This window comes from Magallana gigas, chromosome 4 (genome assembly GCF_963853765.1).
Source record: "Magallana gigas chromosome 4, xbMagGiga1.1, whole genome shotgun sequence".
Classification (NCBI taxonomy): Eukaryota; Metazoa; Mollusca; class Bivalvia; order Ostreida; family Ostreidae; genus Magallana; species Magallana gigas.
In genome coordinates this window covers 42,367,253-42,622,113 of record NC_088856.1, presented here as the reverse complement: position 1 = coordinate 42,622,113, position 254,861 = coordinate 42,367,253, and the positions used below count along the sequence as shown (strand labels likewise).

Sequence of the window (254,861 nt, the reverse complement as noted above, 5' to 3'; positions counted from 1 at the left end):
ACACAGAAAGATGTGGCTAATATTATCCTTGTTAAAGGAGAATCCTCATTGTTGTTAAAATATTAATTTTACAATAAAATTCAGAGTCAGAAAATTTCTGTCATTTCCGATTTCTGTTTCAAAGAGACATTTTTTTTTTTAGAAATCTTACTTTTTAGAAAAAACTTAAAAACCCTCGAAATTTAAGAACGATGCGTTAAGTTTCCTCGCTTATAATCGTGTTTAGAGTAGTTGTGCAGGTTGGTCGTACACTGACCATGGTTGAGCTTAGTATCAGGTAGTGTTAGTAGTAGGTACCGGGATCGATACCCGGATTCTCCACCAGTTTATCATAGTGTGGTTCCTCCCAAAGTCATGTTGTAAAACTTTTAAAGCTACTTGCATACATTTTATATCAAGTAATGTATTTTAGAATTTTATTAGTATTAGTACTATGTATCAATATTATAATCATTTTTACCAAGTAGTATACCTTTTCTTTTACAGAATTTGAGCTCGGTATAAAATGATGTTTATTTATTTTCTTGCATAATGAATGTGGTTAAATTAACCAGGTAATCTAATAGAAAAACACCTTGTTTGGAATGTTTCCTTCTTTGGTACTGTGTAAATTTAGTTCTTTATTTATCGGAATAGAATTTCTCACTTCCCCCGCTAACAAAAGATGTCACTGATTGAGTAATCCCACGTGTCCATTTCATAACCTTTGATCTCCAAATTTTGCCTCGTATCTAATTATTTGTGGGATTATCAAGGTAATAGCTTGTTAGACGTTATAGGCGAAAGCCATTTAGTATTCCTTTTCGAAACCCCTGATTATGCAATTTTACTTACTCTTTCGGGCAAAGACATCGAATTTAGATAAGGTCACATGTTAAAAATTCCTGAACTTGATTGGTCGTTTAATCAAGCAGTCGGAATTAGAATTAGCGCTTGGGACCGCATCTTTCATTCTATTGCGGGTTTCCCAAATATATGTATCGACAACTCTAATTCCGACTTGCATTCTTCTATTATTCAGGTATGTTTAATTTTTGATTAATTAGGTTGTTAAACAATTTCTTTTTCCTTTATTAGAGCTAGAGTTTTAACAAGCCCTTATCTATTTCCTTTGGTTCAAGTTGTCATGCTGTAAATTTTGTATTTACACCCACCAAGTAAATTCAAAATTTAAAACATGACAATATGATATTTCAAAATATTTCATCATCGTGATCTTATTCGTCATTGACAATTGCCAAGTTTTAAACCAGAATTATCTCCTCTTCTACATGGATAGTAGCATGTTTCCCTGTGCAAAAAGAGAAGACAAAAGACTTTCCAGTTGACTACCCCTTTATTATGATTCAAACTATTTTTTATTATAAAATATTCCAAGTAAAATTCCACAATTTAAATATGATATATTGTATGATAAATATAACAATAGATATTGATTGCAAGAAACTCCGAAAATAAAATATTTTTTATTTGAACCCCCTGAATCTTTTTTGCTAACTTTTATAAAGGCGCGCAAGTACATGTATCTTGAAAAGATCTTACCTGTACAAAAAGAGAAGGCAAAAGACAGCTTCCAGTTGACTACTGGAGAGCTGCATTCCCCGCATGTCTTTTTTTATACGCACGGACACTGTACCTCAAATTTCCGCCCCCTATAAGTAAATTTGGTCAAGGAAATACTGATGATCTGACGCACCGTGGTCAGCAGTAGCGTTTTATTTATATTTTCGACCGGCGTGGACAGGCTCATGCTCATCACCGGACTTAGTTATCCATTTCTCCTTAAACGCAAGCAATAATGACCTTTTTATATATTGAAAGTACTTAACCAATTTCTATAGAATTTCCGTGATGATATTAGATTAAAATCCCGGAAAGATTGATATTTTTATATAATTTTGTTTTCATTGCATAAAAAGGTAATAATTGTTTATAGAAAATTTCTAAATTATTAATGTCAGAATAAACATTATTAAAGCTTGTCAATTCTATGTATATTTCCAGGTGTACTTATCGGGTTTTTTAACCCGGACAAAATTGCAAGAACAGACGGACAGGACGGATATGCGAAGTGATAGATCAAACATTTTGAATTGAAACTTTATTCTCAGAACATTTTTTCATTTACAAATTTAGAATACAGAATTATGTATACCTTAATTGCCAAGCCGTGTAATTTATTAACTAATTGCCTAAATTAATTATGAAGAAAACTACACAAAATGCACACAATATTAGAAACACTCACTAAAAATTTAAACATATTGTATTTGATTGTTAATATCTAATCACATTAAGACGTTTTTCATTCAACTGCATATAAATTGTCCAATAGATAAATCTATTTTTAAAATATAGAAACAAAGACAAATGGTAATAGTTTGAAAAATTTTTACGTTTGTTCTATACATATAGGAAGTTTTTTTATTGATATATCTGGTTTTTAAGATGTTTTACAACACATGGTAAACACAAAGGCACCTACCGTTATATATTTAACATATACCCTCTACTTATCAATTCAGCGGTTGCCTTTTTTTTAAATAAGAGAGTACACAAGAAAAAAATTCTGATGACATGTTGAATGCCAGGTTGTATATAACATCACAAAAAGAAAAAATATAGATAACGTATGTACTATTCACTATTCAGGCTTGGCTTTGCCTTTCTGCATTTTCACACATAGGCAGCAAAGCAGTGATAAGTCAACTAACAAATTGACAAAATGGTAAATCAGCAGAAATACTTAGTACTTGCAATCTAATTAACATTAGACCTTTCATTTCGCTCTCTGTTATGTATGGTTACCTCTCGTGAATGCAAATGCAATATGCGGATACAATAAAGTAAAGTTCTTCGATAACGATGAAAAAAGGGGGGGGGGGAATGACAGACACCCTCACAAAAAATCAAACATTTTGTGTTCGTTATTGGTAATATCCCATCACATTACAAGGTATTATATATAATGGTAAAAAGATTTGTCCACACATAAATCTACGTTCATTTTAATGATTATGTTTACTACAGATCTTGGCAACAAAGTCACATGACACAGTACTTCAAAAGAATATTAGAATACGTGTATTCTATATAAAGCCATTCATTAATTTATATGTATCTGGTTAACGCGAATTATTACAACACCTATCTGTATTTCTGCATCTTAAATTTGTGTACAATTGTCTGGAATTTGTCACTGAAGTCAATTCCTACTGTTTTACTCCGATTGAAAATTTTTAATAATTTCATGCTGAATTTTAGAATAATGTGAAACTTTCCTTTTAAGATTTATATTTTTCTCGTAACAAAATTAATCTTATACCAAACAAAAGAAATAATGCAAAAAGACCAATGTGAAATAAGACTTTAAAATATTCTAGATTGAAATGCATTCTGTGTATTCTCAATTCCTATTCAAACACGTCAATTTTTTAAGAAAAAGTTGTGTTATTATTCATGTAATTTTGTTTGAAAATAAGGAATTTGCCTAAATGATATTCAGTATGACAGCTGCGATGTCGACATATTCCAAGTGCATTTTAAAAGCATTCAAAAGATTTTGCAAATGAAATGACATAGAAATTCAAATCTATAAAAGTGAATTCATTGTTGGCGATGGTTGTAAACTGAAATTTAATTCAAATATTTTACTGAGTAGTAAACGTCTATCAACACTCATTTTTTATTTGAGAAAGAATATCATTAGAATAAAAAAAACTGGTTTCTTTAACAATGATTGGCAAAAATCAATATTTTTATACATGTACAGTAAGAACTAACAGCTCAAATTAATTTAAATTGCCATCAAATATCAAATGCTTTACCACAACTGACATTAGATTTAATGCATGTGTTAAACAAACAGAAGAAGTGTACGTTTTAAGGCTATTTGAGTATGTGACCCACGCTGTACCAGGAAGAAAACGTGCCAAGATATGGTGTATAATAAGCACCTTTTTTCACCAATAAATAATTGAGAGAAAACGTCAGACTTAAAAGAATAAGTATTTTTAGTTGAATGAAAAGTACAAAGCTCGAGTTAAACTCGGCCGAAAATAAGCATCATGCTAATAAAAACAAAACATGCCAGTAGAGGTTGTGATTTTGATTTTATATTACTCCTATAATCAAATGGCTTTTTGCATGGGAGCAAACTGGAATAAGAAGGGATTTGTCTTAATTAGGTGGCCACTTTCGCGGAGGTGGCCTCTTCAAACAGTTTTGTTTGTATTCATTTTAGTATACACTCACTTATAATTGCAGGATTTGGCAGAGATATTAAGTGAAAAGTTCGACCTAATAGATATTGATTCTGTCCTTTTCTCTCATGTCATCAGACACACATCTTGTCTCATAATCATATTCTTTTTTGTAATTAATTAAGTTTGATCAACGGAGTGCTATCTTCTGTCATATTTTTTTCTCTTGTTGCGTTTACTTGATAAATTTTAATGTTTGCACTTTTTTCAGTGTTATTTTTTTTTTCAATTACTACATTTTAAAGGAGTTGGTAGTTAAAAACCCTATAATTTCTTAAAATAGGAGGTTTTGGTAACAGTATAAAAGTCGAATTCTATATTTTTCGGTATGATAAGTCATATGGTTAAGTAGCTCCAAAAGTATTTTGATATTTTGAAATGAGATTCCATCATTCAGAAAACTCTCAATCATATAATTTGTACTTGATCAAAAAAAAGGAAAAAAAATCAAAAGATGTTTTAATGGTTTTAAACTTGTATTACAGATCTTAAACTTTACGATAACAGAAAGCGTGATATGTTTTGATGAATGATTCCTGTATACGTTTGAAAATGGTACTTAAATATTTTTCATCTAGGAAAGCTCATCAGACGTTTCTCTTTCTTTCTTTTTTTCTTTTTTTTTTTTTTTTTGTTTTTGTTCCCTTTTGACCAAATAATAAAACCACAAATGAACAGAGTTTATTATTGTTAAAACGGTTGTTTCCAATTCTCTATTGCGACAATCATCAGTTTCACATAGTTTTAAATGAAAAGTGACAATTACAAACTGTCAACCATTTTAAAAATCCATCAAACGAAATACAAATTTAAAGCGGAGCAACACGGACCTATAAAAAGATAGAGGTGGGATCAGTTGCCTAGGAGGAGTGAGCATCCCTTACGCACCCGCCGTGTGCCCATTGTCAAGACCATGAAAAACGGAAGAAACCGTAGTCGGTCCAGAGTATAAATAATGGTCTTACAAGTATGAAAAACGTCATTTAGCAGGTGTCCTAAGAAACATTGTACTTAAACATATCAATAAAGCCAGTCGTTGACAACTGCTGTAAAAATGGTTTCGAAACAGGTTAAGAATGGTGAGGAAATTAGAGCTAGAATATAAATGTTTGTACAAAACTCGTTCATTCGGTAATGCAGATGTTTACTTATTATGTAAAGGTTGAATTATGTATCTCAAACCGCAAAAAATACTTTGAAGAGGTGTAATGTTCAATTCACAATTTGAGTCAAATGCTTTTAAAATATTGTTCAATACACAATGACATTACATATCAAACTACCTTCGTATACTTTATATGAAAAGAGAAACATATTAGAATTTGGGTTATAGAGAACCATGCTATTTGTTCAGTGCTTTTAAATCATTTCAGTGATGTACAATGTCTAAGCTACGCTTCAAATCCTGACTTTTGTATTGCGATGACAGTTTCAGTCAGAGATATATGAAAAATGAACGTTAGTAACATGTACATAGACTTTGTGTTACAGTCTACAAATTTCACTTCCGCATTAAAATTTGCGATGGTGTGTTGAATATTTTAGACCAAGGCATTTTACATACAATCGACTTAGCTATAATAGAAAATATACGAAGATGTTTTACGATAAAAAAACCCAATAACAATACCAAATTGATATCAATCTGAAAAATTCATAAATAGATGAGTTATATACCATTAACAATTTAGTCCTATGATATTAACAAAGTTTATCGCATGTATCTATAACTTACATAGCTATTGCAGATGGAAAATCGCTGCTTTCAATACAATAAATTGAATATATATAATGAATAAAAAACAAAGCAAAAACTACAAAGTTTATGAAAAATAAAAACGATTGGGGACAATCAACTACTAGTATTACAAAAATCAAAACTATTCAGATTCAAAGAAAGCACAGTTTTAAAGATCGATTAAACATGCATACTTTTGGCTTTTTAAAAAAATCTTTTACCAACTCTTAATTTGATTTTGAAAAGGTTTGAATTAAAATAGATGTGAAATTGTAAGGGTGTCAAATTGTTAGAGACTGCTTCTGAATCTGAAAAGGCTCCATCGCTTAGAATTCCGGATTTATGGAATTCGATTTTCTTGAAATACACCACGAAGCCAAACTTATGAAAAAATGAATTATAGACTGTATGATGTCAAAAATAGAAAAAATAAAAATGATGAATTCCCAGTAATGACCAGGATCGACTGGTGTAAATCCTCCTTGTGTTGTAGTAATCATTGATAAGTTAATTATCGTATTGATATAATTGTATATCATCATCATCAACTTATGATTGGTAATACTTTTCAAAAAATCAGTAAACCCAGCAAGAATTTCCAAAGTGATTAAATATGCAAACACTGAAATTAGACCAATAACACACAATATTCCATATACGTAAAAAATAGTCGGGTTTCCAAAACTCGAAATGTTTTCATTTCTGATAAGTAAATATTCAAATTCTGCAAGGTTCAATACAAAAATAACCTTACTGAATGACAGGAAAATCCATATAACGGTGAAAAGTCGATATTCTCCCAGATCCGATTCATTTTCGAATGATAAGCCAGTAAGACATTTTAAACATTTCACAATGGCGGATGCCGAAAGTCCAGTGTTAATGGGTAGGCAACAATTTTTTAGAATCAAAATGCCAATCACGAGTTCAGAAATGCTTACAAGAATTTCACACATTTTGTATAATCATAAAGTGTTTGCGTCTGTTTGCATGTGAACGTTTTCCATCGATATGTAAAGTGTATATAGTAGATATATCTACTTTCAGTTGTGTATGTATACGTAACATTCGGAACATAGCAACACAAATTATGGAACCTTTAATTACATTGCTAGTTTGAAATTTTTTTTAGCGCTTTAAACGGTCGATTATTTCGTAGAAGTATTACATACATGTATACTCCTTAACCTGAATATATATCAATCATATCTTGACAACCTGATCATCAACCTCAACTGCATATACATCCCCAACATTTTGATAGTTTTACGTTTTTAAAACAAAGCCATAATGCAATTTTTACTGACAAAAAAATCCCACATTTTAAACCAGGGACTTACCACTCAGATTCCATAGATTTAAGAGTAGATACTGAAAATTCTACAAAAAGTGTATCCATATGGAGGACTTTCAATTGATATTTTTTAGTTTGTCAGAAATCTTGATGTGTCTTATTTCAGTCATAGCGTGTTTAAAGGATCCAAAAGAGTGCTTGTTTTATATTGTAGATGAATTTCTGAAAGATATTTGAATTACATTCGAAAATATGAAATGGGGTACTGAAAATGATCATTAACCATGTAAACCCGAGAAACCTTGTCCCATACTCAAAATGTCGATCGTAATATTTTATTGCTTTTACGAGAAATCTAAGATTTGTAATCAACTCGCTCTTATGGCTTTTTGAATTAGTCGCCAGTTTACTTTTTTCTATGCATATTCAAACTTCTGAGGTGCTGTGTCCACAATTGTAGTTGGTGGTTTCTCGATATTTGTTTCAATGTCAAAGAGGACCATTCTTTCATACCTTTTTATAAGCGTGCAATGTATACAAAGCTTATTCAATTCATATTGAAAAGAAAGTAACTTAATTAACCTATTTATCTGACTAATTGTTTTATAATAGCTAAACTACCTTCAGTATACTTTTGTTTGCTTGTTTTTTTTCCGGGACTAAGGAATTGATTTGCGCGGTTTAGAGGTTGGTTTGAATCTTTAACCTACTTCAATGACTTTTTCTTCTATTTCCATATCTTCGTCAAAGGGTACTTTTGGGGTATCTAGGAATATCCCATAGTGTTGACCGCTAATTTTCTGACAGTGTATCTAAGGTCGGCTGTTCACTTTAACAGCATTGATCTTTCGTGATCTTCTTCGAAGTTTTGCCAAGGGTATGTCTCTTTGTCTGATAACTCTTGTCTATCACGTTGTTTTAAATTATCGCTCCTTGAATGACCCTGATTGCATATGCTCGATCTCTGTGATGGTTCATTTTAAGTGGCACCACATAGTCACATATTTTCTTCTAAGAATTCTACAGAAATCTTCTATTGATTGTGAAAGGGGGGGGGGGGTCGGTAAGAAATGTTTGCCAATCTCAATTGTCGAGCATGGCATTTGGTAGTTTATCCTTTCTATTGATTTCTTGCCACCACGAAATTAACCGGTCTTTTTTTTTTTATCTAACATTCGATAATATGATAGCCACTTCTTGTCCAACATTGACGTTTTTCTTGTTTTTCTCTAGGTGGACTAGGCTTCCTACCAGAAAATCTTTGTTCTTGTTCTCTTCTCAGCACACTGGTTTGTCTCGACCTTCTTCATATTGCGATATACTAACATGAAAGCCTTGACGTGTTGTTCTTGTTGATCTTTTCCTGCATTTCATTAAAGTATTTAGAGGTAACACAACATCTCTGTTATGCATAAAGTAGTACGGAGAAAATGTTGATGAATTGTTAGGGTAAAAACGGATACCTTCCAACGTCTTAATAGGATATGCCTTGTTTGAGCGTTGTCTCTAATTGTCCTAGTCATTACGTCATTAGGAGTACGATGGAATCTTTCCACTTTGCCATTACCTTGAAGACTGTAGTAAGATGTTGTAATGCTTAATGGTTAATTACTTTTTATAAAGTTTCTTCCACTTTCTTATTAATGAATTGTGGTGATAACGAACAGTGTTCTAAATTAAAAGAACGAAGGAAACATACAAAACAGGAACAGAACAAACACGAACCTCAACAAATATCAGACGCAGGGTCAGGCCCCGCCGTCACCAACTTTCCTCAAGTCATTACTCAGCCTCAAGTCCGAGTTTTTACCTCAAATTCATGCACTTTTCCTTTAAGGTTTTGAGTTGAGGACTGAGCTGAGGGATTTAAAAATGTTGGTGACGGCGGGGCCAGGTGCCATAAAGGTGAGCATCTTCTGCTGACCGGTCACATCCACCGTATGGTCTTTTTAATCGAGTAAACGGAAAAATCCGAAGACAATTCGGTGATTAATAATGGCCTATCAATAAGTATGAAAAACGTTAGTCAACATTCGACCTAGCACTATATTGCATTTACTGAAAATACCGTTGTATCGACCATAGAACTTACGAAATTATTACTTCAGTAAATACCGTTGACAATCTTGTTTTATCAATTTGTTTGTCAGAAGCTTGCCTCGTTTTAGATGTCAATACGTAGAGAATGTTCTACCAATAAAATGTTTACTTCGGTGCACAGTTGGGTTCTGAAGATAGCGATAGCTAGATTCGCATTTATAGTTTTTGGCAATGCTAACTAGCTTTGTACATGTACTCACATGAAGCACTGAAAAATACTTTTCATTCGAACTAGTTTTAAAACACTCCTGTCAGTTTCGCAAAACCGACTTATAGTTCTATAATTACAAAGTATCAGAGAATAAGTCACAAGTTCAGACATTTACTGTAAATTCCTTATTTTACGCGAGTACATAGTTCCGCGATTCAACCGTTTTCAATCAAATGGCGAGAACAAAAAATCGCGAATGCCGAATTTTTATCATAGTTTCTTGAATAAACATATATCCGAAAAATAAAAGCGAGATTTTTAAATTCGCGAGATGTGCTTTTCGCGATTTTACGCGGATATTAATTCCTCGCATTTAATTAGGAATCTACAGTAGTAGTTTCTAAGAATATAAATGTCTGGTACAATAAACACTTTCAGATGTGAGCTGCATTCATATATCTGGTTCATAAAATTAAAGGGACGTAGACACAATTTAGGCTCAAATTTAAAAAAAAAAGATCATTTTTTATATCAAGAATGGTTAATTTAGGTATTTTTAATTCTTTTTCGAAATTTGAAAATCAGATATTGAGTTACAATCAAGATACAGGATTATGTAACAAAGCATAAGCCTTGTTTTTGTTAACATGCGTTTTAATACGTTTCGAGTCAATATTGCTTTCTTCTATTTATTTTATTATTTGTGAACACACTGAATTAGTTGTTTACTTTATTTGCCACGAGTCGTTTTGACAAATAACTGGTTATTCCATACTATACATCATAAGACTCGAGCTTTGTTAACATCCCAATGATTTCAAAACCTCTGTATGTCTCTTATAACTTGAGATTCTGACCATGATGTACATAATAAATGAGAAATAAAATTTTGATCTTAAATCGTGTCTAAGTCCCTTTAAAGTTAAGCATCCTTCTTCTTTATGGTAGAATATATATTACTACAAATAGTATACATGTTGGCAATCTTAGACGTGCAGTAAGAGTTATGTTTCTTTTTAGGACACCGGTCCTAAAGACACGGAATCCAGTACGGAGGTGAAAACTTATCATATTTGTATACAACTAAAACCCAGACTGTTTAATTTTTTTTTTTTGGAAAGAGTCACAATAGTACGACTGTTGGTGTCTGGATTGTATTTTTACAACAGGATGTACTTGCTTTTAATTTAATCTTCTTTTTTTCCGTTGACACTATTTTTAATATTTGGCATAAGTGTATTACAATGGCAGGACAAACAATTGCTTTCAATGGCAAGGGGTGATTCATCTTATTAATTATCTAGTGCTTTTTTAAAAATATTTTGAGGGTGTGGCATGTTAGAGTTGAATGCATTTAAGTCATATGAGACAGTTAAAGAAATATATACAAATGTATGATATTAGTTAATTTTGGCCCCCATAATTTGCAAATTTTTTAAAGTGCTTCAGGCACATTAAATTGTTTTGTTATTTTTCAGAAGAGTTGATATAAATTATATTTTTGGCCTAATTATTTGATTTATTTGAACTCAGTGGCAGTATATGACGTCAGAATTGATGCTATTTTTATGATTCAATAAAAATCAGTCAAAATTTGACATTTTTCTAATCTTTTTTCGAATGGGAAATATAGAGCGACGCTTTGAACAAGAACGAACTTTTTGCCACTTATCAGTACTGGAAAGATACATTTCTGATAAAAATATTTCGGTCAATGTTTTCTTAAAATAAAAACTGCTTCAAAACAAGCCGTTTTATGCTTTAAAAAAGCGAAAACAGCGGGAAAAGGTAAATTTATGATATCATATTTTAAAACTGTGGGCAGTTAATTAACCAAAATTGAAATTATGAAAAAACTTCAAATGTATACCTGTACCAAGAAAACAAAGAAAAACAGTAAAATGGCGGTATTCATTGAATGGGGCAATTTTAGGTTCAAACCATGTATAGTCATTTTACACTTTTAATAGAAACATGCCTAAACATTTTTTATTGCAATCTTTGCGAATTGTTTATTTTATATAGTCTAAAAATTTTGGGTGGACACACAGAATATTGATTCAGTGTTTTGGAGGCTGGGTCGTCAACAAATTAGCTATCAGATCTGCCTTTAAGTTTTTAATATGGTATTTGGGTCATAAACTATTATCTATAAAAGATAAAATTCAAAAATGTTCGCATTAAAACGCGAATTTGAACATTTTCCTATAACATTATACAGAGCTCCTCGCTTCAAGGAGGTAGATATAGCCTTAAAATGAGCCACGAGCATCCTGTCCTCTTTAAGGTGGCTCAGTACACCGTGAAATATTTTTCTCAAACTAGCAGAAAACTACTTGATTATGATAGATATCATAATGGAAAAGAAGTATTTAAGTCTCATAGGCAAAAAAATGTGCAATTTTGGATGAAAAATTATACATTTTCAAAAATTTAATTCTGTTAACATAAACAAAAGCTCCAGGCGGATTCGAACTCATGATCTTCGGTTCAGAATCCCAATATTTTAACCACTGAGCTACGACGATATACAACCAAAACGAACGATATAAACAGTTTAACAAATCATTTAAATTGTAATCTTATGACGTAGTGTCTTAAAAAGTATAAGTGTAGGTGTAGTGAGGTACTTTAATGCCAATGCTTTTAGATTGCTTTAGAGAAAAGACAATATTGTATAGGTCTAAAGTCTACTAAAATTTTCTGTTACACTTCAACTTCTGATCATGTTGACGCTCTCTATGAGGATTCTTTCTTGCATAGATGTATACTAGCATTAAGGAAAATAAACCTCCCTTATCCTGACATTAATTCAATCTGTCCATTTCTGACGGTCCATCAGACACAATCCCCCTCCTTGTCTTTATCAAATCTCCTTTTTGTCAGCTGTATCCTCGTCAGCGAAGCTGCTGTCCATTTGCTTTCATATTTTCTAACTTCCTCTCACAGACTTTTGTTATCTTCTTTTGAGTACATTTGACAGATATTTGCATATTTTTATTACTCTGTTCATTTTTATCATCATCATTATCATTTTTTCAACGTAGCGGATATTGGTTGATTTGGTGCTGAATCATGTATGGTAATGAGGAAGCTGCATACACGTACATGCGTTCACTTTGGCTTTTATTGCGGCGTTAGATATTCTTAAAAGTAGCGCGCTGGTCGACATAAACATCTGCTGAACATGTTGCTGTCATAATGATATTTCAATTTTTTCTGTTATCAATATTTGTACTGATTTAAAAAAATGTTCGTGATAAATGTCCGAACGTTAATTTACGGAAACGTATTAGTGCCACATATACACTTCACATATTTTTTATTTTCTACACTTTAAAGTGTAAATTTTACACTTTAATCTGAATTTTACAGATTAAAGTGTAAAATTTACAGATTAAAGTGTAAAATTTACAGATTAAAGTGTGAATTTTACACTTTAATGTGTGCATTTTACACTTTAAAGTGTGAATTTTTCAGATTAAAGTGTAAAATTTACAGATTAAAGTGTGAATTTTACAGATTAAAGTGTGAATTTTACACTTTAAAGTGTGAATTTTACAGATTAAAGTGTAAAATTTACAGATGTAATTGTAAAATTTACAGATTAAAGTGTAAAATTTACAGATTAAAGTGTAAAATTTATACTTTAAAGTGTAAAAATAAAAAAATGTGAAGTGTATATGTGGCACTAATACGCTTCCGTATTAATTTTAGAGGAGAAAAAGGGAATCTTTGAATGTTTACTTCCAACTTTACGACTTCCGTGCATTGTTTTTTACCCTTTTCCAAATTGCTGCAACGCAATATATATATTTTTGGGAGATGATCATAATCATAATCAAGCAGCTTTCCCATGCAGTTACTCTACTAGATCTGGCAAACCGGAAGTGATACAGTGTTTGGACCTAAGCACAAATCACCACCGCTGACAATACTTCAGTTAGTTCTTTTAAGTGCTTGAAAATAATCGATAAATTCTGAATGCATTCATAAGCTTTGTTTTTTAAAGAAACTTATTAATAGATAACTTGAAAATAGTCAGACTTTAAATCAGATATTTATAGAGTCGTATGAATTCCTACGCCAGAGTTCAATATTGCATGGATACAATTTTCCAGAAATATTTCGATTACAATTTGATGGCATTAATTCTATCTTTAAATATTACACAACAAGATTCATAATGGGGTTTTTTTCTATCTCTAGCTCGGAGTAGCCCGATAATTCATATTAGAAAAAAAATGTGCGTAATTCTTCAAATATAGCACTAATAAACTACTTGCTATATGCGAAATGAACAATAATCAATAAAATCAACTCCCATTAGTTCTTCAGTGCTTTGATTTGTTTTTGAAGCTACTGGGACGATTACGTAACGGTTTAATTCAGTTGACAATAATAAACCCGTGTAGGTTTCTGTTTTTCTCGTGGGATTCTGATGAAGTTATGGTGGGATTAATTATATATATACATGTATTCTACTTTTCTCTCATGTGATTTTTTTTTATTTCAAAAGTTTCCGTTGAACAACCTTTGATGTCGAGATTATGTCATTTTTATAAACAGTCAATAATTATGCAAAATCAGTAGAAATCGCAAACTGTTGTCCCTAATGGAAATGTATTTCACTGTTTATATTTACATATTTCTCTTTGAATTTCTCTTGAATTACGTATACATGTAGAATGATACTGTTATCATTTATCAGTAAATTAAACAGAGGTACATGTACAAGCCAACTATTTTGAAGTCTTATTTCTACTGTAAAGTCTGTGTTCTATCAGTGATTAATTGCTATTAAGTGCATGCACGGAGAGAGAGAGAGAGAGAGAGAGAGAGAGAGAGAGAGAGAGAGAGAGAGAGAGAGAAATCATGTTGTATTTTGAGAGGGGCTTCATGCCCCCCCCCCCCCCAAAAAAAAAAAAAAAACCGCTACAAGATATATAAGCAGTACTATGGCAGTTGATTTTGCACTGAAGTCATGTTTGAAATCAGGGTTATCTTCTACGCAAAAAGTCTTCATGCATACATGATGATGTTCTTTAAGGAGCGGTGCTAAGAATCTTGGCTACTAGCAAAGCTAGATCAGGGTGAGTTAACGTTACACATTATATGAATGAAGAGTCTTTCAGGCACGTAGCATCAGGGGGGGCCAGCAACAAATTTTTCAAAATTTACCTATAAAAAATTGAATTATCATGGAGTTGGCCCCCCCCCCCCCCCCACTTTTTTGGGAGTATGTAATTAGGATTTTGAAGATTTTGGAAAAGTTTAATTTTTTTTTTTTTTTTTTTTTGCTTGTCAAGATTTTTTGGATGAGTCTGCCCCCCCCCCCCCCCCCCCCACTTTGAAAAACGATGCTACGTGCCTGCTTGTATTTTTTAAACGTAACCATAAAAAACCACCGGGCTTCTTTTCTTAGTTGTATCCTAGATCCGCCAATGATAAGATTGTTATTCGTGACAGCGGAAATGATCGAGTATTTTGTGCAACAGATCCGACAATCGGAGCATCGCTCGGCCTTTTCCGTCAAGTCGAGAAGAAACGTTTATTCTCGACTTGACGGAAAGGGCCGAGTGATGTTTCGATTGGGAGTTCCGAGTGCAACATCCGTATATTTCCCGCGTTCCTACGGACATGGAAAGTCGCAGATAATGCCACTGCAGGTGTGGTTATTTATAATTTCACCCAAAATTTAGTAGAGCTGTCTTGCTTAGATGATAGCTGAGCTAAACATGTGTACAGACTATAACAGAGCCAGCATGGTAAGGGATTTTCCTACACCTCTAAACAGGAATTACGGGTAGCACATCCTATTGCATGCCCGGTGCACGCGAAGTGCAGATCGCAGGGGGGAGAGGGGTTGTTGGGTTCTGGACTCCCGCTACCCTTAAAAAATACAAACTCAAGAAAACTACATAGGCCTCGTGAAGTTGCAACAAATAAATATGACTTGTTCCCTTCCCTTCCCCCAGAGGGTATAGGCGTCGTACAACCGGGGATAGGGGGTAGGGGGCTGGGGGTGGGGGGTGGGGGTAAATTCTGGATCTCTGGTACAATAGATAGCCCCTCCCCCTTTCCTGTATTTCCCCGAGTTCCCCCTAATAGAGAAAATCTGTTTCGCAGGATCCCCGATATGCTGGATACCCTGCAGAAATAACAGTTTTCTGATGGCATTTCAATATTGGGGTTTTTAAAATCACCAGGTTGTTTTGTTGATTTGAATAAATTTAAACAGCTAAATGTGAATTGGTATGAAAAAAACTTAAGGATGAAGTAATTTTGTTTAAAAATAATTAATATTAGAGAATTTAGCAAACCAACGTGTACGTGTAGAAAGAAAATTATGTGCATTACGTCATCAGTTTGTGTAATGACGAATTTCTACACATATGTGACAGTACCTGAATACGTGTAACTTGCAAAGTACCCGTAAGACTATTTATTTTTATAAATTATATGTTTATTTTTCTTAAGCCTGAATATTTAATGTGAAAAGTTCAATACTGATATCACCAACCATAAATTTTCATTAAAATTCAATGTTATTGGAGTTTTAATACACGTACACATCTCTTCCTCCAAAACATGCAATGACTCGGTTATTTTATTCGTCAGTAAGTACGCGTAGTTCTAACTTGTAACCAACGAGTACAAGTACTCATACCCGTTGGTCTGCTAAACCTCTCTATTTAAATGCATGTATTGTTGATTGATCAAAGGCTAGATAATTACTCATAACATATTGCATAAGATTGTAACTTGTATATATGATAGAAGTAAAAAAATTCTGTTTATCAACATTTTTGTCATGTGGAAATATTTTTTGGCAAATGTTGTTTAAAATTATACCTAATCGGAAATTTTTTTAAAATCAAATTATGCATCAGCTATAGGTGAAATGTAATTTGTTTTGAAATAAATTTTAAAAACAATAGGACATCAAACCCAGGCCAATGAAAGCAACTGATATCACAAATCAGTGAAAATGAATATTGTGAGAGTCATGAAAAAAAACTTTTTCAGTAATTTGGCAGTTATGGAATGCACTTGCTGTTCAACTAGCTTCCATGCATTTTATGTGTTTACACCTTTATAATCACATTCTTACTAAATATTCATTATCCATAAAAGCAAATCAAGGAATTTAAATGACGTCCCTGCTAATATGTTGAAAAAGAAATGGTACATCCCAGTCCACCAAAATTAATCCCTGTGACCAACAATGTATGGTAATGAACGGTCTTCAGCATTTTATTTGCAGTATAATTATCAGAGAGTGTATTCCTTGTCTCCTCCTTAGGTTGATGTGCACACTAGTGCATGTGCACTCTAGTGCTGCCATGGAACTTGTACTTGACATCAGCTTGTCAATTTGGTCTAATTACTCAAGACGGAAGAAAAAATGGAAGTGGAAACGGTGGAAGAATTTGCACCATCTCCTGATTCGGCTGCAGTTCTGTAAAGATTTGATTAGACATCAGTTCACCAATGTCTTAATTGCTGTATGTATACTTGGAAATGAGTTTGTTGGACATGCAAAGTCATCTATTTTTAGTTTTACAGCATTTTAAGAGGGCTCGGTGATTATGGCCATATTTAGACTGTATTGATCTCCATTAAAGGAGAGCTCTGCTTAAAAAATATAAAAAAATACTCAAATTCAAAAGATAAAATACATGTTTAAGGATTTTTTTCTTTACCAAATGATAATTTATATAGCTAAACAAATCATATCTTAAAAATTTGAAGCAAATATGATGGCTAATTTTTGACCACCCAGTCTCAATAATGAAAATATTTTTTTTCTTATAAAATATATTAATGGATCAGAAATACAATTTTGTAATTTCTTTTGTTTTTTTGTACATTACAACATCAGAAGGCATTGGAAATTTGGAAGCTACATTTCCCCCAATTGCAAGTCATTTTCCTTGCAAGCTAGGAAACAGTCAAGAACAATTTTCCTGTCTAATAAAAGTCAACTTTTCAAGGTTTTTATTTTTAGAATCATTTGATTATCTTGAAAAAAAAACTCCTCTGAAGTCTAAAAAGAGAGGTAATTACATTTGAGGTTTCATATTAATATTGATTCTTAAAGACAGTGAAGAGGAATTAATTTTATTTTGCGGTAACACTGCAGGAGAGCAATGAGATTTTCATTTATACGCAAATAGGCTAAAAACGCATCGTTTTAAAAACCTTAAAAGAGATCTTATACCCTAGCTTGAATAAATTTTATATAAATTTTTTGTGTGATACCCATTCATTTGATTACAGAGTTCTCCAAATATATGATTGCAGGTAGCTCTTACAGCAGCTATTTTTTGGGTGTTAATACTATTTTATGAATATGGCAAGACCTTTTATATACATTTCACAAATTTTAATAACGTATTTTAGGAAGTCTCTAATAACTGTTTTCTTTTTCCGCTGTTAGCTGCGCTGATCAATAACGAACCAGCTAGTAATACTATATGTTTATATTTGAATTATTATCCGCAGATCGTACCTAAGACATTACCCGATCATGATGAAAACCATACCTGACATTTTCCAAGCACTGTTCATATCTATAACCACACGGTAAACAGAGATCATCAATTATTTGTTTCATCGGTGTAATGTTTTCCCCTTTATGGGAAGGAGATGAGTATATATTTACAGCATTAGGAGGAATATTTATTGATTTTTTGCTCTAATTCAGTGTATGACCCAATCTGTTTGCATGCTCTCTCTAAGATCAATACTAATTTGATTGATTGGCTGTTTGATTTCAGTAACCTGATTATACACACAAACTTCCTCTGTGACCGGCCATTACCTGAGCCGCACGACATGCTCGACCCGACCCTAAAGGTCAGAGTTAATTATAACAGAGAGAGAGAGAGAGAGAGAGAAGAGAGAGGAGAGAGAGGGAGGAGAGAGAGAAAGAGAAGAGAGGAGAGAAAGAGAGTCCATCCATTCTCACATTTATTTGATACTGGTGCTTGAGGAAAGAAGGAATGTTGAGTTTCTTCAGAAAAAAATCCTTGGATGGAGGCATCAACAGACAAAATGGGTGGAAAACTGTATTTTTAAATAAATCAATAAAAAAATAGAGTTAAGGAATTTAACACAAAGCTGATACCAGCTCAAACTGATGCACTCACTAATTAACTAAAGAGATCCAGTGAGTTAGGATTCAAATTAAAAGCAATTGTCATTCATTTTGAATGTCAAAAGAATTGATGTAGAATGCAAATTAAAATGAGTAAACCTTGGGAAATTTGAAGTTTTGAAATATTAAATAAATAAATATGCTTAAAATATCATATACCAACTTGGGGATACAGAGTAGTGTAAAGGCTGCAGACAAAGTAGATGAAATGTTTTTACATTGTGATAACACTGAGCATAAATTTTGTAATGTATAGTCTAATACATTTCATCAATGACTATTTTAACACTTAATCATAAAATTGCTTAAAATTATAAGGAATCATTCTTTGCAAATTTTGAGTTGATCAAATATGATTAGGCGGGATGAAACCTATATAAAAAATCTTTTCGAGCTTTATTCAGGGTCGTCTCTAAGACCAGGGAATTACCCTGCCTATAATGACGTAATTACCTGGCTATTATTGCATTTCAAACACAATCTGCTATAAGCTAGACCTCCAGACCCTTATCTACTTTTTTATTCCTTCCTTCTACTTCAATTTTAGAGACAACCCTGTTTATTGGATTTGAGCACTCCCGACCATATTTGTTCATCTCTGATAATCCGCAAAAAATGATTTCTTAAATAAATTTTGATTTATTCATTGAAGAAGTCATGATGTAGATGTAGGCAATCTTCAAGCTTTCAACAAAAACAATATGATCGAAATGTTTTGTTGATTATAATTATCACTTTCCTTAATTACAAGTAGTACGCAGACAAAAATGTTAGAGAAACAGTCCAGAAAAAGTCAAAGGAAAATAGTTGGGTAATCATGATGATCATGGTAATGCTATGTACTTGTTTAATACATGCATATACCGATAATTACATTGTATGTATTTGTCTTAATTACTACCACATCAAGCATGATCAAATCATTATCAAGAAATAAACAGCAATTTAAAAAGTTCTCTGGGATATGAAGTTGGTTGGTCACGTGATCAAATCCTGTGAAGCCCAAAGGGCGTCTTGGTAGATTTGATCTCGTACCAACCAACTTCATATCCCGGTGAACTTTTTAACATTTCTGTATATTACTTATATATACGTTTGAAAAAGACAAATCGTTCGGAACTGTTAAAATTACTGAGATTTTATGTTTACAATAAGACCAGGGATAACCGCGTGCTATGATCATTGTGAAGTCATGAAAAAGTTAATACAGAATTGAACGTTTTCGCTATTCTATATATAGGTTTATATAAGGAAACATATTTGCAATTGTAAATATCAGGGTTTAAACCTGTGTTTTTAAGGTGTACAAGCTTACAAGCTCACAAGAATTGTGAGCTTTCCAAAGACCAGTATCAATAAATGAAAAAAAAACTGTTCAATTTTTAAGTCCTTAAATTCAAGAGCTAGGCACTTTTTGCCATTCACTTATATCTCTAGGGAAGTAAACATTTGTTTTGAATATAAAGCACACTTGAGTAGACTTATGTTACATACTTTAATTATGCAATGGGAATGCTCCATAAAGTATTACCTCAAGTCTGGTTCTCGTCATTGACAGGGGTATTGATTGCCAGAAATATTTACGACGGGGATAATTACCAATTCTGTTTTTGGCTGCTAAGTAAAAGCTATTTGCATTCTCGTTTTGAATAATATATCATTGCATTGTTCGATATTGTAAACCATGAAGTGTGATTTCCATTCTATTGATGAAGCGTGCATGCATTCTCACAATAGGGGCAGCTAGGTAATGGGCATTGACATTCTCATTTCATGCCATGATAAAATGGCAAAATGGATTCGAAAAGGAAAGTGATATTCTTCAAATATGCTTTGATGTTCACTGCGTTTGTTTTAATACTTAATATCTGATTTGTAAGACCTAGTAACCTTTTGCTGTAAATGTCTGGCCCGTCAGATTAAAATATCAAGTACCCCGGTAAACAAAGATTATTAAATATGTATATTCTAAGATAATATCCATAAATCGATAGTTCTATCTATACCCCGATTGGGTATGTACATGTACAAAACGTCATATCTGTAAAGCTCTTTTTAGATAAAAGACCTATTATTGGCATATATATATTTATACATATATATCTTTAGGGTGAGGACTTTTTCCCACAGCTTTGAAGTTTGAACATTAATTTCTTTTCTTGTATCTATTGAATATATACATGTATTCTGATTAAACTCATGCATGTAATGTTACTAGCAGAAAGAGTTCCATGCCAAAGATGGGACGAAAAGATCTACATTATAGATATCTTCAACAGCATGTCCATATTTCTATGAATCAATACATGCGCTCGTTACACTATAGCATAACAATACACTTGTCAGAATGATAAGTGTTGCAGTGATATAGATTATCAATACTATTGTCATTTAGAATCCTTCAGTTTGGAATTTTTCAAGCTATTTATTGTTTGATAAAAACAATATCTTTTATCGCTGTGAAACTTTGATTAATAATCGGATCGTATTGATTGCATAATGACTTTATCTATTTGAGCTTTTATGAGAGATTCTATTTCCATTTTTTTTTTATTAATTCTTTTTCAATTATGGAATTCATAAAATGAGGATCATCAGATGATAAAGAATTATAAGATGCCAAATATTAAAAAGGAAAGGAATTAAGCTTGATTAGATATAAACCATTAGACTTCCTGTAGAGTAGCTCATATTTTGCTTAATCCCATCCAATCAATATAGCAAGGACTCCAAACAAAATAAATCAAGTGAAAATTGAAAAAAAAAATAAATCATATTGATACCTTTACAAGATAAAGATGTTCAGCATTGATTCATAAAGGGAATGCAAATCTTTGAAAGAAAAAAAATCCCTGTACTATATCAATCGGATAGCTACAGCTCAGCTAAACCACATAAATATCGGAGCGAGAGGTGGGAATTTAATGTGTTTTCTTGAATAATCCAGAAGATCCGAAAACAAGTCTCTCTCTCTCTCTTGCTCTCCAAGATTCCTGCGATACCATCAAGGATTGGTTTTTTCAGCGTGGAGAAGCAGAAAGAAGGAAGGAGAATCAAGCTGGGCTTCCCAGTAAGCGAAGAGGAAGCAATGTGGGCTCATTAACAACGAGTCTATTACCGACGTCGAGGGCTCGTCTAGTGACGCGTGACAGTATTTATTATTACAGGTTAAGTAATGCGAAGACTTGTTTGTGCAAGGACACTGCAACTGATAACTTCCTTTGGACGTGGGTTAATACAGATGCTTCGTCGATCAGGTACTTGTCTTCTGTCGTAAGTGCTAATTAAAAAATCTACGTATCAAGTTTTAGTGACTCATTGGTTTGACATTTTTTTTCGCTTTTACCTTGGAGTATTTAATGGACATCTTGGACTGAAAATGATGATAATAATGGCATCCCTTTAGATTTTAATTCCTTCATTCTGCCTAAAACAAGGAGGAGAGGATATTGGAAAAATAGTTTACCTCGGTGTTAATGTATCGAAGTGGGAATGGCTGATCTAGCTAGAAGTCAATGAAGGAAACTGTATAAAGTGTTTTTCTGCAAACTGCTGCCAACATTAAGCTCAAGGAATCATTGGACACTTAATATTGGAAATACAATGCAGCCGGCTGATTATTGAAGCACATGTTTATCAAACTCTCTTCAAAACAAATATTGGAAACTGGGAGCTTTGGAACATCTCTCCTGCTGTTGTTTTTTTTATTTTATTATAATGGAGGCCTGACTGTGAATTGTGACACTGGTACATATTGACATTTCTGCTTTCTCATTATCATGCACAATCTGCTTGTATTGTTCTGGTACCCAGAGGGCATTTGTGAGTGGAATTGAGTTATAGCCGCCCTTTTTGTTATGTAGCATGGACCATTGATTAAAATCCAATACCGACAGCCAGAACTCGATGCCGGACAATTTGATGATAATTCTGCCTGTTACAGACAGCTGCGGTCTAGTACTTTCATTAATATAGACCTTAGGTAGCCGTGTATAGTTGTAGCTCTACATGCAACTGACATGTATTTCACCCTCCCCGTTATGTGAGAAGTCAGGAAGTTGTGTATAGCAAGTTCTAGTAGCCACTATCAACTCTCAGGAGACTGCCGTTTTCAATGACTGTTGATGAATGATGGGATATTGCTCTTTATGAATTTTTGATGAGAAGGTTTTAGACACCTTGTGTTTTTTAGTCTATTTATTGGAAATTACTTTGGTCTTCTTTTACTGCGGGTCCCGGATTATTTAACGTTTCTATGTGTGTGTACGTAAAAATCTTTTTTTTTTTGAAGTCGAAAGCGGACTTGATAGCGATGATTCAATTTTAGCTGTGATGGAAGATTTATTAAATTTCCCTGGCATATTGGAAGTTCATTAAGTCTATAATACAAGTGTGCGCAGTAGGAGTCTGTGGTTTTGTCAGGTGCGTTAATGGTCGTATGAAATATTAATCTGACATTTCATATTTCAAAATAACTTAGGCTAATATACTGAAATGAAAGTCTAGTGGAGATGACCTGTTTACTTATAATCAGAAACAAAGAGAAGATGCCTTGTCTCACACATGATTGGACGCTTCCAAATAGAATGACACTTGCCTGTTGACTTCAGCAGCGAGCAATATTTGATCAGTTAATTCATGTACACATTCGACAGTATACATGTGTTTTCAATTTTTTGTTTCTGACAGTGATATAGTCTCCATATAAGATGAAAGGAGTTTATATGAAATCAAATTTTACAATGTGTTTTATGGGAATTATTGTGACCTTATATTTCAATGTGGCACAAGGGCTGGATCATTACCCCCAAGGGCAACAAATGGAGCCATTTCCTCTGGAAAGGTAAAATTCTGAGGAAAACTTCTCTATTTGAATTATTATATATCGTAGTATTCATGCTTTAAAAATTGATACCAATTGCTTAATTCAAAACATGATAATCATTTTTCTTTAAAATCCACTGTACCGATTCACCCCTTAAAAAAGATGAAAATATTTTTTATATTCAACATGTTAAAGATTTAAGAAATGAAGATAACAGGAGTAAAAATATTCATGGTTGCATTCAGTGTAGAATTATGTACTCAGCCTTTGAAAAATGTATGAACAAATTCTTTTGAGGACTATGATACGTGCATATGGAATTTATTTCTACTCAGTATTTTGGAAAATGTTATTAATTGTATCTTAAATGTAATATTCTATAGTTTAATACTAGAAACATAGAAAAGTCCTGCAATCTAAAGGGACCCAAAAAATAATTACCAAAAAGCACATGCAGGTATGGTGCCAAGAAATTAAACTATAAAATTATATTTAATATCTATTTACCCCCCCCCCCCCCTTCCCGTGGGCAGCAGTATCCACTGCTGGAGGGATAGTAGATATAAATGTTTTATAGGTAACGATATAATTATTAAATAAATGATGTGATCCATAAATAAAAATGATAATGACCAGGTAAGATTTCAACCTGTGGACGGTATATGAAGCTTATAAATAAATGCTTAATAATGGAATCCAATACATGTATCAAGTAGCAAATCTCCATTTTGGACAATGTTGAGCCTATTTGTGTGATATTATAATTATTTATAATATAAGGTTAACAAACTCGGCACATTTGTCAACATTTGGAATGTTGCACACAAACAATCTTGGCATTTTACATGCTCTTTGCCCATAGATTGATAATTGTTTCTTAATTTGGAGGGAAAAATATACATGGAATTTGCAACATAAATGTTCTAATCTTTCGTTTGAACATGGTAAATTGATCCCCCTGTGGAATTTATGTTATTTTGAAGTATCAATGATTAAAGGGAAAGGTTGGGTTAAAAAGGGACTTACAGGTAGATAATTAAGTTTGGTTTTTGTATAGGTGCAGACTTGGAAAATTTTCCAAAAGGGGGGGGGGGGGGGGTAAAATGACAGTTATTTGAGTTTTTCAGGGCAATGGGGTCGGAGGATTATTTTTGGTAATTTTATAATGTAAATTTAAAGAAATTGAATTTGCAGGGGGACCGCCCACCCCCTCTAGTATGTCTGCGCATGTTCTCATAGTCTTCATTAAAAGGATCGAATGTGGAGTAATTAAAAAATTTTACTGGGCTTTATTCTTGTACCTGAGAGAGACTTTTCTTCATTATATAATGATTATATATACTAGAATTGAAATAGGAATTTATATATTAGTTGTGTAAAAGTTAAACTAACTGCTTGAAGAAGTTAAAGTCTTTATGAAAGCTAGGTTAAAATGACTTATAAACTGCGATCAGTTCAAAAAAACTTCCAAAAAGGAAAAGTAGAACTGAGACTACAGAAAAGGGAGAATACCGGTAGATATTTTAGAAATTTTAGGTATATATAAGGTAGACTGATGCTCCTTTTCCCTGATTGTAATAGTGTATCATCTGAGTTTTCCCTCAGTGTTAGGGTCTTTATTGATACAATTTTATTTAGTTTCATTCAATTGCATCCATAAAACTTTCCCCTTGCAGCTTCAGGTGATTGTAAATTTATTTGTACCATGTACTAGATGATGCTCATATCCTAAACAAATGGGAAACTCATGCATTATTAAACACGGGAAAAATTGATTATATGTCGAAGCTGCTTTGTAATTGTTTTAGATTGCTGCGGACTAACATTTTTTTTTATTAATTAATAAAAACCATTAGCGAACTTTACTACCTCTTAAAATCTTGTAAACTAGGCATATATATGACTATAAACAAAAAAACAACGAACATGCATATAGCTTCAGGAGTCTGCCCCGGAAAAAAAAATCCATCAGAAAATTGGTTTTGCTTTTTTATATGTATCTCTATATATACCAGGGATTTTTACTAAAATGCCGATGAAATAAAAGTAAATGCTGTCTGCCATTGACTATTATAGAAAGATTATAGATATTAAATTTGATTAATTTTTTTGTCTTCAAAGTGTGAGATTAAAAAATAGCCCATTCTTATCTATTTTTTAACAGCATGATCTGATGATGTTAAACCTTTCTACATGGCATTTATGTATCATATATTTTGATTCACATTAAACAAATAAAAATTAAATATTGTAATGGCATATATTATGATGATTATGATGCACATCAAATAAAACCTTCAAAGCAAGCATGGAGATTATAGTTACCCTGAGGTCTGACAATCTATGTTTGAATTGGACAAAACTATAAATTTGTACTGCAGCTTGTGTAGATTGGATTTTATTTTTTTTCTGGGTTGAAGTTAGACATTTTGATGAAAAAATTCGGAAGAGGTAGTATGACAGCTCTGCAGACTCCGCACTGTCAAAAACATTTTAAATCACTTAAATATTCTTAAAAGTGCATAAATCTAAGATGTCGAATACTCAGACTTGAGGTCGAGTATTGACTTGAGAAAAGTTGATGACGGTAGGGCCTTGTCAGTTTGAGGGTCAAACTGTGCATCCTCAGTCTAGGTACAGGCTATGGACATGTGTCTTCAGCCACGGTCAAGTTTCCACTTGTAGCTCCCTTAATGATCATCTGCTGGATTGTTGCACGAGGATCTCCACTGGTTAATAAAGATAAGTGCTCATAGAGTTCAGAGAGCATTCAATGCAAAGTTACGAGACGGCCAAAGTTTGCTGTGTAGACTATTGTAATGAAGCGAGACGGTCTATGCAGTGGTAGTGAGTCTCGGCCTGACCAACAGTCGACAAAAATAGCCTGACCAACAGTCGACAAAAACAGCCTGACCAACAGTCGACAAAAATGAGAAGCCAATCTACGTTTCATTTTGTATTTAGTAAAACACACCTATAACAAAATGCCAAGGACGGGCAATCTCGACCTGACCAACAGTCGACAAAAATGAGAAGCCAATCCACGTTTCATTTTGTATTTAGTAAAACACGCCTATAACAAAATGCCAAGGACGGGCAATCTCGACCTGACCAACAGTCGACAAAAATGAGAAGGCAACCTTCGTTGCATTTTGTATTTAGTAAAACACGCCTATAACAAAATGCCAAGGATGGGCAATTTTGCTTCATTATAAACATAATTTGTTATATTTGTTATTTTACAATACGTTTACTGCCTACTGGGAATGAAAAGCACTTCACTATTATTACTAATAAGCATCAATTCATTTTAAGCATGATCACTATAAGCATGTTTTACTGAAGTGTCGTATACGGTAAATGTCTATTGTCTGTCCTAAGATATTTATGCAGCACATTTGGACGATTTTTAATAAAAATGCACATACCTGTGAAAGAAGTGCAATTGAAATAGTTGAGAGGGATATTTTCCAAGATAATATTATTGACACAGTATCATCTTTCACTCGGAAAAATTCACAGGAACGAAAACAGATTCCTTACAGAGATTTATAATGGGAAAAGTTTACATCTTTTTTTCATTCGGAATACACTCGGAATACTTTGCGCAATTTTTCAACGTTATCACCCGGGCTTGCTGCATGCAAAATCTCCGTAGACATCAAATTTTTTAGCAGTGTATTGAAACCTGATAAGCTAACAGGGGTGTTTTGACTGAGAAATACTGAAAAATTTTCATACTTTTGAATGAACATCGTTTGAGCTATGAGGTATTTATGAATATTAAGCAATTAAGCCAAATGTAAATCCAGGATATCTTGGGACAGAGTATAGTTTTTCAGGAGAACATAGAATATTTCAATATCAACTTATTAAATTCATTTTTTACCTTAGTCACCCACTAGTTGACTTTTATACATATATGACTAAGCTTTTTGAAAAAAAACTAACCTAGTACCGGTACTAATTGTGCTTTGATATTGTAAAACCAAGATTTGAAAGACACTTGAGCTCTGAAACACAATATCAGCCCATTAAACATTAATGATTTATTTCATAACTGATTTGCAGCACCTGCTTTCAGACATTGTAGGAATTTCATTATCGCAGGCATTACCCCATGAAGTGGAGTTTGCAATTTATAGTGATTATGTTTCACTTGCAATCAATAGTTGAAGGATTTATAGTATATAACAGATTAATTGTTTTTGAAAGCATTATAAGCAGTCAATTGATTTGAAGCGACTAGCAAAAACTAGCTTCTAAATTATCTATATTATAGGGCTACTGTATAGCTTTATAGTTGAATATTAAAGGAACATTGGTCTTGAAGGAAAAAAATTAGGACCGTTAAACTTGGGAAATACATTTTTACAAGCAAGTCTGCAATGCGTAAAGCTTTGCCTTTGAGGGCCATTATCATCTATTATTCAAGCATGCCAGAATCAAGTTACAACTCTGTACAATGCATGGTTTCAATTTAACATTCCGTGGTATGCATCTGAAATATACTCCAGAGTTATAAAAGTCTGTTTTTTAACTTGATATTGAATTAGGATTTAACAAGATTAGTGCGTAATTTGATCAGTTTCCAATCTTCAGGACTAATCTAATGGGTGTTTAATAAATAAATACACATTGAGAAAAAATGTGTTGAATCGGGGAAAGTGATTCTGAATTAAGTTTGAAACTGCAAAAAGTAACAAATAATTGCCATTCTATTGTGGAAATTTTTAATAAGATCATGTAAAAAATTGATAATCTGCATGCAGAGATGTGCAGATAATTTAAGTCAGTCATCTAAATGACTGATATAGTAGCTTAAACCCTATAATATGTTACAAGTATTGGGGTAAATGAAATGGAATGGGCTTGTTAGTACTCCGTTCACTATTATTAGGTCCATTGTAGTCAGACCTAATTATTATAAGCATATAGAATTGAACTGAGAATTAACCTCTGTCAGTGTAAATTTAACAAATCATTTCTCTGATTTTTAAACTACATGCAGTTGAACTTTGGTATCTCAAAAATTGATATCTCGAATATAATGGATATGTCGAAGTGATTTGTAAGTGACCAAACCACTTATTACACCCCGCTCGGAAGGAGTAGGGGGTTTACTGTTTTACCCTTGTGTGTCTGTCTGTTCCTGCACGCGCCCATGTCCATCCGTCCTTCTGTCTATCTGTCCATATGAAAACAATAATTTCTGTTGCATTTTTCTTAGCAACTATTAATTGCAGATGCTTGAAATTTTAACACACTATTTGTTTCAGCATGCCATATCGTGGGATATATTTTTTTACCAATCGGACGTCAACTTCCTGTTAAATGACGACTGTTTATTTTTAGGCAAAAATTTCAAACAAATTTTTGTGAAAGATTTCTCAGCAACTATTCATTGCAGATGCTTGAAATTAAAAAAAACCACAACTATTTGTCAAATCATGCTATATCGTGGGATATATTTTTGTACCAATCGCACGTCAACCTCCTGTTAAATGACGACTTTGCTTATTTTGCATATTCACATTAGAGCGAGGGTATTACTAGTGAACATTGGCTCACAGATATCTTGTTTTACAATTATATTACCCTCAAGATCTCAAATACTCGGACATCTTGAACTTTTTATGTCAAGTTTGACTATAGTTGTAGAAGTTATGAATATAAATTCTAGGTAAATTATCTTTGTGTGTTTAAAATAATACAAAAAACTATCAAATCAGATAATTGCTTGGAAGAATTTAAAAAAATAAATTGGAACCAAATTATATTGGTTTTATCATATATTTTTTAAATTCTTTATAAATGGTTTTTTAGATAACTCAACTCTTCCTCTCAAGGAGATTATTATAGTATAAAATTTGTCATGACCATCTAGCCCCCTTAAACCAGCTTTTATAGTTCTTTCCAAAGACTGTTTATAATACTGATAAGGTAGATATCCTTGTTCCTACCCCTATTCTAATAAATTTTCAATCAGAAAAAAAAGAATTCATTGTTCAGTGCAATGCCTGAATCCTGCATGAGATCACAGTCATCTTGGAAAAAATGAGATCAAGAAATATCATGGACTTTTTTAATATCCGTGTTATCACTCTCTCCAGCGTTTCCATGGCATTAAAGGTATCGTGGACAATTATAAAAAATTGTTGTGTCAGTTGTGAAAGACATATCATAAACAGAAATGTTAAGCATTTATCCGGGCAGTTAGCAGGTCGAAAATATACATATGATAGGAGATCCCTAATTGGTGATAAAAAGAATCTGATAAAGGGAGCATTCATAGCAGAAGATGTTGCAGTTCACTCTCTGTAGATTTCTACTTGATTCTGCTGTTTTGAATCAATTTATGAGACAATAAAATCGCGAGTACCCAACTTTTGTAGTACACAACTGTCACTCGTCTGTAAAATAAGAGAGAAGTTTTAAATTCTGCAAGGGAATTTCTTCTTGTAGTTTAATGTGGATATTATTTAAGTTTAATTGCAAATCCACTTGTTTTTAAGATCCATGTACAAGAATAATGTCATCGTCAAATATGGAGAAAGTTCTCCTTCAGTTTCAGTGTAAATATATGGTGTTTTTGATTTTGGATATATCTCTTAAAAAGACTTACTGATTTTCATGTGGGACACAAGGTTATAAGCTCTTAAGCTGACTTAATTGCAATGCAATTTCAAAAGTTTTCTTTGAAGATACAACTGTTGACATCAACTCGGTGTGGCTAATGTAACCATCAGATCATGATTTCTTTAAGGCCATTAATTATTACAGTCAAACTTTGTTATTTCGAAGTAAATGGGACTGTTTAAAAATGTTGAGATATTTGGGTACTGTAAATTCCTATTTATCACCAGGAATTAATATCCGCGTAAAATCACGAGAAGCCCATCTCACGAATTTTAAAATTTCGCTTTTATTTTCGGACATATGTAAACTACATGAAACTACAATAAAAATTTCGGCATTCGCGATTTTATGTTCTCGCGATTTGATTGAAAACGGTTGAATCACTTAATTAAGACTTGCGTAAAATAAGGAATATACAGTATTCAAGGTATCAAGGGTAAACAAATTTTAAAAATATTAAGTGGTTTAGTCATAACTTCAACATATATATTGTATTCAAGATATCGATCAGTACGTGTTCCAGATATCGAAGTTGAACTTAAAAATCCAAATAATTTTCACTGATTTTTAATTAGAACTCTTCATCCTAAGGAGATTGATATAGTCTAGAAATGGCAGACCACAACAGCCATCCAGCCCTCTTTAATAAATATTTTTTTTTCATTTAGTAATACATGCAAAGGAAAAAATGATCTCAGAAAAATTAATTTAGAAAATCTTTATTAGCATGGCCATTATAAATTATCTCTTGGACAGCATGCCAAGTAAAATAATCTCAAGAAAACATTGACAAATAACCATGACCATTAAAGGTATTGGAAGTTGAGTACATCATGGTCTAAGAAATCTAATAACGCCTGACTGCCTCTCTGTAGAAAATCATTTTAACCTCAATTAACGGAGGCCCAATAACAAGAACATGGTTCACTAACATCGTAATGGAGCTTATACATTAAGATGGCAAAACATCGGCAACACTTAGTTAGCCCTGTTTGATAGACCATTTAAGGAGGAAATTTGAAGCAAATCAGGGATTTGTATGTTTCTCTGTCATGAAACATCTTCATTGTAACTCGGATTAGTTTATTTATATATCCACCATAAATTTGGTTTTTTGTACATTTTTCGTATGGAATTTCTCATGCCATTGAGATGGATTTGGTGTCAATGAGCAGCATTTCTGATGTTATATAATGAAGAGTTGATAAAATATTGGCAACTGCTAATATTATATTCATAAATTCATCCCTTGTCTGGAGAATATTTTCCCTTTTCTTTGCCGTAAACTGGGCTTATATTTCACCCAATCAGTATAATCTTTGCGTAAAGGATGTGCACCGTAATCTTATAAACAACTTTTCTAGGTCAATAAAAAAACCCACCAAACCTTGAGGTTTTGATCATCTTGCTCATATTTACTGAATTTACACAAAGTGTAAATGTTGGTGTTTTAGAGTATGCAGTGACTTAAAATTCAATCATTTAGTCAGAAAAAAAAATCTCTTTTTCAGGACTAAACATTAAGTTTCTCCACCCTTGGCATAATCTTGATCAGATTTACCAAAAGACTGCTTATAGGTAAAGCTCTAGTGGTGACAGCAAGGAGGTTAAATTCAAGTTTTTAAGGTCTAAGGTCAAGGTCTTAGCAGAGCTCTGTTTTAATTTAAATCTTACCCTGGACCCTAGCTCATCTCTACCTTCCCTTGGTCCTATTCTTTACCCATAGTCAGTGCTTGCTCAATATTAAAGGGTCTATATATTATAGCAATGGTAAACAGAAGAAGTTTATTCATGATTTAAAATTTGATCCAATTGCCCTCTGTTTAAAAATATGGCATCAGGAAGTTTTAATGTTATATTAATTAGCATTTTTAGCTCACCGAGACGAAGTCGGGGGGAGCTTATGCTATACCCTCGGCGTCGGCGTCGGCGTCGGCGTCCGGACCTGGTTAAAGTTTTTGTTGCAGGTCCTGTATCTAACTTATTACTTGTCCTATCTTCACCAAACTTGCATGAATGATGCATCTGGACCTACTAATGGACTTGAGAGACTTGGATGCTGAATCTGGGCCATGAATTTCAGATGCTGGAGGAGGTTAAGGTGTTTGGAGCAGGTTAAAGTTTTTGGAGCAGGTGCCCTCTGATGATTATATGCCCTTTGATAGCCATTTCTAAGTTACTACTGGTCCAAACTTCACCAAACTTGCATAGATGGTGTGTCTTATGATACTGATGCACCTGACAGGCTTGAATGCTGAATCTGAGCCATAGGTTTCGGATGCTGGATGAGGTTAAGGTTTTTAGAGCTGGTTAAAGTTTTTAGAGCAGGTGCCCTCTGATGATTATATCTTACTTACTACTGGTCCTTACTTCACCAAACTTGCATGGATGGTGTGTCTTATGATACTTTTGCACCTGACAGGCTTGAATGCTGAATCTGAGCCGAAGGTTTCGGATGCTAGATGAAGTTAGGTTTTTCGAGCAGGTTAAAGTTTTTGTTGCAGGTGCCCTTTGATAGCCATTTCTAAGTTACTACTGGTCCCAACTTCACCAAACTTGCATAGATGGTGCGTCTTATGATACTGATGCACCTGACAGGCTTGAATGCTGAATCTGAGCCATAGGTTTCGGATGCTGGATGAGGTTAAGGTTTTAAGAGCTGGTTAAAGTTTTTAGAGCAGGTGCCCTCTGATGATCATATCTTAGTTATTACTGGTCCTAACTTTACCAAACTTACATGGATGGTGTGTCTTATGATACTGATGCACCTGACAGGCTTGAATGCTGAATCTGAGCCATAGGTTTCGGATGCTGGATGAGGTTTAGTTTTTTGGAACAGGTCACATGTTTAATATATGTAGGTAATAGCACTATTTCAAACTTGCATATATGATCTAACTATAATATAAATGAATGGCAGAGGTAGCTTCAGATGCAGAGCCTGATCTCCATTATCAAGGATGCTAAAAAATATATCTTAGTTATTTCTGGTCCTAACTTCACCAAACTTGCAAGGATGGTGCGTCTTACGATACTGATGCACCTGACAGGCATGAATGCTGAATCTGAGCCATAGGTTTCGGATGCTGGATGAGGTTAAGGTTTTAAGAGCTGGTTAAAGTTTTTAGAGCAGGTGCCCTCTGATGATTATATCTTAGTTATTACTGGTCCTTACATCACCAAACTTGCAGGGATGATGCATCTCATGATACTGATGCATCTGACAGGCTTGAATGCTGAATCTGAGCCATAGGTTTCGGATGCTGGATGAGGTTTAGTTTTTTGGAACAGGTTACATGTTTTATAGATAATAGCTTGCATAATTGATTTAACTATAATATAAATGAATTGCAGAGGTAGCTTCAGATGCAGAGCCTGATCTCCATTATCAAGGATGCTAAAAATTCTCCTACCTCACTCAAACCTGCTTGATAGATGTGTTTGTTGTTAAATGATTTAACATGATTCCTATGATATAGTATTCTATGATATGATACACTATTGTTTTATATGATACAATGTAATATCATACATTATATTGTAAAAAGTTATATGATATGATATGATATTGTATCAATTTTTTTGTACATTATTATATGATATTGTATTATGATATTGTTATGTATAGTATTGTATATTATTATACAATATTGTAGAATATGATATTGTATAATATATTATTTTATCGAATGATATTGTTTCATATTATATTTCAATATATGATATTGTATCATATGATACGATATTGTATATTATAATTATAGCATATCGTATGATACAATATTGTATAATATGATATTATAAGATATCATATAATATGATATTGTATAATATGATATTGTATCATATGATATGATATTGTATAAAATGATACTGTATTATATAATATCGTACTGTATCAGATGATATTGTATCATATGATATGAAACAATGTTTTATCAAATTATATTGTATCATATGATACAATATTGTGTATCAAATATGATACAATATCATACAATACAAAATTATACTATATTGTACAATATAATATCATATGTTACAATATTGTGATGTATTATGTGATATGATATAGTATCAAATAATGCTATATTGTATTTATATTAGATATTATGATATTGTATTATGTGATTAAATACAATAATGTATAACACGATACAATGTCATATTATATGTTACAAAATCATATTGCATCAATATTTATTACAGTATTATATTGTATTAAATGATATATATTGTAAGTATCATTGGATGCAATATCATATTTTATATTATTGTATTGATAAACATTGTATCTTATAATAATGTATGAAATGAACATAGGATTATCATACAATTTTTTTACATATGATATACGATATTGTGTCAAAACAGTATCCATGAATATCCAAGATCATTAACTATGATTTTCATATCATATGATAAAGGTGGTTTTAAAGGTGATGCCTCATAAAGTTGATGCCTCGTCTCGGTGAGCTTTGTAATCTGTGATTACCTATGTTTAAAACGTAAGTTTCATTTATTGCAAACAAACAATTAGCCCATTAGGCTTGAACAAACACCATAATTATTATTAATTATCAACTATTGTTAAGTCATGCGCCCAAGAATGATAGTTTTTAACCGTCAAATTTTTCTGATAATTTTATATCACAAAAAAGCAGTTTTGTTTGCATCATGTATTGTCATATTAATTAATGCCAATAAATAGGACAAATGACAAACAGTTTTTATGTCAGCTTTAACTCTTGTACAAACTAGCAAAACAATTTTATATTTGCTCAAAGAAATTGATGCACTTGATTCAGAAAATGTTTATTGACATTGCCCTTTACTTATTAATACTGTAGTAGTCCTAATTAAACACGAGGAATTAATATATAATAGCAACAGATATGAACAATATGAAACTATGATCAATATATTATTTTCATAATTCTATATTCTCATGATTTGATGCAAAACAGCTGAATCGCAGAATTGAGAACACGCATGAAATAAGGAATTTATCTGCAGTATAAATTAGTTCTTCAAGAAATAATCATTGACAAATTGAACAATCATTTATAAGGATGATATTGACAAACTAACGTGCTTGAAATAAAAAAAAAATGTGATCTTGGTAACAAGAAGCCTTCTACTTTCCTTCTTGAGTAGTGAGTGCACTCTTGAGTGAATTTTGAGTGCATGCACCCTGAACAGAATTTGGTGAGGGCTTGTCTTATAAAATGAGTGGTAAATGGTGAACGAACTCAGAACACAAACGCGAGCGTGAGTGACACTAAGGGCACGACGAGCGCACTCTTGAGTGAACATTTAGTGCATGCACCCTGAACAGAATTTGGTGAAGGCTTATGAGTGGTAAATGGTGAGAAAACATAGAGCACATTAATTGCAAACGAGAGCACAAAGTGAACGGTGAATCGCATGGCGAAGGCTTACGCAAGATGAACGATTTATTTTGAGTGCCTCTGGAGTTATCCTTATATTGTCTTCTTCGGTAATCAGGAGAAAATAACAAAAAAACTACATGGATGTATGTATGTTTTTTATCAGCCTAAATATAATATTATCTGACTGAATGATAAGTGAATGCTCACGCCTGATTGAACAATGAGCACAAGGTAAACGCATGGTGAGTGCATTGTAAATGACGAGCGCGATTGGAGTGGACTGGAGAGGGTAATGGTGAGCGCAGTGTGAGTGTACTGTGAACATGCAGAAAAATGGGAAAAGAGAATGTTTCAGGGTCTATAGCAGCAGTAGAATTCTTTTTGTTAATACCTACATTTTTTATTTTCAGACTTTATATTAAACTAAAAAAGGCTAGTTTCTTGTGTTGCTGTTATAGGCAATATTGCAAATATATGCTACTCCGGGCGGAAGGCACCCTGTTGTGAACCTTTTTTAATTAAGCAATAAAATCAATTAGATGTATACATTACATCCTGTGAGTTGACATCTGATATTAAAATCTATGAGTATGGATGTAATAAAAAGATTCGGAATTGAAGGTATAAATGCCATCAACCAATTAGGTGCTCATATATCTATATATACTGGCAGTTTATGTGCTGGTGATATATTAAGAGAACATGATGGTCGTGACCTTTTTAAGACTATATTGATCTTCTTTAGAAAAAAGAGCTCTATAAAAATGTAGGAAAATACCCATTTAATTTAGAAGGTAAAATATATGGATTTTTTTCTTTATGAAATAATAGTTTAAGGTACCTCACTACACCTAGACTTACACTTTTTATGACAGTTTACTACGTCTCAAGAAGGCGATTTAAGTGTTTTGTAAAATTGTTTATATCATTCGATTGGGTTGTATATTGTCATAGCTCAGTGGTTTAACTATTGGGATTTTGAACTGAAGATCTTGAGTTCGAATCCGCCTGGAGCTTTAAAGTTTGTTAATGTATACTGAATTAAATTTTTGAAAATATAATTTTTTATCAAAAGTTACACATTTTTTCTCCTATTTGACTTAAATGCTTCTTATTCATTATATCTATCAATCATAATCAATGAATTTTCTGCTGATTTGAAAAAATATTTCAAAATGTAGTGAGCTAACTTAATACATGTATAGCTAAACATAACATGTCTTAAAATTTGAGGTAGATCCGATGGTTGATTTCTTGACCATACAGAGCCTCCTTAACAGGCTTAGCAGCCCAGTCTATCATAATCTGTTTAATTACATGCTGCCTTATTCCTGTAATTTGAAAATAAAAAGTTGCATTGAGTGCTATAGTAATCCATAATAATGTAAAATAATATTTCAATAACATATTTTTTTTAATGACAATGAAATAAATTGGTGAGGAAGACACTTGAGATATATAAAGTGTTGAGTTTAGAGTTGAGGTTGATACTGTAAATTCGTAATTAAATGCGAGGAATTAATTTCCGCGTAAAATCCTGACTCGAATCAACCCTTGCGAATTTTAAAGTCTCGCTTTTATTTTTCAGACACTTTTGAGTTTTGAACTATAGGAAATAAACACAAAAAATTGGTGACTGCGATTTTATATTCTTGCTATTTGATACAAAACAGTGGAATTGCGGATTTAAGTACTCGCGTAAAATAAGGAATTTACAGCAACCGAGAACGGGTGCTTACAGTCCATGCTGTTTAAGTGGAATTTGAAGGAGGAACAATTTGATACATGTAAAATTATATGATTGTCCCAAACTCATGGTTATCTCGCAATCAACTGGAATGAGATATATAACAGGAAGTTACAGGCATGCATGGACTTTTTATGTTTGGGGCGAATAAGGTGACAATTTCTCAGAGGTTTCCCAATGAATCATTATTCATTAATTGCTAATGATGTGGTGTTTAGAAATCAATATGAACTAGCATGAGCTGCTATCTTCCCTATTATTCAATGCAAATTGACAGTGCTTAGAACTTTGTGTACAGACACCCTTTTGGCTAACTGTATTTAGCAATATCATATAATTTAGCAATAACTATGGCTTGGGAAAGGCATTGCATGCATTCACATCAAAAAGGACCCCTGAGATGACTTGGCCTGGAGTTTATTTGCTGGAATTTAGGATATAAAAGACTCTGTTATTAAGTTGCAATGTTTAGCACTTGAAGGCAACTGTTGTGCATGCACAATGCAATGTTAAGATGTGATTATTGTCTAGACATTGCGACAGAATATTCCTTTTGGGAACAATACTAAGTTTTGGTCAATTTCAGTGTTTAAGACATAATTGTTGGGAGATAGAGAGAGAGAAAAAAAAAAGAACTTAGGAAAATTGCAGATTTGTTCTCAACAATTTTTTTAACACAGATTTTTTTCAACAAATTTTACTCTAGCTCTCTTAACAACCAAACACAGACCTTAATTAAGCTGTTATTAAAAAAAAAAACCTGACACCCCACTCCCCCTTCCTCCAATTTGAATTTTAAAAAAAATGGCATGTAAAATTAGCACACAAAAAATTTAATGTAGCTGTCTTCATAAGCATATAATGCTTCATGCAATAGAAAAAGTTTTTAAGGAATCAAAAATATACAATTGCAGACTTGAATCTTCCAATGACCTGTCATGAAGTTTAAATGACAGAGGGTCATATGCAGGTAAAGGTCACAAATTTGTGGAAATGTGAATTCAAACTTCTGTCAGGTTAAAGATCTATATGTTGGGTTAATTATATTCTTTGTGAGTCAGTTGTAAGTCAATATTTTCACTAACCGTAAATTCCTTATATAATGCGAGACTTGGTACTTAATTCCGCGATCCCACTGTTTTGTATCAAATCGCGAGCGCGGAACTTTTATTCTTTTTTCTCATAGTTCTCAACTCTCAAAAAAATGATGGCGAGATTTTAAAATTTGCGAAGGGTGCTCCTTGCAATTTTACGTGGATATTAATCCCTTGCGTTAAATGAGGAATCTACAGTATTTTCCTTCAAGGAATCTGAAGAAAAAAGTGCATAATTATTTTGTGGGTTTATTTAGTTGGGGTTAAATCTGTGTCATTCAAAGGTTTCTTTGACCCTCTATATAAGTAGTATATGTACAGCTCTACTTTCTAGATTAATTAGACTGAAAAAAAAGAACAACAAGAAACCCACCACCATGCAGACACTGTTGTGTCGTAGATGCTTAGAAATTAATCTACGATGCATCGTAACGTGCTAGGAGAGACAATATATTCTGTTTTATCGCAACAATTAAAGAAATCTCCATATCGTTGATCTAGTTGATTCTCTCTGATGTGTCGCTGATCAGACATATTCAGTGGAAAAAGTCCCATCCTTAAGCTGCACCAACTGACAACAGGAAAGTAATGATTCCGGATGAGTGTCTGCTGAATGCTACAACAGGAGCCCAAAGCTTAATATTAAGTATGCTTGCACTTTAAAGGAGGTAAAGCTATTCATCATGAAGCTGAGCAACATGTCCTGAATCATAATTGAATAATTGCTTTTGAGTGCTGGAATCGCCTTCATTGCAGTTATGCAATGCAGCAGTGATTGGTAACTTAGGGTTATATGAGATGGCATTTGCAGTTTTGGAGAAATTGAAAAAAAAATATGAAAAATGCAGCAGTATTCAATTTGCATTGAATATCAGTACTATTATAGGATTTATAAATCTAAGAATGTCACTGAAAATTTCACGAGGTTCCTGCAGTGTAATTTATAACAAAGGTTTAATGACTGCAATATCGATTGCACTGATGCGATTCACATGTAAAGATAGAAAGATCGGAAAGGAAACTAAATCACACCTAATTGTCTGCAGCAAACATATTGAAATTGTGCCCTAAAGAGATTTTCCAAGTGGAAGAAACGGCACACTGAAAGACGATCAACTCTGCAGCTGGCCATTGTGAAATATCAATACAAAGTTTTCAGACTTAATTGTTGTTTTAATGTAGAGGGAATTGAAACCAGTGGTTGTCGTCTATCGGAGAAGATTAATTAATGCACTGGTGGGGAGTCATTGGGTGAGAAACACCAAACTCTGGAAATGCAACGAATTGCATCAAATTCCTGTGTATATAAAACAAAACGAAGACAAAACGTCTCATGAAATTGTGAATCTGACTCGCATAAAATCTTTAAAATCAAGTTCGGCAAACATTGGAGAACTTGATCAGCAAGGCTCTTTGAGGAGCTGGTTATATTGCTTGTATAAATGATTTATCAGTGTATTGTTCACTTCTTTTGGAGTCTTTGACTTCAGATGCTCGACATCCTTGACAGACTTACTGGCTGCTGCAAGTTCCTTTTAAATAATAGAATACACTTTGGAATGGTTCCATTATATGATGCAAACTGAGAAGAGTAATATTTTACTAGGATTGAATATCAGTGAGACAGTTTAAACAACAAAACTTAAAAAGTACTTGTTATTTGTTACTTTAATGAAGCCCACAATTCGACCTTTTTTTTTTAATGGAAGTGACTATGAATTATTGTATCTTGGGGAATTCAACAGAATTCATCGGTCAATTTTTTAAATTAAATGGGTTCCTCTCGTGCACAAATTCACATCCTTAATGAATAATAAAGTAGTACTTCATTAACTATAGAAGAAAATTCACGACATATACCTTAGTATACTATTTAAATAGTGCCTGTTTGGGTCAGGATAACAGTTGAAATTGATACCCCAAGAAGACCATATTGTCAACCGAGGCGAAGCGGAGGTTGACAATGGTTTTCGAGGGTTGTCAATTTCAACTGTTATCCTCCCAAACAGGCACTGTTTATTTTATTATACTGAATGTCTTAATTTTAGAGAAATTATTTCTGCTTTTATATAGAAATGTGAATTCTACAGCGAACCATGCGTGCATAATTTATGCGCATGTAACAATTCGTTGTGTTACCCGTTGCCAAGTGTGTTGCTAACGCTGAGGGTAATAGAACGGATTATCAACTGCATCTTAACCAATCAGATTTCAGTCTTTAACAAGAAATTATGATAAATCATTTTGTTCATTACATCATATGTCTATCTATACTAAACAGGAGCAGAAGCTCATTGCCCCATATACAATTTAAAACAACATATCTGGAACACAAGTGACTCGAAAACCATGAAATCCAATAATGTGATTTTAAAGTCCCAACTTTACCTATTTTATTTTTTTTTGTGGGCATTTTCACCTTCATATCTCGAATCCTAGAATATCTCAAAGATCTTTCCTTCGATAATTAAGTCCGGTAGTCTAGAGTTTTGAGATAACAGCCTGAGGGATTATTTGACTGCTTTTATTTCCTTAAATTGACATTGGACCCTTCCTTACAAAAGTGCACTCTTCTTGGTATAATGAAACTTTGGGTATCATAGATTGGAATTTGAATAAGTATAAACTAGTATAGATTTCTGCGTACTTTTATGACATCTAAACAGTTATAATTATCAATGATTCTCAGTCCTGTCTTGATGAATTTGATATTGTCTGAAACTGTTGTCCACAGTCCTTCTTGCCTTTTAAGAAATGAATTCCATTTCGAGAGGCAAATCATCATCGCCATTGAGGAAAAGATGATTGAAAATTGATTAATGCCTTATATATCTGTCCCAAGCTTGACGATACTGATATGACATTTGGCAAATGTCACATGCTTAATTTGCTGAGAAATTTTAACATTTTGCTTTTACTGCTTAACTGCTAAATATTTATAGATTAAAAAGCATTATGAATGTACAAAGCATATTGTTAATAACATTTAAGATTATAAATTGACCTTTATAAGATGAAAATATTTTACAATTTGTTGTCATTTTTCAGCATGGAGAATTTTACAGAGGCATTTGGAGAAGAAATCAAAATGCTGACCTACAATCTTACTGCTTATAGGAGTTATAACGAAGAGGTAAAAAAGGAAAATCTGTTCAGATTAATTTCCAGGGAGTTATGTCCCTTTAGAATGATCAAGTCAAGGGGTCCAGTGTTCCCAAGCAACGGTATGATTAATGTAAACCAAATTTTATTTGCGACGACATTATCTCATGATTTACTGGAAATGTACTCAAGATTGTGACAACTTATTTTCGTGAGTAAGCCATGTACAGACCCTTGTTATTACAACTACAAGGGCAGGTTCACTGTGAGAAATATTCACCATGACGAGGCTCTTGGGAACCTTGCGAACTTTTCGCGCTTCCTAATAAAATTTGGTTTACAGTAATTTCCATGGAGTTATGTCCCTTTAGAATTAACAAGTCAAGGGGACCTGCTGGTGTCGTTGATCGAAGTATTATAAAGATATGTCTGTTGTCCAAGTGTTGTATGTCTACATTACAGAAAAACTCACCTATAAGTACATGAATGACAGTTCTATGCTAGACATACAAGATACGTACAATACAAAATAAAGTAATCCTCAGTATATTCCATCATTAACTATCGATCATCCCAAAAAATATCAGTAAGCAACATGCAGCATTATACAGTTTGTCTTCCTTGTATAATCCTGCAATGGTATGGCTTTCATTTAATAATTTTCCCTGCGATGATAAAAGGCTTCCGAGCAGGGATCAGGTTGCGTATTGCCCGGAGATTACAGACTCCCAAGTTTGTCTGACGATCGGGGACCTTATAATGCTTTTAGTTTCTCTTTATTGTGATTGTTAATTTTTTTTGCATGGGATATCTGGTGTCTGCCTATTCCGAGTTGCTCAAATTCTGAGAATGTTCATTATTGATGTTTTATATTAAATAACTTCCGTGAGAAAGTTTGATTTTTTTTTTCTGTCACATGTAATATTGCATAATGTAAGAAGCCAAAACTAAACTTTAAACTATTTGAGAAGAAGTAACGGGTTATTGTTAAAATTGTTTTGCTTTCCTTTGAAGATCCTGACATAAATTCTAATTAACGTGCACATTCTGTGTTGTAATTGGTTTCACTATCGGATTAGGACAGATTTGTTTGGTGATTGCCACTGTTGATGGGAGGATGAGAGCGTATGGCTCTTAGATTTAACTTACTAGAAAAAAAATTGTTAAGTAAGAATTATGTCTTTTATTTGTTATTCTCTAGAGCTTCCTTTCAAGTCCAGGAAAATAAAGATCAGCGGGGTTACGGGTATAAATACATTAACCCTCGATCTTTACAATTTAAAACCTGTAATTTATCATAATTGATCCTCGTATTTTTACTTTGAACTACTTGATTACTGACCTAAGTATTTGGAGATTCGATCAGTACCGGTACTTCTGATAGATGACAAACAAAAGTTAGTTAAGAGGGTTGGATGGTTGTGGCCATATTAAGACTGTCTTGATCTCCTTTAGGAGAAGAGTTCCATAATTATAAAGATATAGGGATTTCCGAAATAATCATTGAAAAACTTAAAAGCTAAATAATTAAATTTATTGATTTTTTCTTGACTATGAATAACAGTTTATACTAGCTAAATTAACAAATCATATCTAAAAAATTATGATATATGTGATGTGGTTAATATTCTATTGACCATCCAGCTGCCCTAAAGGAAAGACTAGAAAAAAAAAAAACCGAGACATATTCTGCTTAATTTCAAAGCTTTAAGTATGATGTTCATCATTGTTCATGATTTTCATTAGTACTAGAATGGTTTTAGTGATGTATTTTCTTCTTGTACAATGTCACATACAGAATATGGCTTTTAGTTTGATGATCACTTAAATGGTTAAATGACATGGCTATCAGGGAACAGAATTGCAATTATCGTATTAAAATACATGGTATCAATAATCTACCTTAAAAAAATCCTCAAGGGAAATATTTGGAATCCAAGACAGAATCGGATAATTATATTCATCATCAAAGCAATATCGATAGCTAACATCTTCTTCCCGTACGCCCTTTGGGGGGTTAGGTGAAAAGATTATTTTTCATCGTGATTGTTGAATATGAGATTTCTCTCAAAACCTGTGATTGTGCTGCTCTCTAGCTAATTGCAGCCTTAAAATTTGTGTAACTCTTTTAAGAGATGTCATTAATTTAAATCTGATTCAATAAAATGATAAAACTTTCAGAACATTTCATGTTCTTACAGTATCCTTGCCAGCTAGCTTTTATTACTGTATATATTGTTTAGCTTTATAGATTCTGATGAACAAATTAACCAATTTCTTTTATGAGCATCAATTTGAATAAGTAGGAATTTGAAATCGATATGCAGCTTTGATTATGAGATTCTACAAATAAATGTGGATCCAAGATTATTTTTTATTAAAAATTTTCAATTAAGTTTTAGCTTTAATGAAAATTTCATAAAATAGTATATATGATGCATTTATACAGTATTCTAAACAAAAATTATTTTGAATGAATATTAAATCAAGTTATGCATGTATAATATAATGAAAAAGTTGCATATAAGAAATATTTTTAATTTTATTTTGAATTAAGCTCATTAATTTTGATATTGCTCATACAACTATCAAATAATGATGGTTTTAATCAATAATTCCCAATAGCAACATTATTATATTAAAACAAGAAAGGACTCGGTCATAGATTTTACTATGAAACAGATAATAATTATTGTTATATTCAGTAGTATATTCTCACTTAATAACTGTATTATTAAATTAGACAACTCATGAGTCAATAATTGTAATATTAGCTCGTGCAAAAAATATTGACCAGTCAATATTTTTTGGATGTTGAATATTAATTAGAGAATATTCCCTCTATTTCAATTAATCATTTTTCATGTGTTGATTCGTAAACGGTGACATAACTCTTCGCGACTTAAAAACAAGATGACCTTATAATAGGCAATCTGAGTCAAGTCAAGTAAACAATTGACGCGCAATGTGACGGATTGCTATCATAACGGTTTTAGGATTAGCAAATTTCTGTGAAGTAAAATCGGGTAGAACATCTGTAGTAATTAAATTTCTATGGGCAGCGGAATATCACCAGTGACCGTTTGATGCCAACAATATTTTGGAAATGAACTTTAGTGCTACATTGAATTCGTGAATTCTATGTTGAGCTGAGAAAATTATGGGGATCTGTTTTCTAATCCTTTCTTAAATTTTGGTTAAAATGTTTCTTTATATAACAAAACAAATGTTGACTGTGTTTTGGGCAACCTTCATTACATTAGCCTCCTTTGGATGAAAATATTGCCCTCCGCTTTGGGTTGGGCAATGTTTCGTCCCTCGGGGGCTGATATAATCAATGTTGCCCTCAAACCCAGTCAATATTTGTTATTATAACCTTTAAGGTCAGTTCTCTGAACATTATACTGACAATAACATAATTTTTTTGTGTTTATTTTAATTATACTCTGTCCCAAGATATCCTCGTTTCACATTTTGCTTAATCACTCGATATTTGTAAATTAATACCTCAGGGTTCAAATAATGATCATTAAGAAATATGAAAAATTTCTAAGATTTCATTTTGGAACGTCCCCTCTAGCTTATCAGTTTTTGATTAATGGCTAAAAAATGTGATATCTACGGGGATTTTGTATTGCAACAGACCTGGTTGCATGATAACATTGAAAAATTGTGCAAGGTATTAATCCGAGTGACTTCAGAATGGAGAAAAGCTGTCAACATTCTTCATTATAAATCTCCATAAGAAATCAGTTTTCGTTCCTGTCAATTTTTCTTGAGGAAAAAAATGATTAGGTTATTTTCCCTTCTACATATTAAAATTGCACTTATATTTCACAGGTATTGTATTTTTATTAATTTAAAAAAAATGTCCAAATGTGCTGCATAAATATCTTGGGACAGATTATAATTAAGAGGGCTGGTCATGCATGGTCATGGCTATTTTAAGACCATATCTCCTTTTAGATGGATGAATATCTGTGTACAAAGATATAGAAGCATATTTGGAATTTTAAGCTAAATTTATGAATTTCTTCCTTATGTATAAAAAGCTCATGGCAGAGCATTGATATGATATCTGAAATTTTAAGGCAGATCGGATGGTTATTATATAAACAGTGCCTGTTTGGGAGGGTAACTGTTGAAATTGACACCCCAAGACAACCATTGTCAACCGACGCGAAGTGGAGGTTGACAATTGTTTTCGAGGGATGTCAATTTCAACAGTTACCCTCCCAAACAGGCACTATATTTAATTTATTATACTGAATGTCTTAATTTTAAAGAGAATTTTACTGCTTTTATATAGATTGAAATGAAGTGAATTCAACGGCGTACCGTACGTGCATAATTTACGCACATGTAACAATTCGTTGTGTTACCCGTTGCCAAGTGTGTTGCTAACGCTGAGGGTAATAGAACGGATTACCAACTGCATTTAAACCAATCAGATTTCAGTATTTAACATGAAAGTATAATTATAACTAGATACGATCTCGTTACGAGTAACGAGTAGGTCTTCCGTTCAATTTTTCAACGATACGATTAAAATATCAATGAAATTTCAGAATGTATACGATTGTCAATATCTTTTCAAAATGATTAACAAAACCTTTTGCTTTTTCACATACAAAACATTAAAGATGTAAGATTTTAGTCCCCTAAAATCTGTAATTACGTCATCACGTCTAATTACGTAATAAATGGGCGTGGCAATGATTTTACCTGATAGATAAAACAACTTTGCTTCTATAATGCATTACAAAATCTTTATCGTATTTAAGTTATTTGTAATAGAGTTTACGAGTGTCTTGGCCCCTAATCTAAGGGACCAGCCCCTATTTCTTGGTTTTGTTGGAAAGAACTTTAAATTCTCTACCACTTTTATTATATATGTCTTAAGAAAATATCAACTCATAAAAAGATACAGATCAAAACGTATCAAAATTTTGATTTAAAATTCGTATCCAATTTTCGAGCCCAGGCGAGCTCCTTAACTTTGCGCCACTGGCGTAAAAAAACTGCATTGTGCACAACTTCAAACTATGGTCTACCTATCCTGAAAACTTTATATTCACGTCTCTGATAGTCTCTGAGTTTATGTCTGCACAAAATTGGTCGTAAAAATTTACAAAATCGGCCGTAAATCGGAACCGGAAGTGACGAATTCAAAATTTCAAAAAACTTCTAGAATTATGACCACTGGCAATCATCTGTGAAAAAATGGTTGAAATCGGCCGAATAGTTTTTGAGATATCGCGTGCACAAAATTTGTGGAAAAAAATAATAAGAAGAAGAAACCGTACAAAAACTATAAGGTCTTCCGTTGGAAACGGAAGACCTTAAATATATATGTTATATCAAAACATATGTTGGTGACCATCTGTCCAGCCTCTTTATCAAGCTATATAGAATTTCCAGTGTGCTATAAAGATACAGTATTTTTTGCGTTCAAGGTCTTTGGGTCTCTTAAAATATTTAATGCTATGATTAAGTTATACACTTGGCTGCGGCGAAACTTCCTGTAAACATGTTGATTATGTGATAATGAAGAATGATGAGCGCGAAAATTGCAGTGTGTAGGTTGGACACTGAGCATAAGCATAAGGAGTGATTGATTGGCTGTTTTTGTCACTTGCCGCTTATTATGAGCCTACATTTATTTATTGCCACTCACTAGAACTCGCGGAAGAGATGATATCTTAAGTCAGTTAAACTTAGATGATCTTCATTATCAGACACAGTGTTTAATGTGGTGTAAGGTTTTTTTCGTCCGCTGCAGACGTCTCAATGTAATCTTGTCTCTGGCATTAGTGACTATTATTTTAGTGTATGGATCAATGCTTAACTCCAGGAATTGTGTCATTAAAGTCATGAGATTTTTTTTTTGGTCTGGATGAAACCATAAAATGTCAGATTTTTTAACCGGGTTTTCCAACGGAAAAATCCGGTTATTAAAATGGTGAAAATGGCAGTCGGGCGGCTGCCAAAAGGGTACCCTCATTGTACAGATAACTCCTCCTACAGTTTTCAAGATAAGAAGTTGTTCTTTTGCAGATCAATTGTACATATATCAGAGGTGTGCATATTGCTAGGATTTTGATTTCTGATAATTTATGAAAAGAATACCAGCTTTTGAACTTAGTCATTTTTTGGCAAAATATTGCATATAGGGTACACCATTTCACTGGATACAGGTTGACATGGATTATGGATACAGTTCACATAAAAGAAAACCCGGTTTGCTGTCACATTGACAGCTTTTCACTTGTTTAGAAATTATTTCAGTGTTAAACTAAGCTAAAATTCAATACGCCTACAATAATTAGCATATATTAGAATGAAATCAAATACAAAGATTGAGTTTTATTGATGTGGATTTTTTTTATCTCCATCATGTTAATAGCCATGGCAATGCATACAGAGTAACTTTTGTTATAATTCATTTAATTTAAAGCTGCTTGGTCCGATTTTATATCAAATTTTATGCACGCTTTTAAACGATGGCTATGCTTAGTATATGTGTAATAATACACATTGCAATAGTTTTACCCATCAATTATGCCAAATTTCAATGAAGAAAAATACGTACAAAATTTGATAACAAAACAAACGACAATAAAAGGTACCGTGTTATTTCGCCTCATGTTAAATTTCACCCCTGATGACGGGACGGGTATGGTTGTATTACGACTTTGACATTCCTTTTTAATAAAGGTCAGATAAATTACAATTTTTAATAAAGGTCAGATAAATTACAAATAAACATGTGTACGTTTTGTTTGATAATATTTCCAAAGTATGCTTTCTTTAAAATCGATGCATAGCATATGCGGGTTGAATAACCCCAATCATTGGACGAAACCAAGCGGTTTCCTTTTCTAAACATTCCCGTGATGCATTTTGGTTTGTTTTTTTCGTTTGCCCAAAGAGAAATTATTTTTATTTACTTTGAATATTTCTAACTTTGAAAGGAGACTGATTCTGCGGGTGTATATAGGAGAAAGTCCATAACTTTCTAAGATAAATGATTTGTATGGAAAAAATTTTGATACTGTAATTACAAAAAAAATTGGACCAAGCAGCTTTAAGAATTTTTCATTTAACTGCATGGAAATAAAGGCATAATATACAATCATGCAAATGAGAGCAATTAAACTTTGTTATGAATGTTTGGCATTTACTTTTACTATCCCCTGAAACTTCCTTTGGCCTTGAACTTCTTCATGGCCTTTATTTCACTGTATTACCCTTTATTTCATTATTAATTTTCTTTAACTTTGTTTAAAAGAACCCTGCTCTCAAGAGATTTTTAGAAAACTAAATTATACATATTGGTGAGTGCAATTTGACCGCGTAACTATTACTTGTATATCTGACATTAACTTTTTTATGACTTTACTTCACTATATTTCTGTTTTAATGATCATAACACTTTTTGAAAATATCAAAGAAACAATAAAAAAACATCATGTGATGATTATTGGCAACAAATTAAGTCTAGGATATAGGATGTATGGATAAATCCTTTTCTCTTACAAACTTGCTGGTCAATTTGACGTCGACATAAATTTTTGACCTCTAGCTGCAATTATGTAGTCCTCTCCGACTTTTTTATCTGATTTTTACTGGAGTCTCAGGGCTATAATTCCATAGGATATTCGTAATGGTGCAGTTATTTTTTTAATGGGGCTGACTTCAGTCCAAAATGTTTTTATGTACTTGAAATCCCCAACCCTGCCAAAAAAATCGGGATAGGGCTACATTATTGCAGCTATTTGATGTCATACTTGGATACTCGGAATCGAATGATGCATACCGAATTCTACATCATATTATGGCCGATGACTGGAGTGTGTGTAATAACAGTCAAAGGTTTCTAGAAAGGGATGTGTAAAAAAATTTTAATACACACCCCTACTGTTTATTACACACGAGTAGGCAATTTGTGGTTTAAATTGCACAGGGCGGAAAAGAGTATATTTTCTATAAGTAAACAATATACATATGCATTGGGATCTCTCATGATTTGCGATGGATTGAAAACAAACAACTTGTTGGATAAAAATCATATACCATCGCAAATCATGAGAGATTCTTTTTAATCCATGTTTTACCACATCTTTTGTTAAATCTCAATCTTCTCTGTAAATTAACATTTAAAATTTTGAGCCGCTCAACACATTGACTACAAGCAGCAGCAATTTTACACATGGAAAACTGTTTCCTGAAGATTAACAAACATTTAGCATTGCATTTTCTTACATATATTTATCAATTTAGGAAAAAAATGAAATAGCATTACTGTAAATTCCTTATTTTACGCGAGTACTTTATTCCGCAATTCAACCGTTTTGCATCAAATCTTGAGAATATAAAATCGCGAACGCCAAAGTTTTACCATTGCTCTGTTTAGTTTACATGTGTTCAAAATATAAAAGGGAGATTATAAATTCCCAAGATATATTTCTTGCAATTTTATGTAGATATTAAATCCTCGCGTATAATTAGGAATCTACTAACAGTAAATGCTTTACATTTAAAGCTCTATACTTTCAACTGAATGATTTTGTTACTTTCCCAATCTACATCCATCATCAACCTTCATAATGTTTAATTTATGTGACGTCGTATGGCGTAAAAACCATATGCAGTAAAACAGGGTTATAGCGAACACGCTTATCATGAATTGACGCTTACAGCGAAGTGAATTTCATTCCCAAAGACCCTATTACATGTTGAAAACTTGACGTATATACTGAATTATGCTTATAATGAAGTAAAATTGCCTGTCCCTGGGACTACGTTATAACTGTATCACGTATCAAAAATTTATTACAAGAGTGATATCCACTGCATATTGAGCTTAATATGTGATAAATATATTTAAATTTATATATAGGCCCACAGGCAGCTGACAACAGCTAAGGTGTTTGACCCCCAGGACCTGGTGGACAAAATGGCCCGTGAGATAGAGGAACTTCTGAAGACCAAGGTCAAAGCTGTTGAGGTAAAATTTAAAAAAATTTGAAAACTTATGGAAATCAATCATTGGTGCATTTTTCATTCTAGCATTTTATAGGGACAATAATGCACCAAATGCTCTAAATTTGTGATAGGTCTTACTTTCTTCCTTTACCGTGTGTAAAATTTGAATAAAACTATGGAAAATTTGAATGGCACAAATTTTAAAGTTTCGTACAATTAATGGTATCCTACATTGAACAGTTCAGGAATTGTTATTCTGCTAATGTTAATGATATATATCATTGTCAGGGGCTTTTTCAAAAGGCCGTTTTTCGAACATGAAACAGCGAATATGTCAGTGTTAGGGTAGTTTTCTCCATGCCCAATTCTATGAATTCAGTGATAATTCAGATAAGCTGTTCCTAGAACAACAAACAAATTCAACTGCTGCTGCAAGCTTAATTGCATGCATGCATAGCCAATTCCAATAAGAAGCAAAAAATAGTTGGTAAAACAATGCTATCCTTATGTTTAAATAAAGATTTTAAATTAGTCCATTTGGTTAAAAATAAGTGGTTATTTGTTGGAATTTTTTGTTTACAGAAATTGGTAAAAGCAGCAGAAAATGCCAGGAAAGACCATGAGTATAGGAAAAACTTGCAGGTAAAAAACCTCACAAGTAACTACCTCTTCTGGCAACATAGCAAACACGGGTATAAAACCTACACACTAATTACCTCTTCTGGCAACATAGAAAACACAGGTATAAAACCCTCAAACTAACTACAAAACCTCTTCTGGCAACATATAGCAAACACAGGTATAAAACCCACACACTAACTACTTCGATAGGCAACATAGGAAACGCTTGCAGGCAAAAATATACCCGCAAACTCAATATACCTCTTCTGGGCAGTATTGGTATTGGATCTCGTGGCATTATAGTAATGGTGGCTATATTTGATTAGAGTCAAGAGGATTGGAATGATAAAAGAAGAGTTAACGACTAATGGGTGAAATAATTATATCTGTGCATGACCAGATAAAAAAAAGGGAAATGTTTTGGGAGGGGATTTGACTTTGTAGTTAGAAACTTTTGCAATTAAGGGACTAAGAATTGACGGACTACCAAGTGGTTTTTAGGTGAACCAGAAAAAAAAAAGATATATGGGGACAAATTTGAATTTATTGCATTAGTGGACCCAGGAATTTACACGTGCTGTTTCTCGGAAGCAGAACATTTTATTTCTTGCCCTAATGGATTTTTTGCCGGTATCAATGATCAGCCAATGACACATCAGTGATCGCCGAGTCACAGCGATCCCTTCCCAATATTTGCTCAAGAGCTGTTCTTATTGAACCATCATCTCCTGATCTGTGGATCAGGACACAGAGAGAAAGAGATAGAAATTATCCCCGAGATATATGCCTTTTTCCCTCCCATTAAAATGTGCTTCAGGCACAGTTCTCTGTTGGCCAACGTAATCAATGGTATATCTAGCGTCAGGCAGCAGGCTATTTGTCATGGAGAGTGAGAACCCTGACGATGCTGCGACAATCGGAAGTGACGGCATCCGTTTATCAGTTATCAAGTAATGACCTGACTTTATCAGAATTATTAGTCCAGGATGCACAAACCCTTGCCTATTAGCTGTCATATCTTATGACTGCGTGATTTTATAAGGCACGCTTGGTTCTCCGTTTCTTCGGCGTCAGTTTTGTTGATGAACTGATTCTCGTTTCTTTAAATCATGAAATCTGGGTCAGATTCGCAACAAAAACTGATCAATTGAATTTTCATGCTGTGGGATTTTTTGTTGTTGTTGAAATCAATATCTTGCCTCAATATGATACATAGTTTCCATATTGTTATTGAGGCTATCATATTTCAGATTTAGTTAGTACCACATGCATCAAAATTTTATTTGAAATAAAAATGGCTGTTAATATTTTGGGGTTTATGGCGTCTAATTATGTACAAATAAAGGCTTATGGCTGAAAATGTATCTAAAAGTTCTGTTGTTCGGATAAGAACATGTAGAAGGGCGTAGAATGTTTAGGCTCTGCTCTGACTATTGCATCATGAAGAGATTACTAGAATATTGAAATCAAAACTGTCTCTGCTTCTATCTTAATCTCTTTTTTCTCTCTCTCTCTCCTCTACTGTAAATATCAAAATTTCATCGCAGCAGGTGTAACATGAACTACTAAAATAAATAGCTGAATTTTTTTTTTTTTGTAGCTTGAATATGTGAACAATAAGAAAGTAATAAGTCAGGAAGACATGGAGATGATGGGACTTAACTCATCGTCAGTCTTTGATATCTACTACATGATCAACTTGACGCAGGACACCCTGTTCAACGACGTCCAGATCAACCCAAACTACAGCACCATACACGTGCCAACCAATGTCTACGATCAAGGTAGAACCTGACACTGGTTCAACATGAACTTGATAAGTTGATCGAACCTCAACGCAATATAACTTTACACTGGTTTGTCATGAACTTGATATTTAGGAGGACCTTGATGCAATCTGACTTAAGGTGGCTCACTACACCGTGAACTATTTTCTCTAATCAGCAGAAAATTACTTGATTATGATAGATGTCTTTATGGATAAGAAGTATTTAAGTCAAATAGGCAAAAAAATATGCAATTTTGGATGAAAAATTACATTTTCAAAAATTTAATTCACTAAACATGAACAAAAGCTTCAGGCGGATTCGAACTCATGATCTGTGGTTCAGAAGCCCAATACTTTAACCACTGAGCTACGACAATATACAACCCAATTCAACGATATAAACAGTTTAACAAAACATTTAAATCGCCAACTTGTGATGTAGTGTCTTAAAAAGTAAAAGTATAGGTGTAGTGAGGTACCTTAAATTATATTTTCTTCACACTTCTGTATTTGAAGTGTTGCTGTATCAAATACGGGAGTGTGATGGAATATTTAAATATAAACAATAAAATGCTTTCTCTGATGATTCATTTGGGTTATGATAAAGGTAGTGGTCATTGCTGAAAAAAATTACATATAAACCCACTAACGTGGGTTATTTATTTTTTCTGCAAAGTCGCCACCTTCATATCCTGCATGAACTGCCAAAGAGCATTTCATTGTTTAAATGTATGCACCCTCTAGCTGTCTAAAGAGATGAGAGGTGGTTTTTGTAGTTTTTTATATAATGTGGAATCATTTAAATTTGTGGGGGCCAATTTTCGTGGATTGTTGGATTTTGGTTATTTGTGGAGATGTAATTTCGTGGATGCATCAATTTTCAGTTTCAGTAACGAAGAATAACTCTTTTTAAATTTGTTTTTGTTGTAAATGTTAATTTGTTGGGAAGAGCTACCCATGAATACCATGAAATTTAAGCCACCACGAATTCTTATGATTCCACAGTCCCTTTTTATCATTTCCATCTTTCTCTTCCTCTATTCATCGTAACCCATACAATATGAATGTCAAATTTTGGAATTATTTTTCTTTTAACTGGTTGCAATCCCTAAATTTTTTTTATTAAAATTAGGATCTTATTAAATACTGAATGAAACATAATAAAACATTGAATATAAAGATTGTGCCAATACATCCATGTTGTTGAAAAAAATTGATGAAAAAAAACTAGGCTTATCCATTTTTTGTTCTTAGACTACAAGAAATTGCAGACTGAATAAGAATAACAAGTCAATACCTGTATAAAACAGTTCATAAGGTGTGTAATGTTTATCTGTCTCTCATAGAAGGCAGGTAACCAAATGGATTCTTCATCTAAGAGAACATTCTTTTTGTCTCTTTTGTCAAGCTAAATGTGCTGCATTAAGATGAATTGGTATAACCTTTCAGTGAAGGAAATTGAATTTATTAATATTTGTTGGCCGAAATGGCTAGCATGTCCAATATGATAGCATGGGTTGAGGCAGTTTAATGGTTTCAATTATAAATCACAAAGTCTTTTTGAAAAAGTATGAAATTTGTTAGTGTAATTTAATGTTTACCATCTCAGTGTACTAAAAAATATAGAGATTTGATTTGTGAAGCCATTGAAATCGTTTATCACAACAAATTAATTATTTTCATGCAGTAAGTGCAACACATGCAAGCAATATGATCTGGCCATATTTTTTTTTAATGCCATTCATTATATAACTTTAATTGTGTTAAAACAATGATAGTTCATATTGAAGAAAGATAATACATCTTTTTATGAACTCACTTTTATAGATCTTTATCCAATGAATAGAATTGAATTATATTCAGCAGTTCATTATAATTACAGGCTTCATAAGTACAGTAACTGAAAAACATTCATACTCAAATACATGAACAATTAAACTTTCTGAACCATTTCCCCATGGATTTGCCTCTGTCCTCTTTATGTGTTTCTCTGTTTGTCCTTCTGTACATCACAAACATCAATTCTGTACATTCTTTCCCATATGAGTTATTTTTCAATCTGAATCTAATGTTTATATAGCCTTTGTTGTTTACATTAGTGTAATTGGACATGTTTGATCCCTAGATAATGCTCTCAAACATTAAATTTGATGGTAAAACACATCAAAGATCAAGAAAATTTAAACAAGTAAAACCATGCAGACAATCGGAGCAATTTCCTCAGCTGTTCAAACATTTATCCAGAGCAAAAATTCATCAACAGAACATGTTTTGATTACTTTGATCTTTAATCATTTATTTGTCATCGATGATGAGTTTTTCCCCCCTGGAATGAATTCTTGAAATGCACAGTGTTAATGGAATGAAGATTAATCAAGTCTCTCTGTGAGATATTTTATGTAGCTGCTAAAGGTTTTGAAAAATTTCACCTATCTGGCACAAGAAACGCATTTATTTTTATCACTGACCTTGACCTGTGACCTGTTTTCTAGAGTGTCTAAAAGCATTTTTTCATTGACCTTGACTTATGACCTGTTTTCTAGAGTGCCAAAAAGCATTTTTTCATTGACCTTGACTAATGACCTGTTTTCTAGAGTGTCTGAAAGCATTTTTTCATTGATCTTGACCTGTGACCTGTTTTCTAGAGTGTCAAAAAGCATTTTTTTTTATCACTGACCTTGACTTATGACCTGTTTTCTCAAAAAGCATTTTTTTAACCCTGACCTTGACTTATAACTTGTTTTCTAGAGTGTCACAGTGTATCAAATTCAAAATTATAGGAAGTCTTTCTGTCTCTGATATTTTGTACAATTTAAGCTTTTTAAATATACAGATCAAGATCTTATTACCGGTACATACTGCAAGGTCTATACTTAAAAGAAAAAATAGGTCAAGGTCATATTCTCAAGTTTTTTAGAAAGAATTTTTGTTTAATTCTTCATTCAACTCTTCAGTGAGGAGAAGAATAATTTTTAACAAATGTGTTTTGATCTTCTAATTTAAACATGATTGAAATTTTCCCACTCATTTATTTTTTTAAGGCATATTGCAAACTATCTCCAGTTGTTAAAAACATCAACATATCAAAGTGAACTTCATGTTATGAATACTAGAAGAGAATTTAAATTCTTTGATTGTGGTGCAAGCGTGTTGCATGCCATATTGTGTATATCTGGCTGCATATAGCTGTTTCACCCAGCTTCTGCACCCTAAAAGGATTGATATCACAAATGGAGTCGACACGATATGTCTAGTACGTAATAAAGATGGTTAGGTAATCTGCAAGTTGTAGTGTGATCATTATATCATATGCTAAGCTAGAGTGTTTTGAATTATTAGGCTGGGAATTGGGAGTATTGATTACTGGAGGCATTTGGTACACAGTAGGTAATTATTTAAAACAGGAGGCTGATTGTGATGGAGATTACAATGTTTGTCAAATTAAAAAAAAAAAAAAAAAGATTTGAAAGCATTATATTTCAGACTTTGGCCCTCATCATGATGGGTTTTTTTTTTGGTGGTAATCCGAGTTTTTAAAGTGTATAATAAAGTCATTAAGCAATACTATCACGGTAACCATTTTTTTTTTCTTTTTTGCAAGTGGATGAATTTCATCATTATAAGTAGCTTCAAAATAAGGGAAATGAGTCCTTAAAATGATTAAAAACCTAGGGAAATTGAACACTGTCCCATATTGTTTGAACTGATTTTTATAGCCGATTATACTGTGAGAACTAAAGAACTTAGTATCAGAAATGGCTGCATTGGCGTATTCCCGCATTTTCAGGGATACGAGCACTGATAGTTAGAGATATATGGTTTTTAAATCCCCTCACTGATTGGATTTTTGTTATCTTGTTAATGAGTAACACCGCCGCCAAGCAGTCCCTCTATCACTGGCTGATGTGTCATTTTCTAACCCAATGATCTGCAGATTTGTTGTAGTGTGCTGGGTTTTTTTTTTATGATCCTCCTTTCTTTTTTTTCCTTTTATTTCCTAACACATGATTTCTTCTTTGTGGATTTTAAAATCAACTTGATATTTTAATTGTGACTTGCCAACAGATTTATGGTCAAAACTGAAATCTGACTCTGGAACACTTTTTAAAAAACCTTTGGGTTAAATGTCGCACATCTTGTTATTTAATACTGTAAATTCCTTATTTTACGCAAGTACTTAATTCCGAGATTCAACCCTTTTTCATCAAATCGCAAGAATAAAAAATCATGAATGCCATTTTTTTATCAAAGTTTCTTGTAATTAACATATATCTGAAAAAAAAATGCAAGAATCTAAAATTTTTGATTTGTACTTCTTGTGATTTTACGCGGATATTAATTCCTTTTGTTTAATTAGGAATCTACAGTGCCCCCATGCAACTTGTATTTAACTCATCTTTCATGAGTCAGTCAGTATGTCACTCCTGTTATTTTTCTAAGTGCGACTCCTATCTTAAACCACTTAACAGAATTTCTTGAAATATGTAAGAAATAATTAAGGACATAATGCTTATATTGAGCAGGAAATTCTAGTTCAGTTCTAGTTTTTTTTTTTGGGGGGGGGGGGGGGAATTTTGGCACATTTGAATTGAAAATTTTGTTGTCAGCAGTTGTTATATAGTGACAAAAGTATAGATGTGCAAGTTTGCTGGAAGTTTTGATGTGATGATTTTTTTGAGCCCCCTTATTAAATAAAATGACTTTTAAAATTTCTATATCCACATAAACTTGAAAACTCTTGTTCTGTCCATTTTTTTCTCTTTAAACATGGAAACTCATGTTCTCTCTCTCAGCCATCCTTTGGTTGATGTTCTTGATCAATGACTTAAAATCTGGTTCAAATTTTTTTGGTAAATTTGAAAGTTTATTACTTTCATCACACTGTCAGTAAATGTTTAAGCAAATTAAATGAGTTTGTTTAATACAGTTAAACTTTCCTTATCTCAAACTAGACTGTTTAAAAACTTTGGTGTATCTGAATATTTGACATATCGAGGGTAAAATACTTACAAAGTAAGTGGTTGGGACCTACCAATCACTTCGATGTATACATTGTATTCGAGATAGCAGTGTTCGAGATATTGGAGTTCAACTGTATGTATTAAAAGACAAACTTTCTTTTTCAGCCCCGGTCATCCTGAATGGGATTCAGTGGTCTAAGAAGCTAGATCCAGTATTCAAACAGAACAGGAAGGAGACGTCCGACCTCCGCTGGCAGTACTACTGCAGTGCCGACGGATTCCTCCGGATTTATCCAGGTCAGAAATCTATCCAGATTTTTGTTTTCTTCAATTTCGTTTTCAGTCCAAATGATTATTTCTCTGGATTTCTCCAGGTGAAGAATATATCCAAATAGTTTGAACTTGCAAAAACGGACTGCTGTTGTTCATTCAGTTTTGTGCTGGCAATTTTATTTAGAATGTCAATTTTCAAAAAAATACTTCGGGATTCAAATTCTTGGATAATTGGTATTAACATGTATGAGTAATAAAATCTGTGGTTTCATAATAAGTTAGGTTTTAATTTGTTGGTAACAAGTACCTATGAAAACCAAGAAAGTTGAGACTCGTGCCCACAAATATTTACAGTAAAACATAGTTACAGGAAAAATGCCTTTAATGAATTGATGCTTACAGCGAAGAGATTTTCATACCTTGTGACTTTATTACATGTTGTAAACTTGATGGATTAACGGATTACCCTTAAAACGAAGCAAAATTGCCGTCCCTGGCACTTCGTTATAAGTGTGTTTTACTGTATTTAATGATTCAAAAGTAGTTTACCAGAAGAAAGAATCTTTGAATTTAGTTTATGCTAAGACAGTAAATGTATTCAATTCATTACAACATTAGTGAGCTCTTTGGGTTAAAGAATTTATTCCTATTTTTTTTGTCCTAATATGACTACAATTTGCATTATAACTTTAAGACCTTGCAAAGACAAAAACACAGACATAAAACATAAAAAGAATTGACACCAACACAACTAGCTGCAGCTTGATTGATCGATATATATTTTTAATATTCTTTCTTTGTGTTTTTTTGCTCAGGTGTGAAATGGCCGAAGAACAACGTAGAAGAGAGTGTGGACATGTACGACTGCAGAGTCAGAAGCTGGTATCTACAGTCTATATATTTAAGGAATAAGGAATCATTCTTTTTAGTATTATGAGGTGATAATTTCAGTCGAGGCAATTGGTCAAATCAATTAAAGCCCTAAGTGCTTTATGACAGATTTGATCATGCCCCAACCAAAATTCTCGCCTCATAATATTCAAAGAATGATTCCTTATTACTTATGTTAATATGTTAATATATTTCAGCCATTGTACAATTAAATGTTAAAATATAAATAAGCAAACCCTTCTGGCACCCCAATTATACGTCATTTGAAGTTATATTGGACTGTATAACACAAAATGGATAAGTAGTCCATCCAGGGTGTCATCACAGGTAAAGACACTGAAAAATGTAGATATATGTCTATAGAACCGGTCTGCTCTACAGTATATCTTGCTTTGACTATTTAAGGAGGCTGAAAAGTCAATGAATTAACCATCAGATCCATGCACCTTTAAATTCTATGTTTAGCCATAGAATAGGAATCAGTTAATAAGAAAAAAATCCAAATATTCTAGTTTTAAAATTGATGAACAATTTACTGCTTCTTTATGCGAAGCTCTTTGTTTTAAGGAGATCATTATAGTCCAAAAATAGCCATGGACATACCACCCTCAAAATGGGCTAAGCATGTAAGTTATGATTAAGGTTATTATGGCCAGTCAAAATGGTTGCCGATAGGTTTTATGACGTTTTAAAAATTTCTAAATGAGAATATCAAGGTTTACTAGTTAAAGGAGTTTTAGACCCAATTTTATATGAAGAACGTGTATTAAGATGAAAGACTGAAAACTATAAAGGAAACCAAGAAGATCCTAAGCGTTTTTCTCATTAATCTAAAGGCATGGTCAGATTAATTCTTTAACATTTGCCCCCCCCCCCCTCCCCTTTTCCTAATACTTCCACCCACCCATGCACACATATACCCATGATCTTAACTCTGACCAAGTAAATTTTGGAATCATATTGAATGTAAATGTCCTGTTTTGAGTGGATTTTCCTCCAAATTCTGAGTGCTTAACTTATCACATACAGGAAAACTACATCTGTCATTTGTGTACTGTGTTTCCTTAAAAGGTACATTAAGGCAGCCAGTTCTCCCAAGAACATGGTGATACTGGTGGACACCAGCGGAAGCATGAAAGGTCGTCGACGGATTATCACCGTCAAAACCATTCAGAAACTGCTAGAGACACTTAGTGACGATGACCACTTCAATATCATAACGGTAAGTCTCGTTGATATTATCCAATTTTGAGTCATATTGACATCATATTCTAGCGCAAGTAGTGTCAAATAATATCAATACGACAAATTGTGTTGATAGTTATAATGGTCAGTAATGTTATAAAAGTCATTATTTTTTCCACTTGATATGTAATCCTCGATTCTATTGGGTTTCAGTAAGTTCCATTAAATAACTTGAGCAAATTGCTTGTTCTTACTGTAAATCTTCTGATTCACAAGTAATCACTAAAGTATATAGCTTGGTTAATGTAAATTTTGTAATTAAAGATAAATTAAACATATTACTGCCAAAAATTCAGCAATAACAGTAACTTAAGTATTTCACTCGGTTCCAGTATTCCGACAAACCCCGTTACCTGGACAACTGTTTTAGTGGGACACTCATGCAGGCGAACATACAGAACAAGCAGCGAGCTGTCAAGCTGTTCAAGAAGCTCGAGATGAAAGACACTGGGGAGCTGAACCTGGCACTCGAAGAGGCATTTAAGTTGTTCAAGTCAGAGGTCAGTGATTGATGTAGCGGCATTCAAGTCAAAGGTCAGAGTTTGATGAAGAGATGTTAAAAGCCAGAGGTCAATATATGAAAGAGTTCATTAGACAAGCAGTTCAGTTCAGTGGTCAGTGTTTGATAAAGAGATGTTAAAAGTCAGATGTCAAAGTTTGATATGGAGGTGTTAAAGTCAAAGGTCAATATATGATACTAAACAGTTCAAGCTGTTCAAACCAGAGGTCAGTGTTTGATATGGAGGTGTTAAGGTCAGAGGTCAGTGTTTGATATGGAGGTGTTAAGGTCAGAGGTCAGAGTTTGATATGGAGGTGTTAAGGTCAGAGGTCAGAGTTTGATATGGAGGGGTTAAGGTCAGAGGTCAGTGTTTGATATGGAGGTGTTAAAGTCAGAGGTCGGTGTTCATTATTGAGGGGTTATAGTCAGAGATCAGTGTTTGATATTAAGTTGTTCATGCCAAAGGACAAAGTTTGATACAGTTTAGAAGTTCATGTCAGAGGTCAATATATGATATTAAGGAGTTCAAGCTGTTCAAGTCATAAGTCAGTGCTTGTTTTTATGGAGTCATTGATCAGTGTTTGATATAAAGGTGTTCAAGTCAGAGGTCCATTTGTGCACTTTAACATAAAACAACAGTGGTTTGATATACTAGAGGTGACGAGAATATTATAGACATGGTCTGGGTTTGAATCAAGATTCTATGATTTTCTTGTCAGATGACATCAAACTAAAGATGGACTGACTGCCACATTCTTATTTGATTCAGGCTAATCTCTGTTGCTCTGATGGATAATTAATATATGTCAAGGGATTTTTTTAAAAACACTTAAGAAATGAAGATTTGTTAAAATTGTTTTTTTTGCTGGTTAATAATAAAAAAAGCTAGAAAAATATGACTTAATCTTGAAAGTTAACAATTGTATGTAATATTGGGTATCAGATCTTCAAATCTTTGAAGAACAGTGATGATTGAGAAATATTTGTTATATCTTTGATATTGGAGCGTAATCAAGAGAAGTATACCCCTGAGATTCCCTTGGTATTCAAAAATGGATATCAATACCCTGTAAAAGGTTTGGCTTATAAATAAGTGAATCACATTTTTCTGGTTAAAGCCGCTTTAACAGCAAGGTCCAATTACTTAGAGAGCAATGTTCCGAAATCATTTTGGTTGCGGTCGTGGTTACGATTTTTTAAATTTTTTCTCGCAGAAAAAAAAAGGACAAGAACAATGCAACAAGGCCATAATGGTGATCACAGACGGACCGTCAGAAACATATAAAGAAATCTTTGAAACACACAATTGGCCAAATAAAACGGTGAGTTGATAGAATGTTTGTGGTCTTAAATGAAGGACGAGTTGGTTTTTTTTCTATTTTCATTATACTTTGGGTTCTAATTTCCTCAGGGATTTAGTTATGAAAATCTCATTCATAATTGTTTTTTTTTTCTACTGGAGTAGATGCAATATAGTTCTAATTTTTATGTTCGTAAAGAGTGCTATGACGTTGGCGTGTGCATTATTAGTCCCCGGAGAGGGTCATTATTACTAGGTCTGGAAAGTGTTTAGCAAAATCTAAAAACGAAGACTGACAACAAGTGAGAAAGTGAAGTAGACAAAAAAATCTATAATAACTTATTTTTGTCCATATAAACTTGGCAAATTGGAATTATTCGCCTTGCGGGAATGAAATCTTGGCAATAGTATATAGATGAACTCACTGGTAGGGTGTGAGTCTTTCACGCTATGAAGGCAGACATCATGCAAGGCATTCTGTTGAGAGCGAAAATTTATGACACAACATTGGCCATTTAGTATTTTGCTCTTTTTTTCTACCATTTGTTCTTTTTTTATGGGGAAGGGAATGTCCAAGAGGGAAAAACGATATTTGTTTTGATTATCATGTTGATCCATCTTAAACAGCTGGAAATATTTTTTCAGTTTATATTAAATTGTGCCGCCATGTTGTTATGGCCACACCAATATAATTTCTTGTTCATCTGACATTCCATGGAAAAGGGTACAAGCGGGCGAGCGATTAAAAGAAAAAAATATTTTTTTTTTTAGCATAAAATTTTAAGGGGTTACATATTAAATAAATTTGATGGGACAGTAATATTTCTTCTACTTGTTTCTGATTTATAAATTAAAACTATTAAAAAATGTGAAAAAAAGAGCAGACATAGAACAGAAAGCATGGCAAAATTTCCTGGATGCGGGAAATTTATAATAATATTATTTGTATAGTTTTTAATCATTTAAAGACAAGTGCGTGGGGTCCGACGAACAAGAAATTATATTGGTGTGGCCTATGTTATATTTGATGAAATATTTTGATGTCATTTTATCTCAAGTACATGTGTTGGATAAATTAGAATCTAAAGTAACATCTTTTTTAGGTGAGGCTGTTTTCTTTTCTGGTTGGTCGGGAAGTAAAGGAGAATAGGTACGCCAAATGGATGGCCTGTGCCAACAAAGGTAATTATTGGGGTGAATGAATTTCTTCCTTTGTATAAGAACTTCAAAGTTTTGTTTAAACATGAGAGAAGACAGCTGAGACCTGGGCATTCAATTAAGCTGCTAAAAGATAGAAATTAAGCAGGGTCCCCTTTGACCATGCACTGACTGCTTCATTGTATTCTTTTGAGAAATTCGCCCAAAGTATAATTATACACCGAATTCCCAATACTCATTTTCTGTGGTATGACTAATAAAGTATGAAATAGAAGACCCTTTGATAGTACCTCAGAGAACAAAAATCAATTTTTGGTTCAGTGATAAAAAGATAATGTCTCAGAAATAGTGGCACCTTAAACATGAATTGTTTGAAAATAAATACTGTTGTTTCATTAATATTCAAGGGCATCAATTTTCGTGGATAAAGTGAAAATCACAGTTTCAAGGATACGTAAATTCGTGGCCAACGATCCTATCAGTACAAAATGTTAATAAAAATTGCACTTCAATGAACAATTAATTTAGTGTATCAACTTATCAACGAAATCCACGAAAATTGGTATTCAACGAAGATTGATGAAACCACAGTATTGTATACATGGTTATTTTCACCCTTTGTAATTTTCGCCCTTCTACACTTGCAAACAGTTTAGCCCCATCTTGAATTCGCCCAGACACGCCAGTTGTGTTTGAAGAGAGATAAGTTGAGATATTAGAATTTGCCCAGTTTTAAATTTTTAAAAAGGACAAAGTGGGCAACTAAGGGGTGGAAATAAGACGGGGGCAAATATTTCCCTGTATAGAGTATATATTTAAATTACATATACTTAAAGGAATATACTTTGAAGCAAAAATGTGAGATAGTAGATTCAATAAAAAAAAATTTTGACATCCTTAATGATTTAAATACCTGAAATGTTAACTCTGAGGATTTTTTTTAATAGGATATTACACTCACATCTCAACACTGGCAGATGTACAAGAAAGTGTTCAGGTAAATTGAATGTTTGCATGGATTGACTTAGGTTGAACGCAAGTGGATTTTAAGTTAAACACAAGTGGATTTTAAATTAAACACTAGTGGATTTTAAGTTTAACATTTAGTCTAGTGCAATTTTAGTCATACTCAGAACAATTGTAATCTTATACATTACTGTAGGTTCTAAAACTTTCCCAGAACAAGATTCATAAACTATATTCCAAAAAATTTTTTGCACAAAAAATATATTGTTTTTTGTATGGATGGAACTGACTCAATGGTCCGTATTTCCCAGTTTCTTGTGGTGCTACTGTTCTGCAGGCTTTCTGGGTAATAATGTCATTGGATCCCCATGTTAAAATTTTATGAAATGTACCCTAATTGTGAGGTTTTCTCACAAATGAACAATCTTATCAGCTTTATGATGATATGTTGTTTGTATAATAAAATCAATAAAATGATGCAGATGACACCTTGATATTTCCAAAACACAAACTATGTACATGACTATACTTCATTAAGAACAAAAATTGCAATACAGACTGACAGTCATTATCTGTATCAGACCAGATGTAAAAGTAGGTGTTTAACAGAAAAATGCAATTAATGCTTTTGGATATTTAACACAGGAAAGAGATAGGGATGGAAAAGTAATTTTCTCATCAAATGAGACTTAGAAGCATGTGGAAATGATTAAATGTAAAACCACTTGTGATTGCGACTAGAAAGGCTTTCATAATGAGAAAATCTTTGCGACACCAAGAATCAAATTAAGAGAAGCAGAGAGATTGGAAGATTTTGCAACTGAATATTGGGAATTGCTGCATTTAATCAAGAAGGGAGGGGGTAAAAAGTCAAAATTCATTCTCATCTCTCTCTCTCAAACTCCACTCATTTATTTCTATTTCACAATGGTGGACAGATTAAGTCTGCAAAATGCCTCTGTAGGATAGTCATTTCTGAGAACAAAGGAATCGTGAATTGTCCCCTGGGTATGTCATTTATCTGGAAATATGTTGATTTGGTGTCAATAGCGATAAACGCGCTAAATTCTGTCTGAGATTACAAGGCGATCAGTCGCTGATGGAGACATGTAGGTATATCATTTGGGCTGTGTGCTAATAATTATAAGGCGGGCATTTTCACGATTCTCTGCTCCGAGATTCATCAAAGAGAGCTAATCAATGCAATCAGCGTCTGATCAAGAATGAGGCAGGCTGTCCAGTTTCCATGTTCTCTGTTTTATCCCATTTGGTAGGGAATGAAATCTCATTCAAATTCATTTTAATAAATACATCAATATTTCATGAAAATCAGACTGAGTTAATCGTAGCAATTGGAACTTATTTCCTTTCTATGTAAATATTTTTATGAATGGAATTTTTTTTCATAGCCCAACATAGTATCAAAACAAATTAAAGCTACTCATTTATTGTTGCTCCAGTGAGGAGATAAAATGGATTTACAGACAAACAATATTTTATCAATTTGTACAGTACCTCTTTAGAATTGTTTTAATCTAACTCACTTCCTTTATGATTTTGAATTGGTTCCTCAATCCAACCCCCACCACGTTTTCCAAAAATCTCTCCAAAGAATTGTCTAATGTGTCCTGCATATATTTTAAATAAATGAAGGTTTTGAAAATATGATCCTGGTTTTATTTACGAGAGGTTCATGGAATTGTTTCAATTTTTTTCAGTATGATCTGGGAGTGTTTTTTATTTAGCATTCTTCAACTCTAGTGCTGTTTTTTCAGTATTATCTTCGAGTGTTGAGTCGTCCAATGGGGATGGCCCACAGAGAAGGCGGTCTTTCTAGAACCCCTAAATGGACACCGGTGTACACAGATTATACGACGGAGGTTACACAGAACCTCAGGGAGGTACACATACTTTCCATTCCTAATTATATGTGAGAAATTAATGTCGGCATAAAATTGCCTGAAGCACTCCTAGAAAGTTTTAAAATGAATTATTTGCAATACTAAGTCCAGCTTTTGTGGAATTTATTATTTAGCCGATTTTTAATTCGTTTTTGGGCTTCTCCAAACTTTATTTCACGTGTTGATTTTTTATTTAAGTTTTTTTTCTCCACTTTTCATTTTAACGATAGTAAGATAAATTAGTGAGAGCTAAAATTTTAAACTTAAATGCATTACATGCAGTAAAGTTACGGTATGCAGGTTAAGGAGAGGGGGGCTGACACTTGCATTCATGCCCATCAGAAGGAAATTGAAATATAAAAACAAACACCAACTCTGTTGAACACCCTGTGTGGGAAATGTTGAAGTTGACAACAAATGCATAGAATTGGTAGTTAATTTGTGTTGAGCTTCAGTAAGTGACTCATTGGCAGCATTCCTCTTATTCGTTGTTTTTGATTGACAGGGAGTGGGCCTGGTTATCTCCGTGTCCATGCCAGTGTTTGACACCAGTAATTCATCGGTAAGTTTATGAAAAGTTCTTTTAAACATTTGAGTAACTCTCTTTTTTGAATTCCAGCAAAATAATGAAATAATATACAAAATGATAATGACTGTTGCATTGTATTTTTGCCTAAGAACTACCGGTTACTTCCCAGGGTTAAGGTAGTTTTGATTTTTTGGTATATGACTATCCAAAGTTTTACATTTCTCTAAGACAGGGAAATTTTGTCGATCAATTATGCTGAGTTTACCATCAAACAATTTCCTTTCTGTGTTTGCACGATGATCTCTGTTAATCTACTAGGCTACTGGTGGGCGATTATTGGGGGTGATGGGGACAGACATACCAATCCAAGAAATCACCAATCTGGTGCCCAAAGGCAAGCTTGGGGCCAACGCCTACACCTTTATGTACACTCACCACGGATATGTACTGTTTCATCCCAACATGAAGCCCATGTACCATAAGATAGTAAGTAGAGTGCCATTCAATTGGCTCCATATTTGCAAGCTTTCATTTTCTGAAACCCATGTCTATGCTGTCTCGTAAGCGTATTCAAAACTGGTCATGGGTTAAATCCAACAATGTCTAGTTTTTGAATTGATACAAATTTTGTGTGAGCTTTAAGTTTTGTTTTTTATGTTAAAAGAAAAGAAAAGCAATTAAAAAAGTTTTTTTTGAATTTAAAAAATGATTTTATCGATATTTACGTTAAAAAAATCTGTACTGAAACACAACCTGAAAACAATTTCTTGTCATTTTTTGGTCATTTTAGTATTGGGTTTGGACAGAAAAGCTATGCTACTATACCTATAGTTCAGAATTTTTTTTTACATTATATGATTATGCAGAAATGTATAGATGTTGATGATGTATCCTTTGATAGAAAGGAAGCACATCAGCTGAGAAGGAGTTCCGTCCCTTTTTTAACACCATTGACATCACAGAGATGGAGTACGCTGTAGATCATGAAGAATTACACGAGGTACGGGAACTATATTTCCTCACTCCACAGGTTTTATTACTGTGGTTTCATCAATATTCGTTGAATACCATTTTTCGTTGATTTCGTGGTTTAGTTGATCCACGAAATTAAATGTTCATTGAAGTGCCATTTCTATTCACACTTTGCATTGATAGGGTCATTGGCCACGAATTTACGTATCCTTGAAACTGTTTTTTTCACTTTATCCACGAAAATTGATACCCTTGAATATTAATGAAACCACAGTATCCCCTTAGAGGGGATATAGCATCACTGATTGTGTTAGTGTGGGTGTGTCAGTGTACAAAAGCTTTTTGGCAAGATTGAATAAAAACTTAGCACCTAAATTCCTTAAATTTTGAATATGCATGTACTTATAAAGCATTGTAATAAGTCAAGCTCTATTCATTTTCAAAGTTAATGATGAATGTTTTCTAGAGATATACAAAATTTAGCTAACATTACAAAATTAATTTTGTTTCAGTTTAGACAAAAATTACTAAGTGCCTCAAATCGAGGGAAAATCAAGCTCAAAGTGAAAGTGCCTTATGACCGATCAGTGCCTTATGACAGAATGGTAGGTTCCAATTATTCTTCCTTTATCTAGTACTTGGAAAATATTTTTCTACAATGAGAGTGTTAATTTAAGGTGGTATGGGACACCTCCATGTTGTGATGTATTGTTTATTGAAAGAAACAATATTAAAATGAAGTCTAATTATATCGGCAGTTTCTTTCTCCGTATTGTCACTTAACAGCGTAGCGCAGTGGGTTAGAGGGTTTACTACGAATCTGTAAGTCATGAGTTCTAATCCCGCTAGGGGTTTTACATTTTTCACCTCTCCAAAAAATTTCAAATTTAAAGCTATTTTTGGATAAATATTGTTTAAAAATTCTAAACCGGTGAAAGTGTTCTAATTTCCATGTATCTAATCCACATTAATATCGACAGATGTTCCATACCACCTTAAGGAAATAAATTGCAAAATCGATTTTTGGTAATATTATAGACAATGACACTGGGAAATGTAAATTTTGTCATATAGCTACGTTGTTAAACTATACTGTACTGTAAAACATGGTAAAAGCAAAGCACCAGTGGCAAGAAGTTTTGATTCACCATAAATTTAATGTAATTTGTTACATCCAATCAGTTTTCAATACATTTTTAAACCACTTGGTATTGAAAGTGAAATGGACATGCATGAATTGGTGTTAAGCTCAGGGTTGTTATACTCTAGATTCCTTATATTATTTTACGCAGATACCTAATTCCGTTATTCAACCATTTTGCATTAAATCACGAGAATATAAATTGCGAACGCCAAAATTTTATCATAGTTTCATTTAGTTTAGTCTGAGAAACAAAAGCGAGATTTTTAAATCCGCAAAAAGTGCCTCTCGCAAATTTTAAGCTAATTTAAAAGCTAATTCCTTGCATTTAATTTGGAATCTACAGATGCAATGTTTTACTGTTTTCGGTTTCTTGAATAATTTGGGCTTATGCATTCCTGCTTCACACTGGGGCTATTTAAACAATAAAATGCTTTCTTTGATGATTCATGCGGGATATGAAGGTAGCAACATTGCAGGAACAATACATAATCCGCGTTAGCAAGTTATGTAAATTTTTCCAGCAATGATCGCTACCTTCATAACCCGCATGAATCATCAAAGAAAGCATTTTTGTCCCCCGCCGCAACACGGAGCAGAGACATAGAAATGCCGGGCGTCCGTCCGTGTGTCCGTCCGTCACACTTTTTTGTAAGCGCTCTCATGTGTACAAATTTAGACGGATTTTCATTAAATTTATACCAAATGTTTATATCACTATTACCTTGGTCAAGTTCGAAAATCAGCATTGGTCGATACTTTTTGTTGGAGTTATGGGACTTTGACCACAATAATGACTCTGTTTTATCCAAAAATTGAACTTGTAAGCGCTCTCATGCCTACAAATTTTGACGGATTTTCAATAAATTTATACCAAAAGTTTATACCACTAATACTTTGGTCAAGTTCGAAAATCAGCCTTGGTCGATACTAGTATACTGCTTGACCGGCGGGGGACCCAGGAATTCTGTTCTTGTATTGTTTATATTAACGTCTTTCTTTAACTAATTAATAAACTGAATGATTATGAAAAGTTAGTAAAATTCACTAAATTACTGTTAATGTACAAAAGTACGTTAGCTAAAGGAAACAGCAAAATCGACTCCTGTGAGACTTTGAGTCTGGCATCGTCATGATTATTTCGTGCAGTTTGGGATTTTACTAAGGTCGCTGAAGGTTCAGACCAATTGATAAACAAGGCGTGTCAATTTCAGTCCTGTCACTTTCAGCCGCTGTAGATTTCGACCAATTGATAAATAGGGCGTGTAGATTTCAGTCTGTCTGTTTCTACAGAGCTATGAATTAAGGTGGATCTCTACACCAAATAAGTGTAGGAGATTTTTGTTGCATGCATTTGTTACCAATACTAGGCACAGTATTCAACAATAATATACCTCAAAATACAATACACTATTTTCTAGAGAATTTTTAAAATATCAGTCTGGTTCCAGATAACCCCTTATTAATCACATTTTTAAACATTCCTGTTTTAAAATTCTTATGAAAGTGAAATGTTATTAAGTTTAGAAATGAAAAACAAAAAAATCATGAATGAAGTTTGAATGATTTTTATTGGAATCCACATAAATATGAAACTAAAATATAAAAAAATTCTATTAAGGCAAACTGCTGGACAAAATCCCACAAAAACCTGAAAATATAAACAATATTCGTTGGTGAATGGGATGAAGAAAAGAAATTGAATGAAATTGAAAAATTAAAGGAAATACTTAATTATTGCAAAAATCTTGGTATGAAAGATCCTGTTTAAGAGTTGTCTTTCTTTATTTTACATGGTCTCAAATATCTTGGGATCAATTTTTTAATTAATAAAAATCACGAAGAAAAAGTAAAAAAGGAACAAGTTTATGTTAAATATGTAGATATAAGATAAGTAGTGCTTATGATAATGTTTGAAGCTGAAAAATCATATTATTGATGAATGCATTATATATATTTAACTCTTCAGAACAAAATATTAGTAGTTAATTATATTATAAACTGCCTTTTACTTTTTTTATATACAATAGCAATTATAAAAAACAACCATACGCATATTAATATATACATTAGATGTCCATAGTGATACACATGCATGTGTGGAAATGAAAAACATGCTCCTTTTCAGAATTCTGTCTTTCCCTCATTTGGTTTGCAAATCCGGGCTTCCACTGCTATTGCTACCTAGTTGTATCTATTTTAATCAAAATACATTAGTTTAATGTCAAAGTTTCAGTGAAAGTCTTTTACTGCAAATGTTTTTTTTTAATTTGAGAAGTTAGGATCAATTCAAGAGATCGTACTACGGTACTTTCGTTTTATATTCATCATACATATATAGTTTAAATGAAAATTTGACATCTGCTTACCTATATCGATAATCCGCCACATATGTATGATTGTCTGTTGCAGATGACATGACAAAAATGTGTTGCCAATAGCAGCAGAGCAGGGAAACGGTATATTATTTAGATTCCACGTTTTCCGTACAAAACAGCTGATAATCAATGTTAGTTAAAAGCTTTAAACAGGAAGAAAATTGACATATTTTCTAAGCGTTTTGGTGATTTCATTCCTATCTCACCTCCTTAGTTAGAAGAGTTCAATTAAACGGTGTATAGCTATTTTGTACCACGACATAATGTTATCAATCCGGAACACAATGGCGTTTCGAACGGAAGTCAGACATGTTTTGACGATGTAGCCTTCCACCTTAACTAAGTTTCCATAAGAAATAGAGGAAATTATGCTTGGTAGATGTAAAATTAATATAAATCTGTGAGTTCAAACAATCTTGATAGCATGCAGGGATAATATCCATCTCTAGTATACTGTATATTCCTAATTAAATGCGAGGAATTAATTTCCGCGTAAAAACGCAAGATGCAACCATCGCGAATTTTAAAATCTTGCTTTTATTTTTCAGGGAGTATTGAACTATAGAAAATTATAACAAGTAATTGGTGCTCATAATTTAATATTCTCGCTTGATACTAAACAGCGGAATTGAAGAATTAAGTACTCGCGTAAAATAAGGAATTTACAGTACTCATACCTCAGATCACTTAATATTTAAATTGGATTGCTGTAGCAAGTGATCTTTAAGTAGACAGTGGGATAAATTATAAAATAATTGATGAGGTTTGGAAAACTGGAGAAATTTGGTGGGTGGTCATGCAGGAAATGTCAGCAAGACTGTCCATCAGGTTAAATTCCATTGATACACAATCATAACCTTAACAAAGTTTTTCAAGGTACAAAGAATATGTACTATTATTTTTGAAACATTTTAATATGTATACATGACAATCTTACACCCTCTTTTGGCAAAATTAAAAGGAGCCAAACAAAACTTTAACTCCCATTGTTTTGAGTAATACATGACTGTATGGACTTTGGGCTAATCCCCAAGGAAGGAATACATACTGTGGAATCATTAGATTTCGTGGTGGCTCAATTTTCGTGGATTTCGTGGGTTCCCCTCATCCACGAATTAACATCCTCCTCGAATAGTATATTAGGGTTATGAAGTCATATTTCGTTTTGTAGGTATAAGAAAATACACGAAATTACGTCCCCACGAACCTATAAAATTTCAGGAATCCACGAAAATTGATGATTCCACAGTAATTGCTTCTTAATACCATTACTTGGGAAAACATTCAAAATTACCCAACATTTACAGTACTGTAAATTCCTAATTAAACGCGAGGAATTATTATCCGCGTGAAATCGCAAGAAGTATATCTCACATGTTTTAAAATCCTGCTTTCATTTTTCTGACAGATCTGATGTAAACTGTTTGGAAATACAATGAAAAATCGATGTTCGCGATTTTATATTCTCGAGATTTGAAGCAAAACGATTAAATTGCGAAATTAAGTACTCGCGTAAAATTAAGGAATCTTAAGTATGTGCATGTTAATACAGTATGCCAACTTCTTTTTATTAAGAAATTTTTCTTTTATTTTTCTGATTTAATTTTATACAAATGTTTGCATAAACATGTTGATGGCATATTTAGTCTCTTGACAATGTTTAAAAAATTAGCTTTTAAAGAGATTGGAAAATGAAATTAAGTTTGTTAAGCTAATTGAGACGATCGTTGTTTAACTGTGTATTTACTGCACATGCTGCTGTTTGTGTTTTAGAATCGAGTAGAAGTGGTCACCCACTCGTACTACACTGCTTCCATCACAGGAACACCTTATAAGTGAGTAAGAATAAGTGGCCATTTTTCTTTACCCATAACAAGCCCTGCTATATGTTATGGATTGATAATACATAATTGTGTGTTTTTTCAAATTCTTTTCTCTAGAATTGCCATTGCTTTGCCATCATACAGTTCCAGGAGATCCAAGCTCACTCTCATGGTGAAGAAGTTTGACAGGGTCTGTGTAAATGGTAATAAGAAACCTGTTTATCGCTTACTGTATGCATGCAGGGTCATTTTCACACTGCATGTGACTGTATAATTTTTTGCACTTCTTTCACTTGCGCAGAGTTTTGCCCCATCTTGAATTCACCCAGACAAAATAGTTTTTCTTGCGTGAATCGCCCAGTGTTTAATTCACCTGCTGACAAGGGTAAAAGGGATGAAAGTTTCCCTGTATACAGTGTAATTTTTCACACTAAGATCAAAGAGACCGACTTGATGGTCTGTAGGAAGAAAACATTTAACCATGACCGTATCTTTGAGTCCATTTTCTAGATAATTATGTACTGAAAGATAATAATACTTGTGTCTCTGATATATTGAATATACAGGTGTTCTTGGGTCTGTTTCTCTGACTATATTGATGTCGACTTCATCTTTGAATGAAACAATATTTGGTTAGAGTAAAGGTTACAGTTTAGGTCATTTAAGGCTGTTTATACAAAAAAATCTGAGTCCAATTTTTCTGAAGAATTTGTTTCCCTTTGAACATACATTTTAGCTTTTTTAATGTATTACTAAAAAAGGCTGATTAAATAGACAGTCTATAAACTACCTGGGTACTCATCAAAATTTCATTAAATTTTTTGAGTTATGGAGGACATGATATTTAGATGTGAATATTCACATGAAATTCCAAGCCATTTACTGTTATCCCTTTTTTTTCGTGTGTCACAAAATGTGAAAATGGGGAAAGTATGTCTCATTTTTTATTTCCGTCAGTCATTTTCTGCTATATTAAAAGTTTCTTACGGAAAATAATACCGAATTTAATTTCTACATATTCAATACTGTGGTTTCATCAATATTCGTTGAATACCAATTTTCGTGTATTTCGTTGTTGATCCATGAAATTAAATGTTCATTGAAGTGCAATTTCTACTAACATTTTGTATTGATAGGATCATTGGCCACGAATTTACGTATCCTTGAAACTGTGGTTTTCACTTTAACCACGAAAATTGATACCCTTGAATATTAATGAAACCACAGTCATTTGCGATTTGAAATTTTTGAAAACTAGATCATCGCAAAAATTACCAGATAAATGTTATTTTATGCTTTACTTAAACAGTTAAAACAGTTTCACAGTGTAACTCTTCTGACGCCAATAGATAGAATTTCAAGAAACTTAAGAGGAATATTATGGGATGGTGTGCATATGGTGTGCAGATATTTCTAGGAGTTATGCCCCTTTTAGAAAAATGTTTGATACTTTACTTGTTATATCTTTGGCATTGTCAAGTAATGTTGGAGTGTAGAGTAATTGTGAGCTTGACCACTTTTTAGCTCACCTGAGCTGAAAGATGATCACATTTTGTCTGTCGTTCATCTGTTTGTATGTCTGTAAACTTTTCACATTTTCAACATCATTCTTCTCCAGAACTACTTGGCCAATTTTAACCAAACTTGGCACAAAGCACACTTAGGTAAAGGGGATTCAAAGTTGTGAAAATTAAGGAGCATGCTCTTTTTCAAGGGGAGTTAATGAGGAATTATTGATTTTTTTTTAGAATTTTTTATGGCTGAAGGTTTCACAGAGTATTAAATCATATTCTTGTACATGTTCTACTCTGTGTCTTCATGATGATAAAATATCATATCATATATTTATTGTGGTATTGAATAGGATATTGTAAATATATGGGTTTTTTCATAGGATATGAATTTAAATCTTGCATATAAACAGCATGAATACGATTTATTTGATTTCAAAATTAAAAAAAATTGCACGTATTACAGTATACTTTGATCTTTTTGAGAATATTAATAATTTTAAATTTGGTTTTATTGCATCGGCTGTTGCTTGAAAATATTATTTTTTTTATTTGCAGTCCAGAACAAACAGAGGCAATATGAGTTCGCTCCATGGTAAGTGTTATTAAAGTGGAATACTGTAAACGTATTGTATTTGGCGTGTTCGATATTTGGCGGAAATTAGTTTTCGAACAAGTTGGCGTGGATTTGAATTAACGTATTCCTGAATGTGACTATACATAGATGTATGGCATTTAACGATGTACTTGATTTAGCGGAGGGCTGCATTCCACCAAAAGCGCTAAATAGAATACACCGCCAAATGTAGTACGTTTACAGTATGTTGCACCAAACTATAATATGATGTATGGATAAATATTGTTTTATGAAATGTAAACTCCCCATCATTGAATATGAATTAATTTTTTTTTAATAGTTTTTCAATTGAAAGAAAATTAGAAAAGTTGCTTCAGTTGCGAATGTTTGAAATTTTTGTTAATGTTTGGAACTCACTTTTTACAAGTTAATACTTTAGAATTTTGAGGGTTTTAATTTTTTTTTTTTACAAATTTATTTTTATCTAATTCATTTTGAAGCCCCCATTCTAGAGATGAATATTTTATATTTTCAGGCGTTACTGTGGGAACAATGATATTTTGCACGCCACTGGCTTTGACAGAAAATTGAAGATACTTGATTTATATAAATGTGTCAACGGGAAAGGAAATTGTAAGAGTAACTACATTCTGTCCAAAGATATTTATGCATCGCCTTTTCTTAAATATTCGATATTTATAAATACCCCAGGGTTCAAAATATTATGTTCAGTTGATTGTATGAAAAATTTCGAAGATTTTTCCTTTGAAAGGCGCCCCCACTAGCTTGTTAGGTCTCAATACATGGCTAAAATTAGGAGTCTACGGAGATTTTGCATTGCAAAGTTGAAAGTACCTGGATGATAATGTTATAAAATTGTGTGAGGTACGTATTCCGAGTGACCTCCGAATGGATAAAAGATGTCAACATTTTTCATTCTTAATCTCCGTAAGACATCTGTTATCGTTCCTGTGATTTTTTTGTCATTGAAGATATCTTGGATATTTTCACTTTCATCAAATTCAATAGCACTTCTTACAAAGGTGTGTCTATTTTTTTTTGTAAAAAATCATCCAAATGTGCTGCAAAAATATCTTGGGACAGACTTTACATGTAATTATCATCATTTGGAAAATCATACTCTGTGTTATAAGACAAAATCACAAGTTAAACAATTAATCTCTCCAGAAGTCTGGGTTTGGCTGCCATTAAACTGAGATGAGCTAATTATGCTATTTTGTAATCTTAACCTAACTTTAACAGAAGGAAACTATAATATTGTCAAAACTGACACTTCAGAGATGAATAAGCTTGTCTTTATGATGTTAGATTTTTAGCAATGTTTGATTAATATTGCATAATCCAGAAATTATTTCCTTGTACAATGTATCATATTTTGGCTTTTACGTTGGAAAATGACTATATATTGATCTTTAAATATTGATTTACACACTTAGTCTTATAGATATGAATAACTATGGCTTAATAAGTTTTACCACAAAGAACCAAAAATGAATGCATGATTCAAGGAAGTGACTTTATTTATTCACAGGGGTGTAAGGAAGCGATATGAAATGTCAGTTACATATAAATCATTCTGTTAAATAACAAATCTTAGTTTTGCCTTAGTTTTTTTTTTTTTTTTTTTTTTTTTTTTGATGAAGTGTTTATTAGTAAGCCAACTGCTTCTACATACATCACGTACATACATCAGAAATTTTCAAGGACACAAAGTATGTTTAAGAAAGCAACGAAAACAATTACATCAATAATGCATATATAATGAACGTTTACTAAGAGAGAAAAAAAAAAAATATTGAGCACCTTTTTTATTGAGAGAGAGAGAGAGAGAGAGAGAGAGAGAGAGAGCACTTAGAGTGAGTTAATCACAGGGGTCCAAATTTCCCAGTCTGTATTGAACTTATCCATTTCACTTCTTTCTTTTGCACAGAATTGGAATACTTTATATAACTGTTTTAAATCATTCATAAGGGCATTTACTGTTAATTGGTTTTTCTGGCATCTACTTCTGTATATGTATTTTTTTATCAATATGAGTACAATATTGAACGCTTTTGACTTCACATCATCTAAGACACCAAAAATAAAAGTTTTATTATCAAGGACTATTCTAATTCCTTTAGAGTTGCAAACTCTAACAAATTCTGCTAATAAATGTTGTACCCTTGGACATTCCCATAATAAGTGATATATTGTTTCCTCAGCATCTTCACAAAAGGTACATAGATTAGTATCCACTTTACCAATTTTATACATAAAACTGTTTGTAGTTAATATATAATGGTTTATTCTGTACTGCAACCATTGAAATTTAGAGTCTGAGGTAATAATAAAAGGTAAATGAAATATTGAAATCCATTGTTTTTCTGTAAAAACAAAATGTCTACTCCATTTTTCTTTTCCCACTGGTGTTACATTTGTCTGATTTAATATATCATACATTGGCTTTGAACCTGTTTTTGTTAATACAAAGGTTTTAATATTAAATGGTATAAAAGGTTTGAAAACTTCATTTCTAATGAAGTTGTATTTCCTTAGATCTGAAAGTACAGCTTGTCTTACTCCCATATATGTTAAATAATTCATTTGAATATTAAATTTTCTTTTCAACATTTCAAAATCTAAAAAGTTTTCATTTTCATCAAACAAGTCAATTACACATCTAACTCCTTTAGCATACCATGATTTATAAAAAAAAGACTGATTTCCTATCTTAAATTTATTATTGTTCCACAATGGCTGGCAACAATAATCCTGCCATGATTTTACATTTAAGTTATCTTGGATTTCTTTAAAAGCTATGGTAACTTCCCTCCAAAAATCATTTTTTAACGATTCTTGCATTTGCATAATATAATCTGAACCTGTATTTAATAGCTTTTCTAAATTAATAGAATTCTCCAGCAGTGTTTTCCATTTTGAATTATTATCCTTAATTAATCTCCTAATCCAAGTAGACTTTAATCCTTTAATATAGGAATTTATATCAACCATCCTTAACCCACCATGTTCATACTTCTGAGTACATACTTGTCTTTTAATTTTATCACATTTTGAATTCCAAATAAAATTGAATAGAATATTGTTTAATTCTTTTAATGTTTTACTCTGAGGGTTTGGTAAGGCTATATAAATAAGTGGTTTAATTGTGAAATTAAAAGAGACTTAACCAGTGTTATCCTTCCAATTGGAGTCAAGTGTCGTTTGCTCCATTGTTCGATTACAGATTTTATCCTAACAAGTTTCTTGTCATAATTAAATTTTACAATTTTATCTAAATCTACATCATTATATATGCCCAAAAGTTTGAATTGAGTTGTCCATTGAAAATTCATTTCTGAACAGATTTTTTCTTCAGAATATTTTTTACTTCCTATCCACACAATCTGAGTTTTTTCTTGGTTTATTTTAAGACCAGATAATTTATAATAGTCATCTATTTCTTTCATGGTTGCCCTTAATGATTTCTCAGTTCCATCAAGGATTATTGATGTATCATCTGCATATTGTGATATTAAATATTGGGTGTTATTAATTTTGATTCCTGTAATATCTTCATTATTTTTAATTTTAATTGACAATATTTCCGCACATAATAAAAAATAGTTTTGCCTTAGTTGTGCCTATTCATTTTTTAAAACTATGTAATGTAAATAAAAAAAAAACAATTAAGAATATCAAAACAGTCAATTTGTTTTCATAAATTGTATAAGGTAGATTCACACATTGATGGCGTCATGACTGAAAGTGGAATGTCGTGTAAATTTGATTGGAAAGCATTATAAATATTCAAATTTTGTATACACAAATCAACTTAAACTACTCATATTATTCATTTAAACTGGTCGTGATTATTTACTGGTAGTTAAGTTATTTTATATAATTATAAAGGAAAAACAAATTTTTTTTTAGATAATGACAATTAATGCACTAAGTAACGAGGATTTGAAAACCCCTTAGTTTTGTGGCACGAGAACCAGTATCTTGGCATCAGAATTATTAGAATTATTAAATTTAGATTAATGTTTTGATAACTAATATGTTATAAATTGTGAACAGAATTTAATGCTGTATGTTAAATTCATGTAGGCTCAGATCTGGACAGTCTTTTGTACAGCGACCTGTTAGTCCACCATCAGATGATTATAAGAGGCACAATAGGCAGCCATGAGGACTACCGATTCAGCATAGCCAATAAATTGCAGACAGCAGGGAGGTAAAAAGCATGATCAATTTAAGGCTTTAAGATATACTGTAGAAGCACATCTATTTGTTGGGTCAAAATTTCGTTGTTTGTGAACCAAATAAAATTCTGTTGGCATTTCATTTCGTCATATCGTAATCTCTTTGTATTCATTGATTTGTACTTTGATTAAAAATTTGTCATGGATTTATTCATACTGTCAACAAAAATAACAAAATTAAATCCTCAATGAAAATTTCTGATTCTACAGTAGTTGATAAGTTTGGCAGGTATGTGAATTTTGTAAAATTAAAGTTGCTTTTATTGTTAATTTTAATAGGAAGTACGTCACAAATTGGACCTCCAATATTTTTAGCTCACCTGAGCTGAAAGCTCAAGTGAGCTTTTCTGATCACATTTTGTCCGTCATTCGTCTGTCCATCTATAAACTTTTTACATTTTGAACTTCTCTAAAACCACTTGGCCAATTTTAACCAAATTTAACACAAAGCATCCTCATAGGAAGGTGAATATAAATTGCAGAAATGAAAGACCGATCTTTATTTAAAACGGAGAAAACCTTGTGACTGTAGAAAAAGGGGGGTGCATTTTAAATAATCCTCTTTTCAACGACTACTGAGTCAAATTCAACGTAATGTTGCATAAATAATCTTTGTGGAAAGGAAAATATATATTGCAAAAATTGTCGGCGAATTCTGTTTCAAATTTGAGTTATTTGCAAAAATAAAGAGATAATTGCGGTCAATCAGTTTATAACTTCGGGTTCGGTATTCCATATCGAAAATGAAAGTTCTTTGTATAAAGCAGCTATGTTTGAATGTTGACACATGACAAACAGATCAAACTGACGAAGATGAATTTGCTTGTTGTGCAACAGTTTACATGCGAAGGGATACTTGAAACATGCTACATATATTTGTGACGATTTCGTGAAGTGAATTGAGGTTAAATCTTTCAATGCGTTGACATTTTCACTCGTGACCATGGTTTTACGTTGTTTTGAATTTCGTTTATGCTTTTTAACTTGAGGGGAAATATCGCCTGTATTTTGGAATTTTTACGTATCGAATCAAATATAGACTTTAGGAAATCAGACAGTTAATTCTTAACCTGCGCAAAATGAGCAAAATCTGATGCACTAACAACATATTTTATTATAAATACTATACATTCTTTTGGTAATTCGGTACGATCTCTACGTTATAGTTGATTATAATGCAACGTGTTTTGTTAAGATGCTCAGCATTTTCAGTCTAAACGGAGATTGTTTTTGCTGCTAGAAATATATAGGTATATATATATTATGAAAAAAAATTGTGTTCTTTCTTTGTTTTAGTGCATGTTTCCTCTTTACTAACCATATTCAGCTGTTTCAAGTTTCGAATTATAAGCAAGATACAGAACTTTGCTCACAGAACTGAGGCCATGCTTTTGTTCATTTTGAATAGGAAATGCCAAGTTTAAAAATCTTAAGTTGAAGGTAATTAACTCTTGTGAACAAAAAATTGACTCAAACCAAGCAGAATTGTGAGTTCTGTATCTTGCTTATTATTCTACAATTGACGCTTAAGTTTTGAGTTATCACTAGATCTGAAATGTCTCACTAAACGTTAAAGACTTGAACAGAAAAATTAAAAGGATGATATGCTTTAACAACTTTTTGGGGCCACCTCCTTATACGATGAATCTACACCAACTTTTATTGGTTTTTCAGACACAAATAAAAACGACCTCTTTAAAACAGTTTTAAACTATTGCAAGGATAAATGTATTATCGCTATTCTTAAGAAAAAAATACAGCCGAAAATCATCTTGATTATGTGTTAACGTTGATATTGAATAAAGACAAAAATAAAGGGTGGGCCTAAGTAAAATAGAGCAATATGCCTGTCAATGCATTGCAGTCTGAGGCTCACTGAGATGGATTTGGGGGGGGGGGGGCTAGACCTTATCAGAAATCTTGACAAGCAAAAAAAAAACATTTTGGGTACGGCTATGTCTAACTTTGCAAAAAAAAAAAGTGGGGGGCTTCCCCCCCCCCCCCCCCTCCTCCTCCTCCACCCAGTTCCGACGCCTATTCATTGAATATACATTTAAAATCTCTTTAACATATCACATGACAACATTTTTCATTCGAGTGAATTCATCGATCAAGTGAGTAAGGTTATAAAACGTCGCACAAGTTCACGCCTAGTAAACAACAATCGTTTTTAATGCGGAAGACCAATTAAATTTTTGGAATGTTTTTAATTTGAGCGCCTTGAGGTACAATTTTCTTCTTTCACATATAGGAATTTTTTTTAATAAAAAACAATAACTAGCTAGTACAATGTAGTTGAAGATGAATATGTACCTATATGCATATTCTCATATTTGATCGTTTTATAAAGTGAGGGGGCAGAACTAAAATAAAGGGAATTGGAAGTTAACAGTGTACCCCTACCAGAAACTTAGTTTTATATCTTGCATAGGATCTTATTTTTGGTAAAAATGGTATTTCATAAGGGTACAATGTCAAAGATTAAGTGTAGGAAAATAAGTGTAAAATTTGGATACAGTTTATTTTATGGTATTCTTTTTTTGTTTTACTACCAAGGGGCCAATGGCAAACTATCCTTTGAACACCCAATATAAAGCCATTGTTGCTCAGGTGAGCAATGTGGCACCTTGGTCTCTTGTTTAGATTACTTTTGATATGTTAATTTTGATACAATGAAAATCATACCTGAATATATATACATATATGTATATTATCTAAAAATAGGTGTAGAAATGTTTTGAAGAACTCGCCAAATTAATTAAGAACTCAACATTGTCATTATGAAAAAAAACCCATAAATTCAATTAGATATCTTTTTTTATGTTAGACAAAGTTAATTATCTGTTATAATACCATATAATAGCATCAGCTTAATATGTTATTGTATATGGTTGAAACTTTTAAAAAATCTTCTTTGTTCAGAGGTTTAAAAAATATTTCAAAAGAAAGTTTCTGCTACCAGACTCTTTTATGTTTGAAGTTTTAAAGAGTAGCAACTGTATAAATGGTTATGACCATTAAGCCTCATTAATATTTGAATTTTTTTCAATTCTTACTAATTATAGTGAATACTCATTTGAGCCTGAATACAAAAAGTTTTATGAAAGGTAAGGAACTTTTCTTGCATTGATTTTGATTCTGTGTGAAATGATGTGTATGTTTTGTTTATTTTTACTTTATCCTTCCCATAAAGATATATGAACATTAAATACATTAATGCATCATATACAAGAGCCAATCACAGATATCAAACTTAAGTCATTTCCAAAATTATAGTTAACTCAAGAGTTACTGCCCTTTTCACATTATTTCATAAATTGCAGATGACCGTGTAAATTGAAGCCTATCAATAATGTTGCATAATTTACAAATGGATAATTATACTGCTGTTTATCATAATTTAAAATTCTCCAACAGTTATGTGCATGGCTTACTAATGGTTCCGATTAACAAAACTGAAAATGTGTATTTAATTGTGTCTTTTAAATTTAATTGTGACTTTAGGAAGGGGATTGAGCTTTTGTTTATTGCAACCAGAGGGGGCTTGACAGATTTTGTTGCACCGAAAGAAAATATGATCAGTCCGTAAGTAAATTAACAAAGTTTATTTCCAAAAAAAAAAAATTAAAATGCAGATTGAAATGTAGCTTGTTGATTCTCTCTCGATCTCTCTTTCGATGTTTCATTCTCCTTTCACAATTTTGGAAAATTTTGTAAAGCATACAGTTTCAGTTCTTACTTTTTTTACAATGTATCAGACATCAAGTGTTAAAACCCTTTTATTTTAAATCTCTCTATAACACCTTTTAACCTGTTCAGGTACATGTATCAACTTTTAGCTTGTTTAATTCTCTCTCTCTCTCTCTCTCTCTCTCTCTCTCTCTCTCCAATCATTGCTGTTTGTTTTGACCAACAGATACTGGATGGGAAACATGACTGCTACCATTGAGGAGCTTTATTACAGACAGGCCATCATGAACAAAGAGGAGAAGAAGATAGACTACACATTCTCTATTCCTCTCAACAAAGAGTACAGTATGTCTATCAAATACTGTAAACAACTTTTATTCATGATGAATTTATTTCACGATTTACCTCTGATAAAACTGATTTGCGACAACCAATGTTTACGACCAAGTCTTATCTAGACCTGTTTTGTCGACGACGAGACCCTCACGAACATCGAGGAAGTTTCTTGCACATGATTAAAAGTTGGTTTACAGTGCCTATGATCTCTTGCATTCAAGGGGTAGCAGAGAGTTTCCTTTTTCTGTTGATAATTTCTTTTCGCAGTACTGTAGAATAAATGAAATTACAATACTCTTCATCCAACACTGTGTTGCAAATGCTCATGTAGTAATAAATAATTAAGTCATTCATTTGGATAAAAATTGCATGCTATCAAAAATCATTTTTTCTGGAATATGTAAAAAAAAATTCCAGTTTTGATCACAAATGCTTCGGAATCCTTTGTACATATCATTGGTACATGTATATTCAGCTTGTGTCTATAGACAAAGTATGGACAAAGACATAAAATCACGTTATCGTACGTTTTGTTATAGCATTGAATGATTTATTTTTGACGCGTTGTGTCAATAACTGCCGTCAGGTGAGCAGACAAATTATCGTAACGCGCTTTGCCGTAAGGTGAGCAGACAAATTGAATAACGCACATTAGCGCGTTACGATAATTTGTCTGCTCACCTGACAGCAGTTATTGACACAACGACGTCGAAAATAAATCATTTAATGCTTATATTTACATTCCCTTACTGAAGAAATCAATTGTTCACTTAAATAAATCTATATAAAGTGCAGATCACAGAGGGAGTGAATTAGTAACAGCAAAAACAGCTGTTTTGTAAAACCGGTTTAACTGGTTTTTTGACATAGACTGTTGAGATGAGATCGACAAGCATGAAAATATAATCCATGATAAATAACTTAAAATGTTGCTTTTAACAATAAAGTCATTTTTTGTTGTTGAATAATTATAAAACATCAGATGGTGTTTTGACAACATTCATGATGTACATTTCTTAACCAATAACATAGAAATTAATAACTGTTTTAGAACTACTTATGTAAATAACTCGTAAATTCATACGCAGTGAATAGGTGTTGCATTTAGAGGCATTTAAACATCACAGAATTAAATGGAAAAACACAGTAGAATGTAAAAATTGATCTTTGTAGTACGTTTTGTTGATCGTTGTAGTGGAGGGAAACAACATGACCATTTTGTCCACTATTCCCGTGTACGTGAACCGTTCTAACATCGCTGTCGCCGGAATGATGCAGAACTTCAGTTCTTTCACTGACATCTTTAAGAAGTATCTCTTCTTCAACAAATGCAGGGGTCCTGGTTGTTTCACATGTGAAGAATATGTAAGTGAATGAGAGTTTCTTTTTCTGTGTATTATTTTCTTTTTAATAAAACAATTTGTAATTCCCTTTGGCATTTTTTATTCCCTCTGCACTCTCAATAGCTTGTATACCAATTGGCAGAATACCATTACCTGAATGTACTGTGGTTTCATCAGTATCTGTTAAATACCGACCAATATTTGTGGATTTCATTGTTGGATGTTAAGTTGAAATTGAATGTTGATTAATACTATGTTTAATACATTGTAGCATGTTGTATTGTTTAAGTCATTCACCACGAAGTTATGTGATCTTAAATTTGCATTTTTCACCTGCAAATTAACTTGAAAATTAATGCCCAAAAGTATTAATGAAATAACAATATTCAAATGGACTTAAAACATATCTACATGAATTTTCCTACCAATGTGCAGGCCATTTTAAAATCATAACATTTTAAAACAAAAATAATTAACTTTAGCTTTTCCTTTTTATAGGAATAAATACAAATAAGTTTGGGAAACTAGCTATTCACTTGCTTGTTTTGTATATTCCTGTATTTGCCATTTAAATATTGATGTGACATGAAGCTCTGGTTTTATGCTGTATTTTGATGTGACATAAAGCCCTTTTATGCTGTATTTTGATGTGACATGAAGCCCTGGTTTTATGCTGTATATTGATGTGACATGAAGCCCTGGTTTCATGCTGTATTTATACCCCCTCTCCGAAGGAGAGGGGGTATACTGTTTTACCCTTGTGTGTCTGTCTGTCTGTCTGTCTGTCCGTCGGTCCGTCCGTCCGTCCGTCCGTCTGTCTGTCCGTCTGTCTGTCCGTCCGTAACAAAAATTTCTGTCGCATTTATCTCAGCAACTATTTATCGCAGATGCTTGAAATTTTAACACAGTGTTTGTTAAGGCATGCCATATCGTGGGATATATTTTTGTACCAATCAGACGTCAACTTCCTGTTAAATGACGACTTTGCTTATTTTTTAACCAAAACTTTCAAACAAATTTTCGTCAAAGATTTCTCAGCAACTGTTTATCGCAGATGCTTGAAATTTTTACACAGTATTTGTATAGGCATGCCATATCGTGGGATATATTTTTGTACCAATCAGACGTCAACTTCTTGTTAAATGACGACTTTGTTTATTTTTAGCAAAAATTTTCAAACAAATTTCCGTCACTGTTTATCGCAGATGCTTGAAATTTTTACACAGTATTTGTATAGGCATGCCATATCGTGGGATATATTTTTGTACCAATCAGACGTCAACTTCCTGTTAAATGACGACTTTGTTTATTTTTAGCAAAAATTTTCAAACAAATTTCCGTCAAAGAATTCTCAATAACTGTTTATCGCAGATGCTTGAAATTTTAACACGGCATGCTATATCGTGGGATGTATTTTTGTATCAATCGGACGTCATCTTCCTGGTAAATGACGACTTTCTTTTTTTTTTGCCAAAATTTTCAAACAAATTTCCGTCAAAGAATTCTCAGCAACTATTTATCGCAGATGCTTGAAATTTTAACACACTATTTGTTTAGGCATGCCATATTGTGGGATATATTTTTGTATCAATCGGACGTCAACTTCCTGTTAAATGACGACTTTGCTTATTTTTTAACCAAATTTTCAAACAAATTTTCGTCAAAGATTTCTCAGCAACTATTTATCGCAGATGCTTGGAATTTTTACACAATATTTGTATAGGCATGCCATATCGTGGGATATATTTCTGTACCAATTGGGTGTCAACTTCCTGTTAAATTACGACTTTGTTTATTTTTAGCCAACATTTTCAAACAAATTTTCGTCAAAGATTTCTCAGCAGCTATTTATCACAGATGCTTGAAATTTTAACACACTATTTGTTTTGGCATGCCATATTGTGGGATATATTTTTGTATCAATCGGACGTCAACTTCCTGTTAAATAATGACTTTGCTTATTTTTTGCCAAAATTTTCAAACAAATTTTCGTCAAAGATTTCTCAGCAGCTATTTATCGGAGATGCTTGAAATTTTTACACAGTGTTTTTTAAGGCATGCCATATCGTGGGATATATTTTTGTACCAATCGGACGTCATCTTCCTGTTAAATGAGTACTTTGTTTATTTTAGCCAAAATTTTCAAACAAATTTTCCTCAAAGATTTCTCAGCAGCTATTTATCGCAGATGCTTGAAATTTTAACACACTATTTGTTTAGGCATGCCATATTGTTGGATATATTTCTGTACCAAGCGGATGCCAGCTTTCTGTTAAATGTCGACTTTGCTTATTTTGCATATTCACATCAGAGCGGGGGTATCACTAGTGAGCATTGGCTCACAGATATCTTGTTTGATGTGACATGAAGCCCTGGTTTTATGCTGTATATTGATGCAACATGAAGCCCTGGTTTCATGCTGTATTTTGATGTGACATGTAGCTCTGGTTTTATGCTGTATTTTGATGTGACATGAAGCCCTGGTTTTATGCTGTATTTTGCAGGGGTGCCATCTTCTGGATGCCAATGGATACATTGTCTACGGCATGGAGGGGGTATGGTTATTATTTGTACAATTTTCCTGTATCAATAATTAGGATTTTACGTCTTATGCCTCAATTAATTCTGTTAACAGATTGCTTAAATTCCAAATTTTACTACAAAATTTTGAGAGTTCCCATTTGATTTTGAGAGTGCTGATGGGATTTCAGGAGAAATCCCATATGCATGGAATTTTGAGAATGCCCATAGGAATTTGGAGTTTTATGAATTTTGAACATAAATTATGGAACTGAAGATTGTCCGATTATTTACTGTGTTGGTATTGGTGGTTTTTATTTCTGTAGGTATCCAAGTTCCTGGGGGACACGGATGATTTAGGACTGATGGCCATGTTGATCAAGGAAGGCGTGTTCATCAGGTGAATACGATAAGAAAAATATGTTTAAAAAACTATTTTTGGGAGTTTATTTTAATCCACTCTCCTATGCAGTTACTCTGGCAAACCGAAAGTGAAACAGTGTTTGGATCTAAGCACAAATCATCACCTCTGACAAGACATAGATCTTGTAAATAATGGATAAAATCGGTGCTCTGTATGTTGTACTATTGTTTTTCAAAAGAAAAGTATCCATAAATACCTTGAAAAAAGTCAGATTTTTAGATGGGGTCCCGTGACCCCGTCTATTGGTTTACTGTCAGCCGAAGTCTCAAACCGGAAGGCACGCGTAGAACACATGAATTGAGTCTACGTGTAAGAAAATAGTGCAGAAAGTTTTCAAGCATTTCAGTAAATATGTATTATAAAAACACGCATTAAATATTTTTAAGTCCTCTGTCTTTAAACAAAATTCTATTTAGAAAATAAACAAATGTTTTATTGATCAAAAAATTTCTTGCTTGGGTTCAAATTTGGAATGAGTTACGTAACTGAATGCACAGCGCCGTTGACGAATCAGTTGATGTACGAGCTCATTAATCAATAGAAGAGGTTGATGATGGAATCGAAATTAATGTTCCCAAATGCAATGCGCCATTTTTGAAAAGTTGTGAATTTTATTTTACAATCTTTCACCTTAGTACTACCAAACTCCATGCGCAAGCCGAAGTTAAAATCGGGACGGGTTATACACAGATGTTTTACAAATTAAATAGGTGTTTCATTGGCTTTCAGTCTACTTGCGGTATGACTGCTTCGTCTCTAAAGGAATTTTGTACAAAGAAAATAAAAACAAGTCTGAATTTGCCTTCTCGTTCGTTTGGTCTTTAGTTGATTAAACTGAATTTAAATTTTAAACAATGCATTGTAAGCAAAATCTATAACAGATTATACATTTTGTAAGACTCATACATCATATAATACATGTATATACAATCGTATCAATTGAAGAACCAAGTTAAATGTTAATGTTCATGTTTTCCGGCTTAGTTGGAATCAGGCTTGGGGTGAATTACATTGTAAAATAATGCATTACAATACCATTACTTCATGAATATGGGCATTAAATTACCATTACTTAATTTTCTTTGAAGTAATGAATTACATTACCATTACATGAGTAAAGTAATGCATTAACATTACTTTGTGAAAAGTCAATAAGTTTTAAAAAAGTAATTTAAAAACTAAAATAAGGAGTTTTTGTAAATATTTCATAAATAAAACATGTGTAAAATATTTACAGGTGCATGTTCATGTTCACTATCAGGTTCAAATTTAATGACTTATACAAGATTGTTGTTGCACTTGTAGTTCTCAAAATAAGGTTGGTCCCGTAACATTTACACGCTAATGGCGGAGTTGACAATCTCTGTTATATATGTCTCTGATTTTCGGATTATGATTTTAACATAAATTGTAACAACTAATTCAAACTCATAAATTTTGGAAACATATTCGAGGAAATCCAGGACAATTACAAATTCAATCTTTCAAGACCCCATCTTTCAGTACTCTCAGTACTTTGATTTATAGTACGAACAATTTAATTGTTTTTTATAGTTGCATGTATTCCTATATAGTCTCGTTCAACCAGACGCTCGGCCGTCTCTGTAAATCTCTGACAAGCAGAGGGTCTCTCTTGGTAGTCGAAGATTAACGGAGACAGCCGAGCGTCTGGTTGAACGAAACTAGAGTTCAATGTTACTTGGATCTGAACGTGTACAACTTTTAGAAACGTTTTGATTACTGATACACAGTTTGATTGAATTAATTCTATCTTAAAAGGGGCATGGTCACAATTTTGGTCAAATTCTATTTTTGTGTTTTTATTATCTACAATGCTTTAGAAATGCATTTCTAACTAGAGCAGAGCTCGTGGCAAAGCCCCGAGTAGGTCTTCCGTTGTTGCTGCGAGTTGAAAATATATGTTATATGGTGTCAAACGATTATAATGACTATACTTTCAGTTCTGCTTTTGTTATAAAACGTGTTGTGATTGAAAGCCTGTATATAAAACGTGTTTTGAAAAAAGAAAGGAAGAAAATATTTTAGGAAAACTATTTGTCGAGCAGAGTTTATGTAATCGTTTCAAACATTCTTTAAAAAATGAGATGTTTAATGGCGAGTTAAATTTTCAAAGGGTAGCAAGCATTGTTATAAACAGTATATGTACTCGTGATTCATGTCAGGAAGTGTATTTCTTTTTTAAACTAAACCCGCCTACAAAACACGTAAACTTTTCTCAAAGATAACTTCTATATTAAAATATTTCGAAATTTTTTGAAGACTATGTGCAAGTTTAGAATTGCATGCTGACAAAATTTACAGACCCTAAAACGTACTACCACACCAAAAAAGCGTGCGGCCTACGTGCGAGAAACGTTTCGTGTAAACCTTTTAGAGTTTCATGTAAACCGTTTAGCGTTTCGGGCAAAGCGTGCGAGAACCGTGTGAAATGTTCATCAGATTTCATTCGGAACTCTCTGACAAGTTAATTGTTTCAAAATGGCGCCCGTGTTTTAGATTACTTTAACAAAATTGAACGAATTTTTAACAAACAAAAGAAAGGTATATGTATTAAAAGACGATTAAAAGTAACAGAGTACATGTATATTTAACGTTTTCATGCGATGTTTCAGTACTGAAACAATATTAAAATTCGCTATACATAAAAAATATTAAATACAGTTAGTGAAACATGATTTCTATTGGAACAAACCTAAATCAACTTTAACTTGCACGATCATGTTTTGATAGGCATGTATTTTTATTATTTATTTACATCGATAACTCCTACTGATAACTCTTACTGAGACCATTCGGCTGTGTACAAACAGCACACATAACCTCGGACATCGGGTGAGACCTGCACCTGGCTGAACCTGTCAATCAAACTCTGTGTATTTGTTTTCATTGGATGGTCAGGCGTCTCTCTTTTGTCAAAAGCCAATGGAAAATTAATGACTTCAAGGTAATCGGAATCAGTATTTGATGAAGCACACAATTTAAATGATAGAAAATTTATCAATTATTTGAACAAAATTAAATGTAAACATAGAGAGGAAATAAAAAAAAATTATTATTATGGGAATCTATACGCATGGTACTCAATTCAAATAGATTATATTATGATTTTATTATTTGATGTAGTAAAACCACCCTTCCAACTGTTACTCAATTACATAACAATTGATGACCTGGGGCTATAAATGTTCTGAGCTGTGTGCGCTGAAGTGACACAAGATTCTCGGTCGCATGCGGCAATTGAATTAACACAGACTGGCCGAATACTAGTAAACAAAGGGGTGGGAAAGTGAAACAAAATGTTACACATAAGAAGAATCCACCAAAAATGATTTTCGACAGATCTTGTTATCTTTTCTCCAATAAAAAAAAAATCCAGCGCGAGCACCTGTCAGCGGGGCGGGAGGAAAGGGGGGGGGGGGGGGGCAGCAATGAGTTCGCTTCCACAATGAAACTACAGAAGTGATTAATATGTGACCGATAGAATCTAATCTAAAGTTGTTTAAACTCATGTGAATATTTTTTAAAATAATAATCGAATGCCTCAATTATATAGTTGTGTCCGTGCAAAATATGAAACATAAACGCGTCATAAGGTACATGTAGAAGAATACGAACCGATGGCGGATCACTTATCCACTCGCGCCGGATCTCCTCAGCCATGTGCGAGGGATGATCATCATTTAAAGGTTTAATATTTGAAGGGGGGGTGTTGATTTAAAACATTAATTGTACAGTTTTTAAAGTACTTTAATTACCTGAACAAACGAACCATTAGTTTATGTCTAACGATTTTTCCGATTTGGAGTAATATCGTTTATTAATATTCATTTACACTCAAATATTTAATTAAATATATATACAAGTAGGACAAACTTTTATAACATAAAATTAAAACAGTTCTTGTATATACGGCTATATTAACTCAAACACGTTCATATGCATGTCAGTGTAAGTCGCGGTGTGCGAATCTTGTGTATTAAATAACCGCTTACCGCTAGGTAATGCAGCCGTGGCTGATCTCCTCGGCCGTGGACGAAGAATAGATTACGTAAAGGTACAACGCACAGAAACGCACAGCTCAGAACCAAGGAAGATTTGAAAAGTTTGCAGTATAATGACCTTACTCTATCAAATAGAAGTTATATATTTTAAACTTAAACCCCACAATTGATCTATGTCTATTATTGCTTTAGAGAATGACATTGCTTTTATTAATTAGATGAACTATTTCTTACTTGACATCCACTCGTTTAATCCACAAAAGATTTTGTGTAATCAAAACTGAAACAATTCTTGAGTTCGCGGCTAAATAAACTCATATATGAGAGACGCAACTCTCGTGTATTAGATAACCGCTGACCGCTAGGTAGTCCAGCCGCGAGCATGGTAACCGATTTTCTTGGCCGCAGGCAATGGAGAGCTTACGTAATGGTACACACACACATGCAGCTCTAATCAAGGTAGATTTTAAATGCATGGAGTTAATAACTAAAATGTAATGCACAGAGTTTTTTAATTCCAAATTTTGTGGTTTACTAGAAAAGAAAAAGAATGTTTTGTTTTCCAATTGCCGTTTTTAATGATTGTGCACTATAAAAACTTAACAACAATGACTTTAACTCCTAAAGGAAAAGCTTATACTCCAACAACCAAAAAAATTCTTATGAATTAATGCCTCCTGTATAAACCAGCATACTTTCTGCGGCAACTTTATGCCAGTTGTACGCACAAAGACTTTCGTTAACTTGTCAAATGAAAACAGGTACATGTCAACATGTAAAGCTTTTTACACTCATACTACACAAATCACTTACAAAATAACATTGTTACGACCTTTATGAGATCCCAACAAGCAACTTTTCCAGCGACAGCCATATCAAAATCCTAACCGTTTTTGAGTTATTAAGCAAAAACTTTTAGAGGCTATTGGCCCTTAATTTAAGGGGCCAGCCCTTCTTTATTGGTGTTAAATGAAAGCCCTTGATATTCTGCACAACTTTTATTCTACATGTCTTTACAAAATATTTTTTGTTAAAAAGATATAAAGGAAAATTGGACTAAATTTTTGCACTTTTTGGAATCCTGTTTTTTTACCCCTACCTTTTCCTAAATAAAAAACGTAATCTAAAAACAAAAACTAATGTGCACCACTACAATGTCTCTGCTATTCAAATTCGTTGGATTCCTATTCCCTGCTATCATAGTCTCGGAGCCTTTGTCTGGAAACCAAAGGCCCTAAAAAAATTTAAAAGGGGAATAACTCGTTACCGGAAAGGGAATTCTAACTTTTACGAATTGATGAAGATAGTGTTTTGTAAAGTCCATTAGCCCTGAAAATTTGAGCAACAACCGTTCAGAAATGAGCATGATATGAAGCCTCAAAGTTCGCGTCTAGGAAGAAAAAAAAAAAAAAAAAAATAAGAACTAGAGCAAAGCTCGTTGCAAAGCAACGAGTGGGTCTTCCGTTAATGTCAAGAGTAAAGCTTGATGTTCCTGCAAGAAGCAGAGTGTTTAAATCAATAACAAGACCAACTTTAACTAAAAGATAAAAAAAAATACGAATGATACTATGTACGAATTAACAAAAACCTTAACGATTCTAAGAACGACTTAACAAAAAATAATTCCGAAGGTGTCAAAGTACTTAACAAAAATTGAATTATTTTTGGTACGAGTTTGAACTTTACGCTATTTTTGAAACCAAAAACGCAGAATCAAAATTTCCGAAAAATCAATTTTTAAACCCCGATATCTGTTATGCATCGTCCGATTTAAAAACGGATTTTTGTTTTGTACTCATCATGAAATATACCGTAGGTTACATATGTTTAATTTTTAATATTGAAAAACAATGAAAAACTAAAACAAGAGGCAAATGGGCCACATCGCTCACCTGAGGAACAATAGGTATGATAAAATTAGCTTAATGGAGTCACAATGCAAACTATCTGGACAATGTACAATAATACATGTAGATCCTGTATAAATAAAATCCATTTTCCCCCCTAAATATTCTTATGTTTATAATCATTAGTTCCTTTTCTAAAAGGATGATTTTATATTCATTTTATAGTCATATCGCATGATGAGTATTGCAGTTCTCAAAAAGATCCTTAACAAAAGTTTATATATGGGATATAAACCTACATCAAACTCTGAACCTTCTTGTGAGGCCAAAAAACTGTCCTAGGGCCAAAGTCTTAACAATTATAAAGAATCATCTGTCTGATTAGTTTCTGAGAAGAAGATTTTAAAATATTTACTCTATATATTCCTATGTTAAACTTTGACCCTCCCCCCACCCATTGTGGTCCAAACCTACCCCCGGGGTCATGATTTTCACAACTTTGTATCTACACTACCTGAGGATGCTTCCACATAAGTTTCAGCTTTCCTGGCTGATTAGTTTCTGAAAAAAAGATTTTTAAATATTTTCTCTATATATTCCTATGTAAAAATCCATTCCCCCATTGTGGCCCCACCATACCACCTGGGACTATGATTTGAACAAACTTGAATCTACACTACCTGAGGATGCTTCCACTTTAATTTGAGCTTTTCTGGCCTTATAGTTTTTGAGAAGAAGATTTTCAAAGATTTTCTCTATATATTCCTATGTAAAACTTGATCCCCCTCTTGTGGCCCCTCCCTACCCCCGGGGACAATGATTTGAACAAACTTGAATCTACACCACATGAGGATGCCTCCACACAAGTTTAAGCTTTTCAGGCCGAATAGTTTTTGAGAAGAAGATTTTTGAAAAATACCAACAAATTTTCAATAATTCTCAATTATCTCCCCTTTAAAGAGGTGTGGCCCTTCATTTGAACAAACTTGAATCCCCTTCACCTAGTGGTGTTTAGTGCCAAATTTGGTTGAAATCTGCCCATTGCTTCTTGAGAAGAAGATGGAAATATGAAAAGTTTACAACAACAACAAATTGTGATCAGAAAAGCTCACTTGAGCCTTTGGCTCAGGTGAGCTAAAAACAAAATAAATGAAACATAATTGCATACTTTTATTGAAAAACAAATTTTCACAGCTAACAATTGTAAGTTACTTTAAACAGCCATAATTTTGTTTGTTATAATTTCTTATCAAACACAAACCACAACAAGGCATGATGCTTTCTTAAAGTTCCATTACAGTAGCTGTTCATGAATTATCCTATTTAATTTGAATTACTGGTAAATAGTCTGTAGAACACATTAAAGAATATGCATGTGGGTATAGAAGTGACAGGTTAACCTCAAGAGCTGAAAAGAATCAACAGGTAAAAACCATGTGGCCACCAATATCTGAAATTAAAAAAATCAATAAGCTGTGTTAATACATGTACCGGTACTAATAATAGCTGTGTTTACATTAACATATGCATAGTTTTTCTGAAAAAAAAATACACTGACCATGCAGTGTAATTAGTATGACATATCCCGATACGTGACATTAGATGGCACAGGACAGGTTTTTTTAATACATTTCATTGTAGCCTGGGGACGTGTGTCTTCGGAACCCTGTAACTAGAATTTCCTCAGTTCCCATTCAGCACAAATACCTTTAATTCACTCTTTATAAGGCCAATCACCAATTTCTGAAGAAAATTACTAGTCAAAACCTGTAAAATTTTCTACATACTGGTTTTTATGAGATTTTGACCCTTCCATATTTTGCTAATTTTTCATGATTTTTCAGCTTTTTAGACCTACCTCAGCCAATTCCCAGCAAAGGGTTGACCTTCCATACCATGTGCATGTTGCACCATCACATGTCAGAAACTTACCGGTGTATAGTTTATAATGCCCCATCCACCTACTTTTCGTGTTATTTACCTTCCCGTCTGTAACTTGCATTTTCACTGTCTAAAGTCAACACAACAGTCATAGCCGCAGGTTTCGCATTTTACTTCTGAATCTCATGTACCTAACATATGGGGCCTACATATTGAATATCAATTTCAACAAGAGACATCCCTCTAACTAATGATAATCATTAAAAATCATTTCATGAATTTTAGCAACACTCATAAGCCTTCAAGTACAGCAACTCTCAATTTTACAAAAATATTGATGGGTACTTTATCCGAAACTGTCCCTTGCTACCTTTAACTTACACTAACATTCTCTGAAAAGTCATCTTGTCTTAAACTTACAAAGGTTATGCTATTTTGAGAAAAAGTATACCTCATTTTGCCAATTCCATTAAGGATTAAGAAAAATATGGCCATTTAAGTGAAACCAGCATTTCAACTTTCCTCTATTTAACACAGATTCATAGGGCTCTCCATAAATACAGCATCTTTATCTAATCTTTTAGAGGTCAACTGTTGTTCAACCTCCCTAAATAAGAAACCTTATTCAAAACTACATACATATACATGATATTATCATGACAAAAGCATCACATCACTTAGAAATACCTTTACATGTATACCCTCCCCCTATTTTTTGATTTTCCTAAGAAGCATTAGTTTGAACACTTTAACCTAATATTATGAAACTTTTGGCAATTCTCTTGAGTCATTTCTCACACATATTTGAAAACAACCATCACTGATATTGAAAATTGATCTTTTCTTGATAAATGGATGAAATGTAACATTTTTTTCACAAAAAGACATGGCGCCATACATGTGATTTCTTGTTTTCATGAAACAGTAAGCTTATAATCATATTTAGTGAATATCTTATTTATTCTGGTTTCTAGTCTCCTTTTAACTTTGCTAAAAGAGTAAGACCTACAAGTGTGATGTCTGCTCTTAATTAAAATGAAATTCAAACACAACCGGGTAACTGGGGACGGATGAGAATTCCATGATAAATGTTCAAATTTTACATGTTTTCCTACATTTTTGATGCATATATACAATAAAAGGGTAAAAATATGTTGTTTCTTGATCATTTCAAGAGTAATTATTATAATAGCAGATGTTATTTCAAGGTCAAATGTACATTTACATATTTAACATGTAATGGTAATGGAGACAATTGGAAACAGGGGGTGGCTTTTTGAATTCTGTAAATATATCTAAAGTATCACTTTTGGATAGGAAGGAGCAAAAACTTGAGTTTTTTGACTCAAGTTGATAACTGTATTTGTCTACATGTGAATTTTATTTGAAAGAAAAATATGCTGTTTTAAAAAAATTGAGTTATATAAGTCAGGTTGCTTAATGTTATTTCATGAAATCAGACAGCAAAATTGCTGCAAATTTATAATTTAAATAATTCAATTGATCAAAACTCTTTTACAGTATTAATTCTTATCACGGTAATTAACTTAGGCCTATTAATTGTCATCAGAATAGGAAATACCTACTTTCTAAGCTAATTTACTCTAGTGGTGGTCATTCTACACATTGATTTACCGGTACTTCCCTTGTATATTATAGCTAATAAATCATGTAATGACATATATAACCAACAAAATCATCCATTTTCCCAAAATAGACAACTTTTGGTACAAAATCCACTCAAAATTACAGTTAAATGAAAAATCTGAAATACCATGTAGTCTTGAAACTTACACTAACATTCTCTGAAAAGTCATCTTGTCTTAAACTTACAAAGCTTATGCTATTCTGAGAAAAAGTATACCTCATTTTGCCAATTCCATTAAGGATTAAGAAAAATATGGCCATTTAAGTGACACAGATTCATAGGGCTCTCCATAAATAAAGCATCTTTACCTAATCTGTTAGAGGTCAACTGTTGTTCAACCTCCCTAAATAAGAAACCTTATTCAAAACTACATACATATACATGATATTATCATGACAAAAGCATCACATCACTTAGAAATACCCTTACATGTATACCCTCCCCCTATTTTTTTATTTTTCCTACGAAGCATTTCTTAGTTTGAACACTTTAACCAAATATTATGAAATTTAAATGCTTCTATTCTGATCATTTGAATTTTTAAGCAGCGTGAAATGAAAACCATCGCAATTGATACTTTAGTAAAAATCATGAAATTTTAACACGGTGGAATTAAAACGACTTACAGTATTTCATCCGAACAGCCTCAACGTATAACTTTCTGCTATACCTTTTCTTATTAAATGAATTCTACTGGGTTTTTTTTTCGCAAATAAATTTAGCGAGGATTTTTTTCTCTTTTCTAATTAATGACAGGTTTTAAAAACAATATTATGTTTAGTATGTATAAAATTCCATAAACAATTTTACAAAGCTTTGGATTTTAGTTGCACAATGAAAAAATGAGGGATTGCACGATAATACCTGCTCATTTTGAAATTTAAAGCATTGTTGATTTCTTTTACTAAAGAGATATGCACAAAATGATGTTGCTCTGTGATGCTTTGCCAATATTAAAAGCATGAGAGAGAGAGAGGGAGAGAGAGAGAGATCTGAGGCACATGTAGTAAAAATTATTACATACATTTGTCTTATTGTAAAAATTGTTTACAATGTAGATGTGTTCTGCATGTAAAGTTTACCTAAAATGAATCATTAAAATTCAATATATATAAAAGATAAACTAATCTCAAAGAATTTACAATTGTTCTGTGAAATAATCAAATCTTGAGAGGAATGTTTTATAAAATCAGGGAACATTAACCTAAAATCTGAACTTAAAGTTCTTTTCATCTTGCACTCTGTTTTACATGCTCTTTCGCAGGCGATAATCATATATAACGGCGAGCCAGACAAAAGTTCTAATTTTAATTAGACTGAATATTTACCATGTCAAATATATTTATTTAATTAAGCACAAGCCTGTCCGAGTTCTTTAATTCATTACGTGGAGGTGATATGATAAAGATCTGCTATATTCAAATATTTAGGGTAAAGTTATCATCATGCAAACATGCACTCTAATTACAACATTCTACTCTTGTGTGCCTTTGGACCCCCACCCCTTTTAATTGCAGTGTTTTACAGTGTGTGGTGTGTTGTTCAATACAAAATAAGACATACATATACATAATAATAAATAGAAATTCAAAAGAGCAGTGTGCAAAACATACACGTGAAAATACATTGGACAGATAATATCCCGAGATTTCTCTGACTCAAATGCCCGCTTTCATATTGTTACGCACGTCAAAAGCGGAGGTTAGAGTCAGAGGAATGTCGGAATAGATTGAAAAGTGCACAAACACCTTGAAAAGAAAAAGTCAATACGATATATCCTGTATTGAAACATACCTTTATAATCTGTCATACGTTAGTTGAGCTGAAATTTCCACTATCGCCGTCTTGCAGGCCATTCTTCTGACACACCGCTATCAGCTGTTGTTCGCAGTCAAAACACGGCGAGTTGACATGGTGAATCGTACGATAATTATTTCGATTTAAACTATTAAGACTAATAAAAACTAACAACGTAATTATCGACCGAATTAACTAAATTGTTTCAATAAACACTCTGATTAACTATATAAAAAAGGAGTTCGGTTTTATGACCTGTACGAAATCTTTTCAGCAGGAGTTACTTTCAGTGTGAATTTTGCACTATTTTTTAAACCAATAACGAGGAATCAACATTTCCGGAAAAATCAATATTTAAACCGCGATATCTCTGCAATGCAGTATCCGATTTTAAAACGAAGTTAAGTTTTGTATTTAGCTTTGCAAACTCTACAATATGCATCTAATTTTATGTTTTTTTATAAAGTTTTATTATCAGTACGAATTGTTACAGTAGAAGTTACTTTCAGTGTGAATTTTGCACTATTTTTGAAACCAAGAACGCGGCATCAAAATTTCCGGGAAAATCAGTTTTTAAACCCCGATATCTCCTTAATGCATCCTCCAAATTTCAAACGGTTTTCAGCATTAGATTAAGCATAAAAAGCTCTACAAACTACGTATACGTTTTTTGTTTGATCAAAAAATTCAATTTTTCGAAAAATTTGATTCGCTTCCGGTTTCGACCGGAAGTGACGAATATTTATTATATAGCCTCATTACAGAGGTAAATCGACTAAATCATAACCATTGAAAATTCCAAGCCTCTATCTTAAAGCATTTTTGAGAAAAGTCCCGGACAAAATGACTTTTTAAAAATTTTAAAAATGACGTTACGTCAAAACGGAAGTGACGTTGTCTTTAAAACTTTAACATCTTTGAGGGACGATATCTTGATAAAATCTCTGGAAATTTCATTGAAATCGGTTGAAAACTTTTTGAGTTATGAAGCAAAAAAGGAGTCAGAAAAAAAAGAAAAAGTATAATAATAATAAAAAGAAACCGAAGAAAAACAAAAGGGTCTTCCGTTCCGGAAACGGAAGACCCTAATAATCTTAACCAGCACAATAATAGAAAGGTCTTCCGTTGGAAACGGAAGACCTTAATAAATAAAATATAATAAAATTTGAGAGTCATTCGTAGAGTTATAAGCAAGATACGGGGCTCGCAATTCTCTGTCATGTAAACAAGGCTCGTGTCCTGTTTTTGTTTACATAGGTTCAATATACCAGTAAAAACCTTTTTCCAGGTTATTTGTCTATATTTTTATCTATTTTAAGCATAGATAAGCATTTCCTAACGTTTAACACATCCGTTCTAGGTTTAAAACTGGAATTTTTACTTCAACGTTCAAAATGTAAACAAACGCTTGTTTACATAGCGACGAATTTCAAGTTCTGTAACTTGCATATAACTCAACAAATAGCACTCAAATTCTGGTTGCCTATTAAAAATGCCTTTCTGAAGCATTGTAAAAATTAAAACCAGAAAAATAATTGTTGACCAAAATCGTGACCATGACCCTTTTTGCTGTATGCATTTTGTGTGTGTTGTAAATGAAAATGGGAATATTACGAATTGTTACACCCCTGTAAAACAGTTACTATGTAACTCTATACGAAAAAAAAGTCCAGCATTTTGACTGTTGGACTGGAACTGTTAGATTGGAACTTTTAAAATCGACTGTTAAAAAGACTGTTGACCGGTGAGGTCACATTCCGCGAAAACGTGTTATTGAATAGAAGGGGTATATAACAAAACAGTTGTTGACTGGGGTCGAGGGCAACAGTTGATCTGTCGGACCGGCTCGCAAACTGTTGTGTTCGGCCTTCGGTCCGACAGATCAACTGTTGCCCTCGACCCCAGTCAACAACTGTATATTGTTATACCCCTGTAAAACAGTTACGATATAATTATATACGAAACAAAGTCCAGCATTTTGACTGTTGGACTGGAGCTGTTAGATTGGAACTGTTAAAATCGACTGTTAAAAAAGACTGTTGACTGGTGACGTCACATTCCGCGAAAACGTGTTATTAATTAGAAGGGGTATAACAAAACAGTTGTTGACTGTGTCTCTGGCAACAGTTGATCTGTCGGACCGGCTCGCAAACTGTTGTGTTCGGCCTTGGGCAACAGTTTTGCGAGCCGGTCCGACAGATCAACTGTTGTCCTCGACCCCAGTCAACAACTGTATGATATTGACCATAAAGGTGTGCAGGTCTCTATTACCAAAAGTTTACTATTTTTGGTATAGATAATGTAAATGAATGTTTTTCAAACATCAAACTAGAATATATAATATATAAAAAGTGGGGTAACGGTCAGAGGAGTCTCAGATTTATAGGGTTTAGACTTCAAAATAAAGCTGAAAATGCAAACATGAGACTCTGACATGTCAGTCTAAGGGCTCTGCCCGGTACTCAGGTGTCCGCCAAGGCCTGTGGGCCTCTTGTGTTAATAAAGACTGAGGGTGATTTAATTTAAAAGTTATATTCACCGGTAATAGAGACTTAATAATATGCATTGGTGATTTTTAATGATGCGTGTTCACAGTCTTCCAATAGCATGGGCTTAGTTCAATTATTCTGTCAATATCAGAGACATATGTAATAATTTTTACAATCCTGATGATAGAGAAGTTTAATTACCAATTAGTGTTAGGAAAGAAATTTGTACCAATCTGTACAATTACATATTCACAACTTTTATGATCTGCTACTAGGCTGTATGAAATACTGCTATGCCATTCAAACGAAAACATATTTGGTATTGTATTTTTTCATGAACAGATAAAAGAATGCAGTGAAAAAAATTCTTTTTAAACTCAAATTTTTTTTTGCCATGGAATTTTTTAATTTCAGCTAACATAGCAAAAATGAACTCCAAAAGTTATTTTCCTGTTACATATATTGTAATCCATTTTTAGCTCAACTTAGCTGAAAGCTGTGCTTTTCTGCACAATCACTTTTTGTTTGTCTATCCTGATGACATGATGAGACATATCTTGGAAATAAAAAAAAGCTTTATGAATTTTAAAGAGTTTGATTTGAAAAACATCATCAAAGAAAAAAAGTTTTTTTTTTTAATTTAATTTTTAGTTTTTCCAAGTACCGGTATACAAATTCATAATTAGCTATAAAATTAAACACCAGATTTGAGATTAAAACATCTTACACTGAAATTTTTAAAACAGAATTCAGCTATAATTAAACTTAACTGAACCTAACAACAAATGAAACATCAAAACAAATCACTTTTTTCTGTTTATAAATAATGGTCAAGCATATATAATTAACTGAACGATCAGATCAAGCCTGTTTCCTCATGCTATTCAAACTTATTGCTAATTACACAACTTCAGGAGCGTAAGGTACATAGCACTGCTAAAAGTATGGTAAGGATAAGGTAATTGTATTCCAAAAATCAAAAGAAAGAAAGTCATAAACAAAAGATTGCACACAAACAATGAATCATATTTGGGGTTCTGCACTCCAGCGCACAAGCAGGTCTATAATATATTGTGATTATGGAACGGTAGATAGATGTGGGGATGTAACTATGTAATTTTTATTGTGTAGAATTATAATGATTGTATTAGTTCTTTACATACTGTAGTATCGTTTAAATTTGTGGGAGCCAAATACGTGGATTGTGCATTCGTGGATTCTGGTTTTTTTTTTTATTTTTGGGGATGTAAATTCGTAGATGTGTCGGTTTTCAGTTTCAGTAAGAAAACTAGCTCTTTCAAAATTTGTGTTTGTCGTGGATGTGAATTCATGGGGAAGCATTGCCCATGAATACCACAAAAGTTAAGCCACCAGAAATTCTAATGATTCCACGAAACATATTGATTTTGTTGATTGCTTTTCGTTTTAAGACAAATATGTATTCTAAATTACTGATACTGATGTGGTGTAGACTGAATAAGATCATATATTCTCCTCTGTGTAGCAGTTTGTATGAAGTTGCATGGATCTTGTGCGAGTGACTGTTGGAGCCTGGAGGTTCCCTGTGATCTGTTGACAGATCCCTAGGATCTCCCAGGAGATATCTCTGTGTTTAGCAAGTACATACAATCCCTGACCGTGGTGGACTAGGGTCTGTAGCTCATATAAAGCTGTTTGTGATAATGTTGTATCAACGTGTCTGGAACACAAGAACTCTAGAAAGTGTAGCATTACAAACACTGGGATTTTTAATATGGACAACTTAACCTGTAGAGCAGACTGTTGTTCTGGTATTAGTTCACTAATGTAACAGATATCATTGTTAAGTATGATATCCCATGCTACTGCCTGTCTCATCTTTTTAGACCAGGACTGTCCCCCTACAGCTTTAGTATACCTATCTTTGTGTACATGTCCATTAAACATCAGACATGGCTGAGCTAACTTGATCTTTGTCATCTCTATAACAGATAAAGCTTCCCTGTATCTGAGTGTCTTGTAATAATACATGGCAATGTACAACATATCAGAAACAAACCCAAACTTTGCTGCTAATTTCAGCATGTGACAGGATATTTTGTCTGCAATATACATCTGTTTGTTGCAACATTTGTTAGTGTACAAGTTGTGTAATTCAAATGCAGTATACACATTAAAGTAAACTGTAAGTTTCTGTATTGTAACAACTTGACACTGTGTCAGGGGTGAATATACCAACTGTTCTATTGTGTGTATGGCTGTGGTTAGGCCACACAAGTCTTTTTGAAGTACATGTATGTAAGGCACAATAGTGGACTCCCTGACAAGTTCTACATCAAATTCAACTTCAGGTCTCATTGTACTTTCATCTGTACAAACAGAAAGTATATGATTATGTAGGACATCAATGATGTAAGACCTGATAGAGGAACTCTGTAACAGACAGGCCAGGCCTTTCTTGTACAATTCATGTAACTGTAGGAACAATCTGTTTTGTGCTGAGCCATGGACCTTTGTCAGAAACAGGTTGTTTTGTGGAATGAAAAAGTTTGGGCAAACTCCTTCATACACCCATTTGAGAAGGAGTTTGAAACAGACCCAGAAACCGGCCAGGAGATTTTGAGGACACAAGCGAGGTAGTGTGTTTTGTTGAATCACCCAGAAAACTGTTATCTTCATGTGATAGGAACACAGCAGTTTATTGGATTCTTCTAATTGTTGATTAACAACTTCTTTTAAGAAACGTTTTAACAACCTATATGTCAAAAACTGGCAGTGATTCATTGATGACACAAGTTTATGTTCTGCCTCAGAAAAAGAAATTCTCCATTCTTCATTTTCGTGTGGTCCCAATGGGTGTCCTATTGCTACAAAGTGACAGCCATTTCTAACAATGTCGTTAACAACTTCAGGATCAGGCCATGAATAACATCTGTCTTTCCAGGAGGAGGCAGACAGAGGCCAAAAGTCACAAACAAAACACCAGGCAGTGTCATATTCCATTCCTCCTCTAACACCACTGCCACAGGGTCCATGTAAAGTAGAATTAGGATAAATTAATGAACAAGTTAGCTGTCTGTATGTAGAACTAGAGATATAGACTCTGTCATTCATTTGGACACATGCTGATAGGACTGTTCTGTATCTTGATGATGTCAGTAGCTGAAGTAAAGTGAATCCTGGTGGACACTCAGAACTCTCAGAGAGAATCAAGGTTGTATTGGCTGTGTTGTAATACTCAATCTGAGACATGTCCATGATCACTCGATGGTTTTCTGACCAGTACATGGTGTCCACATCTGATCCTTCCAGTCTGAACCCTTCTCGCGTACTTCCACTCAACATTTCAGTGATCATGTCATCTTTAGTAGATTTCATTAGTCTAATCACCATTTCTTGAATGTCCGCTATCTCCCTTCTGATAGCCACCTGTTGTGAGGTCCCCACTGTGAGACACATCCCCAGGAATGCTGATTCCGACATGTGCTGCAGTCTCTCGTGTCTGTCATTATTTAAATGTATATAATTATCATGGAACTTTTTTTTCTTTCTTACATTTACATTATTCACAATGTTAGATTTACAGATCATCAATTATAACAAGTTCTCTTATTGCCTATATTTTTTTAAAAACTAGGATATTAATTAAAACGCACTTACATTTGTGTAAAAGACTCCATTTTCAAACATAATTTATGCTGCTGTTTTACTTTGGGTGCCATTTTTCATATAAAAGTGTTTATTATAAACAGCTAGCATACAATTTAAGGAAATGGAAAATATTCATGATTGTGTTTAAAAGGATATACGTTAAGTAGTTGTATAAATAAACATGCATGTAATTCCAAAAGATACAAAAAAACTTAATATATATTCCTTAATATATTTTCCTTTTAGAGTAAGAATTAAGTGACTAATACGATTTGTAAGTCCTACAATTTTGTCCTTCCTGTTTTTGTTAAAATTAAAGTTTAACATTCATGTGAAATGAAATAACTTCATTACTTATTCATAATTGATTGTAAATTTGTTCAGACTGGAATGGCAAAATATTTCAAAATTTCAATTCATGTCTTTAAAATGAGTATTAAAAAATAATGTGTACACATTTTATTGCAGTTGGCACTAGATATCCAATTCTAAAACTCCCGAAATAAGTCATCGCAAGTAATAGTCGTTTTACAGCATTCACATTTCTATCTTCCAATGTCAAGCAAACCTGTGTTCAGCTTTAAATACTCACATTTGCAAAATATTATGCCATTTATATAAACCTATAGATTGGCGAAAACGTTCAGTTCTGTGTGAACATTTTTATGACGTCGCAATGATCATCGTGTGCGCTCATCATTTGACAGTTGCAATATTGTAAATGTAAAAGGCTTTAAAGCATCATTATATTAATGATTATGAAAGATTTGCCAATCTCAAACATAAGTATAAGTAATAAACAGCAATGTTAAAAAGTTCACAGGGATATGAACATGGTTGGTACGTGATCAATTCTTCCGAGAAGCACTTTGGGCTTCACAGGATTTGATCAAGTGAACAACCAAGTTCATATTCCAGTGAACGTTTTAAATTGCTGTTTATTTCTTAACTGAAAAGTCTAAAAAGGCAAAATGTTGCCATTCAGTCACTTTTCTGTGAATGGCACGGCTTCATCCTGGGTTGGAACACTTGTATGCTAAGGAAAAGACAACTCCCAAAGAGTGATGATAGACATTGACTCAAATAAATTGTAATTTTTAAATTTTTTTTTATTTCTTACCAATTGCATGTTTTGGGGGTTTTATTTTGTGTTAATTATATCTCATTAAGTGGTGGTGCTAGGGCTGTTGAGCGTTGTACTAGGAGTGTTACATTCTGTGTTTGCTCTTGCAGAGAGACGTTCACCGATTATCAGTCGGAGTGCAAGGAGACATATGAAGAGGAGACAGAGGAAGAGGGAGCCAGCTCTGCTTCATTCCTCTTCAGTGTGAGTGCTACACCATCCTCCCCCCTTTCACCTCCCCAGATCTTCCCTCCCTCCGTAATGTCCTTAAACCACATATCTGCTCAAATCACTTCTGGCTTTTTTATTTTCTTTATTTTGACTTATGATCCTGACACTAATATCTTAAAACTAATTCTTTTGAGATTTTTATTAAAATTTGAAATAAATACTTACTTGAAATTAAAATTAGGTGAAAATGTGTTTGAATTTTTGAAGGAGACATTAAACTTGCTATTTTTCAAATACTCTGTGAATAAGTGGTTGGTATACTATTATACTTCTAAATTTCAGTTTGTTAATGTTTGTAACTAAATAGTATTAGTTATAATAATCTTAACTACAGCTTGAAAAGGGCCGGGATGAAACTACCGAAGTTGAGTGTTACCGTTCAATTCAATTAAAGTATACAATAAATGGTGTCAGATTAATACAAATGGAATTTAAGTGTTGTTGCTTAATACTTTGATGACTATCCACCATAAACAAATTTCGAAGAATATAGTTCACTAGCTGTTTAAGTTTATACAAGTTATGTAGCATTTTTTAAATTTTAGTAGAAAAAATACAGAGTAAAATGAATAATATGCTATTTTTTTTTACATTTAAGCCTTTGAAGAGACTGTTTGACATTCTGCTGTGGTCTGCTGTGGAATTTCTCATGTGAGTTCTAACACATTCTCTTGATATTTGCCTGTTAAAGATTATATCAATATTGGAAAAAAAATATGTAAAGTATTGAACAATTAATATAATAATAATATATGATAATTTATGTTTGAAATAGGTGTGCACACCACATGTTTTACTCTTGGTCTTAGATTTTTTTTTTAGATTGATTATTCCAGTATAAAATATCATGTTTATCAATTAAAAATATATATAAATCCGACTTCTATAATTTATTTAAGTGAAACAAAAGTATATTAAAAGGTTATTGATTTTATTTTAATTTTTTGACTTAATATTAAAAAAAAACGACTGAAAATAAAATCCAGTTCAGTATCCTGGGCCACGGCACCATATAATGATGACTGAAAGGATTTATCTGGGAATATTTTTAAATTTCAGAACTTTGGCAAATGTTGGATTAAGTGGATGGTTTTACTCAGAGAAAGCAACAGGTAAAAATTTGTCTTACCTTCGAACTTAGTAATTGAATTAAATTGCAAATATTTCAAAACTTTCATTTTGTCAAGGAAAAGTTTTATTGGTCCATCAAAGGAAGACAATTGAAATTGGTATTACCATGTATATGAATTAATTTTTTTACTTTGAAGATCATGTTCTAGCTTATTATTTATATTAATTTGTTAATAAATGCCAAGAATAAAGAAGGTTGTTTTCATCCATAAAAAAAATATATATGTCACAAATAATTATATTGCTTGTAAAAATAATAGACAAGTTCTGTTTGATGAAATCTGGGAAAACTTAATATACAATTTATTTGCTCACCGAGATGAAGTCTTATGCTATACCCCCTGGCGTCCATGTCAGCGGTGGCGTTGGCGTCCGGACCTGGTTAAAGTTTTTGTTGTAGCAGCAGGTCCTCTATCTAAGTTATTACTTGTCCTATCTTCACCACACTTGCATGGATGATGCATATGGACCTACTTATGGACATAAAAGACTAGGATGCTGAATCTGAGCCATGAATTTCAGATTCTGAAGGAGGTTAAGGTTTTTGGAGAAGGTTAAAGTTTTTGTTGCAGGTTTTCTTTCATAACAATTTCTAATTTTCTACTGGTCCTAACTTCCCTGAACTGCATGGATGGTGTGTCTTATGATACTGATGCACCTGACAGGATTGAATGCCACAGGTTTCAGATGCTGGAGGAGGTTAAGGTTTTTAGAGCTGGTTAAAGTTTTTGAAACAGGTGCCCTCTGATGGTGATATCTTAGTTATAACTGGTCCTAACTTCACCAAACTTGCCTGGATGATGCGTCTTATGATACTGATGCACCAGACATGCTTGAATGCTAAATCTGAGCCATAGGTTTCAGATGCTGGATGAGGTTTAATTTTTTGGAACATGTCACATATTTAATAGATAATAGTCATATTTCAAACTTGGATAATTAATTTAACTAATATAAATGAATTGCAGAGGTAGCTTCAGATGCAGAGCCAGATCTCCATTATCAAGGATGCTAAAAAAATCTCCAATTATTCAAACCTGCTTAATAGATGTGTTTGTTGTTAAATGATATATGTAAACATGATTCCTATGATATAATATTGTATGAAATGATACAGTATTGTTTTATATGATACAATTATATCACATATTAACTGTAGAAAGTTAAATGATATGATATGATCATATATCATAAGTTATGATTTTGTATTATTTGATCGAATACAATAATGTATAACACGATACAATGTTATATCATATGTTACAATTATATTTTGCATCATTATTTATTACAGTAATATAGTGTAAGTTTCATAGGATGCATTATTGTATTTTATATTATTGTATTGATAAACATTGTTCAGTATCTTATAATACCATATAATATGAACATATGATTATCATACAATTTTTTAACATATGATATAGGATATTGTGTCGAAACAGTATCCATCAATATCCACGAGCATTAACTATGGTTTTCATTTAATATGATGAAGATGCCTCATAAAGATGATGCCTCGTCTCGGTGAGCTTTGAATCTGTGATTACCTATGTTTATTATTTATATTAAATGAATACTTGAATTAAAAAATAATTGCCAATAATCCAAAACGGTAATTATTGTTCAGAAGTCTTAGCTTCAGCTAACACAGGGCAACATACAGTAGGATTGTTTGCAGGGGTATCACATTTATCGAAATTGAATTTTCAGGAGTATCGGGCAGTTTCTAGTTGACTCTGTTCGAGTATTATCATCAATTAGGTCAGGATTTCTATAAATGATTGAAACTGGCAGGTTAAGACTTTGCAATGGAATCTGCAGATCTTTTTCATACTATCTGATTCACCCAGATGCTTAAATTTATTTGCAAATGGAAATTTCTAATCTTTTAGAGTCATGATTTTAAAAAGCTTTATTAAGGCATGTGCATCCAAGTAAAAATCTGGTTATTTGCGTTTTGTTTTTGCAGCATCTTTGAATACATTTTGAGTAATTTGACGAACTCCACAAAACTATGTCCCAACAAACCCTGTAAATGTGCATGCATCTGATTTAAATTTTCTATTCCTTTTAGCGGCACCTGTGAATGACAACCCGTGTGTGTTTCAAGGTCTAAACATAACTATTGAAAACATGCAAGAGCAATACCAAACCTTCGCAAGAGCCATTTATTGTAACAAGGAACCAGAGAATATACACCTTGTGCCTTGTCACATGACAAAGAGAGCTTATCATGCCAACTTCACGGTGTTCAGGAAGCACAGAGGTTCTGTAGAGGGCATGGCCAAAGGATGTGTTCCATTCAACTGTACCAAGTGAGTTACATGTATTCTTTTCCGCCTATTTCACTTTTTCTCTTGGTGTCAACTGGGTTATAGAAGACCCAGAATTGTTGGAGTTTCTTAAGTCCAAGTTGCAACAAATGTTCTCAATGTCTTCCCTGATGTCACATTTGCAAGACAAATTTTAATATTTCTTATTGAATACTCCAAACGTAACCTATTCAGCCTGACATCCAAAACAATCCTGTCATTTTTGGATTAAAATGGGCACAACTGCATCATATTTGTTTCTTTCATCCCCTGGGATTTTTAGACGTAGGTTGATTGCGGCCAGGTGAGGGTGAAAGGCTTTAAACCAGCAGTACTTAATTAAGGGTCACCTCAGTAACAACGGGAAAGTAGATGGTTTCATTCATTTAGCAAAAGAACAGTCATTGCCTGTTTTAAAATTTAAAAGCTGTCGTTAGGAGCTAAGGATCAAACTCTTAGCTTAAATTACCCTGATCAGAATCTATAGCCTGCCCAATTCTCTTAACGAACGAATACACGTACCTATTTTAACATAAGAATTAGTTAAAATCAGTGTAAATTAAAAAAAAATATCCAGGATTTCCTCTTCGATACATACTTTTTTACCCAGACATATTGACAGTTCATAGTGAGATTTTTTTATGAAAAAGTGAGACAATGTTCCTTTGCTAGTAATTATAAATAATATGCATGTGTGGTTCTATTTTCCCCAGGAGTTTTGCTGCAGTCTGGATCAGAGATACTAACCTGATTCTGGTGTCGTCCGACCAGAACTGCAACTGCTCAGGCGTGGTTGATGAGGTAGCCACAATGAATAGCGATCCTATTGTCTATATCCTTTCTTATTTCAGAAGCAGGCAAAATAATAAGAAAAAAAATGAATATTATGAACTTTATAGTCAATTATTTATGAAAGTAACTGGCGCTTTTTAAAGTGAGAGGAGATCGGAAAGAAAAAGTTTTTTGGACAAGTAAGGTCTGAATGTTCACTTTTGTCTCCAATGAATGCAGGAGAAGTATAAAAAGAACATGCAAAAACGTAGTCCAATAAAAATCAACCTTGTTAAGGTTCGCATCTATTACAGAATTTCTATTCAAATGATACATTTTTTTAATGTTGTCCCTTGACTGAACATTACATAATGAAACAGAGAGATGTGAACTGATGCAGGAAATATCAGAGCGGGTACAGGTGGAGACGACCTGTATTGACCAGAACCCAAAGGTAAGTCTTTAGACTAGATAAAGAGGTTAACAAAAGATAACAAACCATGGACGGATATATTTTTTGACATTCATGGCAACAAAGTGGTAAAGCATTTGTTAGACTTTGGTGACAAATATGTACAAAACATAATAAATCATAGTAATAATTTTTGGAAAGATGTTTTACACTCATGGTTAAAAGTTTTAAGAACAATTGACTATTCATTATCTACAACAAATGTATGTGCTATGCCAATCTGGTACAATACAAATATATGTGTTGGTAATAAACCTATCATTGTTTATAATTGGTATGAACATGGTATTAAAACTATAGGTGACTTTCTAAATGAAGATGGTCAGTTTTTGAAACAGCATGATTTTGCACAAAATTATAGACTGTCTAATGTATGTACAATGCTATACAACAGTGTTATTAATGCAATATATAGTTTCCTTAGATCTCAGTCTATAAAAAGATCTGATGTTAGAAAATATTACTATCCATACATTCCATTTTACTTTGAGTATGTTTTACTGTTTGAAAAATGTTCGAAAACCTTGTACAATCTTATTAATAGTAAAGATATTATACCAAGTTCGATTCAGAAATGGAACACTGAACTATCCATGCAACTAGAAATTAATGTTGCTGTTAAAGAGTTCTTTAAAGTATGTTTTAAAACAAGTGCTGATACCTCAGTACAATGGCTTCAGTACAGAATTCTTTTCAGAATGTTGCCTACAAAATACTATCTTAAAAAAATCAATGTAAGCACTGATGATTGTTGTTCTTTTTGCAAAGAAGATGTAGAAACAATTCAACATGTATTTATTAAATGTTTAGAAATACTGCCATTATGGAATAAACTCAGCATGCATATCTATTGTAAAACTACAAATAGAATTGGATTTAATGTTAATAAATAAATGTAATATTTGGTGAAATACCTCTAAATCAGGGTAACAAAGTTGTAAACTTTATAATTTTGTATACCAAACAGTATATTTTTAACTGTTTGAAACAAAAAAAGATCCCTCACTTAAAGGGACTATTACAACATATCTATTTCAAATATAAGGTTGAAAGATACATATCAATTAAATCATGTGAAATGTTAAAATTTGACAAACAATGGTCAAACTGGAAAAATATTTTTGAAATTTAATTCTCCTGTAAACAATTAGAATGTGTTTCTGATATTTATGTGTGCAAGTGTATGAAAGGGTGTGTGAGTGCCAATAAATATTTGCTTTGTCTCTTTGATTCCTTGTAATAATTATGAAAATGACAATAAAAATTTAATTTAAAAAAAAAAGTCTTTAGACTAGATCCCAAAGGTAAGTCTGTCAGAGTAGACTAGAACCCAAAGGTAAGTCTGTCAGAGTAGACTAGATCCCAAAGGTAGGTCTGTCAGACTAGACTAGAACCCAAAGGTAAGTCTGTCAAAGTAGACTAGAACCCAAAGGTAAGTCTGTCAGAGTAGACTAGAACCCAAAGGTAGGTCTTTCAGAGTAGACTAGATCCCAAAGGTAAGTCTGCCAGAGTAGACAAACCCCTAAAGTAAGTCTTTCAGAGTAGATCAGAGTTCTAAGGTGAGACGCACCTGTTTAAATCAAAATCGGAACATCGTCAGAAATTGACAAGGATTTTTTTTTCCAAAAGTGTGAATGCTGAATAAAGAGTGAAAGGACAATTTGTTTACGATACTAATAAAGTGCGTATAATTGTAAAAGCGCTTTGAAAAATGCATCATCAATTTAAAAGCGCTATATAAAAACTTGCAATTATAATTTTTATTAATTATCTTTGTCATAAAATTAAACTTTTATTACTTGCAAATGTTATGTAATTTAGGGAGTGAATTGCACAAAGTTCCAATATAGAATCCAGCGCATTACAAATTGGTTAATCTAGTAATCATTGCTTGTAGGACCTGAGAAACTGTGATGGCAATGTTGGACCTATATAATTATATTACATTCTATCTTATTATGATGGTAACAGGCTAAGATAAGAGCAAAAGACAGACTGAAAGCGTAAGCAAAACAGGGCTTTAAGAATGTAGAATACATTCAAGTGTATTGCAAACTGTGAGCATAGCAGTTGTTATTTGAAAGGGATAGCAAAATAGGTTTTTTAAGGAAAAAAATATGACAGGGTTTGTATTTTTTTTTTAATATGACCTTGATAAATTTACAGGTAGCTTTTAGAATTGTCTTGTAATTGGTTCATCTATTGTAATTGTAATAACTGTGATTTACAGGTCCCATTGTTATATGTAAAAATTGAATGCTTTGGATGACGCATCATTTTTGGGCAGTTTAGCCATAATGATCCAATTTGGTTATTTTATTGATTGTTATCAGTTTCGATCATTTTCATCCACTAATTAAGGTTTCAGGCTCTGAGAGGAGACAATGAATCTATTGATACACAAGTAAAAAAGTCATGAATAAGCCTATATACATTTATCATTGAAAACTGAACAATTGTTTTCTCGTTGCTTCACACAACACACCTATGCTTTGTTACAATTGTGTTAAGTTCAATGTGACTTTTGGTTTGTGGAGGAGTATTGTGTAACAGAGTGACTGTTTCTGAGTGAATGTAACTATATATATATATATATATATATATGTATGATTGTATTATGTAAGGTTTTGTTTAAGCACATTGGCAAGATGTGTTTCCATAATAGTTTAATTGTTATGCAATGATGTGTTGTACACATTAAGTTGTGTAAGGTTTCTGACAGCGTGTTCATTGACATGGCAACAGCTTTGTAAAGTGTAAAGTTCTGCTCAGTAATAATGTTTTGTGTAATATTGTAATTTTTTTATTCTACCCAAGAATTTAATTTTTTGATTTTATATTGATATTAGTTCCTTGCATTTAATTCGCAATCTTCAGTTACTGTAGTATAAGAAAAAACCACCGCTCTGTCATTATATAGATGGTGCCTGTTATGGGAGGGTAACAGTTGAAATTGACATCCCCGAGTAACCATTGTCAATCAATGTGAAGCGGAGGTTGACAATATTATTGGAGGGGTGTCAATTTCAACTGTTACCCTCCTAGGCAGGCACAATTAATTTTTCACACTGATTGTCTTAAATGTAAAGAAAGGCAAGCATAACTGACTTCTTTAGAAATGACGTGAACTGTACAGCTAACCTTACCCGCTACTGTATATCCGGTAATTTTCGTGTTGATCTAATTTTTGCTTTTTTCCCGATCTCTGTCAAATCGCAAAATTTTGAATGGAAAGAAATAATATCTTGTTTCATTTTCTATAAAAAAAGTTTTGAAATTGCAAAAAATGACTGATGCAAATTAAATATGCTACATATTTGTCTCATTTTCACAAATTTTGTGACACGCGAAAGAAAAACAGATATACTGTAACAATTCGTTGTGTTACTCCTTGCCAACTGTGTTGCTAACACTGAAGGTAATAGAACCGATTATAAACTTCATCTAAACCAATCAGATTTCAGTATTTAGCATGAAAATATAATAAACGAAGTTGTCTTCCTGATGTTGCGTGTGTACAATTTAAAAGAACAACAACTCTGTTATGCAAATTTATTTTAGATGACAATGTGTGATTATGTAGAAGTCTTTAATGCAGAGTTTGATATTTATTCAAGGTTTGTTAAGCTTTGACACTAAGGCCAATCAGGACAATTTAATATATGATGTTGTAGCAATTTAGAATCGGAAGATATTTCAATTATCATTTAAAAATTCATATTTGGCTTTATTTTACAGGAAGAGACCACGGAATGTGGTTGCCGTGGACTCCTTGCCTCTGTGCCTGTCCTTGTATTGTCTGTGGCCTTGACCTTTTGGTTTAGCAGATAACTTGACCTTTGACCCTTGACCTTCAAAATTTATATACATAGCATCTCATTCAAGATGCATCAACGTTATAATCATGACACTCAAAATCTACAGGTTTTTTAAGGAATTGAACATGGACAAAGAGATTGAATATTGAAAGAGTGTGTTTAGCTCTGTGTGAACTTGAAGTGCATATTATCATTGGTTGTTATTCAGTATTACATGGTTCTTAATTTATATATTGTACATACTGCTATCCCATGCTAAGTGTCGCAGCCCTTACAATCTGTCTACCATTAAAAAACTTTGTCGCCTAGGACTTTGATTTTTCCATGATTAGGTTGTAGGATTTTAAAATGACTTTTTCCATGACATTGTGTAGATATTAGTAACATGATCATCTTATTGCATGAACATCTTTCCTCCTACAAGGATCACCCCTTTACAAATACGAAGAAAAAGAGCTCTGAAATATTATTTCCAAGGGTCCTTCCCCATTGAGAAAAGTATTTCAAATCAGCACAATCTAATGCCTTTTCTAAAAGATATTATATTCTAGCATTCATATGACTTGAAATAAGTAATTAAAAAATTTGCGATTTTCAGGGGAATAAATATGATGATAAATTTATATTGCATTGTAGTTGTGCAAACAATACATTCTGCCACTTTCAAACTACACATCTGCTGGTCTGGTGTTATCTAATTGAACTACAAAGTTATCAAAGTAGTATTTTAGTACCGGTATATAAATCTGTATTATATCATTTCAAAATCACAAAACTTTATGATAGAATATTTATGTAACAATTAATTGTGTTTTTAAGTGCTTTATCAGAATTTGATATAATTGCTATACTGGCAGTTGCAATATTATAGTAATGGGTTTCATATTCAATACTGCAAGATTGTTACACTTGTATTTGCATGAGTATGTGAGTTAACATTTGAATTTAGAAGATGGACAAAAATACATTGCCTTAGTACATACAGTGAATATAGGATCTGGACAACCAGGATATGGATTTTCTCGTTTCTATTAAGTTATAAAGGACTACAATCAGCTTAATTATGATTAAGGATAAGAAATATATTTGTTGCATAGTTATGAATTTAAAGCTGAATAGATATTACTTTATCAACTTTTCTGACCATTCTAGACTGTGCTCAATCAAAATGTGAGTGTCAAGCATCATTGGTTAGCAATTATTATTTAATGTTCAATATTTGCCCATGTTTCACAATGACTTTGTTAATTAGCATGGAGTCTTTTTAAATAGTGATATGCAAAATTCATGATTTGTATGGTTTAAAATGTGAATACAAAAAATAAGTGCATTTTTTTCAAGTTATAGAAAATGTTTGGGTTTCTTTTTTCTCCACCATGTATTTGTTGTCTCAAATATACTGAAAACAATCAAATGATGTCATCACCAAATAATATGTTATTTATAGCGATTGTTGAATATAGAAATTTGTATAATATATTGATGGCCCTTATGACAATATTTAATGAACATCCTTGTTGTATTTATTTTGGTTTTGTTTATTTTCATTTATTTGTTGTCACTTTTCTTTACAATGTATAAACATAGTTATGGACATGTGAAATATGTCTTAGTTACATTCTTTTAGTTATCTGTGACATGTTAAAGGGGCATGGGCACGATTTAGATTGAATTTTATTTTTCTGTATTCATCATCTACAATGCTCTAGTAAAGCATTTCTAATGATCAACCAAAATTTGAGGGTCAGATATTGAATTTTAAGTAAGATACAGAACTCACGATTCTTTATTATGTAAACAAGGCTCGTATCCTGTTTTGATTACACAAGAAAGAACTGTAAGCTCAGTATCTTGCTTAAAACTTGATGACTGAAACTCAAATTTCGGTAGACCTTACCTTACTGAAGCATTGTAAACATTAAAAACAGAAAAATAAATCTTGGCCAAAATTGTGATAATGCCCCTATAAGTAAGTCTTATATGAATACTATTAATTAAATTGGTAATTGTTTATACAAAATTTAATTAAGCTTTAATTTGTAATCAGGAGAGGAGTTTAAGTGTAATGTTTCCTCTTACTTGTATCTAGTCATCAAACATTTTCTCAAGATATTTTCCGTGGTTGAAACTTATTAATGAAATCCCAAATCCCAACCTTTTATAGAGTTGTAGCTGTAGATGATATTGACCATAATAATGTTTGCTCAGAGTTCAGCCTTTAGTGTTTATATCGGTATATTGCATAGTTTATATCAGGTTAAGTGGTTATCAGTTACTACTTACTCAATGGATAGTTCTTGTAAAGTACTGCCTTCATGTATATAAAATCACCTTGTAAGTCGATTGTTAAATAAATGGAGATGACAATTTACTTTGCGATTTCCTTTTAAAAATTGGTTGGCAGTGATTTATATTTACAAACAAGCATAAGCATATTTTTACCATCTAAAACTAAAGTCAAGGGGGGCTGTTAACGGCGATAAATATTACTATAGAATAGGGGTAAAGTACCTGATCAATTTTTTTCTCACCAAATCAATAGTTTTTCTATTGGACCAGAGTCACGTTAAATGAGACCATTTTACTAGTCCCACTGATTTATAAACGTGCCATTTTCATACATTTATATGTTGTGCTAGCAAGATTCCTTTGAAGTAGGGTATTTTCGTTTATAAATAAATCCTGGGCAACTTCACAAACACCTGTCTACACGAATTATTTCATTTAGATGTTATATGGTCTTTTATAGAGATGCATTTCACAAATATAGTTTTACGGGGAGCAAAACGACTTTTGGTTGCTACGTTCAACTTGTTCTTTATATGTTGAAATAATGTTAAATTTTGAATTATAGTATTTATTTAGCATGTAGCTTTTGCATGCAGCTTTGAAACAAATGGTCCCAGAACCATTAAACATAGACAAGCATAACTTTAAACTCGGTCAAAATTTTCCGGATTAATATTCTTGACTCGTCCAAGTTAAATGATCTTGAGGACAAACGGTTCCCTACAGAATCCTCAGAAAACATTTTTATTTACACACCCCATGATGGTGTGGTGTACATGCACTGATATATTATCGTTTTAATTCTTGTCATACTGTGACAAACAGTTCCGTTATTTTCTGTATGTATCAAACATTGTTCGGTTTCTGTTTTATGGTCGTTTTATGGTCGTTTGATATTTTTTATTGTTAATGAAGTACTGTTATGAATAAAGATACTCTCACAACCTTTCTCAACACTCTTGTCATTTGTAACGACATGTTCGTGTAGGGATTTTTATTGCCGGTTAACTTGAAGTAATTTCTTCATTTCTTGAACAACTCTTTTCAACGAATTTACATTATCTGGAATAACGGCTCCTCGATCTCAAGAATTTGAATGATTGATATCGAGAACTACTGAAGTACACTGGCGTCGGAAGCAAATTGAAAGTGGGGGGCTAGACCTATCCTCAGAAATATTGAGAAAAAAGTAATTCCCAAAATCATGGAAATCCTAATCCGGGGGGGGGGGGGGGGGGGGGGGTATAACTATACTTCCCCAAAAAAAGAAATTACTTACCCAAAATTTTTTTTTTCTCCAAGATCATTAAATTCCTAATCCGTGGTGGGGGGGGGGGGGGGGGGGGGGGGGCGCTAGTATGCTTCTCAATCCAACTTTTCAATCTTTCAAGGTAAATTTAGATACAATAATCTTTCCTGCAAGAAAAAGTGGGGGGGGGGGGGGGTGAACCCTCATGCTATGTTTCTAATGGTAAGGTATAAATTTGCAAAAAAAAGTAGGGGGGCCTAGCCCCCCCCCCCCCCCCCGCCCCCCCCCCCCCCCAGCCCCCCGGTTCCGACGCCTATGGAAGTATCAAACATACTTTAAAAGTGTCATTTTAATGAGGCTTGGACCGAGGAGGGGGTCAACAAGTTTACTATCAGACCTACCTTAAACTTTAAGAAGTTACGTTTTAAGCTCTTAACTTTATTTGGTAAAGAAAAATTCCATATTTATTAGCTTTAAATTTTGAATATTTTCCTAAATCTTCACATAGAACACTTCTTCTCGGGGAGATCAATTTACACGTAGTATAAAAATGGCCACAACTATCGAACTCTCTTAAATTGAAAAGGCGTTTTGGTTTGTTTTTTCATTTAAATATCTGTCCCCGAAAATATCGCAGTTGTATTAAGATACAGTATTACATATTAAAGCAAACCAAACAATTCATGAAGCATGCAAAGTACAAAGTTATGTACTCCGTACATAGTTATTTATTCGCTTTAATATTCTTGGTTTTCAGTAGTTTATTATGCGTACAGATTATATATATTTTGATCAAAAGAGCTTTTAATTAAGGTATACAAGACAGTGGCGTAAGGATTAAACAAAAAGCCAAAAAAAAAGGATAATGGTTATGTCTAACTTTGCAACAACAAAAGAGTGGAGGCTTAGCCCTCCGATTCCGACGTATATGCTGGAGGAATGTCCTCTCAATATTTATATTAACATGTAAATACACACACTATTATTGTCATACAAAGATGCACGTATCGCTGCACTATCTATCTTCAGATAACAAAAGTCGGTGTTGTGTGTACACAACTTAATGTACACATACCCGAGGACCATAGACCTATGTTAAGAATATCATTACCGCGAAATGAATAACCGATGACTCATTGATAACAATCATTATGTACAGATTTTGTATACATTAACTCTCATCGCTAGGGTTTTTTTTGGCCATGTTCAGTTATGACTATACATGTACATCTTTATCCACGTGTGTTTGTATAATGCTGTGTTCAGTGAACTGTGTCTGCTCGCTGCTATCCTGTAACGTGACTGGATATTGTGAAAACGAGGCAAGTATTATGGAAACGAGGCAAGTATTACTGCATGGAAGAAAGGAGACATTTTTTTAAGGATATATCATTGCTTTGATTTGAAGTACTATGGTTTCATTAATATTCGCGGTTTATAAAGCGTAAACTGCCCCAAACCATTTTATATCGTATAAAACAAATAAATATTGAATTCACTCCTTAAATGAAGATATCAAAGATGTACTGATCCTTATTATTTCCAATGTTAACTGATTTTTATTAAGGAATGAATTCAATATTTATTTGTTTTATACGATATAAAATGGGTCGGGGCAGTTAACGCTACGGTTTATAAAAAAGCGTAAAATGTTTCAAACCATTTTATATCGTATAAAACTAATAAATATTGAATTCATTGCTTATAATTTAATTTTTTTACTATTTATGGTAGATAAAACGCTCATTTGACCTTTATAATGACGTAAAATTGTACAAAACTCAAACGTAACGTCAAGCGTATTGATACGTTTATGACGTTAGTCTTACTATGACGTAGGCAACATTCTTTATACGATATAAAATAATTTTTTAGCCAATCAGAAAGCGCGTTACAACCAGAAATAACTAATTATTAATTGACAATGTTTTGTCAATGTTAACTTTAAACTACGTGTGCTGATTAAATCTTCTTTACTATGCTAAATATAGTATTAGCCTCCTTATCATATGATCATTACCATATGTGGTTTGTGTTATTTCGAATACAACTTTGAAAAAGTTTCAGATTCAACCTTTCTGATATCACCTTAAAATTTGATAACATGACGTCTTAGCAAAGTTGACGGTCATTGTCCAGTGTTAGTTTTTACTATAAACAAAGTACACATTTGTCAGTGAAAGATGGTCAACGCTTACTCGCTTTAAGAGACTTAGACATGATGTGAGCTTAAAAAAAATTATTTTATTTTTCCATTTTTAGTGTTTGAACAGTTGAATTAGGTAATTTTATGCTTTATCAAAATTTGAAAGTAAAATATAGAGTTATGTGAAGGACACAGAGTTTGACATTCTTTGTTTTGGAAACGAAGCTGGTTTATTAGAATACGTTTCAATAAATGTTTAACTTTCATCTGTTGATAATATTATTTATAACATATTAAATCAGTCTACATTGAAATGGGATAATTCCATATTTTACATTATTTTCAAACAAATATAAGCTTTGTTTACAAACAATGAATTGTCACCTCTGTATCTCTTTTATTTTGACTTCTGACGTAAGGATTTTAATTTTAGCCAATTATTCCAAATGCACAAGTAAACCATTTTCTACAAAAAAATTTAAAAGATAAAACTTTTATCTAAACATTTTCTATATCCCACTTTATATATTATTTTAATTTGTGTATCTCTGTTCACACTAATGCAGAAAAAATATAGCAGTTCAGTTAGCTGAACTATTTATGTTAGTCAGTGGTAATTATTTTGTATAAGCATCAGAGTATTTTGTATACAGATAAGAGCATTTTTATTAGCGTTTGAGGTAATGTTCCTGTTAATAAAAGTAAAAATAATGTTGACACATACTATATTAACCATTCAAATAAAAGTTTCAAAGTGTACAGGATATGCAGTAACTCGATTTTTTTCGCGTTATTACATGTAGCATTAAACTTTTTTTTTCAGTTTCTCTCTTCTATAAGTTTTGTATTACAATGAATAAACATCAAGTATATATTTTAACTTCTTTTTTACAGAGTGTGTGTACTGTCCACTGGAATTTAAATAGTAAGTACAAAAGATATATTATTAAAACATCGATCCTTAAACTCGAAGGTTATCTATCTCTCAATTAATGTATCCATTGTCACGCAAGTATTATGCATAATATTTTCTAAAGTAATGTGTTCATTTCAAGGGGTCATCCTCTACACTTAAGTTTTTATATTCATCGTATACTCCCAAAAAACTTATTCTCCCGATTTTGTTACATTGATATAATTGTAGATATACTAAGCTATGTAGACATTTCCGACGAAAACCCCGGTCCCCCAAGATGTGATGACGTCATAAGGCCTGCTAACAACAGCACGTTTTATTTTTGTTGGATGGGACCAAATGATAGTAAGCGGCTGATCCAATATTATATACCAATCATTATGATGATATTTTAAAACAGATTAAAATTCCATTATTACACGCATTTATATCTATCTATCTATCTATCTATCTATCTATCTATCTATCTATCTATCTATCTATCTATCTATCTATCTACATGTATCTATCTATGGGGTTTTTTCTCGGCCATTAATCATTCTATCCTGCAGTTTCATTAATTTTTTTTTTTGGAAAAATGTTAAAATTTTGTCATTTATCTATCGTTTCTGATATAACATATTTTAAAGATCCCTTTTGGGCACCAATTCATTTTATTTGTTTATTTAGTTGCTTTATTATTGTTTTTTTTTTTAATTGAGATTTTTTATTTGTCGAAAACTTACAACCACTTTTCTTCATATTAACCGACCGTTGACCAACGCATTGACAGGAATTACTATTAATATCAATTTGACCCATCTATGAAATTTATCTGTAACTCTTAGAAGTGTTTGAAGGTTTATCGTATCATGAAAACATGCATCTGTTACAGTCGGATGAAAGCGTTAACAATAACGCGATTGGTAAAATTAGTGAACGCATGCAAGACTAGCGAAGAGTTTCTGACGATAATTTAGCTTACTCTCTTTCTATATAGTGTCGGTTGGGTGGTTGAAAGGTTACCGAGTCTTTCTTTCTGTGGGGGACAACCCGAGGGAAATTCTGTCCTTGTTAATCACTTTTCACAACGACACCTGGCGGACAGCTAGTACAAAAGTCAAGAAGGTACAGTTTGTTGTATGTTGAACAGACAGTATAAAGAAGATGAGGACTATGGAAGTTTCCGATGCTAATATATTTTATTTTTCACAAATGTAGTTGATGTTTTTTATAGTTTTAAAATTTCTTTTTTAATTCATGTTACCTCTAGGTAACAGCTTGATCGTGAGTAGTAATCTGTGGGTACTGAATACATTCGAATCAGGCGGCATTTTAGTAGCCATAAAACAAACATTATTACACCTTTCTTATGTCCTCAGCAAATTTGAATCGACCCAACAATTAACAAGCTTATATATATATCGGATATCTTTTGATTTAACAGAGCTCGTCTGTCTGTATGTTATGTTCTTATAAGACGAGCGGTAGCTACATGGCCAACGCTTACGTCTGGAGCCTGCCTACCATCGCCGAAAATGATGCAACCGCTTGCTCAGTTTCTATGGAACTTAATTCACAGGACTCGGGTGTGTGCATTTTTTTTTTAAAGAAATGGATAAAAGAAGTAGTCTTTTAAACCAAATAGCCTAAAAAGTAAATGAAGAGACTGTTATCGAAGATTCTACAACTTGTTATTGATCACTATATACCGATTGTGGTCGCACTTTATAAACGAATTTAGACTTTCGTTCCCCAAAGAAATGTTTGTCCTACATAAGGTCAATTGATTTTTGATGTGCATATATCAGGGTTTCACATTTTAATCTTCAGTAAACCTTATATTATTGGAATGCATAATTTATGAGCCTGCACTAAATTTTGACATTATTGATTCTTGTTGAATTAACAATGACAACTTCATCAACATTACAATTGATCGACGCTACCTATTAACAATTTATGAAATTCAGATAAAATATCCTCCACAAATGGTACGATGACGTCGCATCGGAAAAGTGGATATTTTGCGGTAGTATCAGTATCCATCTTAGTCGTTGGTTCGGGAACTCTCGGTGTCATAGCATTCATCATCACGATAACAAAGAAAAAGAAGTCAGACTCGTCATCGGGTTTTACCAGTAAGCTTGTTGCAATCTGTATGATAGGAGAGTTCTAGAATATTCACATTTTGATTCAAAGTGTTCGACAATATGTCGGAAACATAATAGTATTCAAATGCCAAGATAGCATTTTTGTGCTCGTCTAAAGGTCTAATTTTAATACAAATGCAAAGAATTAAAGGAATAATTTTAGTCACATCTTGTCCCAGTTTAAAGTGATTTTTTTTTTAAAATAACACAAAAACGTAAAGTGTAACATTTATTTACACAAGAACACCTTTTAATACTTTCACTAGGCTTAATATGACGTCATTAAAAATTGTTTTTCCCGTAATTTTCATAAAACTGAAAAAGAGACATCAATTCTCGGGGGGGGGGGGTGTTGGAGGGGGGGGGGGGGGTGTTGTTAGATAGAAAGCTATGTAATCGGCAGTCCCCGCAACGAAATTCCCAGCAAAATTTTATACGGTTATTTTACATAAAAATATATTAAGTTTGTTGTGGATAACGGCCGGGGACACATTTCCTCTTCAAAAATCTATGAGGAAATTGCATATTTTTTTATCATTTATTCTACGTCTTAAAAATATGACATTATGTTAAAGTCATTATTCTCTCTTGAACACTGAAAAAGTGCATAACTTAGTACTTTATACACGTGTTCAATATTGTATGTGTGTAATTTTACGAAATTTAAATAACTTTTTAATTTTATAATATATATCTACTTGAAGCAAAGTTTCAATGTTTGAAAGTCCTATTTACATGAAAATGGGACATAGCAAGTATATTTATATTTCTATGTAGTAACTCAGTCTATTTGTTTTGATTTATATCAATAGGTTATTTAAACGAGGACAAATTTCAACTTAGAAAACGAAATGAATTTGAAGAGGATCTCATCAGCGAGATGACCTCAGGGTCAAACGATGACCTCATCAGCGCAGTGACCTTGGGGTCAGGAAATTTACCGGCTCCAATCAGCGAATGTGTTTCTGAAAAGAAAAAAAACTTAAAAAGTGAAGTACAAGAACTTCTAGTTTTAAGTGAAAATCGGAAAGAACAAATTTTAAACGTGAAATCTTGTTCACGTTACGATTGTAGACTGAGTGACACAAGTTTTTGATGTTAACAAAATTAAAAGTAAGAAATGTGCAGACTTTTTTATTATTATTATTAATTCCTGAGTATAGCACTTAATAATCTTTGCAGGGTCAATTGTTGGGGTCAGGTGCGGGCTTCATTGTGTTAACAACATTTTATAAAGCTACGTGGAACGATAATCACGTTGCAGTAGGTGTCAAGTCATAATAAGCGAGTTTACTGTAATTGTGTTTCACTGAAAGGTATGCTAACAACTTCTTGTTCGTCAGACATCCAAATGAAAAAGGAATGAGCGGGCGAGCGATTAAATAAAAAAATATATTTTTATTTGTATTCAAATTTTTATGTTATAATGCACTTTGAAAGTTTACGCACTTTGAAAAAAAATTCAAAGTGCGTTAATTTTGGGACCAAGTCAACGCACTTTGAAAAAAAAATAATTATTTTTTTCAAAGTGCCTTGATATCCTTGATGTTAATGCACTTTGAAAAAAACATTCAGAGTTTAGTCGAAATAATATATAATTCTAAACAATTGGTTTAACCTTGTGTACCTTAATGTTTAAAATGGACTTAAGAGAGGTATCTGGGTGTCTTAAGATTTTGAACAATCATAAGATTATCATAAGTTAAGACACTTTTGTGAAACAGCTAAGATAAGAACTTATGACAAATTTTGGTCTTAAGACAGATATTTGTCATAAGATAGCTTTGTGAAACGGGCCCAAGGTTTATATGTGTGCTTTTGAATCCAAGTCTGGGGATGATAAAGCATTTTAAGACTTCAGTCCAAATTCCAATCATATATAAAATTACAATATCATTCAAATACGCTTAAAATTTGTACCTATTAAGTAAACGTTATATATATACATCTTTAATAGCATTTGATTTTTTTTTTGGGGGGGGGGGGGGGGGTGGGGGTTCAATCAAAAGACAAAAAATGTTCAGACTGTGTCATTTAGCATTTGATTTTATTTCTTTTGGTTTCAATCACAAGACATTTATATAAAAAATGTTCAGACTTTGTCATTTAGCATTTTATTTTATTTCTTTTGGTTTCAATCATAAAACATTTATATAAAAAATGTTCAGACTTTGTCTTAAACATCGAGAGCTTTATGATCCTGAGGCGTCTGCTTCACGTTTTCCGCTGGTAACATGACAATAATATTGGTAAAACATTTCTCATATTGCCCCGAAATATGATTATTTAATTATTCGTACTGTTCTAGCAAACCCCACAAGCAAATTAATGATATTTTTGGAATTTTCATGATAAATGTCAGTTTCAATTTCTTGACTTATTTATCTGTGCTACATTTTCATCCGTTTTATTTTAAAATATATTTATTGTAACATTTACAGAGATGAAAAAAAAGAGTTGATTACTAAAGAATATTTTTTTAGTTTGTGCTAAGATTAGAGTAGATGATCATGACTATGAGCCTAATTTGACATTTGTGCGATGAAAAAATACGCTTAAAACAGCAGTTTTAGTCCAATAAATATATATCATTTTCACTGTCTTTAATAAAAAAAAAAATAAAATTCACCTCAAAGGAGGTGGAAGAGCAATGAATGCAGCAAAAATAGATTGGGGAACATGAGCAAAAAATGAGGGGCAGGAATATGAGCAGTAGTAGAGGCAGGAGTAGGAGTAGGTGCAGGAAAAACAACAGGAGTAGGAGTAGGAAAAAGAGCAGGAGTAGGAACAGGAATAGGAGCAGAAATAGGAGCAAAAAGAACAGGAAGAGATCATCGGACAAAACCACGAACGTTGTCAAGAACAGTTATAGGGATCATTAAAATAACCAGTTTCCTACCCAAAAGGTATATATGAAAGAGAACATACAGTAAAGGAATTTTCTGTAACCCTTAACACTGAAACCTTGTTATTGCTGTACGGTAGGTCTATGCACATGCACACTTTAAAAAATAAATGGACCTAGACAATGTTGGTTGCGTAGATGGTAATTACTGGTCATACTACATGTTACAGTTTTAAAGGTAACGTATGAATATTTGTACAATATTTTCAATATTTTAAAATATACGGGGATTTTTTTTACAACGTGCGCAAATCTGCAATTAAACTCAAGATTTGCAGTTGAACGCTCCAACCAATCAGCTTAAAAGTTACTAATTGGGCAAATGTTTGTATTTCTGCAATAAGTAATCAGTTTTCCAGCTGTAAAGGCACCTCAATACAATTTGTGATCGAAATGTTATTTTTATATTTTATGTATAGATGTTTACTCGTTCATTTTGAATTTGAATATAAGAAGTCAAGTTATATGAGAGATACAAAGGTAAGAATTCATTTAAGAAATAAACAGCAATGTTAAAAAGTTCACTGGAATATGAACTCGGTTAGTCACATGATCAAATCCTGTGAAGCCCGAAGGGCTTCTCAGAAGATTTGATCACGTACCAACCAAGTTCATATCCCGGTGAACTTTTTAACATTGCTGTTTATTACTTATATTAACTTTTGAGAATGGCAAACTGTTCAGAATCATTAATATAACGGTTTTTTATGTTTAAAATATTGCAACCCTAAAGCGATAAGCGCGTGCTGTTATAGCCCCCCCCCCCCCCCCAATATTTATAAATTTTGCAACGTTCGTCGAGGACTGTAAACGGTTTGATACTTTATTTTTTTTACACAAGCTATAAATATACACTTTCTGATATTTATTAATTGATAAACTATATATTTATCAATATATTTATCAATTTGACGAAACAGGAAATATAAATGACTAATTTTGTGTAGGTTTGAAAACGAACTTCGTAGTGCTCTCCTGCAAAAAGACAAAAAGAGGAAGAACATTTTCATATTATAGTTAAATCGACGTTACAATGAAATTCCTCTAGACCATTTAATTTATTTTTAGTTTTTATTTCTTTCTTAAAGTTTCCTTCCTATTTCTGCTTTTGTATTTTACTTGAAGTTTAATACGCCTTGTTGGAGATCATACGAAATAGTATGACATAATCCTGATCGGTCATTATCGTAGAAAAGCATGGTGATATGCCTCTAATTGTGCATTCTACCTCAAAAATTGTCTCTACTTGGATAATTAAGACCTAGACTCGGTAATATTTGTTTAAATTTACAATTTTCTTCCTTTTCATTTTTGTTAATCATCGGATCCTTGTGTCACTCAGTCAACGACTGATGTATATGGCAATTTACATTCTGTTCTTTCCGATAATCACGTGGAAATGGAAGTGTTTTACTCTTTGATGCCATTTTCTTCTGAGAAAAAAAGTCACATTTAACTGTGGTTGATTGGAGCTCGTAAATTTCTTGACTCCAAGGTCACGTCACGGTGCTGGTAAAGTCATCGTCCCTGGATCAATGATGAGGCACATGTTTGGATCCAGAAAAAAAGTTTTTAATAGGGAGATGGAGTGGGTCCGAGGGACAGTCTTTTTTTTCGAGAATGTTATGGATTCGCGGCATCTTTTCGGAAAATTGGGCTGTTGAGATTGATAAATTTGAATTTTTCAGGCAGATTCGAACCCTCGCCTCTCTAAAGGCCCACAAATGGTACATAAGGACTGAGGCAAAGATTAATTTCACTTTTAAGAACATGATTTATGTAATAATATACTCACTAGTTTTCTTCTTAAGGTGGTATGAGACATCTATCGATATCAATGTCGATTAAAATACATTATAATTGAAATCCTTTCACCGGTTTAGAATGTTTAAATTTTACAATATTTAACCAAAAAATATCTTTTAAAAATATTACGAGAGGTAAAAATTGTAAAACCCTCAGCGAGATTCGAACTCGTGACTTACAGATTTGAAGTAAACTCTCTTTTTTTTATCTTTTATTTGAAGTAAACTCTCTAACCTACTGCGCTACGCTGTTAAGTGACAAAACTGGGAAAGAAACTACTTACATAATTTCACATAATTTTACTGTTTATTTCGATAAACAATACGTCGCAACATGGAAGAGTCCCATACCACATTAAGTTATTATCCAATTTTCGACCAAATTTTTGTTTCATATCCGTCATGTTTTTTTAATACTATAGTCTTTAATCAAATTATTGTTGATTATAAAAATTTTTCACATATCTGAAGCTTAATACCTAAGCATTAATTAATAAATGAAGATTGCAGTTATGTTATTGAGGACAAGCACATTTTTATTTTGAAAATAAACAAAATGTAAATACAAAAAATATCAATGAATATCAATGAATAAAGAAAATTTAATCATTAGGAATAGAAACACGATTGAAAACAAATCTAATACCGAGTAATTTTATAGCATTGATTTTTATGAATTAAAAAGGAATCACTTCTTCAAGGGCAGAAAAAGGTCATAAATTAAGACACATTCTTCTCTTTCATACTGATACTTAATCATGAAAATTATGACTAAGTACATGCACTGAGTATTAAGCCCGAACATGTATATCTGTTATGCATCCAGATTCATTGAATTGAATTTGGGGCTATTATGAATTGGGTACCTAAAAATTAATCAAGTTTCAATTTGTAGTGCTATTTTGAAAACATCGGATTTTTGAGATAGAGTAAATTCAAAATAGTTCGAACTGTGATACCTAAACTAAAATCAGGGCCCAAAGAAGAATAACATAAAGGAAAATAAATACATGTATTGAGTAAATTTTAAAAAATCTCTCTTAAATCTTCAGTGCAAGCAGGCTACAATACCTAATATTGTTTCAGTTAACATTCAGTTAATCCCTACTAGAGTTTAATTTTAATGATAAATCCAGAAAAATCCAGAAAATATGCAAATAATCACGACGATAAACTGAGCACTGGCCTCATGGAACATACACCTCAGTTTCAACTGGCCGTACGTGTTTGGTGATCGTTCGTGTACTACAGGTTTTGCTACTCATGGCTCCCGTGACCGATTGTAGCGTTAAAAGTGATTGAGAGTGCAACGTAAAGCATCATTCACAACTGGTCGCTTGTGTTTCTACGGGTGATCTACGTGAGGATTTTAATGAAAAACTCGCGATACACCCAAGTGCATCATAATTTTTGAAGGACGCACGCTTCTCGTAAGGACGCACGGTGGCATGATCAACAATCACAACGGTTTCCTTACGAGATCTGAAAACGTACGCTGCAGTTGCTCAAGAAAGACGTTAGATAACTATACGATTTGACTTTCACGAATGATAGAGATTTCACTCTTCCCTTGAGTTACACGTACGTTGACTGCATGTCCCTTGTGCTCACTATCGACATGTGAACTGAACGCACAGTAAATGTGCGTCATGCGTCATGGGTACACCAATTGCGTGTTGTCTGTGTAAACTGTCCACCAGCAACTAAATTATAAAAAAAAGTTCTCTTAATTAGGTTAAGAGAATCAAATGTTTTACCATTCATCAAAATCAAATCAAAGCTTCAATTAAAACCCTCCTCTATAAACAAAACATAAAAACCTCCTAAAACAACCAAATATATATATATATATATATATATATATATATATATATATATATAACAACCAAATTTTGACAAAAAGGTGGAAGGCAATGAAGAAAACAGGAATATATTGAAGTAGATTGTAAAGAAAAGGAAAAAAAGATTTCCAAATGACTTCGACGTGAAATCGTGCTAAGATAGAATCATATACGTTTACGGAGTAAAGAAAAACGATCTTTACGCGCATAACAATATTTTTTTTAAAACTAAAACCATCTTCAGAAAACTCCAACACATCCTATCAGAGGAAGTTATTGTAGGATTTAGCGCAAAAAACTGGACACACAGATTTTAATAAAATTATCAGATAGGTATGCTCAAAGTAATTTCCGTGAGTATGATCATAGTTTTTGTTTGTAAGCAGTTTGTTTTCTCCATTCTAAATAGATTGATCACCATTAAAACTTTTGAAAAAAAACCTGTTTTCATAAGGATATCAAAGTCAGAATACCATAAAACAATTTGTAGACATTGATTTAAAAAAAAATGAAGTGAAAAATGTCACTTTATATAGTGACAACAAATAGTTAACAAACTTTTAACTGTATTCAAAGATGTTATATTGGTCAGGAAAATTAATATTTAAGAATCAATTCGCTGAATTTAGTTTTTTGCGCATACCAAAGGTTTCTTTTTTTTCGAGTTCTTTTGACGTTATGATATCCAGTTACTTACGTTAGACTGTACAGTATATGTCTAAAGAACAAAAAGAAATGTATCTGTTTATTGTGAAGACTAGTAATTGTCCATGCAACTGTTGTGAGAAAAAGAAAGACGTCGGAACGATTGTCAGATCTCGTCTGCAATGCAAAAGTTAGCACGATAATTGTAAGATGCAAGAACGCTTCTAACAGGCATCAAACGTTGCGAGTGTCACTTGCAAGTTCACTGTACCAACATTCTATGAATTATGACAGCTGCACGGACAATATTTGTTTTTTTCACATTAAATTTTTTTTCCTTAGATATGTACTGACAAAAATATGCCGTTTACAAGTGAATTCAATATTGAAACACAACAAAACCTCAAAGAACAAGAAGACTATTATCTTGTAATTATTGCTTTCAAATTGGGAATATACTATCCAAACAAGACGGCAAAATAATAAAAGGTTTGAGAAAATAATTAATCATCCGTGCCTGATACCATGAAAGATTAAAAACATCTCTAAAATCAAGAAGAAAGTCTGCACACAAATTAAATTTCAGCATATTGATTATCAATGGCATATTTTTTAATGCTGTTAATTTTTGTCAAATGGACATGGTTACGATTTTGGTCAATTTTTCAGAGTCAGTCGAAGTGTTATAAGCAAGATACATGGCTCAAAATTCTCTGTCATGTAAAGATGACTGGCGCCCTGTTTTTGTTCACATAGGTTCAATAACCAGTAAAAATCTTTTTCCAGCTGATTTGTCTATCTTCTTCTTCATTTTAAGGATAAATAAACAGGTCCTAACGTTTTACACATTTGCTTTAGGTCTAAAACTGGAATTTTCACTTCAACATTCGAAATGTAAACAAAAGCTTTGTTTATATAGAAAAGAATTGTGAGCTTTGTTACTCGCTAATAAGTAAACGAATGGTACTCAAATTGTGGTTGCCTATCAAGAATGCTTAACTGAAACATTGTAAAAGTTAAACTCGGAAAAATAATTTTTGAACGTAATCGTGACCATGCCCCTTTAATCATTTAATGAAATTTATAATCTTTGAAAAAAATTTGACGAAACTTTCAAGTGAAAGTAAAAAACATCAAATTACTTTACTTTTACAAATTAATGTACATGTAATTATTGATAGAGTGTCACCATTTACACTTTTAAAAATCAAATTCAGCAAATTCCTTTCTAGTTTTCTCATTTCGATATCTTTTAAACGTTTTAATGGCCATAAGAGATGATAATTAACATTTTAAATTGGAGAAAATACTCTATTTTTACAAGCAAAAATGCCATACGCTAATAGCAGGAATCACACTTTATAAAAGCGTAAATTATATTGTCTTCTCCGCATTCAGAAAATGTTTATGATTTTTTTCTTAACACGCAGGTCAAAGCGCTTAGAAAATCGTTTGTCTAGTATTCTCTGCAATCTAATTCAATATCTAGTTTCTTTTTGTCTTTTTTTAATCTTTGCTGTCATCATTTTGTCAAAAAGAACGTATATTTTTGTTTTGGTTTTTAGCGGGATATTTCTAGACGCTTCGATTCGGTCAAACTATCGCAATAATTTTCTTTACTTATGGGGATTTCTTTCGTTATATATACCTCGATGATGACAAACCCAATAGTGACAAGGAGCACACGGTGGGTGTGACAGGTCAGCATAGGATGCTCACTCCTCCTAGGCACCTGATGATAATTCTATCTATTTGGAGGTCCGTGTTGCTCTGCTTTGAAATTGTATTTCGTTTTATGGATTTTTGAAATGGTTGACGGCTTGTTATTGTCATTTTTCATATACAATGTATATAAATCACTTTCTTGGAATGCAAATGTTTTTGGAAGTTGTTTTCAATCAATCATCCTATAGCATTTCACTACTTGCAATGCGAAATTACATGCATTTCTTCAATTTCAAAATAGATACCAATAACATTAACTCCTGATAGAACTTTAGTATTTGAATTTTTTTATCTTTATTTAAAGATTTGAAATAAGTCAATTTACATGAAAGATAGCAGGAATCCAGCCATCCCGCAAGTGAGAATACATTGTTGTGCATAATTTAAAGAGTCACTTGTAAATAACCATTAATTGCATCTCATGACAATGTATATGTAGTGGGGTACCGGTAGTGACTACAAATGAAATATGGCGATAACGAATAGTTTTCCAAAATCAAAAGTCCAAAGGAAAAATGTAAAACAGGAGGAAAGAAAACACGGTCTTCTACAAAAATTAGAGGTAGAATCAGATGCCAAGGAGCAGTAAGCCTCCCTCCTGAACTGTCACACCCACCGTGTGCTCTTTGTAGTCATCACTGGCTATCATACATTTGTTAAATTAAGAGGGATCGATGGTCATGGCCATTTTTTGACTTTATTGGTCTCTTATTAAAAAAGAGTTCATATAAAAATATACGAAAATACCTAAATTTCAAAGTTAAACTATATGTATTTTTTTACACCAGTATAGTTTATAGCTTAACAATTTATATCTTAAAATTTTAGGGAGATATTGTGGTTAATTTGTAGACCATCCAGCCTCACTGAAAATCTAATTTTAGGATTTCCAGTATAAAATTGTAGTATGCTTTACCTTCTTGAATAATGCATAGTTTCATCACAAAGTCACCAATATTTATATATATTTATTTATAGTGAACCCAATTTAAATACATAGAGAACAAACGAGATTATTTCAATTTTTACGCAGTGTACTTAAGGAATATTTTATGAATATTATGTTGGCCAGATTAACCGATATAACCTGGTTTGAGACAGTGCATGTTTTATAAACCGAAAATATATCGGACAATCTGAGCATAAAATTAAATCAATTCGTATGATTTAAAGGGATATGGTCACGATTTGGTCAGATAACTTTTTTCCTTTTTAAATGCTTACAATGCTGCAATAAGGCATTTACAACTGTCAACCAAAATTTGAGTCTCAGATGTCGTGTTATAAGCAAGAAAAAGAGCCCACAATTATTTGTCATGTAAACATAGCTTTGTTTACATTTTGAATGCTGAAGTGAAAATTTTAGTTTGAGACCCAATATGAATGTGATAAACGCTATGAACTATTTATTTATGCTATTAACGGATTTGAACAGAGAAAATTAGCTTGAAAAACATCTTTTGTCGGTTTAATGAACCAATGTAAATAAAAAAAGGACACGAGCCTTTTTTTAAATATCAAGGAATGGTGAGCTCTATATCTTACTTATATGAAATTTGATCAAAACTGTGACCATGTCCCTTAAATCAAAAGATAAAAGATTAAAAAAAAATTACTAAAGACAGGAATTATTTATTTTTGCATAAAATCTGAATTAACATTAAATTTGTAACACGCATGATTATGCTTAGCAACGGCAGAGGAGCAGCTGGAGGTGATGGCAGACATGTTGGATGTTCGGGGGTTGTCAAGGGGGCGTGGCTACATAGCTAACCAGGTTATACAACATAAATTAATTTTTTCTGTGTGTGTTAATCAAAATGCTTGTTAGAAATGAAATTAAACTGCTAAAATATATTCCCTTTGTCGATGTATTCGTTTCTTTTAAAGTACTGGTCCAGTTGATAATTTAATTAATGTCATTAAACGTGTCGTTTTATCAATAAATTTAAAAGTCAGTAAAACGCTTGCTTCATTAAACAGTAGAATCGTTATATTAATTAAAAATATGGATAATGTATCATTTTTGTTCAAAAGAGGCACATATCAAACTAGTCTGTAAAGCATTTAATACTCTCAATTTTTTTAATTCCTTATAAGCAGCGCTTTTGTTAAACTTCCAGATTTTAGTTACACGAAAGTGTTTAGCGTATGTGCTAACCGCTTAAAAACAAGAAAGAAAAAAAGAATATAAAACGATACAAAATCTGGTTGCAACACCTGATTTAATTGACTAAACAAATTGATATTTAGCGTATAACATACCTTGCCTACGTCACAATACTACCTGCATGTTAAGCGTATTATTAATCCGCTTGACGTTACTTTAAAACATTATTTATTCATTATCATTAATTTGCTTAATGTTGGGCTTAACTTTCTGATTTTAGTTGCATCGAGGTATAACAAGCGTAAACTGCTCAAACGTATGTTATATCGTATAACATACGTTGAAATTAAACATACATGTATCCCTATAAATAAAGCAATCCTCGTGCACTTATTCCAACCCAAGTGTTCTAAACTTATGAAAATATTAGCCAGTGTTTGCCCTTACGTACTGAATTAAATATATACCGGGTGAACTTGTGATATACCTCCATTGTTTGAACTATGGTCTACAAAGAAACCATATTTGGTGCGAATTTGCTATTATTCAGAAAAGACGTATTATTAACTAATGCATATCATTTATCACAGAAATAGAGGTTTTGCACTGAATAGAAGAAACATTTTTTTTTTCTGCAAAGGTAGACATATATGATTAAACAGATATTGATCGTGCACGTAATTTTTCATTATGTAAAACTTCAGATCACCTAATCTTTTTCATTTCACAGTTCTTATTAGGGAGTCCTGACCCGGGGGCATAAAACTTAGACGAGCTCAATTTTTTTTTTTATCTCAGTCTCACTTTTTCACTATAGAGTTCTTTTGGAAAAGTGAGACTGAAATCACTTGTGAGCTCGTCTAGGTTTTTTTGGCCTGATGTCTTGATGAAACCCGTAATGAAGCTGCATTTTCACTATTTGTTTTGTTTATTACAAGGAAATGTATCATAAATATATTTGATTTGGTTGTCTAATTTTTGGAGCTTGTTTAGGAGAAAAGCAGCCCGCGCTTAATTATTTATATATAAATTAGTGAACATGCCAAAAAAGAAAAATGTTATTAATCTAAATATACATGCAAATTAAGATTGAAAACCAATTTCCTTTCATTTTGAACATTATATATGCTAAAATACATCATATTACATATTATGGTGCAATACAACACGTTAACAAAAAATGTTTTTGATGCATGTCAAAATATTGTTTCAACGTTTATTATAAATATTGTACACACTAAAATATATCTTAATATACTAAAATATATTAACATGAATTGATACTATATAACTATTTAAACATGTTGCGTGTCAACTGATTCTATATCTTGCATGTTGTAATAATCACTTTACAAAATTGCGTCAGAAATCCGTAGGCCATGGATTACAGTAAACTTATGTTAAGCGTGTACGATATTAGGCCGAAATTGAGTTTGCAACAAGTTGGTAAGTAAGACACACGACTCAATGTTATACATTTACAGTAGTTATCATGTACATTAATGACAGTCTGGTAAAATTCATTGTTTAATTTAAAGTTGGCGATTATTGAACTTTAATAATCAGAAAAAAATGTTTTCAAGAATTAAAGAATTTGAGATTATGGCGTATCTGTATTAGTAATAACATATCAACCAACTCCAACCATAAATTTGAATTGCCACAAATCTTGACATTTTCAACAAATATCGATTTTATTCTGAGCTTACGATGGTAATACTATAAATGATCAAGGAATGCAGCACAGTGTGATCTCAAAGCAACCATGCACTTGAAAAAATCCATGCACAACATTAAAATGTTTAACCCCCTCCAACCCCCATCTCACCCCACCCAAATGAAAGCAATAAATTAGAAAGTGGATTTAGAGATGTTATATATAATGTCGAGGGAAATCATCTTGATTATTAAGCCTCCTGGATAAAGAGCCTCCTGGATATAAAGAGCCAGTAAGCGTATTTACCTTTACCCGCCTGATTATTGGTGATGATCAGTTGTCAGCAGCTCTTTTTCTATTTAAGTTCTGCTGAAAGTCATTCTACAGCAGTTCTTTTGTGTGCAAAAACATTTAAGGGTATATATACATCGAAGTTATGTATTGTCAGTCGTAGACCGCACGAACGAAGGCGCAGAGAATATGTAGAAAGTATACCTGAAAATAAAGAAGAAAAAGTTTTGTTGCAGTATTTACAAAGAGATGGATGATTCTAAAGTCAACTGTTTGTTATGGTTGTTTTTGACGTTCGTTGTTCCTTCGACTTGTTTCCAGACAGACGTTGGGGTCTTGTTAATGACGGACAACTTTCTACCTTTTGACATGCAGAGGATCGCGCCGGCCATTGACATGGGCCAGAGAGATGCTGAGAAGGTGTTCAACATTTCCTTTAAACTGATTCTCAGCAACTATTCCACCGATTGCGACGGGGCATGGACCGAGAGCGTTGGCAAGATGGCGGAGCTTTTCTACCACAGAAACGTCAGTGTGTTTTTGGGCCCCGCTTGCTCGCAGGGTGTGGCGTCCGCCGGGCTCTTGGCTGAGTACATGGGGGTCCCTCTGGTTACGGGGGTGGGGGACTTACTAGAGCGATCACCCATTGAAAAGAAAGGATACGAGACGACGACCATTTTGTCTTACTCCATTGATAAAATGTCAGGTAAGAAGTGTGTTTTTCGATGTTTGAATGTCTCTATGTTGTGTTAGAATCATGTTAATCATTGTTGTTTTTTTTTTTGTAAAACTTCATTGTACTAATCATTAAAGATGAATTGTTACATGTATAAACTATAAACTATATATAAAATCCAAAAATGTTAGCTTTTAAATTTGATTATTTTCCGATATCTTTATACAGAGCTCTTCTATAAAAGAAGAACAATACAGTCTAAACAAGGCCATCGCTTTCGAGCCCTCTTAAGTAAGGAGGATCGGTAGTTAACAACATTTTAACAGTTTTTCGCCACATTCTACATATATTCCATGTAAAGGAATACAATAAATGTTGAACGTTCAGACCTTGACTATTATATATATACTATATTTCCCAGGAGATTAGAATCGTCAGAACAATGTCCATGGTCATCAATACGTATTTAATGCAAAACTCTCTGATCCATGCCTTTAGGGCAAATGTATCTGAGAGACATGTTAATAAATTTAAAAATAATCAATTATACCAGGGTTGATCTAAAAGTAATGTCACACAATGCAACGCACTTCTCATGTGCCATGTACTGTATAAAATGGTACATCAAAATTTTCGTAACCAAAATTTTAATTTGAATAAGAAATTTGATTATCTAATATAACACTAGTTCCAGAAATTCTTTTGTACTAGGCAGTCCGGATTGGTATAGTCTGTTTCAAGGTTAGTATGCACCACATCTGGACGATTTTTAATAAAAAAAAATACACATACCTGTGAAAGAAGTGAAATTGAAATAGGTGAGTAGGGTAAATATCCAAGATATCTCTTTATTGACACATTATCTTTTATAAAGAGAAATGGTGTAAGCTTCTCTCTATTCGGAAGTCATTCGGAATGCCTCGCATATTTTTCAATGTTATCATCCGGGTACTTTCAACTGTTTTGCATTGCAAAATCCCCGTAGACTTTTCATTCGTGTATTGAAATATGACAAGCAAGATGGGGAGAACTCGTGGGATTTTTTTTTATTCTATTGAATGAACATCGTTTGAATCCAGAGGTATTATAAATATAGAATAATGTAAGAAATATATCTTCAGACAGACTATAGATGTCTTTTGCAATGCCTGTCTACTTTATACATTGTTTTTTCTCAAAAATAGATAGTCCACAAAACTTTATTTCTTGAAAATTATGAAAATAGCTTTATGCAAACTTAATTTGTGAATGCATTGATTAATCAGTCACAGCTAACTTGTCAAATAATAAAATAACTAAAAGTATTAGTTTAAATAGCCCTAGAAACCAACTACCACTATCAATTAAATGAAAATGGATTCTAACTATGGTTCAATCCCTTAGTCAGCAAAATTGCTACATGAAAAAAAGAATATTTGCACGACGAAGATATATAATTAGTTATATAAGTGAAAACAAACACTGCATAAAAAATAAACAAGAGGTGCTGGGGTCAAGTCCAGCAATCACCAAACCTAAAAAGAAAACAAATTTTATATATATCGAAAAGAAATTTAGATTGCAATGGAAGTAAGTTTCAACGAAAAATCAATTCACGTTTTCCACGCGTAAAACATTACAATTTAATGAGGTTTTAGTTCTTTTTTCATCGACAATAACTTGCACAATATTCACATATTAAAGGGAAATTTATTGCATGGCTTTATATCGTAAATTTAAGTATCCTCGACATCCCGTAGCTATACTTTTAATGACATAACATACACAGGATGATTCTCTGCCATTCAGTCAACTGAAATATGACTGAATGATTACTGAAAGGTGACTGTATGGCATAGCTATGCCATTCAGTCACCTTTCCAGACCATTCAGTTAACATTCAGTTGACTGAATGGCAAAGGTTCATCCTGTGATAACGATTTAACCCTTTATGAAACTGTTTACATATGCATATCGCTAATTATGTTTTATTCATTTCACTCAAACAAACATGAAATATTAATGAATAAGCACAAAATCGTACCATTCAATATAACAATAATTTCTCTTTTTCAAACCCACATCCTCCAAATCTACAAAATTACAAATTTTAGACAATGCATATATCCATATTACAAACAAAACAAAGCAATGGGCAGATGGGTTGGACTTGCATGTATATGACTGCACGAAACGGAACCTTCAAATGGTTATACTAGTGCACAATAACTTTTCACGGTCACTCATAGCCCGTGTTATGAACATTAATTTCACTCGACTAGGTGACAATTATAACAACCAATAGATGCAAAGAACGAACAAAAACTACAACGTGTTGAAGTAACATTAATAAATACATTCTATGATGTCTAACTTTGTAGTGCAATGGGTATAGCTTTGCTCAACTAACCCGCAAGTTCCGAGTTCAAACACAGCATGGATTTTAGTTTTCTGCATTTTTGTTTTCATAACAAGCGATACAATTTTAAAGGTAAATTTTTTCCCAAAAATTGAAGTTTCTTTAACTGTCATTTTCAAGCCGAACACATGCTAGAAATCCATATGTATCGGACGACACAGAGCAGTCACATTAATTTATAGTAACACCGATAACTTCAAAATTTTGAATATTTAATAGACGGTAAATCGTTGCTCGATCATAAAACGTTGCGCCTCAGTTTGATTCTTACGGTCGGCCAATTACATAAACAATTCAAAAATTGCTAAATATTGTCTTGATACTACGCGGGCATTCCTTTTATTTATTGACTAAAAAAGTCTGATGAATGGCATCGTCCGCCTTGCTGACGCTTAACGACGATAAACGAAAGTTGTTAAACGTAATCTATATACGGGCGATCTTCAATCAGCTGTTTTATCAAAATTGCCCGAAACACTAGTCGACTTTCAGTCGATTTTGAGTCGTCAGTCGGTGCCAATCGGTCGACATGTAATTAAGAAAATTCCAAGTGCCTCAATGTTGACCGACAGACGACAGAAATAACAAACTGTTTACTGATGGTCGGACAATGATTGAGGGTTGTTCGACAGTCTGTTTTAACTGAAGAAATCGGCCATTCACGCAGAAAAAAATTACCATGGCCCGAGAAACACAAAATTGGTCGGCTGACGAGTACAAAAAGTCGATATTGGTCAATGCAAGGGCTGTCGAACTGCTGACATTCGCCCAAAATATACCATATTTGCCTAAAAATCCATCGGCCGTTGGTCATTTTTGAAATGTAAATGGAGTTTCACTAGTAAAAAGCGATGATTCTAACAATATATGTATTTTACTTTTAATTAAGTATGTTTTGCATAATCATTAATTTTGAAATCGCCATTCTGTCAATTCCAATGTTCAATTTTTCCAGGTGACCGTAAAGGCCCATGTCCCTCTTGTGATTCATAGTACATGTACCTGTAGCCGTCCGCTTCATTATTCACGTGCATTACTTTGCATTATATTGTTTTAATACTTATTTGTATGAAACAGTTTTTTATTAATGTCACTTTAATGCCCTCATATTTACGCAGTTTGTCATTGATATAAAAAAATAGATGGGACAGCCATAATGCGTGCAATTAAGTGCGTATCTGCGGCTAAACATTTAGTGTAATTATATACAAAACGCGGAGTGGCACTTACTATTGCTAATAAGCCGTAATAAGGTTTGATGTTGTGTAATTTATTAATAACATTTAAGTCGCAGATTATCAACCGATCAACATTTTCAAAGCGTTCTTTTAGAAATAATTTTTTATCAATTACAAGTGTGTGATTTTACACACTCGCGAAGTCCTAAAACTCAATATGGCACTGAATAAGTCTAGGACCAATGGTTTACAACCAAACAAACACAAAATAGAATAAGAAACGAAGAATGGTGTTCCTTGCGTGATTATGAATATAACGTTCCACTGTATTTAACCTTTACATAGATAAATCGACCTGAAAACAGTAGTGTGTTATATAATATCTCTGCTCATTACCCGGAGAATAAAAACAATGTGTGAGTTTGCTTGGAAAACGAATAAAAGGCTTTTCTTTGAATGAACCTGTCCGTCATTCATCACGCTATTGTTGTACATGTTGTCCATAGCACTATCCGACACCGTGTAACGTGATATATGTAATTGTCGCATATTGCAACATTCTACCAAAAGAAATAATAACAAAATAATAATTATATCATATTAACAAGATAATGACTTTTTTATACGTCATAAAAGAGTGTAATATAAAAGAGTGATATCCATTCACATATTTTCCTCACGCTGCTTGATCAGGAACTCTGAGGTAATTGTATTATTACTGCATGACTGATGTCAAAGAACGCCTTGGCAAATGAATTAGGGAGGCTGTATGGTCAATAGTTCAACCATCAGATCTATATCAAATTTTTAGGAAATGTTAACTATAAACAATAATTTAGAAAATTAAAAAAATCCATCTGTTTTTTACCTTTGAAACTTTTATATTTTTATGTAGATCTCTTTTTCTGAAAGAAATGAACACAAACTTATAGTCTAAAAATTGCAATAGCTATCTTGACATTGACCTCTAGAGTAATTGATAAGTTTACATGGGAACGTGACTGTGTTTATATCCCAAACTACCACACTTATTGAAATGTTTACGCTATGTTTGTTAAAAACTCCGAAAATAATTTTGTAATTGTGGAATCAAGGTTTTACCAGAGGCGGCCTTGTTATCGATCGCAGAAAATGAAGAACCAAAGTGATGACGTAATCAAATTAAGTCTGGTATAGTTGATATCTGAACAATGCTGTTTCTATTTACCTCTGGATTATACTTAATTGGCAGTCTCGCTCCCATCACACTTCAAGATATGATTTCAAATTTATTCATTTTCACTCGGCATACAACACATGTATATGGATTAAGAAATAGATAGAGAAAGAATTTCGTACATACAACATGTGCAAACAATTCGCGGCGGGGAAAGTGTACAATATAAATATCAATCTGGAAAGGGATAACTATCATTCATAAAAACGAGTTTGATAGCTTTAAGGTCATTTAAATAACAGATACTATTAACTTTTAGGGAATCTCATACCTGAACAGTGCTATTTTCATCTGTCTGGAATGTAGTTTTGGAATCCGAACGATGCAACCGATGTTTTAACTCTCTGGTTAAATGGGGTTTTATTTTACGTAATATTTTTTTCACTCAATACTATATAGGTATTTTAATTAAGGAGTAAGAAATTGAGTAAGCGTTAATTAGATCAACTTTGAAGGGTTTTTGAAAGATAAAGTTAAGCAATTTTGCGTATAAATTGTTACAAAACTAAATCAGTCAAAATAAGCCAATTAAATGATCAACATGAAAACCACCAACTTCAATTAGTCTTAAAACAGCAAGTCTGTCAAATTTATCTTTGATACATATACATAAAAAAGAAAACGGTTAACATGATTTGTTTTGTTTCGATTGAATAGTGTCGATGAAGCAAATACTGCTTCAGTACGGATGGAGACATACCGCCATTTTGTATGATGAAGACGAGGTCTTCTTCCGGCGAGTAGGAAAGAACCTGGCATTAGATTTTAGACAGGATGACACCCTTAGCAGACCTTATGAGCGACCGTTTTCAAACTCTACCGTGGACTTTTCTAGCATTCTGACCGAAGCATCAAAATTCGCAAGAGGTTTGTCAACTATTTATATCAATACATATATTTTAAATTTTTAAAAATTAAGATTTGATTTAAATATGGTAAAAAGATACGTTGTTATTTCAAAACTAAGAGCTGATATAAAAACTAGAATGACGTCATGCAATATTGGACGGAAATCAACCAAATTTAGTGACGAAGATGCCTATTGTCACCTTAGGTAAAATTAATAAGGCTCTTCCGTCAAAGACTGTAAATAATAACCGATTCATAGAAATCTATACCAGGAAATACTTACTATCATTACATATCATTACATAATACTGTAGTTCTTAATGTAGTTTTCAAACTTTTAAATCAGTTGTTGGGAAATAGATTAATCAATGGCTTATGTAGATTTGCTTTGTCGGTAGATTGAAGCAATCTATTTATTTATGATTGACCTACTAGTTGACGTAATGATTGATTATGTTATAAATAATAATCATACCATGCATCTATCAATCTTTTTTGTAGTTTTCATCATCTTATCACAAGCACACCAGTTTCGTGATGTCATGTATGACGCATACAGACAGAATATGGCGAACGGCGATTATGTATTTATAACCATTGAACTCTTTCCTAGTGCACACTGGGGTCACTACACTAAGTTTACTGACCAGTCCTACAGTAAGTATATAATATCAATCACCCAACTAATAAACAATTAATAAAACATTTCCGAAACTATCCACTCTGTCGACAACGAATTTTTTTTATTGACGAAACACCTTGGTGATGTCATTAACAAGTATGCAAAATTTATTTGCATTTCGAGTCAATTTCGATCTCCGATCGTTTTTAAAGATGTTAAATTGAAATTTTAATGTTTCAGTTTGTAAATGATTTCATCTATCTGTAACAGATATGCATGTAATAAATAACCTCCTCTCTATTATGAAATGATACCAGATAACTTTTAAAAATAAGTCTTGTTTTCAATAAAATATATATTTTTAAAACAATTTGACATAATTTTGGCGCATTTGTGTACATACAAGTCTGAAAACTACAACGCGTGTTGTTTTGTTGAGGTTTCATAAGGCCAACAACAAGGTTTGCCCAGTATTAGTTTTGTACATGTACAGGAGGGAGCTCCCACCCCTTCTATGTGATACGTAATATAAACGTATCGCAGACGAATGATTTTACAAGTCTTCTTTTATTTAGTTGGCTGAAAGTGCGATAACTATATCATTTGTCATCATCAAAAGCGTGAGAATCTTGAATTATGAATATGACCACTATTAAAGATACCTAAACAAGTACTCCTTTTGAAGGAATAATCGACATGTAATATATGTTAATAATGCAAATGCATTACGGTACATGAAATAGATATAATAGATATCGTATATCCCAACGTTTTGTCGATTTCCTAAAAAACAAGACTTGAAGAAACTTTACTCTAAGCAGGCGAATTGTACTTCCGGTTGATATTCTTACGCATGTAGAGAAAAGCATTATTTTTATCATCATGTTAATGTGTAGATGCTTTACTATCAAGGCAAACAAATTAGAATACCCTTTTTTGTAATTTACATGCAATTAAAGATCTACATGAAGCTATCGCTGCATAGTTAATAAAGTAGTGCAAGGCGCAATGCGTGCGCAAATACCCAAATTTGCCAGATGCCTCGTACATGTATGGACAGAGAGACCCTCATAAGTGTTTTTCATGGACACAACTGTTATCGGCCCCAACTGATCACAAAAAGACAAAACATATCAATGTCAATGATTTGTAGTTAAATGAAAGGCATGACTAGTTAAGAGTTCGATTTTACATATGATTTGATTTGCTGTGTATTACAGCAATTGCAGAAGATTTCTACAATTTTAAAATCTTGTTTTTTGACAATGGCCATTACAGAAGATTCCTACAAGAATGAGTATGTGAAGAGGGCGTATGAATCCGTGCTCGTGCTGTCACTGATGCGGCAAACTGGTGACCTTTACAACAAATTCAAGTCAGAGGTCAAAGTCAGAGCTTTGGCAGACTACGGCTATACTCTGGAAGAGAGCGAAACAGTGAGGAGGTTTCCTTCTTTTTTAGAAACCTGTTTTATTTATAATAGCTATGATTTTAGATTTAGAGAGTTGTTTATTTATTGTATATATGTGTGTGTAAAAAAGAGATAAAGAGAAAGAGAAATATCTTAGTGTCTGATTTATGATATCATCTGAAAATGACTCAACCATATTTACCAAGTGAATTGTTCAAATTATAGGATAATTACTTCATTCGAGCATTCTATGCGAGTGTCATTTATCTTGCTGCCGCTTATAACAAAACGATACAAGAAGGTGGAGATGTCAACAATGGGTTTGCACTTGCCAGAAAACTTTGGAACAGCACATATAAAGGTACTCTCTCTCTCTCTCTCTCTCTCTCTCTCTCTCTCTCTCTCTCTCTCTCTCTGAACACAAACCTTAAGTAAATTTACGACATTGGACGTAAAGTTCTACGACGACCGGTTTATGACATTTGTCCCTAATGGCGTTATATTGTAGTTCCGGCTCTGGATGAGGTGGTGGCTATTGATGAGTTTGGTGACAGGATTGCCGACTTTGACGTGTTTGATTTGAGGGACGGGGACTCGGACCCCCCGGCATTTGAGGTACGGTGATTTATGCACGTTTTACTTTTAGACAACAGACATTATCGGACATTGAAATTTGTCGACCAACAAACAATGTTTAACAAAAGGCATAAATGAAAACCTTAGCTTATGCATGCCTTACTGTCGGGCAAATGGTATTCTTTACTGTTAGACAACAGACATAGTTGGGCAGTGGATATTTTCAAAATTGGACAATGTCGCAAAACGGAATTCAATCGCTAGACAAGGGCTGTTGTCGTAAAGCAGGCAGCGTCAGTTCACGGAGTTGTTTGAAATGAAAATTATCGGACAATTAGCTCAATCAAAAATTGGGTATTATGTGAAAAAGTTGTTGTTAGGCAACAACATTTGTCGTAGAATGGACCAGGTTCGACAAAAATGAAAATTGTTGGACAATAAAAATCGACAGAAAACGGACATTATATGGAAAAATGAACTTTGCTTTAACAGACAAGGAAAGTAGTGGAAAATTAACGAAGAGTTAAAGAAAACAAAAAAAAATTTTGGACAACAGCCTGTAAAGTGACGTATTTAAAAAAATGTTTAAATTCTTATCGTAAACTCGCAGAACATGTCATACAAAATAATGACTAAAAATATAGAACATCCTATGATACTAGGATTAATATTTCAAGCGTTGATTTCATGCAGGTGGTAGGCAAGTTTTTCGGATCCACTCTTCTCTACAGTCCTGTACCTGGAGTGGAAATCAAGTGGATCAAAGGAATTCCCGTGGATGTGCCAGACTGTGGATTTACCGGAGAACTTTGCATTAGGAATAGGAATGGTTAGTACAGACATTTACATGTAAATAAACCTTAGTCTTTTTTTTAAATTGATTTTTTTTACAGACTTTTATTTACAATCCTCTGAAATTAAGGGAACGTATACATGTACAATGTCGTATGTGAAAACACACAGTTAAAAATAAATCTACAACATCGGGTCCAAATTGTATTGCATTGCACTAGTAGTTCATAATTAGTCGTTAAACTTGTAGCTTAAACATGTTATTTTGAAAAATAGTATTTAAACATAAAACGTACCTCGCAAAAAATTGTGGTAAAGATAAATCTATAGACTAACTGCCTGTGTGATTTATTGGTTTGTTTATTGATTATTTTAATATTAAATAATTGATACTAGTAAACAAATGAATACGGTGTGTCATTTTAATCACTATTTCAACGCATTTATAAAATGTCAAGGAATGAAAAACAATGACAATAGCAAACCAGCAACCATCTTAAAAATCCACAAAACGAAATACAAATTACAAGCAGAGCAACACGGACCTTTAACATATAGAGGTAAGATGAGGTGCCTAGGAGGAGTGAGCGTCCACTGCTGAACAGTCACACTCGCCGTGTGCTCTTTGTCGTAATCGAAAAAAAAACAACAATGCCCTTGCGTATCGAAATAACTGAGAGACAAAAACACCATATGCTGGCGATGAAGGTATATTGCTACATAAGTAAGGACAGTTGACTATGGAAAAATTGAAGTCGTCGCGTTTATCATAAAGTTTTGTTGTTAGGTTACCATCAATATCCATTTCCAGTGAAATATCCAAATATGAAACAGATGACAGACTCTGTGGTATCTTTTATTTCAAATTCACTGGGACATAAGAATGGAAATAACAATTGTTAATTGATAATACGTACGTCGTCGATATACCTGAATGTTGAGTTGAAGGCCACAACGACTGATTTAATTTTAATTTTCACGTACAAGTTTTTGAATAAATTCTGATTCGTCTGTATTCATAAGAATACAAAAAAGGTCTGCTAACAATGGAACACAATTGGTAGCCATTTTATTCCAGTTACTAAACTGTTGTGGCACTAATGATACAGTGATTTTGAGTTCGATGAGCTGGTCATGCAATTTTTTCAAATATACACTTACTTGAATGTGCAAAACATATTGATATCCAAATGTAACAATTAGTTTTGTGTAAATCATTTTATGAAAAATTTGAATTTCAGTGGACCAGACGACTTTGATCATTATTGTCTGCTTTCTGATCCTTGTCATCGCTATCTGCATTGTTTTCATCATCGGCTATTATTTCCACAGGTTTGTCTAACTTTTTAACCGAAATAAATCTAAATTAGGAAGGCTCAATGGTAACATGGCCATTTTAAAACTATATCTATCTCCTTGAAATAAAAAGCTCTGTTCAAAGACAAAGAAAAATATCCAGACTTAAATTTCAAAGTTAAAATGTTTAGATTTAATTGAATTTGACCTATTTACAGTGGCTCAAAATGAATTTTAATGCAAATATTCCCAGCAAGCTGAAAATGGTGTCGCTAATCGTTTCTCAGTGTTTTCAATACTTTGATTTTAAATGCAAAAATCAAATACAGAATTCTGATGTTCAGTTAATATACAGGTTAAAAATGTTAGTGTTATTTTTTACTCATATTCAAAAATGTGTACACCATAATTTTCGGTGACATTTTTCAAATAATTCAGGTTTTGGGTTTAATTTGCATCATTAACTGGTTTATATAATCTGACACCTGGATTATCATGTATGTTCAAAACGTTGAAATTAAAAACAGCAAATTACGTAATTCATTTATTTTTGTGTCATCATTGGTCATATGGATATACAAAAAAACCTTGTTTCACTTAAGTTACTTAGCTTCACGAAACTTTTTTTAACACAGAAAGAATCACGCACTATACGAGATGAAGTGGAAAATTAATTGGGAACACGTGCAATTCACACTTTCCGGGTCGGCAGGAATATTCGGAAGTTTCAAATCCAGCATTTTGTTTTCAAATGTATGTATTTAACCGTTAAGCTCAAACTTTACACGTTTCTTATCAAGTTACTACGCAACCAGAAGCTTAATCTAAGCGCTACCAATGATAATGATCAAAGTATTCAAAGCTGAGTCAGTTTGATGTCATTTGTATGATATAACATTTTTTGAACAAGAATGACCTATTTACAGTGGCCCAAAATGAATTTTTAGTGCAAATATTCCCAGCAAGCTGAAAATAGTGTCGCCAATCGCTTCTCAGTGTTTTCAATACTTTGATTTTAAATGCAAAAATCGAATACAGAATGCTGATGTTCAGTTAATAGAATGTACAGGTTAAAAATGTTAGTGTTATTTTTTACTCATAAATTTTTTTTTTTGCATCTCTGATATAAGATACGTCAGCAAAAACTGGTTCATATGAAACCTTTTTCTGTTTTAAAACTGTATATTTAGGTTTTTTTATATACATAAAAGAATCAGGCAAACTAGTCGTGTATCGGATGTCAAAGCAAATTAATTTGTGTAAATCGTCTATTAGACAGCTTTTAGAGATTTGCCGGTTGCATATTTTTTTGCGTTTTGTATAAATTTATCTATTTGTGACAATTAATGTCTCTCCGCAAGTTTGTTTGTACAGCATAAAAAGTAAAATAACACCTTAATTATAGATTAAGGAAAACAACTGAAAATTTTGTAGGCGTAATCAGAAAAAAAAAACGTGATTTAAAGACGTAATAAATCTTTTGTTTCTGTAATTAAAAAAATACTAAAAAGTCAATTTTTCTCTTACATATTAACCCATAGAACGAAAGTGTTAGAGAGCTTGATGTGTTATCTACGCGTACTTGTGACACTGGGCGTCAGATGTTCGGAACCATCGCCTATTGCCGAGGTGTTGTTGTTGCCATCCGGAAGTTCTCGGTCTCTTCCATTGACCTCAATAAGAAAAACTTGCTGGAGTTGAAACAGGTCCTTTATATGATTTATCACATCTTTCATTTACAAAGTAAGGTTAACAAGTATTACAAATTGGAAACTTATGATTTTATATACATGAACTACATACGAGGGCCAGTAAAAAGAAATAGCTGTCTGTCATATATATTTCATTATATGATACACCAGTACTGATATGTTAAATTTCATTTTATTTGATGAAAAGGTATTTTTGTTATCCTATTGTTTTGTCACCACCTAGCATTGTAAGGTCTAAGATATTCATGTACTAGTCGGAAAGTATTCTGAAATTGGTAAAACATAAAGTAAAACTAACTTTAACTGTAATTATACATGTACATTACTTAAAAGTCTTTCAATATTTAATTATTTTTGTTGGTTTTTTTGCAATTAGGAAATATGGTTTACAAATGTATTAAGGGTAAAAACATGAACAAAAAATTGCAGGCTCTGTATAAATATTAGTTTTATTAACTTCATAATTATAATTTTTGATTAAATCGCAGTTATTTTCATTACGTCATCAAAACGTCGCAGCGTTTATCGGAGCTTGTGTAGATGTCGGCAAGATATCAGTAATGGTGGAATACTGTCCCAAAGGTAGTCTACAGGTGAGAGTAGATGTCAAACACAAGGAGAGAGAGAGAGAGAGAGAGAGAGAGAGAGAGAGAGAGAGAGAGAGAGAGAGAGAGATTTGAGATTTAATACATTTAAGACTTGAATGTTTTATCCCATGTGTTTCGGACAGACAGAAATTTAAAAAAAAAATTCCATATATCTGTTTCATATACTAGTATTAAAGAAATTAAAATTAATAATATTGCAAGTTAGGGAGAGAAATAAGAGCTAAAAGTACAAAGAGACAACAATACCTTTGTATTCGTTTTTATACACAGGATATCCTACAGAACGAGAGCATTGAACTGGACTGGACATTTAAGTGTTCCTTAATTCAGGATATTATCATGGTAAGGTGAAATCATAATTTTCATTTACGAAAATTAACACAAACTTTATTCATTTGTTGATAAGATAAGTCTTAAATTACCTTTATAAAATAAATCAATTTAAGGGTTACCGGTTATTATCAAACGAAATATTCATTTAAGGGGATGCAATTTTTGCACGGAAGTGACGTCAAAGTTCATGGTCGACTGAGCAGTTCTGCCTGTGTAGTTGATGGCAGGTTTTTGCTGAAGTTGCGATGCTACGGCCCAAAATGTTTTTATGAAGTCGAAGAGAAGAAAAAGTCAAAGAAAGAAGTGTTGAATTATAACAGTAAGGACACTACTGTTCTATAGTTACATGCACACATGTAAACCAATCTTTTCAAAAGTTATGTCCCTTTCCAGGGAAAACAATTTATAAACATCACAAAAATATACATGAATATAGTTTCAGAGTCTAAAGTTCTTTTTATTGCAGTTTAGTTTTGTTATTCTACCTATGCTTTGAGCTATCCATGCTTGGAAAGAAATACCGATAACAAGATTTGAAAAAAGCCATTGCATATCGAATTATTTCTATCGTAAGTAACTTTCGGCTTTGGCAGAGCTCCTGTGGAGGGCCCCCGAATTACTGCGCATGAAGGAGTGGAACCTAGGGACCCAGAAAGGGGATGTTTACAGCTTTGGGATTATTTTACAGGAGATCGCAGACAGGACTGCCCCTTTTGACAGTTACGACATGGTGGCATTTGGTACGAAATATAATATTAAGACCTAAAGAAAAAACACCAGATAAAGACATAATAACAAGAAATAAGTGAAGAATTCTTTTTACAGTGTATTGATTATGCATTGATTATAACTGATTTGATATTATTTAAAGCATATCTGAATTGAAGGTATGGTATCATGATCTGTATCATTTAATTGTAGACGTAGTTCACAAGGTAAAAAGTGGCGGGAGACCGCCATTTAGACCGGAAATCAACGATAACTACTCGGAAAGCCTCAATTTGTTGATGACGGAATGCTGGTCGGAAAACCCAGACAACAGACCCACATTTGACGTCATTGTCAAAAGATTCAAAACAATATTCAGGTATCCTGGTAAATGTAAGGTATAGCAGTTTTTCAGAAGACAGGCGAGTTCTTATTAAGAGGGCTTAATGGCCGTGGTCATTTTTAGGTTATATTTACCTCCATTCGATGAAGAGCTTTATATATTAAAAATACAGAAAAGTGTTCAAATTTCAAAGATTGTTTTATTTTATTTTTCTTTACTACATGACAATTAATGGCCCAATATATGATAATCATGTTTACAAGTTAAACGCATATCTGAAAAAGTCTGAAAGTAAAACGTTCTTTCCCTTTCACGCCAGGGGTCGTAGTAACAACATTATGGACAATCTGATTCGGCGGATGGAGCAGTACGCTAACAACCTGGAAGGCCTAGTAGAGGAGAGAACCAAGGCGTACGTGGAGGAGAAGAAGAAAGCGGAAAACCTCCTTAACCGGATGCTTCCAATGTAAGCACTTTTGTTGGCTTTGATTGATAAACCTTTCTGTAATAAAATGTTTAAATTCAATTTTTAGAGGAAATATCAGTTTAAAAGTGATACGTATTCACAGGCAGTTAGAACTTATTCTTTAGTTTATGATTTTAACATTCTTGCAAAATATCAATCATTTATAATAATGTGATAGTAATTTTTTAAAACTCCTAAACGCAAAAGGACCTTGCTTTACTTCAGAGGTTGGAAATATGGTAGCAAGCTATTCTCGAATTTGCTTTGTCCAAATTATCTTCAGTAAACGCATAAAATTGCAAAAGAATACTATTAAGATGACGTAGGTAACAAAAGTCAATTACTGTCTTAATCACCATATATTCTTCCCCGACAAAAAACACCCTCCCCCCCTCTCAAAAAAAGAACCAAAATAATCTCCAACAGATGACACTGTTCGAGATTTTTTTGGTTATGACAATCCTCGGTAGTCTCTTGAGCCACAGAAGCAGAATTGACACTCAGTATGAACGACACATGAGTTCGATGTAAAGGTGCAGCTAGAAAGCTCTATATATGCAAAATACTTTGGATACCTTGGCAATTTTTAAAAGTACCTTTATTACTTTTTATTGATTGTAGTTTCTTTTAGTTCTTTTTTCAAGTATATATATATATATATATATATATATATATATATATATATATATATATATATATATATATATATATATATATATATATTGCGCCGAAGTAAAGTTCATGCAAATAGAAGTCCGGTCAACCCGAATGCCTTGACTTGAGAGCAACCATAACGTAAAAATACCCAATTAGCTGTTGGGAAACAAACGAAAATCATGTTTCAACCAAATTCTTTGATGAAATGATGTCAGCTTTAGGAATGATAGAAGATGTATAAATAATTGGATGCATAAAAATAAATGGATGGGTGGATAGATAGATGGATGAGTGGAGGGTGAGTAAATGGGTGGATAAGTGGGTAAACAGAATAATGGTTGATTGATAATTTTTTTCTCAGGTCTGTTGCAAAGAGTCTACAGCTAGGTCAGTCCGTTGACCCGGAAACATTTGAGGATGTGACGATATATTTTAGTGACATAGTAGGGTTCACGGCGCTGGCTGCCCGGAGCTCGCCATTACAAGTGGTGACGCTTCTCAATGACCTCTACACGTGTTTTGATTCCATTATCAATGGGAGGCGTGTTTACAAGGTACCTGTTTCTAGGAAAAATTACTTACATTCTATCTATCTATCTATCTATCTATCTATCTATCTATCTATCTATCTATCTATCTATCTATCATTTTGCACTACTAGTATTTAAGATGAAATGATGTTGTCTGCTTCCTCGTTCACTTTGTTTTATAGATGTTTCTATTTCAAAGAACTGAGTTCGGTTGATGTTCCCTTAATCATGTTGACACATTATGTAGGTTATAACTGTGATGGTTGTTCTGGCGATCTGTCGGTTAAGGTACAAAAAATCTTAATTTTGATAGAAATCGTAATTCAAATAGAAAACGGTTGGTCCAATACAAATGCTATATGATTTATGATGAATCTTAGATTCTTCAAATTGTAATTTGTTACAGTAAGGAGTTTGAATTCAGACAGTTGATCACTTTGATTAGCATGAGCAAATGTCAAACAATGCAAGAGTGAGTTGTCTGATTAATGCTTATAGTGGAGGGTTAAAGGGGTAAAGCAATCTGTCGAACAGTTAAAACCTATATCTCTTTGTATTGGTTGCCCTCATCGATGATTGTAAGTTGGACTTTGTCAAGGTAGTGTACTTTGTTCTTTTCATTAAAACCAAGTAACAAATCAGAAACTCTTGATTATATGAAGCTGGAGTTTAGACGACGTGTTTGGTTGGCTATATGATCGTTGTGATCAATCATTTTATGTTTGCTGGATATTGTGATCCACTCCGGGACCGCATCTCTGACACTTCTGTCTTTGATAGAAGACGAATATTAAACGTGCTGACTGTATGACGCTTGATTTTGTTGTTGATCCGTTGGATTGACTTTCTGTTGTTTCCAGTGTGTCTTCCTGCCGTGTTTTATGGTTGTGTACTGTATATTCCTAATTATTAAAATTTATGCATAGATATACGTAGAAAAATGTTTTAAAATGTTCCTCTCGAGAAGTACTGCACCAGAAATGCCAATATTTACAGAAAAGCTTGTATATAAAGTAAAGATTCTAAATTGTAAAATTCGTGACTTTCGGACCAAAACGGGACCCAAATGGGGTTAAAAGTTTAACATATAAATATTGATCTTGATAACCACTGCACCAGAAATGCCAATATTTATGCAAAATGTTGTATATATAGTAAAGATTTTAAATTGTAAAAGTCGTAACTGAAAAAAACTGGGTCCCAGGCGGGGTTTAAAAAAGTTTAAAAAAGAAATGTTTAAAAATTTTCTTCTCAAGAACCACTGCACCAGATATGCCAGTATTGATACAAAGATTGTATATAGAATTGTAAAAATTCTAAATTGTAAAAATTGTGACACTTGGACTAGTACTGGGGCCCCAGAGGCTGGTTTCAAAGTTTAACATAAAAAAAGTAGGAAAGCAAACAGCAAAGTTTGTTTATATAATGAATATTCTAACTGTAAAAATCGTAACCCTCGGACAAAAACTGGTGCCACAGGCGGAATTTAAATTTTAAAATAGAAATACGTAGAAAAAATGTTTTGAAATCTTCCTCTCAAGAACCACTGCACAAGAAATGCCAAAATTCACATAAATGCTTGTATATATAGTGAAGATTCTAAATTGGAGCTAATTATTCACATGAGCGATGCGGCCAATGGACCTCTTGTTAGATATTTTGTAGAATTAAATTACATGGTGCAACGGCAAACACAGGTGGTTATATTTCTTAACAATAAGATGGATATATACACTAGGTAGAGACTATTGGCGATGCCTATATGGTTGTAGCCGGCCTGCCAGAGAGGATAGGATCTCTTCACGCCAAGGAAATCGCTGACCTCTCATTGACTATCAGAGAAAGCGTTCGATCTTTTCAAATTAGCCATCTACCAAACGAGCAACTTAAAATACGAATAGGCGCACACTCAGGTAAGCAAAAGATTATTAGTATATCTTTAACTTACATTTTCTTTTTTCGCGGGATTTGATGTATAGATATTTAACACCTACGTATTCCAATTAACAATGAATTATAATCTGCCAATTATTAATGAGTAATATTCAATGTTAATATTAAGAAGTAAAATATTTTACAATACTTGAACTGTAATGCACACTTTTGTCAGATTTTATTATGTTTTTCGCAAAACACTAAGAGGTTTTTTTAAGATCCAAAATTTGATGACAGAAACGGTTTCTTGTTTATTTCTATTCTGTATTAAATTAGATTTGAGATTCTTGTTGTTTGGATTAACCCCCATAGGTTTGGTGGTCGCCGGGGTAGTGGGGCTGACCATGCCACGGTACTGTCTGTTTGGGGACACCGTCAACACGGCCTCTAGGATGGAGTCCACGGGAGAAGGCATGCATCTCTCTCTCTCTCTCTCTCTCTCTCTCTCTCTCTCTGAAATATATTTCTTAACATTTAACACGATGATATAATGAAAGTGTTTTTACAAATAGTATCTGAACGAAAACCTGTAAACTGTTCTAGTAACTTGAACTAGTAACTCATTTTTTACCTGTAGCTCATCATTTTTTATTTGATTTTCGACTTACTCCGGGCTTTATCTTCAATATTTAAGATGTCAACCAAAATGTCAAGTAAACTTATAAGTTAAAACGATTTTGTACTTTGACACCAGCATTTTCAGTATAAGTCCACTGAGATATTTTCAACCAAAACATATAAGATAAAAAATAAATATTTCTGTTCATATAATAATTTTATTTTTATATTACTGGTTGTCTACTATTAAGTTTGAGTATAATTTTGTGGCAAATCAGAATGGTATTTATACTTTCATAACAAAATTTCATGGACATTTTTCAGGGATGAAAATTCATATTTCTGAGTCAACCAAACGTATTCTTGAAACATTTCATGATTACACCATTACAGAGAGAGGGGAAACAGAGGTAAAGGTGAGTATATATGCAACTACGCCACAGATTCCGATTAGTCATGGTACAAAATTGATCGAGCAGTTGCAATTTGACAACTTTATATATTTTATTTTGAAAACTCATCACTGCGTTTTATCACAAAATGTGTAATTTGATCTTTTTTATTAACTATGAAAACTCATAGCTGCATTTTATCTCAAAATATGCATCTCTCTTATTCATTCGATTTATTGCTGCAATAGCGTAAATCAGTGTGTGTATTTGTTTGTTTATTTGTAGGGAAAAGGGGTGATGAAAACGTTTTGGTTAGAAAGTAAATCCGAAAATGATTTGAAGGCAACACTCAACAACTTAGAAAACCATTACATTGACTAGTAAATTTGAAATTTGCAGAACTTTTTTTTAAAAAAATGGTTTTCGATATGTTAATGGGAAAGCCATGTGTTTCTGTTCTTTACATTTTTTATTCCTTTTCAGTGAAAATGTTTTACTTGTTTTGATCGTAAGGAATATTTTGTAAACTTGTTAAATGATGTTGACTAATGTTTGAAATAAAAATAGTAATAAAATTGACATGTTTAAAATGACTTTCTTTCCCCAAAAAATTGATGCTTCCAAAAAAAATCAAAATTAGCACACAAAAAACTTTAACGATAACTTCAAATTTGATTATTTGCAGGTTTATTTCATTTAAAAAAAGGTTAACAAAAAAATCGTAAATAAAAATGAATTATAAAATATATATAAATATATAATTAGATATATAAGAAGGCCAAATTTCATATAATTTCTACGAAGAAAGGAAAATAAAAACCCAAATTGTTGAATTTGAAAGCAATTCAGAAAAAGGTTTTAAAATTGTTTGTGGATATAGAATAGAGAAAAAATCGCAAGTCCATATATAGCCGTTTTGTTGAAGTATTGTCTACACAATGTGTAAATTAAAGAAACCCAATGAGTTAAGACTTTGCACTTTTTTTTCTTTTTTCTTTTTGGTTTAACGTTATTTTACGTTATAATATTATTGGTCTAAATATATAAGTTTTTTCGTAGAGCATTATTTTAATTTTAAGATATACCCAATTACGATATTAACAGTATTGTGTTTAAGTAATTTTTATAAATAAATTCTCTGATGTTTAACTCTGTAGCGCAATGTGTACAGCATTGCTTAACTGATCTGCAAATTCAGATTTCAAACACAGTAGAGATGTTTGTTTTCTTCATTTTTTTTCATGTATAGCGATACAATTTTAAGTACTGATTTTTTTCTTTAAATTTAAGTTTTTTTCTGTTATTTTCAAGTCAAACAAAAAAAAAACAACATATATATCGGACGATCCGGAGCAGTCACATTAATTTCTAGGATCATTGATATCTTCTAAAGTTTGAATATCAAATAGTCGCTGTTTCGTCGCTCGATCACCGAACGTTGCCATAAAGTTTTATTTTTACGGTCGGCCAATTACATTAATATTTTCGAAATTGCTAAATATTTACTTATAACCAAATGAGAATTCCTTTAATTTTTTCGATGAAAACAATCTAACCTAACCACCGCTTATCGTCTGATAGATGGTAGATGTTAAATGTAATCCGTATTTGGTCAGTCGTCAACCAGTCGAGTTGTCAAAATTGTCCGATAGACCGGTTGACCTTCGGCCGATTTTTAGACGGTGGCTATAAATAGCCACGGTCTATTGCTACGGTCCTGACCGGAAGAGTATTTCTCACGGGGACCCTAGCGGATAAGGAACGATAACTCTGTTAACTATGCAGTGTTACAGGCAATGTTTTATCTATGTGTCGATTTCAGTATGAGAACTAATTTTAATCTTATCAGATATTTTAAGCATTATAGCTGTTAATTATTTTGTACATTAATTTAAATAATGTATGAAATTGTGTTTTATTTTAAATGAGCAGTTACCCTGTCTGCTTATGCGGTATTGATAATTTATGCACCAACTGCCAGTTGTGACGTTAACTCTGTACCAGGACTACATAAACTATATCACTGCGATAATTGGCCAAGATATCTCACAGTAATCGCTTCTTGTTTTTTTTTTTTATGATGCAAACAATTGTCAGAAACACATTATTTAAACTAGTTCGCCATTTCATATTTGAGCAATTATGCTTCATCGATAAATTCACTCATTTTCAACGGATTAGTTTTAGTTGAGGCAGTATATTTATTTTGTTGTAGCTTATTCCAAAGCATTCACAACAGATACTGACAATGAATATTACATTAATTACATTTTATCGAACTTCAACCGATCAATGGCACACTTTCTTCTACAAGTGTGCATGTGTTTTCAAACATTCAATAAACATTCAATTTACGATACAAATGTGTTTAATAATTTTGGACTGACCTGTGATTTACAATGTACTTTATTTGTAACTCACTCAGTCTGTAGAAACATTAATTTAATAACAGGCACCTCAATATTCATCAGACAATATTTACTACCGATGTTGACGCTTTACTTGATACTGACTTTCTCTCAAACACGCTATTCGACGTCGGATTGTAAAATTCACGTGCAAATCGAGTCGCCATTTTACAATTTTACATGTATATAAAGAAACCAAATTTTACGATGTTTCAAAGATTTTCAGTTCAGATATTTTGTAAGCAAATAAGGGATTGAAGACATATGCTGTAAAACGACGGTCTTGTGGATTTCACGGCGCGTCAGCTCGTTTATCTTTAATTTGCAGCAAACGCTAGCTTTTTTTGTGAGAAAAAACAATCGGGTCAACTCATGCGATATTCCATATGCATTCATGGTACATTGTGAACAGTAATGTAAGATATAATAATTTTAACTAAACAGTTTCTGTCGAATTTTTTCACAATGAACTAAATAACGCAATTCGATGAGCGAAGTACAAATCCATATGCGCCTGTCCCTGCTAAATGTATTAGAGAATCTTTTCTTTGGTTTTGGGGGAATTTTTTTTGATAACATTATTTACATATGTACGTAAACAACGCCCCGTTTGTTCTCAAATAATTTTTAACTCGCGAGTACAACTCTATTATGAGCTTTCTTCGACATTTATTTCGAAGTGTTCGCATCATTTTGTCAACATGCATTTACAAATAGGCAGGACTATATAAATGTGCCAGTTTGTTGCGACTAGCAATTAAAATAAACACCGGTTAGAAAGTGTCAACCAACGCAATGCTACATCGACCGTAGCGTATACATCCATGCTATATTTGCGATAAATCATGAAACATGAAGGCAACAAAATGTGCTTCATAGATGACTGTAGTATTCTGCTGAGCTACAGAACTATAGCTTTCCGGAAATATTGCCGGGATTTGCGAACCCTAGATCTATTGTCTAGTACATGCGAAGAATAAAATCAAAATGTACACAGCTGTAAGGTCAGAAAAACGTGCGTTCAACTTGGATTTTGTTTGTTTGATGTTTTTAAAAACTTATTTTGAATAATTAATCAATATTTGTTGTAAGTTTACTAGAAAAGTTTAATGTAGCAAGTAATTTATGCGTGTTGAAGTGTACTGAGAAGCGATAAAATATATATGTGACTTTCCCGAATTCATTCAAATGATTTGAATAAGTCTATAGCTAAATACAATAGAATAAATGTTCTTTAAAACGTTGATTAATGAAACTGCCGCGACTGAATATTGTAGGATATTTTTTTTCAAAGGATTTCATTCACTTTCGTTGTGAGCAAATGGAAATAATCCACTAAAGTCGAAGATAAAATATTGTTTAACTCTTCTGTTTCATGATGACGTGCATTCCAAAAGCAATACGAGTTTTATCAAACAGGTTATTGTAAACCCATTCCGTTTTCGTTACACCTAAATGTATTAACTGACTATGAGGAAAAAAGCAAGTGTGATGGTCCACAAGACTGCAACTTTTTTCCCGTGAAGAAATTGAGGGAAAATGCTGTCGAGAGGGACAATAAACATACTACATGTATGCCCAAATAGTTAGTAAAAACCTGATAAGTATTTTATCATACTAAAGCTTTATTTGTTCTCGTTACTTTGAGAAATCTACAATATATTTAAGCACAATAATCCAATCCACACTATTCAAAAGTTGTTCCCCTTTGCGGGGTCAACCCAAAATTCAAACGGGCAAAAACCAAAATTCCCACAATCAAATATTTGGGCGTATTGTGATGAAATCGCTTTGGATTTGATTTATTCATTCAATATGTGGTGGCAACCCACATATTTAATGAGTCATTCTTGGGCAATCAAAATACATATTATTACCGAAAACGGGTTTTTAATGTCAACTGATATAGATACAAACATAGATACAAAATATAGATACAAACTTCTATACTACAAAGGCTACAGTGATAAATCTATGGGTTTTCCCCAAAAGATGACGGTCAAGAGACACAGCATTTGTAAAGTGTGGATTTAGATCACAGCTACGATTTCCACAGAATTATCCATGTAGGAAACTCACGACCAGTTGTGCGAGTAAGCGTAAAGTTTTAGTACATGTATGCGATACTGGCCGCGGTTTTCGACGACAATAATTATAATACATCTAATATGCTACTTTCAAACGACGCCACCGTCTAACAGTACTTTCAGTACTTTGATTGCCAATTGGTATCATATCAGTTTCAATCGGCCGACATTTAAGAAAGGATTAAATGCTTTAATGTCGACCGACCGACGTCATACATTACACACTGTCTGCCAAAGGATCGAGAATTTTTTGACGGACTTTTGAACGACTGTTTCAGCACAACAAAATATAACTTGGCTCGACAGACACAAAATTGGTCGACCGACGAAAAAAGTTGACTATATCTGCCAAGACAACAGCTGGCGAACTGCTGACTGTTGTCCAAATAATTCCAAAAATTGAAAAAAAGGCCACACAAACCTTCATTTATTATCTTTGTGCAATAAAACAGCATCAATAATTTTCTCCAATCTTAATTCTTCATCTCTGTTTGAATGCCGCTTTTGAATTTGTAATTTACTTTCTTTTACCTAGGCATGTTTTGATTTTCCATTTATTTTAAAATCGCCTTTCTATCAATCCCAGTATTCATAATGTCCAGGTGACTGTAAAGGCCCACGTGCCTGTTTTTATTTCTAGTACTGTAGCCGTCTGTGTCATTATTCGTGTGCATTACATAGCATACTATTTTTAGATGCTTATTTGTATTTTGTATTTTGTATTGTCACTTTATTAACATAATGTTTATGACCTGTGTCGGGGGAGCCAAAAAGCGTCCCATTAGGCGCACATCTGTGGTTAAACATCAAGTGTAACAATGATATATCAATGGAAAATGCGGAATGACGTTTACTCTTGCTCAAAAGCCGTCATCGGGTGCGATGAGTAATATTACATTAAAGTTACAGATTACCAAACAGATTAAGTGGAAATATAAAATGAATGTAAAAATATAAATATTATACATGTATATGTAAAAAAAAAATCCTTTTTTTGTACCATTGGTGATGTAGCTAAGCTGTGATCATAAAATAACTAAGAAAATACGGCACCAACACAATTTTTAAGAACATTAATTAGGACATTGTCATTAAAACAACATTTTCAAATTAATCTTTTAGAAATTATAATTTTATCAATTACAAGTGCTAGAACTTTAAACACTTGTGAAGTCCTAAAACGCAATTACGATGAAATAAGTCTAGGACCTATGGTTCACAACCAAACAACCGAAAATGAATAAGAAATGAAGATGTTCCTCCGTGATATAAAGTACACTGTATTTAACCTGTACATAGATAAATCGACCTGGAAACAGTACTGTCTTAAATAGAAACTCTGCTCATTACACGGAGAAGAAAAACAATGTGTGAGTTTGCTTTCAAAACGAATAAAAGGTTTTTCTTTGATAAAAGGAAACCGTCAGTCATCATGCTATTTTTGTAGTCCATAGCACTATCCGACACCGTGCAATCTGATTTATGTAATTGCTTGTCACATATTGCAACTATCTACCAAAAGAATTAATAACAATAGAAGGATTATATCATATTAACGAGATAATGACGTTTTTTATACATTGTTCACGCTGCTTGATCAGGGACTCCGAGGTAATTGTATAATTATTGCATGACTGATGTCAAAGAACGCCTTGGCAAATGAATTAGGGAGGCTGTATGGTCAATTATTAAACCATCAGATCTATATCAAATTTTTAGGAAATGTTAACTATAATCTTAGTTAATATAAAAATCCATCTGTTTTACCTTTGAAGATTTTATATTTTTATGTAGATTCTCTTTCTGACAGAAATGAGCACAGTCTTATAGTCTTAAAACGGCCATAGCAATCTTGCATCTCAATAGAAATTCCATTTGTATGACAAACATTGACCTCTATAGTAATTGATAAGTTTACATGGTAACGTGACGGTGTTTATATCTCAAACTACCACACTTATTGAAATGTTAATGCTATGTTTGTTAAAGACTCAGAAAATAATTTAAATTTGTAATTGTGGAAATAAGGTTTTACCAGATGCAGCCTTGTTATCGATCGCAGAAAATGAAGAACGAAAGTGATGACGTAATCAAATTAAGTCTGGTATAGTTGATATCTGAACAATGCTGTTTCCCTTTAGCTATGGATTATATTTAATTGCACCCTATTAATTTTCACTTGGCATCAACACAGGTGTATGGATTAAGAAAATTGGTAGAGAGAGAATTTTGTACACAGGCAGAAAAAAGTACAAACACGCGGTAGGGAGAGTGTGCAATATAAATATCAATCTGGAGGGGATAACTATCATTCATATAAACGAGTTTGATAATTTTAAGGTTATATAGATGACAGATACCAATAACTTTCAAGGAATCTCATACATTAGCAGTGATATTTTCATCTGTGTGGAATGTAGTTTTGGAATCCAAACAATACAACTGATGTTTTAACTTTCCAGTTAATTGGGGGTTAATTTTAGGTATTTTTTTTTCACTCAATACTATAGATGTATTTTAAGGAGTGGGGAATTGAGTAAGCATAATTAGATCAACATTAAAGGGTTTTTGAAAGATAAAGTTAAGCAAGTTTGCGTATAAATTGTTGCTAAACTAAATCGGTCCAGATAAGCCAGTTAAGTGAGAAACATATGAACCACCAACTTTAATCAATCTTAAAAAATGAAGTCTTTGGAATCAAAATATATTTTTGATACATGCACACATAAAGGAAAACAGTCAACATGATTTGTTTTGATTCGATTGAATAGTGTCGATGAGGCAAATATTGCTTCAGTACGGATGGAAACATACTGCCATTTTGTATGATGAAGACGATGTCTTCTTTCGGCGAGTAGGAAAGAACCTGGCGTTAAAATTTAGACAGGATGACACCCTTTACAGACCTTATGAGCGACCGTTTTCAAAATCTACCGTGGATTTTTCTAGCATTCTGACCGAATCATCTAAATTCGCACGAGGCTTGTCAACTATTTATATCAATACATATTTTTTTATAAATAAAGATTTGATTTAAATTTGGTTAAAAGATACGTTGTTATTTCAAAACTGAGAGCTGATATAAAAACGACGTCATGCAATATTGGAGGTAATTCAACCAAATTTAGTGACGAAGATGCAATGTCGCCTTAAGTAAACTTAATAAGGCACTTCCGTCAAAGACTGTAAATCGATCCATAGAAATCTATACCCGGAAATCCTTATATCATTACATATCTTGACATAATACTGTATTTCTACATTTAGTAATCAAAATTACAAGTCCGTTGTTGGGAAATAGATTATTCAACGGCTTATGTAGATTTGCTTTGTCGGTCGATTGAAGAAATCTATTTATTGATGTTTGATTTACTGGTTGACGTAATGATTGATTATGTAATGAATAATGATCATATCATGCATCTCTCAATCTTGGTTTTGTTTTATTTTTGGGGGTTTTTTTTGTGTGGGTTTTTTGTGTGCAGTTTTCACCATCTTCTCACAAGCACACCAGTTTCGTGATGTCATGTATGACGCATAAAGGCAGAATATGGCAAACGGCGATTAAGTATTTACAAGTTGCTGTCCTTTAAAAAAGAACTGCAATATGTGGACCATTTACATGTGTTTCCAACGAAAACGTGAAAGCCTTAAAATTATCACAGATTCCACCGACTCTAGCCCCCTGCTTTTAGCCGTTATATAACGTTGTATTACGTATACATATGTATAGTTTACTTTTAATCTGAAAATTTAAAGGGTTCATACTTCTAAAATAATTCTGATCTATATTAATGAAGATTGCATGTATAGTATCAGGTATTCGGCGAATTCTAATTTTTGCGCATACATTTCGCTTCGCACTACTGTGTTACATGTAACTACGTTATGCAGTGACAGCTATACTAAAAATGTGTTTACAAATCAATTTCATATTTTGATGCATCTTTCTTGAGATTTAAACTTTTATAAAGTGACATAATTATTCAATCATCTATTATATACAGTCACATGATTATTCAATCATACTTAAATACTTAAATAATTTTAATCGGGAAGTACTCTAGCCTCGCCTTCTGTAAAGGTAAAGTTAAGCTACATGTGTATTCGGAAAACAATAAAACATTATAAATTATGCTATCTGATGCATGCTGTAGTTTCGGCATAACATTACCTTATTTCATAATACTGACAATTTATCACATGCCGATCATTTCTTTAAAAGGACTACTTTGTTTCTGTAATGTTTACAGACAATTTTACAAATACAGCGCCTTTGAACTTATATGTGCATATGGCATGGAATCCCGGTCCCGATTCAGATAAACCTGTGCTTGCCTGGTTCCCTGAGCTACCCATTACGCACAGGAACCAGACTAGCTCATGCGCAGGCTGAATTTTCCCCATAGCATCCGGTTTAACCTCTCTTATATATTTTCTGCGTCATACACACATATCAATAACTTTTTCCTAGTGCACACTGGGGTTACTACACAAAGTTTACTGACCAGTCCTACAGTAAGTATATAATAGCAATCGCCCAACTAATAAAAAACGAATTAAACCTTTCCAAAATTATCCACTCTCGACAACATTTTTTTTAACGACGAAACAACTTGGTGATTTAATTGACGATCATAAAAAAATTATTTGCATTTCGAATCAATTTTCTATCTCCTTTTTTTTTAAAAAAAGATGTTTAATTAAAGTTTTAATGTTTTAGTTTGTAAATGAATTTATCTATCTGTAACAGATGTGCGTGTATTAAAAACTTCCTCTCTATCACCAACCGGAAGTAGAAGTTTGAAGCTGTGTTGAGAAATGTATTGTTTGTATGTTCAAGGTGTTGTTTGATATTCTTGAGTGCTCTAACTTGAATTATATGTAAAATAAAACAACAACAAAACAATTAAAAAACAAAAACAATATAAGAAATTTTAAGCAAACTAAGATAACATACTTTTAGGCCTTTATTTAATTTGGCAGATATTATAATAGCAATTCATGAATTCATCATTTATATATTTGATTGACCACACACCTTTCCATCAAGTCTTAATATGTTAAGTTTGATTTTAACACAATTTTTTGCAGTTCCTGAAATAGTGTGCGCAATGGAATTGAACGATACAGCCAATATAATTATTTAGATTGTATAAAATCTCTGAGTCTGCATCATTCTACATTTGTAAGTTTAATTAATCGGAGTTCGATTTTACTGCGCTTTATATTGAACTTTAATGTTGGCATTAACTATCAACATTGTAAACGACAGACGATATTAATGATTTATATGAGGTAAAATCCCGATAACTCAAGAACAATGTAAGTTTATTGGTCTGCGTCATTTTTCAAGCAATTAAAAATAGATAAAACTAGACGCGATCTCGTTGCGAGCAACGAGTGGGTCTACCGTCCGATTTTTGAATAGATTAGATCAAACTTATCAATTCAAAGATAAAACCATAGATCTAAGCGAAAAATTGTAAAAAAAAAAAATTTGCGGCACTCGGGGCTTGAACCCGGGTCGCCTTGGCCATGTCCACGAATCTATCGACTGCGCTACTCAGACTCCGCTTTAGAACTTTGACGCTTAATTTCTCGAGAATGCCTTGATTGATTTTAAAACAAATTACATATTCTGAATCAGAAAAAGGGTCACTATAAGGTGTAAAAATTTCAAAAAAAAAAAAAATTTCAAAAATAAAAAAGTCGAAAAATTCAATTTTTCAAATTTCCTTCCGTAGACGACCGGAAGTGACGGCGGACATTCTCTTGACCGAGGTGCACCAGAAAAACGATAGAAAATAAATATATATATATAAAGAAATAGATTAATGACACAATGAAAAAGGAAGAACTTCTTATTTAGTGACTAGTGTCTAATATTCACATTGTCGGTGGCTTTTTTTGTTATAAACCTACGAATTAAATTTGTAACGTATACTTCAATAATTGTGTTTTTCTTAGTTATGTACATCACACCAACGGTTTGATATAGAGAATCATAGCATACAAGAACTAACCTTTAATATGAGTTTATCAAACAAGAAGCTCCCGAGCTCCTTGTGTCAGTTTAAATAATAATTGATTTTGAGTGGGTTTTTTAAAAAATACCCTTTCTTGTTTAGTCTAAAACTTGGTATTGAGTTACGAATTAGAAAAACTATCAATGATTCGGTTATATATATACTTTTACCAGAATATTCAATATATCATTAATAAGTAACTCACAGATGAAAGTAAGTAAATTTATATAAAAACGAAATAAACGCAATACAACGAGTGTTGACATTTACTTTAGCTGGAATTATTACTGCGCACTGGATCCGCGCCGGAAGCCGCTAGAGGCAATAGGTATTGCTTGTTTGCACTCAATTTAGGACGCATACAAAACTTGGTATTAACGTACAAAAAATGGAAACTATATTGTGTCTATAAAGTTTAAAGCGTGGATTGCTATATACATGTAACATTCAGACCAACTCTCTGACAGCATGATCGTTGAGCTGCAATATAATGACACAAGGTGAATAAGTATTTCTAAGTGTTCTTCATATTATTAAGTTCTCTGACGTAATTCAATAGTTTTATAGGTTGTCCGTGTTAGTGTGAGTGTGTGTGTTTTAATACTTTACTTTACTTTTTTATCTTAATATTCTATTATTTAATCTTACCTAATTGTGCTCAAAATTAAAATCCAGTTCCGTTTGCATGTCCTTTTTATATTGAACGTGGAGAGGCTGATATCAATGTTCGTGTAATGACGTGCATGCCGATGTTTGACATATATTTGGCGACAAGACATAGTTCATAATCGAGCGCAGGTATGCATCGGAGTTATGTAACAGTTTCGATTATCAAGCTGCTATAATGAATTACAATTCTGAACGCAATGTAGACTGTAACGTGTTTATCAGGAATTGAGAGCGACTGTTACATGTAAAACAGTTTCCTATATAATTGCTATGCATTTTTTTTACAACTTTGATCTCCTATCTCTTTAACAAATGACATTATTCTTATAAATTATATTTTAAAAAAATGTCTTCCTACTCACAACAAGCGTAAATTATCATTAATATTATTGAAGAGGTTTTAAATATCTTTTCATATATTTTCAATGTTAGAATCAAAGATTTATAATTAAAACACGGACATATCTAGGTGTAAAACGCAAAGATATACTAATTATTAGTTGCAGGGGGTAACCGTTACCTTTAGTGTTGCAAGATGAGCAAAAGACATGAAAACGGTCTTAAAATATAAAAGCGATTTTTGCGCTCAAATGGGTCGAAAACGTGAAAAGGGCTTGGCCAGCCTCACCCTCTATCATGCTTTTCTTCCCCTTGCCAAATATAGCTTAAATTTCAAGACATCAACCATATATTTAATATTATTATGCCTTCTGTCAGTTTGTCACTATATATTTAATACTCATCTATTTTCGCATAGTACTAAAGGATTTATATTGCGTAAGCATACTATGCCGAAATAGAGCACGGCAAATGTTTTCAACGAAAATCTTTCAAGCGTCGACAGCAGGATTCGAACACACGACGCGTAAATCATTCCAGCTTGAAGCCCAACGCGTTACCGCTACGGTAAATTAGCCGTTATTATAACTAACGGTATATATATATATATATATATATATATATATATATATATATATATATATATATATATATATATATATATATATATATATAACGTAGTAACGTAGATATATACGACTGACATCAAGCAATTAAAATTATTCATTTTTTCCAAAAACACTTCATTATTGACACTTATTTTAAAGTTAAAGTTTCTTATAAACTTTTGAACAAATTGATTGAACATTTTTCAAAGAAATTCTACATGAGAATCACAAAAAACGCTTTTTTAAATGACGCTTGATAAAAAATGTCCAAGAAAAAAAATTCAATGACATTTCGTCTGCTAAACATTTCGAGTTTTCTCGGTAAGACCAAACGTCTCTCATTTCTTGAAAAGAACATAAACTTTTGTTGACTTTTTATTGTACAACAACTTGTTGATTAAATAAACAATCAAATCAATTGATTAAATTGAATAAAAAAAACAAAAAACGCTTGCTTTTCCAGTGATTTTTTTAGGGACTTGTCAACACTTGAACGTCACAGCTACTTATAGCAAAGCACGTCAGTATATTCAACAGTCGGCATAATAAAAACAGTAGTGTTGTGCTGTGCATGTACTATGCCTAAATAGTAGTCAGGGTTTGATACATAGTGCACTCGCCGGAGGCAATTTACTAAGACCTCGTCCTTAACACTTTAAAAGATGTTAAAGTAGTCCGAGTATATTATACTATATGACGTAGCAATACGTCATTATACGGATTTTACACTACTGTGGAATCATAAAAAATTGTTGGGGCAATTTTCGTGGATTACTTAAATTTTACAGGTTTGTGGGGACGTAATTTCGTGTTTTCTCGTATACCTTCAAAAGGATTATTGCCTTAATTTATGAATTCGTGGAGGATGTTAATTCGTGGATGAGAGGTACCCACGAATTCCAAGAAAATTGAGCCATTGCGAAATTTAATGATTCAAACAGTATTGGTTCCACTTTTTCATAGCGCTTTAGATACGCGGTATTGATTTTGCTCAACATCGCTGTTGTAAATAATGTCGATAATAAGCCATTTAAAGCTGCTTGGTCCGATTTTTTTGTAATTACAGTATCTTAATTTTTTCCATACAAATCATATATCTTAGAAAATTATGGACTTTCTCCTATTTACACAAGCAGAATCAGTCTCCTTTCAAAGTTAGAAATATTGAAAGTAAATAAAAATAATCTATCTTTGGGCAAACGAAAAAACAAACAAATTGCATCACGGGAATGTTTAGAAAAGGAAACCGCTTGGTTTCGTCCCCCGAATGATTGGGGTTATTCAACCCGCACGCTATGCATCGATTGTAAAGAAAGCAGACTTTAGAAATATTAGCAAACAATACGTACACACGTTTATTTGTAATTTGTCTGATCATTTTGACCTTTATTTAAAGCGATGTCAAATTCGTAATACAACCATACCCGTCTCGTCGTCAGGGGTGAAATTGAACACGAGGCGAAATAACGCGGTACCTTTTAATGTCGTTGGTTTTGTTTGCAAATTTTGTACGTATTTTTCTTCATTGAAATTTGGCATAATTGACGGGTAAAACTACTGCAATGTCTATTATTATACATATACTAAGCATAGCCATCGTTTAATAGCGTGCATAAAATTTGATATAAAATCGGACCAAGCAGCTTTAAACCGTAGTATATGTATTTTATAAGAGAAAGAAGTGTGAAGTGTTGAGAAACTCGATTCTGGTAATGTAAAAACGAAAAACGAATTCTCAGATTAAGCAGGATCCCTTGTATGCATATATCTTCTTAGATTTGCCCCCCCCCCCCCACCCCCCCCCCCCCCAAATTTTTTTTTATTGTTTTCTTCATTTTTGGGAGTTGATTTTAATCAACTCTCCTATGCACTTACTCAGACAAAGCGAAAGTGAAACAGTGTTTGGACCTAAGCACAAATCAATACCGCTGACAACACTTACTGTGGTTTCATCAATATTCGTTGAATACCAATTTTCGTGGATTTCGTTGTTAAGTTGATCCACGAAATTTAATGTTCATTGAAATTCAATTTCAACTAACATTTTGTATTGATAGGATCGTTGGCCACGAAATTACGTATCCTTGAAACTGTGGTTTTCAGAAAATCCACGAAAATTGATACTCACGAAAATTAATGAAACCATAGTAGTTCTTGAAAATAATCGATAAATTCGATGCTATGTATTCTGAAGCATTGTTTCTCAAGAAAACTTATTTATTAATACCATGAAAATAATAAGATTTTAAATTGTACAAACAGTTTCGATATTTTTAAAGTCGTATGTATTCTTACGCTAGAGTTCAATGTAGTCTCGTTCAACCAGACACTTGGCTGTCTCTGTTAATATCCGACAACACTCTGGAGTCTCTCTTGCTTGTCGGAGATAAACGGAGACAGCCGAGCGTTTGGTTGAACAAGACAAGAGTTCAATCTTGCCTGGATCCATACAAAAAGAAATATTTCGATTACTGATACTACCTGCCAAGCAAAATCACATATCGTTGATTTTGAATAAATGATAATCGATAAAATCAACTCCCGTCAGTACTTCAGTACTTTGATTACTAAAATCGGTTTAAATTTAGAAACACAAGCTATTTCGAATTTAATTAATCGTCAATCAATTAATGTTTAAATGATATCTAACATTGTAGAGAGATCTAAGCAGAAATCTGTAGCAAAATCTGATTTATATGGATTTTTTGTCAGGGTCTACTCGGTTTAGAGCTTATAGCGTGAAAAGTAATCCGTCAACATATAAATCATTTTACCAAATCTTTTTTCTATGATGTCATTCTATAGAATAAAGACTATAAATTTTAGTTTGAGTGCATAAAATAGTAAAAAAGGACCAAACACGATACATGAATCGCATTTTTTTGTATTGTATTTTGGTACATCAGGTCCATAAAGCGTACTTACTTGAAACTAACTAAAAACAATTTGCGCAAAGTTATTGGTGAGATGTGGCTTAAGTAAATGTATATACTCTGTTTTGTATGTCCAGTTCTAATTTCCCCAATATTGGTGGGTATTGTTGTAAGGAAAAACGGACATCTGGCAAATTTCATTAATGTCAATAATTTTTGCAAGGGGGTTCACCCGTCTGAGAGTTGATAACAAAACAACTAGCATGTAAACATTGATATTTTCTTTTGAACATATACATTTATTGCTATAGGACAACCTTAAAGAAATTAATTTGTATAATTTCAGAAAGTTTACAACTCATGTTGACTGGTGAAAAGTTAATGAAAAAACATTTGTTTCTATTAAAACACTTTGTAAACTCTTTTAGTGGAAAGGTTCCTTATGTCCTTAATAAGGAAAATTGCCCAATGTGAATTTCTTTCTTTTTTTTTTCTTCTTTTTTTTTTTAGATAAATCAAAACCCAAAAGAGTGTCCGTTTTGATTCGACTATTTATTTACACAAACTCTAATTAAATTCAAGCTCTTGTACATACATGTAAGCAGAAGGACATAAAAATTGAATTTGAATCAAGTTGTGCAATAAGGAAACAAACAAACAAAACTTTGTTTATACTCTAATTTCAAGGCACCTTCTATACGATAAGAGCTATATGTTATACTAGTGAGTTGTAACAGAGGAAACGGGAAGTAAGAATAATTATTTCTGTTACATTTTGAATATTTTCCTTTTAAAGTGTGGAATTCACGCTAATTTTAAAAAAAGCTTTACTTTTTTATGTAATCCATTGAAATTCGCTTTTTGGTGTCAGTAAATTAAATGACGGTTGGCCCGACCCCAAACAAACAACGTTAACAATCTCAAAGATACATTGAACCCGATATGATTCTTTAGTTTGATTAGAAATGAAACGGACAAAAAAATAATAATGATAAGACACCAAAATATCTGTCTTTTACTTACAGCAGATTATTCGTATTTTTGTTTATGTTTACACGAGTTATCTATCACGAATTAAACAAAAAGTAGCCATACCGATGGGCAAACAATTGACGAACGGTATGATGTCATAAAGTCTTTACATTTTTAATAAGGGGTTTGAAAAATCTCTTGAGTAAAGAAATATTCATTTCGTTTACTACATATATCCTAAATACTGTTCAGAAAGGAGATTGTTTATGTGAATGTATGTGAATGTACATGTATGTGCTTCTTTTTGACAAATAAGCATTCGTTGTGCCGTTTTTAAGTTTACTATAAATATAGACATTTTTGTTATATCCCTGCACTTGAACATATGTTGGGGCTTGGAAATCGATCGAATACCAGAGACTACATGTACAACAAGGAAGTAAATTACAACAGTATCGTATACTCTCATTTAAAACTTGTCCTTCACGTGATTATGGCTGAAATTATGTAAAAGCCACAATTAATGACAAATACACACGGTAAGTTACAATATTCGTGTTTGATACAATAAGAAATCATAATTTCTAACATATATCTATCATGGCAGTTAAAAAGGTGATATTATCCTAACCGTAATATAGTATCTATTTCAAGATTAAGTCAACAAACCATAATCGTATATGTTTATTGTAATAACCAACCTATAGTGACCATGCTGAAATATAGGAACAGCTTCAAAATATGGTTTGTATTTTCCAATTATTTTTGCATTTGTAAAGAAACAGGTCTGAGGTGTACAATAGATACCGATGTTATCAAGCCAAATTATAACAAATAACCTTATTCTATTACAAGAAACAATGTTTCATTGCGTTTTTAAGCGAATGAATGATTTGTAAAGGAATATTTTGTTTCTGAATAATACATGTAGTTTTCTTTTCAATTTTGTTCAAAACTAAAGAAACCTAGCAAAAATATTAAAGTTAATAATAATGTTTTAAAATCATTCGCTTTTTTAATTGTAAACTAAATTTCTTTTTGTCCATTTGTGGTATTCAATTATATACATAGACATTAGGTCAACATGTAAAATTGATTGGCTGTAGAGATTTTGATTATATTTGTATCTTAATAATAAACAGCTTCAACTGCATTGAAACGGGTTTTCTTTTCTTATTTCAGATGGCATTGTCTGAATCCCAAATACCACCCGACGCCCAGCATTATTTGGTGTGTGGCACTGAAGACTGTGAGAAGAACTGCCAGTTTTACTGCAATGACTGTCACCAACCAATGTGTGAACAATGCAGAGATGAACATCAGAAAAATAAGAAAACCAAGATCCATGACGTAGCCTCTTACAGTGAACGCAAACGACAAATTCCTGTTGAGAAATGCAAGATCCATCCAACAAAAGAAATAGATCTTCTCTGTGAAGTATGTTGGATTCCAATCTGTTCTAAATGTACAGGCACTAAAGAACACCGCGGTCATGTGTTTACCGATCTAGAAATGGTTTTCAATCAAAAAGTTACACTTTTTCACAAAGAAATTGCTAAAATACAAGACTATTTAAATCCTACATCTCAAGATTTGAAAACGGAAATTGCTAGAGATATCACAGCAATAAAGGAGATCATGGAAGACATAAGAGCATCCATGAGGGCTGAAGCTGATGCTGTGAAAAAAGTGGTAGATGCCGTCATGTCAGATAATATAGAACAAGTCGACAAAACAGAGCAGTCATTGTTACAAACATTAAATGAACAAGGCCTAGAAATAGATGACTACAGCAATTATCTAAATAGTTTAACCAAAACACTTTATAGTTACCTTTCTCCTTCAAACATTCAACAATTATCATTTGCTCTTAAATTAGAAAACTTGATTATACGACCCATACCAGAGACATCCAAAACAGTTCCACCTGTATTTAGCGCTGGTCAATACAGCAAGGAAGATGTCGCCAAACTACTGGGTAAAATGACTTTTTCCATCACTAAAGCGAAAGGAAGAAAAATAGAATTCATGGAAAAGGTTTATTCAAAATTGAAACCAATAAGGGAACATTCATATAGGAAATACGAAAGAGAGAAATGTGACGTGAAACAGACACTGTTTCAGTCTTTAAGTGTCGCGAAAATCAGAGAGTGGACAGTGCTAGGTGTTGAAAATGCCTTACATATATCACTAGATAAATCCTTTAGACTCTGGGTCAGTGATAGTAGAGGTAGTCTTGTCCGAACAGATCTGAACAGGAATCAGTATTTGAGAATACGAAGCAGTGGTGGATGTGAAGGTTATCACACAATAACACCGGATGGGGAACTATTATATACAGACAGAGACAAAAACGTCATCAAAAGGGTAACAAAACATAATGAAATCAATGAATTTATTAACACAGGAGACTTGGAAGCGCTCAGCGTACACTACTCCAAAATAAATGGGGACATCCTTGTGGGGTTAAGAAAGGTTCGAAAAGGGAAGGTCATCAGATACAACAAGACAGGAAAGGAAATACATAACATACAGATAGACAAGAAAAGACAAAAGCTCTATGATATACCTCACTATATCACAGAAAACATGAATGGTAATATCTGTGTGTCAGACTATGGCAAAGAAGCTGTAGTGGTGGTGGATAAATTTGGACAACACAGGTTCTCCTATACAGGTCAAATGTCAGGGTTTGGTCCCTATGGCATTAGTACTGATGTTCTTGGGCACATTCTGGTTTGTGATAGTGTCAGTAATACAATTCATCTTCTGGATCAGGACGGTCAATTCTTGTCTCAACTACTCACAGAAGAACATAGGATAGAACATCCCCGCAGTGTATGTGTTGATAACGAAAACAATCTCTGGGTGGGACAACTCACAAATACAGTGACAGTGTACAAGTTTACACAGTGATCAATGCGTATGTTGTCTATGTATTGCCATATGCATCTGGTTTGAAATGCTGTAAAAGTGGTTATTTAAGCTGGTGGTTAAGTAATCGTTTTCTATGACCAAACAATACGCGTGGGTATTAAATACCCGGATACGTGATTTACCACTCTAAATTGTTTAATGTTTTACCATACGCGCGGGGGTATTTTACGCGGTTTTTCAGCTTACCGCGTAGCTAGTGTAAATTTCCCCCACGCGTAAATAACCACTTTTACAGTATTGGAAATACAACAAAATACAAATCTAAACAAAGAGTAATCAGAATGAAAAAATTAACCCTTGTTTAAAGACAAGTTTTCAACCTCCACTACTGTTATCAGTTTGCCTGCGAAGAAATTGAAGCTGTGCTTGAATGTTTCATTCTAAATGTTGTTTATTCATGCAACGTTCAACATATCCTTGTTTAAATCACAACAAAAAAGTTGTCAAATCAAAAAATTGAAATTGTTTACAACGGGAAGCTGGGTTTTTTTTAATAGTCAACAAGTATTATTACATATCAAATTAAACATGGAATACCGGTAAAAATCAGTATCTAAATTGAAACAAAGGTGTGGACACCGTACCAAATAGCATCCACTTATGAAATACCCCTCATCAATTTACTAAGTGCCTCGGATTATAACATTAGGCATAAGCTATATCCTTAATAACACTAATTCTTTTTTTAAGAAATTCAAACAGCCAAACATTATCAAATCCCTTGGCGAAAATGTCTAACATAATGGGTAATAAAGTTTTTCTCTCAATCCATGAAACGTTCTGACTTATTTTTACCTGAGCTTTTTTGAGATTCATCTCAATGTCTCTGATGTTATTGAAGGACACATTAGCGTTGAGAACAATTTCCCTGATTATTTAAGTTTTCAGTTTTACCAAATCTGTCGAAATTCCCTTTTCTATCACTGTGACCTTAAAATAAATAAATTAATAAACAAGTATTCCTTTTAAAGGAATGATCGGCATGAAATATCATTGGTCAGCTCTGTTTATATAATATACGCTACATGCAGTAAACTATATACAGCACCGTTTTATTGATTTCCGAAATGGCAAGGCATGAATAAGCTTTACTTTTAGTAGGCGAATTATACTTCCGACTAATATTCCTACGCATATGTGAAAAAAACGTGATTTGAATCATTATGTATGTAACTCTATAAATGTTTTATTTTCAGGGTAAACGGATAAGATTATCGTTTTAGTAATCTACGTCTAATTAAAGATTTAAATAAGGTTGTCATTGCAGAGTAAATAAAATATTGAAAGGCGTAATGCGTGCGCAAATAGTTATATTTGCCGGATGCCTCATATGGACACAACTGTGATCGGCCGAAGCCGATCACAAAAATAACATAAAAAACGCAAGGAAAATAAAAAAAGGAGAATCATAGTGTCAAAGATAGATCACCAGAATTGCCAAGCATTGACAAATTTTTGCATTTTAAAATTTTTACAAGCTATATATTTTTCAGCATTGTATTTGTTAAAAAAAAATAAAAGATAAAAAAAAAAATAAAAGATCAAAAGCTTGGTAGTTCGTCTTTCTTAAACAAGTAAACAAATATTGCTTTGAACATTGAATAATTTAATTAATAACTTTGTTGTTTTTAGACAATGGAAGTTCACCTAACAAAATATTAACTACATTAAAACCAAGTCTTAAGGAAGTAACATGGTAAATATACAAGCTTAGGTTGCTCCATATTGTGGATACTTTTTCTCAGTTTATGAAGACATGCTGAATTGTCTCAACTTCATGTTTACCAAAATGAGCAACAGTTAGAGGACACCTAATTAATTTTCGTGAAGTAATGATTCACGAGTCGAATTCTATGAAGTAATCTATTTTGTAACCAGTGTAGGTGTGTGTCTTTGGTTGTTTTAAGGCATACATTAAAAGCATTATTAACAAATATATCGGCTCTATATTGAACTAACTCTGATTCCCACTTGAGTTTAGAAGTAGGAATTACATTACAAGAGTTTAAGTGTTTATACATGGACACTTCATTAGATTATGTATTATGCAACAACAAAGATTTATAATATATTAAAATTTATGGATTAATAAACCCTTGGTATGAATTGTTTGTAAGAAAAAATTTAAGATATTTTGAAATGGCACTTACTTCTCTGTTATACTGCATAATACAGACATTCATATCAAATCTATGTTGATTACTTTGTCACTCTTTTCTTACCAGCTTTTCATAAATAGTGTTTTCATACCCACTTTAATATTTGTGTTAACCAAAACAGGAATACTAGGAAAGTTTTCTTTGAAGAAACTCCCATCAAAAGATTTTATAACATAGAGAAAGGAATTGAAAACATCTTGTCTAAAAACATTATTTTTTGGAATTACACAGCCAAATATGAATGCATCACAAAAATCAAGTAATTTGTGAACAAGTTGTACACCATTTATAGCTTCAAAAATATCTATCATGATTTCTTACCTTTAATCAAACTTTTCAACAATGAGCATTTCAATGACATAATAAATTTATTTATTTCTAATATTTTGAACCCTCCTTACTGATAGTCTTGAGTAATAACTGGACGTTTTATTTTGTCACACTTAGCATTCCAAAAAAAATCAAAAAAATGTTTTTATTGATAGATAAAATTGTCTCCCTTCTGGGTGTTGGCAATGAAAGACAGTCATCTTATTCTGGAATATGGATTTGAATAATATCTTTGAGGTCTAGGTACAATAGTTCCGAATCCTTTTTTGCATAGAGATTTTTCTAAAAAGTTTTAACTTTATTAAGAATTTCTGCTTGGTCATAAATCAGTTAGGTCTTTGTGACCTTAGTCTTCAGTTGAACAAGTACTTAAGGTTTAACTAATTAGTATAAAAACTACTAAAGAAAAAACATAATTTAAGATTATTATCAAATTATGAATTTTATCTCAAGTATTATATTTACAAATTATGGTGAAGTAACTATATATAAATTGCTATAAACACAATTGATTCAAAGACAATGTCGATCAATATTATTTAATTATATAAGATATAATCCAACACTGGTAATGTCAAATTAAGACTTTATTATTTTTCTACTGTCAAATTTTCCGAGACAAACCTCTCAATATTTACTTGAATCTTACCTTTACATACAATCATTATTGTATAAAAATCGCAATGCGTAATATGTGTATAATTTTTATATGTTATAATTGTAATTGTATTTGCAGTGACATATAGGCCCAATAGGCCGAGTGTTTCATTATCTATTTTGTATAACATTTTGTAATTGTTATAATACATGTCACTATAATAAATTATTTACTTACTTACTTACCTACTTACTTACTTACTTACTTACATTAAATGAACCAAATTCTTCCTATCTATCAAAATATTTTCCACAGGGAAAAGAGATGAAAGCAAATGAAAGCACTGCAGAAGTAGAGACATTATATCGATAACGACTAAAACTCATCAGGATCGAAATTGAAATTATTGACTGACAGAACCTCCAATACAACGTCAGGTCAAGGTAACCCCCCCCCCCCTTTTGTCACTTATTTAAATTCTCACCTGTACACTGGACTTTAGGGTCGCCCCAGTACAGGTCCTCACACTGACTGCAGTCCCTGCCACCCCTCTCCTGTTGACAGTCGCACTGGCCGTCAAACTGGAACCTAACTGATTTATGGCGTAATTTACCCCAAAACAGATTATGAAATGCGTTTTGGTCTAATTTTGGCACATCAATTAGATGTTGGACTTTCTTGTTTTCTTTCTCCTATAAAAACAAAACTGTGCGTCCGTCCGGTGTAATGAAGAATAATGACCCCCGTAGAATAATGACCGGGGGTCATTTTTCTACGTAGAATAATGACCCCCCTAGCTGAAGAATAACTGGATTTTTCTGAAGAAAAAAGACCCAGGGGTTATTTTTCTTCATGTTAAACATGAAGAAAAATGACCCCCATAAAAAAATGACCCCCCTCACCTGTAAACATGAATAGAAATTGGTTACCCCGTATCCAAGATATGACTTTGAAATTGCTTAATTTTCACTCTGTTTAACTTATCTTAAAGTTATAAACACCGAACTTGTAAATAAATCGCTGTATATATAGTTTTTCATATCCGTAGCAAGCACACGCAAAACACTCTGACATTGCCACAAATTGATTGTTAACAGTTACGTTACTTCTCTCGTCGACATACGGCGGAAAATGACGCAAATAAAGTAAAATTCATACACAATGAGGGTATTGTGTGATAATTAACGAACAATAATCATGAAAGAATAATTGTTGTAATGATATAATATTCATTGATGAATGAATTGTCAATCGAAGAATGATACATGTATATATCTTTATGGAAAAAGACTAAGGGGGCAGGTAACGCAGGAATATGAATACTTCTTATTTACATTTCTTGGGGAAAGTGATTTTTAACAAAAGTCATTCTGCGTTAGTTTTGTTTTCTTCTACGTAATACAAGAACATCAATATTCTAAACATTTGTTGTAATGTTGTTTTGTGATCATGAATAGACTTTATTCTTTTAGAGCAAATTTGTGAAGAGTACCTGACTATAGTAAATCTTAATAGATAATAAACACTGATCGATTATGATAAGAAAAGATTTTTTGACAACCACATTTTTCCAGTAAAGGAAATCCACCATACACCAGAAAAACCTGTACATTATCATAATCCAATGAGTCCAAGTTTATTTGCAAAGAAAATTAAACAAGTTATTGCATTTAAGGTCGTTTATTCAATGAATTACATTTGTATTGTTTTAAAATGAAAACAACAGAGTAAATAATAAAAAATCATTGAATAAATGACAATAATTTTGCAAAGGTGGGGTTAAAAACCGCCACCTCACAAATAAACAGTGTTCATATGAAAATATGGGGAAAAAATCTTACATACTATATCGTATGTTTAAAGGAATGTGGGTGGGTGGGTTAAACAAAGTTCATGAAAATTTCTTGCGTCCAGCAGCCAGAACAGAAAAAATAGTAATGAGATAATATTCACATCTGACATGATATATTACGACAATAATTAAATAAAGATATTCGAATGCTAGACGTGTTAATTGAACTATGGTGAAAACATACTTGACACCTAACACTCGGTGACCCTGTTGTGCGCAAATGCAAATTACAGACTATCAAACAACCTGGGTAACTTGACCATGGGGTGTTAATAGATATACCCCCTGCATGCGTACATCTGCTTATTATACATTTATAATGCCAGCTTGATTTACAAAGAGATATAAAGTTGACACATACGTACCATGAATAATTACAAAATTTGTTCCCAAAAATGTTTTTATTTACAATAAAAGTAGTTGTTTCTAAAAGCGTTGATAACAGGTTAAGGCCCATGTTAGGGGTTTATATCCCGCTTGATTTTGATCACACGATCTTTATTGTATCCAAAGTTACCAATGCTCATACAAACTATTGATGCATTAATCATCTTGATATTAACTCAACTTACTAAAGTATGCCGAGGATAAAGTAAAATATACTTTCTGTACGAGTCCTCTCAGTACTTTGACGATTTTCCTTATTGGCTGTTAACCTCTACTGGCGTAATGGCTGCTGTCAGTGCCTACTAACTACAGCTTGGTTATAATGCCTAACAGTGGAGTAAACTTTTCATAATTTTGGTTTCATCATTAATTCTGGGTGATGAACTTGTAAACCCAGCAGTTTGTATTGTGGAAATCCTCAATGCAAGTATAATTCATGAACAATATGAAGAATATAGAAGATGCAACGGCGAAGCGCGAACATGCGAAGACGAAAGTGCTAAGTTGCGAAGGCGCCTTTGCAACTTCGAGCGCACTCTCGCCTTCGAATCTTCGCGCTTTCGCCTTTTAGCTCACCGAGACAAAGTCAATGGGAGCATATGCTATACCCCCGGCGTCGGCGTCCGGTGTCGTATATTTTAAGGTCCGGTCCGTAAAATGGTCCGGCCGGACCTTTAATGTTAGCATTTAAGGTCCGGCTTTCCCCTATAAGAAAAGGTCCTACCCGTAGTCACTTATTGCAATTTATCTCAGAGTTATTATTCTTTTTGCTCATGTGCATTTACATGTATCTAAAATATGTCTTTGTTTATATAAACCACTCGGCCATTATATAAATAGTGCCTGTTTGGGAGGGTAACAGTTGAAATTGACACCCCGAGAAAACCATTGTCAACCGACGCGAAGCGGAGGTTGACAATGGTTTTCGAGGGGTGTCAATTTCAACTGTTATCCTCCCAAACAGGCACTATTTATTTTGTTATACTGAATGTCTTTTTTAAAATTTTGAAGAAAATTTTACTGCCTTTATATAGGAATAATGTGAATTCTACAGCGAACCGTACGCGCATAATTTTCGCGCATGTAACATTTTTTAATGTTACCCGTTGCCAAGTGCGTTGCTAACGCTGAGGGTAATAGTAAATATTATTAACTGCGTCTTAACCAATCAGATTTCAGTATTTAAGGTCAGACGACACGTTCCTCGAGAATCTTTTTTCTATCTCCTCGTAATAAAGAGTTCTAATAAAAAATATAAATTTTATAATTACTTTAAAAATGTTCAAAATTTACTTGGATTTGGTTACGTGTCTAGATGGTCGAGTGGTTAGAACCGTGGCCGCACACTACCAGAAGTGTATAGGCTATAGAGGTCGTGAGTTCAAAACCTCGCCCCGGCGGAGATATAATTATTATATAGTGAAATTCGCTGTGCTGTACATGTATTTATTTTTATATCAGCAATTCAAGTGTATTTTCAAGAAGATTATATAGGAAATTGCATAATCTAGTATTTTGCAGAAATGCCTGGTAAGGTACCCTAATTTTTTGCAAGAAAGCTTGTCAAAGTAGTAGTAAACCATTAACAAATTCCTGGAAAAAGTTATCTAAAATTGAGGAACGTGTCGTCTGACCTTAACATGAAATTATAACAATAGCGAATGGTACATCACAGTATAGCCGTATCACTAAATTATGTTGTGGAATATTAAATATTGATAGCGGATTAGATTTTGACAAATTGTTTGCGAATCGGAGTAAAAAAAAATAAAAACATGAAACAGTGCGACATTTAAGTCCGGACATGACAAAGTCCGGGCTTTTAGCTACCATTTCCGTTGGACATAGCTTACTTTTGTTTATATATCTTGGTGGGACATTTTACTTTGATCCTATCATGTCAGCATGAATGTACACATTGCTCTAGTTTTCTTGTAATTGTCTCTCAAATATCAAAATCCCATGGGATTTTGGTGGGATTTTTCATCCCATCTCAAACCCCACCAAAATCCCATGGGAGAAAAAGTATTGTGGGATAAATTGTCCCATGTGGGAGAAAAAATCCCATCATTCATAAAAGATGGGATTAATTCTCCCATATAGGACAAAAAATCCCACATAATAAAGAAAATAGGATATATCCCATGATTTTTCACATAGGATAAATTTTCCCATATATCACAGATATCTTTCTCATGATTTCTCGTAATAAATTATTTTCTTTTGTTATTTCACCTTAATTTGCACATAACATTAAACTCTGTCTCATGGCAACTGATTGGATCAACAACTGTACAGACATTTCATATTTTCATCTGATATTAATCTTTTAAAGACATGTGAGATTGTATTGTGTTGATTTTTCAAAATACTGTAGGTGCATGTTTGCTATAAAATGCAGATTCTAATCCTAAATAAATAGTTATTTGGTTCTTCATTTTTAATCCATCTAATTAGACTTTCTTGTTATCTATTTCTTAGGAACTGTCTTCCCACAAATGTTTATTTAAAAATAAAATTTGGTGTTATGACTAGTCATAACACCAAATTTTATTTCTAAATAAACATTTGTGGGAAGACAGAACTAATAATTTCATTACATATTATATAGCTCTTTCTGGTAATTACCATAGGCGCTTCCCACCTAAAATCAGTGTATTAAAAATCCATCCGAAAAGAGATGAAGATTTCGCACAATGATGTATAGATAGTGAGCGTCTAACAGGTGCAGTTCTTTACCTCAGCAGATAAGAATGACCATTGTAAATGTTGCTGTGCAGTACTAATGCAACGCTAAAAAAATACCTTATGCAGATTGTAAACAACGAAATGTTTACCCAATGATGACGTTTTTTTCATATCTAATGCTCATAAACTTCTCATATTTCTCATGTACTCATTTCTCAATGTTCCCAGTTTCCATCTTGGAGTGTAATAATTATGTTGAATTGCGAACCCGATTGTTAAATACACCCCCCCCCCCTCCCCCCCCCCCCTTTTAAAAGAATTCGGAATACTAGGACAATCTCATATCATGTTTCATGGAGTCAGGTGCACAGAACAAGAACCACATCGTCAATAACGGCGATTGTCTACGCCGCATTGTTACCCATTGTACGGATTTTTTTTAATAAAAGAGAGTAAAATATAACCTTTGAAAAAAAATGTTTTATATTGAGTTCAAAATCATGCTTAAATAACTGTATCAAGTTTTGTAGTTTGATTAAGTCATTATAGTGAGACTGTTTGGGTTTTTTTTTCAATGTGATTGTTGTTGTTTTGATACATGTAAGAAGGTAACAAGACTTCAAATTGTCGCTAAGTTTAATAAATTTCACAAACGCTATTTCTATTGGTTGGTTGCACCGAGCTCAGCTTGAGCGAGTTTCTGTACTTGTGTACATTACCTGCATACGTGTAAGTAACAGTATATTAAATAAGTGTATTTTAAAAATACATGCACATACATAGTACAGAAGATCAAAGGTGGCAATGTTGCATACATCAACCCGTTAATTGCCAGACTGTCACCTTGATTAAAATTCTTATCCCTCGGTGGTTCGTTTTTTATATACATGTAATTATATCCCCGACTGTTTAAGACTTGTTACCTGTAATTAAATCCGAGATGTACGGTTCTAGGATAACACAAAAGTGAAATTTTTGTTTCAAATTCAATTAACGGGTTACAATATTATTTCCCTATAAAAGAAATTATATATGAATTAACCATTAACCATTTACCAAATGTTTCATTTTATTTTTTGAAAAATCTCTCTCTCTCTCTCTCTCTCTCTCTCTCTCTCTCTCTCTCTCTCTCTCTCTCTCTCTCTCTCTCTCTCTCTCTCTCTCTCTCTCTCTCTCTCTCATTATTTGCTTGCTTTAAAGTACACCAGGGACAAACGGTATCTAGACTACCTACATGTAAAGTGCGGTGAATTTTTGATATGATGGAGATCTATATGTGAAAACATCCTGAAAATTTAACTGCGGTCGCATGAGTACTTTTCGAGATATTTGGGGGAAACCCGATTTCACACCTTCAGAACGATTTTTAATCAAGCCGATTTGGCGCGGGATGAACTGTGGCGTCACTGGGTCAACTACTATAATATGAGAAACAAGAATATCGTATGAAAACTGTTTGTTTTCTTGCATTGCATTTTCTATATATGAACATTTTTTTTTATCGACCCTGAATGACTAAATATACTGTTGTTTGAGTTTAAACCCATATTTTATTGAACAAAAATGCCGAATTTGGAAACTTGTTAACGTTTGCTTCATGAATTTAGTCAAATGTGTGACACATTTTGCATCACATGTGTATCCTATGTAGCAAATTGACAATCAATCAAGGCACTGTTGTTATAAGAAATATTTTTTGAAATATTTTTTTGTAAAAGGTAACGTGGGGGGGTCTATTCCTCGTATGAGACATAACATTCAGGCACGTAGCATCGGGGGGGGGGGGGGGGGTGGGAGCTTGCATTTACCATGTTTACATATAAAAAAATGAATTATCATGGAGCCTCCCCCCCCCCCTTTTTGGGGGAGTATGTAAGTATTAATTAAGGAAATTAAGAGTGAAATCGAAGTTACAGATATATACCACGCCAGCTCCCGCCCCCCCCCCCCCCCCCCCCTACGAATAAGGATATTTAAGATTTCAATTTCCCCTTTATTTTTTATTTTTTTGCTTGCTTGTCAAGATTTTTTGGATGAGTCTGAGATGTAATTTCAAAAACGATGCTACCTGCCCGATATTACATCAATATTGCCCGATTATTCATTTTAATATTGATTTCGGACTATAAACAATCAAAATAGCATGCACATTTTAACAAACAATCGAGGGATTATTAATGGATCAAGGCGAAATTTAAGTCCAAGATGGCCGCATGATGAAGTTTGTCTCGTAACTTCTTTGAAAATACGATAATGGAATTTTATTTTACACTTATTTACATCCTTTGTCAAGATATGTTAAAGTTTCTTTCAGTTTTAATAATGATTCGGTGTTAGTATAACAATTTAATTTAAGCTATTTGGAGTTAAATTGCTGACTATAGCGCTCGAAAGAAAGGTGTTCTTTATTGGACAAGAAATTAAGACCAGGGACGTAATTACTTCCGAAATTATTACTTGATTGCATTTTTTAAACAAGGTTTAAATTGCTGAATTGTGAGTTTTGTCATTTTTTAAATGATAAGATAAGTAACAATTAAGGCATATTTTGAACATTAGTTTCTTTTTGATAGTCTCATGCATGATTCTTTAACCACTGATTGACGGACTATACCCGTGTATTAGCTAATGAATGCTTATTTTACACAGTCTAATTTAATTTATGTTTTAGCTGATAATAATTGAGTAGCTAATTATACACAAATCAATTTACCAGTCTAGAGGTGTGAAACCTCCTCTTTGTTCTCCAGACTCGTGTACCATGTGTATACATACCCCAGACACACACGTGTCTGGAGCAGTAGCTTCGTTAGTTTACCGGTGACATCGTCTCGGGTCATTCGTGTGTGAAGGGAGATTATGTAATCAGCAACTGAATAATGAACATCAATCTGTCCATGCAAGCATTTAAGATATCGTAATCATCGGTAAAAAAGGCGACGAGAATAGCCAAAATCCCTAAAAAGAAACTTGATTGTGCCAAAATAATTACGGATACAAATTTCTAAATCTACAATACTTAAAATAACTAGATACGTCAAAACATCACAGCTCTATCAATTTTTTGTAATTTTTTACTGCAAAATGGTATTTATTTTGTAAAGCTTTTTAAGGTAATTCCCTTCCTGTTGATCTCGTAACCTCTTTTCCGCATGTTGAATAAGCAAATTAATCAAATAATGTTAAATATGTCGCCTTAACTATAATTATATTATGTAAGTAGAACAAATAATTTTCAATAATATCAAACTGATAGCATTCATGCCGTAAATACTCCATTTCATAGATCTTTATTTGTGATGCTGAATTAGTAAATATATTATTCACCAATTCCTATTTATTTGCTTTGTATATCTGTTTGTATTTTTTGTATTCATGTCGTTATGTATGTACATGTATATCGAGAAGGTCATTGTGTACACATCACAAGTCAATCACAAGTCAGTGGATTTTGTCTAGATTTATGTTTTCTCTCAACTTGATTAATTTTGTGATTGATTTTGCTGTAAATTATAAAGTATTAATTATGAAGAAATTTTGGGGAAAAATCAGCGCCGCGAACGTGATTTGATCCCACGCTAGTACAATAGTGCTACTTACACCGCCCTCCGCGCAGCCACTGCGCCACTCCCGCTTTAGTTGTAAAGGCTTTTATTTTAAATATAAGGTAAGGCTATCTTATTAAAAAGGAAATAAACTGAAATTCGATTAAAGTGAAGCTAATTTTTTCTTCGGAATAATATATTCTTAAAAATATAGAGTTTTTCACCCCTTGTTATGATTCTTTATTCAAAACTTGAATAATTACATTTCGATGTTCTATAGTACATGTACTACCAGGGACATTTATGTATATATATGTATCACCGGTGCTATGGACACGGAATGCACCGATCCAGCTTTTTTTCCTTGGGGAGGGGGGGGGGGGGTGGGTTCGGAGTGACAATTTAGTTTGCCAGGGGGTCAGAGGCATATTTTCGATATTTCTTTATGTATATTTAAATTTTTAAGGGGGTCCGTCCGGTCAATGATACGCGTTTTGTCACTGCCGGTTTAGATTTACTTTTGATACTCAGCTTAGCATTAGCTTTGAAATTCATGATCATTTATACGTTCTAATTAGAAACCAATGATATTTTTTCATTATAGCCGAAGCACTTGTTCATGTCTTGAAAATGATGCTCAAAATCACGCATGTATTGCATTTAACTTGGATTTACACGAAATAATTTAATTGAATGATCAACCCAAGTTTGTGGGATCCCGTTTAATACAGGTTAAGAAGCCCGATAATTAACAGTGTTTTAAAACTTACGCACACTTGTATTGATTGGCAAAATTTGAATATAATAATCTTCGTTTCGGGATAGCATTGTAACGGGATTAGCAAAACCAGGCACGTTGGTGTCTCAATGGCAAAACAACTACTATTTACTTAAAATGATATATGTCGCATTGATCCACGTAAATATCTTATGCCAAAAGCTATCTGATTAATTAATTAAATAATTCATTAATATAGCTAGTAACGATTAAAGTTAACAAAATTGGTTAATAATGTTAACATTCACGTAATAAAAACTGTGTTTGTTTCGTGGAGACGGAAGACCTTAATGATAAGACAGTGTTCGGTGAAAACTTTCTCGCTTCTGAACTTCCAGTAAAAAAAAAATAAGAACCTTAAAAATGGATGAAAAACACTCCAAAATTAATCTAAAGATTCTCAATTCACTCCTTGTATGTGCCAAATTTCCATTTTATCATGCAACTTGATAAACTGGTTCACAGTTTCCAAAACTCGGAAGTGGAGTGAAGAAAAACGAGGGGAATAGTTTTGTTATCATGAGCAGTAAGTACATGTTTGTTCTTATTTATTTTCTTCACCCAATTTTAGCCCCAAGCGAGTTCACCTGTGTCACGTGTTTCTGTTCAATCTGGTTTCTGCTCGCACGTGTCTTACACGTGTATATCTCCATTCTTTGTAGAACAATAGGGTGCTAATTAATATACACAGACTGACACCTGTAGATACTGCCATGTAAATTGGTAGATGCTTTAGGACAATAGGATAGTTATTAGGTATACACAGAATGTGTCTCCTTGGTCAGTTGACTTATCTATAAGGAATTCATAATGAACACAACAAAGACTTTTGATGCTACATGTAAAGCTTATTTGTAATTGACATCAACACAATATTTAAAAGTTATTAAAAAGATATTATAAATGAAATGAATGTGCAAGTAATAAAATGTTGAAAAAGTATATTATCATATATAGTCAATGTAATACAAATCATTGCATTCCTAAAACTATATGCATTGATCTAAATTGATAACGTTTAAATACAGTTTTGTTATTATATACTTGTATTGTTTTCATTTTAAGGAAATATTTATAAGTAATATGAACAGAACCATATTTTAATTTTGTCATTAGTACAATTGGCAACATTTTAAAAAACATTATATAGTCTGGCATCATGTCTATTATAGACTGTGCACTGTTGTATTCTCTCATGGGGGGGGGGGGGGGGGGGGTGAAGACTTTTGTTAGGAACCGTTTCTATTGTTATAGTCAAATTATTTTACTACTCCTATTACAAAGTAAACTCATATATCAACTTAGGAGTGAAGACTTTTGTCAGGAACCGTTTCTATTGTTATAGTCAAATTATTTTACTACTCCTATTACAAAGTAAACTCATATATCAACTTATATTCTTCGAATAATATTAATTATACATGTGTATAAAATTTTTCTTTTTCTTTTTAAAATAAAAGTTTTCTTCTGAGACTGTAATCTAAATTCATTTCAGAAGAAATTGGAATGTGTCCTCTACATGTATTTCATCTACAGAGTTTTCATGTGCACTCAGTCTAGACAAGTTCACCCTGAAATGGTGCAGTCTCTATTTTCAGGGGTAGTACCCCACATCGAAACTGTGCTATTGTTGATCTAGCTAACAATATGTTTAGGAATGTTCATTGAGATGTATAATTTTCTAGGCAAGAATTTTCCTTTGATAGTTTTTATGTTCTTAATTTAGGAGTATTTAATGTGGATATCCATTTGCCATCTTAGTTCATGTTCTAACTGCTGTTTACTGATATGAGTTAATATATACATGAAGTACATGGGGGCATATTTCCATAGGCAGCCAGTATATCTACATCATCTAGAATAGACATTGTGGTTTTATGAATAGTCCTTGTCACACTACTACATGTACATTTTAATAAGTGTATTGTCAAACAACAATATTCATGTACATGATATACCATATGACTGCCCAGAAAGACAACAACTTCAGTAAATAATGAGTAACATAAATACAAGGCTTTTAGTTACTAAAACATCTTGTCAATGAATAGAAGAAGTCGATCAGAAATAATTAAGTACTACATGTAGGTAACTGCAAGTTAAAAATCAGAATTAATCCTTTAAAACCTATGGCCAAAAATTTTCAGAGAATCGAGAGAAAGAAAACAAACCCGGTATATATAATCATGTTCATATTAATTAACTTTGAAACAAACCGAAATCATTCATTAGGGGAGAGAGAGAGTTGTTGAACATTAGGGTTCACTGGTTAAAAATACATGTATGTATTCAGAGCTTTATTTAAGCTCATTGAGCATTGAGTATTAGGACCAATTTTCTATGTCTGTCTGTCGGTATGAATGAATGAGGTGATGGGTTTATAAATGTAGGAATGAATGTGTTCATGTATATGCTAAACAACAAGTTAATTTATCATCATATGACAAAAGTCAAGCTTATTATTTATTATCCAATTATCCTAATTGTTTTGTATACAAATATATCAATAACATATCACTCTGTAAACTGGTAAATTATACTACATACTATATACTATATTCTATGATTATTTTATAACACCACTTCTTGACTTTTTATTTTGGAGAGGGTTTATATAGGCTTTGCCTGTTGCCTAATCTATTTGATTACTCAATAAAATATGCTTAAATTAGAGTATTAGGAAAAATTTAATATGAAACATAACTATTGAATAAACATTTAAGTGTTTATAGTATAACCTCACAATATCCATAAAAGTACCACTGAGACCAACATAATACAAATGCATAATAAATAAATGTTATTTAAGAAATTAATGGGTTCCAGCTTCTGATCCGCCATTCAGTAGATATTTTAAAACAATCTTGACTAATAAATGTCAGTCATATAATAATGATTCCAATATAAGTCGATCAGATGAGCAAATCTAATGTTTTGAGGCTGTATGATCGAGCTATAATTTTTGAGAACCTTAAATTTATCACTATTATGGGACCCAGTTCATTTAACAGGCATGGGACAATTACTTTTTCATAAAGGAAAAGCATGGGACAAAAACTTCCTTAGGTACCCGTGGGATGAACACTTCTTTAAAAATGAGTTACAATTCTCAACTCAAGAGGAACAATTAATATCTTTAAACATATTTCATTTTAAAAAAAATAATCATTTAGGAGGGAGTTACTCTCATTATTATCCAAAACTGTGTGACTTGCTCTCTTTAACTTACACTAAAATTCTATGAAAAGATGAAATTAGAAAGCTTATGCAATTCTGAGAAAAAATATGCATCATATTGCCAATTCCATTGAGGTCTAAGAAAAATATAGCCATTTAAGTGAACCTACCATTTCCCCACTCCTCTATTTAACACAGATTCATGGGGCTCTCCTATAGTAAAACATATTAACTTAATCTTTTAGACATCAATTGTTGTTCAACCTCCTTGAATAAGAAACCTTATTCAGTACTACATACATCTACATAATATTACCATGATAAAAGCATCAAATCACTTAGAAATACTCTTACATGTATTACACTCCCCCTATTTTGATTGTCATAAAAAGCATTTATAGTTTGAAATATTTTACCTAATATTATGAAATTTGTGGCAATTTTCTAGGGTCATTTCTTACACATATTTGAAATAATCATCACTGATGCTCAGAAATTGCTCTTTTTTTGGTAAATTGGATGATTTGTAGCATTTTTATTCACAACTAGACATGCCATCCTGCATGTGTTTTTTTTTCTTCATGAAAATGGAAGTTTAACAATCATATTTAGTGAATATCTTATCTATTCTGATTTCTAGTCTCCTTTTGATAAACCATATGCATGCTAAAACAGTAGGACCTGCAAGTATGATATGCCTACCTTTAATTTAAATAAAATTCAAACACACCAGGGTAGCTGGAGATGGATAAGAATTTCATGAAAAATGTTCAATTTTTACATGTATTTCTACATTTTTGACGCATATATACAATAAAAGGGTAAAAATATGTTGATTCTTGTTCAATTCAATAGAAGTACCATAAATATAGTAGCTAGATGTTATTTGAAGGTCAAGTGTACCTTTACATATCATACATGTATATGCGTAATAAAAGAAGAGAGATTATTTTTTAACTAATGTAAAAACATCTTAAATATCACTTTTGCACAGGATACATACACTTGGGTTTTTAAGGTTGATATTATGATAACTACATTTGTTTACATGTAATTACTACATTTGAAAGAGACATATTCTTATAAAAAAAAATGGGTATTTATAATTAGTCAGGTTTCTTAATGTTATTTCATAAAACCAGAGAGCAACTTCACTGCAGATTTATAAATTTAATGATTAAATTGATAAAAACTGTTTTTATCGCTTATCTCAGTAATTAACTTAAGCCTATAAATTGTCATCAGGATAGGAAATTCCAACTTTCTGGGTAGGCCAAATTTTACTCAAGTGGTGGCCATTCTACACATGTAACCGAAGAGGGAGTATTTATAAACTCTCCTTCTGTATGCATATAAAAATAGTTGTTTACATTGTACCTTTTGTAATTAAGTCTCCCAAAAGAAGTTTGGAGACATTGTTTTTGAAAGCGGTTTCGTCTTTTTCTTCTTTCTTGCCTTTGAACTTGTCCATCGCGTTTCTCAGAGATGGTTGAACAGAGTTGTACACAACTCAAGGATATGATAGGCCTGCATACCCTGTTTTAAATTTTGAATTTATTGTTTTTAAATTGGGGTTGGGCAACCATAGTTTTGGGGGGTCAAATAGGGGTGGGGTCTAACATTGAATCCTTAGGGAAAAATTATACACTATATTGTAAATGGTTATAACTTGAAAACCGTTAAAGATATTGACATGGATTTTTCAAATGCTAAATATATTGAGTGTTAATTATGGTCAATACATGGTACATTATAGATATGATCTCTGGGGACTATATATATTCCCCTACCCCCAGGTTAATGGGAAATTACTTAATATTTGAAAAACCGTGACTCCTCACCCTTAAACCATAAATATTCTTGTTCCTTGTGTAATGGGGCATCATATGGTATATAGGTTATGGCCATATGGGGGTGGTTCCGTCTACCCCTGACACAGGAAGTGCCCTAATTTAAATATCTCATTAAATTCCTATGAGATCCCCAACCCCAGACTACTTATATTCTTGTCATTTGTGTTAAGGGGCATCAAATGGTATGTAGGTTATGGGCCCTGGGGGTTTTCCTGACCCCCATTGAACAGGAAGTGCCCAAATATCTCAAAAATGGTTGAGATCCCCACCCCTAAACTAAATATATTCTTGTTCCTTGTGTCAAGGAGCATCAAATAGTATATAGGTCATGGGCCCCAAGGGTGGTCATGACCCCCCTCCCCCCCCCCCCCCCCTCCTTTGAACAGGAAGTGCCCAAATATCTTGAAAATAGTCGAGATCCCCGCCCATTAATCATATATTTTCTTGTTCCTTGGGTCATGCCGGTTCACCTGATGTACAGTATCAAATCAAATCATATCAATCAATCAAAATTTTAAACAAAAATGAGTCTCCTTGCAGCAGTGAAAAGTAAGAGTTTATGGGTTTACATAAACAGAAATATTTTCATTAATATTCAATAGAATTGGTAATTTTTGGTATTTATTTTCTCAGAATTTGTTAAATCTTATTGTTATAAGCTCTATTAAGTCATTTCAAGAAGAATATGTTATCGATAGTACATATAATTTAGCACATGTAATTCATTAGATGGATATAATGACATTATCTAATAAATTAATACATTGGTTTTTTGAATACTAGTATTGCTTTTACTAGACTATATGATCAGACAATTGAATCATAAGAGTTTGTGGGTTTAGTGACATAAACAGAAATACTTTTATTAATATTCAATAGAATTGGTAATTCTTGGTATTTATTTTCTCCGAATTTGTTAGATCTTATTGTTATAAGCTCTATTAAGTCATTTCAAGAAGAATATGTTATTGATGGTACATATAATTTAGCACGTGAAATTCATTAGATGGATATAATGACATTATCTAATAAATTAATACATTGGTTGTTTGAATATTGCTTTTACTAGACTATATGATCAGACAATTGAATCATAAGTGTTTAGTTAACCCCAACATACAATCAATCAAGATGATATATTTAGAGGACTTTTTATCCTCTGGGATAAAATATCCCAACATGGTGATTCATAGGATTTTAAATCCTATAAAAGCCTTTTAGAGGATTATTTATCCTATAAACACCAATGATGGGAGAAAAAATCCCACGGGAGTTTATATCCCACAAAGATTTTTTTCTCCCATGGGATTTTAGTGGGGTTTGAGATGGGATGAAAAATCCCACCAAAATCCCATGGGATTTTGATATTTGAGAGACAATTACAAGAAAACTAGAGCAATGTGTACATTCATGCTGACATGATAGGATCAAAGGAAAATGTCCCACCAAGATATATAAACAAAAGTAAGCTATGTCCAATGGAAATGGTAGCTAAAAGCCCGGACTTTGTCATGTCCGGACTTAAATGTCGCACTGTTATGAGTATTTTTACAATAATTTGAACACACTATTTACACGTAGTCCCGTTGTTTTTAAATCTCTTTCGGTGTATACGGATTAGCGGAGGATTTCACGACACGTACACACGGGTAAATGAAGCCCTGCAGGCATTCACACCTTACCTAATCAGAATAAACCCCTAATCTGAGAGAGAAAAAAGGCTCCACTGTGGTGTTCTGCACAAACAATATTGTCTTTTTTTCTCGTGCTTTGTTTAATTTTCAATAGATCAGGAACGTTTGATAATATACTAACAATTCATACGTCTTTAGGTAGAGTCCATCATTATTTTAGGTAATTACTAAAAGGTCGCACATGTGCATTACCTGGACAGAGGGTATACATTCACAATATACTTAGTAGTGTATACGTAACTGTGGTAACTATAAGGGCGTGTAAAGACAAAAGAAATTAATTAGATGAAACATGTACAATGTACTTAAATTAAAAAGCATCTTTTGACTGACTGAAGGTAAGGTGTTTAAAAAAGGATTAAAAGTCTGATAATTTGTTAAGTTATAATCTCTCTCTCTCTCTCTCTCTCTCTCTCTCTCTCTCTCTCTCTCTCTCTCTCTCTCTTAAGGTTTCAAAAAAGATAGAAGGTATATTATTTGTGATAAAATTGCTATGATACAAAGCGTTTTGGTGCAGAAATATATTTGTAAACTGTCTCGCAATTATCTTCAGATTGCTGTCTGAGCGCCATTAAGGCACCATTTTAATTTGTTTTACTACTTCACATTTTAAAGCCTAAAAAAATTAGATGCATTTCTTTACATGAAATATTAAAGAATGATTTAGTTTAAAGGGAAAGGTGGAGAAAAATTATGACATTCTTTGATCGGAGCTAGTGATCAAAGAAAAAAATAATTTATCAGTCAAATAATCTCTACATCATTCGAGCTTAACGTTAAATGAGACATTAATTTAAATTCGGAGACTTCACACTGAAAATGACATTCTTTGATCGGAGCTAGTGATCAAAGAAAAAAAAATTATCAGTCAAATAATCTCTTCATCATTCGAGCTTAACGTTTAATGAGACATGAATAACATTCGGAGACACTTACACTTTTCAGATCACCAAATACACAACACTGTGGGATTGATACGAGGGTTGCTCCAAAAGTAGTGTCACAGTTGCAATAAAATCATGAAAACTCGCTGTAATGACAAAATTTCGAAGTGTATTATATTTACATATATTTCTTTAGATCTGAAAATTTTAGTGCAAAACGATATTTGTTTCCGAAGACAACGTATATAGAGCGTTAAGTAAGGACAGTCCCCGCACGCCTGCGACGTTGTTTATGTATTTTTATCTGTAAAATCCAGTCGTCCCGGTTACCAAACACAATTCTATGTTCTATTATTGTAATTTTCAATAGAATTTTCCAGATTGTTTTCAAAATATTACACAGTGTTGAAATGGCAAATACTTGAAAAGTGCATTTCTTCTGTTGAGATATTTCAGATCTTATTGAGATGTTAATTTTCTGAGTTTGTCCGCGCGAGATCTCAATAAAGTCTAGTGACTGAACAACCAATCATTGCTATAAAAATAGACCTTAACATGTAAATGTGCAGAATAGATACATTGTATCAGTTATTAATCCATCACTTCAGTTGTCGCCGAAGGTAACATCAAAAATCGGCTTTTTTAATGAAAAATTCTATCTATTTTAGATCCTTTCTAATGAAATATTATATAATACGTTATCCTCATTTAAGATATTTCAGATATCTATTTGATATATTTCTTTTCTGATTTTGTACGCGCGATATATCAAAAACAGTAAGTGATTGAGCAACCAATTTTTGCTTTATGATAGACCTTTTTATGAATATGTGCAGAATACGCATCAATAACTTGTCTGTCAGTTCTGGTCGTAACCAGAAGCAAGCAAAATTGTACTTTTTGCTTTTATAATTTTCGAAAGAATTTTCCAGACTTTTTTTTTCAGCGCATTAGTGTAATGGTAAATACATGAGTATTGCTTTTTTCTACTGAGGTATCTCAGATATTTTAAGATTTTTTTCTGATTTTGACTGTGCAAGACTCAATAACGGAAACTGATTGAGTAACCAAGATTTGCTATATGATAGACCTAAACATGTAGATGTGCAGCAAAGGTATCAATGATTTATCCGGCATGTCCAGTCGTCACCGGAACCAAACAAAATTGTATTTTTTAAAACTTTCTAATTAATGATAGTATATATTTTAATTTTTTTTTTCAAAAATTCTACCCAGGATTAAAATCTCATGGTAAATCATCGAGATGATTATTGCGTTTCTTATGTTGAGATATCTCGGATATATCGTTGAAATGTCTCTTTTTTTGTTATTTTCATGTTTTATTTGAAATGTCAGAGTATCAAGAGAGGAACACGTTTTTTTCTTTTTTTATTATGGTTTTCCGCTTTGCAATTGCAAATGCAACGAAGTGTTTAATGACAACTTTTGTAGTTTAGAGTTTAGGGTTTTAAAATTCGTCTGGAAGACCTATTCGTTGCTCGCAACGAGATTGCATCTAGTTATATTTACTTTTCAGTTATAGAAGTGGGGCCCATTGCATGTACATGCATTGTATCCCCAAAAATACAGAAAAATTAGTGTTATTTAATTTTTTTTTAAAGAAGTAGTAAAACATATTTGTAACTAAGTTTCATCCGACGTGTTTTTTTTTTTTGTGACAAACCCCTGGAATTAATTTTCAAACGATTGTCCGTCTCCTTGAAATAATCTTAAAATAAGGTAAATTTGTGTGACGGTTTTGATTTTCATCTAATGACCTTCTTATCTTTTTTATAATGGAGGGGCCGGCAAGAAATGCATGTTATGATATTTGTGAAAACAAAATTAATGATACACGTATATTTGAGTGTAGAAGATTAGACAATTAGATAATTAAGGGGTCCTCTAAGGGGCACAGGTATAGAGTATACCTATGTTCACCTGAAAAGAACAAGAGTTGATTATTCATTATTACTTTCGTCATATGTTGAATTCATCTTATTTAATTGTAAAAAGTTTAAAGGAATGAACACGATTTCTTAAACTAAGATGTCACTCTCCTTGTTAAGGTAGAATAACACACCTGGAAAAAGTCACTCGAATTAAAAGGAAATTTTTTGATAATGAAAGATACAATAATGTTTTTCAAAGTTTGAGGATTCAGTAATTCTTGATCATATATTCAATGTAAGAGAAATGGAAAAATATGTGAAACATGCGTATAAAATTATCAAAACAAAAATAAAGATTAAATTTAAAACAAACGACAAGCAAAACAAATGGTTTGGCTCAAATCCTAATGTAAGAGATAGAAATGCATTGAATTCCCTTGAGAAGATATTTCTTTTAACAACAATAATTTATAAGATCTATATATGGTTTTTTATCTATACTTGTATTTCTTAACTTCCCTCTCAATTTTCTTTGACAATATTAAAATGAAAACTAATGTTTAGGGGATATCTGAGTGATTCGAGACAGTTAGTACAATTTACATGTACAAATATTTAAAAAAAAATTAACTAGCTAGTATTTTTTTCTGTACATATGTCAAATTACGTATGTTATTCTTTTTAAAGGGGCATGGTCACGATTTTGGTCAAAAATTAATTTTCCGTTTTTAATGTATACAATACTTCATTAAGGCAATTTTGATAGGCAGTCAAAATTCGAGTGCCATTTGTTAAGTTATCAGCGATTTACTGAGCTTACAATTCTTTGCTATGTAAACAAATATTTTGTTTACATTCTGAATGTCGAAGACCTAAAATGAATGTGTTAAATATTAGAAACTTGTTTTTGTTAAAATGAATATTAAGAAGATAGAATAAGCCATACTTATCCCGTAAAGTTGCATTTTAGTGCTGAAATTAATCAAATATGATACAATGTATATAATATGCTTGTATTTTATAATATTTTACTTTATCCCATGATATTGTATCATTTGATATGATACAATGTTGTATCAAATTATATTCTATCTTAGAATACAATACCATGCTTTAATATTTACATTCACTTTCTTTCCCTCTATTAAATTGCATTTGTTGATTTGAGTGATATTTACGCACAAAACAGAAGACCCGATCACCAAATCTGGTGCGTATGAATACATTTAGTATTCCTTCAGTATTTCTCGAAGAACAAGAACTGAATCTTCTCGCGACTTCAAATAGGATAACTACCTGATATTATATTTACGCTGATAAATATTTCATTGATGTAAATATATTTTGACAGTTAAATGAATTCAATTGATTAATTTCTTAGTTTACCAAGAGTAAATTCATTAAATTACAGAAAGAAAAATAAAATTGTGTTATTAGAATTTAAAACGCTGTGCACTATTTTTGTCAGCATATTTCGGCTGTTCCAGTGGCCACTCCGTCAATTTCGCACTACTCAATGAATAAGACAGAGCTTTTTAAAAAAAATCATATTTGCGGGAAGGAAATACATGTTTAAAAAACGTAAATACAAGCATTGATTCATTATTTGAAACGATGAGTGCAAACAAAATTTCATAACGCGCTAGCGCGCGTTATACAATTTGTATGCACATACCGTTGCAGTTATGAGACCACATCTTTCAAAAAATAATGATTCAATGCTTGATATATCTCACAAATTGTTAAGGTACTTTATGGTATTATATGATATATATTGTAAGTATGATAGGATGCAATTTTAATTTTGTATTATTGTATTGATTAACATATGAACATATGATTATCATACAATTTTTTAACAGATGATATACGATATTGTGTCAAAACAGAATCCATGAATATCCATGATCATAAAGGATGGTTTTCATATAATATGATACAGGTGGTCTCATAAAAGTGATGCCTCATAAAGGTGATGCCTCGTCTCGGTGAGCTTTGTAATATGTTATTACCTATGTTTTATAATTGCGGAGCTCTCCATCGTTTAAAGGGTTCCGAGGCATATTTTGGATTTTTTTTTTATAAAATTAATAAAATTAAATTATCAAGCAGGATAGGGTCCGGACTCCTATCCCGTTTTACTGCGTAAATTTATTAATATTGAATTTTCCGGGGGCGGATCCCCTCTCCCCCTCTAGATCCATGCATGAGCAAAAAGTGTCGCATAATGAAATTAGAATGTTACTGTGATTGGTCCACGGTAAACAGACGGCTGGTAAGTGACAGGAGTCTAGAAGTGCAAATGTACACATTATGGCGGACATTAAATTGTGTGTGGAGTAGATAATGATTAGGCATAGCCAGCACTGGTAAACATATATGTTACATGTACACATTCAAATATTTATAAACATTCGTACCTGTATTAAATTCTATGTAATCGACCGAGACTGAATGCAATCAAAAAATTAAAGGCGAAGGCGAAAGTGCGAAGATGCGAAGGCCAGAGTGCAAAGTTGGGAAGGAGCGATAGTAGAATCGCTCCTTCGCCTTCGAACCTTCGCACTTTAGGCATCACATCTTCGCGCTTCGTCGTCGCATCTTCGCACTTTTGCTCATTCGCCTTCGCACTATCGCCTTTGCAACTTAGGTCGAAGTGGCCCTATCGGAACACCATAGATATATGTAAATGTAATTGTTAAGATGACAACCATACCCCGATGCAATACGTCAATATCTTGTTATAACGGAAGGATTTTTATTTTCTAAGACATACCCCTTCTTTCACTTTAAGTTTATTTGAATATGAATTATAATTTCTGTTACTTTCTGTAAACTGCAGCAGTAAAAATAACAATAGTGTAAAGACTATTTCACAAATAATAAAAAAATATACTGAACAACTTTAGTCTACAAGGGGGTCATTATTCTACAGGGGTCACTTTTCTTCATGTGGAGTGTGTTCATTTTTATGAAAATGACACTTATTCTTCAGGCAAAGGGGTCATTTTTCTACGTAAAATAATGACCGGGGGGTCATTTTTCTGCGTAGAATAATGACCGGGGGGTCATAATTCTACGTAGAAAAATGACCCCCGGTCATTATTCTACGGGGGTCATTATTCTTCATTACACCGGCCACATTCTGGAGTCCTTAACTCTTCCCTGTCTCTCAATCATGTGACCCTGCTGACCTTTCTGTAGCAGTTGGGTCACATACACACTCTGGACAATTCTAAATATCAACAAAACTTTTTTGTTAAATGTCTTTTTTAACTCTGCGAAATTTAGAGAGTATTCTATATAAAATTATCAAACCTAAATCATAATGAAAATTTTCAAATTAATAAAATAATGAAAAATTTGATACTAATGTCATTGTTGGCCAAAAATTGAATGAATATCAACATACAACTATAAAAAATGGTTAGTTTTGTTTCGTTCGATCAGTTTATATATTTCAAAATAAACCATAATTGTGGTCATTCCCTTATCCACAAAGCTCTGTGACGACTACTGTCCACATTGGCATCAGTGTTGTTGTTACCATATGCAGAGATCACATGACAATGTACTATTGGCCACCAAGGGATTCCCAAAGTAGTTACCAGCACATGTGTCACAGTTAGGTTCTACAATAAAGCACCACATAAATGGCTTATACCGGTAGTTTATGTCACTGAAATATCGCAGCAATGTTAAGGTGTCCCGGAGCTAAAATACGGCTGTAAAACGATATTGTTTGAATCAACAAAAACTACTTTGACCGTGAGTATTTCTTAAAATCTTGATAACATATATTGACCACAATGTCAAGTATTATATTTGATGCATTTTTGTGACGTCATATGTACTTCATTGTCCTGGGACGTGCATAGCATAATATTGCAACTAATTTAATTAAATCGCATCGGCGTAGGTGATAAATGACATTAAATCATAAATATTTTTAATGAAAAAGCTTTTGTTATATCATATACTTTGACGTTTTTTCTATGGATTGAAATAGATATTTTGTTTATTCATCAAATCATCAAAAGAAGGCACATTTTCTTTAATTAAAGGCGATTTACATAAAATTGGGGTATACCCTTTGATCTCCCGATCATTCACATTGGTGCCTATATTCTCTATCAATGTTACGTAAAATATTTTAAAATTGTATTGATCTTTGGCCTGTGCCAAGCTGTTATTTATATGCCTTAGAATTTCTTCTCCGTTGTTTACATATAGCAGGGAGAGTCTCCAAACCACTTAATTGCAATTTATTGTAATAGCACGGGTCAGGTCGGAATCACACTCCAAATTATCTATACCGCTTTCTCTGCTGTTTTAATTAATTTCCCTTTTCTTTGTGAATTTAGATTTTGTTTGGTTTTACCTTTAAGCTTAATAAGATATATTTCACCTTTAAACACTGCAATAAAAATACAAGCTTCAACAAACAACAATATTTTTTACAATTGAATAGAAAATAAAGAAAATAAATAATAATATAAATAATGATCACAATAAAAACTTCCTATCAAAAATCTTTATCAAAACCACCAGAACCCCCCCCCCCCATCCTTGAACGCCGGGAACCGGTGAAAGGCCATGGGTAAAATGCCAAAAAAAATCCGTTTAATAACACCAAACACCGAACTGTTAGTTTACGGTCCGAAAGTTGTTAACAGGAGCTAATATAATGACGGCGACAAAGTGATCAAAAAAGTTTCCTAACGGATGCAACTTGTTTAAGATCTACTAAACCATGTTAGAGAAGTGAGAATTTTACAGCAAATTAATGCTTAATAAGTCCTCAAGAAACTACGAATTTCAAGGCTTTTTATAAAAGCAAACAACGACGATATAAAATATAACGTTAAATCTAGTTAAAAGACGGAAGAGTATGCCCTTCGACTGTATTTAGCATCCCCCTAAAAAGGTTACTTCCTGTATATTAACCAATTTAAAAGCATTAACAAAAACTAGATTGTTTCTATGATGATCGAACACGTGTAGAAGTATTCTATTTTTAATGTGAATTAAAACCATTCCAGCAACGCTCGTCCTGCTTAAGAACAAATGATATCATCATTTATTATAAGTATATTTAATCATAGCAGGAATTAAAAATATTTTCAGTACAACAAAATATAAAATTGAACAACATTATATTACTTTCTATATGACCAGTGGTTATCAAGTCTTAAAAAACATAAACAAAACTATGATTACACATGATTAATATAATCACACACCATTATATTACTTTCTAGATGACCAGTGGTTTTCAAGTCTTAAAAAACATAAACAAAACTATAATGACATATTTTAATTATCTACACATGATTAATATAATCACACACTCTTCTTCTTAATTTCACGGTCTGTATTCCTCAACAGTTTTTCTGGAAGAGTTTCCCCATAGTCTTCCCGTTATGATTACTGCTCCTCCTTCTTTTGGCATTGTACTTTCTGGTTTCTTAACACAACTGAAGTGCGCTCCAGCTTTTCTCTTGCTGCTAAGTCCATTTGTAGCCTTATCTTTGGAGCATCCTCCTCTCGGTACGTGCCTCTTGTCGGGTCACAGAAGCAGGTGCATCAACCTGTCCCTAGGTGGTCAGTACTTAAGGTTTGTCACATTACCACGAAGAGGGTCATCGGTAATACGATGTCGAAATTTCCCGGGGCGTGAAACTTGTCCCCTTCTAGAACTGGAAAATGAGCACCCTACTACAGGACGACTGTACAAAGATACATACCCTTATTGAAATTCTATCCAGTGCATTTTGCATTGGAGAGGGACCCTGAACACCCCCCCCCCCCCCCCCACTCTCGTGTGAAACGCTCCATCACACTTCCCAACTTCACAAGCCATTCCTCCTTCCTATCAGATGGGTCGACTATCACGGTCCAATTCCATAAGTATTTTCCCTTGTTCTAAATTTATATGCATGACAAGTATTGTTATATTTAAGGAGAAGATCTAGTAAGTTGCTAGAGCTTGTTTCTAATCCTTTTGAGAATTTAAAAAAGAATATGTTCAAAACATAAGTTTATTGTCGCTAGGTGGTAAAATTTCTCCTCCAGATGTAAAGATTCGCGCCTGTCATCGAACAAAAGCATCGCAGAAGGTACATGTAACGCCCACCATTCCTGAAGAAAGGAAAAAACGATTGATTGTGTTCACGTATCAGGTTCTAATGACGTTTTACAGTCTATTCAGTGTAAAAAAAAATATGGTGGAAGATTATCCGGAGAAAACCCGAGCGGGCGACCCCTATACCCTCTCCCGTGCATGTACAACCACTGCCGATCACGGGAATCGAACTCGAGTCGCTGCGATGAAATGCGAGTAGGCTTACCATAGCGCTACTTGGACAGTTTAGCATTGTTCATAAGGTCATTTTTTAAATCACTGTATTTGCTTATACATGTGACTTTCAACACAATGCTGTGGGAAGCCGAAACAAACCCACGTTCTTTGAATTTTCTCTAAATTATGTAAATAATCGCAATATAAGATCTTGATGTTAGTGTCATTATTTGACTTTTGTTTGACCTTCATTGGTTATTTATCTCTTAAACATGTACATGTACCTTGATATCCTGGCAGACAGTTGCAGATAATGACCTCCTGTCTTGGGCCCTCTGTACTGGAGTCAGCATGCTGGGTCAGGCTGGTGCATGGGACCACCGGGGCACACACATGGGCAACAGAATACCAGCATCAAAACCGTGCTCAGAAAAAAATCATTATATACAGAAAAAAAAAAGATTTAGATATCTTTATTTACCAGGTTAACCACCAATGGATGAAATCAAATATATAACTAAACCTTTGCTAATAAAAAAAAATATCATGGTTTTGTCTTGCTTGTATTTTATTTTCGACAGTTTGAAAAATAAGTTATTAATATTTTTCAGCTCAAGTCGTGTCCAAATCCCTCTAAATATTCAACCAACCATGAATATAGAATGATAGAATAAACTTAGAATGAACTTCATAGTCTATTGTAATCCTATATATACTTCAGAATTCTATTTTTTCTTGATCGCATTTTTACATTTTTCTTCACTCAGTTTTAAACAAATGTGTACCACTGAGAAGGATATTTCATGTATTTTGTTAGATGGTGATCTTTTTTCACAAGACTACTTTATTCAGGGCACAGGAAGCAGTTTCCTTGGAAGTGTGCAGTCTGTTTATATACAAACGGAAAACATGTGGTTTTGTGGGAAGACCTGTTTGGAGCTAGATATTTTGAGAAAATGCCATATCGCGTGTTCTTTTTATACATGTAAGCTGATGAGATAGGTAGCAAATACAGTCGGTTCAAGCATATTTTTTACAACATACACCATAGCATAGCATTGAAATTTCATAGCATAGCATTGAAATCTCATAGCATAGCATTGGAATCTCATACCATAGTATACAATCTCATAGAATCGCATTCGTCATATCATATCATAGCATGCCATAGCATAGCATACAACACTATTTTAACTCGGTTTTTAATGTTTTTATTTGAAAAAATAAATATTCACATAATAGGTTTGTGGTAAACTTTGGCTTCTTATTATTTTACTTCGAAATGTGTGGAACTCTTCTGTGTATGGAGGGGTTTTTGTTCAAATCTCATAGCATACCATAGCATAGCATACCATATCATTAAGCCGTTCATTCCAATTTCTCATAGCATATCATTGAAATCGCATACCATAGCATAGCATAAAATTGTAAAAGATATGCATGAAATGACTGTAACATGTCCTCCAAATATTTTGTCGTGAGAAATACCAACTAATTTTAAAGGTTTTGTTCTCCTCTTAAATTCTATATAGTGAAAACAATTACCGACGTGATACCTTAAAGGTAAGAAAGAAGTAAATGAAAGTCCGAACCGATAGTAATTCAGTTACAAGATCGAATACATGTATTGTACAATTATAATGCCTCACACTCAGAGTTTAACAATTTGTTTTATGTAAACGGTATAAGAATTGACAAAAGAAATGTATCGTAATGAACAAAGAATAACTTATTGTTATCTTATATGCCTGCACAATCAGATGGCATATAGGGATCATCCAATACATTTTACAAATATGCCAACGCCACCCCCCCCCCCCCCCCCCCCACGCTATGCCAACAGAATTACCCCTCCAGAGAAAAAATATTCTTGACCCCTGCTTAAGAATATATATCACACTATCCCAGTTTTCATTTTAATTAACATTTTCCTATGACATTAATTTTTGATTGATAGCACTTAAATATGTTCATGTGCAAATGGAGAATGTTAATATGGCTTTATATAATTAGTAATATTTACAATATACAGACATAATGATTAACTTGCATATAATACCGAAAATGTGCGGATCTAGTTGTGGCGATTGGGGGTCCGGACCCACAGAAAAAATAAAATGTATCAAATCTGTATCACTTATAATTACAGAATAGGCATTGGATCTTCCTCTACACCCCCCCCCCCTTTTGAAAATTTTTGTTAGATTTGTGCATGCATTAATAGCAGGACACCACATTAGTTTACTCTTTAAAAAAGCATTGTAATTAGCAATTTTAATCATTTAAACTTGCATTCTTAATCTATACACTTGGTGTACAAATATCTAATTTGCATTAGTATAACTAATTATACAGATTGCTGATAAACATGTAATTATAGTTTAGACGGATGTTGCTAAAACACGGAACGGAAAACAGAACGAAAAATATAATATCATGTTAATCATTGGGATAAGATATATACGTTAACTGAACAGAAACATAGGAATTTGTACAGGTTGTTCATATCTGACGAATTTTTACTCATATATATTGTTTTACTTTTATATATTCTTATGAATTTCTATTAACTACTGAATTACCAAACTATTTCATTGTGATGAAATGTCAATAATAAATTTAACATTATAGTTTCTTTATTTTTTTTTTTTACAACATTACTGACTAGCAGCGGAGCTCATTTTCATGTAGCTAGAGAGTTTGATGATTTCATCATGAATTTTATACAGACTAGGCATTAGATTTAGAATTGCTTAAATTATATCCTGCGTTTTAAATGTCATTTAAATCATATCGTTATAACACAAAATCGTTATTAAACAACACTCTACTAGCAAATACCAGCATTTAAATCGCAATTAACTTTCATTCACTCTTTTGCAAAACACGCCCCAGGTGCAAAGACCCAAACACCAGTGATAAAAATCCGTCCATGCATGCACTGGCATGTAGCATCGAATTTTGGAAGGGGGGGGGGTGGAGAGTGGTCAAACTTATCCAAAATCTTACCAATTTTTAAAGCCCCTTTCACAATTGGCACAGGGCCGCTTTACACCACTTTGCGATCGAAAGTTTTGAGCTTCGCACGAGCTCTCGCATACGTTGCACGAGCCATCGCTTACGTTGCACGAGCTCTCGCATTCGTTGCATACGTTTTACTGGTCGCATCAAGTCTCCTTTGAATAGTGGACATGCACACTATTCAGACGCGACCGAACGCGATCCAAATTATCGCAGTGCAACGCACGAACATTAGTACGAACGTTTTACAACGTTTTGTGTACTCACAAGAGTGATACACGATATATAAAGATCGAAAAATAAATCGCTGGTGTTTATGCGTCTGTTTTGCGACCGTGAGACTGTTGCTCAACGTGTCTCATGTTATCTTGCAACGTAGTTTTACTAACATTGCAAGACTAATCAGCCTCAATTTGCCTTGCTTTGCTACTAGTATATATACCCTGTATAAGTATATCCGTTTCAGAACAAAACTTACAACATACATTTATTGCATGATGGTGAGGAAAATACATGTATGAAGATTTATTCCCTCAAGAAAAATCATATTTCCCGAGGGCTTCGCCCGAGAGAAATTTGTTTTTTCTTGGGAATAAATCTTCATATTCCCTGAACATTAATGCGTATCGGCGCTGTATATACCCCCCTCTCACTCGCATGATCATTCGAACAATGGAAGGCATAATCGCACGTCCAATCATATTGGCGCACGTTCAATCGTCCGATCACCTAGTCTCTCGCGCGTTCATATCGTATTGTCTTTCAACAGTTTTGCTTTCATTGTACAACAGTCGCATACAGATGCAAGATACAGACGCAAGATATATCGCAAGATTCAATGCGTTCACATCGCACGACGCTCGCTTAGATCGTGCAAAATTCGTACGAATACTTTTTTTTAGAACCAAGTATAGGACTACCTTAATTTCAATATTTCCTATGATTTTTTTTGTCAGCATTTAAATCAGGGGGGGGGGGGTACTTCAAAATTAATTTTTCTATATGAATAATACCCTGTCCCCCTTTACACCCCGATGCTACGCGTGCCTTCTGCAAATGAACTTTGTTCTAGGTAAAGGTTGCAACGATAATATTTCTAGTTATTTAAACCTTATCTTTACGTATATTACAACCAGAAAGTAAACTAGACACGATCTCGTTACGAGTAACGAGTAGGTCTTCCGTTCAATTTTTAAACGATACGATTAAAATATCAATGAAATTTCAGAATTTTCTCTCAACCCCTCCTTTTTAGATAATGCTAACATTTTTTGTTCTTACACCCATCTAAAATTGTTGATCATTTTTGAGATACAACTGATTGAATATTTTAGGGGCCAGCCCTCTAGATCCTTAACGGGGACAGACATTTGTGTTTTGATTAATGAAATCGATTAGAATCATCAATACAGATATTTTGTCTTCTATAATGCTTAACAAAATATGTCTCCTTTTCTAGATATATTGCGTCAAAGTTTAGGTACTTTGGCCCCTCAAAATCCCTAATTACGTAATAAATGGGCGTGGCAATGATTTTACCTGATAGATATTGTTACGATCAACAACTTTGCTTCTATAATGCAGTACAAAATCTTTATCGTATTTAAGTTATTTGTAATAGAGTTTAAGAATGTCTTGGCCCCTAATTTAAGGGGCCAGCCCCTATTTCTTGGTTTTGTTGGAAAGAACTTTAATTTCTCTACCACTTTTATTATATATGTCTTAAGAAAATATCAACTGATAAAAAGATACAGATAAAAAGGTATGAAAATTTTGATTCAAAATCCGTATCCATTTTTCGAGCCCAGGCGAGCTCCTAACCGTTGCGCCACTGGCGTAAAAAAACTGCATTGTGCACAACTTCAATCTATGGTCTACCTATCCTGAAAATTTCATATTCATATCTCTGATAGTCTTTGAGTTTATGTCTGCACAAAATTGGTCGTAAAAATTTGCAAAATCGGCCGTAAATCGGAACCGGAAGTGACAATTTCAAAATTTCAAAAAACGTTTAGAATTATGACCACTGGCAATCATCTGTGAAAAAATGGTCGAAATCGGCCGAATAGTTTTCGAGAAATCGCGTGCACAAAATTCGTGGAAAAAAATAATAAGAAGAAGAAACAGTACGAAAACTATAAGGTCTTCCGTTGGAAACGGAAGACCTTAATTACACAGTTAGGTCTCGTAATCTCTCAGGTGTCCTCCACACCACTGGGTGGACTGATTTAAAAGGTCACACTGATGGTAAGTTAGAATACTTGTATCTATATGTGGTGATGGCAAATAAGTGACATACTTCCTAAGGTAATAATGAGTTTGTGATTTTTTGTTCAAGATTCCAGATTATAAAGTCGATCAATAATGAACGATTTCATATGCAAGTTCTTGTTACCAAACCGAAAGTTGTGGCCATTTTGTTTGTACCTTAATTGGCATATGTATACATTCACCAATATGTTTGTTTACAGATAGATTGTATTCTAATGAAATTTTACACTTTAAACCAAAATTACCTGGGTCACAACGAAATACGATAATGGCTGTTTTATTTTGAATTGTAAATGGAAGCTACAATGCGCGGATCAAGGGGTGTGGCGTTAGAATAGAACCCCCCCCCCCTCTCTGAAAAGTTCAAGATTACATGAAACTAATCAAATTTATTAATACTACCTCATCATCAAACACACAATTACATGTATCTCTCTGACCCACAGGAAGAAAATCTGGATCTGCGCATGATCATGTACAATGTACCTTATTAAATGTAAATTATTAAAATGATGTTAAACACGGTTACACCAGAGAAAAATAGCTAAAAAGGATTGTAGTAATAATAAAGAATGAACAAATTAAAATTGTGACCAATTTAGATGTAAAAATGACTCTGTATGTTCTATGTCATAGAAAGATTGCAATTATGTTTGCATTTTTTGTGCTTGTGTATATTGGTGGTGGGTTGGGGGAGAGGTAGGCAAGACTTCTTCATAATTTTTGATAGCAAAATAAATATCACAGCTTTCTTTAACTATTACTTTTCTCATTTCAGATGGCATTATCTGAATCCCAAATACCACCTGACGCCCAGCATTATTTAGTGTGTGGCACTGAAGACTGTGAGAGGAACTGTCAGTTTTACTGCAATGACTGTCACCAACCAATGTGTGAACAATGCAGAGATGGACATCAGAAGAATAAGAAAACCAAGAACCATGAAGTAGTCCCTTACAAGTTACGTAAACGTCAACTTCCTGTAGTGAAATGCAAGATCCACCCCACAAAAGAAATAGATCTTCTCTGTGGGGAATGCCAGATTCCCGTTTGTTCTAAATGCACAGGCACCAAAGAACACCGCGGCCATTGGTTTACCAACCTAGAAATAGTCTTTGCCGAAAAGGTTTTGATTTATAACAAAGAAATTGCCAACATTCGAAGCTATTTTGAGCCTACTTCTCAAGATCTGAAAAAAGAAATTGCAGGAGATGTCACAGAAATAAAGAAGATCATGGAGGGTATAAGAACATCCATGAAAGCTGAAGCTGAGTCTGTGAAAAAACTGGTAGACGCAGTCACATCAGATAAAATAAAAGAAGTCGACAAAATAGAACAGTCATTATTACAAACATTAAATGGCCAAAACCAAAAAATCGATGATTACATCAACTCTCTCAATGATTTATTCAAAACATTTTATGGTTACCTATCTCCTTCAAACATAGAACAATTAACATTTGCCCTCAAATCAGAAAACTTGATCATTCGACCCATACCAGAGACATCCAAACCAGTTCCACCCGTATTTACTGCTGGTCAATACAGCAAGGAAGATGTCGCCAAACTACTGGGTAGAATAACTGTTCCTAACACTAAACCAGAGAATAGAAAAATAAAGCCTATGAAGACTGCCTCTACACAGTTGAAACCTACAGGGAAACAGAGGAAACAAGGCAGAGAGAAATCTGACGTGAAACAAACACTGTCTCTGTCTTCTTCTGTCACCAAGGTCAGGCAGTACACAATACCAGGTGTTGATTGTGTATTTCATATATCTTTGGGTAAATCAGGCAGAATCTGGGTCGGTGGTGATTTTGGTAACCTTGTCCAAACAGATCTACGGGGGAAACAGCTACAGAAGATACAAACCAGTGGTGGAGATCAAGGCTACCACACAGTCACACAGGACGGGGATCTGATCTATTCAGACAAACACAACAAAGTTATCAATAGGATAACACCAGATACTACAATCACTGAATTCATTAAAACAGAAGACTGGGAACCACTCAGTATACACTCCTCCCACATCAACGGGGACCTACTGGTGGGGATGTTTACAGAAGATGAGGGTAAAGTCACCAGGTACAACAAGACAGGGACAGAAATACAGAACATACAGAGAGACAACAAAGGACAGAGACTGTATAGTTACCCACACTACATCACAGAAAACATCAATGGTGATGTCTGTGTATCAGACAATAACAAACATGCTGTAGTGGTGGTGGATAAATCAGGACAACACAGGTTCCTCTACACAGGTCAGAGGTCAGGGTTTAATCCCTTTGGAATATGTACTGATGTACTCGGTCACATCCTGGTGTGTGATAGTTTAACAGTCCATCTTCTGGATCAGGACGGTCAGTTCTTGTCTCTACTACTCACATCACAACAAGGGGTAGAGCTTCCCCTTAGTGTATGTGTGGATGATGAGAACAATCTCTGGGTGGGACAACTCACCAACACAGTGAAAGTGTACAAGTATCTACAGTGATCATTATATATCCATACATCATTTAGGTACTCTGTGTTTATGTTACTATAACATCATGTTCGTGTACAATAACTGATATTTACATGTACAGTACTTATTATATTACATACAATAACTCATGTATAACCCTGTTTGTTATTCTCTAATATCGATTCATGGATTAGTGTTTATTGTTCGAGAATTGATGAATAAATATATAAACTGATATATGTTTAAAGAATATTTATTTTTAGCATTTAGAATCCGCTTTATTCAATCTTAACAAAAGCTAATAATCGTTTTTAAACGTATTCCATTATTAACCAATGCACGCAACATGAGATGAAAATAAAAAAAAAACACTTGTAGATAAATGTGAATTTATTTTGAGGTAAAATTCTCATTTGAACAAATCTGTCTTTAAACGATGAGATAAGTAAACTAAATACATGACATTGTATCATATTTCTATAGAAAAGGGGGGGGGGGTGTTTACACAAATTCTGTAAGTACTGGGGTTTTACTACTGTGGGGGTATATTTACCATATCTGTTGATTTCAACTAAGCTCTAGTAGTATACATGATGAACATCATGCATCTTTTGCAGAACAAGAATTTACAATTAGTTTTTGAAATAAAACAAATGTATAACACAATCTGGATATCTTTGATATACAAGTTTTATTCTTACTTGTAATATTGTTTAAAAAATGCAATCTTTTCAGAAAACAAAATCATTTCCACCTTTCTAAAAATTCATGTTAACAACCTTATTCTAATTAAATCGGAGTATAGATATAATCAGTTACCTAATGATCGTCATTTCAATAGTTGTAATCTGTTAACATGGAACATCAATATCCAGAAAATCATTGATGGAAAGATGGTAGATAAACACAAAAAATAGCTAGGGTGGTGGTATATTCTATCTCTGCTTGAAATTGGTGAAAGGAGGAGTTTTATGTAAAGAGAGGCAGCTTGAATCTCCGGGGGACTCTTTCCATCAGAGTTCTAATTGCTGGTGCACTAATCTCTGACGTTTGTGAAGTCAAAGAGAAATGATATTTTACCTATGTTTTTGTACTGATTATTACCCCAATACTATAAAAATCAAAAATAATTTGCATTCAACCTTGAGAGTAACTTTTTTAACAACCTTGTACAATGGGCCCAAGAGATAATTTCCTATATACATAGTTGCTTGGTGAAAAGAAATATCAGGATTTGCAAGTTTTGTATTTTCTACAATTATAGCACCATATGAAACATACATGAACATCTACAACTTCTAATATCCTTTTCGTATACATTTGGGAAAATATGTAAGTAACCATATAGAAGTTAATATTGTGACATGCAATACTTGATTAATCTGTAAATGCTTCAGTGTGAAAAGAAATGATTTATATCCAATTCATTTTGGTTGATGGTTAATAAAATAAAGCAAAGGATGTGAATCAATAGAAATCATTATACAGCATTATGATGCAATATATAGGTATATCAGATCAATTGACCCTGGTCAATGTATCCATGGAAACCAAACCTTAATGTATTATGCCCAATTTTAACTTGCCACTTACTCCTTTATCAAACCATATCTTATCACCAGTTAAAGTTTAAAAAAGCCAATTTTCTTGGTTTTTGCATAAAGTCTGCCCATGTTTCTGAAAAAGGGGTCGAAGGTAAATATCTTATAGCTCCCAGACCAACCTTTAGTTCTAATATCCAGATTTTTTTTTCAACGGGGGGGGGGGGGGGGGGGGTGAATTTAGAACAGAGATAAAATTACACTAAAATAGAAATTATGTCCACATAATTCGTGACATTCAATTTGGTTAAAGATGAATGAAAATGAAATAGAAAAGACCAAACAACTTGACTCCAATGTATAATTTGACAAATTTGATCTTCAGCAGTGCAACATCACAGAGGTTATTATAAATGAGCATTATATGTGAGGAAACAAGAGACTTATTATACAACATGGCAGAAACACACTGAATGTCACCAAAAAATAATGTGTATGACTTCACATATAATGATTATTTTACAAAAGGAACACACGCATGCATATAACATAAGAAAGGGGCTCTTGCTGCAAGGTGAAAAACTACAGCCCAATCACCTACTATTCAAAAGTACATTCATAAAAAATCATGTACATAAAGTGGATCCAACTTTCATAAAGAACTGTGAAATACACGTATATAAAGCTAATAATATACTGTTAACAAATAAAAAAATCTTGCATATTCACATTCACTGGTTCACCATCATTCATGCTTGGTTTTGGTCATGTGATCAATTTGAACCTAATAGAGGGCAAAGGTCATCAAAGTGAAAGTAGCCATTGTCATATACTTGACAACATCAGCTGTATGAAAAGGGCCAATACATAATGTATAATAAATGTACATTTACACATGATATTGAGAGGAAAAGGAGAGAAGATATCCATCATAAACAATGAACAATGTAAACTACTGTACATAGTAATTCCTTCAATTCCTACCATAGTTTCTCTCCAAGATCATTTGGAGCATACAATAGAATACATAGATGGTATCACAGGCTACGACTACAACAGATAATGCTGACCACACATGTATAATACTTTCTCCAGTAGAAATCACCTTGAAATACCATGTGAATTGTCTGACCACTGTCTAACTACTGGCACACCGAGTGGTCCCATACAATGCTAGCTGTCCTTATACACTCCATGCTAAGTCATCAAATCACTGAGTAACAGGATTTTGTTCTTATGTTTTACAGTTGTAATAATTTGTAGCTTTGTCGTTGATGGCTTGTAAATACTCTGCCATTCGTCGATTGAGTTCATCAATGTCAGTGGAAAGCTTATTCAATCTCTTCTCATTTGCATTGAAGTTTTCCTGCATATCTGTAACACAATAAAGAAAATTTGATAAGTATACACAAGTTTTTTTTAAATTTAAAATTTGTCCTCTCAATGCAAAGTTAAATTGCAAAAAATCATCGTTATATTCAGTGATTATTAATGGAACTATTTGCTTAATTGTGACTACAATACGCTTACCTTTCAACTTTTTCGGCTTAGCTGTGGTATCGGTGGCCAATTTATCAGCTCTCCTCTTGAGAGTCTCAGCACGAGATTGAGCCTGAGTTGTGAGATTGTATCTCGAATTGAGATCCTGAGCTGTGGTGGTATATTTATTTTAAAGTTGGTTTGCCGCCTTAAAAAAAAAGAATCAAAGGCCGGAACGGCCACAAAGGCGTCGAGCTGACATTTTCTTTTATATAGAATTATATCAATAATTTGAATTTCTGTACTAATATATATAGTCGTTTATCAAATAATATTAGAATAAAAAAGGAAAAAAATTACGTTTTGTGCTATATCAAAAACAATAATCAGTATATTTCGTTATAAAATAGGTAGTGATTAGTTTATAATACAATAACTTATCATGGTTACAAAAATCGAAGAACTTTCAAAGTTAAAAAAAAAAATATTATTTTCTTTCTGCTTTAAAACGTCTTTGCACATTTCACAGGCTCATAATTTGAATACATTAACAGTGTGTCCCTAATTATAATAATAAAACATACATTTATTTATTTCAATTCCCGTTTGAAACAAGATTACCTATGCTATGGTTGTTTACAAACAAATCCACAACACGTGCTATCTAAAATGCTCGACCAAACCAACTGCATTATCGTGTTTATTAATTGCAACAAAATCTCTAGATAAGTTTATCTCTTACAATTATTTTGGAGACCATGCCCGATAACAAATACATTTACATATCAAATTTTATTTCTATCGGGCACAGTCTCCAATCAAAATGTAAACGATAAACTTAAATAATATTTTAGTGAATGTTTACATTGCACCTTATTGTATTCATCCGCCATTTCTTGATTAAGCAAATTTATACTAATGCAATGAGTTGTCAATAACCAGGGAGGCAAAGTTGGTTTTTTTTGTACACGATTTAGTTGAATAAAAGGAATACAAATTTTGTAATACGTTTAATACTTCAAAGAACTTATTTTTTATGCGCATTAAAAAGGCGGTGCAGTGCATGAATTTTTGGACGATTGCCAATCCAGACGATCGCTAGAAGGCTGCCGAGCATTAGCTCGACGCCTTAGAAATGGTGTGTTTCTAAACCATTTACATTTAAAATTACAAAAAATGTCTGCATCAAGAGGGTAGTTCCTAATTCAATCTATGATTGTTTGAATCTCTAAAAAAATTATCGGTAATTAATTTACATTATAGAAATCCTGTGAATTATTTCATTGTCTGAAATTTTAGCTTTAAGTTAAGATTTACAATTTATATGTGTTTTCCTCAATTACTTCAAATGTTTAACATGCAATTCGGAATCATTTACAGTAAACCACGCTCAAGCGAACACGCATATAATGAATTGACACTTACAGCGAAGTGATTTTCATTCCCGGTGTTCATATGTTATGAACTTGACAGTTATAACGAATTACATTTATAACGAAGCAAAATCGCTTCAAAAAATCTAATTCAACAAAATTTTATATACCGTTCTAGGTTCTTATTTATTTGTGGAAAAAAACATGGTGTGGAAAATCCCTGATATACATCAATAAGATACTGTATGTGTATAAATGATGTAAGACATTGTAATTACAACATCTTAGTTAAAGAAAGTAAAAAAAAACTTACGATTAACAATATGGTCATTTCTAGGGAAGGAAAATTAAAAGTACAAAGGTTTGAAAACACATCCATCAAACTATAGCTACATACTTAAAATTTTCAAAATTATCTTTGAAATCATATCATTTGAAAATTAATTTGTGTTAAATGTAATATTAAAAAAGCCATCCAAGAGTAAATCTAAAGGAGATCAGGGGGTTTAGAACCTCCTAAAAATTCTAAATTGCTACCTGTAAATTCATACAGTAATCCAAATTACCAAAATAGTCATCAGACTCCAGACTCAAATCCACTTTTACCAGTTTTTTGCTGCAAGATTAACAGAAATTAGATCCTGCGATTAATTTTTTTTTTCAACCTTTATATGATGCAAGTATTTTGATACATGTACAAGTCTTGTTTCTAAAATAAAATGTTTCATTGAAACACAAGAATGTATTAATTCTTCTGTTACAGTATAAATACATGTAACTGTTCAGCCTCGGTAGCTAGTCACTTGCCTTTCTATGTCAAAATTAATCAACCGGTTTTTAACAAAATAATATTATGTGACCCAAAATGACTGTAGATTTGAATAAATTTCAAAAAAAAAAAAGAATTCCATTCTTTAACCAGCTATTTTTGTAAAGTGACCGTAGTTTCAAGTACAATTACCTAACAAAAATCTTGAAGTCTAATACTGTGTGATAGAAGAGGAGGATGGACCACAACTAGGCTCGAACCCAGGACCTTTCAGATTAAAAACCAACACTCTGCCAAATAAGCTAAATGGTTAACCCACTAGCTATATAGTGCTAGTAGGAGGAAGTACTGAGCCTTATATTACACACTATTACTACTGTCAAATTCATGTGCCCCGTGAATGAAATAAAAATTTGTAGCACGTCAAATTCTGCTCAATTCAATCTGATTGGCAATCTGTAAAAATACATCTGTATATTTTGATACCTTTATTAGGTCTAGCGCAATCTCCTGATTTAGCTATATAGCTTGAAAAAGCTATTCATGATCAGAATAGCTTAATAAAGCTATTTATCAACAGTTTTTTCACAAGAATGTTAATTATCAAAAATATACACAAATATATTTCCATTGTTTGGGTAACTGCATTTCCACCACCTTCTGTGCACTAGCTGAGGCATGGATAAGTTTGATTTATTTACCATTTGGGTCTCACTAAAAAGCGACCGAGATCGCCCGGGATAATAAAATAGCGCCCGAGGAGCAAAAATAGGCGCCCGGGAGATTATTTATGTTAGTTTAATACAAATCTGTTATGAAATTAGGATTATTTCACATTTGCTCAATTAAATAACCAAGTGAGCAGAAGAAGAACGATAATTCCAGTATAAAAATATACACGGCTAGCAGAAATACCCCAATGTCTTATGGAAATTTTACATTCATAAAAAACGTTACAAACTATTTTTATCTAGGGATGAGGTAGATAGAATGTTCTATCGTTAAAATGACAGATGTCCTACGGAGCCTGGTCACAGTAAGATTATTCTTTCTAGGGATGAGGTTGTTTGCTAGTATCTGTTAACATTTTTTAAAACAAGATTTTAATTTAGATACCGTTGCCCAGCTCTTGCCACGTGGAGGCCGCCTCGTTAAGAGCCATAATTTGAATAAAATTCAAATCCCCAATGGGGATAGATTTGACAATTTTATAACTATATAACAAGGAATTAACAGGTAATGTTTGAAATATCGTGACATTCTACTTATGAGTATATGAGACAGTGGAGAGGGGACGTTATATGACAGCTTTGTGTATTTCTTTATCCTGTACCCTGCTATTCCGCACCACAGGTAACTAACGGACTCAGATGTGAAACCGCTACCTGTCAGGTGAATAATTAGATTATGACACGCTATTTTACAATTTAGAGTTGTCTTTCTTGTTTGCTGCATTATTAAAGTTCCCCGAATTTTTATTCTAGTGTATGCATACATATTAACAATAAAAAAGAGAGTTTTTACGACCAATCTTAAAAGAATCTAGGATCCCGGGCGCCCATAATTGCTTCTCGGGCGCTCCCGGGTGCTTTTTTATAACCCTGGGCGCTCCTGGGTGCTTTTTAATAAGACCGCCATTCGATTAACTTCTTTACCATAACTGACCTTCTTTGTACTTCATTCTGAATTTCAAAAGTAACTGTGTGGTCATGAATCAATTAAATTGTAATCTTTACATGCATTGTTTACAGAACAGTTTAAAGTTGAAAACTATCACTGCACTAAAGTGTTCTTTTGTATACATGCTGAAAAGAATACACAATTATGAAAACTGTATGATAAAATAGCTGAACATGCTAACATAAATGCATCTTCGCTTGACAGGGGTTTACGATCCACTCTTCTCCTCTACAACCCTTTGATATAAATGGGACTAATAATTTCAAGTTCTCACTACGGCAGACAATGATTACAAACCGTACAATGGCGATGGATTCGACTTGAAGATCAACAGTCAAATTGTCCTTGTCTTTTCCGTGTAGACATTTTTATTTGTATTCCAGACATCAAAACAAACACGAACAAGTTGATGTTTTCGCGCCACCTAATTTAATTTAATGAAAGTCCGAACCCGAAATAAGTCACTTTTCTCATGCAACGTGTAATGTATTGTACAATAATGTTTCACTCTCAATAAATATTTATTGACTTATTAATGATACTTTTAAATGTTACTTCGATAAGATTGAATGAAACTCTCTCTCTCTCTCTCTCTCTCTCTCTCTCTCTCATAATTAACATGTTTTAGCTATGAACAGTTTGTGGAGTATGAATTCTAAAACTGATTCATGAATTCCAGGTTTGTCTAGGATAAACAGAACTACAGCTAATTCAATAAAAGTTGCAAATGACCGAGAAATTAATTAATGTGTCAATATACATTTTGTCGAAAACGTATCAATAAAGAATTCTTGAGCTAAAGTTATATCAATCCTATTCAATGGCTGTTACTGATTAAACTTATCATACCAAAGCAAGACAAAACAAGTTTAAACATTTGAAATGCTTGGTAAAAATCATAAGATGAATTGACTATCTCGGTTCAAAAAACGACCCTTTTTTCGCTATGTAAAAAATAATTCAACGAGGTTAGAACTTAAAAACCTCCTGAAAAAAATGTTCTGGTTCTGGGGCTCAAAAATGGTTCACACTATCACATTTACATTTCAATAAAAATATATACATGTAGAGATTGTATAAGGTTATATAATTATACATTTTTACAATATAGCGATCCCTTTTATTATGGATAATCACTTGCTTATACACAACATGCACGGATCTAGTGAGGAAGGTCGTGGACTCCCTACCCCACTGAAAAATTAAAATCTTTCAAATCTACACATCTATAATAGCAGACAAAGACATCGGACATTCCACCAACCCCCCCCCCCCCCCCCCCCCCCCCCGCGGAAATTGTTGTTGAATTTGTGCATGCATGACATGCACACTTTGATTCATTCTATATAAAGCAGTGTATATGTTGATTTAGATTGTTTAAACTTGCATAATATTTACACTTGGTCAACAAATATCAACACTGCTTTATAAAGTATTTATACAGATTTCTGATACTCATATTGATAGTATAGTGCTAAAACGCGGAACGAAAAGCAGAACGGAAAATATCAGATCACGTTAATCATTGAGATAGGATATAAACGTTAACTGGACAGAAACAAAGTAATCTGTACGTCAAGTTGTTCATACCTGACGAATTTTCATCATCTAAAAACGTGCGTGTGTGTGTGTGTGTGTGGGGGGGGGGGTCCTTTAAAACTGTACGTTTTCTATTTATGTAAAGAATGTTTTATGGGGAAAAAGTAGATAGGGTAACCCCCCTCACCCCGATGCTTCGTGCCTGATGCAAATTAATAAACTTTGTTTATTCAAGGTAGAGGTCAGAAGAATTAAACTTTAGACGTGTTCAATAGAGCAGGTGCTCGCAAGCGCGCTCGCCTAAATTCCCCCTAGTTTTGGCAATCGATTGCGAGGACTCGGTCTGCTGAACTACCTATATTTACAACCAGGAAGTAAAATGCACAAGTCTCGTATTATCTCAGGTGTCTTCCAAGCGATAATGGCTGAACTAATTTTAAGGTCACGTTGATGGTGAGTTAAAATAATTGTATCTATATCTAATGATGGCAAAAAGGTGACATATTCCCTAACATAATAGTGAGATAGTGATTTTCTTCAAGATTACCAGATTATTAACATTAAGTCAATCAACAATGGACGATTTTATATGCAAGTTATCATTATATAAAACGAAAGTTGTGGCCATTTTTCAACAAACATGTAGTATACACCCCCATCATACGGATTTTCCCAACGCGGAGCAGTAGTAATTAAGTTGTCACGGAAAAGGGAGGGTCTTTAATTTTCCTTTAAACTTGCCAATAAATTTTGTTTAATTCAAATTTCTTTTAGGTCTATATCAAAAAGAAATGATGGAAGTTTTTATATATGTATATTGAATAGTCCATATTTGACTTGTCATTAACGGGAGGCTACCATGCACAGATGTACACGTAGGTGTGGGAGGGGGCAGTTTGGGATCGGAACACCCCCCCCCCCCCTTGAAAATATTAAATTTATTTTAAATACATGTACTTCCCCATCACCAAACAAACAATTATCTCTGACCCTCCAAAAATGGCTGGATCTGCGCATGTACTTTGTCAAATTTAGTTTATTTAATTTTCGTTAAACACTAGAGATAAATAGCCTGAATATGGTGCATGGAATGATAAGAAATGCCTATGCATGTTATATGATTGCACTTATGTTTGTATATATATTGTTTTGTGTGTGTGTGGGGGGGGGGGGTTAATTTAATGACTTCTCCATAATTTTTAATTTTGATAGCAAAATCAAATGCCACCTTTTCCTCAACTAATACTTCTCTCATTTCAGATGGCATTATCTGAGTCCCAAATACCACCTGACGCCAAGCATTATTTAGTGTGTGGCACTGAAGACTGTAAGAAGAACTGTCAGTTTTACTGCAATGACTGTCACCAACCATTGTGTGAACAATGCAGAGATGAACATCAGAAGAATAAGAAAACCAAGAATCATGAAGTTGTCCCTTATAAGTTACGCAAACGTCAACTTCCTGTAGTGAAATGCAAGATCCACCCCACAAAAGAAATAGATCTTCTCTGTGGGGAATGCCAAATTCCCATTTGTTCTAAATGCACAGGCACCAAAGAACACCGCAGCCATTGGTTTACCAACCTAGAAATGGTCTTTGCCGAAAAGGTTTCGATTTATAACAAAGAAATTGCCAACATTCGAAGCTATTTTGAGCCTACTTCTCATGATCTGAAAAGAGAAATTGCTGGAGATGTCACAGAAGTCAAGAAGACCATGGAGGGTATAAGAACATCCATGAAAGCTGAAGCTGAGTCTGTGAAAAAGCTGGTAGACACAGTCACATCAGATAAAATAGAACAAGTCGACAAAGTAGAACAGTCATTATTACAAACATTATACGACCAAAATCAAGAAATAGATGATTACATCAACACTCTCAATGATTTAGTCCAAACTTTTTATGGTTACCTATCTCCTTCAAACATAGAACAATTAACATTTGCTCTCAAATCAGAAAACTTGATCATTAGACCCATACCAGAGACATCCAAACCAGTCCCACCCATATTTACTGCTGGTCAATACAGCAAGGAAGATGTTGCCAAACTACTGGGTAGAATAACTGTTCCTAACACTAAACCAGAGAACAGCAAAATAAAACCCATGGAGACTGCCTCTCCACAGTTGAAACCTACAGGGAAACAGAGGAAACAAGACAGAGAGAAATCTAACATGAAACAAACACTGTCTCTGTCTTCCTCTGTCACCAAGGTCAGGGAGTACACAGTACCAGGTGTTACAGATGTATATCATATATCACTGGGTAAATCAGGCAGATTCTGGGTCAGTGATATAATTGGTAACCTTGTCCAAACAGATCTACAGGGGAATCAGCTACAGGAGATACAAACCAGTGGTGGATCTGAAGGCTACCACACAATTACAAAGGACGGGGATCTGATCTATACAAGCAAACGCAACAAAGTCATCAATAGGATAACACCGGATAATACAATCACTGAATTCATAAAAACAGGAGACTGGAGACCACTCAGTATACACTCCTCCCACATCAAAGGGGACATACTGGTGGGGATGGATACAGATAGAGAGGCTAAAGTCACCAGGTACAACAAGACAGGGACAGAAATACAGAACATACAGAGAGACAAGAAAAGACAAAAACTATATAGTGGTCTACCACGCTACATCACAGAAAACATCAATGGTGATGTCTGTGTATCAGACTGGAGAAAAAATGCTGTAGTGGTGGTGGATAAATCAGGACAACACAGGTTCTCCTACACAGGTCAGGGGTCACGGTTTAATCCAAATGGAATATGTACTGATGTACTCGGTCACATTCTGGTGTGTGATGGTATCAGTTTCACAGTTCATCTTCTGGATCAGGACGGTCAGTTCTTGTCTCTACTACTCACAAAACAACAAGAGGTAAAGTATCCCTGTAGTGTGTGTGTGGATGATGAGAACAATCTCTGGGTGGGACAACGTTATACCAACACAGTGAGAGTGTACAAGTATCTACAGTGAACATTACATATCTATACATCCTTTAGGTACTGTGTGTTTATGTTACTATAACATCATGTTAGTGCACAATAAATGATATTTGCAGGTACAGTACTTATTATAATACATAAAATGACTCATGTATAACCCTGTGTGCTGTTCTGTAATATCAATTCATGGATTATTGTTCATTGCTGGAGAATTGACGAATAAATATGTAAACTGATACATGTATAAAGAACATTTATTTTTAGCAATTAGAAACTGCTTACTTCAACCTTAACAAAAGCTAATAATTGTTTTTAAACTTATTCCACTATTAACCAATGCATGCAACATGAGATGACAATAAAAAGTAAACACTTATAGAAAAATGTGAATTTATTTTGAGGTAAAATTCTCATTTGAACAAATCTGTCTTTGAACGATGAGATAAGTAAATTAAATACATGACATTGTATCATATTTCTATAGAAAAAGAGGAGGGGGTGTTTAGACAAATTCTGTAAGTACTGGGGTTTTACTACTGTGGGGTATAATTACCATGTCTTTTGATTTCAACTAAGCTTCAGTAGTATACAAAATGGACATCATCATTTGCAGAACAAAAATGTACAATCATTTGTTTTGTAAATAAAACAAAATGTGTTATACAATCTGGATATCTTTGATATACAAATTTTATTCATACTTGTAATATTGTTTAAATTCATTCTTTTCACAATACAAAATCATTTCTGCCTTTCTAAAAATTCATGTTAACAACGTTATTCTAAATAAATATGATCAGTTACCTAATGATCGTCATTTCAATAGTTGTAATCTGTTAACATGGAACAACAATATCCAGAGAAGCATTGATGGAAAGATGGAAAGATGGACTTATAGACACAAAAATAGCTAGGGTGGGGGCATATGCTAACTCTGCTTGAAATTGGTGAAAGAATGAGTTTTATGTAAAGAGAGGCAGCTTGAATCTCCGGGAGACTCTTTCCATCAGAATTCTAATTGCTGGTGCACTAATACTTATATGAAATCTCAGAAGTTTGTGAAGTCAAAGAGAAATGATATTTTACCTATATTTGTACTGATTATTACCCCAATAGTATAAAAATCAAAAATAATTTGCATTCAACCTCGAGAGTAACTTTTTTAACAACCTTGTACAATGGGCCCAGTAAATAATTTCCTATATACATGGTTGCTTGGTAAAAAGAAGTATCAGGATTTGCAAGTTTTGTATTTTCTACAATTATAGCACCATATGAAACATACATGAACATCTACAACTTCTAATATCCTTTTGTATACATTGAAAAAATATGTTAGAAAGCATATAGAAGCTAATATTGTGACAAGCAATATTTGATAAAATTGTGTATGCTACAGTGTGAAAAGAAATACATGAGTAATTTACAGTAAATCGAATTCATTTTGGTTGATGGTTAATAAAATAAAGCAAAAGATGTGAATCAATAGAAATCATTATATTACGATGCAATATATAGGTATATCAGATCAATTGACCCTGGTCAATGTATCCATGGAAACCAAACCTTAATGTTTTATGCCCTACATTAACTTGCCACTTACTCCTTTATCAAACCATATCTTATCACCAGTAAAAGTTTTTAAAAATCCAATTTTCTTGGTTTTTGCAAAAAGTCTGCCCATGTTTCAGAAAAAGGGGTGGAGGTAAATATCTTATAGCTCCCAGACGAGCCTTTAGTTTTAATATCCAGATTTTTTTTCAAGGGGGGGGGGGTGAATTTAGAACAGAGATTAAATTACACTAAAATAGAAATTTTGTCCAGATAATGCGTGACATTCAATTTGGTTAAAGATATTGAAAATGAAATAGAAAAGACCACTCAACTTGACTCCAATGTATAATTTGACAATTTTGATCTTCAGCAGTGCAACATCACAAAGGTTATTATAAATGAGCATTATATGTGAGGAAACAAGAGACTTATTACACAACATGGCAGAAACACACTGAGTGTCACCAATAAATAATGTGTATAAATGACTTCACATATAATGATTATTTTACAAAAGGAACACACGCATGCATATAACATAAGAAAGAGGCTCTTGCTGCAAGGTGAAAAACTACAGCCCAATCACCTGCTATTCAAAAGTACATTCATAAAAAACCATGTACATAAAGTGGATCAAACGTTCATAAAGAACTGTGAAATACACGTATATAAAGCTAATAATATACAGTTAACATATAAAACATCTTGCATATTCACATTCACTGGTTCATCATCATTCATGCCTGGTTTTGGTCATGTGATCAATTTGAACCTAATAGAGGGCAAAGGTCATCAAAGTGAAAGTAGCCATTGTCATATACTTGACAACATCAGCTGTATGAAAAGGGCCAATACATAATGTATAATAAATGTACATTTACACATGATATTGAGAGGAAAAGGAGAGAAGATGTCCATCATAAACAATGAACAATGTAAACTACTGTACATAGTAATTCCTTCAATTCCTACCACAGTTTCTCTCCAAGATCATTTGGAGCATACAATAGAATACATAGATGGTATCACAGGCTACGACTACAACAGATAATGCTGACCACACATGTATAATACTTTCTCCAGTAGAAATCACCTTGAAATAACATGTGAATTGTCTGACCACTGTCTAACTACTGGCACACCGAGTGGTCCCATACAATGCTAGCTGTCCTTATTCACTCTATGCTAAGTCATCAAATCACTGAGTAACAGGATTTTGTTCTTATGTTTTACAGTTGTAATAATTTGTAGCTTTGTCGTTGATGGCTTGTAAATACTCTGCCATTCGTCGATTGAGTTCATCAATGTCAGTGGAAAGCTTATTCAATCTCTTCTCATTTGCATTGAAGTTTTCCTGCATATCTGTAACACAATAAAATAAATTTCATAAGTATACACAAGTTTTTTTTAATTTAAAATTTGTCCTCTCAATGCAAAGGTAAATTGCGAAAAATCATCCTTATATTCAGTGATCATTAATGGAACTATTTGCTTAATTGTGACTACAATACGTTTACCTTTCAACTTTTTCAGCTTAGCTGTGGTATCGGTGGCCAATTTATCAGCTCTCCTCTTGAGAGTCTCAGCACGAGATTGAGCCTGAGTTGTGAGATTGTATCTCGAATTGAGATCCTGAGCTGTGGTGGTATATTTATTTTGAAGTTGGTTTGCCGCCTTAAAAAAAAAGAAGAAAAATGGTGTGTTTCTAAACTATTTACATTTTAAATTACAAAAAATGTCTGCATCAAGAGGGTAGTTCCTAATTCAATACAGGTACTGACCTCTTCTGCCCTCAGGGCCAGTTTGTTGGCCTCCTGGGCCGCAATCTCAGCATTGTCCACTCTCTGTTCGTTCTCAATGTACTTCTCCTTAAGCTCCTGTAGCCTGGCCCTCAGGTAGCCCAGTGATGTCAGGGACTGGTTGGATTTGTCAGTGGCTGCATCTGTCTCGGACTCAATCTGAAACACCAATACATGTTTGCTTATATTTACATTCCTATTCTATCTTTTTAAAAAGCATCTTCAAGCTCCTCTCAGGTAATTTTTCTCTAGATGAAAACATTTTTTTTTCAGTCTGGGATACTACATAAATCTTGTTAAAGGAGAAATTATAAATGTACAAAATGTCAGTATTAAGAAAACAATGTTAAAGAAACGAATTTATATGCAGAATAAAAATGAATGTAAAATGAGTAAATAACCCATAGGGATTACCTGAGTGAGATCCTGTTCTGCGTCTCCGATGTCTCTATCGGCCTGTGCAATGGCCACTTGGGCAGCTTGTTGGGCATCAGTAGCCCCTTTCAGGTTGGCCTGTACATCCTCTGCCTTCTCTAGAATGGACTTGGCATCCGCCCTTACAAAGTGATCAAAATAGGTATACATTGTAGGTATAGAAATTATAGTACTAGAAAATTTTATTTCTTCCCATCAATCATAAGCTAGTTCATACACATAACATTCCATTTCCAACAGCCTCTTCTTTTAACAGATTATATAGACCAATATATAAGAATATCACACGCTATTAAAAATAGACAACTCACTCTGCTGTTTCTGCTCGCTCTTTGAGTCCTTTGGCTCGGGCGAGATCACTGCTTGTCTCAGCCAGAATGTCATCAATGTTCTTAAGGCCCTGTATGGTGATGTTTATCTTCTGGGCAAGATCTAAAATCTGATCGGGTGTCAGGGATATGCTCATAGCCAGCACTTCCTCTGCAATCTGTAGCAGGAAATTATCAAAATTATTTTTTTCATATAATTACTCCTTTATGTGTTGTAGACTATTTTAATTTTTGGTTAAGAAAGAAAAAGCTAATTGGTGGGGTTCATATATATCAAGCTTAACTCAGGTAAACATGGAAAGACACACTTGATGAAATCAGTGAAATAAAAGACACTAAGTCTTGTTATTTTTCAAGCAATGGAAACACATACAGTGCACATAATAAAGGAAGAATCTTAATTCCTTTAAATTCTTTAACAACTTATGTAAATTTTTTTCAAAAACACACACATATATATATATATATATATATATATATATATATATATATATATATATATATATATATATATATATATATAACTATATATACCGGTAATTTTAAAAACCATAAAAAACTAAATCTTGCTGAAAACAACAGATGTTGTCAGTGTTGACTCACAGATTTGATATCGTTAGGGGTGGCACCATCTGCTGACAGGAATCCCGAGATCCTGACAAACAGATCCTGGAGGGCTGTGCGCACGTACTCGGTCTGGTTCTTGGCTTTGAGTGCCTCATTGTAAGCCATCTGAGCCTCGTCTTTGCCCATCTCTGCCCCTCTCTGAGAGTTATGTAGCTGTTTAATGACATACAACCAAAATAAGATAAACAGTGTGTATCATACAGATAATCATTTATTTACAAACAAAACAATTCTTAAACTGATATTTACTCTTTTTCTGCATGTATAAGATCATCTCTCTCTTTTCTCCATGTGTAATGCTATTTCTCTCTTTTTCTGTCTTACTAACCTTCTGTAAGAGTTCTGTTGCATTCCTCTCCTTGATCTTCAGCAGTTTCTCTGCCTGGCGGGCCAGGTCCAGGGCGTTCTCTGCTTTTTTTACAGCTCCGTCTCCACAGCTCTGTTCTCCACCACACACTCCACATCCACCTCCTCCACACACAGAGTGGCAGGGCTCTCCACGCTTGTCACACACCTGTATCAAAGTAAGACTTTAGCTAAGCTTGGTGTCCAGTACATTAAAAGAAATAGGTAGTCATTAGTCACTGCATAGCAAATTTATTTCAACTTCAAGGTCTGTAGTTTTCAATTGATCTTTATATGTACAGGTACTGAGAAGGAGCTCATAAATGATACAACCAACCTGCTTCCCCTACAACCTGACTTCTTCTTTTTTTTTAAATACTTCATTTTTCCTGACCTTGAAGTTGTCAATATGACCTTCAGTAAGGGTCTTGACATATTTTTAGGACAGTTTCTGTATTCTGATAACATTTTGAATTGCCCAATTGACTTCGGTCATATGCATATGTTTTGTCAAAAAGGATCTTACCATTTCATTGATGTCGGTTATTTTGTCTCCGAGGCCATTAATCTGATCCGTGACTTCCTTCAGATTTTTACTGTTCTCAGCAACTTTTCTATCAAACTCCTGGTGCTGACTTTCCACCATTGCATTCACTTCTTTTCTCGTTGTCTCTGACTGCTCTAAGATTATGTCAGTTGCATCCACTTTTCTCTGAGCTGCCATTGATACTTCCTGGGTCTTCTTTGTCAAGTTGAATGCACCTGAAAAACACAATTATAATTTTTTATCAGGTTTATCTTTATCACTTAGTAAAGACCATGACAATGAACTTGATGTAAACAACAGAATAATAATAACTGATTGAGCCATTTTTCTTTAAAAAATAGGCCAAAAATTTGGACAGATAGTATATACCTATTTACTTTTTCATGGTTACATGTAGCATGTTTAGTCGTTGTAATTTGAAACAGAAAATATTCACAGAGGTATAATAATTTATAATAGCTATAGTAGCTTTCAATGAAAAGGGGAGATGTTTAATTTAACTTTTCAATACAGTTGCAAATTCAGTAAAGATTCTATTCAACTATATATTAAAAAAGTAAATCTACCCCTGCCCTCTCCTTGTCAAGACCTTACCCTCCACATCCTGGGCCTGGACATTGGTGGCATTTCTCTTCAGGTTCTCTATTTTCTGTTTGAGTTTGTCAACACCCATCTGTAAGGCTCTGATGTCATTGTTGCCCTGTCTGATACTATTGGATCTTACATCTATTTCCTCCTTTGTCCTCTCTAAATCTGTGTAGCTGATATTCAGAGATTCCCTGTCAACCAAATAAAAAATCAAACATCTTACATCTGAAGATCTGAATCAATTTCAAAATTCGTCTTGTAAATACTTATGACAAACTAACACTAACAGTACACATATAATTTTGATTTTTATGCTTTATGTATTACCAGTGAGTACCGGTAATACTGACCTGAGTTGTTTGAGATTCATCTCAATGTCTCTGATGTCATTAGAGGACACATTTGCATTGCGGATGATGTCTCGGATTTCCTGGATGTTGTTCTCCATTTCAGCAAACTCCTTCTCAAATGCCTTCTCTACTCCTGTAGCCTTGACCTTCAGAGCCTCATTGACCAAATACTGGGTTTGATCTTTGTTTGGAAAAAGCTGATATATCAAAATTTTGTAAACAGAAATTAGCCAACCTTTTTTCAAATGATCATTCTTTCATCAATTTATAAATTGACATTATATAAAGGATGAATTGAATGTTTAAGATTTGGGGTGGGACTATACCTCTGAGATCCCTAATAACTCAGTAATCCCAGTTATCAAAGCACTCCCCACAGGGTTTACAGTTGGGTAGTTCCCCGGTGGTGCCTCTGTCACAGCGGTCACACTTGTAACCACTGATCCCAGTCAGACACACACACTGTCCGGTCCGGCGGTCACACTGCATGTCAGCTGACCCCTGGCCATTACAGTCACCGGCTGAAGGAAGAAACAAAAGAGGAAACAGATGAAAAAAAACAATTAATGCAAAACATGAACAATTTACATTGGCTCAGAATAACACTTAAGTACACAAATTCTAATTGTTTAACGTATTACAAGAACAGTATTGAAAACAGAAATACAGCTAGATTTTTCAAGTACCCCAGGGATAACCTTAAAAAATAGACACATTCTACCAATAGCCACTAAGATTTAAAAAAACCATCAAATCAGGGTAATTCCCCTTTGATAACGTATTTTCATTCTCACCTGTACACTGGACTTTGGGGTCGCCCCAGTACAGGTCCTCACACTGACTGCAGTCCCTGCCACCCCTCTCCTGCTGACAGTCACACTGGCCATCAAACTGAAATCCAAGCAGGTTATAGCATATAGTGTCTCAAAATTTACTCAAACACAAATCATAAAATCTATTTTTTTGGCTGCTTTTAGCACATTTACATACTGTAGATTCCTAATATACACAAGAAGTAATATCAGTTTAAAAATCTTGAGAAGCACTCTTCACAGGTTCTTATATCGCACCATTATTTTAAAGTTGAGAACCATAAGAAATGAGGAGAAAAGTTCTACGTTCGCGATTCTAACAATTTGATGCAAGACAGCCTTATTGCGGGATTAAGTATTTGTGTAAAATAAGGAATCTACAGTAGATATTGGGTCTTAATTTATTTCTTATTTTTTGATAGAGGGTTTGGGAGAAAATCAATTCTTACTTGATTACAGGTAATTCCAAGAGACCCCTCAGGGTCACACCCGCAGGCGGAGCAGCCCTCCCCACTGGTGATGTTCCAGTAGCCGGCAAGACAGGCATCACACCTTAGTCCGGTCACATTTGGGAGACATGGGCACTGCCCTGTCTCTCTATCACATGACCCAGCTGACCTGTCTGTACCATAGGGGTCACATACACACTCTGCTCAAAAAAATAATGGATCAAAATCTGTTTTTGAAATGTCCTTCTTTACACTGAAAAAATTAATAAAGTCAATTTAACCAGATCTTCAACCAATTAAACCAGAATTCAAAATAAACTTATCTATATAATATTTATTACAAATTTATGTTATTGTCTGAATGATAAGAAACCTAAAATTGTTCATCCGCAAAACTCTTAAAACTGAGTGACTTTCAACCTGAGAAAAAACATTTTTTTTCTATTGTTTCAGTTTAAACAGATTAAAAAAAACATAATTATGGCCATTAACCTCCAAATTCCCTTACCCACACAGCTCTGGGTGGTTGAGTCCCCATAGTATCCAGGCTTACACTTCTCACAGCTGAACCCTTCAGTGTTAAACAGACACTTGAGGCACTCCCCAGAGGATGTGTCACAGCTACCGTCCACATGGGGGTCAATGTTGTTGTTACAAAGGCAGGGTTCACATGTACTGTTGGCTACCAAGGGATTCCCAAAGTAGTTTTCAGCACATGTATCACAGTTCGGTCGTACAATAAAGCAGGCACAGACCACATAAATGGTTTGTAATGATAGAATATGTCATTCAAATATACATTACTTTCTTTTAAATTGACTTGATAATTACTAAATAAGATCTAAATTTCAGTGTTTCAATAGGACTTTTGTGTAAATTAACAAATGACCTTGACCTTTATTGGCCATATATCTCTGACCTTCAATAATATGGTAAATATTTCTAAAGTATTTACATTGTAAAAATTCATGGTAACTGCTGGTCAAATGTATATCAATAGTATTGTCTTATTTTGCACATGTGTTATTTAAGAAGTACTTATCTGTACCTTGATATCCTGGCAGACAGTTGCAGATAATGACCTCCTGTCTAGGATCCTCTGAACAGGAGTCAGCATGCTGGGTGGGACCCCCAGGGCACATACAGGGGCGAATGGGCTTCCTGACATAATTCCATGGGTCACCATAATAATCAGCATCACAACTGTGCAGAGAAAACATTCAGAAAATTTAATATCACTCCATGACAAGTTAATAACATAACACACCAAAACCTAGCATATCAAAACTTGGAAAAATGTTCTTTTTTCAATAAACATGCTATATGGGTATAGTCCACTAATACATTTTCCATAGCCGGTAATGTTAACAAAATGTCACGCAGAATTCTCCCTAATTTTCGTTCAGCAACAAGTGATCCCTCAAACTGAAGCTACACAAGTTGTCCATCTTTGGTCCGAGTTCCGTGGTTTGATGTCAGATTCGTTTTCCCGCAAAATCTGTCTGTTTACGTCAACCCCTGAAAAAGAAAGTGAAAGTAGTAAACTCCTGCCTATCAGTGAAGCATCACATAACACAAAATAATTCCATACACTTTCAGGTTAAATCACTGTCATTTTGCTTAATATACTGACAAGAAAAATGATCCTCACTTACAAGTATGATGTTCATAATAATACATAGCTTCATAATTTTTTATGTAGTCTGCTAATAAAGGAACTTTTAATTCTAATGGCACTACTTTCTTGTTCTATCGATTCTAAAAATAATTGACGATAAACCCAATATGTAAACCCATTTATCAATCTAATGGTTTTTCAACATATCATTATCTATTATACATCACTCACATCCATACTACCAAGTTTCGTGAAATTCCGATAAATAGTAAAAGTTTTAGAGACTTATAAAATTTACATGTACCCCTCCCTCATTACATGTAAATATAGCTGTTTTCAGACTTGTCTTTTGATTGACTTATACACACAAAAATATTAAGTTATACCATAATTTTTTAGTTTAAATTGCTTCTTAGAACTAGATTTAAGAATATAAATCAAAACATTGAGAGTAAACTGTTAATTTACATAAAAAATCAGTATATTAAGTTAAAAAAGTACACAATTTTTCTCATTTCTGGATACATTTTTATTCAAATCAAGAAAAATTGCATCACAAACACCTCGAATAAGGATTTGCAAGAAAGAAGAGGATATGTCGTTTCTAAAAAGGTGCTACATGTGAAATTTGGTATGTTAGAAATGGAGTTATTAAACTTTCAATGTGTAAACCTATCAGTCAAACCTAACTACATTTTTACGCCAAAACCCAAGGTCATGACGTCATAGACAGCTGAGGCAGCCATATTGAAATGTGATGTCATCATAACAAGGTAATTTGAACCTGTGTATGCATTGAAAATGAGAGGTGAGAGAAAAAAAGCACAAGTTTGTCTGTGGAAACAATATTAGAAAGGGGAGAGTGGGTCACGGCCACTCTAAACATGAGGTATTTTAATCAGTTTGGTTACCACGGTTAACAGCTAATCAATTTAACTTGATTACTAAAGTATCACCTGACGGTAAGTCGTACACTTTGTCAGGAGCTGAAAAAAGTCTTAGTAATGTTAAGGTTTTTCGCCCCCGCCCAAGTGATCCCAACCCTTACTCAAGAGTCACCAGACCCGACAGCCGGGAAATGAGGGTTGTAGACAAGGGTCTGACCCTTGACATGATAAACGACCTGTATGTTATTGTATCACATGCCAGGTGTAAATGCCATTTTGCTGATTTTGAGATAAAATCCGAAACTAAGTGGGGACTACTCTGGTCATGGACATTCGGGTGCAAGAGGTGCAATTTTATTTCGAAGCCATATAAATTGTATCATGAGGTTCCATCTGATCACTGTGGCAGGAAAGCTGCAGAAATGAATCTAGGTATACAAACAGGTCTCTACCACACCCCATTAGGTAATGACCAGGCCAGACTTATTCTGGCATGTACCGGCATTCCATCCCCAGCAAGGTCTGCAATGTATAAATCAGGTAATAAAGTGGGTGAGAAAATTGTTGAAATTGCAGAACAGGATATGAATGAAAAATTGAAACAACTTAAGAAAAAGAATGAAATGTTAGGTCTTCCATCCTCACATTCAATCAATATTCAAATGGATGCCTTTTATCAATCAAGGGGTATCACTAGCAGGCATAAAATGGGCCAGGGAGCCTCACAAGTAATTGGTGTGGCCTGTGAGGATGAGACAGACCAACATCATGTGATAAGCTATCATATAGTCAATAAGCTTTGCTGGGTTGGAGCATGGCTCCGAGGAGAGGGATATGATGTTAGCTGCCCAAATGGGCATGTCGGTTGTACAGCAAATAAAAATCCTGCCGAACCATTGTCCGAGAGGGAGACGGGATACAAAATTGGGGAAAAACTGGCTAAACATGATCTACTGGTTTAATATGTGACCACTGATGGTGATGCCACCAGTTGTGCGGGGTTAGAAACCGCCCTTCAAAACACTCTGTCCCCCATGTGGAAAACTAGCCGACTAGCCGATAGGATTCATAGGGGGCAAAGTCTGTTTCGTCAAGGTGTTAAAGCCAAATTCAGTCCAGAAATGTTTCCTGCACACACTAAAATTCAAAAGTTTGATTTGCAGAAAATGTTTGCCAATGACATCAAAGTACGATGCCACAGCATTTTTCAGGCATTGTTTAAAAAACATAACGGTGACTTGAACAAAATTTCAAAATGCCTACCTAGAATTGTAGACAGGGTCATCAAGTGCTACAGTGGGGGGTGCGGTGAAGGTTGCAGATGGAGTGTAACTCTCTGTAAGGGTGGTAAGAAAACTAGCTGGTGGCACAAATCTGTTGGTCTACGGGCACATAATCTAGAACCAGATGACCTAAAGTTAAATCAAAAAGACAAGGTTAAATCTTAAATCATTACTCGGAATGGTTCTCTCGATCTCTGCCTTGAATGAAATGAAACTGAACACAACTGTACAAACAAGTGCGAGTCAGTCCATCGAACCATATCTATCAGTCTTCCCAAAAACAAAACTTACCGTAGAAATGCAAAATCCCATGCTCTTTCGGGTCTGTTACGAGGTAACAATGGGGTAGACATGGCGGTGTGTACAACCCTTGCTTCCCTAGGTGCTCCCCTTGGTGCCCAGTCTCAGTCACTGAAAGTTCTGCATAGAATAAAACAAATGTCAGAGTATAGCATAAAGCATGCAAAATCGCTGAATAAGAAAAAGAAGCTAGCATGGGCTCGATGTAGAAATGCAATACAGTATGTCAAACAAAAACTAAATCGGCCTGTAAAGACTGACTACCGAAAGAATCGGCTAGAACCGTCACTCTGCCGTACCAAAGTCAAGCTAGCACGCACTAACTTCAACGCACTAACTCCGTTCTAAATATGCTTATCGACTAGTTTTTCGATCCCGACGGGAAAATATCCCTCGGTAAATAGGCGCAAGGCGCCTAAACTAGGACTTGTGACAATTAGGTGACCCCGGATTCCTGAGGGTGGGGGTCCTGCCCGGGGGTGACTGGTCTCAGAACCTTCAATAATTATGCCGTTCTTGGCGCCACGGCCCCCTGAATAATCGTTATAATAACTATATTATCATATTATATAGGGACATAAACAAGGCGCAGGGCGCCTAAACTAGGACTTGTGACAATTAGGTGACCCCGGATTCCTGAGGGTGGGGGTCCTGCCCGGGGGTGACTGGTCTCAGAACCTTCAATAATTATGCCGTTCTTGGCGCCACGGCCCCCTGAATAATCGTTATAATAACTATATTATCATATTATATAGGGACATAAACAAGGCGCAGGGCGCCTAAACTAGGACTTGTGACAATTAGGTGACCCCGGATTCCTGAGGGTGGGGGTCCTGCCCGGGGGTGACCGGTCTCAGAACCTTCAATAATTATGCCGTTCTTGGCGCCACGGCGCCCTGAATAATCGTTATAATAACTATATTATCATATTATATAGGGACATAAACAAGGCGCAGGGCGCCTAAACTAGGACTTGTGACAATTAGGTGACCCCGGATTCCTGAGGGTGGGGGTCCTGCCCGGGGGTGACCGGTCTCAGAACCTTCAATAATTATGCCGTTCTTGGCGCCACGGCCCCCTGAATAATCGTTATAATAACTATATTATCATATTATATAGGGACATAAACAAGGCGCAGGGCGCCTAAACTAGGACTTGTGACAATTAGGTGACCCCGGATCCCTGAGGGTGGGGGTCCTGCCCGGGGGTGACCGCTCTCAGAACCTTCAATAATTATGCCGTTCTTGGCGCCACGGCCCCCTGAATAATCGTTATAATAACTATATTATCATATTATATAGGGACATAAACAAGGCGCAGGGCGCCTAAACTAGGACTTGTGACAATTAGGTGACCCCGGATTCCTGAGGGTGGGGGTCCTGTCCGGGGGTGACTGGTCTCAGAACCTTCAATAATTATGCCGTTCTTGGCGCCACGGCGCCCTGAATAATCGTTATAATTCTTTATTTTTAATTTTCATAAATATTTTTTTATAATCGTTATAATTCTTTATTTTTCATTTTCATAAATATTTTTTTCCAAAAAAATTAGGACGTCTATTTGGTCGTCCTTGATATGCATTTATAGATAATCGTATTTTGCATAAATTGGTACCATATTTTCAGCCCTATATTATTTAGTTCGCAGCCAAAACGAAACTTCCGGTTTTCGTTAAAATTTTAAAGGAAATTGGAAAAGTCACGGGGTGTGGAGGAACCTTAAGGTGGATCTACTGTGGTCATTATGATTTAAAACCTTTTCCACTATCAAATTTAAAAGTTGCCTGAATCTATCCTAATAAAAGCTGTTGTCAACTCTAACTTCATTAGTACTTGGACATTTAAATCTCCAGCTGTACAGGTGACTACTGATTATTATACGACCGCAAAAATTATGGTATGGCGCAGTCGTCGTCGTCCGTGCACATTCGTTTTTGTGGAATAACTTTTGTTTTAGTGGAGGGATCAACATGAAATTTTCACAAAATGTACCATGGCATAAAACGAAGCTGTATAAGAAATAAGGAATTTATGGCCTCACCCATTTCAGAAAAAAATACCAAAAAGGGCCACTTTGGGTGTTTTTCGCAAATATAGTTGCCAAATGTTTATTTTTTATTGAATTTTAATGGGGTTTCTTTTATTTTGTTGCTTATATAATTGCGCTTCAGTAGTATTCATGATTTGTATCTTTACATTCATCTTATGTATTCCTCTAGATGCAAGCTTTTAGTTGGGAGTCAGCAGATTCTGTGTGCCTCTGTGTCAAGTTCTTTATCGTGTCCATCTAATTATTGTGTCAACCTCTTTACTGTGTCCACATTCACTTCATATTACACTTGTTCGAATTTCAGTGGTCGACATGCTGCGGTCGTATCTGCTGCGCTCAGCGTAGCCTTTTATTTTTTACTTGAGATTTGTCTATAGGTAAAAAAAACTGATAGCCCTTAGATTTAAATGTCCAGCTACTTCTTTTCATCACCTGAGTTAAGGATTGATTTGAGGTTCACTAAAGATTGGTATCAGCTATTTTTCAATCCAATAAAGGATTAGCTATTGAAATATGACCACACTCAGAGTAAATTGCTTATTTAAAAAAAGGGAAAAAGGGGGGTGTGATTACATATATAGTAGGTCTCAATGGGATCTAAGCAGGACATGGGATTGAGTGGGGTTTTTTTTATCTGGGATGTCGCTAATTGTTTGTCGAGAAAACAAAAATTTATTAGACAAGGATTTGGGAATAACTCAAAATTGATTTTGGAATTTGGGAAAATATTAATGTTCTTAAGCAAGAAATTGAAAAATATTTTTTCCTTAAAATTTTGATAGCAGGCTTTCGTATGTAACAATCATTATTGTCTCAAAAACTTGTATTTTTTTAGATTATCAACTTTGTGCATATTGTTACATGTCTCATGCAATTTTTATGTACAGAAAATGAACCAAAATTTGGGAAGCGGGAAATCATGAACTGGTACACCTAACATGGGAATTGTCAAAAGAACTTAACGTGATACGGGATTAGAACCCCCTATATATTACGATAAATTGGCAAAATAAAAATTTTCTGTATGAAAATAACTTTAACCATTAATCTGACCTTATCTGAAGTGATAGCAGACTTTGACGCGGAGGATGGCATGTGATGGCATAATGAATGAAAATTATGTCAGGAGTGTAACATTTATCCATTCTTTAATGATAAAGTTTTTATTTAGTTTAAAAAAATTCTAAACTTAACTGGAAGAGATTTTTTACACTTAATTTGCTCAAAAATTTTCAATAAGGTCAAATTTAAAGATTGGAATATATTATTTGCTTTTGATACAGTGTTTGAATATTAAAAATAAGTGCGATAAATACTAAAAGGACATTTAAAACAATTACACTATATAAAACTGTTGTGAAAGTATCAGAATTGTGTTACAATGCCTCAAATAAACACTAATGATCAGATCCTATCCTGTAAGTTGACAGAAACTAAAAGTGGAAAACCTAGCATTTCACAGAATTTTAGTGTTACACTCCTGACACCTATTTCAAGGCCATAAAAAAGGACTAATCAAATTTAGGCAGTCATGTTTGCATCTCATAGTAACTGCTGCACCTGCTGGTCAATTTAAAACAATAATTATGACAATTACTAACAGTGTTTCAAAAATATGACATTGCAAACTTAAATGTTACACTCCTGACCTACATCAGCAGGTGTGGTTCTATGAGATCAAGTGCACCAGAAACATGTCACAGATATCTACAAATACTTTTAATTTGATCTAGAATATTGTGGTAAAGTATAAGAAATATTAAAATGTCCAAAATCTTTCGGAACTTTGAATTATCATCATTTAAAATTAAGAATTAAGTTTTTTCCTTTTCATTTTTTTCCCTCATTAGGAAATTTGACAGACCTTATTTTACCATTGTAATTACAAAATATGTATTACTTCATATGAGAAAATTTAGTGCATATACACAGGTTTTCAACAAACCCATCATTTTATATTAGACATCATTATTTTTTTTAAAGACAGCTCTTTGAAGCACTTGCTTCTTTCAAAATGTCACACTAAAAGTGTTACACTCCTGACATTTTTGGCCCTATTTTTTGCCGGCATTTTTTTATTATCAAAGATATCATCATGAAAATTTGTACGATTATAGTCACAGGTGGGATACATTTTTTAATTATCTAATACTTAGTATTTATCATCATGATTTGTAATAGGGTATGGTAATAATGTTGGGGTCATTTTTTTTGAAACAGCCCCTATGTAGAATGAATAGTGAACAAAATAGTCTGCATGGCAAACAGGACATACATGTGGTTCTGTGACTTGAAAGAACTGATCATTTATCTATATAGCTAGGTATTTTAGACATGTAGTTTCAGCTGAACAGAAAAAAAAAATGTCAGTATAAAGACAAAAAAAAAAATTGCATAATTTTAAATATAATGCTGAATTTTAGGTTTTTTCTTCTATGATATGCGTGGGTATAGTAATTTGAGCATGTTGAGTGGTATTATACACCAACAATTAAACTTTTATTAGAGTTTTCATGGTATTGACATTTTTACATATATTTTATATATATTTTCAATATCACTTGCTTTGATAGGTGCCATTTTTAGGTAAATGAAGGCTTTTTCCAAATTGAAACGGATTTTGTGATGCGTAATAGTCGATGTAATGATATCAACATGCAAAATGGACATAAAAATAACTTCATTTTCGAGGCTCTGTGAGACACCTTGTGTGCAAATACTGTAAAACAGCCCTGATACATGTGGAAATGAATAGATCTACACCGGTGATGTACGTTGGTTAAATTTTTCATTTCATTTGCAGGTCGTCGCCATTATGCCTGATGGCCATGTACGGGTGGGGTTATTTCCGACACTATCAGAAACAATAGTGTGCCAGCTGGGCACTGTGGCTGAACTCCCCCGTACAGCAACAAAGTCTTGGAAAAGTGGGAAGAAGACCGCCTTTCGGGTACGTCAAAACCTATATATTGGTGAAATGTTTTAGAATGTATGTCTAAAATGTCTGTTTTGGAAAAAAATTCTTTGCCCGGTTGCCGGTAAGCGCTGGGCCCTTGGTCCTATTTTTTCAAGCTTCGGTCATGTATAATTTTTGTAATGTTCATGTATAATTCTTGTAATGTTAGAACATTCGACTAATGGAGGTGTTTTTTTGCAGGCAGCCAAGGCAGCCGCCGCAGCCTCCAAGGAATCCCCCGCAGCCTCCAAGGAATCCCCCGCAGCCTCCTCCTCCAAGGACTCGGCCAGGAAGAAACGAAAGGTAAGAACTCAACCTAATTTGTTTGGTTGTTTGTTGCTATGAAACCTTTAATAACACCAACATTTATTTTTGTTGGCCTTACCGGCCCAGAACGCAGTGTATCATCAGTAGTGTGTTTGGATATTTGATTATTGAACATTCGACTAATGGAGATGTTTTTTTGCAGGTGGCCAATAGCCCTGAACTCGAACCCCCCGCAGCATCCTCCTCCTCCGAGGACTCGGCAGGCAGGCAACCCTCTGAGAAAGGAACGGTAAGAACCCAACCTAATTTGTTGTGTGCGCAATTTCGTGTATACATTGGACAATATATAACCGATGATACATTGTGTATACTTGGTGTACACGGCCTATACACTTGTATAATTTTTGTAATGTTCATGTATAATTCTTGTAATGTTAGAACATTCGACTAATGGAGATGTTTTTTTTGCAGGCAGCCAAGGCAGCCGCCGCAGCCTCCAAGGAATCCCCCGCAGCCTCCTCCTCCAAGGAACCGGCCAGGAAGAAACGAAAGGTAAGAACCCAACCTAATTTGTTTGGTTGTTTGTTGCTATGAAACCTTTAATAACACCAACATTTATTTTTGTTGGCCTTACCGGCCCAGAACGCAGTGTATCATCAGTAGTGTGTTTGGATATTTGATTATTGAACATTCGACTAATGGAGATGTTTTTTTGCAGGCAGCCCAGAAAAGCCACAAATTGAGTTTCGACGGGTACATCGACTTGCTTGCTGCAAAAATTGAAGAAGGGAACAAAACAAAAGGGAATAAGGACCAGAGGAGAGGTGCTGACGGCAAATTTGGCAATAAAAATTTATTGGACTGTTCCTGGAGGACCTGGTTGAAAAGCATGTTTACAGAATATCCAGGTGTGCTGTGCAAGTGCTCTTGTAATCATCGACCTTTGACTAGCGCACAAGCCTTAATAAAACACATAGAGAGAAATCACTATATCAATAATGTGGTATCATTTGGTGAGGAGGACCTGGAATTCACACCACCACAGTTTTAGCTCACCTCCCCCCCCCCCCCCAAGTTTAAATAAGTTGTTGAATCAACTTTGGAAATTCACCCCAAATTCAAATTTGGAAATTCACCCTTGTCTAGTGGGTTCAACTATATTTTGTATGCTCTACCTATATTAACCATATATCTTGATTTCCCAGAAACTTGTTGACGCTGCAATTGCACTTCATATAAATACATGTTTTGGCATTCTATGTTATTTGTAAATGCTGTTTGTCCTTATATTTTGATATATCCAGTTACTTTGTTTCTACTGTTTCGCAAGTATCTTGGCAATAATATCTCTTACTACTGTATATTTTGTATGAGAGTCAAACTGTAGAACTATGTGGGTTGAAGAATATCTCTTACTACTGTATATTTTGTATGAGAGTCAAACTGTAGAACTATGTGGGTTGAAGAATAAAAGTGTGCACTCAATCAAATATTGTTTTTAGGCCAATACTTTGTAAGATATACCAAGTGCACTTGTAATCCTCGACCTTTAGCTAGCGCACAAGCCTTAATAAAACACATAGAGAGAAATGACTATATCAATAATGTGGTATCATTTGGTGAGGAGGACCTGGAAATCACACCACCACAGTTTTAGCTCATCTCCCCCTCCCCCCCAAAGTTTAAATAAGTTGTTGAATCAACTTTGGAAATTCACCCAAAACGTTTGGGGGGGGGGGGGGGGGGGGGTATATAGGAATCACTTTGTCTGTCCGTCTGTCCGTCTGTGCAGTTTTCCTGTCTGGTCCATAACTTTTATATGCCTTAATGAATCTTTATGAAACTTTGGGAGGTCGTTACATATAATTGTATCAGTTGGTGACTTTTGTAGTAACAAGGTGAACTTGCCATTAAAACTTAGGTATTGGTTATTATCAACGAGCCCAACGGAGTTAGAGAGGGTATATAGCGTTTGGTTCGTTCGTTAGTACGTACATGCGTACTTAAGTAATAGTCAGATTAAAGTTTTGGTTAAGGTGCATATCTCGGCAACTACAAGTGGTAGAGGGATGATATTTGGTCAGTCGATACATCTTGGGTAGTAACCAACATCTGTACTGAAATTAGGTCACTTTGACTTACATTTTATGCTTGAGCAACTTAGGTTAAAGTTTCGGTTAAGGTGCATATCTCGGCAACTACAAGTGGTAGAGGGATTTGGTCAGTGGATACATCTTGAGCAGTAACCAACATCCAAACCCAAATTAGATCACCTTGACCTACAATTTGCGCTTGAGCGACTTAAAGTTTCGGTTAAGGTGCATATTCCAGTAACTACAAGTGGTAGAGGGATGATATTTGGTCAGTGGATACATCTTGGGTAGTAACTAATATCGGTACCAAAATGTAGGTCCACTGATTTGAGATTTTGTAAGTTACTGCTACAAACTATATACAAGTATCCACATTAAAAAGTTAAGATACTGATCAATTATAATCTTATGAGTTTTTATACTTTGAAAAAAAAAATGTTGGTACCAAAATTAGGTCCACTTGACCTACATTTTACGCTGAGCTACTTACTACTTAGGTTAAATTTTAGGTTAATGGGCGAGGGGGTTTGCAGTCGTGGACGACAGCTCCATTTCTTTATTATATGTTTCTGGTGGTACCAATATAGTTGTCAGTAATTGAAATGGACTTAAACCATTCTTCCTAAATGAGTCCCTCAAATGTGAAATGTAGGTCACAGCCAAACTCTGAAGCATGCATTCTTCCTAATTGCATGTGGATGTGATATGAAGCATGCCAATTTCAATCTCTGTCATCTGTTAGCTCTGACAAAGTCCCAAAGTCAGCGAACCGTAAAAATATAGGATACATCTAAAATTATGTACCACTGAGTAATAATTGTATCAAGTTGGTGACTTTAGTGGTAACAAAGTGAACTTGCCATTAAAACATAGATAATCTAAAGATTACAGATTTCACCTTGTTGTTCAGAGTCGCCTAGCTTATTAACAATTTTAGTTCACCAGAACTATTAGCGTCCCCCATCATCTGTGTCCACTTTCATGTTACAAGTTAATATCTTAACAACTTTACATTGTAGGATCATCAAACATGGTTAAATTGTTATATGAATGTATCAGGGGTGGTATATCAGCATCTAGGTCAAACTAGATCACTTTGAACTACGCTTTTCGCTTAAACAACTTGTATCCAAGTTTATCTTATACATGTAGTTCATATCTCATGTAACAATATAGTTATGTACCAGAAATAGACTTTAACCATTCCTCCTATCAAAGTTGATCAACTGTGAAAAGTAGGTCAAGAGTCAGTATCTAAAGCCTGCATCCTGCTCAGCATCCCTAGAGGCACCAATACTCGGTGTTCAACTTGTTCAGTTAATTGAGAAATTGCCTTGACCCATTCTCCCTTAATAATTCGCTAAACTATGAAATGTAGGTCACAGCCAACATCTGAAGCTTGCTCTCTTCTTAACTGCATGCAGACATCAGGTGAACTAAAATTACCTCTTTTAGTTTTGAAGCATAGATGAAATGACCACCTAGGTAAATCTAGGTCAATGTGACCAAAATACAATTTAAACCTTGTATTACAAAGTTCTCTTTCTAATATCCAAATATACAGCAGAGACAAAGCCACTCATGCAGAAAATTTTGGTCAAATATACCCAATGATCTGGTCATTACAATTGTAACAAGATGGTGTATTGTATTACCCACCTCATCCGAAAAGCAGATGAGTACTGAAATCTAGCAAAATTCTACAAGCTTCAATATTTACACAACATTTGAAATCGAATGTTTTCATTGATTGTCACAACAGGACTGACGGAACAATATTCTGAATATTATCTGAATGCCATATATCCTACAGCAATATAGTTGTTGAAGCTGGATGTATCTTTGATCATCTTTGCTCTCACATGAGAAGATTGACAAACAACAATGGTCAGGGTTTTCCATAGATGTTCATGGCAAGCCAGTTATTTTCAAGTTGGTGTCAACATTTAACATTCTAGCAAAATTCAAATTGATACATTTTGTTTAAATCTGACATAAAAGCTGACAAGCTACTGTAAATTTTTCCGATGATATATTGTGAATACTTAGTGTAAACGGTCTATACGCTTTGTACATTGGGTATACGTCGTGCAAACGGCCTGTACAGGGCGTATACTTTGTGTGCACAATTTCGTGTATACATTGGACCATATATAACCGATGATACATTGTGTATACTTGATGTACACGGCCTGTACGCTTGGTACGTTGGGCATACGCCCTGTATAGGACGTATACTTCGTGCACAAATTTGGTGTATACATTGGACCATATATAACCGATGATACATTGTGTATACTTGGTGTAAACTGTCTATACGCTTTGTACATTGTGTATACTTGGTGTAAACGGTCTATACGCTTTGTACATTGTGTACACTTGGTGTAAATGGTCTATACGCTTTGTACATTGGGTATACGTGGTGTAAACTGCCTGTACAGGGCGTATACTTTGTGTGCACAATTTGGTGTATACATTGGACCATGTATAACCGATGATACATTGTGTATACTTGGTGTAAACGGTCTATACGCTTTGTACATTGGGTATACGTGGTGTAAACTGCCTGTACAGGGCGTATACCTTGTGTGCACAATTTGGTGTATACATTGGACCATATATAACCGATGATACATTGTGTATACTTGGTGTAAATGGTCTATACGCTTTGTACATTGGTGTAAACGGCCTGTACAGGGCGTATACTTTGTGTGCACAATTTGGTGTATACATTGGACCATATATAACCGATGATACATTGTGTATACTTGGTGTAAATGGTCTATACGCTTTGTACATTGGTGTAAACGGCCTGTACAGGGCGTATACTTTGTGTGCACAATTTGGTGTATACATTGGACCATATATAACCGATGATACATTGTGTATACTTAGTGTAAACGGTCTATACGCTTTGTACATTGGGTATACAAAGTATACGCCCTATACAATTTTGTACACAAAGTATACGCCCTGTACAGGCCGTTTGCACGACGTACACCCAATGTACAAAGCGTATAGACCGTTTACACCAAGTATACACAATGTATCATCGGTTATATATGGTCCAATGTATACACAAAATGGTGCACACAAAGTATACGCCCTGTACAGGCCGTTTGCACGACGTATACCCAATGTACAAAGCGTATAGACCGTTTACACTAAGTATACACAATGTATCATCGGTTATATATGGTCCAATGTATACACGAAATTATGCACACAAAGTATACGCCCTATACAATTTTGTACACGAAGTATATGACCTGTACAGTCTTACATCATGCAATACCAAATCATTTATAAAAATTATGGGATACGATACCTATCAATTTGACGCACAGCTTCTCGTATTAGGTTTAGGTTGAAGAATAAAAGAAAATATTCCAACGGAGATGCATTTCTCGCCGGCATGTTCTTTGGCCCTGGGTTCCCAGTGAATGGCTTATTTTGCACCGGTTCAGGCGGCAATACACGGAACCACACTCCAGCCATCTTGTACGGCGCAAGGCAGAACGCACGTGTTATTATGACGTCATTTACGTAAAATGACGTTATAACAAAATACCGCGTTATGGAAGTCATTTATGTCATTCTTTTCAATGTTGATATTATTTTTAAGAATTATATGTTTCGAAAATAATATACATGCATGCATTGCGTAAACATTTTAAAAATAATTTAGGGCAATAATATTATCTGTTGCTTGAATTTTTGAAGTTATTGAGAAACAAACAATCGGAACAAAATTATGCAACAATATGTTAATTACGATGAATTAATAAAATTAATGCACATGAACATATGCTGTTTTAGTGTAATGTTTAGCAATAAAAAAAACACATTAACTTTTATTTCAACAATTGATATAATAATTATGCAAATTTTGATGGCAGATAAAAAGATCTTAGTTTGTGTAACTATGTATCAAGAAATCCGTTAATTCTAGCGCAATAAATCTCTTTTAAAAATCAAAATAATAAATTAATATGTCAATAAATTACAATTGGATACTTTATTGTTCATAATAACATACGATGCTTTTATATTTATTGACGTATATTTAATAAATCATATGGAAAAAGTGTAAAGTTAAAATCGGCCTAAAATCGGCCCCGTGGCACTCTGGACAACTGTGTGATCGGCCCAAAATCGGCCCTGTGGCACAGAAGTGGTTAAAGAGTGATTGAAAACGTGTTTTCATCGACTTTCATTTAAATTATATTTACCTATACCAAGGACTGCACATTTTGGATATATATATATGTATATGTAATGAAAGCGCTTACGTTTTATATATCGTGTTGTTAATTTCTTTTATTTTAACCACTTATGTGCCACAGGGCCTATTTGGGCCTATTTGAATATCTACGTTCAGTGCCACGGGGCCTATTTGGGCCTATTTGGAAAAGAAAAAAATATTTTTTTTAAAGATACAAATTAAGTGTTACAGGTTTTCCGTGTATTTCATAAGCTATAGTTCGTTAATATTTTTATCAAAAGGAAACAATATCGAAAATTTGCAACGTCAGTTATCTCTCTCAATGGCCGAGTGGGTCATGTTTTGACTTTTGAACAGACCGAGTGCATCCCTGGTTTGAATCCCGCTAAGTGCCATTGATGAGTTTTGCCTGCAGATTTATACTCGGATGTTATTGCCGGATTTACGTATAAACTTATGTACGTGCATACATGTTCTTTATATTTCCCATGAACTCTTTTTCACGTGTTTTTTATAAATGTATTTCATACGCAAATTATTTGGGGGAAAAAAAGGAACTTTTCCTAGGTGTATGGAGTTGCAACTGTATGTATAAACGAATGGATTCTGATTCAATCGTAATAATTTATATAAACTTTGAAAGGGATATTTCTATTTTAAGCAACTGATTGCCGTATGATTTAACTTGTTGAAAGCTTACATGTAGAAGAGCAATGCATTACAACAAGCCAATTTGTTTTCTTCTGTGAATTTGTAGCTCTTACAACAAGTTAAATATACCAGAAATTGATTAACATTCAACGTCTCTTTATTAGTAAAAAAAAAGGAAGCATTTTTAACACAGCTCCACAAAAAAGTTATGCAATTCAAAGATGTCTGTTTTGTGAGTATACTAATAACACCCCCCCCCCTCAGTTCTACATGTTCTTTAATGTGTCTTCCTTTATTTTCTAATATACAACCTTACCTTAACCATTTATTTTTAATGCATGAGAGGGTGTACGTGTGCGTGTAAGTGAATGAGAGGAATGAGATGAGCAAAGGTCATCATGTTTATGCATTGACAAAATCTGTATGTCCTTTATTTTATTTGATCTCATATACAGACATCATAAGTGTTAAGGATAAAACAGTTTGATTGGAGGTAGCACTACAATATTAAATATTGTAGTGCATGAAATATAAAATTTTACCAAATATTTAAAACTTTATTTGCATGTAAAATCAAAACAAAGTTTTTGAAATATTCCCGTAAACAGTTTATCAAATAAAATTACATTGTATAAATAAAACATTGGTAGCAAGAAACACACACACCTTCAAATTAGAAATCAAGTCAGGGCCTTTTCACTACCACCCCCTCCCCCACACCGTCCTCTAGTGATCTTGATTTTTTTTTCTAAAAACTAAGAATGTATCAGACTCTCAGACTTCTAACGTGTTGAGTTTTATCTCATAAAAAATTCAGTCCCTGCCATCGGCAAATAACCCGATGTAAATGGAATAACTCTGGGATTATTTTTCGTCAGCCATGTTTTGACGTGAACCCTGGTATTTATAAATGATATAGTTATTATAACGATTATTCAGGGGGCCGTGGCGCCAAGAACGGCATAATTATTGAAGGTTCTGAGACCGGTCACCCCCGGGCAGGACCCCCACCCTCAGGAATCCGGGGTCACCTAATTGTCACAAGTCCTAGTTTAGGCGCCCTGCGCCTTGTTTATGTCCCTATATAATATGATAATATAGTTATTATAACGATTATTCAGGGGGCCGTGGCGCCAAGAACGGCATAATTATTGAAGGTTCTGAGACCGGTCACCCCCGGGCAGGACCCCCACCCTCAGGAATCCGGGGTCACCTAATTGTCACAAGTCCTAGTTTAGGCGCCCTGCGCCTTGTTTATGTCCCTATATAATATGATAATATAGTTATTATAACGATTATTCAGGGGGCCGTGGCGCCAAGAACGGCATAATTATTGAAGGTTCTGAGACCGGTCACCCCCGGGCAGGACCCCCACCCTCAGGAATCCGGGGTCACCTAATTGTCACAAGTCCTAGTTTAGGCGCCCTGCGCCTTGTTTATGTCCCTATATAATATGATAATATAGTTATTATAACGATTATTCAGGCCCAGATAGCATGACTACGTTGGGCCAACGTTGGTAATTGGTTGTACCGTTGGTCGATGGTTGGCGTTGGGCACACAATGTTGGCCCAACGTTGGGCCAACATTATATCACATCTTTCATAGCACATTGGTTGCTTTGTTGGCATGACAACGTCGGGCCAACGTTGGGCCAACATAAATAAAACATATGATCTATATTTGTTGGTAATGCGCAGTTGGCCCAACGTTGGGCCAACATAATAACATGCCATGAATTTCGACTAAGTGTTTGTTGGTGTAACAATGTTGAGCCAACGTTGGGCCAACATAAATAAAACATATGATCTATATTTGTTGGTAATGCGCAGTTGGCCCAACGTTGGGCCAACATAATAACATGCCATGAATTTCGACTAAGTGTTTGTTGGTGTAACAATGTTGAGCCAACGTTGGGCCAACAAAAGTAAAACATATGATCTATATTTGTTGGTGATGCGCAGTTGGCCCGACGTTGGGCCAACATCTTAACATGCCATGAATTCTAACTAAGTGTTTGTTGGCGTAACATTGTTGGGCCATGGGTGGGCCAACGTAGGTAAAACATGTGATCTCATTTAATTGTTGGTAATGCGCAGTTGGGCCAACTTTGGGTCATTATTTTTACATGCTACGAATTATGACAGAGTTAAAACAAACAAACAGATAACATAAACACAACCACAAAAATTTAAGGTATAGGTGAGTAAATAATGTGATTTGCTCTGTTAATTTTGATTGCAATTATAAGGAATTTAGAGTGTCTTAATTATGTTTTAACACATGAAAATGTTAATTAAAAAGTTTGTATGTATAACTAGTTGAGTTTAATCTCTTTCTCTTACTTTGGAATACATAACATGATACATTGTATGCATATAGATCTCAGAAATTTGGGTTGAAAAATAGTTAATATATGTTATTAATATAAAAAGTTTTAAACTGTCAAACGTTGGCCCAACGTTGGTTCGTTGTTAGATTTTAAACCCGACAATGATTTTTTTTTTATTTTTTGGAGCATTGTAAATTGTATTGGGCTTAATTATTTAAAACTGTTGGGTCATAGATGTTGGCCATTGTTGCTCTGTTGAGGGATGTTTATTGTTTATATAAATCTGATGAGCTGTACCGGTATGTACACGTGTAGCTGGAGCGCCTATTGCATAACGAATCTTTAAGTGTCGAAATTAAGAGGCAGACGGAGCTCCTTTACTGCCCAAGTATCTAGGTCAGTGCTACTCACAGCATGGGGCTGGCCAGTTTCCTTGGAGATCGGTCATCTGATATAACCAGGATGGTCAAAACTGCCACTTTTTACTTCGAATATATTGCAAACGTTGTGCGTGTACACCTATAGTAAATAGTGCTCTTTTCTACTCTACGAGATTATACATTAGAATATTGGGGATATATATGCTACAAAAAGTAAGTACATGATAATTTATTATATTAACTTATGTAAGTAATAGTTTTCTTTCAAGAAATCGAATTCTTGTGCAATGTTTCTTTATATTATATAATGTTTGAATTGTCAATGAGTTAAATTAAAAAAAATATAGAAGCATTCATAATCATATTATACATTCCTTTACAGTATAACAGATAACGTTAATTCATACTGAGTATTGCACAATAAAAATAACAACTAGAATTTACATTTTCAGCTGCAGTAAGAAAAAAACAGACTGTGTGCCTCTGCAACAGATGTAGAGATAGGGAAGGACTGGTTCCGTTTTTCAAAGACCGTGAAGGTGAAGGGAAAAAAAGGGAAGAAAGAAAAAAAAATCCAGTGACCCGGACAGTGATCAGACCCTACAGTTCGATTGTTACTAAGGAATTTACATAGACAAAGAATTAAATATGCTAGCGATTCTTTTTAATTCTAAAAAGTGTTTAAATGTATTGTAAATTTTTTCTAAGAAAAAATAAAATCTGTTTACTGTGTTTTCGTTGCATAGAATATTTGAACTCCTGCATCTTAATAGCCAAACAGCAAACAGGAATTAATTGAACAAGAGTGTTGAATTTAAATTGGGATTGCATTGAATAAGTGCCGACATGCTACGTCTTAGCCATTGAAAGTTTGCTTATCGTCATTACGTTGGCCCTCAGCTGTTTACTAGGATGGACCAACGTTGACAGAGACGTTGGGCCGATGTAATTTTCCTCGTAATATTTACGTTGGGCCAACGTTGACCCTCAGTTGTTCATTAAGTTGGACCAATGTTGGCAGGCTACGTTGGGCCAATGTAATTTTGCTCATCGGCCCTACGTTGGTCCAACATGGCCCAACATGTTGGACGAACGTAGGGCCGATGAGCAAAATTACGTTGGCCCAACGTAGTCTGCCAACGTTGGTACAACGTAATGAACAACTAAGGGCCAACGTTGGCCCAACGAAGTCATGCTATCTGGGGGGGGCCGTGGCGCCAAGAACGGCATAATTATTGAAGGTTCTGAGAGCGGTAACCCCCGGGCAGGACCCCCACCCTCAGGAATCCGGGGTCACCTAATTGTCACAAGTTCAGTTTAGGCGCCCTGCGCCTTGTTTATGTCCCTATATAATATGATAATATAGTTATTATAACGATTATTCAGGGCGCCGTGGCGCCAAGAACGGCATAATTATTGAAGGTTCTGAGACCGGTCACCCCCGGGCAGGACCCCCACCCTCAGGAATCCGGGGTCACCTAATTGTCACAAGTCCTAGTTTAGGCGCCCTGCGCCTTGTTTATGTCCCTATATAATATGATAATATAGTTATTATAACGATTATTCAGGGGGCCGTGGCGCCAAGAACGGCATAATTATTGAAGGTTCTGAGACCAGTCACCCCCGGGCAGGACCCCCACCCTCAGGAATCCGGGGTCACCTAATTGTCACAAGTCCTAGTTTAGGCGCCCTGCGCCTTGTTTATGTCCCTATATAATATGATAATATAGTTATTATAACGATTATTCAGGGGGCCGTGGCGCCAAGAACGGCATAATTATTGAAGGTTCTGAGACCGGTCACCCCCGGGCAGGACCCCCACCCTCAGGAATCCGGGGTCACCTAATTGTCACAAGTCCTAGTTTAGGCGCCCTGCGCCTTGTTTATGTCCCTATATAATATGATAATATAGTTATTATAACGATTATTCAGGGGGCCGTGGCGCCAAGAACGGCATAATTATTGAAGGTTCTGAGAGCGGTCACCCCCGGGCAGGACCCCCACCCTCAGGAATCCGGGGTCACCTAATTGTCACAAGTCCTAGTTTAGGCGCCCTGCGCCTTGTTTATGTCCCTATATAATATGATAATATAGTTATTATAACGATTATTCAGGGGGCCGTGGCGCCAAGAACGGCATAATTATTGAAGGTTCTGAGACCGGTCACCCCCGGGCAGGACCCCCACCCTCAGGAATCCGGGGTCACCTAATTGTCACAAGTCCTAGTTTAGGCGCCCTGCGCCTTGTTTATGTCCCTATATAATATGATAATATAGTTATTATAACGATTATTCAGGGGGCCGTGGCGCCAAGAACGGCATAATTATTGAAGGTTCTGAGAGCGGTCACCCCCGGGCAGGACCCCCACCCTCAGGAATCCGGGGTCACCTAATTGTCACAAGTCCTAGTTTAGGCGCCCTGCGCCTTGTTTATGTCCCTATATAATATGATAATATAGTTATTATAACGATTATTCAGGGGGCCGTGGCGCCAAGAACGGCATAATTATTGAAGGTTCTGAGACCAGTCACTCCCGGGCAGGACCCCCACCCTCAGGAATCCGGGGTCACCTAATTGTCACAAGTCCTAGTTTAGGCGCCCTGCGCCTTGTTTATGTCCCTATATAATATGATAATATAGTTATTATAACGATTATTCAGGGGGCCGTGGCGCCAAGAACGGCATAATTATTGAAGGTTCTGAGACCAGTCACCCCCGGGCAGGACCCCCACCCTCAGGAATCCGGGGTCACCTAATTGTCACAAGTCCTAGTTTAGGCGCCCTGCGCCTTGTTTATGTCCCTATATAATATGATAATATAGTTATTATAACGATTATTCAGGGGGCCGTGGCGCCAAGAACGGCATAATTATTGAAGGTTCTGAGACCGGTCACCCCCGGGCAGGACCCCCACCCTCAGGAATCCGGGGTCACCTAATTGTCACAAGTCCTAGTTTAGGCGCCTTGCGCCTATTTACCGAGGGATATTTTCCCGTCGGGATCGAAAAACTAGTCGATAAGCATATTTAGAACGGAGTTAGTGCGTTGAAGTTAGTGCGTGCTAGCTTGACTTTGGTGAACCGTCACTCTCCGGTCTGGCAAACAAAGGTGTGAGAATTTAGAGAATCCCGATCCCGATCAACCTGGTTGCAGTAATTGGTGAAAAATGAATTGATATTGATAAGCCATTGATACTTTTAAACTTTTGTGTTCTTCAAATGTGTGTTTAAAAAATACAAACTGATTTACAATGAGTATGCAATAAAAATTATGTGCAATATTTTTAAACATAAAATTTGTAAAGAAGAAAAGAAATTGTAGACCACTGGGGGGAGGGGTTGGAGATGGGCCTCCAGTGCTCTGCATATTTTTTTTTATATCTTTATAAAATTACACAATACATAAATTTAAAGTGAATTAAATCTATAAAATACATACCATTACTCATTTAAATGGAAATTTATAAAACAAGGGGGATAATTCACATGCTGTCTGCACACACCTTCAGACATACAGTTGACACGCTGCATATTAATTCCATGTGGTTCAAGTGAGAGATGATCTGGGTTTATACATACCGGTAACCGGTTGTGGCATACATTGTTAATGAGAACAATCAAGAGATGGAGGGGGAATAAATCTGAGTTTAATAATTAAAGACAATTTAGCGCGGGAATAACTAGGCCATTCCAGGTTAGGGAGTTTAACTTTTATCTGACCATATGACTTTGACCTCTGACCATTATGCCACAGTCTACACTGGAGATTGGCAGCTACATAGCTTTTTTCATGTAATTTCTTAGAGTATTTAGCCACAAAAGCATCCATGTTGATGAAGAAGATGAACATGCAGGAAGCGGATAAAATAAAAACACACACCTTTGAATTTTATATTTCAGATAAAAAATAAAAAAATCAGATATTTTTGCTATACTTACTCAATATAGAAGAAAGGTTCAAAATATTTTCCTCTAACCTCTCACAGTGATCTCCGGCAGTGTTATTAAGGCATGCAATACACCTCCCAGTCAGGTCATCACAGGTTTCTGCGTTTCCGTTACAGTCGCATGCCCGACATTGGGTGAATCCCCAGTATCTGGCCTCACACTGACTACAGTCACGAGATCCCACGTTGTAGATACACAGACACTGACCAGTCTGGGCATCACAAAGGTTGTCCCGAGATCCGTACTCATGGCAGTTACAAGCTGTCAACATAAACAAATTAAAGTTCATTATGTGTTATTAATAGCATTAAAAACAGATTAATCATTCACCTAAAGTAAAACTACATACAAGAAAATTTGTTTATATTCTATATTTGTCTATATGTCACTTCAAGCATCAAAGATAGCTTTTCTACCGGTATATTTATGTTGGACAAGAATTCACTGTCTCTGTCAATAAGCACTCTTAGTGTTTAAGAATATTTCATCATGTATAACATATCTACTGTTACAATGTTATAATTTTTTATACAAAGTTTTGTTCTTGTAATAGAGTTACCCCTCTTTGCTTATAAAGTAAACAGGTAAGAAGTTTAGTAACTGGGTTGGAGGATAAGCACCAGTTAACAGTGTATTAACATGTAAGCCTCATTGTTTATTGAATAATTCATTGAAAAGCTAATTAGATTGGTCACATTCCTTGCATAAACTGATCTGATGTTTAATTACACCTGTTAGAAGCTTCAGTGTATGTAACATTACATTATTTACTGTTCTACAATTTTTTGCATCTCTAAAAATAATTATCTGTAATTAATTAATATTACAGAAATTGTTAAATTTGTTTCATTGTCTGAAATTTTCATTAAAAATTAAGACTTTAAGTGAAAAACGCGCTCGTGGTAGTGTCGCGATGGTATGGGAGCAAGATTGGACCAAGGCGTTTCGCGCATATCAACGAGACCGGTCTCAGTGCCGCAAGGAAACTACCCGTGTCTTTGTAAAATACTGGCCTCGTAAATTACTCAATCCATACATTTGCAAGTATTCATCATGTGCTACTAGTGAGTTTATAATACTACTAGTGAGTTTATAATTCTAATATATATATATGAAACGCAAAAAAGTGTATTATTATACATGTATTAATGAATATTATATGTTAAAATGTATTGACGGAAGGGCTGAATGTTTGAAAAGTTATTAATCATTAGAAGCTATGGTGTCTCTGCACTGTTTATCTATTTTTTTTGTAATTCGTAATTCTAGATCAACCCCCCCCCCCTTTCGTTTCAGCCCTTAGTTGATATGAAGCACCACTGTTGTTTTTTTCTTTTTTCTTTTTTTTTTTCTCGTTCATATTTTTTATATAGAAAACAAATATGTTTTTTACTATTTATGTGGGATCAAAAGAACTACATAGATGTGTCATAATTATATAAAGCACTGGATTTTTTATTGACCACCGATTAACCCTCCACATGTGTACACAAAAAAATTCACGGATAGGTACTGTACACCCTGCAGATTCAACGTGGACCCAAATATCTTCAATCTTCTATGTGATTGGAGCGACTTCGAAATATATTTGTATGGAAGGGACATCTCACAAATTTTGCCTGGTTTTACTATTTACTCATTTAGAAAACCATTAAAAATTACAATACTGGTGGTACTTTTTGTATTTTACATCTTTTTTTCATTAAACCGTCTTAAATAATACCTGTCAGTTTCTACAAAGCTATGAATCAAAATCGGTTTTCTAAAAGAAATAGAGGAAAAATTGCTTAGTAGATGTAGCATATCATATGGAGAGAAGGTTTAGTTCTTCATTTAGATCGCGGATATTGTTTTATATTTCTATTCAATCCGTATGATTCCTTCCATTTTTGTAAAAATTGATCGTGATTTACAACTTAAGCACATACTGGCAAGACAAAAATCTACACGATTTACTTCTAACCTGTTTAAGAACTGTTGAAACCTTTAACGACTTAAGAAAAATTTAAGAAAAAAAAAACTGCACGAAACAATTATGATGATGTTATACTCAACTTCCCATATTACATACTCTTTACTATTAATTAATTTAATTTTTAAAAGACATATATAAACAATACATTGCAGAAAATTTGTTATATA

General features: G+C 33.5%; 9 protein-coding genes and 3 long non-coding RNA genes across 15 annotated transcripts; 8 read left to right on the top strand and 4 right to left on the bottom strand.

Moving 5' to 3' along the window:
* The first annotated feature begins 18,339 nt into the window (after window positions 1–18,339).
* Window positions 18,340–117,425, top strand: LOC105319342 (voltage-dependent calcium channel subunit alpha-2/delta-3). Of its 2 annotated transcripts, none has more exons than XM_066082499.1 (35): window positions 18,340–18,407; window positions 41,455–41,539; window positions 50,411–50,518; window positions 51,079–51,138; window positions 52,718–52,901; window positions 58,012–58,143; window positions 58,935–59,001; window positions 60,082–60,232; window positions 60,588–60,755; window positions 61,969–62,076; window positions 63,158–63,236; window positions 64,160–64,209; window positions 65,954–66,079; window positions 66,585–66,641; window positions 66,927–67,094; window positions 67,510–67,608; window positions 68,093–68,185; window positions 72,873–72,934; window positions 73,040–73,125; window positions 74,992–75,028; window positions 75,546–75,643; window positions 79,121–79,247; window positions 82,341–82,382; window positions 82,780–82,860; window positions 83,192–83,310; window positions 84,497–84,666; window positions 87,149–87,199; window positions 87,491–87,564; window positions 106,136–106,229; window positions 106,855–106,907; window positions 107,316–107,368; window positions 109,465–109,705; window positions 110,416–110,537; window positions 110,845–110,927; window positions 114,684–117,425. In XM_066082499.1, exons 2-35 carry the CDS (start codon window positions 41,456–41,458, stop codon window positions 114,774–114,776), a joined length of 3,420 nt encoding a protein of 1,139 aa, XP_065938571.1. In that variant the 5' UTR covers window positions 18,340–18,407; window position 41,455; the 3' UTR covers window positions 114,777–117,425. The 2 variants fall into 2 exon arrangements, with proteins under 2 accessions (XP_065938571.1, XP_065938570.1); XM_066082498.1 differs by lacking the exon at window positions 18,340–18,407 and adding an exon at window positions 21,650–23,551.
* LOC136274821 (uncharacterized) lies at window positions 32,033–33,440 on the top strand. Its single transcript, XR_010713235.1, has 2 exons — window positions 32,033–32,286; window positions 32,658–33,440. It is a non-coding gene; the product is annotated as an uncharacterized lncRNA (long non-coding RNA).
* On the bottom strand, window positions 70,028–71,438 carry LOC136274820 (uncharacterized). Its single transcript, XR_010713234.1, has 3 exons — window positions 71,091–71,438; window positions 70,790–70,915; window positions 70,028–70,372 (listed from the first exon to the last, which is right to left on the bottom strand). It is a non-coding gene; the product is annotated as an uncharacterized lncRNA (long non-coding RNA).
* On the bottom strand, window positions 102,755–104,734 carry LOC105324770 (uncharacterized). The gene has a single exon (XM_066082069.1). The coding sequence runs from the start codon at window positions 104,732–104,734 to the stop codon at window positions 102,755–102,757; it is 1,980 nt and encodes a 659-aa protein (XP_065938141.1).
* A 1,870-nt stretch (window positions 117,426–119,295) lies between the features above and the next one.
* LOC105328362 (uncharacterized) lies at window positions 119,296–124,608 on the top strand. Of its 2 annotated transcripts, XM_011429211.4 has the most exons (7): window positions 119,310–119,623; window positions 121,342–121,372; window positions 121,592–121,708; window positions 122,343–122,470; window positions 122,790–122,931; window positions 123,316–123,483; window positions 124,308–124,608. In XM_011429211.4, the coding sequence occupies exons 1-7, from the start codon at window positions 119,504–119,506 to the stop codon at window positions 124,589–124,591; spliced, it is 990 nt and encodes a 329-aa protein (XP_011427513.3). In that variant the 5' UTR covers window positions 119,310–119,503; the 3' UTR covers window positions 124,592–124,608. The 2 variants fall into 2 exon arrangements, with proteins under 2 accessions (XP_065938569.1, XP_011427513.3); XM_066082497.1 differs by lacking the exon at window positions 123,316–123,483 and having other exon boundaries at window positions 119,296–119,623.
* An 11,889-nt stretch (window positions 124,609–136,497) lies between these two features.
* On the top strand, window positions 136,498–156,277 carry LOC105328431 (atrial natriuretic peptide receptor 1). The gene is made up of 21 exons (XM_034461942.2): window positions 136,498–137,180; window positions 142,600–142,809; window positions 143,293–143,448; window positions 144,692–144,849; window positions 145,050–145,185; window positions 145,333–145,439; window positions 146,094–146,229; window positions 147,434–147,524; window positions 148,124–148,241; window positions 149,030–149,194; window positions 149,689–149,793; window positions 150,079–150,150; window positions 150,292–150,460; window positions 150,735–150,881; window positions 151,063–151,228; window positions 151,512–151,658; window positions 152,677–152,869; window positions 154,584–154,758; window positions 155,093–155,191; window positions 155,663–155,754; window positions 156,016–156,277. The coding sequence occupies exons 1-21, from the start codon at window positions 136,724–136,726 to the stop codon at window positions 156,109–156,111; spliced, it is 3,195 nt and encodes a 1,064-aa protein (XP_034317833.2). The 5' UTR covers window positions 136,498–136,723; the 3' UTR covers window positions 156,112–156,277.
* A 15,900-nt stretch (window positions 156,278–172,177) lies between these two features.
* On the top strand, window positions 172,178–176,691 carry LOC109618766 (uncharacterized). The gene is made up of 2 exons (XM_034461943.2): window positions 172,178–172,254; window positions 172,898–176,691. Exon 2 carries the CDS (start codon window positions 172,898–172,900, stop codon window positions 174,629–174,631), a length of 1,734 nt encoding a protein of 577 aa, XP_034317834.2. The 5' UTR covers window positions 172,178–172,254; the 3' UTR covers window positions 174,632–176,691.
* Window positions 176,692–207,922: 31,231 nt separating this feature from the next.
* On the top strand, window positions 207,923–210,787 carry LOC117686619 (tripartite motif-containing protein 3-like). The gene is made up of 2 exons (XM_034461950.2): window positions 207,923–208,058; window positions 208,861–210,787. The coding sequence occupies exons 1-2, from the start codon at window positions 208,056–208,058 to the stop codon at window positions 210,580–210,582; spliced, it is 1,725 nt and encodes a 574-aa protein (XP_034317841.2). The 5' UTR covers window positions 207,923–208,055; the 3' UTR covers window positions 210,583–210,787.
* Window positions 210,788–212,452: 1,665 nt separating this feature from the next.
* LOC136274819 (uncharacterized) lies at window positions 212,453–214,814 on the bottom strand. The gene is made up of 2 exons (XR_010713233.1): window positions 213,624–214,814; window positions 212,453–213,467 (listed from the first exon to the last, which is right to left on the bottom strand). It is a non-coding gene; the product is annotated as an uncharacterized lncRNA (long non-coding RNA).
* A 4,486-nt stretch (window positions 214,815–219,300) lies between these two features.
* Window positions 219,301–222,788, top strand: LOC105345545 (E3 ubiquitin-protein ligase TRIM71). Its single transcript, XM_066082494.1, has 2 exons — window positions 219,301–219,386; window positions 220,194–222,788. The coding sequence occupies exons 1-2, from the start codon at window positions 219,384–219,386 to the stop codon at window positions 221,925–221,927; spliced, it is 1,737 nt and encodes a 578-aa protein (XP_065938566.1). The 5' UTR covers window positions 219,301–219,383; the 3' UTR covers window positions 221,928–222,788.
* Window positions 222,789–223,329: 541 nt separating this feature from the next.
* Window positions 223,330–229,931, bottom strand: LOC136274817 (laminin subunit beta-1-like). The gene is made up of 12 exons (XM_066082495.1): window positions 229,732–229,931; window positions 228,797–228,991; window positions 228,471–228,651; window positions 228,127–228,311; window positions 227,512–227,747; window positions 226,969–227,154; window positions 226,617–226,793; window positions 225,996–226,171; window positions 225,664–225,805; window positions 225,232–225,408; window positions 224,968–225,124; window positions 223,330–224,812 (listed from the first exon to the last, which is right to left on the bottom strand). The coding sequence occupies exons 3-12, from the start codon at window positions 228,566–228,568 to the stop codon at window positions 224,673–224,675; spliced, it is 1,674 nt and encodes a 557-aa protein (XP_065938567.1). The 5' UTR covers window positions 228,569–228,651; window positions 228,797–228,991; window positions 229,732–229,931; the 3' UTR covers window positions 223,330–224,672.
* Window positions 229,932–238,015: 8,084 nt separating this feature from the next.
* Window positions 238,016–240,581, top strand: LOC117690815 (nucleolar and coiled-body phosphoprotein 1-like). Of its 2 annotated transcripts, none has more exons than XM_066082496.1 (5): window positions 238,016–238,818; window positions 239,026–239,127; window positions 239,294–239,380; window positions 239,567–239,643; window positions 239,810–239,978. In XM_066082496.1, exons 1-5 carry the CDS (start codon window positions 238,684–238,686, stop codon window positions 239,832–239,834), a joined length of 426 nt encoding a protein of 141 aa, XP_065938568.1. In that variant the 5' UTR covers window positions 238,016–238,683; the 3' UTR covers window positions 239,835–239,978. The 2 variants fall into 2 exon arrangements, with proteins under 2 accessions (XP_065938568.1, XP_034331416.2); XM_034475525.2 differs by having other exon boundaries at window positions 238,023–238,818; window positions 239,563–239,643; window positions 239,810–240,581.
* Window positions 240,582–254,861: the final 14,280 nt, after the last annotated feature.

Bases quoted from the DNA above. Each gene is read 5' to 3' on its own strand.
- LOC109618766 (XM_034461943.2), top strand. From the start codon at position 172,898: ATGGCATTGTCTGAATCCCAAATACCACCCGACGCCCAGCATTATTTG.
- LOC105328431 (XM_034461942.2), top strand. From the start codon at position 136,724: ATGGATGATTCTAAAGTCAACTGTTTGTTATGGTTGTTTTTGACGTTC. The intron at 148,242-149,029 runs GTATGTATTTAA...ATTAACCCATAG, and splicing joins CCAGCATTTTGTTTTCAAAT to AACGAAAGTGTTAGAGAGCT. The intron at 155,755-156,015 runs GTGAGTATATAT...GTTTATTTGTAG, and splicing joins GAGGGGAAACAGAGGTAAAG to GGAAAAGGGGTGATGAAAAC.
- LOC105324770 (XM_066082069.1), bottom strand. From the start codon at position 104,734: ATGTCGGAATCAGCATTCCTGGGGATGTGTCTCACAGTGGGGACCTCA.
- LOC117690815 (XM_034475525.2), top strand. From the start codon at position 238,684: ATGCCTGATGGCCATGTACGGGTGGGGTTATTTCCGACACTATCAGAA. The intron at 239,128-239,293 runs GTAAGAACTCAA...GTTTTTTTGCAG, and splicing joins CGGCCAGGAAGAAACGAAAG to GTGGCCAATAGCCCTGAACT. The intron at 239,644-239,809 runs GTAAGAACCCAA...GTTTTTTTGCAG, and splicing joins CGGCCAGGAAGAAACGAAAG to GCAGCCCAGAAAAGCCACAA.
- LOC105319342 (XM_066082498.1), top strand. From the start codon at position 23,418: ATGAAAGGAGTTTATATGAAATCAAATTTTACAATGTGTTTTATGGGA. The intron at 66,080-66,584 runs GTACACATACTT...TTTGATTGACAG, and splicing joins TTACACAGAACCTCAGGGAG to GGAGTGGGCCTGGTTATCTC. The intron at 84,667-87,148 runs GTAAGTGAATGA...TGTATTTTGCAG, and splicing joins GTTTCACATGTGAAGAATAT to GGGTGCCATCTTCTGGATGC.
- LOC136274817 (XM_066082495.1), bottom strand. From the start codon at position 228,568: ATGGAGAACAACATCCAGGAAATCCGAGACATCATCCGCAATGCAAAT. The intron at 226,172-226,616 runs GTGAGTCAACAC...TTCCTGCTACAG, and splicing joins CCCCTAACGATATCAAATCT to ATTGCAGAGGAAGTGCTGGC. The intron at 225,409-225,663 runs GTAATCCCTATG...TTGGTGTTTCAG, and splicing joins CAGAACAGGATCTCACTCAG to ATTGAGTCCGAGACAGATGC.
- LOC105328362 (XM_011429211.4), top strand. From the start codon at position 119,504: ATGTTCAGTTATGACTATACATGTACATCTTTATCCACGTGTGTTTGT. The intron at 122,932-123,315 runs GTGTGTGCATTT...TATGAAATTCAG, and splicing joins ACTTAATTCACAGGACTCGG to ATAAAATATCCTCCACAAAT. The intron at 123,484-124,307 runs GTAAGCTTGTTG...TTATATCAATAG, and splicing joins CTCGTCATCGGGTTTTACCA to GTTATTTAAACGAGGACAAA.